Genomic DNA, 253328 nt, shown 5'->3' with positions numbered 1-253328 from the left:
TCTCACAAATTAACCCTATTTATTTATTACATACAAATCAGGACTTGTTTCAATTTTTTGACTCCTTCTTTTAAACTGACTTTTTTCTAGATTAAAAGCGTATTCATTCACTGGAGAAAAGAAAAATTAAAAAAGAAAGCTGTAAAGCATTAATTTTCTGAAGACCAAAGAAATTCACTTTAGAGCAGCAGAATCTTTAAAATGTAATTTCCAAAAAGATTAGTGTCTGCTTATCAGGACTAGAATAGTTGGATGGAAACAATTATAGTTAGCACTTGCAGGTTCTTTGCAGGCTTTTCAATGCACTGCCACAGAGGAGACAGAGTGAGCCTCTGATGGTCTCCTGTCAGGTAACTCCTGTTAGCAGTGATTCACAGTATATCTACATAAACTATCTTAATCCACAGCACTGACAGCTGGATGGCAGAAAGCCCGTGAGGAGGACGTGTGAAAGGGCAGCTCACCAAACACAGCAGGGGCTGTACACAGAACCACTGCACCAGAGGCCTCAGCAGCCTCTATTTACAGCTCACCTGGGCTGCCAGCAGCAGCTTCCCTGCTCCAGCACACCGGAGCAAATAGCCAAGGCAATCAGGGGGCTGTAACAGAGTCTAGCATATAATATTTCACATTGTAGCTGGCACAGCTTGGTTTCCTACTTTATTGGCTCACTCAGAAGGGGAACACACCATTTTAGGCATCTCTGCAGGCTTGACACCGCTTCTCTTATACTGGTGTGAATCAGTATTGTCTCCTCTGTTCCCCCTGCAAGCGCATTGCACAAACACCACATGCCAGACGTTTCTCTCTGATCATAAATGTCTTCCACTTTCTGGTAAGATGTTTCTCTCTGATCAAAAAAGTCTTTCACTTTCTGGTAAGGGACTCACAGAAACCATCACTAGCACTGAACAGCCTAGGATAAACTCACCATGCAGAGTTCAAAGCAGCTTTGGGCTGCTCTGCCTTGGTGAGCTGTCAGTGAAGACACAAAAGAGTTGAACCAGGATCTGGACACCAAGGTATGGCTGTGGCCGTAACTCACCAAAATTAATGAAACAGAGGCCTTCCTCTGACCTTACTTTTCCCTGGCCTTCTGCCTGGGGCTCACAACCCCTACTGGGATGCAAGAAAAAAACCCATTTGATTTTGCAAACCAAAGCCCAGGCACTGATCCCAGCAGACATCAGGGTGTTGCAGGGCTGCGGATGAAGCAACAGGAAACCTTTCCCTTTTGCCTGGTCCTGAGCTGCTCATTCCCCTAGCACATGCATTTTCACAGCATGTGTCTTCAGAACACTGAATGACAGGGTGGCCTTGTCACAGCCCTTCTAGTACAAGGTCACCTGCCTGGTGCATGAGGGGAGGGCTGTGGATGTGGTCTCTCCAGACTTCAGTAAAGAGTTTGAGTCTCTCACAGCATCCCCCTAGAAAAACTGGCTGCTTATGTCTTGGACAGCTGGATTTTTTGATGGGAAAATACTGGCTGGATGGCCAGGCCCAGAGATTGTAGTCAATGCAGTTTAATCCACCTGGCAGCCAATGGTGCCAGTGGTGCTCCCCCAGGTTCAGTTTTGGGGCCAGCCCCATTTAACATCTGCATTGAGGATCTGGGTGTGGGGATTGAGTGCACCTTCAGTAAATTTCCAGATGACACTAAATTGGCTGGGAATGTTGATCTCTTTGAGGGTAGGAAGGCTTTGCAGAGACCTGGACAGATTTGATCAATGGACTGAGCACAGCTGCAGGAGGTTCAATAAGGTGAAGTGCCAGGTCTGCAGTTTGGTCACAACAACCCCCTGCAGCACCACAGGCTGGGGGAAGAATGGCTTGAGGACTGTTCTGAAGAAGGGAACTTGGGAATGCTGGTTAACAGCTGGGTGAACATGAGCCAGCATGTGCCCAGGTGGCTAAGAAGGCATGTTTCAAGAATAGTTAGGCCAGCAGGAATAGGAAAGTGGCCATTGCCCTGTACTCAGCATTGGTGAGGCTGCACTGCCAGTTCTGAGCGCCTCACTTTACAAAAAATGTTGAGGTGCTGGAGCACGTCCAGCAAAGAGAAAGAAGGCTTGTGAAAGGACTAGAAAACATGTCTTATGAGGAACAGCTCGGAGAGCTGGGTTTGTTTGGTCTTGAGAAGGCTCAGGTGGGATCTCATCGCTCTCTACAACCTGGAAGGAGATTGTAGTGTGCTGGGGGTAGTTTCTTCTACTATATCTGCAGTGAGAGGACCAAAGGGAATGGCTCTAAACTGATACTATGGAGATTCAGGTTTGATATTAGAAACAAATATTTCCACTTTCAGGATGGTTGGGCACTGGAATGGGTTGCCCAGGGAAGAGGTAGAGTCATCATGCCTGGAGGTGTTTAAGAGGCCTGGGTGGCCCTGCGTGGTGGTTTAGTGGTTTAAGGATCACTGTGGTGGTGTCAGGTGGAGAGCTGGACTTGATGATCATAAAGGACTCTTTCAATATTGATTCTTCTTTGATACTATGATTCTATTAATGTCTGTGGGCATCCCTCATAGGGCTGGTAAACCCAGAACCTGTCTGCAACATGTTTTGTTTGCGGGGTTTTTTTCTGGATTAAAAATAGGCAATTATCATCAAATCATAGAATAGCTTGGGTTAGAAGGGACATTTAAGTGTCATCTACTCTAATCCCTCTACAATGAGCAGGAAAATTTTCAGGTCAATCAGGCTGCTTAGAGACCCATCCAGCCTGACCTTGAATGTTTCCAGCGATGAGACATCCACACCTCTCTGGGAAACTTGTTCTGGTGTTTTACCACCCTCATTATAAAAAACTTCCTTTTATTAAATTTCAATCAACTTTTCTTCAGTTTAAAACCACTACCCCTTGACCTAGTGCAGCAAGCCCTGCTAAAAAGTCTGTCCCTGTCTTACTCGTAGTACTGAAAGTACCAAAAATACCTTCTCAGACTTGGTTCTGTAAGCTCTGTAAAAGCTTTCTTTTCTGTAAAAGCTGCTTCCTTTTCTTTTTCTTCTGTTACTTTCTAAGAACATGCATGGGATTTAAGTTTCTCTCTCACAAAATTATTTTTCACTCTCTTTCATTGTTTGCTCTTTACTGAAAAGAGCTTTGAAAACCTAAGGTGGAAAATGTCAATTATTGAAATACTTGGAAAGCATTTACAGTATTTTTCACAGCATAAAATACTCAGTTAGCAAGCAGAAAATGTAGAGACTTTCCTCTTACAATTCTTTGGGAGATTTAATGCTGGAAATTATAAGAATGCAAATGGTCTTTCCAGCAAAACTGTGTTTGTGACTAAGCAGTTTATTAGAAGTATTTTACTTGATTTGGTGATCAAAACACAGACCTCACATTATGATATATAGTTGTGTCACTGGAGGCAAGGAATGGAGAATAGAGCTTATTCAGACAGATTTATTTTTCTAATAAGATTTGAAGAGTTTTTCCTTTCTTTTACATATAACAAAAGAGCAGCATTTCTTCTCAAGGTTTGATTTCAGAGAAGGATTTAAAATTGCATTAGAAATTTGTGTGGTCCTCAAAAGCATTGTAGAAGAAAGATCACTCTCTTTTCTACTTTATTTCTACATTACTGAGTTTATAGTTAATTGAATTGCTACTGCGTTGAGTGATGTTTATGCAGACTGCCTGTTTTCTGCTTTCTGGGTGAAAATTGATCATGAAAAATAGCTGGCTCATAAAAAGTGTAGATATAGGCTACTGCACTGCAGAACCTTGTCTACATCTTCTGTCCCTTAGGGAACACCTTATCCCTCCCTGTGAGTGGAAATGTATTGCTCTGTAGGGCTGGAAAATTGATGCCTGGGTAAAATGGTGGAAATGAGCAGCAAAAAGGGGCACAGCCTGCATTCCCCAGCCCTGGCCCCTCTGCACACCTACAGCAATAAAACCTTGGTTACAAATATCCTGAGGGGGAGGAAGGGAAGTCAGCTTCCTGCTTGCTGCCCTGGAGAGACAAAAGCCTTTCCAGTGTCAGGCTGGTTCACACACAGCAGGATAATTTTTGGAAGCGTTTTAGTGACTGACAGCAGTCTGGAGCTTCAATACCCTCACAGTACTATTCACAGCAATGAACACCTTGGAGGTGATCAGTTAAAGAAGCACCAGAAACACTCTCTCTCCCATCCTGCTGGAAGTGGAAGGAGGACAGGGACAGGACAGGGATGTCAAGAAGGAAAAGTTCTGGTGTTTCTGCCAGTCCATTGGGGTCTGTGTGCCCAAGGAGGCACACAGACCTATATCCTCCTTGTACCTAGATCATAGGTCACCAGGTGCACCCCCAGCACCTTCCTTCTGCTCCATCCCTCCAGCAGGATCCCAGCTTTCCCCTCCTATTTCCCCAACTCTGCCAGCCCCCAGCACCAATACCCTATGGTCCCAATTCAATTCAACCCTGCTGAAATATGGGATATTTTACCTCCACAATGTGTACCATCTTCCACTGATGGTGTTCTGGGACCTGGATCCACACAAAAAGAGTGCAACACTACCCAAGAGTTAAGAGAACCCATGTATTCCCACCCCATACTGAGATCCCTCATTACCACAGCAGCCCAAGGCCCCATTTCCCCTTCCACCACTTACATCCCTCTTAGAAATTTTTCTTCCCTAGAGGCAAAGGTTCTTCCCAAGAACAGTGGGAAAGGAGACCCTAGAGGAGGGCCACCACTACTCAGCTGGGAGAGAACAGTGTTAAGCCTTACATGGCAATCCTGTGCTCAGGGTCACATGCAGAAGGGCTTCTCATAAGCTCTGTCAAGTGCCAGTGAAGAAAATACATTAATCCACCCGCTAAACACCCTGGCAGTTCTGGCCCTGCTGCATGTTTGGACACTTCTGCTTGCCAGGGCAGCACTCTAATTTCTGCTTGTTGCCTCCAGAAACAACCTGCATTTTGAACAGTCTTCAGTGCTGAGAGCCAAAGCTGGAGGAGACAAGGATAAGGGCACCACAGAGGGGATGCATTCAGCTGCTGGGAGACAGCCATGAGCTCTCCACTGTGAAGTGGCTTTTACTGGCATCACCTATTTGCTCTGACACCTGATGCCCTACAGAGCATAAACATAAAAAGCATCAGAAAAATAGTCAGGAAAACAGACAGAAGACTGTTACTGGGTTTACATTTTCCAGGCCTGATTTGCAGTGAACAGCTGAATTTTACTGCCAAGGTAAGGCACATGAGATCCAGAGTGAGACCTGGTATTCTTGGCAAATGGAATTAACAGTGGCGATGATAGCATGTGGCTTGCACTGGAAGTGGGCAGACAGGGAAAGCATACTGAAAAAGTAATTTGTATTTTCTGAGGGCTCTGGTCCTCAGCTGCAAATTTCAACACTGAACCCATCACTGCTGAGACTTTTGATTAACAAAGAACACCCTCCTGAACAGATAATTTTACTCCTCATAAAAGAAGACTTATGATGACGAATCAGGTTTTATATGACGTAGTAGACAAGTGAAATATATCCCACTTAACACGGGAAGACTCAGTCCCCACCTACACTGGATTCTAGATGAACAAAACCCATATGCTGCACTTCTTATAGACCCAATTCTGTTCAGTCACAATACACTTCTATCTGCAATAACTGCAAGTTCTGCCCAAAAAGTGGTACCTAAAATTGATATCCATTGTGGCAGCATCTTGGTTTCTGAAAGCAGACTGGAGAGATACAATTATCACAGTCTACCTCCATAATGTCACAGCTTTTAGAGCTGGTTACTCCTCTTCAAATCCAAAGGTCTGCAGACACGATCAAGGCAAACTCCTCTTCCACCCTTGGCATTTCCTGATCCTAAATGTGATGGAGGCTTTTCCAACCCCTGAATTTTTACTGTTCACTTTACTTCTGTTTCAACATAGCATTTATGGCAACCTCTGTTCTAAATCAGGCATTGGGAATATGGGGCATAGGAGGTATGGGTATATTCAGCTGCAAGGCAAAAATGATGAAGATTTCTTGATGCCTGTGGTAGCTCTGTGTTGTACTTCAAGTGCAAGTGTATCCTCCACCTCTTTTCTTTTTTCTTACAGAGATATATATTGAAATAATTAAAGGAAAGGAATATCTGAGCATTGTTTCTTTCTGCTACAGACCCAGAACTATAAGCAAATGCACCAGACTTTGTTGTTAGTCTTAGCTAGTAGCTAGCTGGTAGTCTGCATGTCCATAGTTAATGCAATACATGTTAAAATGCTCTCAAAGTATGCAAACACAGTATGAACAGAGATCAATAACTTCTGAATTTGCTCAAATGCCTAATTAGATTCTCCTTCCAAGCTCAAGTTCACTCTTCCTTACATCTTTTGATAACTGTAGAGGTTGGCAAGGTCGAAAGTTTCCAAAAGTGACTGTTCAGAGCTTTAGAAAAAAACTCCAACAATTAAAATCCATGACAGTTAAAATGGTCACTGTTCAACTGGAAAGATTCAAGCTCTTCATGTATCAATCACAGAAAAAATGAATAGGAATCCCTTTTCTATTCCCCACTACAAACCTTCATCCTTGGAGCCTGTGACCCTGCCCAGCTGGGATAAGGATTGCAGGCTCCCAGGGCCCCATTCCCCTGCTATATGCTGCAGAAGACCCAGGATAAGGGATTTATCAGCTCTCTCTTGAACACGGCCCCAGCAAACCTAAAAGGGCTGATTTTGTCATCTTTTATCACTTTTTTTTCAGTCTGAGGCACACAAAGGAACAGGGGCCTGGGCACTTACTGACAGAGGGCAACTTCCCTACAGTCTCAGGAAACATGGCTTTTGCCATCTTCTCTGGGAAACACACAGTGGTTCATATTTACACACTGTAAGTTTGGTGTACATCCATTTAACCAAGCATGCCAACATTATGTATTCATTTGGCCCATGAGGTCTCCTCATTCATAAAAAAGTGAAAACAGACCCCTGGCTACCCAACTGCTCTAATTATTTAAAGACATTTCTGATGCTGGCAAGGGCTACAGCACACATAATTCAGCCTCCCTACCTTTCTCAAAAACTAGACAAACACATCAGTGTATTTTATATAAGCCTTACAGGACTCCGGTTATTTTATTTACTTCAGGCCCATTTCAATATAAGTTCTTTAAGCAGCTAAAGCCAAACAATATTAACCCCCTAGCTGCTTTGCCATCCCAATTATACTTTTAACTTCCCCACTCTGTTCTCTCTGATTTGTTTTTTTCAGGTATAAATGGTTTTTAAGACGAATTTGCCTTAAGTGTAATACTGCATAAGTTTTTATTTCACGGAGTTTGAAAAATGTGGAAAAACTGCAGAATTTGAGCTCCACTTGTTAGGAGTTAACTCTAACATGTGCAACCATGCTCTCTTTGAACAGAGCCAGCACTGCTAGGCTGTGCATGACATCTTGGGGTGCTGTAAGACTCTGCTCTCTGATTCCTGTGGTAGTATTTGGTTGAAAAGGCTCGAGGGTAAATTACTTGAGAGCAGAAAACTTTTTCCTTTCTGTTTAAGCACCTGGATGGGATTAGATGGGATATAGCTACATGTTGTCTTGCAGAAATCATTTAATTTGTCTGTTTTCTGTCCCTTGCATGCAGAGTCAGGACTGCCTTACTAAGCCCACAGTGACCAGCTGAGAAGATACATTCAGCACTTTCTGTGTAATGATCACAAGCTGGTTGGTCCGGTCTTGGGTCTTAAATATTTCCTACACACAACCTGGAGAGAAAATGATTTCATGGTTTTAGAAGAGTGGCCACGGCCTCATGCCAGACAAAGCACTGTGAGCCTTGAGTCCCACAAGTGGGAGAAAGATCTGGTATGTGAGAAACTCTTTACTTTCCAATGGGAAAAATTTCCCTAAATTCAGATTTCTCTAAAATTTGTGCAGGCATATCTTGTTTTATAACATACCTGAAGAGTCTTTTCTTTGCCTGTGCCTACAGCAGTAAAGCCAGAAATTCCTCCTGAATTTTGGGGACAAGAACAGAATGGATTTGTCTGCAGCAAACACCTGCTTTACTGGATCTATATGCCTGTCAACCCTTTTGCAGACCTCTTGGAAGCAATTTATGGTCTTTGAATTCACCATCCTCTGCTCTCACTTAGATTTTGACCTACTCTGTGAACTCAGTAAAACCTTTCTCTCTTCGTCTTTCAACAAAAGTTTGACCTGTTCATGTGAATCACTACAGAAAGGTCGGCTGTGATCAAAAGCTAATGGACCAAGTCAGTAATGAACTTGGACTGAATTTGGACATGTAAGTGCAAAAAGTGCAAAACTACAGCTTTCTCTGATGATTCCCACACAGTAGCCTCTTTTCAGATCAGGAGCCATACCAGTTGGTGATCAAACCCAAAACATGTGAGTTTATTTGCGTTTCAAAATAGAGGAGGCTTCCCCTGTTTCATTTACCTGTGAATGACTGCATGCAGAGAGAGGAAAGCATGAGGAATCCCATATTTTTGTGTTAGCTGAAATATATGTCCACTGGTTATGTGGTTAAAAATGCTTTGTTAGAAATTGTTGAGTCAGGTTTTGATGAGGATTAGATTAAGTGCAGTGAGCTTCCCTTCAGTAAAGTCAGATTTTCAGCTGCTACCACCCAGCTGTTACCCAAAGCAATGTTTTTTAAACAAACACTGTGTGTACCTTGAAAATTCTGCATGACAGATGATCTCAAAATGCAGATTTATTTAAGGGTCTGTGCCTAAGGTCCATCAGCAATTGTCTAGTCTTCCACATTGCTGCTACCACTGCTTGAAAATACTAAATTTCTTTACTGAGTCTTGTCCAGATTATCTCCTCTATCATACATATCTTACATACATCATATCTCTTTCTGCTGTTTTATCTTCCAGAGTGAAGGTAATATCTGAGTTGGTCACTAAGTTTTCTTCAAAAAGTTAAGAACCTTCTCAACTCTCTTTGGTCTTATTGACTGCTTCAGGGGACAGATAAGAGGTCTGCATTCTTTTGCTTTCAGGCTTTGTTTCAATGGATCGTGATAAATCCTGCTTTAACTAACATGCAAATAAAAATACAATACAGTAATACTTAAAAACCACTACCACAAATAGTACTCAGAGTTAGCAGAAAACTCGTGTGGAGGCCTCAGACTAGAAGCAATGGGGAGACATGTGGGAGACATGAACACACGCAGATACGGTGCACTTGTCCATCCCCTAGACAACTGTGTTCCATACCTTTTGTCTTCAAATTAGTGGCTTCCTGACTGCACAGCCATCACTTTTGCAAACAAGTCTTTCCCTGTGGCAAATCCCAGCACCAAAGTAGAGCCATTCAACATGATATACCTCTTGTTTCTGCTCTTTGTGTTGCCAGCTCTTGGGTGGCTGGAAATTGCCTCTGTCAGGAAAGAGCACAGGCGACGGCGCTCGGAAATGTTGTGATAAAAAGAGACAGTCAGTGCCCTCCTCAGTGTTTTGTTTTGATACTCTTCAGTTCTCCATTGCAAATGATAATGAGAGGCTGAATACCCCGAATAATAACAAACCAGATAGTTTTCTTTTTCTGCCCACTCAGTATTTCTGCTCCACAGTTCCTGGGATGCTCATTTCCAGGATGCCAGGTTAGCTCTCAGGCAGCAATGGAGAAATGTGCCACCCAGCTGGCAGCATTTTTGACCCTGAGCCAAGAGTGGAGCCAGCAAGGCTGGGAGGGTAAGGTGGGTGCAGAGTGAACAGGGCTGCACCATTGCAGTGTTTCTGGAAGCAACAAAGCTGTGTTCTCACACCACTGCATTTGAGCAAATTCCTGCCAGGACCACGCTGGCTCTTTGCCCGTGGTACAACTTACCCACAAATAAGACAATTCATCCATGGAAAATGAAAAGTGGATCTATCAGCTGTTTCTTTTGTAAAACTGCCACCCTGCAACAACAACAATGAAGCATGACCTTGGTGTAGGCACTGTTGCTCTTGCTTTGACGCCTTGTCGACAATGTCCCACATGCCAACAGCTACAACCCTCAGCGAGCTGACGCGGGTACCAGAAGCTGAACCTCAGGAGGGCTTTTTGCCTGTACCAGTTATCCCAATCATTTGCTGTGTCTGGTTTCTCAGCTCCATCACTCAACACCAGTCCAGCTACTTTGATGCTGTCCTGCTGCATGCTCTGCAGGTGCCTTTGCCACCCAACCATGGTTTGGTTTTCCAGAAGCTCAGCCTTCAGTCCTCTCACTTGCACTGGTTTGAGATCAAGATTCTTTGGTAACCCACCGACCTGAGACTGTAAAGCAATACAGCCAAATCAACATCTACATAGATTCCCGTGGATTTCTGAAAATAAGATGCTTGAATGGCAAGTAAGTGGCTAAAGACCAGTGAAGGTCTGTGCCCAAAGATTTTTGCGTATATCTATCAGTATCTGCAGGTAAGGAGTTGTCGTGGGGACTTCAGCCTTTCACCAGCACTGGGAAATGACACACAGCCTCTTAGCTACAGAACCCCAGTATTTAGATACTTGTCCCCTAGTACCTATAGAACTTGTAGTCTATACAAGTATATAGACTTGTATAGAATATAGAACCTCTGAACCTGTAGTCCTAAGGTCTTGGTCCTTTTGTTCCTCATTATCTGAATAATTAAACCTCACAAAACCTTATAAAAAGAGTGATGATATTCTGAAATTGTTAACTTGAATTAATAAGACTTGGAGGGGTGAGGGGTGGTGTTTCAGGTTTTTTCAGTAAATCTTCTAGGTAGGGCTATTAATAGATGTGCTGTCTGAAGAGGCTTTCTGCCAGTCCAAATGAATTATGGATCATTATATCTTAGTAACACAGTTGGAATTTGTTGATAAACTTTTGATACTGTACTGCTTATTAATATGCTGATCTGTTGCACAGTTTCTGCTGGTACTGGAGTAGATATTTAGAAGTACCGGGTAATCACTTTCCCTTTGAACTAAATGCATTTAGGGGACTGTTAAATGAGGAATTATATGTCTTTCTCAAAAATGTGTGTTTTGAAGTCAATCTCCTGTATTTAGACTAGATTTTTTTTTTTCATCCATAATGATCTTAGATGAAACGGTGTATGTTCACCCACGGATGTTATCTATACACTTCTGAACACCTAGATGGAATTGCAAATTATGGTTTACATTCTAGTATCCTGGAATATGATACCAGCCCTTTCTGTGATAATCCTGTAAATGCTGTGATCTTGATTATCTCAATACATTTTTCTTCTTAAAGGTACCCAAGAATTTTAGGAGATCTGCATACAGATACTTAAAGAAATTAGTCCTTTTATATATCTCATTTGGCCAGGTCACACTTAACAGTTTGTTAGCCTTTGAGAGCATTTTATTAAATTCTCACATCCAACTCGGTCAGAAAGAGCTCTCATGCCATACTTCTACTTTGTGCCCAGAGTTGCAGAGTTATTCTGTCACTAATCCTCTGACTTCAGGGAAATTGCTGGGGGAATACACTGCTATTCACAGAAGTAAAGGCATCACAATCTGTCTCTTCAAAAGATATTCTTTCTCTTTAAATCTGATCTGCATCTAACTAATCTGGAAGCTATAATCTTTAAGGCTGTGTGGTTTACTCTCATCTACTAGTTCTAGTCATTCCTTTACAGTGCTGAGCTGCACCAGGAGACTGGAAAAAAATAAAATGAGCCACAACATCAGTTGAGTAAATCTTCACTTCCCAAAAGAGAAAAACTTGACAAATCTGACAGGCTAGAGCAAAAGGAGCATAGAAATCCCTACCAAAAATATGTGGGAGGGAACGTATATTTAAAACAGGACCGCCTAATTCGGCTGCTAAATCAGTGTAAGGAGCTCTGTACGTCTGTGTGTTCGGGAGGGAGAGGGAAAGACAGAGAGAGAGACACAGAGAGGGAGAGAGGAGCAGAGGGAGGGAGGGGGGGAGAGAGAGCAATGTGCCTTTCACAGAGCTCTGAGCTTGATGGGAATGTTTGATTAGCTCCTCTCTGAAAGAAAAAAGGTGTCCAGGCCTCCCTCTGCTGCCCGCCTCTCCTTCTCTAGAATAATGTTGGCTGGAGTTTGGGGTACAGAAAAGCTTGGAAAAAAACCCACTTTCATACTGTGTGGAGAAAAGGAATAAAAAGTTACACACCTCAAGCAAGGTAATTCTGATGTTGTTTTTCTGCTATATTTATTTAGGGGGAGAGGGGGAAGTTGTGTTTTTTGCCTGTTGATAATAGTTAAATATTTTCACTGTTGAGAAACTGTAGGGACATAACGTTTTATTTAGCATTCCAGCTATGTGCTTAGGATCAAAGACCTAAGAAGATGAAGATGTAAATGTAGAATGAAACTGTACTTTACTCATATATACTTTATAAAATATTTATGAAAGCATTAAGCCCCTACTGTTAAAGTGGACACATATACTGCCTGAACAGCAAGGCTTTACTGTGTGATAAAGAGTGGTGTATATAAGCCACACAGCAATAGACATTTATTCAAGCCTTCTGTTCAAATAGTTTGTGATAGACAATGTAACTTGTTCCTCAGTTGAAAACTGTTTTGCTTTGAACATTTTTTCACAAAGTCTTTTTGATCAATAGGAAGGTGTGTGTTGTATCATTAATAAACACCACCTGACACTGGGAAACACTAATCTCCAAGGCACAGAATGGAAAAAGGTATTATTCCAGTGATGTGTGCTTCTGTGGTGTGAACTCTCTTGGTAATGGATAGATGCAGATGTATGAACAGTACAGTAGCCCAGACTCTATACATCCTTTTGTGCTGAGTGCTTGTTTGGGTGGTGAGGCTCCAAAAGTGAATAGCATTGTCAAGCCTGCCACAGCCACTCAGCTCTCTGCAGAGAGATTAGAGTCTTGATAAGTCTCTTCAAAATGTGAATTCTCTCCAACTAGTACAAACATGAACCAAATGCCCCAAGCTAAATATCAACTCTAGTTAATATTTTGTTCCTAGAGTTTATGGTAACTACACCACATTCAGAGCAAAAAGCAAAATTACACATTCCAGAGGCAAGTCCTCCTTAGAGCATACTTTTTTTCTCTAACCTCTCCAAAATTTAAACAAAACATCAAAACAAGAAAACACACAGAAAATTTTGTTCAGATGTCTTTTAAATTACATTTTACTGAGATGTGGCTGTATATGTTTGTAGTTTGTGTTTTTCTCTATAAATCCCAAAGTTAACACTTTGCAGTTTTCTACAGTCAAAGAAAATCTATGCTTTTCTGTTTTACCATCTTCTTCAGACTTTGCTCAGTTCATCACTTGAATGACAGTCATGACAATAAGACTGATCTCTTTCAGAGATGCAAAAATTACTCAAGCCAATATAATTGCATTACAAACATTAATTTTTAAATACTAAGTATCTTATATTAAACAGACTTATTTTGCTTGCATGTTTTATTTAATTCTTTGAGTTGCTGGGGCTATTCTCACTGGGATGACAAAAAGGACTTTGTGTCTTTTAGTTATTCAGGACATTTTTTTAAGAAGAAACTTTGAATGTACTGCCAATACTGTGTTTCCACCTGTAATAGTAGTGTTATGTTGTTAACTTGGCCTTCTACCTTTACTTAAGGCAAGACACTTCTTTGCCTAGTGGTATAATTACAGCACTTATCACTGACTGGTTGAACCAAGCAGTTTTACTAGCTACACCAAGATTCCTCACACTTGGAATGCAAGAAAGATACTCCATTCTCTTTTGTCTAATAAGGATGAGATCCTACAAAAGACTTTCCTTTAGAGGAGGTATTAACAAGTTGTTCCCTTTTCACCCAGTTACTGACTTTCACAGAAGTAGTAGGAAATTAATTTTTACACTCCTTTTTGTCAAAATTAATTAGACTATTTCTAAAAAGGGACTACCTGAGCCACAGTGTGAACACAAAAGCCAAAAAACAGGATAATTACTTCATGTGAAATGTCAGAATTATTTATTATTTCTGGCCATTGCTTCTTAGAAAACACTGCTAAGAGCAAACCTGAAGTTTATGTAACAATGACATCAAAAACATGACTGTATCCGGTCTGCTTGGAGAATTTTGAACTTTTTCCTTTTCCTCTCTCAACCACAAATAAAACTCTAGTCAGAAAATACTTCATGTGACATCTACAACTTCTTTGGACAAGCTGTGGCAGTGCCTCAGCACCCTCACAGTGAAGAATTTCTTTCTAATATCTAATTTAGAACCTACTCTCCGTTTAAGTGTTGATAGGTAAGTCACTTAGGGCACCTGGATGAGATGAGAAAGAAAAGGTGATAGCTTAGCTTACTACCTGCAGTTATGACTGAAAAACAAAGGTGCTGTGGCACTTGCAGACACGAGCTGTGTGTGTGGTGGGACTGGCATGGGCAGGGGCCAGAGCACCGAGGTGTGTGTTGGCCCACTGCAGCTGGCTGGGCTGACATTGTCTTTTCTAGATGGGTAATGAAAAACAAAAGTCTGGAATTTCCTGGCAGCCTTGGAGGGATGTTCTGGCCCCCGAAAGCTCTGGGTACACACCAGGACTCCCAGCCTGCTGTAGCATCAGCTGAGGTTTAGGTTTCTTGTTCAGGGCTCAGGGAGTGGACACTGAACATATAACATAGCCTTCCTTCTAAAAACCTCTCCATCATACAGATCCCATTAATCTGTGTTGAAAAACAAACACAGAATTGCAAAACTGATGATTTGGGGTTTGATTTTTTTTTTTTTTAATTAGAAGGAAAATAATAATCATAGGATGTATTGTACAAAAAGCCAGGGAGGATGCAGCTACAGTAGTCACGGGTCTGCCCTGCACATCTCTCTCTTGTGGAGTAGATTTTTAAGTCCAGAGTCGGAGAGAGAAATAGGTGCTTAACACCTACTTAGAGCACTTCAATTCCTCCTTTGAACTTGCCGGGGCACAAGGAGCCCCCTTGTCCCAGCACTGCCTGGGGAGCCTGTGCTAGAGCTCAGCTGGGACCTGGGACAATGCAGCCCCTGTTCTGGGCCCGGCTGTCGCACAGAGACTATAATTATCTCTCTTCTAATGACCAGCCAGGCAAGATAACAGTTTTCATGCTATGTTTAGAAAACAATGTCTTACTACAAATTGACGGTTCATTTGTCTGTAAAAGAACCTCTCCAACAGTCCTAAAGCAGCTGCCACTCTTTTGCATCCCAGTTCCTTTATTTGCTGCACGTTTCCCTCTTGGAAAACTGGGTAAATGCTGCACAGGCAGCACAGCTTCTCGCTGCAGCACGAGAGGCTCAGAAAGGCACAGAAATGCCCAGAAAATCTGTAGCTGTTTAGATTGAATCTCTGTTAGTAAATTAAACGCTGTCTTTCTTGCCAGAGCCTGAATCCCCCTTGTGAACTCTCTAAGCCCCCAGCCCAAAGGGGCTGCAGGAGTAAAACTGCTTTGTGCTGACTCGTGATAATGCCCTGTGGATAGCAAGCTGATGCAAAGAGAGGGATGTGAAGGGACTTGTTCAGATAAAACGGGAGCATGTATTACTGATGAACTTTTCTTCCAGCACTGTGGCCCACAGACAAGTCAGGATCTACTGAAATCCTGTAGGCTCCAAAGGCATCTATGGGGTAGCTGTAGTGCCCAGCTGTGATTGCAGCCTGTGTGGGTAAAGCTGCCCCTTGCAAACAAATACCGGGAGGTGCCAGGTTTGGGCAGTCCCGGCAGCATGGCATTCATGGGCTAGCTACCCAAGTATTTACTCTGGGATCTGCAAACATTTGGTAACTAACTGTGTTCTGGGGCAGCTCTACGTTTAGTGGTGTCTGAGGGCTGCCACCACATCCTCTGCAGGTGCCCTGCCAGCAGAGAACAGAGCCCATTCCCTCTTTCTGCATCCAGCTCACCCTCATCTCTCTTGCCATCTTCTCTAGTCTCCTCTGCAGCAGGACATGGCTGGGTCGCCTCCTTGGGCTCAGTTTTTAGTGACTGAGGCCCTGGAAAAAAAAAAAAAAACACAACAAAGTTTTGATCAGAAATTTCCCAGGGGCTTGGAAGCATCAATATTTCTCATTCAAATTTGCTTGAATTAAAAAATAATAATAAAAAATAACACCATCTGCAGCTTTTCCCTTCCCTTTTTAAGCAGAACACACAAATTTATATCTCATATTACAAACTGGAAACACATTTACATTTGGAAGAGTATTTTTAACCATCTCTTGTTCATTCAAATTATCTAGGTTTAAGCAGTTCTTAACATCATTGCTGTAAGTGGCTGACCTGACTTTCTAGCACCTATAAAGTCCATCCCATCTTTGCTTTATCTCCAGAACTTCAGAGTGCATTAAGAGGTCAGTGGCACATTAAGAACACAATCTGTGTCAGTTATCCTTAATGTGTCTCATTCTACAGAACATCCCATAGACATTCTAGAATGCAGAAATTACATTCAGCTTGCCTTTGCAAACTGTTACTCAGCCTATCACCTTATAAAATATCTTTGTAAATGTAACACAGCAGCCAACAGTCCTTCAGCTGGCAGCTTGTTTCATATGAAAAAAAGCACATAATTGCCCAAAACTTTTGGGAAAATTCTGAATGTTCTTATGTAGCTTCATGCAGTCCTTTAATGTCCCCACCAGGATGATCTGGGGATTTCCAACACGTTCAGGCTTCCACACAAAAAACTGTGGAAATTTTTACCTCTCAAAATTACTCATTTGCTGGGAAGTTTGGACACGGCCATGTCTGTGCCTCTCCAGCTCCCTGCCAGGTTCCTTTAGGGACTCAGAAGGCTCCATTCTTTTTTGTTCCCCCCCAAATACATCATTTACCCATCAGCCCATAGAACAGGGGTGAGACAGAGGAAAGCTGGCAGCAGGGCTGTGTATTCTGGCTGTGGACAACTTCAGTGAGTCAGAGCTACAAAAGGGCAAGGATTCCCTGACTTCAGGGGTATTTTCACAGCTGCCAGCCAGCTGAGCATGATGGCAGCCCATCCTTCTCACCTCTTTTGCAATGCATCTTCAACACTTGAAAATTTTGCTCTTCTGGGTTTGGTTGAAGAAGGTTTAGGACATGAAGCACAGGAAGAAAGAAGCTGCTTGGAAATGAGGCTACATGGGAAGGAGTGTCCTTCCCATGATGATGAGTGGGGTGAGAGGTTAGAGAAGTTTAGAATATTTCCCATGGAGCAACTTGGTACAAATGTTACAAGGGCAAATACTGGCATCACATAAGTCAGAAAAGCCTACTTTAACCCTTTTTTGGAGAAAGTCTTTCCACCAAATTGCATCTCAAAATACATGGTAATTTGGGACAGTCTTCCATGGTCTACATCTTCTTATTGGTGAAATCTGTATGTAGAAAAAAATACATAGGTTAGGCAATAATTAGATTTTAAGTAGAAGCTCTTATGGTAATCTCCTAAAGCCGAAGTTCAAAATTCCTGAGCACGAAATAGATTATGCAATGTTGAGGACTGCAGGCTTAGTTTGTTTTCAAAACAAAAGACCACAAATTACTAGTTCCTGTTCTCAGTCCATGTGGTTTCCCTTTTTGATCTCAGTCTCAGAAACAATCCTGTGATCATCTCTATTCAAAACCAGCAGGTTTTAACATATTCTAATATGCAAAATTAGTAAAACAGTGTTGGCTTGGTTCTGAGACACATTTCTCAGCAATTTCTGGCTACACCTACATTGTCACAGTATCCGGGACTAGGCTCTGAAGGCCACTTTCTCTGCCACCATGTTTTCTAGCTCTTCCCCTCCAGGGCACTCAGATACTTAGGAATGTAGTTTTGGAGGCTTAGCTATTCCTCACGCTCCTCATATGTTAGAGACCGCTCCTGCCAGTTGCCGAGGGCTGCCAATGCACGTGCCATAAGGCTGCACAGCTTGGTGCTCACTGTGTCGTGTCTCTCACCAGCACCTCCACCAACAGCATGTCTCCAGGAAACCAGCACCACCTGTAATAGCCTCATTTATAATGTTGGCACTCATTCAAATCCATAGCTCACTTTCCTCCCAAAAGCAGCATGGAGCCCCAAGATGTCTTCTTCAGTCACTAAAAAATGGAAATGCTACTCACAGGTCCACGGTTTTCAAACAGCCTTGTCAGGTGAGAAACTCCAGCCTGAGTGCACCTGTTGGGTTGCAGGTGGGCTGCAGACCAGCACCAGCTGGGGGGAATACCACTGGAAGAGTCTGTAGCAAAGCCAACAGCAATGAGCACTGGCTGGGGAAGGTCATGGGCAGGGAGGCCATGGTGGCCATGCAGAATGTGCTGGGATGTGGGGTCAGGCATCCTGGCCCCCAGCAGCTGACTCTGCAAGGAGGCAAGTGATTTGGAGTCCCACCAAAGCATGGAAGCATGGTGGAAGATGACTGAGTGGCAGAAGGTGGTTTGGGGGTGTTTTCTGATTTGCCTTTGCTAGCAACCTCCCCTGTAGCAGAGCTTAGTTTTTTTCTGAACTAAAGGTATCAGAAAGATATTTAACTAAGAAGGCTTGGGGAAAACATTTCCAAATAGAAGTAATGCAGTTAGGAAGAAATAATATCTTTTGAAAAGTACCAAATATATAAGGGAAAATGTTATGCAGTGCAAGGAGCTTGAGACTATTGTTTTTAAGAGGTTGCAAAATTGAAACTAATTTCTTAACTTCGGTTTACTGGTTTCCACGACAGAAGTGGATTTCAGCTTAGCTTTTCAAAATGCTCTCTACAGCATTCCCATGTTTCCTGATTTGCTGAAGACTTTTTGTGAAAGATGCTTCCTTGATCAAGTTGTCATCACTAGACAAATAAATTTCATTTCATTACTAGACAAATAAATTACTAGACAAATAAAATTCACCACTTCCTGCCTTACTTCAAACAAGTGCCACATGCCAGGGTAGTTCCTGATTTTTTTATATTTTTTTTTTTATTTTTTTTTTTTTATTTATTATTACAAATGTTTTCTGAATCCTTATCCAGCCAGTCCATGGCTTCGGCATGGGACATCACTAGCAATACAAACTGCAGGAGACACTGGATGGATAAAGCTTTTCTGTGAGCTGTTGTATAAATTTCCTAGCATGCCTAAGGATGAGTTTGGCTTTTGATCTAGACATGCAATTCACTTTAATAGCAAAGAGTTATGTGTAGCTTTAAGCAGAGAAAAGTTTCTCTAAATTTCTGCTTCTAAGTTTCTACCTAAAAAAAAAATGTTGTTTTGTTTGAACATGCTACAGAAATTCCAAAACCAACCCCGGGGTTATGTGCAGTTTTTCAGTGCCTTTAACAGAAATTCTTCGCTTTTAGACTAAACATGTACCTTCAGGGGAATTCTGACACATGACACTAATTCTTAGTTTGCAGGCAGCACAATAGCATGGTTACTCAGCACTCTTTATTGTGCATCCAATCTGAGAAACCATGTCCTGCAATTTAAAAAGTCACTTTGACTTGTTCAAACCATTTGTTGAAAATAGAAAATGGCACATTTTCTGGAAAAAAAAAAAAAAAAAAAGAAAGATATGTGGCCACAATCTCATGCTACAAAGTTAGCACAGCCCTCCGGCACTGCTGAATTGCAAGTGCTTTCCACTGCTATTTTTTTGGAAAATGGCAGTGCCAGAGATTGATGGCACCTGGCTGGGGTCTAAAGGATGTAAGGCAGAAGTAGTAGTAAAATTAGAAAAGTAGAAAAAGTTTGCCCGAGAGTTGGGGGGGGGAGATATATAACAAGACAAAAGCAATGGTGGGGAGGAGAACAGAGGGAGGAAGTTTTCTGGACAGGGATTCACAGGTTTAAGCTAACAGCAATTCCCAATGAGGCATGAAAGCCGTGCATCAAAATGAAAAATTATTGCATAATACATTAGCAGAAACCACGAAAGTATATTGTAATGGCCCCCAACGAAACCATCATCCAGATAGTCCACATTATATTTTCTCTGTGGGTGGGTGACACATTCTAAATGTATCTCTTCCTTTGCTGGAAGGGGCAGGTCAGACCAACATAATTGATGGTTTTCTTGCTGAGACAGATGAAAATGTATAATCATTGCAGCTTTATTTAAGTTCTGAGAAAGGTCTGGCAAGTAAAATCACACTGTAGTCTTAAATAAATTACTTTCTTCTGAAAGAGCTCTGCAGAAAGCAGAGAAGTCATCATCACTGTTACTTCAACCTTATGTTTTTATTTCAGGGCATTGCATGAACACAAAATGAGTAGTGCAGGGCTGCTTGCATGTTTCTATTTGTCTCTAAATTTCTGGGTATATCATCGCTTCATCATACCTACCTGAATGAGAGTTATTTTGGACTAAATCCCTCTTGCCAACCTGCATATAAACATTTCTTCAATCACCTCAGAAAAAAACTAGCCCTGTGCCCAAAATGCAACTTAGGTAGAATTTAGACCTCTGAATCCACCCATACCTCACTTCAATGACTTGAGAGTGACTTGACAGGTACCCTGCAAGAGGTACTGGCTACCAGCAGTCCCCACAGCCCTCTTGTGAGTCAGAAACCTCACAGAGCAGAGCAGGCACCATCTAAAATGATATGTGGCAACCACAGCAATCAAAGTACTGTAATTAGAAGCAAGTAATGAGAACCCTTAATCATGGGTAAATGTCCATGGCCTCAGAGAGTTTGCACCCATGTTTTCTTCATCACTAAAGAAGTCCCCCATCATCAGACTCAGGGGCACAAAAGGTTGGAAGGCCCCAATTTTCTGCGACAAAGAAGAACCCCTGTGCAGCCATGAATGACAAATGTGGGGTCAGAAAGAAAGAAAGCGAGGAGGGGACTGGCTTGCCACTTCTCTGGGAGCAGAGGAGAGCCAGAGTCTCTCTGCCTCCTCTTCCCCATCTGAATGTGCAAGCCATGGGGCTGCAGCAAGGAGTGGCTGCCCTGGAGGTGGGACCCACATGGCCATGGAACACATCTGGCAAAGGGGCTGTGGCTACTGAGTCTTAGGAGGTAAAGGAGTATGGTAACACAGACTCTTCAAGGGAAAAGCACGAGCTGTCCCTGGGCCCAGAGACTCCTTTAAGAGTGGTTCCCTTGTTCCTTTTACTAAAACAGGAGCGCTGAATGTGTGACACATGATACTTCTTACAACCCCTCCACCACAAGGGAAAGACTTGCAGCCACAGAAGCCTGGGTTTCCCTGTCAGCTTTCTGAGACACTGGGTAATTAAGTAGAGTGTACTACAGTGCTCTGAAGCTCAACTCTGCTTCCAGGAAGCATTTTTGGGTTCTTTCATATATGAAAGAAAACAGGTGAGCATTCACTCATATTTTTTATAGCAGCAGAAGATATGATATGAAGTCTATGATAATTTTTAATTATTGGATGAATATATTCTATTTCAGACCACACAAAGAGTAAAGTCTATCCTCCCATGCAGACAAGCTCACCTCACAAAATAGTGCCTTGGATCTTACATTTTGTGACCTGGTCTGGTATACCCACAGGTCAAGTCCAAGCCTCTGAAATGGACCATACCTATCAATTCAAACTTTCTGTCTCAGAAAAACTCAGCACCTCCAGACTTTAAAAAGACAGCCACTTAGATGCTTTTCTTATGTACAGACTTTCAGAACAACACAGTGCACTGAGGGTACATGTCTTCATCCCTCTGGCAAGGGGGTGAAACTAAATCACACATGGCAAGGGCTAGTCATATTACCTAGTGTGCTCCAAAACCAACAGTTCTTTCAACACTGCCTAGCAAGGTACAATAACATGGGCACAGAATATGAGCATTAAACAAATAAAGGGTTAAACAATTATAACAATAAAATCAATTTAGAAAAAAAAGAAACCTAAAATGTTTTCCTCTAGAAGAAGATGATCAGCTCTTGTTTATCCGGTTTACTCACACCTACACCAAGCCCACTTGATTTTCCCATAAAGGGCACATATTTAATTCAACCCACAGTGCTTAGAGATCATGCTGTTAACTTCATGCTACTTGCTCAAATAGCTTTCAAACAAAGTCCACTTCTGTTTTTTTTTATGGTGCCAGTGTTGCTGAGACATTAGAACCCCTTGAAAAGGGGAACAATGGCACACACTATTGTGGTACAAAGAGAGTATATAAATTAATTTCTGTGGCACAGGAGATTACAGGAGATAAACTGCTTACTCCTGCAGAGGCAATGCACATGGCACTAGCAAAGAATTTCAGCTTGCACGTGGAATGGACAGCACTGCCTGACACCAAAAATCAAGGACTTAAAATCTGTACTTCCTCCAGAAAATGTTACAGTTTGCCATACAGTGACAGTTTATGTGCATTTAAACCATCTGTTTGTTTGTAGTATGTAGCAGCTCTCAAATCTTTATAAAAGTCAAGTTGCTAATAAAAGGTCAGCATAAAAATCTTACTTTATACACAGAAAGAATAGTTTGCTAATTCTGTCTCTTCACTAGCATTCAAGAGTTTTCAAGTGTTTGTGGTCAGAAAAAAATAATCTTCATTCTTTCAAGTAGGACTTTGATTTTAAAAGGTAAAATATCAGCAGCACTGGGAAACACTGAAGGAGATAAGTCTTACTACATTTGTACGTAACAGGAATTGAAGCACATGCCAATGTAATGCATATACTTAGTAGCTTTTCTGGCATAAAGGTAACTTCTGTTACGACAGTCTGAAAGATTCAGATGGGAAAATGTACTCTGATAAACAGAGATCCAGCATACAGTTTAGGAGATTTAATAGTGAGTAGTCACTATTTTCCAGTTCTGACTGGGACTGTAAATACCGCCTTAATAGAAATCTGATTAGGAGAAATCTCAGCAAAACTCATGCTTCAGACTAATACCAAGTAGAAACTTTTCAGTTTGTTTTAATGGGATCTATTCATTTTGTAAAGGAACAAAGGAGGAACAGATTTGCATTTTATAACAAAGTATCATGCTTATCTACAGGTAAAACATCCCCAAACAGCTCAGTGGATCTACACAGATTAAAAAGTATGTTGTAAGCATGGATTGGAGCCCTGCTTTCCCTTCCCAGAGAAACCAAAAAAAAAACAAACCACTGCTTTTTTCCAAGCTGTTGCTCCCATTACCAGTCCGAAGGAGCAGATGCCCTGCTGGTGCACAGTATAGGAGATCTCACACAGCTTAAATCAGGTGACACCCTAGGCCCCAGACACAATGAATGCACACAGACTTCCCACAACAGAAAGCCTGGAGCTTCTATGCCTGACACTTAATAGTCAGCAATGTAAATCCTCCTGTGCATTTCCCCATGTGACAGCCCAAGGTCTGAAGGCCAGGACCACCCCTTGGAGTACTGTCACCAGAACTGTGTCACAGGATGTCTCTCCATTTCTCCTGACATGCCAGTGCCTAAAGTGGAAATTAATATAGTGCCAAACCAAGTTTATTTACTGTTATAATTTATTTCCATGAGGATACTAGTATAAACAGCGCCACTGAAGATAGAGAGTCCACAGTGAGACGCTTTTCTGTTTAGCTGTGATAACAAAGCTGTTAAGTAAATCTAACAGACTTGTCTAAATGTTTCCAGTATCTTTCTTACTGATAAACATCTGTTATTGCAGGCTAAGGGGTGTGCTGAACTCTGCTGAACCCCTGATAGGCTTTAAATCTTAAATCCTTTTAGATTTATTGGCTTCTTTCTGCATGGATTTGTGATAACTTAGGAGCAAAAGCCCACTTTCTGTTGCCTTGAAGAGCAATGCCCCCAGCCGACTAGGTAGGAAATGCAACTGCAGGCAAGCCTAGGGTACTGCCACCCAAGGGGACTGGGATGGCTCCTGGGGAAGCTGGCCATGCCCTGGGGACAGCAGGGCTGGGGGACAGCAGGGCCTTCAGGAAGCAATGGGAAGTCTTGTGATCAGCCCTGGTGATACAGGTGGTTGCACGTTCTGTAAGACAGGAAAATTTAGGCAGTATTGGACTCCACACAGCAGCCCACCCATGAAGCCAAATTTTCCATGGATGCTTTACAATCTTAGACTCTTTGAGTCTAATTAAACTGGTGATGAAAACATCTCAGCACCAAATACTGTCAGGAAATTTCACACAAATCTCTTTGACTTTAAATTAAAATGCCAATGCTGAATTTATTCACTGCAAATTTTGGGAATGCTCACATTAAGATATCTCTTGCAAAGTCTAATCCAGTACAATCTTTAATGGTGCATGGTAGTTCTGCAAATGAATCTCAGCTTTTATTCTGCCTCTTCTTTTTCTGCTATTGACCTAAAGTGAGAATTCATTGAAGGGGAGCAATTGTTTGATACCTCTGATGTGTTAATGGGTTGAAACATAAAAGGGAGGAGAAAAGCATCTGAGCTAAGTTTCTCTGAGCACTCTTCTATATCTTGGTGCTATTTCTTTTAACAGCTTCACAGTGGAAATACACTGCAGTAAATGCTTAAAGCGGATTTTTGTTCCAAAAGACGGCAACTTTTTTAATAGAAAGTAACCATGAGGGCAGAATATCACCACTTAACTGCACTTGCTGAAATGGCTTGTACAGCCTGAGGTCACCCCCACTGCACTGCCCATCATTTTTCAGAAAGACACAGTGACTGTGTTGAGCCACTTTCCATACCCCTGGATTCAATTCAGTGGCCTCTGAGGAACTTCTGCCACTTTCAGCTTTAGAAGCCTAGCAGGAAAACTTTTTCAGGAAGATCACCAAGGAAAGACATTGTGCTATTAGGAAGTGACACTGTTAGTATGTTCTGGCATTTGAAATTCTCCAACTCTAGCACAGAAGCAAAAATCAGAGGTGGATCTGCTCTATGTAAAAAGAGCTATGAATTATATAGACCCAGAACTGGCTGAACTCAGTTTAGACTAGCATACTATTTTAGTCATCCTCACTCATAGCATGTGGATTGCTTAAAAAAGAAGAGCAATAGAAGTAAAAACATGGAAACATTTATATGAAGACAGAATGTAGATTTTTTTTTTTTTTTTCCTCTCCTCTCCTGTATCTGCCTTGTTCTCTAAATTTCTTTCTGGGGTGACCAAAGCCCTGCTTCTGAGTATGTGAATTGCTATGTAAAATTGGATGAAATCTGCCATTTTTCCAGGAGGCAGATATCTTGCATTCCCTGGTCATACAAAGCTTTAACATTCTTGTTTAACATTCGTATTTTATTTCCGGATAGCAAGCTCATTTTTTGTTTATTACAAATCTTTCCACTTGTAAGCATGTAAAAAGTTTCTCTGAAGATCAAGTTTATTTCAATCCTCAAGATTCTCCCTGTACAACAGACAAATATATTCTCCCTTTCAGACTTTTTACTCTATTTGTCAAACATTATGTAGTACTTTAATTACTATGATTAACTATGAGCCCCCAACACAGGATTTCGTCAACAATTGTGAAATAATAGCAAGAGCAGCAGGTGATGCTCAGGAGGGGCTGAGAGGGGTTATCTCTGATAAGTTTGAATTCTTGTAACCTGGCCAAGAGCTTCAGGGATGGAAGAGACCATGAACAATTTATGCAGACCCAGGAAAAAATGTTTTCCAGATATTCTGACAGAGTCGTCTTAATCTCATATATGTACACACATACGTGTTTTCAGAAAAGGAAAGAAACCAGTAATTTGGCTTACAAAAGATTAATTAATTGCAAAATACTTTATGCAACATCTTTCCGGAGTAGATGGATTTGTTTATGTTCCCCATATCTGTGTGAGATTACTTGGTGTGCTTTGATGTGCAGAAAATATTATTCTATATTTCATATATATATAAATATATATTTCTTAAATATAGAAAATATGATTTCTATATTTCTTAGAAGAGCAGTGAACAGATTTGAATTTGAAAATGAATAGATGTCAGAGCATCTCCATGCCCATCATGCCCTCTCCTGACACTGGCTTCTGAAATAAGTATATGAATGAAATCTTGGTGTCCTGGAGCAAAAGGCAAATTTTGTAGAGAAGTAAAAAAATTAGTCCATGGGGGTGTGGTAGACCAAATACCACCTCCTCTGGGGATCTCAGTTGTTCTAAAAAGTGTAATAAGAGGATGCAGCATGTGAGAACTGTGAAAGGTTAAAGAAGAGGGCACAGTGCCTCTTCCCGCACCATTCCAGTGTTGTCTGCAATACCTCCAAATGCAGCCTGATGTACTCTTCTTTTCCTTTTCAGTGCTCCTTAGCAACACATCCAGATTTTGCTTTACCCACCATGAAGACCACAGTCATTGCAACCTTCTTTGGTAAGTACAGCTGATGTGCTGCAATTAGTAGTTTATGGGTTTGCACTCTCCCATCCTGGATGCCCAATGGCTACTGACTAATTCTCTTCCCTTTGGACTCCACGGCTGATGAAGCCCTCAGTAGCAGATGTAAGCCTCAGCACAGCTTTTCAGAAATGGGCTACACAGACTTCTTGACTTTGGCATAGAAAAAAATATTAATTACTTGCAGAGATCTCCAAGTACATGACCAATTATACGCAGTCCATATCTGGTGGGCCTGAAAAATGTCTGTAATGTAAAGATTCCCTCTAAAGAAAAAACAGCTGTTTCAATTCTCCTTGTTCTTGTTCTTTCCATAAACAAGATGGTACCAAAAAGTTATAAATGTGTCCTACTTTCTTTCCATTGGCAGTCAGACAGGATCTCACTTTCTGGGAACACGTAGAAACTCCAGAGCTTGCGATTCATCTTACATGAACACTCTGGTTGTAACATTCCCAGACAATATTCTCCCTAGCTGCTATTCTCAAGTCTGTCAGGACAGTTGTTCTTAGTTCAAATTCGCAGCAATCTATGTAGTTCTTCTGCATAAATTACCAGATTACTTTCCCCACATTAGATTATACTGTACCATTCCAAGTAGTTGAGATATTGCACTTATTTTCCACTCACGCATTCCTTTTTTGTTTATCTAACTACAATTTTGCCATGGTTACACAACTGCACTGGTGACAAGAGGGCCAGATACTTCATCTATGCATTGTCACTTCAGACACTGACACTGAGCAAGTATTAGGTGTGAGAGTATTGTAATTGTGATTGCAAAGAGTCTACAAACTCTTTATAATCAGTCTCGGGACAGAAAAGAATAAAAGAAAGAAATTATTTCTGTTGCATATTCTAGTAAGATAAAGTTAACAAATGATAAGAGGATCAGCTGACACATCACAAGAGAGTTTCAATTCCCTTTGGAAGCTCCGGGAAGGGGAAGTTGAAGAGGAAAGTCAAGGTATTTGTAATGAAGTTATCAATTACCCATAATACAGTGATTATAAAATAAGCACTGAGAATAAAGAGATTTTGTAGGTCATCTCTTAGCAAGTAAACACTACATGGTAAGCTACATGCATATATTGGGATGCATCTCTTAATGTAACTGCACATGTCTCTTTTACACTTTTCAAATCATAGTCCTGCTTACCAAAGAAAACAAGTGGCTTTGCTGGGACATGCCACCCCAGAACCTCATATGGTCTGTAATGCTGCCCAGTATCCCACACCTGCTGCCACCAGTGAGTGAAATGTCACAACACAAAATTACAGGATAACCTTCCCAAAGGGTTACTAAGAACAATCCTTCACACCTGAACTTCCCAGTTACTTTATGCACAGAGCACACTATTCCATTAACATCTCTATCACACCAATTACAAAGCGTTCCCACTGCCAGTGGAAATATTTTTGTGGTTTTCTGGACCACATGGACTCCCTGGCATCTTTAGATAGTGAGCTCCACAGATGACATGTGAACTGAACTGATCTTTTCAAAGAACTTCACAGTAGATGCAATCTTGACTGCAAGGTTAAACCACCAAGTAGAAACCTAGATGTGGCTGAGAATATTCCTATTTCAGGTTTCCAACCTGTTGATTCAAATTTGAGAAATGTAATGTAGAGGAGCTTGTAGTTACTGATGTTGATAGTCCACCTTTTTCCTGATACAATGTTTATTTGTTCTAGGTGTGTTTCTTACATGTACATACACAGCCAAGGAAGCCACAAAGAAGACAAAAAAGGCTAAGTTATGTAAGTGGTCTCAGCAGAATTTTTGGCTGTTTTACAGCAGACATCTCCAATTTCTAAGAAAGGTGCAAAGTGAGATTCTGGTTATTCTTCGTAATTGTCTCAAGTCAATGGCGTTATATGTTAGCTGAAAGATTCCTTTATCGAAAATAAATCACTAAGTAAAGTGTGTGTCACTTAACACTTAGAAAGGGAAAGTTTTGTCATTCACTACTAAAATGTATCTTCATAGGTCATTAGGTCAAGGATCAAAGGAAGCACTAAGGTTTTCATGGAAGGAGAGAGAGACATAGCTACGTGAAATGGACCAGCTGTAACACAAAGCATATGTAGCTGATTAGCATCAGACAATTGGTGCATCTCTGTGCACTAGGATGTTTAAGCTATTCTGCTGCAGGAGCATTTCTGTCCACAGATTATTTTGCTCATGCAGCTGACAAACAAGCCTGCTGCGAGGCTGTAAACGCACACTTAAACCCCTTGTTCAAAGTAAATCGTACCCAGCAAAAAGTTTTTAAAATTAAGGGCAAGATAATGGGCTGTGACTTCAGCCTGACGTTATAGATGGCACAGAGCTACATGAGCACAGCGGGAGGCTTGGGAAGCATCCCCACCCCCTCCTTCCCACGTGTTAACCACAGGCTGGGTGACTACACTTCTTTCTCTCTCCAGCCAAGTGTCATAACAGATATTTCCTTCAGAGAAGCAAACACTGAAGGTCAGGAATATCTGCAGGCTTCCCTATTCCATCCCCAGTGACTGCCACATCCCTTGGTATAGGGGTTATTATGTGTTATGTTGTAGATGCAGAAGACAGAGATGTCTTGTATCCCAAAACCATTGATGTGAAGGCTTAGGAGGAGGGCTTTCCTGTCACTCGGTTACTCACTGTTTCATGACAAGATCACTCAGCCATGAAGGCATTCAATCTGACTTTACCAAGATTTTGCACTCACAGATGTACCCCAGATTGATTGTGATGTCAAGGCGGGGAAGATAATTAATCCAGAATTCATTGCAAAATGCCCTCCTGGATGTCAAGATGTAAAATACCGTGTTTATGGCACAGACATTTATGCTTCTTTTTCCAGTGTCTGCAATGCTGCAATTCACAGGTGAGTGAGCTGAAATGACTCAGACAAAACTGTTATTTTAGTGCAGGGCGCTTCCAACTTTTCAATTTCTTTACAGTTCCCACTTCCTTGTAGGTTTGATTGCAGGCTGCTGTAGAAAACCTGAGAGAAAGTCCATGTGTGACGGAATGGATCCATTCTTGCAGAGTGCTGTCAATCCTGTATTCTTACAGAAATTAGTAGTGTTTGAAGAAGTTTCTCAACCTTTGGAGAAATGTCTTGAGATTTCCAGATCTCTCATTCATGCATAACAAATTACTATTGTACTATTATTATTCAAGTGGAAGATAGAGATGGAGCTGCTACTACTAATAAATCTTCAGAAAAAATAGGCATAGCACCAGTGATGAATACATACAGTTCTCATACTTCTGGGATTGGTTTGATCCTCTGGGTTTGAATTTAACTGTCCTTGACATCAAAGACTGAGTAATGTGCTTTCCTGCCACATAAAAGGACACTGCACAAGGAAATGAGCAACATAAATTTTGCAGCAAAAGTTTTTCAGAGTTTTATTAGCCATGCAAAAATGTGCATGAAATTCTAATGGAGAAAAACTGTGTGATGAAAACACACTGCAGTTGGAGGCAGGATGCACAGGCAGGATGTACCCAGCTCAAAACGCAGCAAGAAGTTACAAAGCCCGATTGACAACTTGACTTATTTTGGAGTTATTTGAGCTACTGCTGCCCTTCGGGTTCTGTGAAAGACCTGGGATCTCGGCTAAAGCGGGATAGGTGAGGCTTTGGGAGCTGAGCCCTCGTCTCTGCGCTGCTCTGCGCTCAGGCTGGGGTGGCTGTGTGCACACAGGGCTGCCACCTCCTGGCTGCAGCTCTGCCCGCTCAGCCCTCGCTGCCGAGATGGCTTTCCAGCGGCAAATTCCTCCCTCAGACACCAGTGCCCAGCGAGAAATTGTCTCGGCGTGCAGAATTAGTCCCAAAGGGAAGGGAACCAAAATACTGGTAGCATCTGCAATCTGCCCGCACAACCTGGCTGGCTGCATTGTTACAGTGAGGGTTTCAGTTTTTCTCATTTGCCAGCTGGTTTTGGCTTTCTTAGCTTACATGTTGCAGCTCCACAGACAGTGAATTTCTTCTCCATACATTTATTTTAACAGCAGCTCCCCACAATTACCAGAGCAAAACATGCCTCTAACATACTCTTCAACCCCGTTTGCTGCCCAGCACTTATTTTCCAGCCTGCCAGTGTTACTGCCAGCCCTACAGCTCCCCTACAGCTGCAGTTGCTTCCCAGTTGACCTGCCATCCTAGTGATGCCAGAGCAGGCTGCATACACTGAAGGTTTTCTGTTTGTCTTGAGGTACATGTTACAGCGCGTGTTAAACACCACTGGATGTGCACCAGACCTGGAGACTGCCAGGTTTTCTACAGCTTCCAGCAATATTGTGTCCAGTTTACTCCAGGCTGAGGTCAGAAACACGCCTGGGCTTTTGCAGAAAACACATACTGAAACTCAAAGAAAGCACATTCTGTCACATGGTTGGCCTGAAAACTCCTTTGAGAGCTTCTGCCTGTATCTTCAGTCATTCAAGTCATTGCAGGAATTTTAACGAAGGCGGTAGCTTTTTCTTGTGTGCAACTAGGTCAAGCTTAAACAGAGGACCAGTAGATCAGTGGGAAGAGCAAACAGATCCTGACAGCACTTTGCAACAAACTGCTCTTCTCTATGTGGAAGGAGCACAAATATTTCTTAGCAGCAGGCCTAGTAGTAACATCACAGCCCCACCACCACCCCCGGTTTAAAGGTAAAAGGAATCGCTTCATACCTCTCGCATTGTAGAGCAGTTTTGAAGGATTTTGTGGAATTTCTCCCCTCAGACACCGTGTTTCCTCCTTGCAGCGGTATAATTGACAACACAGGTGGGAAGATCCTTGTCCAGAAAGTCGCTGGGCACTCTGGTTACCGCGGGAGCTTCTCCAATGGTGTCCGGTCCCTGTCACTGCCACGCTGGAGGGAGTCCTTCCTCGTGTCAGGTACCGCTCTGGGGTGGGACACCCACCTGCTCCCCACCTCTGAGTGCTGAGCAGCAATGGCAGGAGGGGGAAGCAGCCTCTCACTTTACACTCCTGCTTAATCACCACAGTGCACGTGAGATGCTTCTTGTTCTGGGCTTCCCATGAAGCCTGTGAAGAGACACGCGCCCTGCCAGAGGTGTGCTCGGCTCAGCCCAGGGCAGGTCTGAGCCCACTGCAGGAGGTGATGGGGCTGCTCTGGACTGAGCCTTGGAAGGCACCTTAATTCCATAAAATCTACTGCTCTCCACCCTGGTAAGCAGTGCTGCTGAAAGGCCTTTTGGCCATTTGAAACATCCTCACCTTGCACCTGAATTTGTACCTCCTGAAGTGACTTCAGACTTGTGTCAAACCCCATACAGCCCTACCGTATGCGTCCAAACCCTTTATTAAACGATTTGACTGGTACATGCCAAGTATGTCAGGGACTCTCTCTACCTCTGTTAGCCAAAAAGTTTTGATATCTAATCATTGCAGGTAAATCCATCTTAATTTAATGCTCATTCCTTTTTTCCTCCCCATACTATATATAGGAACTCACTTGCATTTACCAACTAAATTCACAGATTTTTAAATTTTTTTGCAAACTAGATGCCCTTTACATCAGATTCAGATTATCTTAAACCTACTTGCACTCATTCTACCTGTATGAAAGAGGGTTTGCTGACCTGGCTTAAAAAACATAAAAATTCTAAATATAACTTCTTGATACATTGGGCTAGTTCTTGCTGGTCTGTACTTCTGGAGGTTTAAGATTGATGCTTTTTTTTGGAGGTTTAAGATTGATGCTAGTTAACTACATCATTCCTGGAAAAATCAACAGCTCAAGCAGCTGAACACCTACTAAAAATAATGTTCTTTCCATCTGAAAATCTGTAGACAGCAAAGGAGGTCTCAGAAACTGACCAAAACATACTGTCATCTTAATTTTGCATTCATGTATTTGGATGCACTTTTTTACAGCAGTCTGCCATGGGTGTATCATATAATGAGAAGGATTTATTTTGGATGAGTAGGAATTTCCTGGAATAGCTGAACTGCTACTCAAACTTGTTGCAGGTTTTTTTCTCCAACAAACAGCACATTGTGATTCTGGCACATAAGTGGGAATTTTTTTTTTTTATTTTTTTTTATCTCAGCAGCTGCTCAGTTATCATCCCATAAAACTGCAGAAATTCTTCCATGAAACTGTAGGAATTTTTTATTTATGATAATGTCTTTATTCTTAATTAATGAGACACTATAAAAGAAGATACAAGAGAAAGTCACAAGAGCATATCAAAGGAGATGATGAGAAACCTGGGTATGTGTAGGCACGATGAGATTTGTCCCTTGTGCACTTAAATCTATGCACACTGAGTGCTCTCACTCATGACAGTAGAAGTTTTAGTTTAAAAACTAGCTCCAATGTAAATCTAACATACCATACAACATACATATTTTATTTTATATATGAACAGGAAGGAAACTTTCACTATACCTACTGAAAATGTGAGAAATTTAGAATTTTAGAGAAATTTAGAACACAGAAAAACCCAGGAAGGCTCTGCTACTCATCTTAGCAGCCTGAGGCTCCATGCATACAGATCTCATCAGAAAGAGAGGAGTTGGGGATGGAATTTTTATGATTATGAGTCATAAAAAGCCAGAGCTGCATAAAGCATTCCCCAATAAAAATATAAAGTCACCTAAGGCATTAATTTCAGGACAGCTTTAGAGCTTTAGAACGGAGTCCCCTATTCTCCAGCTGAATTCTCTTCCATCAGACCAGACCTATGTGCAATACTGTACCCTGGAAATGTGCCAACACCTTATTCCTAATTAGGATATTATCACCAAGTTTGTGATGTTTAAATGTGAATGAACATCCACACAAAAAAGCAGAGAAGAGGAATCCTTGGGGGACCCAGGGAGCAAAGTGGCATGATTTAGGGGCAGTGGAGAAGGAGGTCTGTCCCCTGAGATTAAAGCAGCCAGCACACCAGGAGGTATGCAAACACCTTGGTACTCACTTTCAAACGCTGAAATGCCTTGGCACTCGGTTGAATGACTCCATTCAGTTTAGCGGGAGTTTTGCAGCTAGTGGGTTAAGAAAATAGTCCTGAACTCCTGGGTTTGCTAGTCACAAGTAAGTGTGAGAGGGTGAGCAGCCACTGCACTATAGCAGCCACCATGCCATAGCTTGCATTTTAATGTCCAAAGCCGATGTTTTCAGCCCACATGAATGCACATTTTTAAGTATGTTAAGTGAACTCCAACCTAGATGTAACTTTTTCCCAATAGTGAAAAAGACATATTATTATTGCCCCAGAGAGCAGGGCCACATTCAGGTCAGACCTCAGGCCTACCTCTTGGTCACATATGGGATGCAAATTGCTGTTGTTCAAAAAATCCCAGAATCCAGCCTCCCCACCCTAGCTGGTGTATTTTCACAGCAGCAGGCTTCAGGTTTGCATTAGAAATCAGTTTAGCACAGAAATATTCCAAATTAAGATCAGATTATCATGCTATTGCTGCATCTGTGTATCAACTGCTCATACTGACAACTCGCTCTCTCTGTTAGGGATAAAGGAAAGCACTTAGAAACCATCTGTGATCCTGTAATTTTTCTGTCTTTCTACCAAACTAGCAGATCTCCCTAGTCCTTCTTGGCTCCTGATCCCAGTTTTAGTTCAGGGGCACATGGATGTAAAAACCTGCTGCCCTTCACTTTAACCAGCTCCCATGAGAGAAGCCCAGAAGGCGAGAAGGAAGCTCTTTCCAGTTTGTCCACACATGCTAACTTACTAGCTCTGGTCTCTGGTGGATCTGTGTTAACTTTGGTGGAGCTGCCCGCAGTTTATCTCACTGTAAATGAGAAATGGAATAGCTTTTTACATCATCACCTTGTTAGTAACTCTAACTTCTTTATCTATGGTTTTGTAATGACATCTGAAATTTCAGAGAGGAGCAAAACAAAGGAGATAGATACATGAAAAGGGACAAAAGACAGGGATTCTCCAGCTCCACAGACATCCTTGCTCATCAGAGTTCCTCTAGCATGGACCTTTCTTTGTGTGCCATTGATACCTTGGAGTGGCTACCTAGAACAGAGGCTAGACAGAGTTAAAATAACTAATAGGTATTTATTAAAGGCCTTCAATAGATACACCTTGGGCAGTGCAAAAGCCTTGTAGAGGCTACACCCAAGATGGACAACAGCCCCCAGTTTCTCAGACAGATATAAATTTGTTCTACTTGCATATCAGAGTTTAATCACCCAATTAGACCTTCAGGTAATGAAGTCATATTCCCCCAGTTTGCTTCCCCCCAACTCACTTTTGTTTATTCTTTTCGGGGGCTGAGGCAGAAGGTGTCCTTGTGTTCTCAGGCCTGGAAGGATTGTTTTACCTGACAAAATGTGAAGGGAGCTTGCTAATACTCTGTACAGAGTTGAGTTATACACTAATTCAATACAGGATCTGAAAAATATAAAACCTAAAATCGTAAGGCATCACCATTGAACTCCATGGGAACTCCAGTTCCCAAGAGTGGCTCAGTCTGTAGGAATTAATTCTGTTCAGTGCTGTTGGTCTCTGGATTATTCACCTGGGATGACGACTGACATTCCTGCAGTGCCATATGTACCTCCCTAAAGAATTCCCCAAGGGAACAGAGGAGAGGTCATCATGACTCAGGTTTTGCAGGAGGTGGAGGTAGGTCACACCAGAGGTGGTCCAGATACACGACACAGCACAGCGTCTCGTGGAGACAGTCACCGGGGTCAGAAGACCTACGTTCACCAATCCTAGAGGCCAAAGCAGTCTTCTCTGCTGGGCTTCTCTGCAATACTTTTCATTCAGTGAGCTATGTGATTATAAAAACTGTCCCAGGAGATGGAACTGCATGGCCACACGTAGCAACAGAAATGGCGTCTGCTCTGGCACTAAAAAGATTTGTGGTTTAAAGCTTAACTGGGAAACGTACCTCATTGTTTCAAGACAGGACTCTCATTTTAGATCTAAATATAGGTACCATATGTTCCCACACACGAGCACAGCCTTCTCTCACTGTTATTACTGCAAAAGACTGTTGCCAGAAATGGCATCTAGCAGAAGCGAGGTCAGAGAAGAATGCTGTGTGCGTGATGAAATGAATCCCACATCAAACATGCTTTCCAAGCCAACTGCATAGTCAGGCATTGGAGAAGGCTGCCTAGGGAAGCTGTGGGTTTAATTAAAAGTTGTACAGATGTCCTTCAGGAATGGTCCCCTTGTGCTTAATATCATTTGAGAGCAAAAGAATGAACTAATTGACCTCTGCAAATCCTCCCCAGTTTGGGGTTTTCATGCTTTCTAACTTTTATTTATGATGCTGGATTTAGGCACCAGTATTTTTAGTGGTATGGTTTTGAGATTCTACCAAATTTCTATCAGATTAAAGAAATCTTCATGAAAATAAAGAAGAGGGATCTGATTCTGAATGCCTTTGTTCTGAATTGCCTAGATGAGAATTTTATCAAGAAAATTTAGAATATTTTGTGATGCCTTCTATTATACATTTTTTGTAGAGGGCAAGCCAAGAAAAGGTGTGACATATCCATCAACTCTTGAATATTCTTCTTCAAAAACTACAGCTGTTAAATCAGGCAAGTATTTATGACGGAGTTTCCCTTACATCCATTTACAACTATCTGTCATAGGTTCTCAGTTGTATAATACAAAGACATAACTGTTCAGAGGCAGAAGTTCATGCATCCATTAGTATGTCATCCAAATTACTCATGGTATTTTTTTATCTTAAGCATATGGAAATATTCTCAGACAGTTTCTATTTTTTGGTCATACCATGTTTCACAGACTTCCGTTTCCACACGTTCCCTTTTGCTTTAGATCTGTCACTGAATATGATGTTGTACTGGTTATATGCAAGCATTTGAGGTTATACATGTTAGCTTTCTCCTAATGTTCCTCATGTTATCTCCTGGGATAGTCAGTGCTGAGAGTATCATATTAAATAGTAACACAATACAAGTGACAGAGATGGTAATGCACAGCATCTTAACTAAGAATGATACAATAAAGAACTATTTTGTATAATCATTTTAGTCAGCATCCTACTCTGTAAGATTCAGCTCAGTTTAAATAATTTAGTTGTTTAAAGAGGTCTTTGGTCAAGTTTCACACTGGTGGGTAGCTGACATTCAAGTGCACATGGATTACCTCTGTCACTGAAATGACACTTGGTTTTGCTCCCTGTTACAGCTGTGTAAGGTTCAGACTCTTCCTTGGGGATGCAAACAAATAGAAAATTAATACTACAGTGCACTTCCCTTACACTATCCTTTTGCTGAATGCTGGGCCTGAGCCTTCCTGAGCATAGACACTTTGAGCTGTGGTATAAGGAAATGTGCTCTATCTTCTCCATGAACTCAAATGCCTGGCACTGGGTGCATTCATCCGAGACCACAGAGAGGTTACTTGGAGAACTATTCTCCTCCAGTACATTATTGTTTGTTCCTTGAAAGAAAAGTACAGAGCTCTTCTCTCACAGAATCATAGACTCATTATGGTCAGAAAAGATCATCAAGTACAACTCAGCACTGCCAAGTCCATCATAACCGTGTCCTTAAGTGCCACAGCTACGCGTCTTTCAAATATCTCCAGGGATGGTGACTCCATCACTTCCCTGGATAGCCTGCTCCAGTGCTTGACAACACTTTCTGTGAAGAAATTCTTTCTAATATCCAGTTTAATCCTCCCATGGTGACACCTGAGGCCATTTTCCCTTGACTGAACTCACTGCAACCTCCTTTCAGGTACTTTTAGAGAGCCATTAACTCCCCTCTTAGCCTTGTGAGGTTTTTTCCAGGCTAAAATAACTCAATTCCCTCAGCTGCTCCTCATAACACTTGTGCTCCAGCCCCTTCACCAGCTTCGTTGCCCTTCATTTTTATATTTTCACTTGAACAAAAGCAAATTTAAATCTCAAAGCTGTAGTTGTTCAGAACAAATATGTGTGGCTCAATTCCTTGCCTTTAATTTATAATACCATTGCATTTAAAATCAAATAGATACAAGTTTGTATATTTCTTGACCACATATGCAGAAATTACTTGACCCAAATACTATGCACTGCTAGAAGGGAGGGCAATACCTTAGGAATCTTGACTTTTTTCTGAGAAATGTTCATTAAATCACAGATCATTATTCCCAAGTGTAACCATACTTGAAATATCAGTGTGAACATTTCACACAGACCAGAGACAATCACAGCCAGGACTGAGCTCAGCAGGCTGTAAGCACAAAAGCAATGGTTTCTTCCACCAGTGCCAAAAGCCACATAATATAAGAATCAGCGTAGAAATGGGGAGCATCATCAGTCAGGGTTCTGTCATACAAACAAAATACCAGGAGCTTGCTCCTGCAGCCAACCAAAGACACAAGTCTTCACTTTGTTCTTGAATCAAATAGTGTGAATGAATATGCCAGGATCCTAACAACAAAACAGAGCATTCATACAGAGAAAGCCCAGGATTATCAGAGGAGCAAGCAGCTATTATATCAAATTACATCACTGTCTGATTTTGCCCAGCCTTGTCCCACAGGTAGCAAAGAAATCAAATGGTCACAATCTATGTTCCTCAAGCCCTACTTGGCCCTATCAGTCCTCCTTAGATCTGCCACCTCAACTCAGCCATCTCAGCTGTTCTCTGTTAAAAACAGCCTGTCTTTAAGATAAAAATCTCTGTAATACGCTGCCAGGGGCATCTTGTAAAAGATAATTTCCTACTTACTTTTTAATATTAAAAAAAGCTACTTTTTCTTCTAATTTTAATTACAGAGACCACACTGTTCACTTTGATACTTTAATCCATTTTCTGCAGGAGGTAAAAGCAGTCCTTTGAGTATTACCCTCACTGCTGTCAGATTAACAAAAAAAATCCTGCTTCACACCTGATCAGCTGTCAGAGATGCAATTTTAGTCCTCATCCCAGAGATACCAGAGATTCATAATGCCTGACATTTCTTTAAATGCTCTTGGTGGTTACAGTGCTTCTCAAATGCTGGGCACGGCAATAAAAGCCTTCCCAAAATCGTAACTCTTCACAGCTGCTCAAAACTATTAAAAGATGTTTAGAAAAAACAGTACAAAATTTTAGGAAAACATTAACACTGCAGTAAATTCTCAAACAGTTCGATGCTGCCGAAAGAGCTAAAGAATTTTAAAAAATAAAAAAAAATTAAAAAAAAAAAAAAATAGGGAAGAAGAAAATCCTCCAGTACTCAGTCAGATAAAAAAGCAGAAGCAGATTATTTTGCGAGTAGCAGTACATAAACTGTAATAAGTATTCCAAGTATGTTGATGTCTCTGAGTCTTAGAAATAAAAAAAGAACCAAAAAATCTCCCTTCTCTTTCTAAGCCGTCTAAGGCATTCAGGATTTGTCCCCATAATGATCTCAAAATGTCAGGCAAGAAATACATCTGAACGTGAACTAGTGACTGCAAGATTGCACATTATCAAGTATTTCCCAAACAACATGCACACATCATGATCCTGGTTCTCAGAACATGCTACTACTCAGAGGAAAAAAATATGATGCATTAAATTTTATGAATACTGGCTTATTGGTGGCAAATCCCCATATTTCTCACTCACTTCAGAAATTTTATTGATACTGGCAGGAGCTTTTAGGCTGTAAAAATGCCTAAGTTTGGCATGAAAGATAGGGGGTGACTACTCCCTAGTCTCTTTTTCTCAGTAGGTGATAAGGCTCTGATTGGATTGCCAGACCTACCTAATGGCATGTGACAGGATGCCTTCCTTTGGGGACTGATAATCTCTAAATGGGAGACTTGGAATTATTTTCTTACAGAGCTGCCTTTTCTAATGTGCTCAATTTTGCTTCAGAGCCTAAAAAAACAGAGCAAGACCTAAAAGGTATGAAGATTGCAGACACCTTTAACACATCAGGAAAAGCATCGGATCAAGGTAAGGGTTGGGGATTTTGGTGTTCTTTACAGCATCCAACCCACCTAATCTGCCTGCAGGTGCTTATAGGAAGCATTTTGACAGTGCTTGCAGACAGCTTTACCTCCCACATCCAACCTCCTCCCCACAGCCCCTTTCCTTGGTGCTTGAAGGACTTCTGCTAATTCAGAGAAGAGGGCACCCAAAGAATTTAATTTCTGCTTGTGCTTTGGATGAGGTCAGGTTTTGTGAACTTGAAAATCTTGCATTATGGTTCTTGGCAATCTCCTATGCAGAGCACGTGCCTTGCAAACACTTTGAAGATGGTGAAAGAGGTGGGTGCCCTGCCCGCAGGAGCACTGGGAACAGCTACCCCTTGAGAGCCCTCCTCTTGTGTTAAAGGATCCACAAGAAACCCAGCCAACATGCACCAAGGCAACAGCTTTTCTCTGCTCTTGCTATGCTGCTTCCTCAGGTTTTCTGCTAATGCTGTTAGCTTCCAGCTTCCTTGCTCCTCACAGACTGGGGTATAAAGCTGGCCAGTGTGCCTGTTCCCTACTCCAACAGCACAGGATCACAGGGGAAGACTCACTGTGCCCTCTGTTTTCTTTCTTCTAGCAGTTTCATGGAACAGTGCACTGTTCAGCCCAAAAAGAGCCATTCATGCTGAATTTTTTCAGCTGAGTTGTTTTGTTTTTCTTCTGAGCCCTCTTTCAGCATTATTCCATTAAAACTGTCTGAGATCTGAGTTTTTCACTGCCTGGCATTAGGTGATAATTAATCCACCAGACAGTTTCACAGTGATGCCTTCCAAAAGGACAACATCCAGAAATAGCAATAAAATACAAGCTTGTGTTGTGCAGCAGTGAATAGAGTGTGCACCATTCCCTTCCAGTGCAGACAGGGTGTCAGGCCATCCCCAGGGCTATCGGCAGGGAGGAAAGGAGCAAGACTGAAGTTTACAGGGAAGATATTTTAGGGCAGTTTTTTGTAGCTAGATGGAAAAGATAGTGGTGAAGAACCTTTTTTTGAGAAAATGACTTGGAAGAACCTAAGCATGTTGACAATTTTTTATAAGGATATTTAGGATGTATATTTTGCAACTAGAATTGTCTGTTCTCACAACAGATGACACATTTTAAAAGTAGTAGCAACTGTGAGATGAGTCAAACATAGAAGAGATTGGCACCTTCCAGGTGGTGCTCTCCCCCACTCCCCTCAGCCAAAGCCCTGATGCTCCCTGCTCTGGCTCTAACCCACTCCCCCTAATCATCTTTATCTGAAATTTGTCCTTCTGTCAAAAACATTTCAGTGCTGCAATTTTTTTCTGGTCTATGACTCAGATTGGCCATCTTTACTACCAGATGCCAGCTGATTTCCATATAAATTATGGACCTTCTAAGTGCTTAATTACACTGAGAAAAGATGATGCCAAAACAGAATCTGCAAGTGGCTGGTTGAACCATTTCATAGGTCTGAGACATCTGTCAGTTTGATAAGTGTTCCTGGCCAAAGCAGAAAAATGTAGGGGGAGCATTAATGCTGCAACAGGCTGTTGAGCAGAGCTTCACACAGGCACCTGCACTACACATCCACAGTGAAGACCTGATGGCTCCACAGATGACGATGATTGTAGGCATCCTGAAGAGAATGCCAGTTTCTGGGTTACCTTAAACATCGGGTGCTTCTGTTGATGTTTCCATCCATGTCACGTATCCAGCCACAGTGATATGTCAATATTCCTACAGGGGACACAGTCCACAAAGAGTACCAGACAACTCCAGTGCCGACCCCAGCCACACAAATGGCCACCACAACGCCCACACCGACGACCACGATGACAGATCCTTCCACCACAGTGCCACAGCTAACCACAACACCTGCAGCAGCCAGAACCACAGCAGCTCCAGCCAAGACTAGACCTGGACTGCACAGGGTCAGAGATATGGGTCAGTAGCATGGATGTTTGCATTGCTTTCCTCTGGACTGACAGCTTTCCTAAAATTTAAGGAACAAGACATACAGCTGGATATACCATGATTTAGAGGATCGTGAGTTCAGTAATTCAATGTAGAAATACTAGGAGTGGAAAAAAATATGTAAGTCGAGCAGACCAATTCATGTGAGAGTAAGCCCTCCATCCCCAAATGCTGTGAAGATTTTCAGGCATAGAAGCCAATAAATAATTCTTTGATTCTCATGTCTAGATTGAGAGTTCAACAGAGAAGTGAAAACTCATTTTAGAATTCATTTTGTGATAACTTTCAATAGATTAAAGTTGTAATCTATTTTTTGTAAGAACTTTTGAATTTTAAAGATTAAAGCACTGTGAAGGAATTCTCATACTTTTTTTGCACACCTGATTTTCCTTAATCTTCCCTTCTTAATTTATTATTATTCATTAGCACTGTAGGGTTTTGCTTCAATAGTTGAAAATTAAAATCTCTTATTTTTAGGTTCTAGCAGCGTCCACCCAGCGTACGCATCTGTGGTAGCTGCAGCAGCAAGTAAGTATGGTGAAGTAAGTATGCCACAAGGCATGCAGCAGTGTATTTCAGGGCAGCAATGATTCAATAACCTTTCAAGCCTCAGCAAACTCAATGACTGAATCCAAGTCTGAATTTAAACTGAAAAACAGATGCTTTGTCCTGAATGTCAAAGATGCTGATCACCCACAGCTCTGAGGAAGCCTTTCTAGTGAGTATCTGCCCATTTCAGCTGTGACAAAAGCTGGGTTTTACAAAACTTGAGACAAAGATTTTGCTGTTTGAATCATGTTTTCCCATTGCTTCCTTCTGTCATACTCTTTCAAAGGGAGACTTGATTGAGTTGCAAAATACACGATGCAGAGATCTGCATAGCCATCTAAGCTTAGGGCGGAAAGCTCTGAAATGCTGACAAACGTTAAAGCACTCTTCTCTCAAAAACCTCAGGCAGTGGTTCTGAGCCTGGCATACATGTGATGTTATTCCTGGCTTGCCACTTGTTATTGACAGCAGAATGGTGGCTGCTCAGAGCTCTGCATCTCGGCCCAGGAGCTGCTCCCAGTCCAGCCCACAGCCTGCAATGCAAGTATATAGAGGTGTTTTTCCATACACTGTGCAATTGCTCAGCTGTGCAGTCAAGAAAAGGAGAATATTTTCAACTGTTTGAAAGGTTCTGAGCATGGGGATATGATTGCTTTTGAGTGAAAAGGGAGCTGGGCTATCATTAGCTTTCATGCTCCATAGCTATTTCTGAGTGCTTTCAACTCAGCTTTCCTCTCACATACATTACTGCAGTCATCCCCACTGCCAAGTAGTTCACAGCCAAGAACATGGCAGGGCAAGGATCTTTTGGGTAATTCAGATCTTGAGGGGAAGAATAATTGAGTAAAATTCAGTTGTGAGTGGAGAATAAAGGCAGGGGCTGGAGGGGTTAATCTTACCAAGACAAATGTGCAGGTAGGTATGTCCATGGCAGTATTTACAGAGGTGACCGCACGATTCAAAGGGGTTTAAATTCTGTGGAAATATGCATCATTCAGTACCTAATGTGCCTGTTAACTTGGTTCTGCTTGTTGCTTTCTTTTCTATTTCCTATTCCCACAGGCTGAGCACAGAGGAGGCCTTCACTGTCTTTACTAGCAATTAGCCATAAACCTCAGCCTGTTCCAGGTTCTCCAGTCAGGAAGAGATGCATGTTGAGAGCAAAGTTTTGGCAATACTGAAATCAGTGGGAAGATTGTATTTGTCTTCAATAAGACAAATAATTTAGTCAAAAACCTGAGGAAAAAAACCCAAAAAAAACCAAACCAAAAACCAACCAACAACCCCAAAACAAATTTTCCAGTGTATTCAGTGGTTACTTAATTGTAATTTGGATCCATCTTTCTTCATAATTTTCTTTACTGAAGTTCTAAGCATAAACTGATTCCCAAAATATTAAAGTGATCAGAGCTAAGAACAGGTTATTGTGAGCTGCAGTGGTAGAGACCAGAGACCCACTTCTGATTTCACAGACTTAATTTCTAGGACTATGTCCAGCATCTCAGTACCTGATATCTGGCTTCCTGAATTTTCCTGAACTCTTCTTGATTCTGAAAGAGAAGAACTGTATAAATTAAAAAAAAAAAATACATAAAGCACAAATACAGTTTTGATGTCATGGCCATAAAGCAGTTTTCTCTGTCTGAGGAGTCTTTAGGATCCACTGCTATTATTCCAGACATATTATAACCAGAGTTTCTGGCTGTTATTATGATAACATTATTATAAACTTAATTAATTATCATTATAAACTTAATTAATTAAGTATTACTATAAACTTAACCAGAGTTTGGCTGACTGAACAGAATTAAATGTTCTCCTGTCTGTCCTGGCTCTCAGAGACTCACAAATCTACCTCTCACTGTGAATTGGTAGTTTGCCTGCAAAAGACACCTCAAAAGTAAATAGCTATGAAACAGAGCACAGTCAGAATGAACACAACATTTCCATTTCCAGCCACTGGTCCTGGCAAGAGCTCACAGGAGCAAAAGAAAAGCAGGACTTGCAGATTAGCAGGGGCAAAACTGCTGCCCTAGTTCTTGCTGTTCTTTCCCCTTTATCTTCTGTTTGTTAAGGACAGAATAACAGATAAAATAATGGAGACTGCTCCATTTCCAGACCCCTCCTTCAAAGACTTGATGTGCCAAAACTGCTGAATGAGAAAACACTAATGTGACTGGTGTGCCATATGGCAGCTAGTTCCTTCCTGCCCTACTAGGGCTTCTGCCTCTGTCCAACAGCATCAACCCAGCACACTCCCAAGGGCCACAAGCTCGCTTGTTCTCTCCCATCCCAGCTCTTCAAGCCTGTCTTGCACAGCTGCTTGGACCCTAGATGAGGGTTGGGACTAAATCCAGTGCTTCTGTGAACGCTGCAATCATAAGTGATTGCCTGAGTATCCTCAGGTGAGGAGGTGCTTTCCTGCCCTCTGTGTCCAGATGGGTTCAATGGTTGCACTTCTTTTCAGACCAGGACTCTAAGCTGGGCACTGCCTACCACAGTATACTACACCGACTTCATCCCCAGCTGTGCCTTAATAGAAGAGTATTGAAAAGACATGAGACCATAGTAGTGTAAGTGATAGAAAGGGCATTGAACACTCTTCCCCATCAGGAAGACAGTAGAGCTCATGTCTTCAGAAGTGCTGGACAAACATTCCACCCTGGCACCAGGGAGAACAGCTGGTGTTTATTTTTAGATGCTGCCTTTCTCCCCAAGTTTTCCCTGACTACTTAAGCCCATCAAGGGTGCTGACCAAGTTGCAGATGGCCAGGCATGTTTTGTGCACAGAGCAGCTCGTTTTTTTCTCAAATCAGTTATTGATATTTACAAGGTTCACTCTAAACTGCATATAAACTGCTGCTCCCACCATTTCCTGTCTCCATGCCTCCCTGCTCACCACAGCACTTGCTCCCAACCAAGGTTTCTCTTCCCTATTACTTTGATTTTTGAGCCAGTTCTTGGAATTTGCTCAGTGACTGCCCATCCCCAGCTTGTTACAGACTTGTCCTATGCCCAGCTTGGCCCCCAGCTTTCACAGCTCTCTGTTTTAATGAACATATATTCCCATACCACTGCCTCACTGGCAACTCAGATTTGAAGGAAGAACAAGCCTTGCAACCTGGAAGTGAAATTCTGACTCTTCCTCCTCTACCACTACCATGTTTGCCCCAGCCAACAAAAGCATGGCAGAAAGCAGCTTCCTGCAGGGATGGGGTAATGTGCCTTTGGGAGATACAGCAAGAGGGAACAGCCCCACAGCCCAGCCCAGTCAAAAGGTGCATAGACAGAAGTCCACATTGCTAACATCAAATTAAAATTTAAATGTGGCATAAAATACTTGGAGACAGAGGTAATCTCTCTTTTACCCTCTTGTACTCTGTTTCTACTGACCTTGTAAAGGGTGTTAGATACACACTGGGGCTCAGTCATGGCAAACATGAAACAAGGGCAGCTCTGAGACTCAGAGTTAATTTTCTACCACCACTTTGGCACATACTGATCTCCTGTGTGTAAAGCCTGCCCTGCACAATCCCATACAGCACTGACTTCTGCACACACAGATTTTGCCTCCGAAATCTGAACACTCAGCCTGGTATAGCTGTGGTCCATCTGGAGCCTTACAAGCTTAGAGTTTAAAAGCCTTGCCAGTTTTGGCAGATGAGCCCGTAACTTCCATAAACAGGATCTCTCTGGCATCTGGAGTTTACAAGGTCTCTCAGGACAGCTCCTAGAAATCCCATCAAAGGGCTTCTAGTGTCCCTGAAGGTTCAAGTTTGGGTCAAACACAAGCTACTTACTGTCACCTAATTTTGCAATGTCAAGTTCCCAAGGAGCAGCAATTCCTGTTTTCTGAGACAGGCATTCAAAATGGTCTCATTGATGACATCTTATTGATAAAATAGCCTCCTGGGCCCCTGTCCAGTGTTCACAGAGTCAGCTAGAACATTCCCACTGATTTCACCAGGCTTTCAAATTAATCTTTCTGGGAAAACTAATGAATAAAGGCTTGTTAAAGCATAAGTTTGTTAACAGGCTTCTTAAGAATAATTAAGGAAATGAAAGGCATGATTAAAGACACAGTTTTCATCTGCAAATGCTTTGAGCCTTTAGTATTTTTGAACAATGGGAGTTTAATAACCCAATCACCTTTAAAAGAAACCTTTTTGTGTAGAAGACATGTCAGACACATGAATTCTCCCACATTATTTTTCCTTTGTCTCATTACTTACAGTCTGCCTGCTTGCTCATATCCACTTAATCTCTGCAGAAAGGGTAGTGTCTGGTCTGGGGTGTTGTTTTGGGCTTGGGGTTAAAACCTCTCTCACACAATCAGGACAACTGGACGGTACTGAAATAGATATAAACACAGATCACCAGTGTGAGTGAGAGAAAGAAAATTATAAAGGAAAGCAAATCACAGAAGTAACTGCAGATCTTTTAAATGCAGACCAGAGACCTGTAGAAGTAATATCCATAACTGAAGGGAACATTAACAAGGCTAAGCTGTATGACAGACAAAGAAGGACAATCCCTTTTTAAGCAGGCTCAAAATATATAGTTAACATCTAAGAAAAATCTATTAATGACAAGTCTATATATGAACCATTAATTCTGCCAGCTATAAACTGAGGCTCAGTGAAAAAGCTAGGTAGCAGTAGTACTGAACCAAACATGGTGTAATAAATCACACTTTTCCACTTTGATGTCTACTTAGGACAGGTTCAGGCTGCACAAGGAAGAGGACAGAATACAGGTATGTTTTAATTTAACAACAACCAGTAGATTTGTACTGCTCAAATACTAGAAAACCTTTTGTTTAAGTTCCATGTGCTAATCCATATGATATTTTCAAAGCATTCAGGGGCACTTCCACCTTTGCAAGTGTCAGGAATATTTTACGACACAATGCAGGTAAAGGCACTACAATCCTCCTCTATTTCCTCCCCACAGATATTTTTACCACTTACATCTACCACGTCAGGCAGTAACACACTGATTTTCCCTCCTAACCATGTTCATAACAGGCCGCAGTGAGAGAAGATATCACAGTAGCCATTGCATGACAATGGTGTAACTTTTAAGGAAGAAAGTAAACAAGATTGATTAAACATGGAATTGCTCTCAAAGCAGTAGTCTAAAATAATTTATAGAAGTCTTTTATAACATTTTATGTTATTTAACCTCTTGCCTCTTTGTCTGATCATGCAGGTGCTCAGCGCCAAGAGCCTTTTGCCACCTTCCAGAGGGCTGCCAGCTCTCCAGTCCACCTGGGTGAGCAAGACTACTAGCAGCAGATTTTCCACTCTCTTTAATAGTTTTAGCAACCACGAATTAGTCCTTGTACTGCACATTGTTTTCCTGCATCCTGGAGGAGGACCAGGACAAGACTCTTGCACTGAACGCCAACTAGCAGCTCCCTGAAAGGGAAAGGCAAAGGAAAGCTCGGTCACTGGCGACCTGTTGTTTCAGGCCGTGGGAATCAACATCTACAAAATGTTTTCAATTTTTCTTATTTGTTAGTCAAAACAGGAAACAAACAACCGGCTCTGTGCAGCCTATCAGGTCTCTGGTAGAGCTAGGTTTTTGTCCCTGTGGTTCCCAGAAGCCTCTAGGCTGACAGTGAAAGCAGAGGTTGCTTTTCAAACTGAGGGTAGAAACCTCACCTGGACTGTTCTCTTCCTGGCAGTGCAATTGGCCCTTCCCTAGCAGGCATTTTGCAAGGCCTACAAGAGCTTCCCAGGGGCTCCAGAGCCCTCAGCACACATACCAAACACTAACTCTCCATTGATGGACAGCAGCATTTCCCAGAGACAGATTTTGTCTGGGAGCACCCAGGGTGGGGGGCGGGATGGGAGCCGGGTTGCAGCAAGACACGCAGGGCTGCACTGAGGCTGCCCACAAAGCCCCAACAAGAGCAGCAGAGCAGGTCCTGTTGGTGGTTCCCAGGATAACCTGAAAGCCCAGGCTGCCAGGAAAGCCCCCAGCAACGAGGCAGGTCTGACCAGCTGAGGCAGAGCACCAGACAAGTGAGGCAAGGTCTGAGGGAAGGCAGCAAGGCACAGGTGCAAGGAGCTGAGGCGAGGGTGTGCCCCTCTGTGCTGTCCCACGATGTTTCCCACAGCCCCTTCTCAGCCACAGCCCTGGCCGAGGCAAGTGCTGTGCTGTGCTAGTGCTGACCTCCGGCACAGGCAGCCAAACCCGCTGGGGAGGGAGAGACTCCAGCAGATGAAGGTGTCCCAGGGCCCTGAGGGCTTTGTGAGAACTGGGAATCACAGGAGGAGTATTGCAGCAGGGAAGAGCCAAGTGGTCATTCACGCAGAGGTTAGAGGATGTGATTATGCAGGATATGTTATTATCTTCCCAGACAATTCCTGCCAAGTAATCTCACCCAGCAATCTCCTGGTCAAAACGACAATTTGTTGTTGACCTAGTTGCAGCATATTTAAAATGCACTTGTCCTAAGATGTACTCCATTCCCTCATTTTTCTTCTACTCCTCATTTCAATCTATTTCTCTTCTTTCTGCTTTCCATCTGTGTTTGTCTTTTTTATACATTTTGGCAATTCCAAAGGATGTGCTGGCTAATTCTCAGGCTAGCCAAATCTTTGCCAGAAAAACAGGAGAATATTGCTGGGTCTTACTTAAATCAAAGTCAGTGTTTGAACCCACCTAATTGCTTAAGGCACCTTAAGGTCACCCTAAAGTGAATGAAAGGCACAACTTTCCCATCATAAATCATTCTGTTTTCTTAATCACAGAACAAGAAGGAAAATAAATACAAGTACATATTTGCTGTATTCCTAGTAAGTCTTGATCCTTTTTTCAGTCCAGAATGTGGCAGCTCAGATGTGCTGCTTTCAAGCAGCCAATTTTTCTAACAATCAAAAGAAGATTCTTGGAAAGGTAGTTTGTTCTTCTCCATCCCACCAAGTGTGTGCAAACAGCAGCGGTCAGTTCTGAGCGTTTGGCTGTGATGTTGAGGAACTTCCTCTCATCAGCTCAGTTTCCCATAAAGGTGTGCTGGGAAAGCACCTTCCCCAGCACACCAGTTACTTGTGCAATGCACAATGCACTCTCTTGAAGTCCCATACTCACTTAGTCATGAGTTTTCAAGAATGTTTTTCAAGGCAATTACACTGAAGAGTTTTGGTGGTGGTGTCTTTCTCCTTTTTAAAGAGACCAGTCTTGGAGCACTTTAAAAATCAAACCCTGTTTTTATGGGCATCTTAAAGTGAGGAAAAACAAATTGGCCTAGTTATAAAAATAGTAATTTCACTTTCCTCCTGGTTTTCCTCTTGTTTCTTTTCCCGTTACTCAGGTCTGCTCTTCCTTTACCTGATTCCTCCTCCTAAGCAAAATCACAAAAAAAAAAAAAAACTTCTGCGTGCATCATGATTGAGTTAGCCTTTTGCTTTCCTCAGTTTTTAGGACCTTTGACCCTTCATAGTGTGTTTAAGTAGCATAAGGAGGGAAATCACCCTAGCATGAAACATGACAGGGTTCCTCCTACCCAAAGGGAGACCCCACACTTTATTCAGCCATTAGTCCCATCCAACAAGTCTCCCTCCCAAAGAGAAGCTGATAGCTCCTCACGGGAAAGGCAACCTAAGGACAAGGTCAGTGCTCTCTCTAGGCTGTAGGACACTGGCAAGCCCATGCATAACTTTGTTGAAGCCTACATTGTAGTTCACCCACTGGCTCTAGTCAAGCATACACCAGCTCTGTGCAGTTTATCAGGTCTTCAGTGGACTTAAATCTTTGTTTCCTGGGATTCCTAAGAACTGTTTCTGTCCTAGTCAGCTGCAAGGGCATTCATATGGCTGCAACCCAGAGTAAAACAACACTTTTTGGAAACATCTCTCAGCAGGTTCCAAAACCAAAAACATTTTGGGGTTTATTTATAAGGGCAGCAATTTTGATGAAGCTATCCGTGCCTAACAGGTGGCAAGCAATTTTTGGACAACATCTTTGTGTTTGGGTGGACTGAGGGGATAGAGAAATCTGTAGGTCAGAGGTACTCGCAGATTTACAGTGAAAAACAACCTAAACCAAAAAAAGGGCTGTGCATCAATATCAATGCAATCTAGAGGAACAAGACCAAAGCAGATCTAGAGAGGTGTATTTAAAACCTTAAAAAAGGTTAGTGCTCTAAGGGCAGTGATACAAGGCTCCTAATTATGTCTTGAAATGTGCACATAAAAGTTTACAGGTTTACTGATTTCCTCAGCTCCTAAGTTGTTAATGTAAGTTATTGTCTAAACCGACCTTTCTAAATTGAGTCAGAACTTTCTGATCTCTACTATTTGCACTATTATCAGTAACAGTTTGTGGTGGTTTTTTTTTCTCTTTCATGTGTGAAAGCAATGGAAATAGACTCATGGAAACCTGGACTGAGCCTTTTTGACACAGGTAAGTATTTAAAGCATCTAGAAACTAGTCTGGGAATAAATGGTTTCCATCACATATGGGAAAAGCTTAATCTATTCAGCAGGCCCAAGCCACTGGTGATAACAATATCACTTTAAGAAGTAATTTCAGCATTTACAATTACAAATAAGGTATGTTGTTTACATCTTAGCACATTATTCTGAGCTTTCGTCACTCTTGAGTTCCTGCTTAAAGCAGGAGCAGAGGAGATGAGCTCTGGAAAGAGTTGGCAGCTACACTACAGAAAAGGGGTTCTAGCTACAGAAATCCATTTGTAAATGAGAAGGTATTTTAGGAATGCCACAGCTGAGATCACAGTTTAGAGCTGCAATCAGTGAAGAACATGACAGATTATCCTAATGTCAATGTACTTAGGGAAGACATTCAGATAAGAAAAGGAGATTTTATGTCACACGTAAAGAATAATGAACATCATTGAAATTTTCTGACATTTTAGCCTTAAAAACTGACAATATGGAGATAAGAATATTTTTTTATGAGCACTGGTGAAGGGAAAAAGCCCCCTACATTTGTAACAGGCTCTAGGTAGCAACAAGACCAAGACTTGTGCAACCCTTAATCAGGAGCAGTTCCCAACTGCAGATTTAACAGCTCCCTTTCCCTGGGAACGTGAAAAGCAGACTACACAAGACACAGACCAATTCATGACGTTGTACTCCCCCTCTTACAAGGGGCCTGACCATCCAATATAAGAGGTCTTTCTCACCACCGGTTTTGATGCTGGAGAGGGCTGTGCTGGTGGCCTTTATAAAGGCCATTTCCTTGAATATTCTTCTTACTTCAAAACCATTAGTGTGCTTATTCAGGAAAAGCTACAGCACGAGGGCCAGGGTGCAGAGGGATGTTTTGAGGCAAAAAATGACAGATTGCATTAAATGCAATGAAAGGTTGGGCATAGGGGAAGGGACGTTGTATTAATAGTTTCTCAGCAACTGAAGTGCCAGCATAGACTAGTGTGATAAAGTCTGATGCATTCAGATTGTCACTTCAAAGGAGTGGTTTCTGGCATGGATGTAATCACTGCTGTCTTACTTAAATGAATGGGAAGTCTAATCAGTATGGACAGCTGTGACAATCAGTGAAGGGAACTTTAATTAGCATGGCGTAGACTGCCCATGTAGCAAGTTGAAATTCCCATGGCAATACCAACATTAAATTGGACTGGCAGAATAGGGAGGCCCATAGAGACTGACCACCTCCCCAATTAGCTGGTGAAGAGTATTTGGTGGGTGACCTTATTGTTCCACTAAGCACAAATCAACCAGCTGACCCACAACCTTCAAGATCTGATAATTGTACTGACAAATAAAAATGAAAAATGCTGCACTGCCTTCACTTGAGTTTTCCATGCTGACAAAGCTCATGTCAGCTGTATGCCTGGGAAAAGAATTTGAATTTTACAGGATGTAGATAAATATGAATTTTACAGGATGTAGAGGCAAATAGCTATCTATGAATTATCCTTCATATACAATTTAGTTGCTAAAATGGATGGCACATGTTAATTTCTAACTTCACTACAGTGTTAAATCCACCTACTTTCTGTTCTGCAAATAAGGCAAGGTGTGGGGGGGAACTGCACATATGGGACACCAAGCTGGCACATGTGAGGTATGCAGTGTGCAGGCTGCAGGATGAAGTGTGGCTTTGGTCTGTTGCTGAGGAACTATTATGTGCCTGTGTAATTAAAGCCTGTACTGAAATATACACAGCCAGAAAGGCAGGCTGATTATTTCAGATTTAAAAAAACAAAAAAAACCATAAAACAAAGAACCACAACCCAATCATTGTCATCCATGTGGTTAACAAAGAGAGGCTGTGCATTGCTAAGTCGTGTTGCCTGTAAATTCCACATCAGATAAACTACCCATAAACTTGCACAAGATTTGCCTTCCTTCAAAGGCAGGTTTGGTCCCTGTCAGAAAGACCTTCAGGCCTGAGAGGGGTCAGAAATGTTTCCTGCAGCAGATATCACTGGATGGAACTGTCACCCCTGTTCCAGATAATTTTTCCTCAGTCAGGGACAAGCAGCCAGCCTCAGGCAGTGAGGCAGTGAGCCTCAGCACCACCACTCTGCCTCTCCCTGCTGGTGGTTCCCCCATCCAAATGGGCTCCCATGGGCAAACACATAACAGCAGGTGCACTCTTCCCTGTTCCTTGCCCGGGAGCTCATCCCCAGTGCACAAGACAAGAGGCACAAGCCAGCAGTGTGCTGGACAACAGCTCCAGCCATAAGGAATTACGCCAGTCGGAGCCGGGCTTGCCAGCCTGCTTTTGAATGCATCCTGCCTGCTCTGGCACAAGAGGGCCAGCTCCACTAACCGTGGGAGAGAGGCATTTCTGTCACAAGAGCCAGTGGCAGGATGGGTGGAGAGCTCCTATTCCCAGCCCAGAAAGTATCCTGTCCAAAGTTTGGGTAGGAGCACAGGGAGGCTGCATGTGGGTCTGCAAGCACTGCAGGCACCACATAGTTACAAAAAGCAACACCAGCCCTGGGGCTCTCCTAACCTGGCAGGGACGTTCTCAAACAAAACACACAAAGCAATCACCAACCCTTGCCTTAAACAAAGCAGAGGAACTCTTTGTGCCCTTTGCCTGCTTCACTCACAGGCAGCCCCATGGGCTCCCGTACAAGGCCAAGCAGAGCGCTCCAGCTAGCTCCACATCCTAACTCTAGCAACAGGCAACATGCCTGGGGACAAGCAAAGCAGAGGGAAATTATTGCTTTGGTGCTGCTCTTAGCAGCTCTGTTTAATCCCTGCAGCAGAAACCTTCTGCACTGGCAGTTGAATTTCAAACTGAGAAGCCAAAGCACCCCTGTCCGGAACGGATGCTGCTGTGTGCTGAAGCCTCCCAGCAGGGATCAGATACCAATCAGGTCAGCCTTACAGCAGGTCCTGAATACTCACACTTAATACAAACATGGCCCCTGACCCAAAACTATGTGCAGCATTCAGCATGCAGCTAGAAGGACTCAAAAATGCTGTATTTGACAATTATGAGAGGTGAATTTTTAGACTTAACTGGAATAGAAATAGGAGTGGTTACAGAGGGGGATGGAGCAGGTACCTCCCTCCATTTTCTTCACAGTACTCTGCCTTATTATGGCTTGGTCCTTAATACCTTCAGAAACCAGCTTTGGCTGTTACATCTCCCATCATATTTAGGTGGTGACCTTCCCTGATGTCCCTTTGCATACACTGATGCTCTCATGCTTGTCTTGCTCATGGCTGGCTGCTGTGGAGAGACAAATTCTGTGGTACCTAGTCATTCCTCATACTTTCCTTTATAAAGCTCACACTTTATAAAATTACCTTTTTTCACTGTTTCTATGAAGTCAGTAATCTTTCCTCAACTTACTTGGGGATGAAGATTAAAGGAAGTCTCCCTCCTACTTTTCTGTAAAAATCTAACATGCAGTTTACAAAAATCATAAGCTATTCTGCTGTTCTTTAGACCAACAGCTTTCCTGGTGAGTGTTCAGTTTGTAGCTTGTCTGATCGTTGCTGTCTCTTCTGAGGATTATCCCAGCTAAATCCCCTTAATCTTGTCATGCTGTACTGAAAAGAAACAGCTCTTTGCCCTTGCTTGGATGGAAGATACTGGCCTGTAGGAAAGTCTTGCCAGACATTCAAGTCATGAGTGAATTTCAGCATTTTTAGACCTTTTGAGCCCAGCCTGATGGTGTCCTGTGAGTTAGTGCCTTTCACAAGGACATCAACTCATATTTTCAAGGCTGCTACCACCCAAATACCTCATTAGAATCCACTAGTAACCCGTGAGACTTTCCCTTGGCTTAACCGTAGTTCTCTGTTACCCTCTTTCTTTTGTGCTTTGCAAAATAACCCAGACTTCTGGGGGCACCTGTGGAGGAGCTGTGGTTTGCATTGCTTCCCCAGCAGTGATGAGCTGGAACAAGTTGCTGCCTGTGCCTTCCTCTCCAGACAGAAAACAACATGATAAATCTGCTGCTCATCCACTTCAGACATTGTGCAGCTCACTGGAAGGCACCACAGTGCTGGTTCTCAGGGAAGGCTGCTGGGAGCCACCATCCCACACCATGGCCACCAGCCTCTGCTCCTGAGGAGCTCACTACTTGTGCATGCTGCTCCCAAGCCCTTGCAGTTAGGGGACTGACTTCCAAAGAGCAGCACCAAAAAGCTGCTGCTAGGAGAGATTTTGGTGGTGTTCCTAGAAATGTCTTTGCTCTGGTTTTACCCCAAGAGTGATGTAGATGGAAAAAGGTAAGCTCCAAGGATGTCATCCCCATCCCCGTTTCCCTCCCACATCAATCCTCAGGCCAGGGCGTCTCTGTAGTGATCCTGTTGCCCATTTCCTTAAAGAGCAAGGTCAGGCACCAAGCACACACTGATAGGTCCTTTCTTTTCTTTCTTTAGGCTTCAGTTCAAAGGAAGAATTGAATCCAAAGCCACTGGAATCCACCTCCCAGGGGAATCAGAGTATGTACTTCAGAATTAACTTCATAATGAAATGACAATATTAATTACATATTGATAGAATGCATTAAAATTAAATAGCAAAAGGTAAGTTTTTGAGAATGCCTAAAAAAATTCAGGAGCACATTTTTCCCTTGCAGAGAAAAAGCGAGCACTCTCTGCTGACCCCTTTTATACACAGAATTGGTTTTTGCTTCTACAGGGAAGGAAAATAACAGCCAAAATTTAGCTTACCTGGGCAGTGAGATAGTGGCTGCTCCCTACCACCTCTTCCCAGGCAGTATCAACTCCATGCTCCCCAGTGTGCAGAGCTTCTTCCCTCAGGTACTTTGGTGGTAGGGAACAGTGTGCTGCAGCAAGGGTCAGATGAACAAGCCCTGCTGACCAGGGCAGGCTCCCATGGCTATGCTGTGTGTAGGCACCCTTCCCACAGCAGAGGGTGGTAGGGAAGGAAACCACCTGAGAAAGGGACCCAATGCCTGCCACAGCCAGGAGAGAGAGGATGCAGAGGGAGCATCAAAGACCCCTCAAGTTCAGAGAGGAAATGCAGGTCCAAAATCTTCTACAGCCCTTTATAAAGGCAGATTTACCCATTAACCCATCTTTAGTTGAGGCCCAAAGTAGCAGAAGAAAGGGAAAGCAAGTTCTTAGTGGAGAGATGGGGTTGCCTGCCACCTCTTCATTAGAAGCCACCCCAAAGAGAGGGTTCACCGTTCCAACAGTGGCTGGGTCCTCTCTTGCCCATCCTTGGGCAGCTGAACACTGCCTGAACTCTTCACAGTCACTACTGAACCAAATGATTATGTATTCCCAGGAATTCCTCTTAATATTTGAAGAAATCTTTTCCCTATCAAATATGTCAAAAACACCTGAAACTGATACAGAAATAAGGGAAAGAAGAAGAAAAAGGGAAGGCTCTGCCCTACAGACCCCGTTGCACTGCAGGAATACAGAGCTCGGTGCAGTGGAGATGCCAGCAAGGACAGCTGTGTTTCCAGCAGTTAAACTGAAAAAAGTCACACCAGAAACAAAAAACTTCATCCTACTAATAACTCTAGGACCATAAAAGCCTTAATTCAGATCTTGCCTCCCTGCAAATCAGAAAGTGCTCACCTCCCTGTGAAGCACCTTTAGTCTGTGCTCTTGCAGCGTCCCTCTCATGTCCCAGCACTGAATCGGAATCCTCCCCAGAAACCAAGCCTGTCTATAAGTGTATGTAAATGTTTGCCTCCCCAGACCCTGCTGGCTAACAAACTGCCCACTTTCCTCATATGGATCTCATGAACTAGTTCCCTTTGAAGGACAAGAAATTCAGGAAAACTTGGCTGTTAATTGAGGTATTTGTTGTGGGTTCCCGACCTTGCCTCACGATCTGCTGTGAGCGGACACGGTTCTCAGTCACGCTCCTGTAATTCAGCATTATTAGAACTAGAAAAAAGAGACAGCTATGGGAGAAAAAAATTGAAGGTAATGAGATGGGAGGCAGTTGCATAAACCACTAAGAACAATTGGTGCTTTGTAGCCTTCGGGCTACCTAATGATTAAAACACAGTAGTTAAAACTAGTCTGATTGGTAGGAGGCATCATCAGAGGGAAATCAAGAGATGGGGATGACCCAGATGCCGGAGGGGGAAAATGTTAATTAGCGCTCTAGTTAAGCCAAATTGTGATCCCACTCCCAGTTGCAGACCAAAGATGAATGTTTCACCACTAACTTGAAGAAACGTGAGGGCAGGCTGGAAGTGATGAAGATAGCATTTGCAGCACAAAGATGAAGTTCTTGTAATGATGTAATTAAAGGGAAGAGTTTGTTTGGGTGCTGGCATACCTTTTACAGAACATTGCTTTCAGCCTGGAGAGGAAACACACAACAGCACACTGCTGCTGCTGCACACGTGGGCAGAAGGCTATAACAACATGCAAAAGAAGACCCCCCACTCAGTCTGAACATCCCAAAATCATCATCCTTGATGTTAGCTCCAGCCCAGAAGGAAACTGATGAACAATTCTCATTCAGAAGTGCAGAGCTGCCAGGATTGTTGTCAGTAATCCTGGATTGCAATCGCCTTGAAGAGACCCCGCAGTGTTTTTCCCCTGAGGCATATCCCAGGCACCACACATTTCAGGAGCTTCCTTCTGAGCAACATTAACACAGTAACTGTTCCTGTTATGTCTATTATATCAATTAAGTCCACAAAAGTATCGCCAAGGAAATCCCCTTAGTTTGTCCTCTGCAGGTGGCCAGAAATACAAAATAAAAGCACCACGGCTAGTTTTACAAACTCCCATCACCTCTGGGCTGCAAATAAAGCTTGCTGAGCCCAAGATGTGGCTCTGAGGGCACAGGATATACGTCAGCTTGCTCCTGTGGGGCTGATGTCCCCAGTCCCCAAAATGCAGTGCTCCCAGACTGATCCCTGTGAAAACATTCTTGCCCTTTAGTCACACAGCCAAGCTGAGACGTTGTATGGGATAAAGTCATGCCAAGGACTGTGTTTACCAACAAGTAGGACAGACTTGAGCTGCCAGCTGTGACTTGTCCTTGTCAAAGGCTTTTTTGTAGAGTCTACACAGCAGGACAAGGCACTGGATGCAGACTTTTTAGGCCTTCGCTGCTTGCAAGAAGCACAGCAATCAGAAAGGACTAAAAATATCTTCCATGTTTCTTTATCTCTCCTCAGATTGCAAAGTTGATTTGTCCTTCTTAATGGATGGGAGCTGGAGCATTGGCAAACGCCGCTTTCAGCTCCAGAAGCGATTCCTTGGTAACGTGGCTCAAGCCCTTGGCATTGGCAGTGCTGGTCCTCTGATGGGCATTGTTCAGTATGGGTAAGAGTTTCCCAGACATTCCCATTGCCACAGGGCATGACTGCATGCTCTGGCAGCCATAGCTCTAAGCTGATACGTGCTTAAGGTCTCACTCCAGCTTGCACTCAGGAGCCAGGTAACACAGACCAGCCCTATGACTTTCGTGTTGTATGTGAAGCAAAACACTGACATTTGCTCTAATTTCTCCTTTTAGTGATGACCCTTCCACAGAATTTAATTTAAAAACTTATGCCAACTCCAAGGATCTAAGGAATGCCATTGAGAAAATTCAACAGAAAGGGGGACTTTCCAATGTTGGTAGGTGATGGGGTTACTTGCACATCCTCAGCTCAGGGAGGGCTTCAGATCCTGGGCTATAGCAAGCCCACACCTCCTCACTGTATACAGAGGCTGTGATCAAAGAGTGCTTAGTGCTAGGGCAGGACTGGTGAGAGACCATGACCTGCGTGTGCTGATCCCAGGCACTGCAAATCCATCACAAGTGGAAGGACATACCTGTCTCCTTGCAGGCAGTTCCCATTAATGCTTTGGGGATCCTTCCTTGCTAACCCAGCTCATCACCCCCAGCCTCTCTGGGGCACAGGGAGGGGGTTCAGTGCAGGAGGGCTCAGGAAGCACTGGCACCAAGTAGAAGTGGTGTCCCCTCCTGCTTACACAGCCACAGAAACTGCTTTCCCCAGCTCTCTGCAGTCTCCAACACTGAGTCAGCTCTCTGCCTACTATTTCACTGGGATATTATCAGACAGAGTACTTCCAGATACATAACTCCTCCTCAACTCCTCTTCTATTGCAGGGAAGGCACTTTCATTTGTTAACAAAAACTTCTTTTTGGATGCTAATGGAAACCGAGGTGGAGCACCCAATGTGGTTGTAGTGATTGTGGATGGGTGGCCGACCGACCGAGTGGAAGAGGCCTCCAGGCTGGCCAGAGAATCAGGGATCAACATTTTCTTTGTCACTGTTGAAGGAGCTGCTCAAAGTGAAAAGCAGAATGTTATTGAAGCAAACTTTGTGGACAAGGTACATAGTGGGCTAAGTCTGACCAGGAGCTTGGCTCTGACTAAACTTTCCAACCTACTTCATTCAAGGCATTTCCCTTTCCTTCTTACCACTTATGGTTATTTCTTACCCTTCTTGTACATACTGTCTTGAGTTTTTCTGTACAAAAACCAGGCAGTAATGCTGAGGAGAGGAAGTCAGTAAAGTTCTGGTTTAAGGTACATCATCAAGCAAATGGCTTTTGACCAACTAAACCTTAGCACACACATGCAGTTGTACTGAGACCAGTGGTTTTCCAAATACACTGTAGCGTGACAATTGCAGTCAAAAGTACAATTGCAGCCTGAGCAATTTGGAATTGTTTCTTCCAAACAATTTTTTTCCGAACCTCCTGCTGTGCATCTCCCACTAGGGAGAGGGTGAGGAGTTCTGTCAACCTACTGTCAATGTTGCTTTTACAAACAGGTCCCACACAAGCAAAGGTTGGCACAGTCCCAACACAGGCACATCCTAGTTTTTCAGCTATACTGGTTAAGTATAGCTGAAATATAATGGTTGGGTTGGTATAACTCAAACATTCTCTTCACCATTGATGAAGGCTATTTTTCAGTTATTTGTTTCTGCTGCTATGGACTTCATGGTAGCTCTTGGAAAAAGGGTAAATCCCTGCCATGTACAGAAAAAAAAGGAGAATGCAAGCTTTGATTGATTCATATTTGGCAGTAACACTAGCTGTCTGATCAAAAGTGCTTCAGGACAAGCTGGTACCCAGTTTGGGCAGGAGATACCTACCAAGTGGCAGACCAGGCTGGGCCTAGGAAACAGGGTGGAGTCATCTGGTATTTTCAGAAAACAGATTCCCATCTGAGCTGGGTTGCTCTGCCATGAAATAATCTCCCATGAGTTTCAGAAGAGCTGCACTGTCTCTGGTCAGCGTGTAATTGGATTGTCGCCTCATTTGCATTTAATGTTTTTAAAAGAACAAAGCTACAGTGAATCTCTGCAAACCTGCCAGGGACACAGCAGAAGTGAGAGTAGAGTGGGCTCAGAACAGGAAGGTAAGGAGGGAATGGTGGCATGATCCTGCTGCATCATAACACTAAAATAGAAGCGAGACTCTAAGAGCAAATGAGAGCAGGATACCATAAGGAGTCCAGACTGGAGGGAACTGTAATTCCTTCAGAGCTGTTAGGCTTTATGCAAGTCAAGACCAGTGCCTTGGTCTCTTAAAACAGTCAGATACACACACCATCACAAAGCTGATAGATAAAGCCTGGCTTAACAAAATATTCTCACCCAGAGAGCTCAGGAATTGGCATTTAAAAGGCACTAAAGCCAAAGACAATTTGATCCAGCCTGTTTGCATCACTCCCCTCCTTGCCCCAGCCACCCTTCTCCCCTGCCATCCCTTGACTTCTCCCACATCCTCTTCTGTGCCAGCTCTTCTTCCTACCCATGCTCACCTGACTCCCACAGATATGGCCCTAATGATACAGAATACAGAATATTCTATATTCAGATATATATATATATACACAGATAATAGAAGCCTCACACAGATCTGGCCCTAATGAGTATTTACTTATAAAAGTTAATGGGGTTTTTTTGTTGTTTTTTTACTATTTGGCAGAGCCAACACAATGAGCCTGGGTTTTCTCGGCTTAGAAGGGTATGACCCAAGTTATCCCCAGCTTAAGCCTGAGCTTTCACTTCAAAGTAGAAAGTAGCAGGGTCTGTCAGCAGGCAAGACTTTCCTTCTTTTCCTGAATGATGGGAGCTGAAGTTGCTAGCAGGCAAACACACGGGCTCCTGTAATGTCCATTGGAGCCACGCTAATAGCAGCTCTGTGACGTGGATGCTTTTCCCATGAACAATGTAACTCGTGTAAAAAAGCCCGGTGGGGGGAAAACTTGCTTATTAGAGTTCTTTCGCTACTAAAATATCAGCTCCATCCCACAGTTTTAAAAAAAGGCAGGAAAAGCTGTCACATTACACAAGTATCCGTGATGTTACACTGACATCATTTCCCAGGGAAGCAGATGGTGATTGCAGGAGAGGCCATTTCAGACTCCAGCACTGCTCTTTCCAGGAGCCTATATTTACAATTTAGCTACATACCCCAGCAGAAACAGGCAAACTGAATTTCCATTGCGCTTATCCTCGTGTTGCCTCGCAGGCAGTGTGCAGGACAAGTGGTTTCTATTCCATCAACGTGCCCAGCTGGTTCAGCCTCCACAAGGTGGTGCAGCCCTTGGTGAAGCGGGTGTGCGACACCGACCGGCTGGCTTGCAGCAAGACGTGCCTCAACGCCGCCGACATCGGCTTCGTGATCGACGGCTCCAGCAGCGTCGGCACCGGCAACTTCCGCACGGTTCTCCAGTTTGTGGCCAACATCAGCAAGGAGTTTGAGATTTCGGACACCGACACGCGCATCGGAGCTGTGCAGTACACCTACGAGCAGAGGCTGGAGTTCAGCTTTGACAAGTACAGCACGAAGCAGGACGTGCTGAACGCTATCAAAAGGATCAGCTACTGGAGTGGGGGCACCAGCACGGGGGCAGCCATCAGCTACGCCTCAGAGCAGCTGTTCAGCAAGTCCAAACCCAACAAAAGGAAGATCATGATTCTCATCACAGATGGCAGGTCTTACGATGATGTCAGCTTGCCAGCCATGGCAGCTCACCAAAATGGTAAGGTCTTCTATCACTGCCTGCTCTCCTCTCCTCTCATGCCTCAGCACTTATGCAGGTCAGATAAATGCAGTTTGCTGTAATTTGAATCTTCCTACACCTTGTGAAGGAATACTAGTACTTTTCCCTGGGGTCCCACTGAGCTCCAACAAGATCAGCATCTGAATAAGGAACTTCAGGAAAAAAAAAAATTAGAAATCATCACAAATTCAACTATGTCTAGGAGATCTCAAGGGATTTTTGCTGTCTTAGTAACACAGGACTCCTTTGGCTTTCTAGTCAAGATAGTATATATCTTCCAACCCATTTGCCCTTGGACAATATCCTGTTGCTCAAGATCCTGGTTTTGGATCCGTTGTTTAGACCCAGAGCTAAGGCTTCACTATTGTTTAAACCTTTTTGCTGTTGGCAAAAGGTACTTTCAAAGCACAAGCTAGAACTTTCTTCCAATTTGAAAACACCCATTTTATACATAGAGCACAGAAACTCACTGCCCATTTTTCTGTGGCCTAGAAACTATATTTGCAGCATTAGTTGTAAAATAGATTTACTGCAAATAAAACTTTTATGCTTTTTCTAAACCTTGGGTTTCTTTCCAGGAGTCATCGCTTATTCCATTGGAGTTGCTTGGGCAGCCCCAGATGAACTGGAAGCCATTGCATCAGACCCTGCTAAGGAGCATTCCTTCTTTGTGGATGAATTTGACAACCTCTACCGCTACGTTAATCAGCTCATTCAAAATATTTGCACAGAGTTTAATTCCCAGCCACGGAACTGATGGACTCAAGCAAGGCAGGACCCTTGGATGCTGTGCTGAAGGCATGTCAAGTGCCACAGAAATAATGCCAGTCCTCAGTTCAAGAAACACTGGAGGTGTTTCCCTCTGGCACTTCCCAGTCAGCAAGGTTCATTGCAGCTCTACCCCTATGCATGATAATGCTCTGTATAGACTGTTGATTTTTTTTATTTTTTATTTTCTCCTTGTGGGCATCAGAAACTGATTTAGACAGAAAGCTGAGGAGGGAGTAAACATGGAGAAAATAACTGCAGCTGTTTGAAGAGCTGCTTCCAGCATAGAGCCCCAGCTTGCCCAAACATCACCTCTGGACACACACCACATGTCCAAACGTGCCATCTGCTCCCTGAAGTCACCAGGTCCCTTCAGGAAGTGGCCAAGCTGCTGAGCTGCTGTGGTAGAACCACCTCATGTGGCACTGCCCAAGAGATGACACACAGATCAGGGCTCAAATATCAGATGCTTCTTTTGCAGGGGAAACACAATTTAATTGGACTACCTTCCTAAAAGCAGGTACTCTCTCCATACTGCTGTAAGTTAAGCTTCAGTTATTGTCAACTCAAGCATTGGGATTTATCCAAACCCTGAGAAACTGGAAAGCAAGAGAGAGGAAAGGTTCAAGCCCCAGGACCCTACAACCCTTTGTTTCTTTTACAACCCTACATCCCCAATAAAGCCTCAAAACCACACAGCAGCCAACATGCAGGAACTGGAATCTAGTCTCCCACAACACTGCCTTAATTACTTGATTTTGAGAAGTGTCTTTCCCCCTCAGCTTCGTCCTTCACTCTTGGATGGTTCAAGGCCTGCAGGACCACAGGAGTATTGCCAGGACACAGGAGACTGAGAGAATTTGGGTTTAAGTTGCTCACAATATGAAAAGCATTTAAGACCCACCACTCTGTCATTAAACCAACACTCTGAAGTGCAGTTTCTAGTGTCAGGAGAGCATTTCAAGAGCCATTAACAGGATTTATGAGGGAATTATCTGAAGTTCTGTATTATACACTGGGAAAAGCAGAATTTCAAGCATTTACAGACACTCTCCCTCAAATTTAGGACTGAATTCTCTTCTATGGACCGACTTCAAAATGTACCTATTACAGCCCTGGATCAGTCAGAACAAACAGTGGTTCCTTAAGTGGAGAACGACCCATGTCACTAGTCAGTCTGGAGGAAGGACACACTAGGAGGACCAAACTAACTGCACTTTATTTAGGAAGCAGCAGTTTCTAGTTATGTTCCATCCAGTATCATTTAAGAAAACAGTCCTTAAAATTCATTAAGCGAAACTATCAAAGGAGCCAATAAAAACATGAATTCACACTCCTTACGGCAATCAAAGTCATGCTGTGCCATGGCTTGTAGAACTAACAGGAAATGGAAAGAAATTAAAACTCAGATTGGCCATATTTTCCTGCAAATCAGGCTCTTAACAGCATTTATAGTCTTAATAACCATGAGCCAAGATATTTATTAGCCACATAAATTCTAATTGAATTGCCATAAGGGAAATTCATTTTATCAGCAAAGTAGCACAAATTTTTAAATCGTTATGTTTTGAAATATGACTGAAGTAGCTCATAACCTGACAACTAAGTAAGCATATTACATGCACATTAATGAAAACAGCAGATTCTGCATGATCCCCCCGGTGGGGTAACATAAGCCAGGCTGGGGTCCTCTCAAGAGGTTATCAAAACCAATTTTGGACAAAACAGTGGTTTTACACAGTGAAAGTTTATCGCTTCCTCTTAGAAGAAACATTAAATTTCAGCTTTAACTGAGTACCATCAATTCAACCACTCTACCCAGACTGAAAGCACAGGACACTGTCAGCTTCCACAAATATATCTGTATGCAGAGTTTTTACCACTAATCTGTGCTGCTGCACTTCACAGCAATAACTTCTGGCTTGAAAAAATGATTAAGGATAGAGAGTTAGGCATAAGCAGAGCAACTCCTGATATCCCCCATCTCCTGACCCAGCTCCTCACTACCTTTCTGCTGAACACAGATTTCTCTGTCAACAAGGGACATTACATGGACTGGACAAAACTCAAGCTGAATATACCGGGTACTTCGTTTCAGACACCAGATTTATTGTCTGAAAACCTGTTTGTCTGGGGCTTGGTTTGGGGCTGCCCGAGAAAAAGGCATAAACTCTATTAATAATTAATAATTACAGTTATTCTTTAATACTGTGGTTTAATTTTGAATGCATCAGCTCACCACCACATATTGTTCTCCATCCTGAATGTACTCTTGCAGCACCAGACTGGTACCCTGCAGAGACTCCCCAATGCTTCACTTGTGCTCTGCCAAAAGCACAGCAGTGATGGCCAACACTTGAGGAACAGCTAGAGCACACATGTTCTTTAGGATGCGCATAAGGGATGTAAGTTTTTCCTAAAGCTTAAACTTCAAGCAATGACATTAAGCTTTCAAATGCTTTTTCACAGGAAACTTGCACAGTTATCTTTTGTCAAGTCCTTATAAAGGGCACTTCAGGGTTTGTTGTTGTTCAAATGGTTTCTCTTAAGTTTACTGAACAACTATACAAAAATACAACAATGGCTTCTCTTAAGTATACTGAACAACAACTATAGTGCTTGTTTCTCAATGTGCATTTTTATTTACTTGTTGGGATGATCCTGAAATTGTCAAAACTCAAACTGTGAAAGTGGTCTAATCCAACTATCATCTAAACTTAGATGTCCTATTAATAAACACCATAAACTTAAGCAGAAGCCTCAAAATTTTGAATACTCCCTTCCATGAAATCACAGAACACACTCCTCTCCACTCTTACCTTTCATAGCAATCAAATCACTTGCCACCTACTAAAGTCTCTAAATACTGTTTTATTAAAAAAACCCCAAGATATATATATATCTTATATATATATAAATGTTCAAAGGGGTATATTTGTTTGAAGAAAGCAGCAGAACTCCTTCTGTAGCATATACAAGCTATTTTGAACTTATCAACATAAGTTGCTATATCTTTTGCAATAAAATTGTCCTAAAGGCACATGCAGTACATGTCATCTCATATGGGGTTAAAAGATAAACAGCAAAGGCAGCCCATGGCATTTTAAGTTTCTGAAACACAGCTGAGGTTATTACTACATTATGGAAGACTCAGCAAGTCTGCCGGCCAAGCCCTGCGTGCTTCAGTGTTGTCCTTTTACATGCTCAGATGAAAAAGATTCTTAGAGTGAATTTACCACAAAATTACCTGTCAGAGGAATCAGTCAGCTGAAGCAGAGCCTAATGACTGATGGGCATCAAAATTACATGTACTTTCTAAGGTTTGCAAGATCATGTCTTATTTGGAACCAGACTTCCTTTGGAAGCTGAAAAAAAAATAACACAGGCTCCAAGCACTTTCTATATGTGGGACTGCATCAAAAGTGGATCTAGATGTCCAGTCACTTGATGCTGGGCCACTCTAGTTTCAGATGTCTGACCAGTGCAGTGGAACCTGCTGTCTGACAGAGCATCCCCAAGAGAAGAGATGGGAGCTGTCTGAACTAGTCACTGCATACACATTCTAGAGGGTGTTGTCTGTCACCCTCTCCCTAAGAGATAAGCATCTTTGCACTCAGAGTTGGGCTGGTGGCTTATCAGTGCTCAGCAATTACAATGCAGAACACCCACCTGCAAATACCTACTGATGTCCATGCTCTGGAAGCCTTGGCAGAGCTCAGTTTCAGCGTCTCTTGCCAACTCCAGCATTAGTCACTCACATTTTCGGTGAGCCACCAAATTCAATTAAGAGTTCAGCCATTGCTTCAGAGAGAAGTAACCCAAAGTCGTGTTTCCCCAGAGCAGGACACTCGGCATTTCTGCTGTCACTGTGCCACCCTGCACAGATGGCATCACCCGCAGTGTGCACCTCCTGCTCCTCTGCTGCTGCTGCTGCATTGCTGGTTCAGCGAGTTTTGCCATGGCTGCTGCTGACATGGGGGCAGACAAGCTTCCCTTTCCTCCTCACACTCCTTCCCCCATGGCTCTCCAGCACACAGGGGGAGCCATACCAGTAATCAGGAAAAGCTCTGGAGTTAAGCATCCTGCCAGGATCAACCCAATCTAAACATATTTAGTAATTTTACATCCTATCTGTAATCACACAGGAAATTATCCATGTTATCTACTTAGAAAGTCAAAGCAAGCAGTAGGTAGTATCAGAAGTATCACCTAGACACCAAATTTAAGTCACTTTTCTATGGTATACACACCTTAAATTACTTCATGGTTGAACAAAGCCACTATCATTCTGCTAGCTATTTTTCTCTGTCCATGAGCAACATTACAGAAACAACTTGATCCCTTTTCCATTACCATCTCATTTTGAGACATCTTAGACAGTATCAGGCCATTTACATTTGCTAAATCACCTACATATTGAAAACATTACAAATGTATATCTATGCAGCTGAATGCTTCAAATTCCTCAAAATAATCAATTTTCCTTATTAAACTGCGGGAGGAGGAGGATGAAGGTTTTAGCACTGCATCAGCAACACTGCTCACAATCATCTGTGTCAGTCTTACTGAATGGCAAGGAACACATTATTTTTCTTAACACCAGTTTAACCCCTCCTTTGACTTCTAATGAGAACTCTGATAGTGCAGTTCAAGAATTCCATCAGTCGTAGAAACTAACTCTTTTTAAGCACAAGAAATTGTAGAAGTTCCACTGTATCACCAAGTATACTCACTTTTCTCACATGCAAATCATCATGGGGCCATCTTGTTCATAGGCAAACCCACAAGCATGTTAAGAAGTCCTCCCTCATGTGAGGGTCACTCATATGTTATTCACTAAATCTCCTTTTTCCCCCTACCTCAGGAATCTTCTAGAAGCATTCACACAGGGGTGAATGAGATTGTACTGTCAATTCATAAAGCAATTCCTCCTTTCCTATGAGGCAGGAAGATGAGTAGGACCAATCAGGCTATTTTATACCCACCAAGAAAAGATAAGAACTTCGCTTATCCCACCTACAAGCTCAGAAAAAACAGGATGGGCTCACTGACAACAACTTGTTCTCCTCAGTTCTGTGTAGGTTCTCCTGCCACCCCCTCACAGTGCCGTTCTGAGCACCTTCCTGTAGCAACGCAGCCGCCATCTGTGATGTGTGGTTTGCTCTCCCTCATCCTCTCCCTAAGGGCAGAACCACATTTATTTTTATGTTGAATGAACGCTGTCCTCGGGAATGGCCACGTGTCTGGTTGTGAACAACGCCTGCTGACAGACCAGCTCCTGCACAACCGCACCCACTCCGCATGTCTGCTCACCCCACACTCACCCCCACACAGGCACCACGTGCCTCAGCACATGGAAGGATGTGGGGTGTCAACAGAGCCAAGCTGGAGCAGCAGTACGAAACCAAGACATAAGGAGAACGGAAAAACCAAGGTACTCCTGTGAACAGTAACACGCTGCACAGTTCAGTAGGAATTTCACATGGAGTTACCTCAAACCCCTCCAAGTCTGCTTGTCTTACTCCTAATGCACTTCCCCTCTTAGTACTCACTCCAAAACCACACATATCTTGTGATAAAATGCAGAATTATGAACACAATGCAAAATGTTGAAAAATAGTATTTATTAGCACCCAATTTACATAATTATATGGTACAAATGACACTTGCTGCTGCAACATTAAATAAAGCTGCTCTTAAAAACCATTGCTTATTTCTGGAAGTCCGTGTGATTTTGCTCAGCACAGAATGCGGGGACAGTACACAGATACCCCACTTCACTACTGTCATACCAACACAAATACCTGCATGGTTACCTCAATGGGGTCTCATTTTAAATGGCACACTAACATAAGCAGATCTATATAATTTTAAATGACAAAATATTTATTTGACTTATTCAGGCAAGTGAATGTAGCTTTAAATATAACCTATCCAAGAAGTTTCACAAAATATGAATTGCAGTGAAAAAGAGAAAATTCAGGGCTACACTTGAGAAGCTCAAAATGACACTGGCATATTTCAAAATAATCTCCCTCTGAATTTTCTATCTTTGCCATTTTAGATATTTATCCAGCGTTTTAAACTACTGAGTTTTAGTAAGAAGTTTAATACTAAATTTTTGAAGAAGCATTTCCATTTAAAGCAAAAATTTATACTTGTAATAATAAACACTTAACAAATCTTTGGAGAATGAATCACTTTCATTTTTCTCACGTCCCATGATTAATAAGCCTTTTCAAAATCATGAAATATATTACATTTATGGATGCTTACTCCAAGAAAAATATTTCCTTCATAAATTAGAAAACAGAATTTCTCACTCAAAGTAACATTCACTTTTGTACAACAGTTGCATTTAAACAAGGTAATTTTGGTGGTACTGCAATTCTGACAGCCTCGTACTGAGCCATACACAAAAAATTGACAAGCAGACTATTACTTAACAAATAGGTATTTCTCATTTGGATCCAAAATTCTGCAAAACACTTAAGCCCAACATTGTTTCAAAGTAGTCATTCAAAACTGGTGTATAAAATCATAACCTCAGGATAGTTCTGAAGGGGAATCTTAATATCCTTTAGCTGTTCACATATCAGCCACAGTAGCCTTTTCATATCAACAATCTGCCATGGAAGTGACCCAAAACAGAAGGGAAGCCACTGTAATTACTAACGTGTTAGTGGTTATCACCTGTAGTAACTTCTCCTAAAGAGAGCTGCCAGGTATCACTAAATTCTAGTAGAAAATAAGAAAGTGTATTAATATAAGCAAAAACGACAAAAAAAATCCAAGCTATAGTCCATATGGCAAAGAAATTTGTCTTTTTTTAACCTGACAGTCAACTGAAGATAATAATGCAAAATACAATGCAAAACTGACAAATGTCAACAGAGAACCTTACAGCAACAAAAGTCATCTCATCATGGGAGTTCCTTCTACAAGTTTTTTCAGATGCACTATTCAAGGAAAACAGCACAAAACTGCTTTTCAGTCTGCTTAGACTATAATGGTACCAGAAATCATTAGTTAACATGCTCAGCTTGCATTTCCAAAAGAAGTGCTAACACATATGAGACAGTTTTCAAAACTGATGCACAATTGCAAATGTCCAACTGCAAGGAAACAATTATAGGAGCCATACATCTGAAAACAAGCTACACTCGAAAGCACTGTATCTTGATGACAGGAAGCGTAAAAAAATAAATTCTTAATGGAAAAATATTAGCTTGAAGTCCGTAATTTATCCCTTATACAATGTTTTTGGCTGCTTTTCACAAGTAATCGAAAAATAATGACAATATTTGGCTTGGCAGTAAGTTATTCTTTCCCTTTCATAATAGTACAAATCCTGATATATAAATCTTTTCTCAACACCACAGTCTAATACTCTGGTGTGAGGACCAAGGGTTACTCAAAATAGCCAGAAAGTAATTTTGGGAGCCTGCAATTCAAACTTGAGAGACTCAAAGAAGACTGGCCTGGAGGACCATGGCAACACAAGGCTTTGAGCAGCTTAGAAACACATGCACGGGGCATGGTTTAAATACTGGTGTGATCTCCCAGGATCACAGCATGGCTTGGCAGTATGAGCTGGGCAAAATCAGTCTAAGACACAATACCACAATCTATACTTAAGCAGGAAGAAGTTGGGCTAAGAAGAATATAATATTATTAAATGCCTTTTTAGCTCAGCCATAGTTTGGATTTCGTAATCTAACAAGAAGTCTCTTCGGACAACAAACCAGACGAGATCCACACGTTATACTATTCAACTGGATTTATGCCTTCTATAGCGGAATTCAGATTCTCAGAAATATCTTAAATGATATAGCAATTCATAGGCTTTCACAACTGAACTATAGAGCAGCAAAACCAAGTCAGAAGGCAGGCTAAGAGATAACACACTAGAATTAAATGAACTGGGTGTAAGGTGGTACAAATCAGCCTTTTGGTGGTGAGAGGGGTGGAGCTGAAGCTGAAACTCTACCACCGTTCAAAAAAAACACTTCAAGAGGAAAATCAGGAATCCTTTATGAAATTTATCCTGCAGTAAGAGGTCATTGCAGATGAGATTTTAAGACTCTCAGAAAACATATCCTAAAGGAAAATTTAAGTGGGAAGGTAAAAAGCACATACCAAAAGAACAGATAACCTGCACAGGTATGTTCATTAGCACAGGCACAGACATTTTTTTAAAGGTCACATTGCCAATCATTCTCCCTCCTGGGAACATTCCCACCAGCTAAACAAGACCACGTGCCCAAAAAAGGACTATTTACACAAGAGTCATCCTAGTCCTTCTCCACTCCTCCCTCTCCCAGGAGTTTGTTCATTTGCTCTGCTGTAGTTAACACTATCTTTTACAATAGGGGTTGTTTTTTGTAAAACACCCCTGACACAACTGCATGGATCAACACTGCTGTCCATCAGTTTCTCTGCTGCTCAGCAGGAACACGACAGAGGCTTTCAGTGGTAGTTTACAGGCAAATAGATTCCATAACTCTGTTTGTCTCTAAGCTTAAAGACACTGATGATGAAAGAGTCAAAACTGTTCACCTATTGTAGCTCTCTTCAACTAAACACGTTATCAGATTTAGATGAAATATTCTCAACACCTTCATGCCTTTATGGAAAAAAGGGAGCTTCCTGAAACATCTGAGCATTTTTTTAGGGAAATCTTTTCATCCTCTCAGTCACTCAATACTAACAACTATGCCAAGCATCTCTATGATGCTCATGAACAGCAGCTGCCCAAGAAAACTCATATTGCCATGTCAAAGATTGCCACATTTTATACAAACCAATTAACAGCATGGAAGAGGTTATCGTATTCTGATTTCTAACAGTGTAGTCCAAACCAACTTCCACTAAACAGCCGCAAATTTTAGCATAGGACAACCACAATAGCTGCATTTTCTTCCTTAATGCAACTCAGGTTGACTAGGTATTTCCACAGGCCCCAAGTAAGCTCTTGGATACCTGGTGCAGTCTGTAAACACACTGCCAAGCCATAGCCTGCAAATGTTTCCAAATACACATCTGGAAAGGCATTAATTACTTGATTATCTGATAGCTATGCCTGCTTTTCAACTGTTTGTTTCCACACTTCTGCCCATTGAACACTGCTCAAAGAACACATGAGAAATTACATTTCAGAATTTACAGAAACTGCTGTTCCCCAAAATTACACTGTTAAAACCTAAGGAGACAGGGGAAGAGGACACATCTGTGATCCAACAAATGTACCGAAAATGTGGTGTAACTAAGTTCTTTATCTCTCACACATTTATTCAAAAGAACAATTCTCTGGTTAGTTTAAATTCACAACTGAAAAACAGTGTTCTATGACCTAATCACAAAGTTGTATGGTGAACACCACACACTTACCAAGCTTGCACCCAAATTACATGGGACTGCTTTAACATAAAATTATTTGAAAATACATGTCCTAAAAAATAAGCCTACAGTATATGGCCTATGGTTCTACACCCTTCTTTCTAAAGAACATATTTTATCAAAATAAAGATGAATGAGATGAAAGCAATGAATCTTTTATGTGGAAGTTTTCTCTCTTAGGCCCAAAAATAAATGCAGACACTAGGATTTTCTAAGACTAACACAATATATCTAGAACTTCTTCCAAGCTACTCCGAATCATTCTGTGCAAGTATTTTGGTAAGTGAATCAAATACGTGACAGCAAACAGTCCAGTGAAGTAAATTAAAAGTGGGTATTTAAACCTAGTGGACCAACTTTCAACATACAGAAGGACTGAAAATTATCCCATTAAATTAGTTAGTAAAATCAAAATCATTAGCACAGGCTAACATACACAAAAAATTATATGAGCTAACCATTAAAAAATTACCATATAAATTAGATACAGGAAAAATAGAAATGGTAAAATGCTATATACTGATATTGCAGAAAAATGGGTTTTTTCCAAGAATAAGCTTTGGGTTCAGTTTTGTTTACACTTTCAGTAAACATATGTATCACACTAATGAAAGTTACTAATTACACTGAACCAAGAAGAACTGCACATAAAAGGGGAACAAATAAAAATAATTTAGTGCCTTCAGAGGTCAGAAGTTCAAAGTAAGACCCAGGATAATCATGAAACAGGATTTAAGTCTCTAGCTGCAAAAGAATCGTAACATACTAAAAGTGTAGAAGAAATTTGAAAAGCAGCAATGCTCAAATGTTATTTAAAGGAGTTGTCATAAAGAAATACGATTTAAGTTCGTCAGACATCAAAAGCTTGGTCTTCCTACACAAAATTGCATTACAGGGGATAAACCCAACCAAATAACACTTAGGACAACCCTCAGACTAAGTCCAACAAATCATGCATGTGGAATGGTGGTATGGACACTGATATTTGAAGAATTGAGCTTAAAGAATGAAAACAAGGAAATGTGCAAAAAAAGCAGACTAAAAAAATAGCTTGAAGAAGGCAGAAAGGAATGAAAATATACATGTGGAACCAGTGTGTGCATGCAGGTTCCAAATTACAAAGACTATGAAGAATATGTAAAATGGCACAAAACATGGCTTGGAATACTGGCATGAAGTTACAGAAAAGAGCTACTAAATACCAAATAAATCCTCCTGCCAGTGAGATGCATTCCTTGAAATAATCTTTGAAAGGAAGCCTAATTGTTTTAGAACATATAAAATCTCACTGGCCAAGACAATATTAGAACACACAAGTCTACAACCCTGCTTTAGCAAGCAGATGGACTAGATAACCTAAATAATTTTTTCAACCCTATCTCCTATGATGATGTTCAGAAGATCTGACAGGCTCATGCACAATACCCTGCAGTCCTACAAGTATGTGAGCAAGTACAGTAAAAAGACATTGACATCAATTATGAAGACAAGCACAAAAATATATATATTCCACAACCTCTTTGTAAGGCTACATTTGTTTTGTTTTGTTTTTTAAAGGCACCTCATCCTCTAGCTATTGCCAGCTTTTAAAAAAATCACTTTTCGGTTTGAGCAAGAGCTCAGTAGTGAGAAGGAAACATCTTTCAATTCACATTTGAACAGCCACTTCTTACATTCCAATTGTAATCAGAATGACAGTCTTTAAAAACAAGCATGCTGGCCTATTAGTTTTTATGTACAGCAATTTAAACAACTGTGACTACATACTGTATTGTGTAAGCAAAAGCACAACATTCATTTCATACTCACAACCATCATCCTTTGTATACACAAACTCAAAAGAACTCTTAACACTAAAACATTAAAATGCACCCATGGAGTCTTCCCTTACTAGACACATTTAATACATGTTTACAATATATATACACATATAGAATATACATAACTTTTAGAATTTTTCAAATAAATCTTTGTAATTTTCTCTTCAAAAAGAAATAAAATAATGACACTGAAAGAATATGAGTCAAGTACACAGAACTCTCACAAAGTTGAATGCTCAGTTTTGCAGCCAAGTTTCCTCCTTTTCATCATAACCAAAAAAATTTATAAAAACTAAATCATCTGTATTATTATTATTGTAGTCATCTGTTTCATGGTAAACGTTCTAATATTATCTAAGGAAATATATTGCATACCAACTATCATGAAGTGACATGTGAATATTCTGAGCAATAAAAGGTATTCCAGGATATTTTAGCAGTACATATAATGTGTTGCAGGATCAAACAGCACAGGTCAACCTTTTATTCTAAATAATATACTTAGTTTAAACTCTGAGATCAACTTCAGATGTGGTCCCATCCCCAAATGGCACTCTAAAAACAACATAGTCAAACCTTATGTTGATAACTTTCAATGAGTCCTGCTTACCAAGTGTCAGTTTAAAGGTAAAGATTTATTTATCAGTTTCCAGTCTTAATCTCAGGCTGGTATATGGAGAGCTGCACTGGGTTCTTTCCTACTCATATCAGCGCCAGAAATCAACTCCAGCAGAAATTCTGCTTTCCATTCCCATCAGACAAAAACACCAACTTCGTGCCTATGAATAGTAATAATTCTGATGACGACACATAACAGAGAAGAAACAACTCACCTTCCTTTAAGAAGGGATAAAAGGAATAATAGATTGGATTAAAAGCTATTTGTCAAATCAACAGAGAAGCTCTGAATAGATAAACAAAGCACATCTGTTGAGTAATTACAAGAATCACCCATTCTTCAGGTAACCCAATCAATGGCACATACGCCTGGTGAAATGGACAAGTCCCTCAAATGGTGCAGCTGGGAAATATCTCTAACAGTAGCAGAATCTCTCAAAGTGATGGAGCTTTGTATAGTTCCCACCTATTCCACTAAAAGGACTCATACAAAGCATCAGATTTAATCTTCAAATGAAGTATTTCACTGTTATCCTTAATGCCCAGAATAGATACCCTTTTTAGCAGGAACAGAAAGAGGAGATGAATGTTTGACAGCTAAAATTGTAGGACAGCTTCTTTGGAAAGCTTTGTGATAATTTCTTGTGCCAGATCTCCAAGAATAAACAGCATTAAAATCTGAATAAGTTAAATTTGCTACTACAGTATATACAGACTGCGTCAGTCTGTTGTTAATTGGGATTTAGACTAAAGGCTCAGTTTCTAGCCACATGCTAATACAGTCTAAAAAAAAAAAATTATATAAATTTTTTTGCAAACTAAATATTTACTGAGAAACACAGAAGATGTAACAGAAATATTACTGCATTTGAATTTATGTTAGTAATTTGCCTTCCTTTAATTGCATTTATCTTAGGCTAGCAGCCAGGTGGCTGAGATTAACTATCCACTACTGCTCTCTGAACAAGATCTACTTTATTCATACCAAAGGGATGACAAAGTGCCTCTCACATGATACAGTAATGAGCATGTGAACTGACTTTGAATCACTTTTTCCAGGTGATTTGAGAATGAGAAGCATCCTAGGAAGTTTCCCTCTTTTCCTACTCCCTGATGCAATTAGACCCCTTCTTTCCAGTACTCCATTTTATTAATAGAGAATACGTAGACCTAGTTTCACCCAAGGCCTGCCTGGACGAAAATTCACACCCTCTAAATAAAAGCTTTTTTTTTTCTTTTTTTTTTTTTTTTCACCTATTTGAAACTGAGAGATTCCAAGCTCTCAGCACCAGCTGAGCTCACAGAAACCAGAACAAACGTCAATTTAGAAAACAGCACCCTGCAAAACTAAACACTTACAAACATTCTCTGAATTACAGGGCAAGATAAAACAACTCATGCCCTCCTCTTCTCTTTTGTGCAGCTGGTTAAATATATACAAAGCTAAAGTTGAATGGGAAGCACTCCGTCATACAAACACTTTAGCCAGGGCATCTGCTCCTGCACTGGCAATATAACATTTGGATGGGTGGAATGCCACATCATGAATGGACTCATCAAATTTTTTGCGATGAGCAGTAAATTCTTGGATGCAGGTCTTGCTTTCAAGATTCCACAAGCGAATCGAGCAGTCGTGGCCTAGAGAAAGGGAAAACAGTTTTCTTTATAATTTACATGCCTGCCACCATTATGAGAAAAAGAAAATGAAATCTGAATGTACTTACTGCCAGACATCAAATACAAGCCATTAGGATCAACAGCTAAACTTGTAACTGCATCTAAGTGAGCTACCATAGAGTGGATCAGTTTTCCTTTAAAAGAAAAGATTTATTTAGGTTATTTTCTGCAGTTAACTTTATTATCTGTATTCACTGCTTATGACCCTACTACAGCTGATACAAACACAAGATCTTGTCCCATGACTGAATCACTAAAACTATACAAGAAGCCAGCATTTTAATGTCAACAGTTCCCAAGGTAAGCACAGAAGCAGTATCGTCAATGTTTGAGACCTTTGCTTTAAGCCACCTTGACACTACAATCACTGTGCATTTTAAATATCCGCCCCTTAAGCGAATTAAGTAATTCTCAGGTAATTCTCGAGCTCTCAGGTAAGATCTTGAATGGGAAGGAAGGCAGGGGCTGAGCATACTAAAATGAATATAAACTACACAGGAACAGGGAATAATATTAGATGTCTCAGCGAGAATTAATGTTTTATCACAGCTTATTATAATTACAGCAAGAATTTCATGTTAAAAATAAGAAATCACGGGTCAAATGTGGCAGAGGTCTAGGTCTAAAGGAGAGCCAGAGGTTCCTGCTCTCTAGAGCAAAATAATACAGACAACTAATAGAAGAAACATAAACATAAGAACATGGAGATTTTGAAAAAAATACCTTTTATGTTAAATATTTATAAACCCCATACACAGGGCATTCTAAAAGAATGGAGAGAGAGATGCAAGCTCCTTATCACTTTGCCAACAAAGCTTTAAGTGGGCTGGCAATCTTTAGACTCTGTTGGTGATGAGAGATTTCTGCTTCAGAGGCTATCCAATTCTTGACATCCCTCAGCATTTGTGTGAATAATATTGATCATAGCAAAATTGGGAATATGATTTATATTATACAATGGCTATGACTAAGACCTGCTGGAAAGATGCATACCTGTATTGTTGTCGTAGAATTTGATGTGTCTGTCTTCATGAGCAGTGATACTAATTGGAAGAGTTGGATGGCTGATGACTCTGTTTATCTGACAGGAAGAACTGACTGCTAAGAAAAAACCAACACACATCAGTCTATGTAAATTGCTAAGTTCTTTGAAAGATTGCTACCAAGAAATAAATATGCAATCAATCTAATGTGCAAAATACTTCTTACATATATATCCTGGAAACTCTCAGTTAGTATTATGTTATGCACTTTTCTCTAAAATACTTTCCAAACTACACAGGACAGAGACATACATAAAACAAATGTATGCCAAATAAAGTCCAGCTTTTGGACATGGTTTTATATAGGCACATCACGCAAACAAGTGAAACCAAAAACTGAGTGAAAACACCTCATTCACACACATTCCTCCTCTTGCCAAGTCAAACTTTCTTCATAATATACAGGATAGGAAAATAAACACTGCAGGCAGTATGTTTGAAGCAAACAAAATCTACCTCTTATTATCTGATACATATGTATTGAAATTATTATTAAAAAAAAAGATGCTAGACTATTCATAGGAGAGCAAATTTCCTTGCCTTCAGTAATTCTGAAATAGTATGCATATATATAGATACATAGAAAAAATATATATAGATAGAGAGAAAAAAATATTGGAATTTTCTGGTTAGAAATCCAGGCATTCCTGTGATGCACACATTAATGCAAGAGAGGTCTTAAGAGGCATAGATTATGACAAAACCCACAGTCATTACACAGAACATCAAAATACAGACATTGTGTTTCATGTTGATTCTATTTAGCTAAATTGCTTCCAAAGAACATTCACATCATTTAATCAAAATTCTTACTAAAATAAGCAAAACAGAATACTACTGAAGGTTCACTTGCTATTAAAATGGTAAAGATCTCATTTTACACCTTTCTATAAAAATCTGAACCATAAAGCAGTGTCAGCATCACAGGACACTTAGAAATTATGAAAGTCTAAATTAAGGAAAAAACTCCACATTCATATTAATAAAGTCCCCTAAAATTACTAAAAGCACGTGAATCTTCATCACAGCCAGCCATCCCCACAGCTGGAAAATGCCAAGCAGAGGCTTATACGGAGCACCAGAGTCCCTAAGTAGTCTGTTAGGGCATTTCAGGTGACATTTTCCTCTTCTCTAGTTCTTGCAGAAATAATAATTTATTTCTTTAAAATACATGTAAGCTTTATAGTACTGTTACATAACTAAAGATACTAAAGAGGGACTGCTGGTTGCCATACCAGGGTCTTGTTTTCCTAAAGGAACATTACGGAATTACAGCAAGGAGGAGGTGAAAAAAATAGAAGGGAGAAGGGGAGGGAAGAAGAAAGGTGGCTTCCACTAAATTGTGTTAACTAATTTAGAACTGTTCTTTTAGAAAGGAACAAAAATGTGGGTTAAAAGAATAAATCCAGCACAGTAAGGAATAACCTAAAGAAGAGATGTGGCACTTTACATTTGTTCTTATAAAATGACAGGCATTTAAATATTTTAAAATATACAAGCAAAGCCAACACGAATGGCTTAGTCCTTTGAAAAAATATAATAAAATAGTAGAATTCAGTGACATAAAACCCTAAGGGTGGGAGAAGAAGTATCAAAATTTCAAAAGACTCAATGTATTGCCATTGTGGCCTGAATATGAAACCTTATGCTTCAATTCATTCTGGTCTCTTTTGCAAAGTCAGGGTAAAATAATTTACTGATAGTAGGCTCTTCACAGTATCCTCTAAAACTTCTAATATTGGTCACTGTCATGATCCAAGGCATTATATGGGACCTTGTGAATTAATGCTCTTTCACTGGAGCTTTGCTTCCCTCCTACAGCGAAAATTTCTACTAAAACCCAAGTCCAAATGAGCCAAGAGAGCAATAAAGCTTAGACGATGGATACCTCTGAGGAAAAATAAAAAATAATTGACACACATACCAAATTTTTAAATAAATTTAATGTTCAATTTTCCTGATATTGCCTCTATACTGCAATTTTGGACTGAAGAGAAAATGGATATACTGAATCTGCAAAGATCACAAAGCTGTATTGTGTAAAGAAACTTGTGCTTTTTCTCACTACTATCCCTTGAAGAGGAATTCAGAGTGTGAGCTTGTTTCTACTATCTTATTTCAAAAGTATGCACACTCTTCTGCTATTGCAATACCCACGAGGTCTGTTGTAGTAGTAATAATCTACTGTTATATCTCAGAACACAGCTTGTAACACAATCCATCTTGAAATTTCTCATGACACTGCCTGATTCTTTGGAAACATTGAAAAGATTATCAACAGTATGAATCTTAAAAAAGCAATTTTTTTTTCCTTTGGTTGGTTTGGGGTTTTTGATACATACTAGTATCCATACTGGACTCCAGGGTAAGAATTCGTTGCCGTGTCTCCATGTTAAAAATGCTAGTGTGTCCACTGTTAAATGATGCTACCATGAGGCTTGGGTCACTGCTCACAAGGTCTACTGATGAAGGGATTCCCATTTCTAGAAAACAATGCAGAGAAGATGTAGTTGGTGTAAAGAAAAAAAAATTAAACAAAAAACCCCTTACAAAAAAAATAAGCATTTCAACATCAAAAGGACCATGATTATGAAAGGAAATGTTCCATTCTAAAATATAAATTAGGCCAATCTAAATAGCTTTCCCTGTATGATAACTATTTTAATTCTATTTTTTGGACATGTGTATCAACAACATTCTTTACAAAGATGCTGTATCTAGAACTGCAGCTGTGCAGAAATTTACTTTGAAATTAAGAAAGCAAGAACTCCCTAGTCCCTTTTCCTTCCTTTAATTGTAACAGCAATTCTCAAAAAAACTCCACCAAAGTCTATTGCTTTAAGTAAAAGGACATAAAATTGAAGTGGTACAACTGACTGACAGATGATTAATGTTGTTGTAATTAACTTAGACAAAATCAGAGCTTAAAAAAAAACAACAAAGTTCTCTGGGTGCAGATTTTATACACTGGAACTGTCATCATTTAAAGTTATATAAATACATTAAAAACTTGCATTTCAAAGCTCCTGCCTATTGTGGTATATATTTGCTCTCCTTATACTGTGGATATCTACACACTACAGGACAGAAGGTCAAATCAGCAAAGCTTGGGCATAGGATAAATCCCTTAGGATTTTTCTTCTCAAATGTCCTGTTCACCACCTGCTATGTGAAAGAACAACACCAGTTGCAACAGATGCCAGGAGGAGGAAAAGATAGAGAGTGAGAAACTGAATTTTAAGCAAACTAATGTTGGATCATAGATTCAGATAACACAGGAATACCATCACATCCCTGTAAACTCTAAAGATTCATGGAATATCTTTCTGAGACACAGGACTTCAGGAATATTTCTCAGGAATGGCAGTAGTTACCAACAAGTATTTGAAAGAAAAGGCAAAAAGGATTGGTGAGAGAAGAGAACACAGTTTCTCAAGTGACTTTTTCTTTCACTGCCATGCATGCTTATCTGCAGCTTCCTGGTAAGCCTACAATGGTTAATCTAAAGGTCTTCAATAATGAATGACAGATATTTTAGGGGGTTTGTTCAAGGTTATCAATAAGCCATAGAAAAACTGAGTTTTCAGTCTTTGGATTTCACAACTGGGCCTCATTCCAGTTTAGAATACAAAAAAAAGCCCTAATCATAATTCTATGAGGCAAGACTACTCCTCCTTCCCCTTTAGTTTAATAATTAAAACCAAAACGACTCACAGTAACAAACCCCAAAACTCTACCAGGAAGTTCTCATTGCAAGCTGGCAATAAGAAGCCTGCCAACCTTTAGAAACATAGTTTTGCAAAAACTAAAATACGTGGAATGTTTTTATTTTGCTCAGTCTGTTTTAACTAACAAGTAATGGCATATCTGACCAGCTTTACAGTAAAATTTGACATGTTCAGCTGTGACAAGGTTTATTTTGCCTCAAAGTTTTTCTGAAGAGACAAGTAACTGTCTCAGCTCATGGGCTGTCTTTAATGACTACCAGCTCTAAGAGAGTTTGGCAATGTCAATGGGCTTGTTCTGGAGCACTCTGACTCAGACAGACAGCAACTACCTGAAATTAGATTCTAACCAGTGGGTTTTTCACTTGTGCATGACATTTCAGTAACTAACTCCAAAGAAGTACTTTTTTCCAACTAGCAGTGTTTAGGTTATTGTTGTTTAGTTAATGTGCAAACTCAGAAATTCAAGTGGAATATCTGTGTTAGAGGCACAAGGAACAAATCTGGAAGGTACAATGACACTGGCCTGAGGTGAAACACTGGTTACTCCAAACTTCCACTGGGGGAAGAAAGGGCTTTTTATTCTGGATAAACTAAAAGCAAGGGCCTAGTAGAAACTTAAATTTGACTGTGAATTATGGAGTTAATACATTATCTTCCATGGTGCTAGTAACATCAGCAGATCATCTGCAGCAGTTGGCTTTTAGATGTACCTAACTGTCCCCTTGCATGTAGACAGGTCACAAAATTTACTCTTCCCAAAAACATTCATAAAGATACAAAACTCAGAAAGAAGCGCAAGAAGTATTTCCATTCAGTTGCCAAAATTACGTCAGTCTGAGCAGTGATGAACTTCAGGGTAGGGCAATTTTCTGTACCTTGATTATCATTAAATATATTGAGAGCTGGAGCAATTTCTGTAGCTTTCCATAAACGTATAGTGCCGTCTGCTGAACAGGATAGCAGACGCTGGTGAGCTCCACTGTAAACCAGACCCCACACAGCATCAGTATGGCCTACAAAAGCACCTCTTAGAACAGAAGGATCTGTGAACGAAACACAGCAAAACACATTTCAAAACAAAATCTGAATTAATAGCTGTATCTTAGCCTGTGTTTAGGCACCAACCTTTGGAAGATAATCCCTAAAAAACCCCAAGATCAATCACATCATACCAATACAGAAGTCTTAATTATTCTGGCATTACAATGCTTGAATTTCAGCAGCACACATGACATTCAATTACCCAGTTTACAACTAAAGGAACAAAACAATGCTTCAGCAGGAGGGACAGTACTGAATTTGGCAAAACACACTTCATTGCTAAAATTCACTTTCAAATAGCCATTAATGCCACAGCAGTCCCTTTTATGCAGAAGTTAGCTTTGAGGCCAACTGCATCTGAAGCTTTCACCAGAAGTGAAAAATAAATCATAAAATTATTTAGACACAAGGCTGACATCCAGTCAAATCTGGTAAATTTTACCAAATTGGACCTTTTTAGTTGTTTCTAACCAACATTAATAGCTTTGCTCTCAAAGTATAAAACCATTTTATCTCAACTCCACAGAAATTTTCCAAAGAACAGCATTTCCCGTACTTGCCAAATCATCAGGTTTAGACCTGTACTTTTAAAAACTTACTTTAGACTAGCTGTTTCTCAAAACTATAATGAGATCAAGGCCTTTTTTAAGAAAATGACATTTTATCTTGCCACCAAGCAGCATCAGCATTAAAACAAAAGGTTACTTTAAGTAATTGAAGATGAGATTCCATTTGCTCATTTAAACTTTCACAGAAGCATTATCTATAAATTACACTGTTTTAGAGACATAACATTACTGTCACAAAACTTATCATTTCGCTGCTGTGTGTGACAGCAACGTACCGTAAGAGTCATAGGGGTCGATGTTTGGGTTGGTCGTGTTCCAGCCATGGATGAGGCCATCCGTTCCCCCACTGTAGCACTGTTCACCATTACTGCTCATCACCACACAGAGCACTGGTCCACTGGAAGAAAGCCCCAAAGAAACACCGACTATTAACATTTTCATTACGTGAAATGCAATGTCATTTTTCAGAATCCTCAAATTTCCATGTTAGATACAGTTCACTTGCTGCATGGATTGCAAAAAAAAATTCTGCATAATGAAATTATATGCTACAAGACTTACAAGACTTCCCACAAAAATACCTTCCAAAATATCTGGTAACACAACTACAATAAAAAAAATAATCATCATGCACACAAAATGTGAAAATTATCACAATTTAAACTCCAGGATTTTATATTTCACAGAAACAGACTTTTTCTCTTTTCAGAAGATTTAAGGCTCTTTCATGAAATCATCTAAGTAGATTTAAATTCACTGCCTTCATTCTTCAGTTTCATTCCACATATGCAAGTATGTGGCAAAAAGGCAAAAGCTGCAATGATGAACAGATCATCTAATCAAATTTGAATTGGATCATTTGTAGGCTTTCCATTTTAAAATTGTGGTGTATCTGACTTCAGACATAAATAACTATGAAGAAAGGAGAAGAACACATGCAGATATTCTAAACAACATAGGAACTAAAAGCATCACATGAAATCAGTAGCTGATAAGGTAGAAATTATTTTTTTAAAAATTCTGTTTAAAAATCACATCTTTTTCAAAATGTCAGTATTTCTCAGGAAATACTTACTTATGTGCTCGGAAGGTATATATTGGCTCTACATCAAGAGAAGCACTCCTAAATGAAGTATGAAAAAAATGTTAACATGTATACCATCCTATACGATGCTTTACAAAAATGTGCCAGAATCACTAAATTCTTAAAATCCCTGCTACATCTTTTGCAGTATTTCTCCTACAACTTCCTCTCCCAACACAATTTTTCATGTGTCTAGGCATATTTGCAGTCCTTCAAAACACGACAGGATTTGTTTTTTTGTTTAAAGACCTTCAAAGTAGTCCACAGACCCATCATACAAGTAGGTAGGTACATCAGTGGAGCAGAAAAAGTGGAGAAACATCAGCATCTTGTGAAATGTATCATTAATTGTTCCTATTGGAGCAAAGAAGTTTTGCACTCATAGTTTTTCTATCGACACTGAAGTGCTTCAAAATTTGCTGCTCTGGACTTTATCAGTCCAAGGGAAGACTCTGTGTTATGTGCAGTTCTCCTCAAAGTTGTGACGTACTCTCTTAATCACACCAGCCCTGCTACGAATTCCCTCTGATTTCCACAAATTCCCAGCAATTTGCAAGAGACAGTGAACACAGGAACCTGGCAACATCTCAGAGTTCCAAGTTGTATACATGTATATGCATGTATGTGTATACATACATATGCATATATATATAAATGCATCCTATACATTTATATACACATGCAAGCACACTAACAGGCCGCATCCAAATATTTTCACTAGTAAATTAATTTGTTTTGTTATATACAAGGAAAATACAAAAAAGTGAATGGTTTTCCTCTTCACAAACAAAACACATTCACAAACACACATGAATTTTTTCTGGCATTCTTTAGGCATCTCCACCCTTCTCTGAGAGCTTGTTTTCCTACTCTTAAATTCAAGGAACACTTTCCATTAACTGTGAGGGTCATTCAGTGAAGTAGTGTGTATGTTTGTTTTTCTTCATAAATTAAAATTGTTTTTGAAGAAAAGAAAGAAAAAATCTTACTTTTTTGCTGGGGCTGTTTTTTGTAAATTCCACATTTTTAATGTATGGTCCTCTGAAGCTGTTATTAAGACTGGTTCAACCGGATGAAAAGCGAGACCTCTTATTCCATCAAAGTGACTTCTTAACGTAAATTTGGGGTTCCAAGTCTTTCTCAATGCATCCTTATTGTTGGCTATCTAATAAAAAAAATGCCAAACTTGTAATTAAGCTGGAAGGCACAACAAAAGGAAGAAATCAAAAATTTAGTTTGGCACAACAAAAGGAAGAAATCAAAAATTTGGTTTGGCATTTTCAGAAGAAGTCAAATTACCTCACCCACTTTTCACAACAACCTGCTCTCAAATAACAGTCCACTCAACACTAACCAGACACTTCAAAATGAGAACCAAGGTAGATGTACTCCATACAAGTAATGTCGTATCCACAGTAATAAATTCTATGTGAATCTGAAATACTCTCATGTCTATAAAATGACACACTTTAAAAGCACTGATACTTCAGTGAACTCAGTTAAGTATTTAAAATTTGATCTATACCTACTGGCTCATTCACCTACAAAGCTGGGCTTGACTCACCAAGGTGCAGTCCCTGAATATCCAAAGCACTACTGGCATGGCACCTCTAAAGCAAAGATCTGAGAGAAACAGGGAATTCTCTAGAAGCACAGAAAGGAACACAACCTAACTTATCCAGCTAAGGCAACACAAGCTCTGTAATAACACATAACAAGTAAAGTTTGCCAGAATAGAAAAAAAAGGCAAAAAGGATTTGGCTACACACTAAGAATCTAACTGGCAGGCAATAAGGTATCGTGTATACAGACACAATAATTTGGCAATAAATGCATTTTAGAAGATCCAAAAAGGAAGCTTTTTTTATAAAAAAAGTTACTTCAATATTGCTCCTCTGAACAAATATTGACAAAAAATACTGAACAGGCGTTTTCACTGTCAGTCAAGAATGTCACAAATTAAATTTACCTTTTCATAACCATTGCTGATGATGGTTATGGAAAACCAAGAAAACAAACAATTTTACTGATGTTTATAATGTTGAAATCTACAGATAATTCTATATAATTTATATCTTTAAACTGCAAAGACGAGACATCTGTTTTGAGCCACTTCAAGAAACATTTTATTCTGGGGACTGGAGATGAAAGAGGAGGTTTAAGAACAAAAGTGCTTTTTCTTAAGCTTTGTTACATCTGGATTTAATAATAAAAATATACATAATTTAAAATATTCTATCGATTTTAAACAAGGAGAAAGGAGCCATAAGAAACAGCAGGTTTAGTCTCATCATATTTCTTAGTAATGACATATTGCCTTGCACAGGAAGACAGTCAGTTTCTTTGCCACTTCACTGAGCCAAGTTGGCTCAGTGAAGGAACAGACAAATGCTCGAGCTGGTACAAGGATGGGGCAGGACTGCACAGTTAGCAGCTCTGGCAGATTTTCTGAAGACTGGCCAAGAAAGTCTCAGCAAAAAGGGTACAAGATGTACAGATACCTGGAGAGGAATTTGGTTGCCTCAACATAGGCACCTAATGCCAATTAGGTGATGGAGGGAACCCTCCTGCCCTCCAGCTGCCACACCAGCAGCACAGGTTCTGAGCCACATCTGCAAAAGCCACAAAGACACCTCAGATGGCCCAACAGTGAATTCCAGTCCTGGAAGGATAAGATTCTCCATTTGCTTGTCTTTCATTCAAAAATGTCCTTCCAAAAGGAGTCCAAGATGGGTAGTTTATAAACTGCAAAGTAGATGGAGGGCAGTCCCAGACAGCAGACCAGTAGCAGAGGTGGAAACAGATTCTAACCCTGACACATCACCCACCTGGCTGCACCACATCACTCTACCCACCAGTCTCACAAGCTGTGAGGCTGATTACTCATGCAGCAGACAACCTCCTTCTGTCTCTTCCCACCGAAGTACAACAGGGAGGTAACCCGAGGCCTGAAAAGCAGTTTGGGGGGATGCCAACCCCAAAATCAGCAGTTGATATGGATTTGCCACTTATAATACTATTTGTGTCTACACAAAATCAAAAATTAACTGAAAACAAATTGAGAACTAAAACCAGAAATGACATGCAATTACAGGCACTTGTTCAAAGACGTAAGAAATCAAACAAGGGCCTACTGTGAAATCCAAAACCTTCAAATCAGTATTCAATATTAAATGCAATGAGTTTGTAGTTCAGCTACTCTTAACTACTATAATTTTATGAAGTTGCTTAATCTATTCAGAAAACTAGGGAAAAAACCAGAGCCAACCAAAGTAAACATTTGTCAAGAATGTGTAAAGGAAGGAAAAAGAAAAGGCAAACTGAAGTGCATTGGCAAGCAATCTGGTAAACTTAATCGTTAGATACTCTAAAACCTATCTACAAAAGAAAAAAAATGTTTTTTAAGTAATAAATTCATAATCTCCATTACCAAGTGAAAACCATTCTTCAATTTACAGTCAAAGCAATATGCATAAAACTGAAACCATTAAATGAGGTAGGCTAATGCTGCCATTTTGTAGAAGAAAAGAATGCAGCAAAAATGTCAGTGGGATGAAAGGGACAAAAAATGGAAAAAGTGTTTGCCACTCTTGAAAGCAAATATATTTAAAGACTGATTCACATGATCTTTCAACTTAATTCTCCATATGATTGAAAACTGACGCTTAAAAATAACATACTAAATTTTCACTAATCATACCTTGTTCATATTTGGCAGCCAGATGTATGAAACAGTCCAAAATAGAAACATTACATTATCTGTAAGCTACACTTACAATGAAACTTGAAATAGAAACACCAGCCTTTTATTTTGCTTCAATGAAGTGCACAGTAACCAGAACAAACAGTTTTGAAAATTTTTTTTTTTAATTGTCAGCACTAGAAAAAGGTAAGAGTCAAGGTAATCATGACTATGAATTCCTGATCACAGGATTTCATACAGGCACTGGACAAATGAACAAATAGAAATTAGTATTCTCTACCATGCAGGAAAGGACTGGAGTGGATAAGTGCTACTCCATAAATGAAAGCTGTTAGTTCAGGATACAGAGACATGAACAAACACAACAGTTTACATGGACACTTGCACAATGAAGTCAAGCAATGGAAGCATCTTGCACAGATGGGTTAGGTTTGTCATGTTCTCTGAATTTAAAATCCAGCCTTGGATTTTTAGGAGTATCTGTAACAGAAATTCATTCATATCCCTTTCTGAAGACATAATTAGGGACAATTAATAAAAACATTAAGAACTGAGACCAAATTAGGATATAATATTAAAATACTGAATTTTACCAGAAATGCTCTGCATTCATTGCAATACTGATGATTCATAACATATCACATGTTCAGAAACTTGCTATAGTGGCATCTCTACAGTGACACTCTGAAAACGTGCATAAGCTTTTATTAACTATGTATTCCATTGCTTTACAAGTGCATACAGGGGTAGAACTTCAAAGTAAGGACCTGCATCTTATTTCTAAAGCCTCAGAATTCATTTGTGATGGTAAAATCTCAGATAATGATTATTTAAGAGTCAGATTTACTGAAGGGTAGGATTCTTCCCCAGCACACTATTAAAAATTATTTCTGAAATCCCTCAGCCTTGACATGGCTGGGCAATGCAATAGCAAGATTAATCTGAAGCTGACAGACCACACAAGAGCAGATGATTAAATTAATACCTGAAGTATCTTTTCCCAAGAAATCAGAAATACAGAAAAGAATTGCATACAACTGAAAAGATGCCATTTTAAGAAAGATTTTTTTCATAAACAGTGCAAGAAAAATAAGGCTCCACACTTAGCCACAGAACCTTCCGAAGAGTTCTGGTCCAGTTTCCCATTTGAAATGAAAATATTGCCCACACCAGGTAATGTAACCACTGCTCTGCTCCAGCCAAGTCTTCAATATCTCTCAGGAGAGGGATTCCACTGTTTCTCTGAGCAAGCTTTTTCAGAGAAAAAACTTTCTTCCCCAGTGTCTTACCTGAACCTCCCAAGCTGTAACTTGCTGTTGTTTTCTCCTGCCTTAATGCCTGGCACTATGGAGAAGCTTGGCTCTGCCATCCTTACAAGCACCCTCCTAATACCTGCAATCTGCTATTCAAGCACTCCTCATCCTCCTAACAGCTGAGCAAGACTAGCTGCCTTAACATCTACTCATCAGTCAGAAGCTACTGGATGCTCTTCAAATTCTCTACAACCCCACTTTGAAGTGGAGTGGCCCAAAACTGCATACAGCCCATGTAGAAGGGACATAAACATCTCTCAATCTGCTGGTCATGATATTCTTATTTTTTTTGCTCAGTCACTGGGTTACACATGACCAGCTGTACCACCATCACTGATTTACTTTCACTTGCATAACATGGCAGGCAAATGAGAGGAGAGGGGCTTGCAGAGAGCTTGAATGCTGCTGTGTGGGAAGGACAGCTTTGTCAAGTAAAACTTTGTGACATCATCTAGCAGCATAATTTTAACTGGAGAATGTTTTCTGCCGAGTCTACATACAAGTAACTTGCATCTGCCTTCAACAAGACAGAAGGATGTTGAGTTACCATTAATAACCACTTACATCATAAGTCAGCGAATCTGCCTCATTTGCTACAGTAAGGCCTGCCAGTTCTCCAAGACCCAGTTCATTTTCAAGGGCTTCATCTGTTCCCATAATGAAAGATTTCCCTGAGGATGGAGGGAATGTTAAAGCTTCCACTGCAAGAAAACAAAACAAACAAACAAAAAAATCCTGAAACACAGGTTTATACTACACTGCACAATAAAAGCACATTTTCCACTTTCAGAATGCTACGTATCTCTCAAATAGCCAAGGGCAAAAAGATACACAGAGATGCATGGAAAACCAGCTACTCAAAAGATAATCACTGTACTTACCAATAAACAGCACCCTCTGAACACACCTACATTTGAGGTGTGTGCGACTCCAGACAGTGAATGGAGCCAGCCACGGGCAGGAAGGGTGTGCCACCATTCATCCATATATAATGCACAAGTAACACAGAAAATATCTTCCCCAACTCAGCTACAAAATATGCAAATAGGTGCTGAAGAAGCAACAAAAATGTAGATAAAAACAGCTGGTGGGAGCAGCCCACATAAAACCCCTTCAAGCACTGCTCTTTGGTTAGGTCTCTTAGTGATTACCTTTAAATCACAAACATCTTTTATCTTCTCCACCCCAAAGTCTATACTACCCTTCTCTTTTCCTGTCTTTTGAACTCACAATGCAATATTTCACTCAACACACAATACATACAGGACATCAGGTTTGAAAACTTACTAGAATAAAAAAATAAAAACATGTGTGCCCAAAATATTATGGTGTCTCAGCTTTATAAAGAAATACACAGTTAATAGTAATATTGAACTCAGACTGGTAACAATCAGCTGTCCTTTTTTCTGAGAATCCATTTGAGTCTCAGCATTAAAAAACACATTACTGAAAGGACATGAAAATAGAGCTCTGCTAATATAGTTCTCAGTACATGTGAGAAAAGTTAGAAAGGGAACATTCAACAAAAAATTCTTCCACTTCTCAAAGCGTTGCTAAGTTACACCCTTCTTTCATAAAGAAAATCACTGAGCATGAAGGAAGCAGAATCACTGAGATCTTTGGTAACTATTCCACACACCAGGGCTTTTTATGCATCTTAATTATAAGTTGGCCGACCTACTTTTTCACTCTCACTGAAAGACTGCTAAGTGGAACTCATGTTTTGCACGTTTTTCAAAACACGTATTTACCATTTTAATAGATACCACATGATACCACAGAATCATAGAATGGTTTGGTTTGGAAAGGACCTTACAGATACACCATGTTCTAGCCCCCTGCCATAGGCAGGGACACCTTCCACTTGATGGGATTGATCAAAGCACCATCCAGCTTGGTACTGAACACTTCCAGGGACAGGGCATCTACAGCTTCTTTGAACTTTCTGTTCAGTGTCTCACTACCCTCACAGTAAAGAATTCTTCCTAATTCTTCCTAAAATCTAATCTACACCTGCCTTCTTTTCAGTCTGAAACCATTCTCCCTTGTACTGTCACTACATGCCCATGTAAGAAGTCCCTCTCCAGCTCTCCTGCAAGCTCTGTTTAGGTACTAGAAGGTTGCTATATTTGGCAAATTAATACAGCCTCATATAGCATATGTTATTATGCTCTATATTATAGCAATTCAAATATTGAATCAAACAGATGACTTGGCATTTTTCAGACATAATAGTAGTGTTTCATTACAAAGACGCATGCGTAGCTCTCCATACTTGGGCTAGCCCCTATGAGCATTTTTCTTAATTACTGCAACATGTTATAGAATTTTATAAACTGCCAAGCTGAAAATTGTTCAGTATGATTCACTACACAATCATCACGTGCTTCTGAAAGCTATAGTAAGGCATCTGTGTTTACCTGCAGGGACTCTATCTTTGCACCTGGGAAAAAAGGATAAGCCTGTGTGTGTGTATGTATACATATGTACACTTAAAATTATGTCAGTGGGAAAAGAAATGATGCTCTTATGTCCTCAGAGTTTATGGTCCACGCTTGTCTGCCAGGCTTGAGTGCAAACAAAAGCAAGTGATTTAGGATGGTCATATTACAAAGCCACTAAGTGCCAAATTATTTTTTTTCCATCACGCTCATAGGTATTCAGCCAAGACTTGAACTTAGGTAGGTGTCTTGACCTTACTAATAGTGATCATAATGGAGGAATGGGAATGTCATTTATCACAGTTGGAACTTGCAATCAGAATGTGAAGTGCTTGGAAAGTCTTAGAGGATAATCCTTAAGTAACTATAAACATCCACCCTTTACAAAGGGGTATGCACTTTTTTAATATTTACCTTCATCCGTCCTGTTTATCTCATGTTCAATGAGCCTTGAGCTACTGGGCCTAGAAGAAGGTGCAACAGATGGTTGTAATGAAGGGAGATCATCAACATCTCTCAAGTTTGCAAGCATATCTTGCAGCTTTGACCTGTTGGGCCCTAACCAGAAAAAACCAAAAAATTAAAGGGTTTAGGCATAGTTCACGATGACACTCCTTATATCAGATATGCTATAGCAGCACATGCAACAATGGATCCTACCTTGCATTATGACATTACCACAGAAAAACTAATGAGCACTTATTTCAGCAGTAATTAATTATCCAGCATGAAATGAATTTCAAGAAGAAAGTGATAGAAGCAACTGAGAACTGTGAACGCACAATTTTCCCCATATGTATGAACTCATAGTGCTACTTGTACGGGATGCTGAAGAATGCCGCCAACTGAGTCACACTTTAGATTATTAGAATATTTACTTTGCTAAAACAATAGCTGACATCTGTGAATATTTTAGAATTTGTGCATCAGGTACTTTGTGCAGCATATTCTTATGACAACATTATAATTTAAATTTATTTGTGCAGTAGTGTAGTATCGTGAACTATATGATCCAAAAAGTTATATTAAAATAAAAATGCAACTGGATTCACTGGCCTACTTCCTGAAGCTACATATGGTGAAGACCCATGCCCTCCTTGACACTTACCTGTGCTTTGCTCCATCATTTTCCCACATCCCTGTTTTGACTGTTTTATATAGGATTGAGGCTGAAACATATCTTCGGTAGTTTTTCCTGTTGTAAGTTTAATTAAGAATGGGAAAATGTCTTACCCATAGTCCATTATGTTTTTTCCTAGACCAGTAAATAATACAGCTATTTTTAAGCAGCTTTAACACAGTAGTGTACTCTAATATATGTATTGTCTTATAAAACCATTCTATGATTCTATTCTCTTATTACTTCATAGGAATGTTTACTACAGCCTTGCAAAATCATGAGTTTACTAATGCAGTTGCAAATGCTACGTTGTCCACCCTAACCATAATGACTGATAATAAACTAAATTGTATTTAACTTGTCTGTCACCAAAATATTACTCAATCTAGAAACACACTAAGAAGGATTTTGCAAGATTGTTTTACTATAAAAACAGTATTTTACTTAGTAGCAGTTCAGTGGCTAAGCACCATATATGATGAAATTAAAGTAATGGAAACAAACTTTGTAAAATTTAATGTTATTTAGTCCCTTCTTTTTTCTCCAGACAGCCTCCCTCACATTCTTCTTCACTACGTGCAGTATTATGAATAACTGAAAACAGGCTCTGATTCTTCCTGATTTTTCTGCATTGATGCCCCTCCAATGATGGTTTGTCCATGGAAAGATGCTTAATTTCACTGCTACAGTAAATCACTTTGTCTCCCAAGATCAAACCAATCAAATCAATCCAAAAGGTACTGAGCAGCAGTTATCTTCATGAAGAAGCACTGGATGCCCCGGTGCTGTCTTCACATCATGAGTTTTTCTCATAATGATATAAACATATTCCAATAATGTTTACGTCTATATTAACAATTAAGTTTTATCAAAAATAAAAAGACAACAGCTGTTCAAGAGCAGAATTTCAATACTTGGATTAAATAATTTCTGCTAAACTAACCTTACAGCTATTTTACCCTGAACTACATAACATGTCTGTATATTTTAAAAATAACAGACAAGCTACAAAAATCACTTTCATCGTAATCATATACTGGCATGCCCTATCTTAACCATAAAGAAATTTAGAATCAATTTTGTTAAACATGAACACTTTAGTTAGCCAGTTCAGCTTCTTGCCAGACTTGCAATTAACTTCCAGTAAATTAAATTATTCCAAAGATGAAAAAAATATTACTTGAGAAATTTAAAGCATGGTAATTATTCACCTTTTTTTAAAAAAAAATTTGGAAAAGAAAAGAGAGGTTTAGTTTTTGTATTTCATAACATAATTTCAGCCACATAACTGACAGCTGAGCCGCAGCTCATGAGAATATCAATACAAAAAGTAATAAAACAAGTCAGCCTCAATGACGTGAGGTTCTGACATATTTGTACCATTATGCATATCTCTTTGGAAGTGAGAATTTTCTTGGTATTCATAAGCATCTTCCCACAAAGGGAGAAACATCCCTGAAATTTCTTACCAGGCTACATGCAATATTATTAACATACATCTTTCACACATGAATTCTCAATATGGCTAGGTATTTGAAACACAGCCATGGATACAGTGTTTAATTTTAAACTCTCATCTGAGTTCAAAAAGTTTACGGCTTACCTATCAAAACCCATTGATTTTACAAAACATATCTGTTTTTCAAGAAATGTAACAAAAAAGTACAGGGCTAGAAACTGCATTTCAGATACTGTTCACAGTTTGGTTTTGTTTTTTTTAATAACAATACCAACTTTTTTAAAGGCTAGTCCCAGAGATATGAAAGTCAACAAATAAATCCTAGGATTCACAAATAAACTGATGGTCATAGTTGCTTCCTATTTCGAGCCCTGCATAACAAATTATGATGACAGCATGACTTTCATGTTGTGAATGTCAAGTATAAACAGGGGTAGAAATTAACCTGTTTTCTCCCACTGTCATCTAATAGGATACTCAAGAGAGTTTCCAGTTTGGTTTCTTTCTTTGTTTATTTATATACCAGACTTTAACTCTTCCTGTGGAACTGGCATGTTTCCAGCTAAGAAAGGGTTCTGAAGTCTTCTGTATTAAAGTGTGAAGTATTAAAACAATGCCTTTTACAATTTAAGTATCTGAATAATGAATGTACAAACCATGCTCAAAGCAAGAATTTTTAACTAACCCAACACTTGGTTGGAAGAAGTTACATCTAATTCAACTATTTATTGGGTAACTTGATTGTCTGTCATTAATTTCAACCCCTGAGAACTGGTGAACAGGAAAGCAGTCAGGAGCAGCAAAGTAAAAGAGTAAGTAATTTTAGGAAAACATTGAAAGAGAGATAGAATTAAGGGTGTGAAAGATGTGAGATTTATGATTTTAAGGTGCAATGTTTTCCACTTACTCTTCACCCCCTTTTTCCCCTTGCGCTCCTTTTTGTATTGTTCCTTGAGTTTGGTTATAACTCCCTGGTCGACATTCCAGGCTTCAGGCATGAGACACTGGTCTTCCTTTTCTAAACAAAGTGAAACAAATGAAACATCCTTTTTCAATAATGTCACCAAGTGATCTCCACTGAAGGAGGCAACAGCTGCTGTCAACGGCATTTGTCTTTTATTTTAAACAGACAGAAATAGCACCAAGCTTGTGAAAGCTGTAAAACTGCTACTCACATTCCACTTCTGTTTGTTCAGAATGTTCTTAATCAAAAAATTGAGATGAAATTTCATGTGTTTAATTCCCATAACCAAGCACATAGCTGTCCATAAATGTAAGCGACATTTACTTTACAATAAATGAGGATGTATTTTTCAGCTTTTTCTTTCCTCCACAGAAAGAATTATTATATGTAGAAGAAACAGCTATGTTACTTGTCAACATAACTTTACAACTCAGATGTTGTGTCACTGCATTTCAAATTCTCATTTTATTGTCTTTGTGCTATGTTGTCATTTACAGAAAGCAGTAGCACATTGAAATCATTTTGGAACCCAGTATTCATGTCACTGTGGTTTAAATAAACCATTAGAGCACTAATGCCATGAAAATTCACAAAAAGATGAAGGCCTGCGGTAGTAATCTTTGTAAAAAAAGTCCAAAACACTTGAGCATACCTAATGAAAAAAAAATCCCCATATTTTGTTTTGGGTTTGTTTTTTTTCCTAAACATCTCCCTCAAATTGCTTCCTCTGTGACACGATACAGAATAGAATTCTATTTCAATTCTACAGTATTTAGAGATTTTGAACAAAACTTGTTATATGAGTTCAAATCCCCCGAGTAATTTTTTCCATATATGGAGGCTGTCCTGAGGCAGCTTAGAAAAATAATTTGCGAGAAGAGGGGAGGTAACACAGCTTTTCCTTATATATATTTTCATGACCATTACAGCTCCAAAATCTTTGAAACACGTTTTCTTTTTGCTTTGTTTTCTCATTAAAATCTCAACGTTATTATTTAAAGATTAATTCCTTTCAGACCACATTTGCTTTCTACATTGATAAGCTATTCTAGACCTTTCAAAACACAAACAATAATAAACTTATCCTCAGACTAAGCTGTAGAACTTAAATGTCTGTAGAGGAAGCACAACACTATCAATCACAGTCTGAAAGTGACAGTATGACTGGACAGAAGATAAAAAACCACACATGGGTTATTATTGTGACTGATTTGTCAAAAATGCATAATGCTGAAAAGACCTAGGGATCCTCTATCAACAGGATTCGGCAACATATTCTTACAGCAAAAGCAACTAACAATATTCTGGGTTGTAGTATCAAGAACGTAACCAAGAGGGTGAGGGAAGTGACTGTTCCCTTGTGTTGGGCACTTGTGAGACCACACTTTTGAGTATTCCATCCAATATAATAATTTTAATACTGAGAAACACTTATAGGTAGAGTCCTAAGTACCTATTATTGGCATAGTGTAGCAAGTCTAAGGGAGCCCCTAAGATGGTTCTGGAAGCTGAAGCAGATGAGCTACAAGGAGGGGCTTAGACTACTGTGAGAGTTCAGTGACGGCAAAAAAAGGCTTCTTAGTGTGGCCTCTAACTACCGGATGCACATGTTGAGAAAACAGAGCCTAACTCTCCTCAGACTTGAATCACAGAGGGAGAAGCTACTTTTTAAGGTGCTTTCTCACTCCTTTGAACCCTTCAGTCATGATGCTCTCCTCACTGCGTGTTAGATTAAGACAAAATTTAGCAGCTGAAGTCTTTTAAGAAAAGGTATGAAAACAAGCAGTAGTAAGCTCAAGTGAGACTCTGAAATTGATTGTGGAATAGAATATTAGCTAAGTCATGTCCTCTTAATGCATATACCTCAATTACCACTAATGAGCAAGAATTGCATAAAGAATTCAAAAAAGATATAAGATAACCATACTTCAGAGAAACAAGTAGCTAGTCATTCTGGAATTCATTTGAAAATTTTATCACGGTTTTCCTCCCTGCATAGACAAGACTTTTTTCTCTCCTACAACAACAACAACTACAACAATAACCAAAAAAAAAAAATTAAATAGATTTTTATTAGATTGTGTTTTTGCCAGGATAACACCCAATACATTAATTTTCTACAGACTGTCCCAGCATGCTTCCCACACATCCCAGAGATACTATTCAACTTCAGAAGTGGATCCTGAATTATTGGTATTCAAGTGCTTTATAGTTTAAAAATTACCAGAAAACATCTGAGGACATTTCAAGACAAATCAGTTCAACAGATGACTGTAACTGAGCAGTAATACTTGGAATCCAAAATGAAGAAAGAATTTCCTCTGTTTGCTGCTGTCCCTCACTACAACATCACTCTACTGTACTACATTTAACAGTTTCACTTAAATTGACCTAAGTGATTTATAAAGGGAGCTCCCTGAAGAAACTTCTAGTCTCATCTAGTTACCATTAAAGACACAGGTTGTGAAAGAAGTAATTGAAAAACATGAATACCTCTAACTAAAAAAAAACCCTTTTGCATTTCTGGAAATGAAACTACTATTTTTCAAAGCAATTTATTTTAAATGTTAGACTTCCGCTCACTTGTACTCAGATGTCATCAATGAATTCAAAAATAAACCAGATGTGTGAATTAGAGAATAAAAAGCTCCTGTTGGGATACTGACTTTTTGGTGACACAGGTGCAACAATAGCTGCACTGGCCAAGCATAAATGTACAAAATTTTAGTATTTAGTATTAAAGAGCAGTATCTGATTTTTCTTAAGAGAAGTATTTTTAAATTTGTTTGGTGAATAGAATACTGGCTGCTGTATATAATGATATTACAACATCCTCTTAAGCAGAGACTACACCACACTGAACAGTAACTTGGAGTCCAGCCAGGAGATGGACATGGCTTTAGTGCAATACAACATCTTGGAGCCAACAGCTCATGTGAGAGCCACAGCTACCATGGCTTATCAGCCTGTCACAGTTGCAGCTCAGTTATTTCCCATCATCATCAATAGCCCCCTCTGTGTCCACTTATCTTTAAGACTTTCCAGAGCAGCTTATGTAGGAAACAACTTCCTATCAAGGTATTTAACCAGTTCTCTTCTTTCTCCCCTTCTCTACACAAAGGATTTAGGCAGATTAATTATGTCAAGGTAAACTGGATGGTGGCAATTTGGCTTGCAGGATGTGAACCTCAAAAGACAGAGAGCAGTTTATGAAATGTCTCTCTATGGCTAGCAGACTTAAAGATACATTATCCTGCTAAATTATAAAAGAAAGTTAGAGCAACTGAACAGTTCATATTATCTAAATTACTAAACCACAATAAGAGTACAACTAATTTGGATTTTATGACTCACATTACTCTCTGCATCAAAGTGGAAGAAAGCAAAAATGACAAAATAACTTGCATATCACAATTGGAAAATACAGCTTTATCAGAGCCCTTAATGTACATGGGTCACTGGAAAAATACATTGAAATACCACTCATAAAATTTAAATTCTATCTGCCTTAGAATTAAAGGAAAGGAAAAATGACCTGAGGCAAAAACCTTGAAGAATCTTTACATTATAGGAATGAGCAGAAAAAAGAGAATATTGTATAAAGAAGACTTCAGCCTGCCAATTACTTACTGATAATAAAACAGAAATAGAAATAGTAGAAATAATCAAAAGATACTATGATCCTGACAGAGAGCTCATTCAGTGAACTGATCAGACACAATATATTGTTAGCACTTTTTTTTTTTTCCTCCAGGTATGATCCATCAAATTTCCTTACCCCAGTCTGTTCCATCTCCCGAACTTCTTGATTCCCCATCACCATCATCTGAGGTAGCCAAAAAGTCAAACTCTTTCAAAGCTTCTTCTGTATCTCTGTCTTCACTGCTATCAGATAACACTCTTTTCCTTACAATCTGAAGGGTCAGAAAGGAAAGGGAAAAAAAAAGCTGAATTAAGTTACAAACACAATTTTAATCCAAGCAGTACTGTCTTGTCCTCTATGCAAAATCCAAACAGGAAGTTGAAGAGGAAGCTGAAAAGTACACAGTAATAAGCAAATCTGGAATAATATGCAGACTTTGTTCAAACTTCTAAGTGAAAATGAAACTTGTGGGTAGCTCTTTTTTCCTATGGCCATCAATGATCAATCATGTGGAAAATGAACCTACACTAATCTAAACCACTACTTTCTTTTTTTTAATACCAGAATGTTCAAACTTTCTCTTAAAACATTTTTGAAAAACACATAAAACCCACAAAAAAAAAAACCAAACAAGAATGCCATAGAAAAGACTTCAGCAAAACCAATCTCAGTCTGCCTCTCTGAAAATAGCCTAACTTTCAATTCTGAAATCATTCTCTATGTGGACCAAGACACAACTCCAGGAAACAAATAAACCAACCCCAAACCCTGGAATTAACAAGAACTGATCTTCTTAGACTTTGTAAATCATTCCATCCTGAATGCTTTTTCAGATGTTATTACTACTTAAGCATGTTAAAAATGCAATTCCCTCTCAGATTCAAAAGCAAATTATGGTAAAAGAAAAAAAATGTTTTAATGAAGAATTTAATCTTCAGTTTCCCACAAAAAATTCACTTTTCCCTCAATAATCAAAACGAACTAGATTCTTTGCAGTTATTTGACCAACTGGTAAGCTGATACCATGATACATGAAAACTGTACCGTAATTTTTACTTCTACAGAAATAGAAAATTTACATTAATCAAAATGTTTTTACTTGGAACCTTGATAAGGGTCAGTCTGTAAAGACTTCAATACATAGTCCAACATCCCACAGCTCATGAGGATGAGTGACTGTACTTCCTCTAAATACAGTGAACCAATTTCTAAACCTGAAGCAATTCTAAACTTCAAGCTTAATTTCTTCAGCAGGCTTAGGGAACATACTGTATATTATATAGAACTTAACAGAAGAGTCTCAGACATTAGTTGAGTCCATGAATGACAGAAATTATCTGAAAAGATCCCCTTTAAAAATGCCATAAAACCAATCCATTTTTTAGTGTTAATTCTTAAAACTGACCATAGAAACAATCACATCCATCACCTTTTATCTGCTTCAATTTTTAGGAAACACAATTCACAGAATAAATTTAATTTTAAAGAGGAATACTGATTGTATGTATCTATGTGACCACATAAACAAATCATACAGTGAAGTATAGATCATTAGTGACATTAAGGCATTTGACAGAACAAACAAAAAAATTTCCTAACTACATTAGAGTTCTTCCAGTTACACTTCTTCCTTCCACAAGCTATAAATACAATTCTATTTCAGTTCTGTACTCTAAGACAACTTTCAACAAGTCATTTTAAGTATCAATATTTTTTAAATAAATATTCAAGAATAATTACTGACATGGAACATTATGAACAATACCTTCAAACTAAGCTGAGAACTGTAAAAAAAGGACATCTGATACCTTAAAAATCATGTTCCAGTTCAAAAACATTAGTCAGCATGGAATAGTAAAGAGAATTTTAGAAAAATTTAATTTAACTTAGAGCAATAAAGATGGCAAAGCATAACTTGTATGCACAAACTTAGAAATGCATATATAATTCCTCTTATGCACACATGCTTGGACAGAACATCATAAAGATGTATTCATGATTTGCATGTGTACATACACAGTCATATACTTTGCTTATAGGCACCTCATTAATCTCACTTTTTCTGTTCTTCGTAACTTTTTCAATTATTTTTTCCACTCACTGTTGCAGTATCAATGATTGTTTTCTCTCTTCCTTCAATATCTTCTTCATCTTCCTCATCACTGAAATCTGCAGCTGCATTTTCAAGAAACTTGAAGGTCTCTAGCAGAGAGGCAGAGTCAGTCAATTCAGGTTTCCTAAACAACAACAACAACCACCATCATGAGACAAAAGAAATCACAATGAAGACTCTTTTGCAATTACTAACCTGTTCTGTATTATAATGTCCAACAACATGTAAGACTGAAATAAGCCTACAATTAAAAATTAACTGTTAACAGGTAAAAAAATTCTAGTGGCTAAAGAACTAAACAATAGACATAAACTGTATCATTAGAACCAACAAAACTATTTATTAGAACCAACAATTATTCTTAGTATGGCTGCCATTCCCAGGACAGACACTTCAATTTTTTATTTGAAAAGCATTTTAAAGCAACATTCATCTCACACGTGCCCAAAGCAACATCAATACTGCTATGCAATTACTGAAAGCCTCAGCAACAAGGACATGAGCCACAGCTACCAGGCTGGGTTCCCACATGTATATCAGCGTACAGGAAAACTTTGCTCCTGCTAGCTGATGTTCCTCATCTTGCTGGGAAACACCAAACTCTAGATCTATCATTCATTAGCTTTTAAGACATGATAAATATACTACTATAAAAGAATATAATGGGAAAATATAATTGATGACTAAATAATATTTCAATTTACATTAAACAATAAGGAAATGGATGAAGATTAAGTAAAATTATGATTGTGCTGGCAGAAATTTAGGCAGTGCCTCAGAACAGGAAGCATAAGGGTTATTAAAAACAAGAGGAAGAATCCAAGAAACAGGACTGTAACAATTATTAAAACTGACAAAAGTACAGATAAAGCAGTCCTAAAATTATCAAGAGGATCTATGTTTTCTATGCAGAAGATGCACTTCTCCATCAACCCCTGAAAGATACAGTGGTAAAAATAAATTCAAAATTTATTCATTTTGAATTGTTACAATTACTTCCAGTAAAACCTGGCACACTCTTTAGATGGCTTTACAGCAGTGAAGACAAGCTTTACTGTTTTCTTACCTTTAATCAGTAGGCAGTTTTTCATAGTTCATCACTAAATTCACGTCATCTTGATTCTCACAACCACTGAAAGAGCAGAAGTCTCCCCCTCTCTCTTTTCAGAATTGCAGCTCTAAATTGTCTTGTGCAGCCACCCTGACTGCCAGCAAGTGCCTTCCTTCTGCTAACCTTTCCAAAAGGTTGAGTCAGCTAACACACCTACACAGTAAGGCCTTGTAAACTCCTGATCATCCGTCCATCACCCACTTACTCCAGTGTTTCATCTTAACACTTTCCAAAGGTCTGCTGCAGGAAGCATCCAAGGGCAAAAGTTTTGATGTGTAACAAGCCATGATAAGCAGGACACTTCCTTCTTTGCAGTCTCTGCTCAAGCAATTCTATGCTTACATGACAACAATCAGCCAAAGTGGCTTCTTCATAGCCCAAATATACCTGCATTTCATGAAGACAATTTGCTACTGTACTTATTTTTCATTTACTCACCTTTACTGCCCAAAAATACCAAGAGAGATTTCACTGGCCATTAGAAATTCTGCATTCACAGCAGCGTAATATACCATGATGTACACTATGTTTTCATGGTCACCGGTTTTTCCAAGAATATTCCTTCCACTTTTCCAGATCTTAACTTAGATAGGAACAATATTAAGCATATTTCAAATTAGCCCTGCTTCCTGCAGTATTGTGATCCTTGTTTCTATGACAAATCTGGAAACACTCTGTATTATTTTTATTTTTCCTTAAGTAATCACTACTTTGGCAGCATATAACCTCATGAATCTGTAGTAGTAATGTACATTTTCACAGAAATCGTATGGTATGGTTGCCTTGCTGTTTCCAACAGAAAAATCTTGCTAAGACAACACTTGTAATGTGCTTCATTTTACTAACTTCTTGACTTCCAGCAAATTCTGAGAGTCCATGTCTACTTTTATTTGACTAAATCATCCAATTTATATTATATTAATATTTCTGGGTTTTTTCTTCTGTATTTTGCCATGTAAAAATACTATGGCTGATGATCTGTAGCAGCAATTATCAGACATAATCCAGTAAACAGCAATGTATGAACTAACACCACACATGGAATATAAAATTTTAATTAAGAGAAGTTACTATTAAGAAATGGGTATCTTTCTATAGGTCCAAGTATTCGCAGTAACTCATACCAGACTTGGCTCTGTACTCATTTGCTCTTAAACCCAGCTCTCTCACTGAGAGAGAACTGAAGTTCAAAGTGACCCAAAAGAGATTATATATTATACATATATTTTTTTTAATAAACTGCTCTGATTTCAACTATCCTATTAGTTATTACACATTTTAGTGGGCAGGACATATATATTTACATAATAATGTATCTGCACTAACGTGGGGAACAGGGGTAAATGGACATCTCAAGCATTGGGAAACATGGTAGCTTATTTATCATGTTTTTCAAAACTCCTGCACAGTACAAAACTGTACAGTCAGCATAGTGCCACAGAAGATTATTTGTGCTAAGACACAACTTCCAAGAATTCTTAATTAGAATTGTCAAGGATCAAAAAAGAAAACAGAAGAGACAGAAGATTTAAATTATTCAAAGGTTCTACAGGAAGATAGTTTCAAGCTGACAGACAGGCTGATTTCCTATACTGTACCCCAATAAACTTTAGCAGTCAAATCAAATGCAATTTAATAATTTGAGCTATTTGTCATTCTTCAGCAGCATATGAACATAATGCATTTTGGATAATGATGTCAGCATGAATACTTAGGAAGAACATAAGATGTATTGAAGAAAAATGTCTGGCCTTAGCTAATTTATTCTTTGTACTTTGATGGCAATTTCAAGCTTGCTTGTTTCATTAATTTTCCATCTGGTTAGTTTTTTTCTCTTAGGGGGTCATTCACAAAGCAACATAAAAAAGCAGAGGGTCAAAAATATATCCAGAGATAGGGTAGTAAAATAAATAACTTTGAATTCCATTTTAGAAAAAGAAACAGAATTCAACATTTCCAGAGCTTTTGTAGCTTTGAGTACTTTTTAAAAAAATCAGTGGGTGAAAACAAGCTCCAAAAACAGGGACTGATATAAACTGTGGTATTACAAGCACAAGTGAGGCAGAACTACAGCAAGGTACAGGGCCTGTTGCAAACAAAGAGAGACCAAAAACCCTAAAAAGGTCTCAACAAGGACAATTTCACTTTCCTGGACTGTCCTGTATCACAACATATTTAAGGGAGAACATAATTTTAAATTGCAAGAATTTAGGTGCAGCTTTTTCCTTCCTTCCCAGACATACTGCCTAAAGAAAATCAGCTGGGGAAGAATAAACCAGAACTCCCCAGACAGCAGGAGAAGCTACAGAACCTTCCAAAGCAAAAAGCACAGAGTATCCAGTCTGTGGCAGGGCTTCCTCAACCCCATGCTCCTCAGCTGCTTGTTCTCAATCTCTTTCCCACTGCTCATTCCTCAATTGGACTCTGCAATAACATTCTTGCATGGTTTTCTCTCCAGCACATAACTTTGTCTTCTTTCCTTGAAAGTCTTATCCCAGTTGACTCAGCACTTCCTAACCAACCAACCCAACAAAAATCATTTAAACAGTATCATATATTCTATCACACACTGTTAACTCTGTCCACTACATCCTCCTTTCCAATAGCCTTCTCCAAGTAGACAGGAAATTCTTTGGGGCAGTGAGATTACCCTGCTACTCCTGCCTACCCACAATTCGGTACAACAGGGCTAACTGCTTCTCATGAGTGTAACAATAAAGTACTGCTAGAAGGTAACTGTAGCTAGACTAATGCTGCTGGTTTTCCATCTTACTACAACAGATGGGCAGTGCACAGATTTTGTGAATATCACTCTTGAATCAGGGAACTTCTGACTCCCAAAGATAAGAAATGCTTTCCTGTTTAAAACACAACATTCTTGTTACAAATGGGATGGTAACCAAAGTAACTTATGTCCCTTAAAGTAACATGAAACTGAAATCACAGGAGTGTTCTCCTCTGCAGGAGAAGCTGACAGAATTCTGTGCAGCTGTGATGGCTGTGAAAATCCGATCATAATTTGTATTTTACAGGATGTTCAATTATTCAGATTTGTGTTAAACCCTTGGCCCTTTTAAGACTAAAAATAATAATACCTACCCATGAAATAAAAAAAAAAAAAAAAGATTTGTGGATATTCCACATATACTATTTAAATAAAGCAAGCCTGGCTTTGCTGGGCTCTGCTGGCCATGAAACCAACTCTTCATTTTCTGCCCAACAGTGACATGCCTCGAGTCAAGTATTTTGAGTAAAAATCCAGTTGGTTCTGGCACTGAAATATTACTGGCTTTAAAAAAGGTATAGTTCAGACTGAATGTGTTTGCTCTCAACATTTAATATGCATTATCTTAACAGAAATCCTTTTTCTTAATGAGTGAAATTCCATAACCTATAGCAAGGTGAAGTTCTTTTGTGGAAACTAAAACAGCATGCTGATGATATCTTCCCTGCTCCCAGGGTGATCCAGAACATTTGAAATTGCAAAGTCAAGTTTAACTTTGACTGAAGTCACATTATAGACATGTATTTTCTTGGTAACTAACACAATCTATAACACAATCTATATTTCTATCGTTACCTTCTCCTTTGCTGATAATAACTCTGGAAAGTCTGTGGTCACGGCCTGGGAGAGTCCCAAACTTCTCCCATGAACTGTCCAACCACAAGGCCAGTAACTGTCTCAGTCCTACTCTCAGCCTCAAAGGAAAGAGTAGAGGCCTTTTTGTTTGCTTATTTTATCCAAGACATACACAAGTTATCTTAAATAAAACCAGGATTTTATTGATAAATTCAGAAGCAGGAAGAAATACCACAAAAAAGTTAAATAAATACAAGTTCATCTTAGGCTGAGAAATGTTCCTGGGAGCTTGTACAGCTGGGAAGAACCTGTTGTGACCAAGTATTCAGAGCCGTTCTACAATACTCTTTCTTGAGACATTTTCTTTGGGTCAGTTTCCTACTACTATCAAAATAGCTACTGCATCATCTTCATAAGTTTTATTAATTCCCCACAGAATTTAGTTATCACATGTTTTAAAACAGTCTTTTCAATGTGGATAGTTCAATTCTATCAAACTGTACTCATTGAATAAATGCATGCAGATTCAATGAGGAGTGTCTTTAAAAACAGTTCATTAGATGTTCAACACTGTAAAGTCTTTCATAATGCAGCACAGAAAATATCAAAATAATTTATAAAACTACGGAACACTTACAATCATCAAAATTTACACACAACGAACACAGGCCAGGCTAATTCTGTCACAACCTTTGAAATCTCCTATGAATTCACACCACACAATGCAAGAACTAGTGCAATATGTATTACAACTGGTAAGCAACACTTACAAAATGGTTTGGATACAAACTGGATTTAAAAAGGAATGACACTTAAAAATCAAGGACCACTTCTCTTGCCAAGTCTAGTCAGCTAACAATAATTTATCAAACAAACAAGCTGTATTAAGAATAAAAAATAACTTTAATATTTGAGGTATCAGAGTAACTTCTGTAAGTTATTTCTCCATTCACCTCCTCTCTCTTTGCTTCTCTCTCTCCAACTGCACAACTTCTCTCTTTCTCCCCATTCTTTCTGTACTGTGAGTCTTACGTAACATTTCCAAGAAGAATCTCTCATACTCAAGCCATAGAATGGTGCCAATTAGAAGTGTGGTCCATTTCTTTCTTCACATAAAAACCCCAATTTATCTATTTTTTTTTTTTTTTTCTGCTTTAGTATCTGTTGAAAGTGTCCAGATCTAGCCTGAATCAGGTACCTTTGAAATGCCTGTTAGGTCACTGCAAGATGGAGGCAAGGAGAAACAGAAAAAAGATGAAAAAAAAAATTCCAAAATCTATTTGTTTTATTCCTTTTACTGTTTTGGTGGTTTTTTTTTCATTTTTGTAATACAACATCTCCTTGCAGACTATTTTGGAAATCTTTTTCAAGGCAGGTATTACCTGAGGGTTATAAATTCAGAGGTATTTTCCCAAATAAACCATTTTATAAGCTAGTCAACAAACAACATTCATCAGCCAGTATGCAGCATTTTCATTACTTGGGCCAGTGTTAATAGGATTTAGAGATGCAAAGAAGTTATTAAAGTCTTCTGGCATACAAAGATGTTCATTCACTTAAGTGTCAGTTGGAATGACTTGTATATCAGAAAGATAAAGTTTTCAAAATATTTAATTTTTGAAAAGGTCTTCAGATTTGCTCTCAAATGCTGAGCCTTGATGCCTTTTTGCTCATGTAAAGCATAGGCAGTGGAAGCCCTTTGCAGTCCAATAGGAAAAGAAAAGGCAGCAAGTAAGTTTCAGAGAGAGACTGATATATCACTCAGGATCATTTTTCTTTAAGAAGTTTGTTGGCTATTTATAGTTCTAATTATATCAAACCCTTAGCAAGAGCTAGTTATACCATTTTTATATATAGACATTCATACCTATGCATATATATACACATATGTTTGGTATATACTCATCCCTTTCCAGATCTATTCCATTATTACATTTGCTTCCACTCACACTAAATAATAGTCAAATATGTACCTTCAGGAAGGTAAACTGACTTGACTGTTTAGGTTTCACTCAGTAAGATAAAGCTACTAAAAATGAGGTAATAAGTGAAGTAAAGATACTTAAGTACTTTCATGTGTTCAAGGCTACAAGCTACATTTGCAGGCAGCTTTCATTTCTGTTTCAATTTGTTTGGGGAAAGCACCCATTCCTCTCACTGCAAGTGTTAGGAATTTAAACCATTATTATGAGGTTATTATTTTAGTATCTATTTTTGAGTCCAGTCATGCCAAGTGGTACTTATCTTTTGTAATGCAAGTGCGCTGATTGAAGAAACTGAAAACTGATTCCCTTTTAAATTCCATGAAATAAGTGAAAACAGGACTATATCTAGCTCATGTTATCATATTAACATTTCATTTATGGATTCAAAATCTTGCAGGGTGCATTCAAAATCCACATGATGTCTTTCTTGAGTGCTAAAGTTTTCAAGAGGATCTGTACATCGGCAAATAAATAGGCAATGTAAGAATACAAGTCTGGCCACACATGTAGCAGCTAGTTAACACAAAGTCTGAGGCTACTGAGGCTACTTCACCTAAGGATGAAGAGAAACTGACTTGGCTTAAAACAGATTCAGACAACAGTAGCTTGTTCACTACTGTACCAAAGGAAGGGGAACTTCTCTGATGTAACTGCAATCATTTAGGATATACAAAACTAAGCTGAGGTATGAGGGACCAGACAGCAATTTTCTAAAATAACTAGAGCCTAGCAGAATTCAAGTTACATATTCTCTGCTACAAATAGATATTATTGTGTTAAGTATTTGCCCGACATCAACCATCATATGCTTCTACATACCAAAGCAAACAGCATCAGTTTCACAATATCACCCCAAATCACCTATGCTCACTAGCTTTTCCCACAAAAAGGCTCAACTCAGTGTTGGTATCCCAAACACTGAGAGTCCAAACCTCAGCTGTTGAAATCGGCATAAAGGACAGACAACAAGACATAACTCATATAAGAGGCAAGTGCTACTGTAACAAACAACTTAAAAACTTGTAAATGCTGTAATAAGCTAAGTAAAAACATCCTCCCTACCCACCATGAAGTATACACTCCACACATCCTCAAGATCAGAGGAAAAATGCCAGGAATTATCTTTAAAACAATCAAAGGCATTAAAAACACTAAAAAATAAGAAAAGTGTGGGTTTCCATTGTGCTCAGAAGTAGTCAGAGCAAGTCACAGAGGTATTTCTGAGGGAGGCTGACCAGCAGCAACAAGCACTACACACAGATGAATACACTTACACAAAAATTGTGCTGAAATCAGACTGTGTTGAGAAGTAGATCAGCTCTTCCATTCTTGCCCTGGAACTTTTTGTAATACTAATTTATTTTGTGCTCACCACTTTAATTTCACTAAGAAAGTACCAGCTGACTACCAAACAAATAATGAAAACATAAAGGAAGTTTTGTTTCCTATCGCCATTACTCCCTCTCTCCTCTCAAAGAGATAACCATATGGTAGCATAAAAGCATCAAATACCATCTCTTTCCTTTCTTTGGAATTTATCACAAGTGTTCAGTTGTACAGAAGGCAGTTGAGCCAATCTGTTCTTTCTGCAATTTACACTGCTATAATGGAGAAATCCTTATGGAAATTAAAAACTAGTGTGCTAGTGTGTATTTTGTTCTGGAAATGCATCATTAAATCATAAATCATAAAAACATTCCTTCTGTTTTCCACTGTACCATTTTCCCCTCTATTGTACATTATCTTCACCACATTCACCTACATTCTTTCCAAACTCCTATTGATTTGTCTTTATCTTTTCTCATCCCCAAGTTTTCTCTTTACTCGAGTTCTGTACTCCGCTTCTCACGTTTTTCACCCCATGTAAACAGTTTTCTAAAACACAGACTTAAAATGCACAGATTCAACTGGGCGCATATTATGCAGTTGTTCCAAGATCAAACAGATCCAACATGCTATGAGCTGTCTTTTCCCACTTCAACAGAGGTGTATTCCTTGTTAGACTACATCCATTTTTATGCGTTACTTTCTGCCCAGTGCTCTGCTCTTCAAATGTAACTAAAACATTTTCAGGCTGTCCAGTGTCCTCAGAGTTGCTAGCAGATATTTGACATCAATGTTCATTATATGTTTTGAACCAGAAAATCTGCCAAACTGCATTGGCTTGAGCAGTTCACAGGCTTCTTTAGTGATAGCAAAGCTTTCTCCTATGAAGAGTTTCACTGTACCCATACAGTCACAGAGAGTCTTCAGCCTGCATTTTAGTTTGCAACTGTCCTGATGTCTCATGGTCCTGACAAACACTCGCATATGTCCTTAAACTTCCTGGAATTGCACTAAGGTTTTGTTTGGTTTCTTGCTCTTCCAATTTCTCACTGTAACTTTCCTCTTCTACCATTACCAAACTGCAGACACATGTTTATTGCACTCCTTCCAACTGTAAAAGCCTGCTGTAGAGCCCAAATCCATTTTTCACTTAACATGCACACAAGGAATAACAAGAGGCTGCTAAAGGAACTGCCAGTCCTTTTGCCCTCACAGTAAGCAGCCTAGCACTGGTGAGGTTGCTTCAAAGGATCCACCTCCCTCAACTCTAAGCCAGAATTTAGCTGAGTCACCTAAATTTTTCCTAGTTCAGGAAAGCTTGAATTAAGTTTTCAAACACTCACTAAAAATTTCCGTTGAGTTCAGGAGTAACATCCTGAGTTCAGGAGCAACATCCATGTGCCTCAGACCTCTGTCATCTATTCAATGCTATACTTTTCAAAGAGAAGCTCTTCTATATAAGCTGAAGTAATGCTGACATCACATGAGACAGGTAACAGGTAAATATGAGCTTATTTCTGATTTGCATCTACCACAAAGCTGTACTTTGAAATCTCAGAGTCAATTAATGATGCAGCTGGAAGAAGGTGAACAGTGCCACACGTCACAGAAACAGTGAGGTAGCACAAGATGAAATAGCTCTTAAATAACAGGCAGTCTCTGCCAGGAAGCAAGCCACAGAAGGCTTCCTGGCAGAAAAATTGAAAGAGGTCTGAAGTGTGATGCACCCAGAAGAATACCAGCACTGAGAGGTAGTATTGTACTTAGATTAATCAAGGGATTCCAATAAAATCTTGACTTTCTCCTTCCAGTGAGGGTGATCTCAGTGGATATCCAGAAATTCAAAATCACCCATGAAGATGACATGACCATGCTGAACAAGAACCCTGGCAAATTTTTCCACTGTAAAGCCCTGGAGTCTCTTCTTGTTCATTATGTTATCAAAACCCTTCCCTAAGCTCTATAATGCAGTCTGCCATCTCAGGCATCACAAGCAGGAACTGTTTTTCGAAGTGTGCAGCCTGATCAGCCTTACAGCTGACAAGCTTGTACAGCCATAATGGAAGGGAATTCATTTTTCTCCACCAGTGAATATCCTTAGCCAGGGGGTAAGGATAAGATTTAACACTACAAAGTGTTAAAACTAATGTCAGCTCTATCCCAAAACCAAGCAGATGGAAAGAAATGCAAATATATCCAAAACTGCTGCATCAAAACCACTGTCCCGGTATTTCATCCATCAAGTAATTACCTTATACACTTATCCACCTTTTCCAAACTATGTAAATACACGTAAATAAATTTCGAAGTGTAAGAGGAGAAGCATTATTTACACACTTCCACTTCCTCAGAAATCAAACCAAAACTGTTATTGCAAGCCATCAAGCATTCCTTGTTCTTCGAAACAAAGCTGCTGCACATAAAGGACATGACTTGTCAACCATGTATCAACACAATATATTTTAGTAGCTTACAGGTTTTCTCACACATTCAAGTTTTTCATCTCACAGCATTACATTTAATTACAATGAACTTCTGCCCTTATGTAACTTGCTGGCCTGAAGTTGCTGCAGCTATCAGGAGGGTATAAATGAGCTCTTACAAATGCTTTGTACAAGATAGGGTGAACATATAACAGTATTAGGTCTTAGAAAATTAAGTTCTTGAATTTCAACCCACAAGTACAGAAAAGGAAAAGAGTGAGGATTTCTGAGGAAAGCGGTGCTGCTTCTAGTGAAACAGCTACCTCATCTGTTGTTCCTACATTTCTGCATAATTTTCATCATTATTCCATTTTTTCAACTACAATATCTTAAGAAATGCCTCTTAAGTTTTAACATTACTTAAGAGAAGAAATAAGAACAAGCTTTTGCTGTCTTTGACTTTCAATAGTATTAGAAATATTAAAACACAGAAATTAATACTTTACATTTCAGTCACATTTACATATGTCTATTCATCAGTAGAAAACCAAAAACTTACAGGACTCAGAATGTAATGAGTGACTTTGTTTTCCAGATTTAACCAAAAAAAAAAAAAAAAATTAAAAAAAAAAAAATCTTCCTCTTATATAGATTATCCTCTCATACTCAGCATAGACTAGAAGAGCAAAGCCTGCAACCTACACAGTAGTGTCCAGCAATACAAACAAACCATTAACTTGAAACAACACTGACTTCTAAACATTTAGCAATCATATCTCAAAAGAGGCTTGATTTGACTTAGTGCTGCCATCCAAACGGAAAAAAAAACATATGGTGCATTTAAGATGTGAATCTAAAGAATTACTTCCAAACTTATTGCTTAATATAATAAAATTAGTTAGAATTGCTCTAATCTCGAACTAGGGAAAAATCCTGAAATCTTCTCAGTAAACAAAAATTTTGGTCAACACCACTAAGTGCATTTATGCAGAATGATAACAAAGTCATCTTGATGCTTACCCGATCATTGCGTTTTCTTTAATCTGGCCCTCTGTGCCATTTACCATTGGCTCTTGATTTCTGTTTTCTTTTTCTGAAGCATCACTTGAGAGGCCCAATAAAGCTCGCACTCGTTTTGATTTCACATCCAATATCGTGTCGGTGTAGCCCACTTCTTGTAGATACCTGAAGGAAGAGAACTCATGCTAATCTTCTCTGCACATCTCACTTCTGGCAAAACATGAAGTGGAAACATCTCCCTGAACTCATCCTCAATCCCTTAGCTTAGCAAACTACGGTGCTGAGCTGGTGAAACATGCTTGTAAATCATCCTGTACCAGCTGCAGAGGGATCGCCTCTTGCAGTACCAGCCTCTACAGTCACTGAGGAAAAAAAAAATCAGAGAGCCTAGCAGTCAGAGGTTATACAATACGTTATTCATTCATTTACTAAAATGGATGGAAAAGCACTTTCAGTTAAAATGTTTACAACTGCTTTAAAAAAATCACCACAGTTGCATGCACAGTCATGGTAATTTTATTCTTTAACACATGGAAACTAGATACAAGAAGCACCAGGTATCGTCCTTATGTGAACATTATTAGAAGCCTAGAAAACAGGGAATAATAACCAAATTCTATAGCTGCAGTCATTAGTAAGAGTTGTTATTTATGGTGGACTAGGCTTGACAAAATCTTTGTCTGGCCTTTTCTTTATTCTGCAAAATTTTGACATCCATAGAAAGACTGAACAGCAAAAATCATTATATGAAAACCTCATAGCCTAAAGTTGGCTCTGTAGATTTAAAGCTGGCTCTTTCATCAATATGCCATGTTGTCCTGAGAGAAGCAGGAGGGAAATAACAATTTTAAAAAGAAAAAGTAAAAACTGGTTTGTATCCTTCCCTCTAGAACATGGAGTTAATGGCACTGAACTGATTAAATTGCCAATATTCTAGACAACTCTAGAGAAGGGAAATACTATCTTACAGTGACAGCTGTTACAAGTCAGAGACATGCACTTTTCCTGCAAGAACATTTTCCTCCAATTATTTAACAATATCATTCGCATAACCACATTAGGAGAGAAATACTGATTGTTGGCTATAGAAAAATCAAACAAGTCACCTATGCAAAACAGAGTCTGTCAGTAATATGTACTCTATATTCAACAGTGCGTCACTCTTGTATGAACTGCGCTGAGAAGGAATGGCTCGTCTTCAAAGCCACTGATCCAAGTCAAGACCACTCTATTTACATTTATTCCATATGCATGCAAAGATTTGAGCTCTTGCAAAAGAAAAGCCTGTACAAGCCATCCAACGAATTTAACTTTCGCACAACTCTTTGGAAAAATGTGTTTTAATATAAGTTCCAGACCATCCTTACTGTCTCAGTCCCCTCTTATTTAACCCTCTGTAACACACCAAATATCATGGCAATTAATTCAGTTATTATGACCACAATTCAAAAATAAATTTAGATTAACAGACATTTTTTTTATTGAGATGAATAGAGAATTAGAAAACATCTAGTCTAACCTTCTGGATGTTAGTCTTTTCTGCAACTTAAGTAAGCCAAAGTAAAACTTTTCCTTCTGCAACGCTAGCTGCTTTTATTTTACACAGCTCTTAGCAGAATTACTCGTGTCTTTTGCTTTTTAATTGCAAAGTGTCATGACCCACTGTTCTCCCAAGCAGACTGTTTGATTATACTCAGTGAAAGAAAAGTAAATGAGATTAGGTGTTTGTGGCTTGACAAGGCTTCTCATCTGAAGTTACGAAATATATTTTTCAAAACCCAAGGAAAAGTAGTGCAGAAGCTCAGTGAACTTCATCACACACACTAAATTTTCTTTCAGTAAAATATAACTGAAGAAAAATCAAATACCATCACCATCTTATTTCATTAGCAGATTCTTTCTTTGCATTCAGTATTTGAGTCCTTTTTTCAACACTTACTGTCTTAACAGCTGTCGTCCTTGTTTCCATATTAGCTGACTGTTCTGTTGTGGCTGAATCTCTGTCTCATTCCCTTCATCTGAAAAAGATTATTTTATTAATTTTTTTTCCTTTTCCTATTTCTATAAAAGATGCCCATCCACTTGAAGAGAAACTGCCTTAAAATTATTAGGAATGTTTTAATAACAAAATTCAAAGTGCAAATAATGAAGGGTGAAAAAAAAATTGCACACAGCACATAACTGTAGTACTATATATACATAAAGATTTCCAGCTACAGCCTACTCTATGAGAGCAAGTTCCACTAGTCCTAACTCCTAAACAGTCATACTCTATGAAGTACGTTCCTAACTCCTTTAGGGGCACATAATGGCATTCAGTCTACAGTCCAAGTTTTGCTTTGGGCTTCCAAGGTAATTGCTGCTCACATTAAGTCTGAATACGAATATCTTTAACTGCTAACTGCAGCACGATACCGTTTTACAATGTCCCAGTTTTCTTAATATTTGACAGTTCAACATAAATCAACAGATCAATTCAATCCTTATTTGTATTTGTTTTGTAGAAACAAGCAAACAAACAATAGGGTTATTTTTTAACCTGAAAATAGTTTAAAAATTTCCATCACATTTTCCTCAACCATAAATTTGTAACCAAATGTTACTCCTTCATCTAGTAGTAATCTACAAAAATCACATGGCTTTTCTCTTAAGAAAACTATCAGAATGCCGGCAACCAACAGCTGCAAGTTTATTTCATATATAGCTTCACAGCACATGATGGTGGGGTTTTTTTCTCTCCTTGAGGAGATGCATATGCTTCCCCAGATAAATGATCTTGGCTTATTATCTATGAAAGCCTCTACAAAACTTGAAAACCTTGTGGTCCAAACACTAAAGGATGAACAAATTTCCTGTGCAAACAAGACTTAAGAACCAGAAAAACCTGTGGTACAGTCCTATGAGTAACTTGATATGTGACTTCTCATCAGGAAGTCATTTACCTTTAAACAACTCAATTAACACTACACAAGAATCCCCTACCACCTATCCAAAGAAGTTATCAAATACTAATCAGAATTCACATGCAAGGAGAGACATATGAATTTTAGACATCTCATATTCACAAATCTATTTAATAGTAACCACAGGAAATAATCAAATGCACAAGCATTTTCCAATGACAACTGGACATTGCTGGATTCAACACACAGCTACTAAAGCTCAGTCTATAATTACTAAAACATGACTGAGGTAAATCTGCCTGAAAATTCCTTTTGAAAGCAAAACTCGTTCTTCTGAAGGCACTGTTAAGTATATCCAGAGGCAAGAATCTCTTGTGCTTAGTCTCCTCAAAAATGATGACTGCTAGCAGTAGCAGTGGTTTACAGATAAGAATGAAGAGACTTGCTTTATGAGGAAATTATAGCAGAAGATACAACATATGTGGTATAAATAGATCAACTGTATATATAACTAATTTTTTTTAAAGTATCCCTTTACCAAGAGATTGAAATCTTTCTTCCAAAACTGTTACAGATTCACCAAGAGATCATAAAGAAAACAACACAGACGCATGTGGAAGAACTATTACCAACAGTTCCACTTTTTTTCTCAACTGGGCAGGAAAACCAGGGACAGGGTGAGGGGAACATATGGACATACATCTTAAGTACCTATCAAAGACAACTTCAAAATAACATTAGAAAAAAGTTTCTATTTTAAGTCATCAGTCCAGCTTTGATATAGAACAAAAATACACATTTCTGATAGCTATATATAGAATACAATGGGATAAATGAGAATAATGGAATTTTAGCTAAAGTATTCCCACAATGTTGACTTTGCAGTCCAGACCTCTGCTGGGCAAGCCAGGCCTCACACTACATTCCTCAGCTGGAAACTGGAACAATATGCTGTAGCTTCATGAGAAATTACAAAAAAAACCCATGGTTGCCTAGGACTGTAGTATCATCAGGACAAAGTTTTCAAAAGGTCCAGACACAGACTGAGGTCTTCTACTTAGTAGGACCGAATTCAGTATTTCTTCAGTGACAGCAATAACACTGATAATCACATGAAAAAAAATTTCTAAAACATTCATTAAAAACTTGGACAAGAAAAACCTGGTGTAAAGCTTTGCTAGTTGGTGTGGGGTTGGATTTTTTGTTTGTTTGGGGGTCTTTTAATGACTTTCTAAACCCAATGAGGGAAGAAATCACCATGACAGTCAGCCAGACCATCCCCTCCACAAACCAAGTGACAGATGAGATGTGTAGACACCCTATGCTCTGCCTTTACATATAGGTGGTTCCAATTTCATTCTAGTAGAAGCATTAGGGAGACTGAGACACAAAATGCATTACCTATTTTTTCAATGGCTTGACCTATAGCCAGATCTCTGTACCTCTTTTTTGTATTCTTTTTTCCCCTGAGAAAATGATAGGGAGGCAGAAGGCTAAAAGGAAGTGATCTAAATTCTTAATTTCCCCAGTTCAGTGCCCAAATCTATTTGTGTGAAGTAGGAGATGAAAACAGATCAGCTTTCCAGAGACCAAGGCAAAAAACTGAAATTAGTTAAATGTATTTCCAACAATCATTTGAATTCTGCAGAGAAATCACTCATTCAAAAACTCTCGCTTATGTCTAATATGCACTTTAATTTTTTTTTCCTGGAATACCATTGAGGTAATTGAACAGAAATTATGAATTATGTATTTCATTCAGAAGAATTATCCAGAGGCAAAAGGATCTATTGTTATGAATCTAGTATCATCCTGTTCTAAATTATCCATACACACCAGTAAGGGACAGAAAAACTACTCTCTCCAAGAGCAGTCTGCTCATTTGGGTTCCGATTTTTAAAAAAATCTAAACTAACTTGATTTATTAATAGGTTCTTAAGGCACTAGCATATATTTTTTAATTGCACAAGAGTAAAATATAGACTTTATTAATTATCTCTATTCTCACTGCTCCATTAAAAGATTTATTTTATCAATACTTCAGCATTTGCACAGAACACAGTTAAGCTCTTATGCCAGTAATAAGTTCATTCTCAAAAAAATCTTACCAGAATCATAGTTCGGTGGCTTCATATCTCCCTGATTCAGTTCTGTGCCATATTTTAATTTATGGTATTTAGCCCTGAAAGGAAACCAAACCAAACAAACAAAAAAGAAAAGAAAAATCTATTAGTACATTTAAAGGATGTCTCTAAACACATAAATGTCACCTGTTTGCTCTTGAAAAGCCACTCCTTTCTTCTAGGCAAGGAACAAAGCAAAACATTAAATTTTACCATGACTTCAGATACATAATTTTATTTAAATATTTTTTTCTGATGCAACTGCATTGTGAATATTGAGAAAACACACAGAGCAATTGACTGAAGATTTTACAAAACACTCTTGCCACATGAAAGGTTCCTTCCCTATGGACACAAGCAACTCTTCTGCTTCTCTTCACAACTCCCCCGTCTTTCCTTTTTAGCCATCACTATGAAACATTTTTACTACCCATGTCAGTTCAGTGCCACCTACTTCATATCTCATATTGCGACTCTATTAAGCAAACTTTAGTTTTATTCTTCGAAATGCTGTGCTCTCCAACAGCAGCAGGCCCTCAGCTAGAACTATTCTAAACAAGACTTAGGAATGACAGCTCACCCACACCCAAAGCTGCTAGGTCTGTCACTTGACCAAGTGCAAAAATGGAGACTTCCAAAATTATTTAGCCTTCCGAAGGTTTAATGCAATAAGCCCCACAAAGCATGCCATACAATGACAACAAAAGTAGCTACACAGTAACGGAAATGCTTTTTAATTTGAAAAGCTTCATCCTAAAGACTGAGTATGTATAGACTTTTAAATACTAACACCATAATAATAACACCACAGTAGTACAGTATTACACATGCATGTGTAAGTTATTCAAGATTCCTTACAGTAGTCTTATAACACTTATACAGTAATCTTATAACACTACAACAGAGAAAGTGAGGCAAAGTGAGCCTTTACTAGTTTTGCAATCTGCTCTCTCCTTCTCTCACTATAACTTTATAAGTACAAAATTGCAAGTTTTATACATTCACAACTGAGTAGAAGAGAGGCACTTATACTAGTTCCTACCCTAAACAAAAGGCTGAGAACTAAGGAAATGCTGTGTGTGCAGCCTGGGAGTATTGGGATAATCAAACAGCACACATGTACACTCAAGTTCAAACGTAAATGTACAAAGCAAAGTGTAGGGTAGCAAGAAAAAGGCTGAAAAAGACCAAAAAAAAAATAAACCTCATATATGCACCAACATGAAAATGAGTTTCATTAGCTCCACTAGGTACAAGGGAGCACTTCCACTTTAATTTTTTTTAAAAAAAAATTAATTGGTTTGACACTTTGTAATTGTATGAGGCAAGTTTTCACTAAGCTCACATGACTGTATCAAGAATGGCTGTAGAAAATGTTTTTAAGTTACTTACACCTCCTGATTGCTTCTTAAGTATTTTCATTATACTACTGCTTTCTTCAGCCTTTTCCAATTTCATCAAGAAAGTTCATTACTTCTAACAAAATACTGCTGAAGAATGCTTGGTAGTTCTTATGCTTCAATATCAACAGTACTAGCTTCCTACTAATCCAGCTGCGTTTTAATTATAATAAACATTTAATTCTGACTGAGAAGGGTAAGTGAAGAGTGAAGAAGTGCCTCTTAGGCATAGCAACATTGACAGATGAAGGAACTAACTCTCAAGGGCCAGAGCACTAAGCTCTAACCTAGCTGAGCAGCAATCAACAAGAAAAGAAGAAAGGATGTGCTTGAAATGTATTAAAGCAATAGATGGAAGTTAAACATTTTGGTCAATACAGAAAAGAGTAACCAAGAGTAGAACAAAATCAAATATGAATGTTCAATCAAAATATTTATCTTTCATTTTCCAACTATCCATTTATTGTTATTAAGAATAACAATTAACAATAAACTATCCATTGTTATTAACATAATGATACATTACCATGGTAAAACAAATGCATTTCATTATTGTTAAATATCGATGCTATGTATACTTTTCTCCCACCATCACTAATGAAAAGCAATGATAGCAATGATTAATCAGGAATTTAGAAATCCTCCTGTCACCAACCTATCTCACCAACGTTAAACACTACAATTTTTTATGCAGTCATGAATTCAAGAAAGCTTAATGTGTAATCTATTTTGATCTGACTTATCAGAAATGAACAAATATTAATGCTCCTATCTGGATTACTGACACATGTTGTATTCTACTTCGTTCCTTCACACAATTTCAGGGAGAACTTAGTTTTGCAGCAGTCAACATTTGCTTTTAGTTCATGGGTTTTATACAAAGTTACACTATGCTCTATGCATTCACTAATTTTCTTACCAAGTTTTGTCAGTTATTTCCAGCCTAAGTAAAATGTTTGCTAGGTTCAATGAAACGATCGTTCTTTGTACCTTTCCTGTTCCTCAGATCTCATGTTCCCCAAAATTCATCTTTCAATGATTCATACTGCAGTTTATTAAACTTCTCAGTATATTTATTTCAATCTCCTAAATCCATGCTTGCTCACTTTTTAGTCACTTCCCTCTTAAATCAACAATTTTTCTTACTGAAGTTTCCCCCACTCATCAAAAGCATTATAAAATCATTTCAGCAAAATGAGATTATTCATTCTAAATCCATTTTAAACTGTTAGTACCAGGATTCTCTAACTGGTTAAATCTCACAATGCAACAGCTTTTAAAGCTTTTGTTGTTATTCTTTATTTCAAGAGATAATGTAGATTACATGGTCTTGTACACCACTGGCCCTTTAAATTTATTTTAGGGCCAAAGTGAACTAAGATTTTACCTTTTAGAGGACCTAACTTTGTATATTTCAGGCAGAGACCAGTAGCACTACAGAAAACGCTGAAGAACCATGTTCTAACAAAGAGGCAACTGAAGAGATGAAAATCCCAAGAAGTAATCTTTCTTTTCAATAATGCTGGCAAAGTTAAAAACAAAGTTATAGAGCTCTGACTGCACAAAATAACAAAAACCCCCTAATGTTATAATCAAACCTGAATTAAATTCAATTGGTATAAATTCAGGTCTGTGAACAGGACAAAGACTTGAAACAGAAATATGAGTATCACACCAGAGTATGTGACACACTGAACTCAGTTGTGGTCAGCTTCTAAAGTTCAGAAAAAATATTACAAAAAACTCCCATAAAATCAGTATAGACCACTAATATGCCATCTTGGAAATATTTTCTACACTTCTTCAGGCTTAGAAGATTTATTAATAGACACTGTTTTATGATACAGCTGAAAATGTCACAGGCATGAAAGATAAACTTCTTTCTGAAGTGCACCAAGGGCTGAACACCAGGACAAGAAGGGAGTCTTGACCATTCAGTTACACATACTGCAATCAAAGGCTATGAAAATTTTCACGAGATAGCCTTTAATTCTTTTCTATACAAATTCAAAATATCACTTATTACATTACAACATTTTAATTTAATCTGTTTTTACAATGACAGAGTATCTCCTGCCCATCTGTAATGCTTAATTTTTTAACTTTCTCAGAAATCACATGGTCCACTTATTAACAGCTTTAAACTGGCCTTCTGCAGCTCACACTGAACTCTAGCTCACACATTCCAATAGTGTGATACTACCATCACAAAAAAGAGATAAAGTATTTTTTGTGTAAAAAAGTATAAAGTAAAGTGCAAGTTTCTTCAACCTTCGTATCATCTGTATCATACTTGAAAATAACTACCTGAAGGATACAACTTCATAGAAGATATTTTCTATCTGAAGATTAGCCTTCGAGTTATCCTGGCAACAGTGAAACTAGGTTCCTGGGTAGATGCCCTTACTCAGATAAGTAGGAGTATTGCCACTGCTCTGGCTTCTGTCCTTCATTACACAATTCTCCCCTTTTGATTAGCAGTATTTTAACTAAACTATGTGTCTTCTATTCAGTCCTTAGAAACATTCAACATGGTTGCCACAACTTCAAGAAATTGCTTAGGAAAATGCTAAAAGCCTTCATCCAAATTTCCTGAGTGAAGTCAAACTTTTCTGAATACTTCACACAGAAACAAATTTGATTCCAGTCAAAAAAAGCCACTATTTCTTGGAAATATCTGTCTCCAGACCTGAAGCATCTGATCCAGCTGTGCTGAGGGAGCCTGCCAAAACATCCGTAAAAGATCTGGGAGCTGCCGCCAAATCAAGAGACATAAACAAGAGCGACTGCCAGGAACAGCACGGCGAGATATTCTACCCAGGGGAGAAGGCGCCAGCCTTACACTGATCAGACACATCAGTGCAGAAAACAACATAAAATTAAATCAACTGTTTCTAGAGACATGGCTCAGGAGTCCAGTTCTTTGGTTGAAATATGTTAAGACAGGAAGTGTGCTAGACTAGCTGAAATAGGACATGTACTTGAGAGAAACAGTACTATGTTTCAGCTAGCTCCTGAAAATCCAGAGGCACCAATGCAATTTACGGGTGCTGGAGCAAGTATTGATAAAGTCATAAAAAGTAACCCTCAACTCTGAACAGCCTCACACTGCAATCTACTGGATGCTGACAAAACTACATCAAAACTGCTGTTGAAAAATGCTTAACTATGCACTAACTCCTTGTAAGCTCCTTGCTATTTTACCTACTAAGACTCTTCAGCAGAAATAACCTGGCTTGCTATACACACAATAAAAAGAAAACTTCACAATTACTGACATAAAGACTAAACATTAAACTAAATTTGCCAGAAAAACATGACAGTCAGTAGTAAAACTTATTTTCTACCTTAGCCACGATAAAATGACATGACATGAAATAGAGAACAACAATGCACCAGAAGTTGGTTATTTATAGTAAATCTGAAACTATTTGGTTGATAAAAGAAGCATGTACCTGAGAAAATAAACGTTGCTCATTTCTTTTTCGTGATTTCCTGAGGGCATTGTGAACATGGAGTACTCTGGTCCACAATTTTATATTCTGTTCTGTTACTCATAACTTACTTTGTCTAGCTGGGAAAGATCTGAAATGCTGTGCAGCCAGGGCAGAAATGAAGGAATACAAGAATGTTTCTCTGCCCCCTCACAACATACCAACCTTCCCCAAACTTGACAGGAATGTCTTCCTCCTAGCCTGTAGGATCTCATTTTCCAGCTCTAAGAACCCAATGGAAAATGCCAGCATCCTGACTACAGCCTGACCTGGCTGACAGCTGATTTAGGAAAACGGTGGGAAAGAGACCAGTGCTTCCAAGCTCAGTATGTTGCTGCTCTTTGAAGTATCATGCAAGAACCCTTGCTGGGAGATAATTCCAGAAGAAATACAAGACTATTTCTTCAGGAACTGGCAAATAAAACTGCTGTTTAAAACTACAGTCTCATAAATAGCTGTCTCCAGCACACACACCAGTCACAAGCATCACATCTGCTTACAGAACCACTGCAGACCCATAGTGGAACTGTCACACTGGATCAGATCAGCCAACTCTAGCCTACTGACCTGAGTAATGGAGGCAAACGCCACACACTGCAGAAAAACATGCAACATAAAAGATACAGATGTAAAAACTGTAGTAAGAAGCCACCAAGTGTTTTTTCCTAATCCTGACAGGGACTGTTGCATTAAGTTTTAAACATCATAATTTAGGTGGATTTTACAGGATAAAACTGGGGGACATTTTCACCATCCATATGGAAGTTTGATTTTTGTTTTTTTAATGTTACAAAGTTTCTCTGATATTACACAAAAATGTATTTACATTTGATCATTTTAAATTGCTAACTTCAGAGGGTTATGAACATGAAGTGTTAGAGATACTTTTATGTAATCAGGAATAGCTCCTCCAGTTTTGAAATACAAGAAATCTTTACAGAATACATATAACTTAGAGTATATCTTTAACTGAACCAATGACACGAAGCTTAGTAATCATGCTTCAAATGTAAGCCTTCCCACAGCCAGAAACTGCAAACTCCGTTATGCATACATTTTGTATTTTTCCGGGCTCTTTGATGTAAGATCAGCAGCATAAGAAGGCCTGGGTAAAAAGAGTATCTACCTTAAGCATTCCTCCAAGAACTCCCCAAAGCAGAAGAAAATACCCTGGAGACTGGGGCTACTGCTGGCCAGAACCCTGGCTGCATCTCCATGCTAGCGGATTAACTGCTTGCTACCAGAAGGAGATGAACTGCATGCTAGAAGACATGTCTTGTGCTAAAGTAGCCCATATAAGATGAGCAAATCTAAATGCAATACAGAAATGTAACTATTGGTGTCCTTTTAAAATTATCTGCAAGTGATATTCTATTCCTCATTTGCATATGAGTATATTTTTAATCTTATTTCTATTCAACAAACTATTTCACAAGCTTATTTTATTAAAGAGAAGCAGGAATTATCTAATAGGAAAATGATAATGCAAGAAATTACTGTTTTGCAGCAGTACCATAAATATACTCTTTATTCAAGAATTTTAAAAGATATTTCATTAATTAAAAGAATTAAACTAAACTTGGCCCAAAATAAATCGGTTATACAGAGAGATTTCTGAAAACATGAGAAAAAAACAACTTGCCTGCCTCAAAGGTTAGAGTAACAGGAGAGTATATGTAAGAATAAAATGGTAAACTGGGGACTTGTACTAAAATGTCCATGGACAAAGAAATAGACATTGATTAACTGGTAAACATAAATATTTTTTCAATCACAAAATTAACTTCCAGAAGATATTCTTGTAGAATCTATCATACTGAAAAGAATAAAAACTCAGCAAGATTAAAAACTAGTAATTATTAGACTGAAGATGGTTATTCAAGATTTCAGTTGTCACATATTAATAAACAAAGCTAGTACTATGAACGAAAATGAGAATACACTGTAATTCTGGAGTATAATCTATACAGTTCAGTGTAATTTTACCAAGGGAAAGCATTAATTATTGATCATCTATGGGTTTTGTAAGCATGCTTTTGGAGCCACACTATTTTAGCTATTGCTCTTATCATAATGCAGACATTTAGACTAGTGCTTTGTTTAGTACAGTAAAATTTGTAAATCTGAGAACTGAGTAGAGACAGAAGAAATATTTCTTGGTTTTGTCAAATACGAAGGCAAAATAAAGTTTCTGTCTTCAGCATTTCTTCATCACATACTGATTGCAAAAGCAGCGTACCTTTCCTGTTTTAGCGCGTATTCCAGCATTTTGATTCTCCGCACTAGATCCTTCTTCAAATTCTCCTGTCCTTTCCTTTCACCTTGAAGAAAGGCAATCTGGGCCTGCAAAAGGAAATGTTCAATTTAGAGTCTGCTTCCTCAAAATTATTCATCACAGCTCTTAAGTGTGTGTGTCTTCCCAAGTTATTTTAATATTCATTTGTAGAGTTCAAAAGCAATTGGCTTACTATGCTTCATAAACATTAAACACTTACAAAAACCACTGCATAGATAAGCCTTCTAAGAAGCACACTCACTACAGATCTTAAAAAAAAAAAAAAAGGAAAGAAGATAGATAAGAACTAAAGCAATTTTGGTTTGTTTGACAGAGTTTGTTTTCTCTCTTGGATAAACATTCAATAAAGGATAAGGAATGGATAAAACAGGCATACAAAAAGCCTTCAGCAGATAAAAGTTTTTACTAACAATATCAAGAGAAGATGATAAAGTATTTCTGCTCACTAAGTAAAGTAGTGTATAATAGGGTATAATTCTATAGATACATGTTAGATACATAACATTAGTAAAAAAACCTGATGTAAACCATGTTCAGCTAAAATAAGTACAAAAGAAAAATAAAACCCTGTTTGTAATACAGGGTTAAGTGTTAATTATGATACTTACTAAAACAGGTTAAGGAAAGTTCTGAAGAAATACTTTAATTAAGAGAAGAAAAAAGCAAACAGGGAAAGGTATTTTGGTGAGGGAGACAAGGAGAGAAATGGTACTTAAGTAAATAAATGTCAAGTAGGAAATAAACAGCTAACCTCTATCAACTTCCAGCACAAGTATTTAGTTGCCTGTGAAAAATTTCCTTTAAACAGAAAATTATGACAAATACAAGATATTAATTCCTAATCATAAAGCAAGAACTACCTGCTTTTGTACCTAATGCTCAAATCAAGAGGCAAGTTCCTGTGCTTACTCCATTTCATAAATACACTTTGAGGCAAAAATACCTAGAGGCAGTCACCACTTCATGCCTCAGCCTCACCTGCCATTTCCAGGATCAGAAGCTTTCCACACCTCTACAGCTAAGTCTCCAGTCATCTCATCTGTCTCTTGAGAAGCACAGACAAAATAAAAGGCAATTGGTCTGCACCATCACCTGTTGAGCATGGAGACCTATAAGCCTTTCATTTAAATAAAAGACCAGGAAAGTCAGGGATTAAAAATGAGCAGGAATATCCTATCCTCACCTGTCACAACCTTGCAAGCAGACCAAATATTTCAGTTAAGGGAGATAGTTGCTTCCAAAGAATCTGACTACAGACTTTTACCCAAAGGTGAGGAAAAACAGAGTCTGTAAACATCATTTTCTCTCCAGCAGCTATAAAGGGAAGGCACAGAACTAACTCAGTTGAATTCTGGCAACTAGGCAAGACGAATCTTACTCCAAAAGCCCATTTGTTGGTGGACAGCAATAGCAGCTGCTCTAAAATATCACACCAGCTGACATAATTTCATTGCTCAAGTACAGCCAATAAATAGCTTGACAGACACCTGAAGGATCCTTAACTGCCAGTCACCAACTAGACCAGCCAGTTTATGACAAGAGAAAAACACTGGCTGCTCTCCAACTAAGTCAGTCTTCATCTTCAACAGGGGAAATACATTTTAATTTAAAAAAAAAAAAAAGTCAACTGAATCAAAAGAAAAATCTCTCTAGCATCAAGAACTCTAGCATCAAGAACTACAATTGAATTCTAATGCCAATTTTATGCTCAGGTTTAAAGAAAGGCACAGGAGAAAGAAATGCTGATGCTGGAGTCAGCATTTCCTACCCTGAGGAATATAACTATGAGAAGCATCTCAACCCTACAAGGTCAGCATCCCTCCCAAGAGGAACATCTCAGGCACATATAACTTAGTTTGCAGTAACTGTACAAACACACAGATTCTCACTCCCTACCTCCACATAGGCCCAGTGGAACTAAACACACACTCTTCTAGTCAGAAGGGAGAGAACATCAAAATGCACTTTGAAAAACAGAAATCATGATGTAAATATGTATTTGGCTGGAATGAAGAAGATAATCCAATGCCATCATGACACAAGCTGAAGTGATCTATTATGTGACCTGCTGTCTGCAAGCAATTTCTAGCCAAGAATGAACTGACTGAATACACTGGAATGAAACATTTTTACCCGGAAGGTTGGCAAACAACTCGGCTCACGCACTGCTATACTACAAAGGTCAAAGCAGCATTACTGTGATAACAGCTGAGACTAAATTCCACTGGTAGCAGCCGAAACGAAATGTAAAAATGCAACTTCTCAAGAGTTTTAACAGCTTCCTTTTGTAAGAGGGAGAGACATAAATGGATATGATTAAGAAATACCATATGACACCTGCTTCATGTGGACATCTTTTGTTGTCAATCCATGCTCTTAATGATGTCTTAGAACTTCCCTTTTTCCTGGATTTTCAAGAAATCCTTGCGCTGCTTCATTAAAATGCACGGGGCAACAACAGAGGAATCCCTAGCCCAAGAGCCATTTCTCCAGTCCTACATAAGCTTACTGCTAGGATCCTTCAAGGTTAATAAATATACTTTACAGACAGGTAGTTTTACTGGTACTTCAAGAAACTGAGAATAATTTTTGTCTTTCCTTGGAGGCTGCATGGTTTCTAGCATAGTTTGATCATGCTTTTCTTCAGTGTAGCATACTTATCCCTAATACTATTTTTGAAGAATTGTGGCTGTGTAAATGAGAATACTTATATTTAGTCATTTTCATAACATAGAGAAATATTCCCTCTCTATTCCACAAGATGTTAGCAACCCTTATCCCTCATTTATACATGTACTGAGTAATAACAATTACATCAGCCTCAGTGGACAATAAACATCAGTTATACATGCAAGCTTAATGATATTCAGGTTTACTTATACTGCACGTAAGGACAGTATTAAAAAAATAACTGAAATTTTATACTAACACTAATACTCTAACAATTCATACGTCTTAAGCAGATTTCGTTCTTTAACATTTCATTCTTTTGGTAATTAACCAGAAATATGCAAAGGAATATAAATGTTCATACCATAAAACAAACAAAAACACTTGGCAGATAAATGTAAACTGAATAAACAAGTACAGTGAGTTTAAATATCTAAAATGACAAATTATGACAGGTAGCAGTAACAATACAGTGGTAACTGTAGGATCACTATTTCCAATTAAAGTACAGAGACAACGCCTGTCTAAATGTCTGTGCAAACATTTAATGTGCAGGAGGTCTGGCTTGAAACATGATGAAAATTATAACTGAACTGAACAACTACAGTTTTCTTACGTTTCAGGCATAATGACAGAATTTTACCAATTAACTGAGACTCCAACAGGTGACTTCCCGTGGCTGCAGCTTTAGCCCGAGTCAAATCTGAAGTCTGAGCTGCACCTGAGGGAGTAGAGCAGCAAAGGAGGATTCCCTTCCACTTTGAGTAATCTGCAACACTGTTACAGTGTTATAATGCTTGGGTTTTGGCGACTCCTGGGAAAGTTTGCCAAAAAAATTTCAAGAATTCACAAATATTCCCACCAAACAAGTTCTGCGACAACTGACCTTCCAGGTAATAAGGTTAAAATGCATCAAGTTGTATGCCAGTCTTTGCAAAACTCAAAATTGCCTACAGGGATCACGCAAAACTTCATATTGTTCCTTGCTTTATGGGTGGGGCACATCATCTCCATAAAGCACCCGGCCCCGCTGGCTCCACAGCAAGAATCAAGGCAGGATCCGCCTCGAGTTTATTCCAGGCTAAGTGCTACAAGTTACTGTATTCCAACTCAACTGTAAAATTAAAATCAAAAGAGAAAACAAAATAAAACAAACAAAAAAATCAAAATCAATCCAAACAAAAATAGCCACCACAAAACCAGAGAACCCTGGAAAAATATGTGCCTGGAACAATCTATTTCAGCTGCAATTGTTGAGTCCCGTATTCTTTTTCCCCACTTTATCTCACTGAAATTTTTTGCATGACCAACTGGAACATAAAGTGTCATACTCAACCAGTCTATGTTACAGCACTGTAGCTACCTTAACTATTCCACTTCTCGACTAAGAGTTTTAAAAATAACATTCATTCTTACACTAAAAATAATTTCAGAGGCAACAACACTACTGTTTTACAAAATTCCTCAAAAGGCTCTAATGTCACATTACTGTGAAGTAGACAAAAAGCTGAAACAATGTTTTAGGTAGCACTGGGCTAGAAACAACTCCTTTTTTAAATGTTGTTGACTTCCTAATATAGGCTTAGCAGCCATAACAACAAAATTAAATAATGAAATCACATCTTAGTAAGCCCAGATTTTACCAATGTTTAAAAATTTACACTGAAATTCATAATTTCTTGACTCAGCAACCACAACAAGAAGCATGTTTAAAGTATTTATATATATAAAGTTTATATATATTCTTTGTGCGTGTATATATATATAAAACACACACATATATATAATATTTGAACATCTTTTTAGGCTTATACCTTGATGCTACCTTAAAGCAGGAGATAAAAAAATATTCCTCCAACAGGAAATTTTAAAAAATAAACATACTATGACTGCTAAACAACTGGTGCACATTTAGTATCAACTTCTATCAGTTCCTGATTTTACAGCTATTTCAAGTTAAAAGGCAATTTATTTTTTTTAATTCATAAGACTAAAAAATTATAAAAAGCCTTTCTATTCTTCTCTAAAATATTTATCATAATATTTTAAAGTAAGCCTCACTTCAAATTAATGGGCATTTAAAGGTCAACAGACATAATTTGACAAAGAGCTACTAAGACACACAATTCTCTACATAATGCTTCCGTAATTCAACAAGCAGGTCTCCAGAGGTTGAGAGAAAGAGAACAAGAGAGGGGAGGGGAAAACTGCAGGAAAAATATTGCAAAAAAATATGCAGATAGCTAAAATAACTAAATATATCATAGAGATGAATCAATCTGGAACAGTTGTGCTAACCGGTCTACTAAGATCTGCCAGAAGGATTCTGCAAGCTGCCAGGGTACTCAGTATTTTAGATTATAGCTGGATCACTGAAGCACTACATATTTAAATATATTTGTAAATAAGTGTAGGCATGCTCTGGGGGTGAGAAGAAAAGAGAGGGAGGGGGGAAGGGAAATCTCAATGGTCTAGTACAACTGGAGAGCAATTTTAAGAGGTACCATACTTCACATCACTACACGCACCTACTAGCACACTGTGCCAAGTGAGGCTAGGAAGCTTTTGTAATTCCTGTAGCCACTTAAGATAACAAAAAACTGAAGTAGGGCCACAGGCTGAAATGACTGGCAGGCACCAAGGTATATTTAACTTCACCCCACACAGAAGGTACTTCATCCCATTTATCCCTCACATGCTCATGCTGGATGATAGCACCTCATGGGACCAATGCACAGCACAAGCTGCTGCAGGCACTTTATTTTTGCTGGACTTCTCAGAGATGTTCTAAAACTAGCATCAAAGATAAACCCAGAAAAAAACATCCAAAAGAAATCAAAGACTTAATTTACAGTAAAAAACTATGGCTAAAACTGCCATTTACTTACATTCTTTGTCTCTGTTTTTCAAACAATGGTTTCAAAGAGAAATCACTGCTTGAAAAACAAATTCATTAAGACTGAAAAACTCCTAATAAATGATCCAGAACTTACTCACAATTTAGACCTGGCAATACCTTGATTACTAATTTAGGCATCTCAAGAACAGGAAGCCTTGTCTTTCTGCAGTTTGAAGCATTTCACTACAGAGACCTCTGTTCAGGTAGCCAGTCTTTCTTTTATCCTCTCTTCAGTGCTGCCTTTCACTGTTCTAGCAATTGTAAGCATCAAAACAGTTGCCAAGCAATATATAGTCACTTTATTTAATCATTCTTCATAAGCAAAAATTTCCTCTAAACCTCCAGTCATTTCTGGAGTACATGTACTTAAGTGGTAAACATCAATCTGGTTTTTTGACCCAAGAGCATGTGCCACGTAGATTGATATAATCACAAAAAGAGTGTAGCTTTTAATTCTATGATGTAATTCTATAAGCAACACTGCAATGGCATGTCACAAAATAATCACATATTATGAGCTGGAGTCTAAATTGCAAATGCTCAAATTCCTTTCCACTTGCTGTACAAGAATGGCAGAAATGCAGCGACAGCAGCCAGCAGCAGGACTGATAAACAGACACATGGCCCATGTTTAAACAGACAATGGAAGTTCACAAGCTGAATGAATCACTTGGGGTACGGCAAGACAAGGGAGAAAAAAATCTGGAGGGGATTTTTAGATTTGGCTTCAGAAACAGAAAGAGGAGTGAATCAGATTTGACCACACAAGCATTTGTAGAGGCAATTGGCACACTCCTGTCCCTCACTCCTATATCCAGGATCAGCTACTCTTTGTATTCAAGCATGACCACCCTGAACTGACAGGTGAAACAAATACAAAGATAAGTGATTTTTTTCTCACCTCCTATTTACAAGCTAGAATACAAATATCACACATGCCACTTTTGCTCTGATGCTTTTGCAATCCTGCCCTTTGTGACTGCACTAAAGGGAAACATATTCCTGGCTAAGACCAGAAAAAATGTAGTCTTTCCACACTGCAAACTTTAACTTCTTTATCACTGGGTTATGTTCCAAAATATTCAATACTAGTGAGTATATAGCAAACCTTTTTCAAATAGGAAAAGAACAACTGGATGGTGATCATCTACAGGCCCACACACAACAGGTCAGTCAGATAAAATGAACCTTTGTTTTCACATTTCAGAGAATTTTTATTTCTAGTTTATTGTCTGCAAAGCTTGGATTCTGAGCATTCTGAAATTATTCCAAAGAACTCTTTCAGGTATCCATGCATTTCTCAGCATTCAAAACTAAAACATAAGAATCCCTCATCTACTTCAAAGTCAGCTTTTGCCACTTTTTAACTAAGAAACTGTGAAGTGAGGTCTTGATAAGGCTTGCCAACCTTGTGAAGCCAAAGAGATGAGCAGGCTACTGATCAATACTTATTTTCTCAGAAAACTGCATACTGGGAACAGTTTTAGTTAAGGCTTCATATTTGTACAGTCTTACTTCTTTTAGCATCAAATTAAGATGAACCAAAATTCAGGCAATTCGCATGATCTTCCTTGGGGAATTTTACACAGACTATTCTAAAATTAGTAAATAAAGTTTCCGTGTCTACTGAAACGTCAATAAAGGCTAAGTTATATTTGCAACTTGTTATTCAAACAGTGCCAAGTTACTTATCTCTGATGCAATAAAACTGCCATGAGCCAAGACCCTCAACAGAAAAAGAAAAGCAACATTTTGAGTAGGACAGAGATACCAATTTAATTTAAAATGTGCAATAATAAAGACACTTAGGATGTTTCACCATATTCTAACCTGACACTGAATATCAATGTTTTCTACCTAGAACACAGTAATCTATTCCGTTTTTGCTCAATCACGAAAAACAGAAAAATGCCTTTTTCTTTTTGCAAGTATAACTTTCCATGAAAGGTGTTTGAAAGGTTTAAAGACCACTTGGAAACAATGTTACATTGTAAAACTCTCTGTTCATACTACATCAGTATTTACAGCAGCATTTTCCTAAAGGATTCAGGCTATTTAAGAAACATATTTTCATTATACTTAAATTAAGTTACAGGTTTGACAAATATGAGAAGAACTGAAATATCTGATGTTAGGAAATGGTCAGATCAATTATGCAAAAAAAAAGAACAAAATCAAAAAAGCAGGTACACACCTACAAAAACATTGTCTCATTAATTTGTACTTACATTCTACTTCTACAAATTTCCAAATTTCTGAAAATCACTGAGCATTTACTCTCACTGGTCCTCCAGTGAGAAATACAATAAATAAAAGAAGCTGTGACAGCATATCAACAATTATATTGGAATTAGCTGACATACATGCACATAAGTACAGAATACAGTTTGCTTCACATGAATCTTGCAAATAGAAAGTCTGAAAAAAAGTTTGTGAAAGAGAGACTATCTGGTAGTCACCAAGGCCCATTTAGTATCATTTTTCCAAATAAACACACCTCAGTATTGTGACTATGGTTTATTTTCTTTTGCCTTTCTTTTGATTTATCTGATATATATAAAACAATAAAGTTGAGATTACTGCTTTTCTGTAGTGGAGATGTATGTAACATTAACCACTGGTGGTTCTTTTGTACTATCTGCCTTATGAGAAAAAACATTTTCTAGGAGACTTTTACAGCACTTCTGACAATTCATCTTTGACCGAGAATCTCAGAAATTTGACCCACATCATCATACTTGAAAATCTTATACAAAACTGCTTCAAATTGTATTTATCTTCTATTTTATTAGTCAAACTGTATCTTTAGGATTTTTCCATTAACTTAATAACTGATTTCACCAACTCATTGCTCATTACTTTTTCTCTGAACGTTTTCAGATTATCCAGCTATCAGAACAACTTCTAACTAGAAATTTAATCCAACAAGAGGACCGTCATCTAAAAGCCAACAAACTGTAAATATCAACAATTTCTGAATCAAGTAACAAATGTCCTAAACCACACTATAAATAGCCACAGCCATCTGTCTGATTTGCCCCTTCTCCTCATTACTTTAACTTGTCTATCTCCAAGGACACAATCTTACCATGTAGCATGCCTGGTTTCATCGCCTGCCTCTTGCAGCAGAAAAGCAGCAGCAAAGGGCACGATCCCCATCCGTGACCCCCCCCAGAGAGCTAACATTACTAAATCTGACTTCCATACCCGACCTCAAGTGTTTATCTATTACTTCCATCACATTCCTTCTATTACAGCTGTTTGCTATCATTTAACCACATTTTATCTCATTTCATTATCTCTTTCCCTATCATTTGGGTGGTGTTTTCTTGTTCTTTTGGCACTGTCTTACAAGAACTATTTTTAACGAAGCTGTAGAAACACAAGCACATTGTATCCACCCATTCTCCCTAATTTCCTTGCAAAGCTTTTCAAAGGAAAGTTTACCCAGGAAAAACAATTTTTATGTAATGCTATCAGGTCCCACCACTTGTATGGAGTCTACTACTCCAAAGAAACAAGTTACTAGTTAGAGGAAATGAAAACTTCAGGAGTGATGAGGACAAAAGCTAGAAAATTCCTTAGTAGGATGGGGGGTTGTCCATAAACAGTTACATGCAGCATAGCAGTTTGTTGCAATTTAGACCATTTGTGAAATGCAGAGAAATGCCAATGTCTGCAAATCTGCACTTTTGCCAGAAAATGTTTGTCAGAAGCAGAACTTTCCACAGCAACATATGCATTGCTTGCAAAGACAACATTTCTAGTCACAACAAAAGATACACACACACCCACACACACACCCACCCACACACACCTTCCAAGCTCATCCAGCCTTGTTGCTTGCTGGGACAAGGATGTGCACTAGCAGCGCTGAGCTCTGCAGGGTCCCAGCCTCCAGGGCAGAGTTCCCTACTGCTCCCCCCAGGGGTGACAGATGGCCAATCAAAAGGGAAATAACATCCCCAAGAGACAGTCACCCCCAGCCAGTCAGAAGACTTATGGATAAGGCAAGACACCAATATGGGAGGCAGTTCATCCCTGCATGCCTCAAGCAAAGATATGGATTTCAGTGCCCTGCACATGCATTTGATCAAACCCTTTGCTATTTTCGAATGGGCTTGTCCAACGCATAATGACAACTCTGAAATATCTCTGTGTCAGTCCAGAAAAATGCAGAACAAATAAAACCTGAAGTTTAAAACTTGCAGAACAGGAAACCCTGTCTTGTCAAATCTCCCAAGCAGCTGCTAGAAGAACCTTATAAAAGGAAAATCACTAATTTCTGAAATGATATGGAAATAGATTATAATGCCATAAAGCACTGTTTGTGAATACTTAAATGAGGATTAATAACGTTAGTATTCATCCTAGTTAATTACTTCAGAGGGCATCACGAAAGTCTATTCTTAGGATAATTTTTCAATATGCAAATATCAAAGTAGTGTAAACAGAATGCAAGCATTAAAAGTTAAATATGTAATCAGCAGATAAGCATCTAGGGGAACCCCATATTAATCTGTTTTCGTTCTTATTTGATATAAACAGCTTACTAATGATGCTTGCATAGATATAAATACTGAAGTCCTCTTTTGCCTTGAATGAGAAAGATTATATAACAGAGGCAACAATAATTTCAAAAGGTTCAAGAAAAATAATTAGAAAATCAAAATAAACATGAATACTTGCCAGAGAAAGCAAAATATAGGCACTGATAGGGAGAAAAAACTTGGAAAGACACTTCTAGACCAGTAACTAAGAACAGATTAAGCTGCCCAGCCTGCTAACTCACATATGTTATGAGCTTGGGTGTGTGTCACCTGAACAAGCACCACAGAACACAACAGAAGGGTATTCTACCTGACCATCACATTTACTTCCACACAGTTAATTAGAAGGATAAGAAAAAGAGAAAATGAAAAGAAGCCCAAAGAGGAAGAAAAGAAAGCCAGGAAATCACAATGGGACTGACTTAAAAGGTGTTTTTTCAAGAAAGGGTAGAGTGTAACTAAACAACAGCTACAGAGCAAGAGCCAAACACAATAATGCTGTGGCATAAGGTATCCCAAGTATTTTAATATCATGGCAGGTAAGGAACCAGAGATAATAGAAGTCTACCTCTTAGAAACTAGATGAATTGCAGGAAAAAATTATGGGATACTAAGACCACCATACTAAATGGGTCCTTTGCCCCACAGCCTCCCAAGAGTGGATGGATAATCCAGCACTGGAATTTGCATTGGATAAAAGTACAATGAGGAGCACTGCATCTTTATCTCGAGAGAGAGAAACTGTCTGACCTCAGATTTCCATTATTCTGTTAAACATTTCCAAATATACAGGTGAACAAAAGGCTTCAGAAGGAGCACAGACCAGGTCTTTAATTAACACTGCTCATGCTTCAGGTGTACAATTTCTAAAAGCCACCCTGTAGCTGCTGAACCCCTACCACAAACCTCTCACATGGATCCAAGAACATTCATCTGCAAATGGTCACAGCAGACGTTAACGCCTGATGTCTGTAGAGATAGCCAAGAATTTTGCACCTTCCTGAACATGACTCTGCAGCAGATAAATGCTGTTACAGCTCATGGCAATGCCAGCCACAGCTAATTATAACTTTATTGAGATGTTTTGGCAAGAGTCAAAGGCATTCAAGCAAACAACTTGTGATGGGGTTATCTGCCACTGATAATGCATGACTTCTGCAAATAGTCTAAATACTCAATTTCTCTCTTCCTGTCTCATCCAAAACACCAAGCTTTTGAGGGATACCTGGGGGAGAAGGAGGGATGCCATGCTGCTGAAAGACATAATAAATATGCAAAGTGTTAGTACTTTTAATGCAGTGGCAAAATTTCCTAGGTCCTGTAAAATAGGGGTTTTTTTCTCCAAAGCAATATTTGATATCTGTATCAGCTATGAATATATGGCAAGATATTTATGGGCCTCCACTGGATATATGACATGTGAGGTTATTCCTATACATAGCTAAGCGAGTAGCTTTCTACACAGTATTTACTGGATGTAGTGAATAGAAATATGATTCAGTTGCTAGCCAATTTCTCATTGAATCATGGAAGTTAAAATAAAAATTACTCTCTTGTTCTCACGACCACTTCCTTTAAATTCCTATAAGGGAACTCTCATAAAAGAACGTCACATCTATCACTCTTCTCAGAGCAGTTGGTTCAATGTTACTGTAGAAAGTAAAATTAAAAAGATGGGGAAAAACCAACCCAATAACCAAAAAAACAGGGAAGTGGTTTGCATTGCTAAACAGACTCCAGACTCTCTTGACAAAGACCGTACTTTCAAGGAAAGCCATAGAAAGAAGAGATGGACAGGAAGAAAGAGACAAAGAAAGGAGACCTAAAAAGGAAACGCGTAGGCACTTTTCAGTCTCGAGCATGGCCAAATGAAAACCAAACAGTGGGCTGCTAGCAACATGGCCAGCGTTAAGGTTTAACACAGGGATTTTCCTGTAAACAACACCAAAGAGGAACGAAGGTTGCATTATCGACTGTAACTGGAGCTAATGCAACGTGCCATCACTGAAGTATCTGACAGTAATGGCTCTAGGCCAGCAGCTCACAAGTTCTTTAACCACAAGATCACTATCAGTCCTTTCATGCATTAATGAGCGTATCAACACCATCGCTTTTCAAAGGAAAACACTACATAACGTGCCCCATGGTAGCGAAGGGGATCCAGCCGGTCCCGCGGGCCTGGCCCCTGTGCGGGCGGGGCGGCACCGAGGGCCGGGGGCAACCGCGGCACAAGCGGCGGAGCAGCGGCACAACGGGGGCGCGCAGCTCGCCGGGGGTGGATTCTAACAGGGGTTATGAAACTGATGACAAGTTGGGGCGGCCGACCCCGAGGGGCATCCGGAAAACTCCGGGGAGGCGGCGAGAGCGGCGCAGGGCGCAGGGGCCGCTCCCCTCCGGGCAGGGCCCGCTCCCCGCCGGGCCGGCCGCCACGTCCTACCCCGTGCCCGGCCGCGGCGGGGGGCGGCCGCCCTCGGGGGCAGCCAAACAGGCCGGCCGGCCGCTCCCTCTCGGGGAAGCCGACAAGCCGTGGCAGCGCCCAGGGCGGCCGCTCCCCTCCATCTGCGTAGGCACGGGAGACACGGAGGGGGAGCGGCCGCCGGAGCCGGGGGTGTGTGGGGGGGTAGAAGGTCGCGGGTGTGTTACCTGCAGCTCCGCCCGCTCCGCCTCCCACTCGGCGCGCTCCGCCTCGAAGCGGCCCCACTCGTGCTGCAGGAAATGCAGGATGCCCGGCACGCTGTATTGAGCCCGGGACGCCGAGAGCGGCGCGGCGGCTCCGGAGGCTGAGACTCCCCCTCCTCCGCCGCCGCCTCCTGCTGCCGCCGCCGCGGCCGCCGCTGCTGCCGCCTCGCCCGGCTCCAGCCCCGGCCCGCCCGCCGGCGGCGGCAGAAGGAGGGCGTTATTGTTGTTGTTGTTGCTGAAGAAGACGCCGGGCCCCGCTTGCTCGTCCATGGCCGGGCCGGGTCCTGGCTCGCCGCCGCCGCTCCCGCCGCGTCCCGGCAGCAGCAGCAGCAGCAACAACCTGGGCGCGTCCCGCCCGCCGTCGCCGCCTGACAGCCACCCCCGCCCGCTGCTACGGTGGCCCGGCGGGGACAGCGCCGGGGAGCGATTCGCCCCGCCACCTCGCGCGGCGTCCTGGGAAATGTAGTTCCGCTGGATGGCGGGGAGGATTCCCCGGTCGCCGCCTTCTCCCCGAGCCGCCTGTAATTCCAGGGATGGCGTTCGGACGGCTGAGCCTCAGCGGCGGGGCGTGCGGTCCGCTCGGCTGGGCGGGGGAGCCGGCGGGAGGGCAGGGCAGGGGCAGTGCCGTGCCTGCAGCAGGAGCACAGGTCAATGGTCACCTCCACCTCCGAGCGGGATTTAAATGGTTTGGGCTCTCCCGCAGCCCGCCCCAGGGACACGGGAAGGGCAGGTATCTCGCAGCAGTTCCACATGCTCCGGCCGAGTCCCGCCAGGGCAGCCCCGGCTTCTGCTTCGTTCTGAGCAGCGCTCGGCCTCGCACTACCAAAAGCTGGAAACCCTGCCCAAGGCTACAGGGGTTTCTTGAGCATCCTTTGCAATGTTGGGGAGAAGAGCGACACATTTTTCAGGAACTGCCACGCTGCCTGTTCCGCGAGGAAAGGGCAAACAGGAGCCCGTGGGATTGAGGGCGGAACATGTCGGCAGCGCTGCCGTGTCCCCACGGCGCCAAGGGACGAAGCCGGGCCCCCTTCCCGCGCGCGCCACGCGCGCCCCAGCGGCAGAGCCTTGCTGAGGGCAGAGGAACGCGCCGCTCCATCGGGCTGTGCCGCCGAGGGCCAGGTGCCAGCACCGTGTAAAAGATGCTGCGTGTGCCAGCGAGGCGGTGCCACGGGGCTCCTGAGGGCGCTGGGGACCCCGCTTGTGCCACTTGCACCCTTCGCCGTGCCCTGGGCACAGCGGGAGTGCCCTGCTGCCTTCTCCAGCAGCTGTTCCCCACTCCCTGTGGCTGCTCCGCAACCACGGCAGCCTGCCTCGTCACCCTGCCCGCGGAGTTTCAGCTGTGGCTGGTGGGTGATCTCTAGGAAAGACCAGAAGGAAGCTTACACAGAGCATCAGGGGAGCAGCGGGGAACGGGAGCGAAAACACGGGACAGGGAGCGCGATCTGGGCTCACCCCGAGGGGAAGGAAACAGCAGACAGAGGGAGACGAAAGACGTGAAGGCGAAGCGGAGCAAACAGTTTCATTAAAAAGCACATTTAAAAGGCCGTTGACAAAGAAAAAGGTGAAAAGGACAGTGACAAACAACAACAAGCACTACGGCCATTTTAAGTTACTTTAAGTTTTTTTAATCAAATGGAATTCGATGCCAAAATATTGTGTAAAACCACATGATTATAACTTTAGTATCAGGAGCAAGCAGAGAAGCAAACGAGGACTGAACTGGGGAAAGATGTATACAAACGAGAGTTGTGCATGTTGTAGGACAGCCACACAAAATACAAAGAAAAACCTCTCCCTTCTCTATCCCTCTACATCTATCTAGTGCCATTTTCTCTTCTGCTAACTTCTTTCTGTTGTTCTACTGACTTCTTAGTTATGCTTGATTGCTACACTTCCCTCCTCCCTTCTGAATTTTCAGACATCTTGTCAACTAGAGTCTAACTAAAACTTTAAGGTGCTGAGATAAAACTTAAGGTAAACAAAGCATTATTACAGACAAAATCTTTCCAAGAAGTCATTAATTCCTAGACTACTTAGTGGAGGGGAGGGAATCTAAAACAGGTTATAAACTTGTTTTCTGTTTTACTTGCAAAATGTTTGTGTTGAATTTTGAACTGAACATGTTTCCTTAACACTTTCAAATGTTAAACTGGTTCAGAACTCCGTCTAAGCAAAATAGATCTGTAATACTGGAAAGACTTATTAGAAAGGGATATATTTAAATCAATTTAATTCCCACTACCCATAGTAAGATTAAAAAAAATAGTGAAGTTACTTTTCTTCTCATGTACAGCACATTGCTTTTACTTCTGCATACATCTTTACTCCTGTAGAGTAATGGAACAAGACTTGATTAACATCTTTATGAAAAAAGATATTAGAATACGCACTACTTGCTGTGCTCTCACTTTAGTAATAAAACATTCATTGTGAAATAAAAGCATTTCTGATTTTATATTAAATATTTTGCACACAGCCAACTTACCATAGGGAAAAAAGCATTTTCTTGACCATTTTGCATAGGTACTCAGAGGGATATTAGATAAGGTCTTAGAGGAAAATAGAAAGCCTAGAGGCAAGTATCTATGCAAAAATAGTGATCTACAAATATTTTAAGCAGATATTAGTCATATTCAATTCTGTTTACTGTCCCTTTGTTATATTTGAAGTTTGCATCTGAAATTCGCAGTTTTTACAGAGCATACAGAGGAACATCAGAGATGAAACTCAGCAGGCCTAGTGGAGACCTCTGGTTATGCTACTTCTCTCTATAAAGCAAAATGTATAGAAAGATCCCTATAAAAGCCCAGAAATTCAACAGCTGTGTCAAAAACTTCATGCAAGTCAGTCTTGTATACACAAGAAAATACATGGTTCCACACTTCTGCCAATAGGAAGGGTGAGGCCTGGCAGCAGACAGACACTGGGAGTCCCTGGCTGTGCGCTCCAAGGTTAGCACAGCACTTGAGCCCTAAGCCCCAAAATCTACACATCAGACTCACTCAGATGTGAGGGGAGCCACGTGCTTTTGAAAAAAGCCTGGTAGGGAAAGGAAAAACTGGAGGAGCCTGGCTGTCACTTGTGTTCTGCCCCGAGTCAGAACACTGCAAGGTGCTCCAGTACCTCTGCTTGCAAACTTGATCAAAGACTACAGGTATGATGTATCCAGAAACTAAAATCTAGCAGGAAAGTTAAATACCTATGAGTCTGGACAAAGGGCAGAGCACTGACTCATCACATATTCAACCAGTTCCTGGCAGAACAGGAAGACTGCAAACACAGGGGACCTTAAAAGGGCCAAGATCTACACTTACAAAAATGCAGATAGAAGGCAGTTCTCTTTATAAACTCAGTTTCCAGTGCATTCCTTAAAATTTATATTCAAAGAGATAGGGGATTAGATTCTTTGCATCCTTTATTCATTTTCAAGCATGGAAACGGATTTGAAAGAGATACACACCACATAAATTAAGACAACTCATTAAGACAGCATGCTTGATCATCCACCTTAAGAAAGGCTGAAAATTTTCAATTCTTTTGTTGTGGGGTTTTGGGGTTTTTTTTCATGCAAGCTGAAACGATCTACAAAGTCCCTTTTCCTACTATTCTTTTAAAAGGAAAAAAATTCATATTTCTACACTAGAAATTCCCTGTAGTACAGGGTAACTACTTCATAACAGTCTTTCCTCTTCTCTCCCATCCCCACTGTGTTACTGTGTTGGCACAATGGCAGGATAACAATCACCAGATTTCAAAAACCACTGGAGGGTTTGAGATAGCTTTTAAAAATAAATAAAACTATTTAGATACAGAATAATTTTTGGTGGATAATTTATAACAGAAATTCATAAATATGATCACAATTTCCTAAAAATCTATACAAATACAAGTAACACCACTTCCCTTGTAATGCATGGATTTCAAGTAATTACACAAAGCTCCATTAGACAGCCTTTCACATACAAATTACACAAAATTAGACATGTATGCAGGGATAATGTAATGCTTCTGACTACTTAATGGTCCAAAAATAATAAAAGTAATTCAAAAAAAGCTAGTTTTCAGTTTAATTGTTGGGGTGGAATGTACTGTGGGTGGTGGTTGCCTAGCAGCTGCTTTTGCTTTGCTGGCCTGACTTGCTCGGACTGCAGTTTCTAGACGTGTTTTCAATTCAGGAGCAGCTCCCATTACTGTCTTGAAAGCATGTGGGTAAAGTGGACCAATGTGCATTAGATTCTGAAGTGCAAACTCGTGAAGATCCTTGGATGCAGCAGATGCAGAAGCAAAGGCATTTTCATTCAGTAAATAGGAGATCAGAGTGGGAACGAGAAGGGCAAGCAACTGCACTCCTGAAAATGAAAGAAAAAAAATGTAATTACCGTATCAGAGAACGAAACAAAAAATAAAAAAATTGTCAGTTACTAGACAAATAAGGGCGATATTGTTTTCAGAACTGACATTAGAAACTAATCAAAAAATTATCAAATTGAAACAACTGAAATGAAGATGGCTTCCTGTGCTTTGATCACTCCAACCTGTCTTACCAGGTCTGTATTTAAGATTTCTGTTATTGTTCATTACAGTTACGTTGATCCTGATGCTTACATTGAGATGCTTTTGCACCATCTGGTTGCAGATCATTGATGAAAGATTGTAAGATATAGAGTGCCTATCATATTAAAGGATTTCATAACACTTTTCAGGCAGACAGGAATGCTATCCAATTAAATCTGAGTATCTGCCTCCCCAGCAAGCATAACTGAACTGGCATCAGTCTGCAAGCGTTGACAAAGAAGTCAGGGGACAGTTACCTGCTGTTATTTATGTTGTTTATTTATGTTGGTCTGGGAGATCATAATCCAAAAACTAGCAGGGCAGCTATACTTCAGCCAGCATGACCTAGTAAGGCCACAGCCCAAAATGGCAAAGGGATCCAGAGGGTTGACCTCAAGAACAAAAAAAGGCAGCTAAACTTAAGCAACAAGGCAAATTTTTGTACCTATAAAGTATGTAAGTATACCTTTGAAATGTGTAACTCAGTAATTGTACATTTTAAGCTCAAAGAACTTAAAAACTAATGGCAACTCGTTTATCTAAATTGTTTTAGATTGCCAGAGTATTAACTATTTTCCCTTAAAAGTTTTGACTGTTTCAAACTCATGAGGTGATTTTCTCCAGACAGCAAAAAATCAGACGTTCTCTTTCCTCATTTGTTTCAATTATCTCTCATTTTCCTTTCACATGTGTTTCAAGCAACTGTTCTAGAAACAGAATGAGGCTCAAGAAATTTTGTATTTTATCAAAAAAGACAAACTCCAAAAAAGAGTGTGTTCGGGGGAAAAAAAACCAACCAAAAAATCTCAAAAAAAATCCTACACAAAACCAACAGTAATATTTTTACAAGGAACTTTTTCAGCATTTGAAGTCAACTGTCAAAGACTGTAAGTCTTCAGAATGCACGTTGTTTCACTTGTAGAATAACTAACTAAAACTCTAAGTAATGTATTCTATCTAGTGAATCTTGCTTCATCTACAATCAAGATACTCTGACCCATATAGTTCAATTTCTTGGGCTCTTTAGATAAAACCTGTTGAGCTGGTAGAAGCAACCTGATAGAAGTCTACTAGAATAATTAAAGTTAACAAAGAGAAAAAGTAAATTTAAACAGTGGGAAATACAAATTTCCAAACAGAATAAAATATCACTTGTTACTGCAGTTCATGTTTAGATTTTTTCCTGCAATCGCCAGAAATGCAAAGGCTACAGCATATCATGCTCTATATGCTATGCAAGTTCATACATACAAAAGTTCCAGTACTGGAATTACAAAATGATTTCATTACTATGGACTATGGCCATCAAGTTCCTAGCTGCAACATTTCTAATGTTCTATATTCTAACATACCTCATTTCTCTAGAAACTCTAAATACTTACTATTCTGCTCTTCACCAAGTGCAACCAATGTTTCAAGGACTTTAATTCCTTCCTGGACTGCCAAAAGCTCCAGATTGTTGTTCGGGCGGCTCCTTTCCACAGCTTTCAACTTCTCAACCATGATAGGGGCCAATGAATGAATATATGGAGTTGACAGGGCACGATTGGTGTGTTGGAACACAGAAAGCAGAAGCTGGTAACACTTGGCTTGAACCTAATCAAATCAAGATAAATACATTGTCCTCAAAGTTATTTGTTAACTAGGGAAGCTAATAAACTCTGTTCTCTCTGATTAAAAAAAAACAAACAAAAAAAAAAGGAAAACGAACAAAAATACAACAAAACAAAAAAAAAAACCACAAAAACCCCCAAAAAACCCCTACTAAATGGGAAGGAAATATACTAAGTAAGAGGAAAGCAGCAACACAGTCCATCTAATAAAGCAGTATTAGCCCAGTGTTCAATAAAAGGAAGACCAATTAGAAAGAACCTGCAGGTACTAAATAGCAGTAACAATATAAAATTTGAGAAAACAAAGGCACAGTTAATGTCATACAAGTCAGTTACACCAGTTCACAGTAAACCACATCTTTAAGTCTCAGAACTACCAGCTCTAATAGTAGCTTAATCTTCAAAATCGTGATATGCTATTCCAATTCCAGAAGGGCAACACAGCCCATAAAAATGACTCGGAACAAAGTGATCTTATTGTTCTAACACAAGCCAAGGCTGTAGCCAAAAGTGTCAGCCCTGTTCATCCTTGCTTCTCATTCTCCATTTTGTGCTGGTAGTAGCCCAGGACTATATATGTAGCCATACTATGAGCTGATAACAGAATGCTCTCCTTGTCCTCCTTCTCTGTGGAAAGCAGAGATTATTAAAGCCCTGGTTTGGGAAAATGACTCACTGATGATCTTGTTCAGATGAATTTACTAATGCATTTTTTGGGGCATACAAAGATCTTCCTCCAAAATCCCACACAAATAACCCAGAATTTTTGAAAAGGTGAAGCCTCACAACAAATATGAGGATAAAACATTGCACATGTTTTCTAACTGCACTCAAGTCCAAACAGCATGATTTATCAAGCACATGCTGAACAGAAATGTTCTAGAGGAAGTACTACTGAACAAAACGATCTGTGAGAGATCCAGAGATTACTGGAAACATATATATATAAATAAAAATATTGAATAAAAAATCATAGCTCATAAAAACTACTGATAAGAAAATGTGAGTTATGCAGCTCATATTACTGCTAGTTCAATAGCATACAACTGCAGGTTTTCTACACAATTCAATATTTAATGTCTGAAATAATAACACTTCTCATATCATTTTTATGCTTTATAACAGAGCTCCACAGAAGAATGCTTTTCCTTAATGCCTTACTATCATCTTTGACCTTTTCAACAAATTTTACCTCTGTCTCTCCATACTGTTACAAATAATTCTCTTCCCTTTCTGTCTTTTTTTAAACTTCATTGCTTATTAGATGTTAAAGATAATTAGATTAGCCTCTGAAATAAGGAGTAAAAGTATTTTCTTAAATGCAGCCATATTTCAAGAGTTTTATGACTGCATCTGACAGCAAAATTTCATCCCTTTGATGTGTGTAATATAAAACTTTGGACTATGGTGCATTCATGGAAGTCTACAAAAACTTCTGAAAGGTAAAAGGTAAAATCAGAGCTTCTTCAAAGCGTCAGAGTCACACTCTCATGTAAAACTTGCCCAATAGCATTGAAAGACTTGGGTCTCTCAACTGAGTTATCTTGTTTGAACAAAAGGGAATTGAGCTCACCAGACTTCTGGTTATTACTATACATGGTATTTGACCTTTTCATGTGGTAATAGTTTCAAAAATACTCCTGTATTTCTTTTAAGGCATCAGTAGTTTCTTTGGAAGAGTCTTCTCCTTAATCAGTTCAATGCACATAGTACAATGACAAGCATGCCTTTATTACAAACAGGTGTCTTGTTACTGACTGCAACAAGGAGTATTTTACATTTAAAAAGCCAGAATGAACACACAAGTATTACAGAGTATATGCTCTGCACAACGGTGAGAAGAGAGTGGACACCATTTGGCTCCTGCCCAAACTTGCTCTGTGTTACAAAAATAGTGCTAAGTTCCAGCTGACGGGCAGCTTTCCAGCAGGGTAGTGGGCGACGCTGTACTTCTCTCTCCCTATTCGTGTGTTTATACAGAGCTGAGAGAGAGTACGACATAAAAGTTTTGCTTAATACAACTGACATTTCCATTCACACAATAAAATTCTAAGTACCTTTCCATCCAGAGTCAGGCTTCAGAATCAACTGAATTTTATGTTCATGCTGGAAAACACCTGCCCTGCTATGGAGAATTATCAGTCTAAACAGGATTCTAAATGCCTCACTGTGACCCTAAACACATCCACATTTTTTGCATGTTTTTCTTCTCAGGAATTTCTGCAGTGTTTGCTTGTAGAAACATCATTGATTTTTCTCCTTAGCTCACACCTGCAGATTTGAAAACCCATTCAAACTGATACATATAAAGCTTAACTATCCTACAGTGCATTAGCCTGCTTGAACCAAGTCAATCTACAACTTTTTAACTTTCCTGTTCAATTATAAAATAATTCAGAAGGCGTTTCACAAAGGCAAGCCAAAGGGCAGAAGTGAAATAATGAGACAAATGAATCATGATCTGTAGATGTTCTAATGGAGCCCACAAATTTATATTTTTGCTCACAAACTGAGCTTTGTATGAACACGCAAAATAAGCGCAGGTTTTGCACAGACAAATATAAAATTGATTAGAAATGTGGGATGTAATTTTATCTATAGAAAAAATGGTTGAGTTTGTATTATAAAAGATCAACACTAATGTAGAAACGTCACCCCTCCATGTTAACCAACCTTTTCATCTGATAAAACTTCATATACCGAAGACTGGTTTTGCCTTCTAAAAAGTTGAAGTCAAGAACCTGGCACAAGGCCATGAACACTTTATCTAGGAAGCACTAAGTTTGTGTTATTTTGCCCATGAGTTTCAATAATGCATTGTTGAAAATTCTAGTTATCTTGACAGCAGCATCAATCCCTGAAGTAAAGGCATCACAAAACATTCAGGAAATGTGTTAAATATATCACAGTAAGTTTTTACTGGCTGGATATCATTCACATTTCTATAACATGATCTTACCCAAGGATCAGAAGAATTCAATGCACTTCTAAATCTGTTCATACATCCGTTTTGTAAAGACTGCACTCCAATTATTTCAGTGCTTGCTGACCAGAGAAAGAGAGCAATAGCTGTAAGTATGCTTACTTCATCAAGAATAGGTTTAGAGGACTCTGAAAAACAAAACGAAACACACTGTTAGCTTATTCCAAAAAGGCTTCAGCATTTATTTAGTAAAAGTCAGTGAACATAGATGAACTCACAAAGAGGAAACATATGTACTTGAAATTATTAGCAACTGGACATGCATTTACTTATTACAGTATCATTATTGACTGTGACTGACAAAAATCTGAGCAATTCTATTCTAACAGTTGTTTTAATAAAGTAAGTCAATCTTTCTGAAACTTCAGTATCAAGGAAAACATCATCACCCACACTTTTTCAGACCAAGTTCATGAAACAAGAGGAATTATGGTATTTTTAGATACTTTCCCTGTTAAAGATCTACTTAACTTTTTTAAATCATTATCTGCAGCTGATACAGCAGAGTAAGAAATAGATATCCAGCATGGCAACAACTTTTACTTAACATGATGTTTCACAGAACAGACTAGTTGATCTGACAGCCAACTGCCACGAACAGGAACAGTCCTACTTTAACCTTTCCTGCTTTTCAAATAGCCTGTATTTGCCATTGCCATTTTTTTTTTTCCTTGCATAAGCTCTGTCTTCACAGATCTCATTCATGAATTCACAGTAGGAACAAAAGTATGTATATTTATATATAAACTATTATAATATATATAAAAAGCACTGTTCTGCTGGTCTGGTTGGCCACATTGGTTCTGCCCTCCCCTGAAAGGCATAAAAACAGCATAAGAGAGCACTTAGGAAAGTGTACTGAAAGGCACAAAGCAGCAAAAGAGAAAAACAGAAAGACTGCCCTTTACAGATGTGAACTAGTCACTCAACTGGCTTAGCCACAATGTGAAACCTCGTTTCAAAAAACTACTCTAAGCATTTTAAGTGACAATTTTTCTCAGATAATTTAAATAATTTTAAATTGACATAATTTAAAATTTATTGAATGATGAGGTTTGAAATTGAATGCAGTGGACCTTGCTTAGATTTTTGTGTGTGTGATCTATCACACTTCACAGAAGATTGTAAATGAAAACATACATTCTTGCAAGGAACCAAGAAAAGTTTCTGAAGCCTGAAAAAAGGCCTACAGCCAGTGATGTTTCTGGAAAGAGGGCCTGTGAAATCTCTACAGTAACTAAAGGCTGGAACACAAGAGCTGATGTGACAAATCAAATTAGAAGTTTGGCTTGGTTAACACAAACCTAGTGATCCTCCCCCTTTGGACATTTCAGAATCATTTGCAATTACCTCCTCATTCCCAGTCTCTCACATGAGTAACTCCATTCAAGCCTCTCTTCACTCTCTACAAATGGCTCCTTGGCAATGCAATGGGATGTTTTCTCACTGACTACCACTATGCAAATGACCAATCTTTGTGTCTCTCTTTTGCTAACTAGCAGCTAAGACTGTACATCTTTCTCACTTTTTGAAGGGCAAGGCAAAGCACCTATGTGAACTGGAAGAGGTGGTCTGCAGTTCTCTGAAGAGACAGTAACCACTGTGCTAGTGACTAACAGGGATTTTTTTGGCCAGGATTTCTTTCTCACCAAAGAAAGCTTTTAACAGTGTTGTGAGTATCCTACTCCAGTATGAACCTTGCCACAATTATCTGTGGCTGTCTTCCCACTCATTCACTTTAACACTGACTGTCATTAAGACTAAATGACCTGTGCCAGCATAAACCCTGAGAGCAGGGGCTGCCAGATGCATTGCAAAAGGGAAAACGTCTAGCTGGAGTTTATGGTCAACACTGACAAAGAAAACAGTCCAAACAAGGTCAAATCTGAGGTGGGAACTTCTGAGATGTAACTACTTTGTTAAAGACAAAAAAAAGTGCTTTTCTTCAACACTGTCTATTAATGAACTGAGGAGTTTTGCTCATTCAGGTCTTACATTAAGTTATAGTTGCTGTTTCACTACAGAGAAAATATTTTTCTTTAATTTTAACTCTTGCACTGCACTTACCAGGCTGAGAGTCTTCCAAGATGGATGCAAGAGTGCTGCGAATAAGACCTGTCCATTGTTTCTGCGTTTCATCAGTCTTGACTGTTGGCAGAGTAACTATAGTTTTTATCCCTTGAAGAGCTGCAGTGACTGGAGGTGGGACCTGATTATCTGCTGACTTTACTGCTGTTTCTTTCAATACCCTTGTTATCAGAAATAGGATAGTGGGTAAGATTGTCATACACCCTAAAAAAAAGAAAAAATAAGATAAAATAGAATTTCTAAAGTGTGGTAGATAACCTCTTTGTTTTTCCCAACATGGATGCATATGGTTGGAGACAAAGGAGATGAGATAAACTGCAACTGAGGTAACAAGTAATATGTGTCCTTCAACATTTAACCACCAAATTCATTCATCAGTACTACTGAAGCTCATCATAACACAAGCCAACAATTGAAATGCTGTTGTCAGTTCAGGAATGATGATTTAGCTACTAAACCTTTGTCCTACATGGCATGTGATACATGGTACATCATCCAGACTGCTAACTACCTTAAAAACAGATCTACATATCACTAGGGTCCTATAAACAGCAAAAATAAGAGGTCTGGAAACAGGTATCCAAACTAAGTTACTGCACTTTCCAAGCAAGGTGGTGTGGGGTACAAACCCCAGAAGCAAAGGAAAGTCTTTAGCACAAAGGCTGTAGGAGTTTCAATAACACGTGTACACTTTAAGCCCCTACAGGGCTAAAATAAGAATGCTGATGGGTTTAGGCATGCAAAATCAATCTGCAGATCAGATCAGATTTTCAGACAGTCAAGCTTCTTTCCATATCTCTTCTATGCTTCATTTTCCACATCTGTGGAAAGACAAATCCTGCCATTTTCCTACATCTGGGAATGCTGTGAGGATAAATACATGAAGTAGAACGATTATGACAGGAAGGAGCTGCTCTTTAAACTAATAGGAGTTTCTGAGCTACTTGCGGTGGCCACTTGCCAAATACTGGGAGTAACATCCTCACACCAGACAACACAAAAGAAATAGTGTTACTCTTTTTGCCCAACCTCTTTCTCATCACCCTCACAGAAAAAAAAAAAAAAAAAAAACAACCAAAAAAACCCCTAAAAAAACAGGAATCAAATAAAAACAGGTCATTACTCCAACTCAAAATCTATTGTTCCTTAAAGAAGTGCAAGACACAAATTCACAAATTTCTGTTTCAAGACAGGCCATATTGCCATTTGTGCATAACTTTGTCCAAGTATGTAATTTGCAGTGCACCTCATTAGGAGACCAACTTTAAAATGTCTTATCTATATGACTGGGTGAAACTTCCTAAAGATTCTTGAGACAACAGTTAAGCAATTTGCTCTCCAAAAAGCAAAAGTCAAAGAGCACAGCTTCCCATGTAATTGTGTCCTTTACCCATGAACTTCACTCAGTGCAATTATCCCAGCTCACACACATCCTTTGTGACAGTCTTCCTGGGCAGAAGAAAGCTCCATTTAGTTTATAATCACATTGGGAATGACTGACAGCCAACGGCTGCAAGCCCAAGTGTACCACAGATGAATTGTGCTGTTTTTCCCTCAGTAGGATTGTCTTTTCATAGAGTTGCTGCTTTTCATGAACTTTTCAGGAATTTAATTATCTCCAAAATGTCTGTATGCTTTAACAATATGATTAAAATTGCCCAGAAGGTTTCAAAAGCATTAAAAAAAAGGAAAAAAAAAACAACAATAAAATCAGATTGGTACAAAGCTAATTTCCTCAGTAAATCTGCAGCACACATGCAAACTTAAAATCAAATTTCCTTTATGTTGCTCACTAGAAAAGCCTGCACTTTTATGCAGTCAATCACCTAAATACACTTATTAGTAGATGGCCCTTAGAGCATTCATACCAAATATTTCCAGTTTGTTTTCAGCACCATATCCTCTCTGTGCTACCACACACACATATTCTGTTACAATGCCTTACCTGCAGGAGAACACAGGGAAGGCAGGTCAGACAAAATATTAACGGTGGCAGCCACAAGACGAGCACTTTCCTCAGAGAGGTGGGATTTGGCAGCAACGTGACTTGGAGAATCCGACACTTTTGAACTCAGATGGGGCATGTGTCGTACTAGGATAAACATGAGCAATTCCATGGCTGAAAAGACTAGAGATTTTCCAGGCACAAGGCCACCGCTCTCACCTCCCTCTCCTAAAGCAAGAGGATTTTCTTTTTCCTCATTATCATCTTCATCTGAAAAAGGAAAGAAATGTCTGAGGAGACAGTTAGGATCCCATACCAAAGATTACATGACACACTGTTCACAAGGAAGTTAAAAATCAAGAAGATAAAGTTGCTTTGCAGTAAGATAGGACAAACATGGCTCATGTCAGAATAAATGTTTTAGTTAGAATGACTTAAAGGGGTTTAAAATGCCTTAGAAGTACTGTGATTGCAACAATACTTACTAAAAATCATTCTGGAACTAGAAAACAAATGCACAAAATAAAACTACGGTTAATTATTTTGCTTCTCTTAAAACTGATTATAAAATTAACAGCAATCAATGCCAAATAAACAGGAAGGACAATTTATTTTTTTTTTAAATTTAATAGCTATTAATTAAATGTTCCACCCTGACAAAATCTTATTCTAGCTTAAATTGATTATGAAATAAGAGAACAGAAAAACACTGCAGGATTCTATGTCTAAGTTCACGATTTGAGTGTATTCAGTTCAAAAAGTCTCTCTTTTGATGGCAGCTTGGCCAGCTGCAGTCTTTCCTTCTCCCATTAAACAGCAACAGAGATTCAGTAAGTCAAAGCTGGCCTGAACTACCCCTATAGAGCTCCTATGAATTTAAATGATTTCTACTGTTATCACATTCATCAATCTGAAAAAAGCAGCTTACTGGGCTGACAGTAAACAATTCCATTAATTCATATGAAGGAACAGAGCCTGCATTTTCAGTTCTGCTGGTTCCTCAAGTTCCAGCAAAATCTTCTCCCTGTTTTTACGTGGAAAATGGGCAAAAGCTATCAGTTGGTTTGTTTTTTTATCAACAGTACATTGTGCCAGATTAAAATTTTCCTTTATAAGAGACAATTCTCTGGGGTTTACTTTCCTTCTTTCAGGTAACAGAAAGCCTACCCAACTTAACCAGGTACCAATGAACTATTTGCCAACTTTCCCCTTGGAAACTAATTTACCTAGCAAAGATGGAAACAGTACATCTGAGATTTTTTAAGAAATGGTAAAGGGATGATTAAACAGGGAGACTCTCTCACTAAAAGTACCTCAGAAAGTAGCTTTCAGACTGCTGGTCAAGTTTTGGGTATCTCCAAGCATAGAGATACCACATCCCTGGGCACCTGCTCTACTGCTTCACCGGTCCAACAGTGATTAATTTTTTCCTTGTATCCCATCTGGATTTCCACTGCTGCAATTTCTGTCCATTGCTTCTTGTCTTTCCACCACATGCCCTTCAGAAGACTCTGGATTGGCCTTGTCTTTAAATCCTCTCTAAGACTGGGGATTGCTATTCAATCCCATATTAACCCTCTCTTCTGCAGACTAAATAAGTCCAGCTCTCTCAGCCTCTCCTCATGGGTCAAACACTTCACCTCCCTAAGCAGCTTAGTGGACTTCCACTGAACTTCCTTCATGTTTGTCATTATCTATCTTACTCAGAATGGGGAGGAAAGACGAAGTAAACTAGACACTGTTCCAGATGCATCTTCATAACTGTATCCTTAATGCACTGGTCATGCTTTTCTAACACAGCCCAGTAACAGAGTCATCAGCATTGCATAGGTTTCACACCAGAGATTCACACACACAGCTCCTCGTCTGGCCAATCTGCTATCCAATCTGTCAGCCCACAAGCCTATACCAATGCACATTCCATCCCAAATGCAGGATTTTGCATTTGTCTTTGCTGAACTTCAACAGGTTCTCAGACCTGCAGTTCAAAATTCCCCTAAAAGGCAGCACCACCCTCCAGCACACCCACCACTTGGCCAGTTTGGTATCATCCACAAATTTGCTGAGGGTACATTCTCTTCTATCTGTCCTGTATGCTGAACAGTATTAGGCCCAACACTGATCTCTAGAGAGCACCAGTTGCAGCCAGCTGCCAGTCAGACTTGAATCACTAAACTCCATTCAAGCAGAGCAGTCCAACAAATTATTCTCCAACTTTTCAGTTCACATCACTCCAACCTGACAATGATATTATAGAGTATTGGGTCAAAAGCCTTGCAGAAGTCTAAGTAAACAGTATCCATCACTCCACCTCCAAAGCCAGTTATTTCAACACAGAGGTGATGAGGTATTAATTGCCCTCAGTAAGTCTGTGCTATTTCAAATCACATTCTTCTACTTCATCTACTAAGAAGAGGTTTCAAAAGAAATTTACTAAAAACCTTTCAACAAGCACAGCAGGTTTACTGGCAAGTTCACTCAAACCCCACCTTGCGTCTTACTCAAAGTTAGTCACAGCATCTCATTTTTGCCATTCACTGGAAAGCTTTCTTGAGCACCACAGCTTTTCAAAGATGACTACAACAAACTCAGCATGTCATCAGCCAGCTCCCTCAGACGCATCCCATCTGGTTTCAGGGTAAGGCTGGCTTTCTTGTGAGCAGTCCCTAACTGGATGGTCACCTGCATTTTTATTTTTTTTCTTCACTGCTCTAGCCTAGGCTTGTTCATTAGACACAGGAGGAATAAGCAAAGAAGGTAATAGTGCCTTAGTTTTTCCTCTAGTGTGTTTTGTCGTTAGATCACTCAATCCATTCAGCAGCAGGTCCAAATTTCCTCTGCTGACAACAGATCTATAAAGTTGCTCTTGTCACGCTGGATGTTCTCATCATCAGTCTCAGCTCCACCTGAACTGTGCTTTCCCAGTTCCACTCCTCCATACCCATGAAGTCTTCAGTAGTCTTCCTTGGCAGCTTGCTTCCATTTCCAACATCCATACACTTACATGTCACATTTGAGCTCAGTCAGAAGTTCCTGCTCAGCCAAATCAGCCTCCTGCCATGATCACTGTGAATGAGCTTTATTTTGTCATCAAATATGAATGAACCCTCTTTCCTTTGCCCTTCAGGAAAGCTTACCACAAGATTTCATCTACAAGCTCCCCCCGCATAAGCCAAGTAAGGCCAAAGCTTTTGCTCTGCTACTCATTTTCTTTCTTTCCCTTGAAATTATGACCTCTACTATCATATAGCTGGTACAGCCAGAACTACCATTACCCTCTGTAACCATTTCTTCTGTAAAAGTGCGGAGCAAAACAACTGAGCCACACCCTTATTTGGACTGTCCAGCATCTGGACTGAGAAAGTCTATGCTTCGTACACTTCTGAGTGTTAGCCTCCAGCAGTGTCACCCTTCCAGCACATGACTGGATGGTAAAAGCCTCTCATGAGGCTCCCACAGCCTGACTGAAATTCTTCTTTGGGTTTGTTTAACATGGCTTCATTCACCGCCCCTTCTTGATCAGACAGCCTGTGGCTCCTGGCTGGTATTACCCTTCACTTTCTTTCAGCGTTACCAGTTCTGATCTGCCAAAATAGGACAGCTGGCTCCTCCTCTCTTGCCAGATCTCTGCCATGTTCTCCAACTGGATATATGGAGATAGTGGCTTTTGTTGCTGGAAGTCACAGTATTGCAGGCACCACCTTCATGCAAGCATCATCCTCCAGGGCCATATTCCAACATAGTCTATGGCTGTCTCTCCTTCTGAGAAACATGGGACTTCAGCTCCTGCACGTGCAGGACCACTGTGAAGAAGATTTAATTCCTCCATTTACCTTTACTGACACCACAGGGTATGCTCACCTTCACAAGCACTTCCTTCAGATCTCACTGGTGAGACCAATGTCAGTTCCAGCCCTGGCTGCACATACAAGGCTCTGGAGCACAGGCACATCAGCATTTCCATCTGAATTTCAAACCTGGTCATTAGACCGCTGATGCAGCAGAGGCGATTGTCCCTCAGTCAGCAGACTGTGTTGTTGTATGTCACTGCCATCATTATGCTGACTCCAGCAGTCCTGTACAGTCTTGAGCAGCACTTCTGGGCAGCATGAGCATGCCTTTCCATGCCAACTGCCTTGCTCCTGTTGCACACCCTGTTCCCAGAGCTCCTGGCAGCTGACACGCCCTGAGTGCCCTGAATGTCAGTGAAGTAAGAACCCAGGTGCAAGTCTGCTCCACTTCCTGGCAAGATCTCCTGGGCAGGCAACTTTTCATACTGGTTTCAGGAGTAGCTCACTCATCTCATGAATGTCAGTTGTGCCAGGGACACATCACAATACCCTATACTGATGCCTAAACCATTAAACTTCAGAAAAAAGGTAAATGAAGTGCTAAGGAGGGAATCAGAAGAGAAACATTAAGGAAACTGAGCAAGGTTTTAATAAGGGGGGTGTGCTGGGTATGACTTGCACCACTCTTACTCCAGAAAAATTAATGAAAATCGTGACATGAAATGAGAATGATCAGAGGAAGAAAAAATACACCTTACAAGAGTTAAGAAATCAGCAGGTAATTATGAACACAATCAAAATTATCTGTGGAATACACAGCATTTTCCTCCTCAGTGTAACCATACTCTAATGCAACTTTCTTCATATTGGGAAAGGAGTTCCTTTCCCAATATGAAAATCTGTTGCTTATTTACTCTGCAAAGCAAGCCGTGTTTTCAGAATCTTACTTAGCGTGTTCCTTTTTTCCTGCAAATAATCTTGAGCTGCTCTTACTATCTGCTGGACAACTCCTGTAACCAGTAGCTGGACTGAAGGAGGGTCCCAGGTCAGGAGGAGTCGGTGAAGCACACTCAGGAGTTCAACACCAAGGAGCTGCAGCAAAACAAAATACAGAGAAAAACATTAATTAGGACTAAACAATTCCCAAATGTTATGTCACTTGCTTATGACGAACAAATGCTTTTCTCACACAAGAAAATAATTACAGCTCTTGTAATCATCATAGATGAAAGACCAAGACACAGAAAAAGCTGATTATTACAACATGCTCATACACTACCTGATCCTCTGCAATATGGATCCTGGCACAAGGGGAATCCAATAAAGTATGAAGTGCTTGTAAGCAAGATGTAACATGCTCTACAGGCTCTTCAGGTCTCGGGGAACACAGAAACTGTATACTAACACCTGAAAAGAGCAATAATTAAAAAGATTGTTCATATCATCATAAAAACAAGGCTTTTTAAAAATTTTTTTTCTAAGTATGGCAAGTTCTTAACAACTTTAGAAAAATAACTGTTTTTCTCAATTCTTTTTCCTTTCAATTAACAGAGGGTCTATGAAGAAAAAATGTATTTGCTTCCTCTTCTGCATCACATCTTGCCCAAAATTTGTCAGGATAAATAATACACAGAGACAACAAGCAATTTAAGATTACGGAACAGAAATCCATACTTTGTTCTAAGATCTGTAACTCAGTCATGTGAAACCTTCAGTTGTCAAATGAGTTTCATTTTTTTGAACTCCTTTATATGTAAAGACAAATTAAATTAACTTAAGCTCCAAAAATCACACAATATTCATCTTATACACATAGCACTTAATTCTGGATTTAAACGTCTACATCTCAGCAAACTGCTGGCACTCCTCAGAATAAGAGATTACATCCACCTCTTAAAACTGTTAGGTAACAACAAAGGGATGAATGTGAATGCTACTCCCAGATGAAAAACTGATGCAAAAGCTACTCCATGTGACTAGCCAAATATCAGTCTCTATTAAGCAGCGTTTTTATAAGGGTGTGTATTTTAATTAACCTCATAGCTTTTGCATCTTTGAAGCGTAATATTTTGTATTACCTGCATTATATACTACAGTGTAGATCAGTTCCTATTCATTTTATTCAATTACATAAATCACAGTAATCACACTGACAAATATTCTGTCAAAGCTACAAAGAACACAGAAGGCAGAGAGATAAAAGGGAGGATGAGACAAAGATTTTCAAAACTTTACTGTCCAGACATGTAATGAATTTTAAACTTCACCGATTTCAAGAAAAGTATCTTTTGTCATTTTCATAGCATTTCATACCATAACATGCTGCTACTGAATTCTAAACTTGTAACTCTTACCCAAAATTAAATGCATTCGATCTTTGTTTATCTCTGGCAAAGATTTAGTGGTAGGTGGAGTTCCAGGTGTCTGGTTTAACATAATGGATGTAGCACGTTTCTGAGAATTGGGCATTGCTGCAGCAGTGTCTTCTGTTGATTCTGACACATTAAATCCTGTACTGTTTAGCCAAAGTGCCACTGCATGCAGTATGGGAGCCCAGGAGTTTCGGTAATGCAGTCTAGCTGTGTCAATTGTTTCTGGAGTGTAAAATGCTCCTCCTGTTAAATTAACAAAGCAAAGGTAAATTCTGAAATTCTCTTCAAGTAACAGATAAAAAATTTAAATTTATTAGTATATTTACTCTGGGTGTGCTTGATCCTAAACATAATCAGGTGTAATACTTGTAAGTGGCAGTACATGCCAATTCTCATTCTGTAGCAGTGCACTGGCCTCAATAAAGCAGTAAGCAGAGAGCAAGAAAGGCAGGCACAGTCATCAGGTCAGGCAGCATTTTTAATCTAGAGCATTCACTCTTAACTCAGTAAAATACAGTGTCTGCTCTAATTTCAGGGGCTATGTTTCTCATACAGCCAAAATCTTTTTGCATTTGATAACAAAGTATTAGAGGTAAAGAAGTACTCTTAATTCTACAAAGACATGATTTTAATGATTTCAGTGATTTAAATAAAGATGATATTCATCACAAATTGAAGGAAAAAAGATTCAAAGTTAGGAAATATTGCTATTACATGCTCAGGCAAAAATTTATCACTTGCATAAAAAACACGCATGCCAAATAATTTATAGAATAATTCTGAATGTCCAGCTACAGTCTTCTTTCTGTTTTGCAAAGCACAAAAAGAAATTTCAGTGCATACCATCTGGTGGAAGCTGGGTAGCAAATTCAGCTGGTAAAGTTAAAAGAGCGTAATCTTTCAGTGCAGCCAACCAGAGACGGCTCAGTGCAGGCAGTTCAGGTTGTACAAGTGTTATCAAACTGTCTGGTGGCAACTCATCCACAGTACCAAAATCATCCTCATCCTCCTCTGTGCTCTTTAAAACACGCTTTGGTTTGGTTTCTGCTTCTTTCTTAATTTTCATGGCAACGACATATACCTAGAAGTAAAACATGTCAAAGTATGTACTGTGAGACTCTAAAAGGAAAGGAAAGCAGCAGCCTTTACCACACAAATGGAACAGATTCCATACAGATAAAATTCACCAGAAAGTTACTGGAAAAAAGAGATCTTCAATACAACTCCATTTTATTGAAATCCTTTCTTTTACTTCTACAAGTATATATATAATGTTTAGGTTCATAAACAGGTCTTTCCTAAAACAATCTGGCCATACACTTTCTTCCTAAAAATGTGTCAATTCTAAACTCTTGACAGTGTTAACTAACTGCAATGTTTTCCAAGAATATAGTTTATGGCTGTTTGATTTTTAGGGTTTTTTGTTTTCTTGTTTGTTTTTCTTGGGGTTTTTTTCCAAATTTAAGAGCAGTAAGATGGGAAGAAATTAAAAATCTGATAGGGTATGAGTGTGTATTTGTATACAGAAGAGTGCAGCAAAACAAAGGACAATCAAGCCTCAGTGTAAATATGGCTCAACAGAATGGCAGAGAAAGATAGTGAGTTTAAAACATCCCAGGAGCAGAACTGCACAAGAGGTTAGGAGGAAGGCATGTACAGCCAGTGTGAGGTGTGAGGCTGCTATTACACTGTAAAATGTTTCCAAAACTTTTACAGATTTAATGGTCATTGTTTACCTCAGCCCATGCTTTCAGAACTGCGAGCTTTTCCATAGTGGTCGCGCTCTCCCGGTAAAGCTGGCTAGAAGATCCCTTTCCTGCTTGCACTTTATCCAGGGAAGAGACAAGAAGGTTGTGAACTCGGCGAAGATCATTCAGGTCACTTACAACCCCACTTCCTATCCAAGCGCTACATACCTAGACAAGAAAGTTTAGAATCATTCTAAACTAGCAACAACCTTATAAATGAAAAAAAAAAAAATAAAATTAGTAAGAAAACCAAACCCAAAATAACCACCAGGAAAGCTTAGCCTCTGTCTTCCTGCCTAAGACAAATAAATTAGGTTTTCTTCTTTTTTTCCCCACCCATGACAACAGAATTACTCAAGACAGTGGTTATAAAGGCTATATTTGCAATGCATATTTACAAGGGAACTTAAGAGACATGGAAAATATTTTTATAATTTTTCGATCTTCCATAAATAGGATATAACAAATTTTTTATTCTGTTCCCAAGTATCTGGTCAAATCATTCAGGTAATGAGTCACTGCATTCTCTGTCAGGAATATACTGGACAGCAATCAACAAAAGTATATCTTTAAAACCCCTCACATCTCAAATCAATATATAAGGCTCCATACTAGTGGGAAGCTTTCAAATAATTAATGTCAAGAAAACACCTAGAAATTATTTGAAAGCTTGAGCTATGATTTGGAGCCCACAGTTCTACACCTAGAACAATCTGTCCACAATGGTGGACAGACAGTTAGGCGTCTCTCAACTTTTCATTTGAATTAAATGGATCTAAACAGGTACTTAAAATAACAAACATCACAGATTGCCTGCTCCTGACTAATGCTATACATTGGCACTCATCCTCTGAAACACATTCATGCCAGACATAATGCAGGCAATAGAAGAACTCTAGTGCAGTTGCTTTTTTACAAAGAGAAAAAGGGACAAATTCTTTCAGAAGAGCTGCTCTTATTCTGGAGGTTATTCTACAAGGATATGGATCAGAAGCAAAAAAACTCACAAAACTCAAGCAGTTCAGGTTTTACTTCTTTTTTAAAGGCATTTTTGACCTATCTCAAATTATTTATTTTTCTTTTAGAGAAACAGTTCCATGAAATCCTTTGGAGAAGGAACTCTCCCATGATCTGGAATGATGGACATACTTATGATAACTTCAACACAAACACTAAAAGTGTCCCAAACAGATACAGGACAAAGCTGTTGAAAACTTCTCACAAAACTGTTATTCATTCACAGTAGGAATAAGACCAGCTTCAATCCTGCTGTTGAGCAAGTCAACATCTGTTTCACTAATGACATAAAACTATAACAACATCCACTCCTTCAGGGAAGCCCAACACTGTCCATGTAACTTCTAGAGACTTAAATATCCAAACCTAATCTCCAACCATTTGATCGTGTAAGCGCACACATCTGCTTTGAAATTGCTTGAATAGAAAAGATTTTGACAAGTTATAAACAATGTTAAATGTTTTCACACAAACTGCTTCTTCATGTAAACATGCAGAAACATTCTGTAAATCAGGATGAACATATTTTGTCCTACAGGTACGTACCAAGATATGCCGTAATTCATCTATCCTTGCAAGTTTTGCTGAAATTTAAGTGTGTAAAAGAACAACACAAAATCACACTCCTGATGACCCAAATTTACTAAACAAAACTCAGAAACACAGAGTTATCATTTTAAAACTTATGTCTGCATAGATAACAAAACTGCTGCTTTAAACCACAGTAGTTTCTTTAGCTCTAAAAACCACTTACTACTACAGCTATGTTCCTGCTGGTTGATTCAAACTGCAGTACACAAGATCACACACAAGAAAACAATGCCACACACATCCAAAGAAAAAAAAAATCTTTCAGCAAACTTTCACTGACACATGGTTACTATGACTGTAATGAGAATGCTCAGATCTTCTAAATTCTGAACTAGAGTATTAAATTAAACTGAAGTTTAGGGTTTAAAGGTAAATTATCAGTAATCCAAATATTAGATCAGACTGAAAGACAAGAAATAAACTTCCACTGGTCTCATTAAGCAAAGGGGTTTTTTTTGGTTTTTTTTATTCTTTTTTCATGCAGGATTGACATGAATACATAGCTTGTCCCAGATACATTTTTTGATGCAGCTCCCTAAAAGAACTTCTGCACATCTGAGGAACAAAACATATTACTGTGAAACTCAAAAGATGTTGCAAAAACATCACAGCTTAAACTTACAGCATCTCCCAGCCATTTGATACTATTCCTCTTTTGCATCCTTCTTCCAAAGAGAAAGAAAATTAATTTTGCTTATAGTATGGGAATGTTTTCCACTGTACCTGACAGGCCTTTGCAGTTATATCAGATGGTGTGTCTTGGGAAAAAGCTGGCCTCAGAGCAGCTCCAACCTGTTAATAAGAAGGGTAGTTAAAAATCCAGCTACAATAAGGACACAGTGTTGTTTATCTCACCTTGTTTAAGGCTCAAGGACAAGTGAACAAGCAAGACAAGATTGCCAAATTTCGCATTGTAATTACATCCCAAAATCATCCTTGCTGTCTAGCAAACACGTGCAATAGCATTAAACAACAACAACGAAGTCTTAAACTACTTTTTTTTTCTGCTTAGCCATTGCCTTTTTAAGTCTCAACTACCTCTGTGAAATACACGGTATTATCTTCCCTCTGTTAATTAATGAATATCCTTTTAATCATTACTGTATTACAGGTGCAACTTCTGCTGAGGATCAATAAGCCAACGACAATCTGACATCCAAAGGAACAGCAATGTGAAAATAAATGTTTATGGCTGGATTTGCATCAAGTGTGCAAAGTGACAAACACTGACTGAAAAATGCTTTTTAAGCCGTTGCTATAAGGTAGTATTTTCCTGAAACAAAAGGAACCAAGTCCAAAAGAAAGAAACAATGGTTACAGCACTACAGAAGGAAGAAAAAGGCAAGAAAAAAAAGGATGAAAGTCTGCCTTTAAAAAGTATTTGGAAAGCTCTTGAAGGCAGAGTGAAAACAAAAGGGGTGAAAGAGTTAAGCTATGCAACAAAAAAAGCACAGTAATATCCCCTAATAAATCTTTAATTGCCCACTTCCCAGTGATATACTTTTGTAGTTTTCATTTAAACAGATGTATATTCACTAATTCCCAAGAAAACAGATTTATTACATTAAATCTAGAACCGAGTGAACAATATTTTTCAATACTTAGTTCTACCAACTCTTAGCTGCTTTTACCGAAAATTAAATGTAACTTACAATATTTGGCTTTCAAGCTACCGAATTTCAATTTTATCAGCTACTAAATTACAATAAATAGAATGAGATACAGAAATAAAATTTGAAGGAGTATCGCACCATATTAGGAACAGCGATAAGTACAACACTGACTCCCTTGGCTGCATTGTCCAAGAGAGAAAAGTTTATTAATCTTCTTTTATACACATGTTCGAGAAGGTCCGAGAGGTAAAATTCTCATTGGTCATTAAAGCAACACATCACCATCATTGTTTAAGTGGCACACCACCCCTTGACTAAACAACACCTGCAGGTTGTTGTCCTTTACCAAGGACTGTTTGGATTCTTTCTCATGCTTTCCCAGGCCAGAGTGAGAAGCCTGTGTGACTTAGTTTCACCCAGCCTCCGTTCCCTCCTTGCTTTTTGCATTTAGTATCCACAAGTGAGTCTCTGTGCCACATTTTCACACACAGAAAAAATCTCCTCACAGCTTTTTTTTTTGAAAATACAAAATGTTCTCAAAGCTAATACTGGCATATTGGCATAAATAGACAATTTCCTGAACTTATGAAGGAGGTCTCACATTTGCCTGATACTGCTCCAGTATCACATGGCCTGGAAACTCTGGCTCAGGGACAGATGCAAATTTCTTGATAATGTCCTCAAGAGCTTGAAGCCCCGCCATCCGTAGCTGGTTGCTGTGGTCAGTGGCAGCCATGAATGCCATTCGGATAAGGTCAGAGAGATGCAGTACTAGGAAGTCATCTTAGAGCAAAACAGAAAGAACTATTTAGTAACTTAAAAGACAGCTAACATGATGAATACTTGCAACATTTTCCTCGTTGACATGCATGAATTTTGTCTATTTGTTTTGAAAGGTCCAAATTCAATGCTTAGAAGAAGCAGGAAAAAATGTAACCTAGCTTTCTTTCTCTCTTGTTTTCCACTTCCCCATCCTGGCAACGTGATTCTATGACTGTTCTTCCTAAGACAGCTTTAAAAACTGAGCAGAAATTGTGTAGAATGAAGTACGTAAATGTGGCTAAGTAGCTTAGAATATATTAAAACATTTAGTAAAGCTAATCTGAATGATCCCCCAAACATACAGAAAACCTTCAAGGTAATTCCTGCTCGAGTCCTTTGCTTACAGTGACCCCTGCTGATGTTAAGCTTAAACACATAAAACCTCTATGCCTCTAGTTCTCCTCCCAAAAACCACATCTAAGACTGTAAACATGCAGATGAGAAAAACACATAGCTTGGTAACATTTCCAAAAGGATTATTCTTCTCTATGCATTCATTTTTTTCTTTTCTTACTCTCAATTTGAAATTACCATGTGTTGTAAAACTAACATGAAAATAAATTATTTAACAACATCCTCTGTGACTAATGAAGCCCACAAATTGCCTAAGATATTTTCAAGTCTCAAGGTAAAAAAGGAAAATTATTTTGTGGCTGAAGCTTTTCAGAGGCATATCAGTAAAGAAAGAGTAAAAAATGCTTACAAACTCCAGTGATAAAATCTGCACTTACTTTTTCAGACCATGAGGGTCAATAGTAAAATTTGGATGTTTTAGAAGCTGCGTTTGGGGGGGCAGAAGATTGCTGAGTTTTCCTTTTTTACCATGATACCACACACCTCAAAGTTCACTTTATTTAAATACAGATAAAATTCTCCAGATTATGATACGCAATTTTCTGCAGGACCCTATAAGCAGCAGTTATTTCATTACTTTCTTTGTAATACAATGCCATGACAAAAACTTCCCTGAAATTGTTCCTTCCTAGTTTTCAGTGGCCTTGGCCTCAAATCAAGTCAAAAACCAGATTCTCACAAAAGCAATGCACAGTGCCGGAACCAGGCTGTACTAAGGCAACAAAGGCAAAGACCTGATAACTCTCCATATCATAACAGACATCCTCAGTAACACAGACATCAAAATCCATTAATGTCACACATTCTAGGATGCTCACGATATTAATCCAACATACACAAAATCCTCATGACCACTACACAGGTAGACTCAAAAAACCACAGACATGGACAACTCAAGGACAAACACCTCGTGCCATCTGAAAAACATTTATTCACAAAACAACTATGCCATCTACGACCTCTCGATTTTGATCCTCTAACACACAAAACTATCTCTGGAGCATGAGCTTGAACACTAAGACTGTCGTGGATCCCAAAAGAACGAACTTTATAAAGTAGTCTTTTTATAACCACCCCCTCCACACACATCCCCCTCCCTCTACAACCAATGCCATAGCAATAATTACCTAGCTTGATCCCTTCTTTTTTCTTTTCCAGCATCTCTTCAGATTGGAGATGCTAAAATAATCTCAAGTTGAATTCATTGCTGTCATTACATTAAACTCTGAAAACACTCCCAGCTTGCCCTTATCTAGAAGCTATTGCTTCTGTTTCAGAACTGAGAAAATCTTTGCATCTCTAAGGTTTTTTTTCCCCTAAGCAGACCAGTCTTTCAGAACTGCTATGTTCCAGAAAACCTCATTCTGTGTGTTCATGGTACTGTAACTACTGTGGTTATAAAGACACAGTTTCATCGACGTTTGCTGGGCATTTCCTTTGGTTTTAGCCAATTGAATGAAAGAATAAGTGCTTATTTTTTTTCTTGGTTGTGTAATCTTAAGCTGTAACAAGGTGTCAAAATTAAAATAAAAAATTAAGAATAAAACCAAAGCATGCAATTACTTTTTGGGTTTTTAAGTCTGGCTGAACGAGCCAGTGCTAGGTCGAAGTGTGCCTTGTTGGCATTCTCACACAGCATGATAACTCGGCACAGACAGTCTGCTGCGAACACTCTAGTGGCCCAGCGAGGCGCTACAGAAGGCTTGGATTTGTCCTCTTCACCCAAGGTGGTAAACATTGTGTCATCATCCATCTCATCCTTCTTCTCCAACTCCTCATCCTTCCCTCCTCCCAAGGGAGCAGCAGTGCTCATGTCTATGACATGGAACAATTACAAGGAAGAAAAACATGTCACTGTTAAAATCCACAGAAGGCAGTTAAGGACATGAGTTCAAGTCTTTCCTTATACTGAGATTCAGAACAGACTAATTCTTCTGCAGAAACATTTGACAAATGTCCAAAAGCAAGAGCGTATCATTAAAATAAATGGTTTTCACTTCTCTTCTGGGTTAAATTACTCTTTATTTATCTTACATGATACAAGATAAATTCCTATAACATTAATTCTCCACGGTTACCAATTATAGCTGAATCCCGTATCTAAATTGCTTAGCTTTGTAAATTAACCCATTAAATTGCCAATACACAGGATAAGGTTCAGAATTAAAAGAATTATCAGGCTCAGAATAAAAGAATCAGCTTAGCTTTGAATTATTCAGCTCCCATTTCAAGTGGAAGACAAAAACAAGTTAAACTGAAACAAAATTACGAAGCTCCATGCCATGGGACAGCTATGCAGCCAAGTAGGCCACTGACAGAACCCAAAAATGTGATTAACATTCAAAAAATTCTTTTCTCTAGATGTAGGTTTGAGACTTCATTTCAGAAAATAAAAATAATTTCAGCCATCACATAGAAAACTAAAAGCTGAACATGGACCTGAAACTCCCTTATCAAACATGCATTTATACTTCTGCTATTCAGAAATAAGAGTGTAAGTCCTTAATGACAAGGTCTAAATTAGCAAAATGCCAAAATACTGACAAAAATTACTCCAGCAACAATTAGAGGACAATTAAAGGAAATTATTACAATGCATACTCCTTAGGAACTAAGGCATGCTTCTTAGAAAGTCTAAATTTAAGCAACTGAAGAGCCAAGATATTCAATAAAGAAAAAGGCTGTGGCAAATCAAACATGGATGATGCCAATTCATAACAACAGTGTTTTGAGAAGGCATCCAGGACCTGGCTGCGGCTGATCTGTAAATCTCTACTTAAAAGCCAACCATTTTGGTCATATGCCAATTACTTGGATCAAAGGAGCTCAAAGTGAAGTTGCTGGCTTACAATAAACATGAGAGTAATTCATTTAAATATGGTTTTCTCCGAGACATGTCTCCCACTAATAACTAAATAAGAAATTGGGCAACCATGTTAAAAACTTTCAGATCCATCCCACATTAAATAACAAAAGGACATGCCAATTTAAAACTCAGGAAATTAGGTCTTTCTCACTGGGCAGGTTTGTGGTAACTACATTGCATTAAGAAGTTATTGGTAGCATTACTCATCAGTAAATGTAAATCTGGCAGCATTTAGAAACAGCTTCAGGATGAACTCACACATGCCAATAAACAAGTATAAATGTAAGGGAAATGAGCAGATTCTGCGTCATAGCCATCCTACAGGCTGAAAAACAGGAATAAGGTCTCAGAGGACAAAATCTGTGCAAACGAATCTGCAAAGCTGAATAACAAACAAAATTTCTATCACCATGGTAACCTATCATCACATCAGTAATTCACACAACCTCATAAAAGAAAGCTCAGAATGTGTACAGGAGTCTTCCCTCTGTACAATGCTGATGTATACAGGCTAAAAAGAATGTCTGCTTTCACTAAGACACTGAAATGTCAGACTTCCAAACACCATTCTTCTCCACAGGAAATCCTACTTCAAGCAGCTAACTTTTTTCTTTTACGAGCAGTATACTGACAACATTGATAATTCCTTCTTTCTGTGGCAATTTAATTGCATGATGATCAAAGTTCTGTATAAAATATAACCTACATCTTAGCTAGGATAAAAGACAAGCTCCAAACCAGCACTGCCAGAACAGGCTAACACTAAGGACATATTGTCATTTATGTGAGCACGACAGAACACTTACCACTGGAAGCTGCAAGGACATCCTTACAAAGCATGAGCCAGTGAGAAAGGTTTTCCACTGCCAGAGATGAAAGCATGTGTCCCAGAGTATCGTGGATATCTGAGCACAATTTCCGATCAGTCTCTCGATCCAACATGCCAAACAGGACGCCCTCCAGGCCTGTCTCTGTTATATTAACCCCCTGATGCCGGGAATGAGCGTCTCGCCGAGAGCCAGCTCCAGGTGTAAAAGGATTCATGTCTGCAAAATGAGAATAAGAAAGCTTTTCTAAAATCAGGAACTCAGTCTTAGAATTTGGAGCAACAGATTTAGATTGGACACTGTGTACCTGTGTGTGTATAGTTCAATCAAAGATCACCAAGATGTTACTGATATTTTTCTGAATCAATGCTAGAAAGATTCTAATACAGCAATTAATTTCATCTGCAAGGCAAATAACACCTCCAAGTATTAGTTAAAAAACTAAACAAAATCCCCTCTCTTCAAGGCACATAGCCCATGAATTAGTAAAAAACCTAATAGCATTGGTCTCTAAAGATTCTTCCCAGAGACAGACTTAACTGGTATCATTTGAGTAAGCTCACAGTTCTACATTTGTAGGAAAACTGATCAACAAACTGTGCTGATCAACACTGTTGAGACCCCTATTTTCAAAATAAAATCATATATGTAAGAATTAGACCTGTCAGTAAAGTCCATAGGCATTGAAGATGTGATGCTAACAGAATGTAACACAACCAGGCAGCTCAATAAAGCAGCACACCATTAAGACAATTTTCCAAATAACAAGAGCTATAATATCAGAAACACTGTGAAATGCTTTCACTGTATATATACTGTGGTCCCTATTGAATTGCCAGCCTTAATGACAGAGAGAGGGTTAAGTCTGAATTTCACAAATAGTTAAATTATAAAAAAAATCCCAGAGGTAAGCAGGGGTGGGGCCAGAAATTATTGAAGTCAGAAGAGACAATTAAGGGGTCTTTTCACTAAGGGTACAAGGGGGGTTTTGGGCTTTTTCCCTTCTTTCTGAAGGCAAAGCACACATACGCTCATGTGTGCATTCAACTGTCACAAAAAGGCCACATGAAAGAAATACATACTGATGCCACTGCTTTCTTTGTCTCCAGTGTTTTTTGCTAAGCTCATGGCATATTCACACACTTCTGATGCTTCCCTCTGAGCAAGCTGTCGTAAACACGCAACTGCAGCCCGGCGCAGCAGCAAGTGAGAGCTGCACAAATGAACCTGAAAGTCAAAACCATTACAGATGAGTGAATTGCTGCACCCCAGTATCAATAAATCAGTGCTGCTAAGGACTAAAAGCATTCTATTTTTCAGTTATAAGCCCATGTGTGAGGTGCTAGGAATCAAGTTCTGGAAGTTCAGAAGCACTTTTCATAATATACAAATATGAAAATAAAGCTGACATACACAGAGCTGACAGCTGTCACCTGGTTAAAGAGATAAAAGCTTAAATATTTGAACTACTGTGCCAGTGTGATGTAGATTAATTACAGTTCCCAATTTTTTACACTCCAGTACTATTCTGCCTCATATTCTGCTACAGCTGTAAATCACATTCTTTTAAACAAAAAGCCATTATCAGGTGCACTGCACATGACAGCTATCATAAAACTTGCATTTCACATTAGTAACAGAATCTATAACATTAAGTTCTTTAAAGTGCCTCTCAATAAGACAGCATCAGATTTTTTGCTAACCAATGCTGGCTTCTAATTCCTTTGAATCATCTAAAGCACAAGCAAATATTTTCCTTAGAGAAGAATTATGTATGGTCTCTATTTTCCTGAGAGGAAGTAGCTGCACAGAGAAGAAATGTTTTTCCACGATGGAAGAGGTAGAGAGTGCCCTTTAAGAAACTCCAATTCTTTACTTACTCCAGGGTAATTTGGTTTTAATAAACCAAATATCCATTTGCTTTCTTGGTATTAGGTTATTATGGGAATGGAAAATGCTTCCCTAAATGAAAGAGTTCTACAGTTTATAAAGCATTTTAACAGTACCTCTTTATTCCATATATGAGTATACAAGAATTTAGTCCTAAGAAAACAGTCAGTCTTTAAAGAACTTCTAAATATCACACCAAAGTTGTTTTAATGACCTAAAACACAGAACATCTGGGAGATTTATTAATGTAAAGGGTATTTCCTGTTTCAAGTTACAAAACAAATAACTACAGGTTATGAAGCCAATGGAGGAAGAAGAAATTAAAACAAGAGCGTGGAACTGTGTGGTTCAGTTTTGATAGCTGCATTAATTCCATTCTGAAAAACTGGCTAATGGTGCAGATAAAGGCAGGCCTTGCCTACATGACTGTGCATTTGCAATATGAAGAAATGCCCAAGAAAACTCAGAGGAGAGAAACAGTAGAAAACCATGGGAAAAGGTTTCAAAACAGCACCAGTTATTCATGTATGAACTTCATTGTCTCTAACACCACCCACTGGTATTTACGAGGTAAATGGCTGTAGGGACTCTCTGTCATGTTGTACATGGTACTCATACCAAAAAGCTTACCTACTTCTGGGTGTACTGCACCCCTGTCATGCAAAATTTTGTGCAGAGACAAGTGACAGAGTCTATAAACACACTACTCTCACAGGAGTGCTTGGGGCAGGGTGGGGCTTGGGTGTGTACAGGGCTGGGGAGAAGCACCTAATCATGAGTGCCCTAGGGATGCCCCAGGGAAAACCTGGATGGCAGACAGGGAAAAAGCTCTAATGTTGACATAAGGAATATTGCATTCCTTCAGGTAACACTGAGTCATCAGCACCAAAAATAATGGCATAAACAACTTTGCAAAACATCTAACAGACATTAGGGAGAAGCTTTTCAAATTTCTCAGTATTGGACTACTAAACCTTCTAAAAATAACTTTTACAATAGTAATTATTTTTAAAAAACCCACCAACCTACATCAAAACCACACCCACACCACCTTTCCTCTTATATTAGGTATGTTTTGGGTTCAAGCCTTTGCCTTACTTTGAGTTTTAAGCCAGGACTTGCTGATAGAACACTAATGAAAGAAGAGGGCAACATTAACAGCAGCAGCATAATAATTTGTATGTCAGCTCCTAATATGCTGACAGTGGTAATATAAATCCAAAATCTGCTACCTTTCCCTCTTTGCATGCAAGTAATTGGAGCAAACAGGGCATTTCAGCATCTTTTTTACTCAGACATATTACTCATAAATGTTTGCTCTCTTACACTGCTGAGGATGAGAGAATCAGCCCCTATGACTTCAGTTTGGGCAGCATTCCAAAAATAAATAAAATGGCTTGGGTACTCCAGTGTTTCTGCAAATATAACTTGCTTATTACATATGGCTATCCTTGATATCTTGCTAAATACTTCCTCGGTCCTCTGCTAAGCACACACATAACTTTGAGGACCAAAAGGGATGCATTTGATACTCACACAAAGACTGGGAACCAGACTGGACAGGTTGACATGCCGTGGTGCAAACATATGAAGCTGCTGAAGGCAGGATATAGCAGCTGCCTGAACAAGCGAGTCTGAATGGTCTTGTGTGATTGCACATCCCACCAAACAGGAAGAACGGATTGTTGAAATCGTAGCTCCGTTACCTAATGGTGTAAGAGGATATCCTTAACACAGCAAAACTTTTCTATCACAACTACAGACTTTAAACCTCTGAGAAGCAAAAATTATTAAAGCTTCAATATCACAAAAACGTTCTCAGATCAACATGCAACCTTTCTGATTTGCCATGCAAATTAGAAACACTACAGAGTGTTTCAGTACCTCTTTTTTAGCTCAGTTAAACAATGTGCTGCCCAAATGAAATTCTGGATCGATGATCTCCATTCAGAAATATTGTGAGACCATCTGCCCAGGTTATGGAACCAGTTAATTATCTGAAGTTAGATTTTCAAAGTCTCTTTCATTCTAGAAATGTATAAGCAACATTTCACACACTGAGCCATTTCCTAAAATATCAGGTAACTCTTAAGCTCATATCCATGTATGCAGGCAATTTGAATTAGCTCCAATAGATGAGTAGCACTGCTCTACTAGAACAAGCATTTTAAAAGAACAGTATTTAATTTGAAGAACAAATCCATTCTGTATTTTAAGAACTCACCCATATCAGGTTTATAAAAATATTTAGAATTACAGAAATAAAACCTGCAGAAGGCATTCTACTTAAGTTGTTATTTTAAAAGCTAATCATATTCCAGGTCAGAAGGTTAACACACAGATACACAAGTTCAATTAAACCATCTAGAACTATTTCATAACTATTTAGAGTTAAAATTCCACTAGTGGCTCTCTGGCAATCAATCAAACACCATCCTATAAACATTCCTAAAAATTCCAGTTAGACAAAGTTACAAATCCATGGTTTTAACACCTGAGGCACAGAATTTCAGACACGGTGTTTGCCATGACAAGATTTTAAGTCTCTACAATAAGGTACAGAGATCTAAGGATATTAAGAATGAATGGAAATGGGTTTAGTTCATAGTATCATCAATTGCATCAAGCTTAAGCTGTCACCATCAGTTAAAAATAAAACAAACACATGTTGAAAAACATTGTCTCACACCCCACAAAATTACACACAGCAAAACATGCAGCAAGGGTTTCATGGCTTACCTACCATGCAAATTTACCATTAGACAAAACACCATCCGTCACTTAAACTTCTTTACACCAATCTCAAGCCACAGTTAAAACCCCCAAGCAGTCGTAAGGAGGATCAAAGTGAGGCTGTTTGCAGGACTAAAACTGAAGCAGTCAACATCGCCTTCCCCACCGGCAACTAACAAAAAACTTTATTCTTCCATTTAAGGATACAATATCATCACTGTATGAAGCAGGTTATTTTTTTTTTTTTAATTCTCTTCAAATTCCCACTAACCTTGAAGCTCAGGCCCAACAGTAGTTATTATAGCCCCAAGGCACCTGCCCAAGCACTGATGTACTTCTGTATGCGACGGCGGCACGGTTAAGAGCAGGGTGAGAACGAGAGACAGCGTTGGCTCCACATACCCACGGTACATTGGTCCACTAGAATCCACTATCAAGGCAAGTGAATGGAGAGACCAAGTCTACCAAAAACACAAGAGTATTTTTCAGTAATGCATTTAGAAAATTAAACAGTTTTTTATGCAGTTGGAGCCTAGCTCAGTACTTCCATTCTTAAGCATGTCTTATTCACTACTCTGACTTCAAAAGTGTTTCCAAATTTTCAGGACCTCAAGCAATCACCTGAGAGTTTAAATATATATAACGTATTCTTTGGTTCCCAGCAGTTTTGGGGATAATGGAAATAACGTGACAAAGAATTTGAGAAAAATATATGCTTAAGCACTTCAAAGAAGAAAAATACAAGCACAAACAACACATCTATTTAAAACGAAAAGGGAAAACAAAAACTGACTGGAGACAGGAGAAAGAGAGAATCATTCCACTATACAACTGGAGGCAGAGTCCAAAATGGGCAGCTAACAAAGCCCTTGGTGGAGATGGTCTTTTATAGTCCAGTAGGAACTGATTTTCATGACAAACTGAAAGGTTCACATGCATTTTTCTAACTTTCTTATTAGTGGATACAACATAAAAAGCAGTGCTCTTCAGTCAGTGTACTACAGCATGAGGGGGAAAATGGTGAAAGACAGACCTATTTCAGTTAAAGGTGAGTAAACAACAAAATAGCAAAGTAATTTATTGTAATTGTCAAAGCAAGAAGCAGGCAAAAGGACAGTCTTTCGGATACTGACATTTCATTGGAAATAAATTCCACTGAAAGACCTGAAAGCATTGGCTATCTCTCCATACCAGCCTTCTAAATGATCTTATTTCAGAATTTTCTCACATTAAATATATCATTGAGATAAAAAGAGTATTACTATTGCAAAGCTAGACTCCTAGAAATAAGCTGAAAAACCTGCCTTTAAAAGTGCTACTCTTTAATCCTCTCTGATGCAACGCAAAAACCATTAGCAATCATCTAACTACCTCTACAGTCCTAATCCTGTAGTAGCACATTACAGCTTATCCTTTCATTCCTGTAAATTTCCATTGTTCATACTTCCATACAGTATCTGTGTAACCACACTGATCCAGTGAGGGATGAGGTTTAAAAGTGTAGCTTTTCACAGTGGTTGGGTGCTGTATTCTCAATGAAAAGTAAGGTAGATATGCAGGTTCCACCTGGACTTCCCCTTTACACTTCTTTTTTTCTTTTTTCTTTTTAATGAAACATTAACCTTTCAAATTTGTTTTTGAAAACACTGGTGCACAATTATATGCCTCAAGTTACCCACCCATACATGAAGTTGGTTACATATGCAAATTGCACTTTGTCTTTCCTTAAAAAAAACTAAGGAAATTCAAAAGAAACTGAAAATTGTGTTTATAGATTTTTTTTTAACATTATCTCCAAGTCAACTTAGGCTTGTTTTCCTAAATGATAAACTTTGTTACTTTGATTTTTTTTTATTACTCTGAGGAAAAGAAATAAGAAGGTACTCAAGTACATGTTCTATCAAGTTAACAGTAAACCAAGATGTAAGTATGATTTTTTATAGTTACTGGGGACTACAGCTTCTCAGGCTGTAGTGCCCCTACTCATGGGTGGCACAGAATTTCCTGCTGCTAAAGCACAACAGTCACCATTCCAGATACTCATTTCCTTCCAGTAATTTATGAAAATGATGACAAGAAGTTACCTATTATATTATGCAAGTATAGCACAATCTTTGAAGAATAGTTATAGACAGAGGATACTTGCTTTTACTCAAAAATTTTTTTTTTTTTTCCTTTCTCAGTGATTTATTTTAGTGCTTTATTTCATTGCTGAAGGAAAAAAAAAAATCAGCACTTTTTCCCATAACATTCAACTTCTTACTGTAAAGACACATGTACAAGCCCATCTAGCCCTCTCTTCATTTTACAACAGCCACAAACAGGCTAAAGTAAAGGAAAAGTAAAGGAAAGTAAAGATAGACCAGGACACTGACCCCTCATATTTCACTTGAGAGAGTAAAGACATTTTCTTCCAATTTTCCACTATTTTCAACTTTCAATTTTTAAAAAGCATTCTGAACTGCTGTGTCTACCTACATTCAGCACCTCCAAAAGCATTACTCTTCCAACAGCACATTTATTCCACCTTCTACTATACCAGCAACTTTCAGCAGTCCAGTCATCCTCTTGTGAGACTTCACGTACCTACAGTCCACAGAAGATAGAAACCCCTCCCTAACTTAGACTTGGCTCCTACTGATTCCCTTTCTGTTCCCTAACTGAAATTTAGCTTGCAACAGATTCCTGTGTTCGTAATATAACTCTGCAAAGATGATGTCCTGCATACGTATCAGATACACAGGAATTACTTGACAAAGGAAACTACTGCTCATCACTTGAGACATCACTAAGTGACTACATGTCAGTCATCTGCTAGCTATTAAAAGCTTCTTTTAGGCAGCTAAGGATACATACTAACATATGCTGCTTTATAGGCAGTTTTGAATATGTCCACAGCGCATTACTCTGGCACAGCTGACAAGCAGACACTTGTCCTTCTGCCACTGACCACTTCCAACTGCCTCTTGAAATAGTCATGAAGTTACATTTTAATTACACTACATGTTTGGCACTCTGTATTCTGGGAGTTCCTAAGGAAAGATTCACTTTCTTCATGTTCCCTGGTACCTGCTACACATCTTACATGTGATGTCTACTAAAGAATATCTGAACAGGCAGTTTAATTTTTAATCTTCATCTTGAACATTTTAAGTAATTTGGTGGTGATTGCTTTTATTTTTTACCTGGACTTCAGGAGAGGTTCCATCTTGTGCCAAAGCCAAGAGAATACTGACACTAGTTTTCAAATGCTGTCCAGAACCTATTCCACCAACATACCGATGGAGACAACCCAAGGCCAAGGAGTGGCCTGTTCTTGATACAACGTCTCGAGCAGATTTTAACCTATCAATGTTTAAATATAAAGAAATCAGGTCATTCAGTAAGTTTGTTACACAGAATCTTTGAAGTGCCACAACAGGACAAAAGACTAATAAAATTTTGTAGGCCATCTTACAAAATCTTGAGAAGTCGAAACAACAGCAAAACCAATGTACTTATTCTATATTGCTATTAAATCAGGTTACATATAAAACAAGAGGAAAGAAAGGTATTTTAATAATTATTTTCTTTTTTTCTGGTCAGAACTTGACCTTTTAGAAGAGTTTTCAGGATACATAAAAAGAATCCAGATTTTATAAGTGTTTCACAGCAGAATAACTTAATAATCATTCCAAAACCATTGCAGTGAAAAGGAATCAAGAATAAAAAAATGATAACTCACACTGAGAAATCCACAGCTACATTTTCCACTGCAAATCCAGTTTTTTAATATAGCTGTTTTCTTTTACAGCCAATTTTTATGACTTTTCCAATAGAGCCTTTTATAATAGAACTAAAACAGTAGCATTTTGGATGATCTAGTTGTATGAAGTTGTATGCATTGACTTACTGAGTATTTTCCACAATACTGTTTCTGAATGTATGCCACATACATGACTTGGTAATTAGAAGCCCTTTTGGCGGGTGAGAAAGAGAGATAAAAGAAGGGATTTCCTAATAATGACAAAGATTTTTTTTTCCCCTAGCTGACTGTATATGAGAGACATGCATGCTCTTGGCCATCAGTGAACAACAAAGTAAATGCACATCTCAAATATAAAAAAATTACTTGACTGTCAACAGAATGACAACCATTAACAACTTACAAGCTCATCTAGATAAGAAACCAAAGAAAGTCCCAGTAATAGAAATCCAAGGAAAGACAGCAAGGATGATGTACTTTATTACAAGATGACAGGGTGAGTAAAATTTAATTACTCAGGGGTAAGAGAGCTGGACTAAGCTGCCCATGCACCTGGCCCATCCAGAAACACTGGCTGCAGCCCTGAGGCAGTTGCATTCTGATTCACAAATATGCTGATGTCTTAAATTTAAGCAAGAAATTGGGAAATATATTGTCTTGTTGCTGAAGACCCAAGATAAACAACAGAACACAAAAAAAAAATCAGGGCAGTAAATCAGTTAAATCAATGTTTAAAGAGGATGTTTTAGCGAAACAGAATCACTATTACATAATTCATATTACAGACATACTTAATGTAAACTGTGCTTATCTATCTGAAATGGTTTAGTCATCTTCAAGTAACTCATCAAAAGCTGTTTACCAGTATCATTTCACATCCCAAGTGTTTCAAAACTCAGCTTTTATTCCTCACATGAAATAAATCCAAAAGAGAAGAATCTGTTTGAAGGTTTCTTAGATCTAAATAACCATAGGGATCAAGCATGAGAGGAAAGAATAACGAATATGGTATTTAGAAGAGAAATCTTACAAACTACATTAAATTACAAACAACATTAAATTGTAAAACTTACTTATCAAAACTGTACTGAGCCATTCTAGCAATGAAAGAGGCTTCTCCAACCACTTGAGCCATTCTGCCAAGAGCTTCACCTGCTGCACATCTCAAAATAGGATTAGGATTATCAAGGGCACCCATTACAAGTGTCAAAGCAGATTTGCGGACCTCTTCTGGTCCTAATGTGCTTTTATTCTCAGCTAAACCCTACATTATTTTAAAAAAAAAAAAAAAAAAAAAAAGTAAGGGAGAAAAAGAAAATATTTGAGATTATCAAGTGAAAACTATGTGCTTTTGCTTAAGTTTGTGACAGTTTATCCTAAAACACATTGGTTGAAAACATTTAAAACTCAAAATCAACAGCATCCTGGGACTCACGATATTTGCCAATACTCTACCTATTTCACATACAGGAAAACCTGTTGCACCAGCCTTTTTTATCAAATGCATTACCTACATGCACCCTAGTCCTACCAAATCTAATCTCCCTTTACACAAGACACCTCAGAAAAAAAAAAAAAAGAAGCTTTAAAAATCTAACAGCAAAAATCTAACAGGAAAACCACAGACCAGTGATTGTACATTTCTACAAGCATCACTTCAATTGAAGACATTATAGATACATGGAAGTATTTTTTTCTTTGTAATCACATCCTTCCAAACATTTATATAGCCTCTCATTTGAACACTCTACAGAACAGTAGCACTAAACAGCACTTCTGCAGTTTCTTTTGCTCTGGGACAAATAATCAAACACATATACAGTAAAAACACCGCATGTACTACAGAGCAAGAAGGCTCTACCTCAGATTGTAATTTTCTGAAGTCCTCATTTCAGCTCAATTTTGACAATTTTTTGACCACTTGGCACAGCACGGGAGCTTCCAGAAATCTGCCTCAGAATCTACATTTCAACTTGTAGCAATGTAGATCACGTTTTTACAAACAATGCAAAGAACTGAGGTGCTGTTTTGCCAATGTATTTAGCCAATCAACCAAAGACATGGAGCTCCAGTAACAGCTTAAACTGGACAGCCATTGTGACTTGCTGTCTTACTTTTTGACTTGATGGCATCAGGGTGCATTTCCAAGTCTAGACAGAGAGCACACAGCAGTAGCTACAGTCAGTGGGACTGGGCATAAGCACCTAGAATTCTGTGCAATAAGGCAACCAAAATGCAAACCCAAAGATATTTGTGTATTCAATTACACAAGCCACAGCTGCACGATACTCTGTGACTTCAGGGGTTTTCTAAGTATATATGACAAATCAGTGACTTATACATATGTATATATAGTATATATGTATCTATATACTATATGACTTAAATCCATGAGTCCAGTGCAAATAAAACCATAGGACTGAAGATGAAAAGACAGTCTGAGTATACTATAGAATGTTGACAACCGTAGAATGCTGACTACATGAGCCTCATCTGTTCTCTGGACTGATACATGAAGACAAGAGCTCAAGCTAGTATCTAAAAAAATTCAGTTCTGGAATTTTCAAATTTTTGAATTCTTAAGTAACTTTAGTAACATTCTTCTAACAGCCCTTTGTACTGAATGCAAACTGATGAACTTGGGCCTTCATTGCAAATTTACAAATCCTACCTTCAAGGCACTAAGAACAGCTGTAAAGATATTAAGCTGCACAGCTTGCTGGCGAACACCTTTAGCCTGCTTGACACATTCAGCAAAGTGATCCAACATCTGTAATCTAAAGCAAAGGAAAGAACATACTTGAAGTGATGGTCTTGCAAAATACAAACCAAAGCACAGCTGGTTTAAAGGGCCTTTTAAGTTCACTAGCAGAACTTACACTTCAGGGGCTGCAGAAGGTATTCACTATAGGTCTTAACAGCAGAGTTACTCTGAACATTCCTCTGCTGGTTCTACAAGTATTTATTATTCCTTTGAAGAAAACACCATCAAGAGGAAGTGAATCTTCAGGTGCATTTGGCTGTATAACTAGAAAGCTATGACAACCAGAGTGGAAAAATGCTGTCTTTCCACTACCATTTAAAATAGTGTTACCCTTCATATTTGTTTTTCTGTTTCTATTGTTTTTCCCATTTAACCTCCATTCCTGCACCCACTCCTCCCCAGAAAACATTACTGGGAGGAGGAATATTCCAAAAACAGGAGTGTAATTCTTAGTTACTCAGCAGTTCCTAATCTTCTTCACAGTTAACAACAGGTATAGACCAAGGGGAATTACTGCAAGCTGGTCTCAAGTCTATCCTGCACATACTACAAAATGAGGTTGACTGCTAGGAAAAAACTGCTCCCAGAAGTTTTGTAGTCAAAGATGATTTTACTTTGAAATGTTTCTTAGAACAGCTTTCACTCTGTGCTCAGGGACAAATTGCCTAAACTGACTAACAAAATTAGTCCTGACAACTCCTAGCTCCGTAGAGGTAATGCAAACCACAAAGGAAAATACGTTGAATTCCATTTCCTCTTTTTCATTGTGCATACAACTCCTTGCTGACTATAAATCAAATGGTCTTACTTGTAAAAGCCAAATGGAATTCAGTGGAGGGCTCTGCTGTTTTCAAGGCTGATTTGCAGTTAATTGCAATGGGTACTTTTGCAGGAAATTTTGGTTGCAGAGATATTACTGCTGTTAATGCAGTATGAAAAGAGAAGAATATAGTCTCCAGCTCTGAACACTAATCTTCAAGAGATAAAACTGAGGAATTCACTTCATTTCTAAAGTGACTATACATATTCTGGAATCCTGAGACACAATGGAGATCAAATACTAACCACTGAATTTAAAGACAGTTGATAACTTAGTAAATTCTTATTTCAGGAAAAAAATGAACCAAACAAGCAAGCAAACAAAAAACCCCCAACATAACAGTATCCAGAGAAACAAGACACCAGGTTCTGAAATTGAACACTGATGTAAACTGACCTATGTTTGTAAGAGACATGAGGAAAAACCACACCAAAGAGAGCAACAGATGCATCAATGACAGATACTCCTAGAGGAAGGGGACCAGGTACAGCTTCACCAGCAGGGATGCGCAAATAAATAGAAGAGGGATCGTGTTCCAGAGCACCACTTCCAGATGCGCTGTTTGGCTGAAGCTGCAAAATGCCACACAACATGAATATCTCTGAATACACCTTTGCACATAAAATTTCCAACTAGAGATAAGCAAAACACATATGCAGTACTTAAAACAACAGAATAGCTTAAAAACACCTGAATACAAGTGCAGTATCCCCATGCATATACATTAGCAGGCTCAGCTGAATTCTGAAGGGTCAAAACCATTAACAGCTAGATAAATACACAAATTATCACTTCTGGTATTAAGAGATGAAAATTAAGAGAAAAGCAGATTAATTCTGGTACTAATAGTAGCTTCTAAATCATTGAAGTGCCATTTCAGAAAGGTTATTCATTCACTCTCTGAGCACAGAGTTACAATACAGTGTATTAAATTATCAGTTTTGGCTATAATAATGCCCTACACATAAAGAATTAGAAACAGTACTAAAATTATTAACTCTCCTGTCATCAAGAAAATATTTCCTAACCATCACTGTTTCATGAAACAATATTAAATCATCATCTATTTTCTCTGAAGAAAATTCTATATTCCTATCATTTAATTGTGAAACAAAATTAGAGTTTAGTAGGTCTGTATTCCTCTTAGAAGGCCAGAAAACACAGCAAAATTTTTTGACACTTGTGTATCATTAAAAATAAAACATGACTAAGCACAAGAGAATCATAGAATGATAGAAAGCTAGGGTTTGGAATGGATCCTGAAGATCATCTAGTCCCAGCACACCCCTGCCATGGGCAGGGAAATCCTCCACTAGAACAGGCTGCTGACGGCCTTGGCCAACCTGGTTTTGAACACTGTCAGGCTTTCAGCATCCAAAACCTCCCACAGCAATCATTCCAGTGTCTCACCACTCTCACAGTGTAAGATTTCTTCCAAATATCTAACCTAAAGTCCCCATTTCAGTTTGTGCCTGTTCCTCCTTGTCCTATCACCACAATTTGGGATGAAGAGTTCCCCTCCAGCTTCCCTGTAGGCCCCCTTCAGATACTGGAAGGTTGCTGTGAGGTTTCCATGAAACCTTCTTTTCTCCAGGACGAACAGCCCAAACTTTCTCAGCCCATCTTCAAAGGGGAGGTGCTCCAGTCCTCTCATCAACTTTGTGGCCCTCATCTGGACTTGCTCCTAACAGTTCCATGTCCTTCTTATGTTGGGGACACAAGAGCAGAGGGGTAGAACCACCTCCTTTATAAAAAACTTTTGATACAGCCCAGGATTCCATTGGCTTTCTAGGCTGTGAGCACACACTGCCAGAGTCCTGTGACAGACTACACATCACTTACCAAGAGCACCACTGTTTTACAGGCAGGAAGTGAAAAACAAAAAGGGGGCAGAAGGTAGTGAAAAAGCTCTGTGGATTGAAGACTGCAGTGGAAGTCTACCATGTCCTCCACAATAAACAAAGGAAATTTGTAAAACTCTTTTTTGCCTTGACATGCTGATCTTGGCTCAGGAACCGCTTCCCACACTCTTGGTGGTATCAGTCTTGGCTTTTGGATCTGATCCATCAAACCTTCTGAGAAATCCTCCCATTATTAGATGGCTATTGCAGAAGAGGCATTTTCAGCCAACAACATTGTGTCAACACTTTGAAATGAACTGTAAGATATCTTACTACACCTATCAAACCAGTTAAATCTTGTTTTGCTGTAGCACCGTTCGCAATATTAATATTTTGACAGCAGCTTCATTATAAAACATATTAAGCGGAACCTACATTTCTCCTAGCTCAAAATATATGAGAGCAACTTCTAAGCTAGGAAGAGTGGCAGGTGGAAAGAGATATTGAGTTAGGATTTTTTTAAAAGAGAAATGAGGCTGGTTCACTAAGCACAACCCTATGAGCAGCATTAAGCCATTTGTATCTCAGCTGCAGGTGGTTTTTAATCAAAACACTACCCTGTAGATGGAAGCACTTACATCTAACAAAGCTCTGAAATAAGACTAAAATCATGGTATGAAGCTTCAGTTTCAGAAGGCTTCCTCACACACACATCACACAGACAGGGCAGGTAATTCATTCTTCTAGCTTTTTTGTTACCTGATCTTCAATTGACTTATGATCTGTTTCCTGCAGCCAAGAGCCGAGCAGAACACTATCATCGTAATGACAAAGAGACCTTAAGAGTGATGTGGTTGTATTAGCAGAGTTGTCTGTCAAAGTAAACTCTGCTACCAGCTCTCGAAGAAGTGCATTAAATGATCCTAAAAAGACAGACATTAAAAAGAATCATTGCTGCTTCTTAGCCAAAACATTTCAGCTAGTGATCAGAAGTTATAAATGTGCTACTACTTTTACATTTTAGAGGTCACTAACAGAAAGTAAACTTGACAATACTAGAGTTGAGAGCAAGGCTTCAAATACAACTGTAGCCTCTCTTTTCCCAAATCATGTATAATCAAATACCTAAATAATAGGCAAGGTTGGAAACTACTGGAGGTCATCTAGTCCCACCTTCTGTTCAAGCAGGGTTCACTAGAGCACATTACTCAGAATTGTTTCCTGTTCTAAACAACAGATTGGGCCATCCTTGCAGGATGACAATCCAGATGTAGATAAAAACCTGCTCATCCACATGATCATGTAAACGTAATGAATTAACAAAAAAAACCAAAGAAACCCAAAAAGTTAATCTGTCAGACTGTGTGATGGTGCTTGGCAATTTAGTAATAGCAGATCCATGTAATAGGATTAAAATTCAGTAAATATCAGGTTTAGAAAAGAAAATGACCAAACCAACCAAAGAAAAACCCCCGAATGTAACCAAAACTAAACCTTCATTGTCACATGTTTTGCAGTACACTATGAAACAAAGCTCTCTATCTTTTAAGTAACAACGACTTGTTAAAAAAACGTTTGATCTCAGACCATGAACTCTGTACCTCTCAATCCTATAAAGGGGATCATAACTGCAATACTCCAAGTGTTACTCTATGAATGCTTTTCAATACTCATACTCTGTAGTTATACGGTCAAGATGACAGACAGAAGATGAGGAATACAGTACAAAATTACTGGAGATTCCTAGAACTGTATTTTGACTCTTACAGCTGCTTCAAGGATAAGCATCACAAATACTAAGCAGAATTTTTACTTCAACAAAAAGTGTTAAAAATTTATGTACCTTCATATGTCTTCGGAGGCAATAAAGCCAATATATCATAAAGTCTTAAACGAACCATAGCTGCACTGGCTTTGAGATGAGCTCCATGAGCTTTAATTACTGATGGAATGCTATAGAATTAAAAATGAAAAAGAGAAACCAGAAATGTTTCAGTTACAGAAAGGAGTATTTTCAGATTTCTTTCCACAGGCTATAACTCCAGGCAAAGCAATAAAAACAGTGTTCTCTGAACTACTCTGAACAACATCACTCAATTAACAATACATTTTCAGACATAATTGTACAGAGAAAACTTTTATTAAAAACCCAACAAGCCCACAACATACACTGCCATAAATAAATCAATGACATGCACCTCGTCAGAAGTCCTGTTTTAATTACAGGTGGGGCAGGGGGAAGGGACAGACACCAAACCACAAAACCCAACTCCAAATTAGTTCTAGTATTTCAAGACCAGGAAAAGACAGAAGTGGATAAAGAGCAAAAACCGCCTACTTACTGCGACATCATTGTCATGGCACATTCTATGGGTGTCATCAGTTTTCTGATCACATCCTCAGTAAGGAGCTCAGGGCAGTGAGCAACAAAGCTTCTCATAGCTAACAACAAAATAGTTTAAATTAAACTTTCACTGAAACAAACAAATATAAGACATAAACAAGATACAAATTCTGAGAATGTCAAAAGAGAAGCAATTAAAAATGTTTACTCAAAGACTGTGTGAGCTGTTCATAGAATTGTATGTCAAAACCAGGACGTACTGATGAAAATCTGACACATTTTACTCATTTTCAAAGAAAGAGGGGAAGCTACAGGGGTTCTCTCTACAATACTTGGGATCACGTTTTGGTTTACTGTGCAGGTACAATCTCAAAGTTTGCATGTCTTACCACACAGAGCTCCAGCACGACCTTCCAGTGTTACTTGCCAGGTGAAAGAATCTCCTCTTGCCTTCTCTGCTTCCAGCTCCTTCAAAGAGCGTGGAAACACATTTCGCCATAGCAACAACATCTTGGGCAGATGATACCGGACAACGGAAGGACCTATGTAAAAAATAAAGCGACAGTAAAATGAAAATGTGTACTTAAGTGTGAAAAATCTTCTGTGAAGGCTTTTGCTCTTCAAACTATTTTTGGCTTATTTCACATCTCTTCCTTTTTGCCCTACTTGGAACAATGAAAACCTAATTAAATTCTTTCTCATTCCTCGGTTGAAAGTGGAGCAAAGAAATACTATATATCACATATGCTTGTGGATATCAGTCCTAAAATAGGAAATAGACTACCCTACCTACTGTCACATCATACAAAACCATGGTCAACTGTCATTTTACTATCTTTTTATTCTGATTTCTAGCTTTTTTGTATTAATTTTGAAGGCAGGTTCTTTAGCCTACTCTAGCCTGTCCATAAAATAAATAGAAAAATAACTGGTAGCTATTGATTATGTAAACTAGTTTAACAGTCAAGTTTTTTTTGAAACTTCTGAAAAAGATCCAGTGCAAAAATATATTGGAGGACAACCACAATAGGAATACACTTTTAGAAAAACATGTCAATAAACTGGTAAAAGAGACAATTTAGAGAAACAAGATGAAACACAGATGGTATTTGGTGAGAGGTCAAAACACTGCAAAATGCATCAGAACTTTGTCACATTTTCCAGTATAAAAGAAACTCAAAACGAAACAGAAAAGAACACTACTGCTGCAAAATTCAAGAGTATCCTTAAAACCTCCCAAAATGCAGCCTGTGATACTTCTGTAATGGCAGATATGAACACGAGGCCGGCTTTTTTAAAAGAAAACTGAAGAGCTTTTAAACTAACACCACTTCTACTCAGTGCTGCTGCCTATCTAGAGGCAACTTGTTGGAATGCTCACTGGGTTTCATGTACTGTCCATTTCTTCTGCACCACGGTATTAAGGAAGGAAGAGTATGGACAATTTTGCCCTTTCAGAGAATGACTAAAGGCTAGGTTTCTAAAAACAGAACAGAAATTTTTCATCAGATATAATACTTCCTACCATACTTCAGTTTAGATAAGCACTAATATTCCACTTCTCCCCAGCACAACATTGCTGAAGTAAGTGCACTAACACTCTGCTTCCCCTGTATAAATATCCTTGTGCTGGATAATGAGCTCATTATGTGTAAAGACCATTTGCCAGAGTGGATAATCAGAAACGCTGGACAAGCTTGAGAATAAAAAGAAAAATCAAACCATTTTTACAAACCTAAAGTCATAAGTGCTCCAAGTAAAAGCCATCCAGCTTGAGTCCGCTGCAAGGAGAGCCTGCTGTTCTGTGCAGCAGTTCGTAACAGATCCTCAGCAATACTGACCACCATCTGCACCCACAGCAAAAAACATAAAACATTAATGTTTAAAAACATGAATGAAGCCACTGCAAGCTACTTCTTCACTCTTAGATACTAAAGATGCTCTCAAATAATTTGAATTGACCTTCCATAAAGAATGAATGCAGATTACACTTCATGCTGATGATTAGTGTTTCTCATATAACCAGCCAGTAATATTCTCATCAGCAATTATTTCAGCAGTTTTTCAATATTTCAATTTCTCTTCAGTAAATTTGAAAGAGAAAGAGAGGAAAAAAGCTGTTAAATATTGCAACTGAGATTATAAAAGCACGTTCTCTGGCCACTACTCTCGCACAAGGCACAAACTCAATTTCAATAATGCTTTAACTCATTAGCATGCCATCCATTTTGCAAAGCTATTACTTGTAGATAAAAGGGTACCTCTTAGTACACTCCAGATGAAACACTATCTCACCTTTCCTTTGGCATGAGGAATGCCTAGAGGACACTGATGCACACCACCTAACAAAGCAGCCATTGCAAAACTGTAGCCACTAACAGCTTCAGGGGAGGTCTTCAGATTGTTGAGTCTTTCTGCACATCTGTCTAAAAACGGAGTCAACTGAAAGGGCAATGCCACGGCTACACACCGCAAGCACCAGGCAGCAGCCAGTCGGGCAGCCATGCTGGGATGAAGAAGAACTGAAGTTACTGTCTCCAACAGACCTACAGAAAGGAGAGTTTGCAGTCTTTCACTTATGATGCACTTTTTAATATACATATGCTTTTTAATACACATAGACAAATAAAATGAATCAATACTAGACAGCCAATGTGAAAGTTAAGAAGGTCAGAATTAAAGTACTTGAGTTTGTTGACTGTGCCTTTTCAGGAGAGGTGATAGATGTTACTAACATTATGCTGCTCCCCATCAGGTTTTGTCAGCAAAGGTGGAGCTGTCGGAGCCACAGCACTGACCCCTGCTACTCAAACACTGAAAAGAGACAGCTGTATAAGAGAACAGGTGCTAGATGAGACATTTCTGGTACCATTTTACAGATTGCTAGTAGCAGAGCAACAGTAACACTGATCTTTTGGTTTGCATCACACTGTAGCCAAGCACATGCTGCAGAGGTCACTGACTGCTGTATTCTGCTTTTGACATGGTGCTGTCCCCCCTGCAGCAACGTTACATCCTTCTACACTCTCCAAACTTCTATGCCTACCCAATCCCACTTTCTAACTGTGCCCTTCAATCCAATCTGTATCCACACCACTTTCTTTAGTCCGAATCTTGGCAAACCTCTACTTCAAAGGTCCCACTGCTGATTGCTTTCTCTGGAGCTAGTGAACACCTTCTACCTGCTGAGTTCATGACAGCTACCAGAAATAATACTGAGATACAGACCCCTCTGCTCTTATGGGACACAGCTTCCAGAAGGAATAAATATGAGCAGTCTTCCCTACTCCAGAGCTGTCATCAAATCAGTATGGGAAGAATGTCATATGCAAAAAGACAACAATCTATATGATGAAACATCTAAAGACACCTGTACTTCCAGTGGAAAAAACACAGGCATCCAGAAACTCAGAAACTGTAAAGCTGTAACACTACAGAATAAATGTGGATTCAGATATTGAAACATCAAGAAGAAAATCTCACACAAACCCCAGTCAATTTCAGCCAAAGAACTACCTCATTTAAAGGGACCTACCAACAGCTTCATCTCAACAAAATACTTTTGCCTCCCCACAGAAATTTGGTATTTAAAGGCAATAGTTTTACAGGAGCAAATATTTCATTCACCTTGCATAGCAAAACAATGTATTTCCTATAAAACCATTATTGTAAACAAGCCTATATCAAAAATTACCACTTCACTCACCCTAAGAAAAAGCTTCAGAGAGATTCCAATCAAAATAGCTGTTTAATACTTGGTCAAACTTGAACTAAAGTTAGGGTACTACACAGAATGAGCTGGACAAACTTAGCTATCTGGAGTACAGAAGGAAGTACCAATTTACTGGACTTATTTCTTTCATATTCATTTATTATTTAACTAGATTTAATGATATTTCATATTCATTACTCAAATGCCTCACTTAATCTGTTTCCTTTTATTTTCATACCAATAGAAGGTTCTTGAATAAGAGGAGATGCAGTGGCATTCAGACTCTGAACCAGACTACCCAGTTCCTGGAGGGCACACACCATTACGTGCTGGCTTGCGGCTACATCAGCAGCTCCTGATTTATTTTCACTGTTAGCATCATTCACTACTGCTTCTGCAGAAAAGAAAACAAGAGTGTCTTGCTTAACTACCATTTGAACCCACTCGAGCATTCAGAGGACAGAAAGTGACAGTTTCATTTTGACATCAATCCTACATTAAAACAAAACTACAAGTCTGGTCATAGTGAGTACTAACAAAAGGAAGATATTCTGTAGGGAAAGAGTTTTACAGCGATCAGCCAAACACAGTTGTCCAGAGACCATAAAAAACAGATGCCCAGCTGCTACTACAGATAGCAGAGCACTAAGAGGAAGGATAAACAGTGTAACACAGTAAAAGTACTTATTCAAAACACACATGCTGTATGTTTGTATCTGTACACAGTAACAAAATATACCATTTTGACATCTCTAGGTTCTGCAAGCAAATTTGCATGCATATATGTTCAGTGAAAGTAAAAAGGAGACCTTTCTTAAATAATCATAATTTCTAATCATCTCAGTGTTATCCAATTGAGTTCCTTAATCCCACAGCATGTTCTACAAAATATCACAGAAACAGCAACTATCTCTTCAAAAGGGAATTCAGTAGCAGCCTAATGTTTGTATCTACTACAAAAGAAATTGAGAGACTGGTTCTGCTGTATATGAAGGGAAGCAATTATTACCAAGTATAAACCCTTCCCATTTTCATCACATTCATGAGAAATCCTCAAAAAAAAGGAAGTTCTTCAAACTATCCAAATACACAACTGAATTTCCTCCAGCTTTGACAAGGTGGCAGGAGGAGTATTTACTGTAACTGTTTCCTCTCAGAAAAATGCATTTTCAAGAGACTTGTTTTCTTGGAAGTAGTACTTAGTCATGAGAAACCTTTTAATGTTCCATGCCTACTCCAAAAAATAATTACAAGAAGAACCTGCAAAAGTTTCTAAATCAATTTCATTTCCATATGCTAAACATTTTTTTAAACTCAAATTACATGGCATCAGAAAAGAAAGATATGTTTGGTAAATAAAGTGATGTGTATTTCCAATTTACTCTTTTAAATCTCCAGCTTGAGCTAATTCCTTTCATGAGAAACGGATGCCAAGAGAGTTTGTGTGAGACTTTGCAGCACATGGAATCTTGGTGATTCCATATGCTGCAAAGTTTTGCTAAGGAGTCATATTCCTCAGATTACATCATTTCTGTCACAAAACGCAATTGGATATTAGTATGGATATTAGCAGGGGAGACACAAGGACCTACAAGATCTTGACCTTACACACTTCCAACACTGTTAGTAAAGAACTCTGCATGACTTCCAATACAACCTATCCCAAGACAAATGGCAAACGCATAGTTTTCTTCTCCACTTCCATTCTAGGCTTTTAACGATGTGTTTGCTATCTGGGATAAAAAGGCAGTGTCATGCAATCACTATTGAAGCAGAACTCAACCTCTGAACATTTGAAACAGAAAGCAGATGAACTACCATCTCCCATAAGAACAAAATTACTCCTCACAGTAGAAGAAAGCTGAAAAATGGCTGCCTCAGTAAAATGACAGTGACTTCCAACTGGTCTTGAACGAAGAAAAATGGTTCTCACCCACTGCCTTCATTTGTTTACCAATGGCTTGACATATTTCTTTGGCAGCTGCAATCTGTGCTTTCTCCCCAAGCAAGCTGCCCACAGTTGCTCTCAGGATAAAGGACACACATCTTCGAGAATAAACAGCCTCCACGTGGGTCTGAGTTGCACGAGGATGTGAGACCAGATCAAGCACATGGGACAGAAAGGTAGCAAAGTTGCGCTCCAGCCACTGCCCTCCCAATGTTGTAACAAAGACAACGTAGGCCTGCAAATCCAGAAGTCACACAGCAACCCAATTAAAACAGAAACAAAAGATTATGTGAAACTACAGCCAGACTCAAGCATAATGCACAACAGCAGCAACACCAGCTAGCAATAAGCAACTCTAACCTAATGAGGCTGCTCAGCAAGAACTAATTCAGTATCCACATCTTTGCTGCTGAAACTCAACTTTCTCCAGGACCAAGAGTAGCCCCTATACTGTGATGCATAAAAACACCCTTTGGATGACAGCAAAAAAGCCCAGTTCATTGCTTTTAATGTGCCTCTTTCTAAAAAAGTTAAGAACAACACATAAATAAAAGCAGCAACATCAAGGTGTTCCAGTTCACAATAAAAACCTGGCATATTCACCAAGTTCACCTGAAAAAGGCTGAGAAAAAATAAAGGGTTTCACGAAATAACCTATGATCAAAGCATCTGGATTCTGGGAAGTTACTGCAGCATATTGAAATACATGTCAGAGTGAGAACAGCTGAATTTGAAGAGATGCTGCCACCACCTTTCTCTCAGACAAGAGGAGTTTCCACATGCATCAGATTTCACCTACTCATGAGAAATATATGGAAAGAAGAAATGTAGTTTAACCAATCTGAGCTGCAGCTGAGAAGGGAGCCACAAAAGGGTAACAGGGCATCCTCTCTAAAAAGAAACTAAATTTTAAAAAGGAACTAAAGTCTTTAACATACTAAGTTTTCAAATATTTTTGCAAGTTAATCTCATCTAATATACACTGATCAAATAAGTTTTCCTTAGCTCATATTTTAATCTATTGTTACTGCATATCAACAATAAAAGAAAGTAGGTAGGTGTATGATACTTCATGTACATCTCACAAAGAGTCAAATTAGACCTGTAAATTAACTTATACATAAATACAGAACAGAAACGTGTATTTTTCCTACTAAAAGGGTTACAATTATGTATAAATTTTAATTCATTAAAAAAATTACAAACCTGGGTAACACCAACTCGCACTTCCCTATTGACAGATCCTCCTACTTTTAACATCTCTCCACCACTCTTCAAGAAACCAGATCCCCCTCGCAGAAATCCTGTGGCCATGAGCTCCAAGACCTCCTCAAGCGTGGCTCTCTTCACATTTTGCCGCATCACTTTTTAAAAAGAAAAGTAATAATTTGTTCCCAAAGTTCCAACCAACACAAGCAATGATCTTGAAACCAGACTTACTAACTCAAAACTGTCTTGCAAAAACAAATCTACCCAGTGTTTCAGATAAAAATTTGGTTGCATTCTTAAAAAATACGCCACTTTTCCCAAGTGATTTTTGATAGTTTGCTCTGTCTTTTCTTTGTATGACTAAAACAGAGATTTGCACTCTTTTTAGCTTATTATTTGTGAAGACAAACAATCCATCTACAAGCTTTCATCCACTGGAACAACAATGTGCACCACTGCCATGTAACAAGGTACTGAAGGTGCAACTAAGTCTGCCAATGTAGACAAGGAATCCAGAAGGGCTCGTACCTGTCGCTTGTTTTGGTATCAGTGCCGTAGCCATGACTGTCCCCAAAAGCTTTGACACTGCAACTCGCACACCATAGTTTGAGTTTTCCAGAGCTTTAAAGCACAGCGTTGCCACATTCTCTAGTTCAGCTGTCCACATAAACACTGCTTCGTTCTGTAATTCCAGCAGACACTGTAGGAAAAATTGACTTGCTAAGCACCAGGAGACCATTCTCACATTTTATCTAAGTATCAGACTGCAATCGGCAGCATTATTCAGAAAATATTTTAATATGAAAATTTCCATAATTAATTCACAGACACTCTCCTATATGCCAGCTATCTTAGCTGAGTAAACAATCAAAAGAGTCATGGAAGAGACTACTACATGAATTAAAAAAATTTTAAAAAGCTCAACCCAAGAACCATGTTAACAAAAACCTCTCTCACTGAGGCTCACAGATCACATTCTATCTCATATTTTTTTGTCAAGTGGGGAACACAGTACTACAGTACTTGTGAAATAAGTCGAATGTCTGAGCCTGCAGTGTAAACAAGTAAGGACTTACCTTGTCCAACTAATTATCAAATTTCCCTTCCTAAACAACATGTCCCAGTTCAACTGCAGGCATTCCCCAGCCACAGCACAAGAATTTCTGTGAGAAGACACCCACCTTAGCCACTGCACACCGCACAGCCATCGATCTGTCCGTCAGCAGAGACCGGGCATTCTTATAAATATCACGGTGACAAGAAGCTGCTGCTCCTCCAAGTCCATTGAGAACTTTCTGCAAACTCATCAGAATTTCACTGCGGCCCTGAGACTGCACACACGCAAAAACATTTACGTAAAAATGTGGACACAGCAGTTACATTAAGAACCAGGTGTATAGGTTTGCATTTTCCTGCTTCTATGCTAGAATGTTTTTGCAAACATTGAAAGTGCAGGCATATATAGCTGCTATGTAACTTTTAAATAGATTTTGTTTTAAAACATAGCTTTAAAATGTAGATTTTAAAAAGAAGTAAACACCATATGCAACTTCTAGTAAAGTCCCTCAGCTGTCACATAAACCAAGCCCAGGCAACCCAATAAACTGGCTCCAAGTAAAATGCTTCTGCACTGCCCCACTATCTATCAACTGTAGACTTGGGAGAAACAAGAAAAAGCAGCTGATAAGAGAGAATGGGAAACCCAAGCTAGCAGCTTCATGTTATACCTGCACACAGGCAGGTACTTACAATCTGAGGGCACACACACACGCTAAAAAAAACCAAACAAATAATCACCCAGGCACTACAACACAGCTGAAGAAAACAGCTGCCACCAAAAGATCCACGCAGTCAATATTCCAACTTGTCCCAACAGAGCTATTTGCATAAAATCAGACCCACTGACTGCCCAGGATACATTCTCTCAATATTATGACACTCTCTCTTTTCAGGGCACAATGTATTCTGCTCACATGCAAAGTAACAACTTTCCTGCAAAATTTAAGTATTCATTATTAATTTTTAACAACTGAATGTTTATGCAGAGTACATGGGCAAAAACCCTAACACAGTAGTTAGAAATGACAGATACAGTAATTACTGAATTTTAATTACTGATGCCACCATGAAGTAACTATTACAATATTCATATGATAAAGTCTAAACTCTCTGCAGTAGACTTGAAACTAGCTAGGCAAGTGATTTGCATCCTTTAATGCAGAAAATCAATCTAGGCAATTTGCCAAACACTCTGGAGGAAACAGGTTTCAGTCTAAAACACAATTAAGACCACACAAATAAACTGAAACTTACCTCTGCACTTTTCAGAGATTTTAACAGATTATTAACAGTTTCTGGAAAAGAACTACCAAGCATTCTGCCCATTTTTTCATAAAATGCTCCAACACATGCCACAGCAGCCCTATGAGAAAACACAGAAAAAGAGAACACATATTAATGTATCATCCAAATGAAAACAAATAGTTAAATAGAAATGTTTGTTCTAATCAACATTGATGAATAAAAATCTATTTGCTATCCACTACTTATACTGGCTGTTTAACAGGGCCCATTTAAATATTTTTTTTGTTTACAAAGAAAAAAGCAACAGAAAATTTACCAGCTTTTAAGAATAAAAATGCATTTGAAAGGGTATTACTATAGGATTTACACGAAGATTGAAAAATTCTGGAGAAAACAAGATAGGCTGAAATCTCATCAAGATTAGGGTTTTGTGCTTCAATAAACTGTCTCTTCCAAGCACTTGCAAGAAAGCCCCTAGCCTCTAATATATCCTGACACATTTTTGTAGATACTGAATTATGGGGTTTTTCAAGACTAAGAACGTAAAATGCAGAAACTATTGCATAACACAAGAAAATTTACAGGCACTGTAAAATCTCTCTGGACCCATAAACAGTTATTTACATGTTTTTCTTCCTCTGCCATTTGAGATTAGGAATAGTTAGTTATCACCACATTGCAGTTATATACACAAACTGTTCCAGAACAGTCACAGAAGCCAGCTCCTGAAAACATGCACTTTTTCATCACAAAGGAATGAGGTTTTTTTTTAAATCTGTAGCTGCTGGCTAAATGTTTTTTTAGTGAAGTTACATCACAAACTCATTACAGCCTCCCCTTTAATGGGCATGCGTCCATTAAAAAACCTTCTGGACTATGACTTGGTAGCATAAATTTCAGAGCATATTATAGTAGAAAACACTTCCCACTTATACAAGTTCCTCACACAGCTGCAAGAGCTAGAAATAAGAGGACAGTATCTGCCCAAGCAGTGACTATTTCAGATTTTATTGCCAAATCCTATTGTCAAATATCTGAAGGCCAGAGCAAATTTGGATTCACCACACACCATGAACTTATGAAGCAGTACATGGGAAAGTACCAAAAACAGTTTCAGTGAAAGTTGTCTGTGGCATTAACCAAATTCCTACCAATGGGACAGCTCCCATGACTAAAGACAATGGATCACACACCCATGCACACATACCCACATGCAGAGACTCTGCTTGAGAGACCTGTGCAGCTTAACGTGCTAGGGGAATAGAAAAGGCAACATTTGATGGGAATAAAACTTGAATATTTGGTTACAATTCACTAGGCACAGATAGGACTCTGGTTTGACAATCTGCAGGTGCCACCTTTACTGGGGTGCCTGAGCACAGTCAGCAGTAATTCCACTGGTGGAATGCCTTCATTAACTGTTATCCTCTCCATGCCATAAAGAGTCATAACATAGTACCTTGCCTAGAGAAAATGATTTCACTTTCACATAGATCAATCTGTGTCACCTTTGAGTCCTGCCCTGCCCAATTTCAATCCAGTGTTTTTCTCTGCTGTCTGTATTGAGCATACGTAACTCCAAACAGGCACGCGGAATGTAAGTAAACATAGTGTGCACATATACAGGCAGATTCTTCAGTAATATCCAGGACCACTTGGCCTAAAAATCATTCCCCTTTTCCCAAAACATACAGTTTTGTGGGCAGGTAGGCTGCAGTATCATCTTTGCTCTTGATGATGTCGTTGCACTTGTCAAGCGTCTGAAAAACCGTAAATGTGTCTCCAATGCTGTAGAGAGCAGCGAGATTTTTTGCAAGCAGCTTCCGTGTGGGTGGCCCAGGGGAACTGCTGATGAGTCCTGTTAGCTGTTCTACAAGTTTCTTCTGTTTTTCCTTGACATCTGTCTGTTAACAGACCAAAAATAAATAAGAAAAGTAGTTTGATCCTCTATGTTGCTCCTAATACCCAGAAAAATCTACAAGAAATGGAAGTAAACCTTATACCACTGCCAACTGTACATAATTCAGCAAATTGCTTGTCTCAGAGAGATATAAGCTACATTAACAACAGCAGAGGCAGATGCTAAATGCTCAGAATTAGCTGCTGACCTATTTAATTTTTACTTTTGAAAAATACTTACTAACTGCCTACAATTAAACACTTAAAATTTACAAATTAGCACAGAGACCCTTCAGGCTGGATCTGAAACCACATAGGTACCATCTGGCCATTACCTGACAACTTTCTCTGGCATGAAATTAATATAAATGCTTTTTAAAAGAAAGTTTCTTTAGAAAGAAGGGTGGGAAAAATCTCATTAAATTACCTTGTTGGCAGCTACCAGCACTTTATCCAAGAATCTCAGCCATTCAAAAATAAAAACTGGTCTCTTCGCTTCTGTGATTTGAGCTAATGCTTCCTCGTTCAGTAACAAACTATGAGCCAGCTCCATATTGGATTAAATTCCAATTTTATTGCAAATCTGCGTAGAAACTCTAAAATAAAAATGCAAATATTAGTATAAAGTACAGTACATCAGTACAAAGCTTTGAAAATCAAATTAAAATATTCAGTTTGCTTAGACTTGTCTTAGCTAAATAGTCCCACATAAAAGCTGCTCACATATTTACAAACCAAGTCCATTCATTTGTATTTCAGGGAACAGAGCTGTTAATTGTAAGAAGAGCACCTACAGGGAATTTCAGGGTACAAACTCTCAGACAAGAAAAATATGCCAAAGTTTGTGTTTAAAGAAGGTAAAGGAATCGTCTCACTGTCTCCACTTACAGGGCAGAAAAAGGATTGTTGCAAGTCAAGACCCTTGAGCACACTCCCAAAGCTGGGGCATGAACTTGGCCCTCTTCTCAACACCCTTCAACAGATGAGCTGAGAAGATGAGCCTACCCCAAGTAGGAATTTCCAGCCAACGCAAGTTTGGGAGAAACAGGAACAGTGATAGGATTTGGCATAACTGACCTTAGATTTGCCTGATCCCACTAGCCTTGCCTTAAGTGCTGGACAAGTAAGCTCCCTGAAATCCAGCAAGCCTTAGAGGTGACAGCCTAGAACACAAGCAGCAGCCAAACTACTGCAGGTCTCCCCAGCAGGCAAAATCCTGCAGATGGAACACTGGTGATCCTGCTCGATCAATGGGGGCTGGCATCAAAGGACTAACAAAAACGTACATTATCAGGGTAAGCAAACACTCTGCCAACTTTCTGCCAATTTTAGCAAACCACCTGAAAAAAAGTGTAGCTACTATTCAATGCAGAGCTGACAGAAGAAAAAAAAATCCATAAATTTTACCTAAAATCAACCACCTTCAGCAAGAAGACACCCTAAAAGCAGAAAAGCAACCCAAACCCAAAACCTGAATTCAGTGATGCTGAAACTAGGATCTCAGGCAAAACAGAGAAAGCAAAACAACTAGAGTATTATGTAAGACGTCAGCTTTCAACAGACATCATCTTTTGATAGCTGCACTGTTCCACTTGTGCTCTCAAGAGCTCACAGCTGCTTCCTCATTCATGCCCAAACTCAACAAATTCTTGAAGTCAAATGAAGTGACTTAAAGCGACTTTTTTTAAACAGTCCCCAAATGAGACATTAGTAAGGTGACATATTAATGCTGTACTGGAGTTCTAAATCCACCTTAATGATTTGGTCCTGATGAAACTAAAGCATCACAATGTCTTTAATTGGTTGTTCCCTGCACTTCAGCACTTTGTGTAATTTTCACTGCGTACAGTTCCAGCAAAGGTGGAAAAGCCACGTATGGAAGCACATACAGACCTCTTTAACTCCTCCAAAGACATTTTCTGTCATTTTTTGGTTTATTTGTTTTTTCTTTACATTTATAAAGAACTGAGAAGGCATTGCCTGTCAATAAGTCAGACATATCACCTCAAAACACCTTTACACGGAGCAGAGAGAGACGCAACGAATGATGGCACTATGGTGACTCTTTGGATATCATCCCAGAGATCCTCACTGCTTGTCACACCCACACAACACATAAATACCGTAAGTACTGCTGGACAGCACAGCTCGTTATTCCTTTTCCTCCCCACATAAAAGGTTTTATTTGCTCCTAGCCATAAGAGCCATGGACACCTAATGCACCTTCCTCACATTCCCATACCTCTTCATCTAAAATGTAGGAAATACAGCCTCTAAGCAACAAAACCTGCACGTACATTCAGCTGTGCTGGTGAAGCACAAGGCATCAGACACAAGAACAGTTACACAAATATTCAGCTAACTCAAGAGTCAGCCTGACACAGAGCTACTTAAGTAGACAACCCAAAGCACAATGACACTAGCAAAAGCTTTGCTCCAAAAAGGAGTGCAAAGCCTACCGAGTTCTACCGATGCTGGTAAGGATCTTGCTGTGAATGCTACAAGAAATAAATACACTGATGCAGAGCCGAAGCCGATCAAAGTCAACCAGCAGCCAGTGAGGCATGGTGGAGCATTACACAGGTAAGAAAACGCTCCGATGTACTAAAGCTCCTTTCTACTCCGCAGCTGCTTTCCTATGCCTAAATCAACTATTTGTATCTTCATCACGCGTGCACTTCAGTAGAGTGAGAAAGCCGAGAAACAGGCAAGTTTAGGCGAAGTCACACACTCCTGAATGACTCCATCAGGTGAAAAGGTTTTCACGCCTGGGTCCCCCTACCTGTATCGGCTACTTTAATAAGCTGCAGCAGCTCTCAGGGCATCGTGCCTGCTTCTGAAAACCCCTCAGCGGGCACTGCCGAGGTGCAGCGCCGGGGAACGATGCTCGGGCGACGCCGCTGAGGTTTCGATGCCGAGGGAGCGGTGCCCGCTGCCTCCCGAGCGCGCAGCCCCGCGCGCACACGCACGCGCGCGCGCGCACCGCCCCGCACACGCGCGCGCAGCCCCGCACACGCGCGCGCAGCCCCGCACACGCCGCCAGCGCCGCGGGGAACGCGGACCCTGCCCCCGCTCCGCCGCAGCCCCGGGCCGGGCCGGGCCGCTCACCGTCACTTACGCTCCTCCCGTACGGCGGCCGCGTCCCGCCAGCTCCGGGCTGCACCAGGCGCGACACCGCGGCCCCGGGGACCGCTCACAGTCACGGACAGGCGTGGGCGCGCTGCGCCGCGCTCGCCGCCGGCCGCGGCACCATCACTGGCGGGCTCGGCCGCTTCAGCCCCCGCCGTGCCCAGGTCCGGCGGGCGTGGAGGGGCGTTGAAAGGGGAGACGAGCGACTTTGCCCCCAGCCCGGCCCCGGCGCAGCCCGGTAGCGCGGATGCACCGCGGCCGCGCAGCAGGAAGCGGGAGAGGCGCAGGCGCCGGCGAGCGGGGGCGGCCCCGCGCAGGCGCCGCGGAGCGGCCGGGCCGGGCCCGGGGCGTGCGCCGTGCCCGGGCTGCTCCCGCCGCTCTCCCGGCTCCTGGCGCTTGCCTGCAGCTCGGCCGTGCCCGGGCTGCTCCCGCCGCTCTCCCGGCGCCTGGCGCTTGCCTGCAGCTCGGCCGTGCCCGGGCTGCTCCCGCCGCTCTCCCGGCTCCTGGCGCTTGCCTGCAGCTCGGCGGGGCTCCCGGGCGTGGAGCGGCGTCGTGGCCGCCGGTGGTAGCGGGGCCCGGGAGGACGCGCTGCGGGCTTGGAGGCGGGCGCGGGTGGCCCGGGGCTCGCACGGGCAGCCCGGCCCGGCGGGTTCAGTGTTCTCGTCCCTCGGCCCCTCCGTCCCCAGCCTGGCAGGGGACGCGCAGAGAAACAAAATGCTCGGTAACGCGCACTGACGCTGTCCATAGGCGAGGCGTCGGCATAGAGACTTGCTAAGCATGGAGGGAGATGAAGAGGAAGACTATATGTCTGATTTATTTATTAAGTAAGTAGGTAGTTCTTTTTTTTTTCCACTCCTCTTAAATGATCGTAAACCTGTTAAAACAAACAAACATAACGCTAATGTTTGCTGGTTTACTAACTCGCAGACAGGATGTCAGGCCAGGCTTGCCCATGGTGAGGCGGGTGAAGGAAGCTATTCAGAAAGAAGAAAAGCAAAAAGAAGCCAATGAGAAGAACAGACAAAAAAGCATAAAAGAAGAAGAAAAAGAGAGACGTGACTTGGTACTGAAAAGTGCATTGGGCAATGAGAACAAAGGCTTTGCTTTGCTCCAGAAGATGGGCTACAAGAGTGGCCAGGCCCTTGGCAAAAGTGGTAAGTTTGTCACTCTGGAAGTGTGTGTTTGTATTCAGCTATACCTTAATATTTTATAGACTGCAGCTCTCACTGCATTTGTTGACAGGTCACTAAGTGCCTCTTGGAGAGACATAGCATTACAGAACTGTGAAGGTGCTGTGACAGAAGAAAATATGAGAGCAAATCCCTAAAGCTGAAGTGAAAATAGCAAAGACTATTGACAGATGCAAGGGAAGAGCAGCACTTGCAGCTCAGTAAACGTACTTGCATACATGTATACTTACAGGAGTTGCATTAAGGATGTTTCGATGGTTTTGCAAAGCTCATAGTGTTAAAAAAAAAAAAATCAGACCCTCTTGAAATTTATGGCTGGATTTTGAAAAAGAGACAGTGCACACTGGCCTACCCTTATGAAGTAAAATCAGTAAAATAAGGAATCAGTAACTGCTGTGCCAGTTCAGCATCTGTGGAAGACAATTACAATGAACTGGCCCAGATAAATTCTTTTTATTCTTCATCATTGTTGTGAGATTGCAGAGTGAAAATGCTCCAGAAGGCGGTAACAAAGCTGTCTTCATCATAGGCATGTTACACCTGTCACGTCACCACATTTCATTCAGTTTGGTCCTGTCATGAAAAAAGTACATAGGATTTCAGCAGACAAGCCAAAAAAGAGAGTGAGTTTCCAGTACAGCTGTGCCATTTTTAGTGTACTAAATGTATATTGATTGGGAACCTTTCAACTTCCAAGCAAGAAATCACAATAATGGCAAAAGCAGCTTGTCTGCTTTTGTACAAATCATTGTTTGAGACAAACTTGGTTTTTAAAAATTGACTTATTTTTTCTCTCACAGGAGAAGGCATTGTTGAACCTATTCCTCTGAACATAAAAACAGGTTTGTGGCACTTTCTGATATATTTAGTTGGATATCAGAGCTTCTCAGGTGCTTACATTCATCATTTGAACTTATATAGGCAGAAGTGGGCTTGGTCATGAGGAACTAAAAAAGCGAAAAGCTGAAGAAAGACTGGAAAACTATAGACAAAAGCTCCATATGAAAAAACAAGCAAATGAACAAGCTGCAGATCAGTTCAGGTAAAATGATATAGCTGATATTCCCAAGCAATGTCTAAATAGCAATTCTTTTTATACTTGAAGTTTGGTTATTCTTTTAATGTGCTACTATTTTTGAATGTTTTGAATGAAAGGTGAGAGTTACAATACAGAGTAATTGTTTGTCAGTTCTAAAGCAAAAGTAGATAAACACTGTAATGATAAAAGCATGTGCTGCACCATTTAGTTTTGTAATTGTTCATAATGTAAACAATATACATACTAATTTTTCTCAAGTCATATGCAGCTTTTTAAATTGGAGAAATATATATTTTGAAATATAAAATCCACAGATATTCCTGAGCAATGTTGGTACAATGGTTTTAAAAGTCAGGGTACATTTTTAAATGTAAAAAAATTTAAAATTACTTTTAAATTTTTAAAAGATTGTATTGGTTTGGTTTTCTTCCAATTTGCTTTTAATATATGGAGAAGAGAAGCTTAGGAAAGGCTGTATCTTTTGCAGATGAGTTAGTGAACCACTTCTTTATGTCTTAGGAAAACCTCATGAAGAAACAGGGTAGTGTGGTCAAAAAAGGTATCCTGAAGGTACAATTCCCAAGAAATACAAGTGTGCTCCTACAGAAACAATGTCAGAATGACTTCTTAACCTCAGTGTAGGAATAAAATCTTAGATTTTCGTGTTTCGTAAAGCTGTGGACTGTAATGCATCTGTTACTGTGTGTTTGCCTGCTTATCTACCTCTGCTTGTTCTTAACAGAGTAAGATTCAAAACCAAACAAGAAGAACGCAAGATGGAAGGAGACCTGCGAAAAAGCCAGAGGGCCTGCCAGCAATTAGATATGCAAAAAGTGAGACCTGGGGGGGTTGGAAAGAAGACCTAGAGTTTAGAGATACAGGCTACAATACAGTGGTTAGTTCTTGGAAGTTCTCTAAAATTGTGGGGTAACTAGCTTAAGTCTTGATGTTTGGCAACACTTCAGTCCTCTTAAAATATTTCAAAGTCTATGTTGGTACCATATAGAAGGTGCACGCCAACCTCATGGAAACTTATATGAGGACCTGTGTTTTTCCTTCTGCAGTCTTGTGGTAACTTCTGAGCTGTCTGCATATCTTCCAGTAGCTAGTATCAGGCCATCCTAAATAATGGTGCTAATTGCTTCAAGTGAGGGAGCAGCATCATCACACAGTGACTGACATTGGGAGTGACTCTGGAAATCATCTTGTTCAGCCTTCCTTCTCAAGCAGAGTCACTTAAAGCAGGTTGTCCAGGCGGATCTTCAGTATCTCCAAGAACGGGGATCATCATTGAGGGAATCAGCAGATTCACCAAAGTAGCATTAAAAAAACAAACAAAAACCCCCACACAAATAAGTACCTTCCACTTGCAAGGAATAACATGGGTAATAGCAGTGAACCACTATGAATTTTTGCCATGGGAAAACTTCAAGGTTGTTTCTTTCCTCTATTAACCAGGTAGACGTTAATACCACCTCACAATTTCTGCTGAGACTGTTCAAAACTCCTTAGTTTGCTTCAAATGAAGTTACCCGAATTAAGCTTAGATCATCCTTGTTTACTTTTCTTCCTTTAACTTTACCTGAGGTGAATTAGGAAGCACTGTGTGAGCTCTTGATGAAATAACTTGGGGCAGCATGTCTTAAACTGACAAACAAGGCTATCTGCTCTAAGACTCGATGTGAGATTGTGTTGCTGTGTAGCCTTGCCACATTATCTATCTATCTATCTATCTATCTATCTATCTATCTATCTATCTATCTTTATGCACATATATATATATACCAAAAATAGATTAAATAGAACTAGGTGTTAGCATTGGCATGCATTCCATTGTTAAAAAAAAAAGTGAATAATCTTTCTGGTGGACCACTGTACTTACCAACAGCTTTAGTAATTCTTGGTTATACTATACATGCAAGTTTTAAAGGCTAACAGCTCACTTCCTAAAAATTAGTTTTATCCAGCGTCTTACAAGAAAACCTACAAAGACAGATAACTTCCATTGTAATTCCATTGTAATAACTTCCCTTGTTATTTAAGGACATTGATGTTCCCAAGGAGACTTGGTTTTGGATAGAACCTGAAGAGGAAGACAAAAAGGATGAGGAAGACAAGGAAGATGAATGCACAAGCTCAGACTTAAGTGTAAGCTCTTAAACTTAATTAATTTCTCAATTCAGAATTAAATTAATATTCCTTGAAACATATGTATGTATACATGTTTCCCACACTGTAGTAAAAGACCTCTTTGCAATCACAGAGCAGTGACTTTTATAGCAGTTACATGATAAAATATGAAACATTACAGCACTGATTCATTGCTCATCTGTTTTGAGCCTGATCTTTGAAAAAAGTAGCCTAGAAATTAAATTCTAAACATTTTTAGCCAAGATAGGTAAGATCACAGTCATATGTTTTTGAGTTTTAATTTTTGATGCCTCATCTCATGTCTGAGGTTGAAGTTTAGAGTTGCTAATTAATTTCTAAAAATACTTCACAGATTATCTTAAGAGGGACATTGAAAATACATATTTTTAAGAACTAGATTACACAGCTGTTGTTAGTCTTAAGTGTTTAATTGCCAGAGATTAGATGTGAAAAATTCCACAAAAGATGCCATATAGGAGTTAAGTAGTATTTTTAGCTCTCTCCTTTCAGTGCAGGTTACTTAGCTGTTAAAAAGGATGAGCAAACAACAGCTATTAACTTTCCAGAGATCATGCACTCCCGTGCACTGTTCTACAAATGTGGGAAACTTCATGTCTTACTGAGTTATGGTATTGTGTAGTTTTTCCATAGCATTGGGTTAAATGCTTATTTTAGCAAACCAGAGGCTCAGAGTGGTTTATGTCACGTGAGCCCCCGGTAATCACATACCTGTACATATTTCTAGGTATCAGAAAAGCTACACATCCTGACAGCCTATTTGAGAGAGAAGCACTTCTATTGCATTTGGTGTGGAACAACCTATGAAGGTGAGAGTGAACCAAGCTTTTGTAGGTGCTTTACTTTGCTTATGCAGCTAGACTCCAGCTGTAGCATATTTCCTTTGTGTTTCCCTTACTGCAGCTTCCAAATCTACATAGCAGATTTACCTTCCAGGCTGCTGGTTTTTGCACAAAGCTTCATACATATTGTTGTTGTGATTGTTAGACAATTTTTGGGTTTATATGCAGAAACAAACCAAACAAAACCCACACACAACAAAACACAGCGAACCATACTGACATTTATTTGAACTTATATAATTTAATTAGTTTTGAGAAAAGATAATTCAGATACTAAAACCAGTACCATAAAAGCTGTGAAAGCTAGCAGGTGTTTTTGAAACAATTAGAACACCATCCAGTTTCACAGCACCAAAGAGAGTAGAATTTGTATTCACTGTTTCAAAACAAATTTGGGAGTTACTAACTTGTAAACCTTGAATGCCATTTAATCTGTTCTACATTGATTCTAGAAGTATTTCTAGAAACCATTTTTTCCTTCCCTGAGCTGCAATTACTCACTCTTCTCCTGCTTGTCCTGTAGACTCTGAAGATTTATCTTCAAACTGTCCTGGGGACAGTGCTGCAGATCATGACTAAAGCCAGTCTAAAGGAAGGAGCCCTAGACAAGTATGTATAATTCATAGTATCTTTTAAAAGGCTCAGAGCTGTGCCATTCTCAAGAATTCATACCAAAGTATGCAGAAAAAGAGTTTAAGTTGACAAGTTAAATTCATATTTTCTGTTTGATACACAATTTAATAGAAATTAAAACTTGGTGTTTGTAACTGAACTAACATAATTGAGAGGTAGGTTACGTCTTTCACATCTTTGTTTTTTACTGCCCAACTGGTAATAAAATTCAAGTATGAGTGAAGGCATAAATATTGGCTGATCACTTTATTGCACAATGTATTAAACAGGGGTTTTTTTCATCTTTACAGTGATGCCTAAATACCAGCCTGGTTTTGCTTACTATCTTAAACTTGGGGGAAAAAAAGCTTGTGAAACATGACAGTGACATATATATACTATTACATATATATTATATTCTATTGTATATAAAGGTGCATATTTTCCGTAATTAGGTCATGATGGTGGATTTTCATTTTCATTTTTTTACATAAAAATACATTTTAATTGACCTATTACCATTTATAAAAAGTTAATGCTGACACATACCAATACTATGCAGGAAAGATATATCAAAAACTACTGGGACAAACTCAGTATTACTTAACAGCAAGAAAGTAATGATACTACTTTGGTCTGTCCAAAAACTGTAAAGGAAATGCAGCCAAGAGATTGTCACATATCAATTTTCCTATTATTAATAGTTTCATAGAATTGTTTAGGTTAGAACAGACCTTAAAGATCATCAAGTCCAACTGTATGTCAATTTTATCCCAGCAGACTAAAGAGAAGAAAAAGAAGAAATAGTAGTATTTTGTCTGTAAGGATATGTAGTTTCTCACAGATCTTGACCACTGCAAAGAAATACTAATTAGTCTAGAGTAGTGAAATATTTTATGAATTCCAGTCAAGGATAAGGTTAGGAAAGCCCTGATGGAATTCAATCTGGCCAGGGATGTCAAGAAGATCAGATTCAAAAAAATCTAAAGAACCTAGAGGTGCACTAGTCCATAGGACCTGCTGCCATGCATCCACTGGTCCTGAGGGAACTGGCAAATGAAGTTGCCTGAGTTGGCCTTGTTCAGCCTGGAGAAGAGGAGGCTCCAGGGAGACCTTGGAGCAGCCTTTCCGTAGCTAAAGGGCGCTGCAAAGAGAGCTGGAGGGAGACTTTTTCCCAAGAGCATGTAGTGACAGGACAAGGGGAAATGGCTTTGAAGTGAAAGGTTGAGATTAGATATTAGGAAGAAATTCTTTATGGTGAAGGTGGTGAAGCACTGGAAGAGTTTTCCCAGAGAAGCTATGGATACCCCATCCCTGGCAGTGTTCAAAGCCAGGCTGAACAAGGCCTTGAGTAATGTCATCTACTGGGAAGTGTCCCTGCCGAGGGCAGGTGGGTTGAAACTGGGTGATCTTTAAGGTCCCTTCCAACCCAAACCATTCTATGATACAATAAATGTGACTCATGATAAAGAGAAAAAAAAAGCAGTAAGGCCTTAAAAAAGTACGTACAATCATATTCTTATTTAGCAATAAATACTTGCACCAGAACATCAGTAATTTCCTTAAGAATACAAATACACTCATTTGTATTATCTCTTTCAGGGAAGTCACCCACTTTTAATCCATTTAACATTTCAGAAGAAGCATACAGTACTTCACATATTACTTATTTTTTGCTTTGAAGTCTCTCGTTTGCCATTACGCAAATGAGCAGAGATTTCAAAGCAAAAAAATAGATAATATGTGATGGCCCCATGTCAATGAACAGTTTGACAAGACAGAGCTCAAAGACAAGCACCTGAAGGCCCAATGTGCCTGTCTTTTCACCCTGTTCCCCGCACCACACACAGTACTTGAAGTTCAGGCGAGGCTGAACTCTGAAGGATATAAAAGAAGAGTAGCAGAGAACCTGCTGTTCGTTTTTGTGGTACACACCAGAGGTACTCAGTACAGTTATTAAGGGTCAGGCATGCCTCAGTATTACAGTAAGGGACTAAAACCTAGAAGCATGGGAATGTTTAAAGTACTCTCTCAGCCTAGGATTTCCAGTGGTTACTACTGAGGCAATTGAAGAATTTTCCTGTATTAATAGCACTGTGAATGTTCCTTTCCAAAAAAGATAACCATCAAAACCTACAGTTTTCAAAAATTGAGGTTTGTTCTAAATTAGATGTCCTAGAAGCTGAGTACTTAACATTTAAATTCTTAAGAAATCCTCATTTTACAAATTTAAAATCTAGAGCACTGAAGGTGCTAGGTCATCAGCAGCTGTGAAGAGATAAGAAAGCTCACCTCAAAGTACTGAAATTCAGTGAAGAATAACATGCACCTATTCCTAGTATCTTTTCTGCCAAAACTAGTCTTGTTATTAATGGGAGCATTCCAGTAATTATTAACAATATCACTGAACAAAGCAGAAAGGTTTGAGTCACATAGCACCTGACAGCACTTCTTCCATGGAAAGCAATAGATAACCTTAAGGGATAATGGATGCAGCACATGCAGGGATTTGCCACAACCCAGTTAGCGCTTTACCACATCAACATAATCTTTGAGGGGAAAAGGACTAGGTTCTATTACTTATTGTACAAAATAGTCCAGCTCATCCGAAACCTATGTTTCCAGGTAAAAATTGAGTGTGATTTCTTGCAGAAGTGTCCTGTCCTGGTTGCAGCTGGCAGACATGAATGGTGATGTAGCCATGGAAAAGACACACCCCAAGTCTCGCTGTTGCTTCTGACATCTGTTGTCATTTCATCAACTGTAATAAATTCATCAAACTCTGGATTTAAGCACAGTATGAAAGGACATTTAATAAGAATAATTTCTAACTTCCTTCTCTTCATCAACAGACTTAACAAGGTCGAGTAAATGAGATATAGTGATTCTTCCCGAAGGGTCTGTTGAAAGCATCTTTTTGATTATGGATGCCTGCAAAAAAAATTAAATGTCAATAGAATTTTTTTTTTCAGTTAGCACAGTAACCAAAAAATATATTAAAACCCCATACCTCTGGTGGAAATTTGTTCATGAAGCACTCTGGAAGCTCACCTTTTCTAGCAGAAGGCCATACCTGAAATTAATAAAAGAGAATAGTTTTGGTATGCTTTAATTTGTTATGTTTTGTATCTCTACCTTATGACCCATAAAGTTTACTGAAGTAATCAGGAAAACACAAATCTACAGGAAATGTAAGGCTTCAAAAAGAACTGTAAAGAGTTTGAAAGCTGGGGCTTTTTTTCATTTAGTTGTGCTTTGGTTTGGTTTTGATGACATCCTTTTCATCAATTATTATCCATTTCTAAGCTTAAAAGCTTCACACACTGTAATGACATGTTTGTTTCAATAGTCCTCTCTATTCCAGAACCATTATCTTTCTTTCCTTAATTTAAAAGCAAAGGATTTATTTTGTCTAATGGCATTAAAAGAAAAGAAAAAAGCAAGACAGCTGGATTTCTGTTTGCAAGCCAAGCAGAATGCAGTTCTGTGTCATTGCATAAAATACCACATGGACTTCAAAGCAACTAGATTCGTCATTACATGCTTTAAAAATAGCTTTTGGTTAACAATTTTTTTTTCCATATGACACTGTCTCTCACAACATCCTGATAGTCAAGCTCAGGAGGAGCAGGCTGGACGAATGGATGGTGAAGTGGACTGAGCACTGGCTGAACAGCAGGTCCCAGAGGGTCACACTCAGCAGCACAGGATCTAGTTTGAGGCCTGTCACCAGTGGTGTCCTCCAAGCTTCAGTACTGAGCTTGAATTGAGCTGTTGTTTAACTTGTTCATCAATGACCTGGATGAAGGGGCAGATGTGTCCTCAGCAAGTTCACTGATGACACAAAGCTGGGAGGAGAGGCCAATACCCCAGAGTGCTGTGCAGCCCTTTGGAAGGGCCTCAACAAGCTGGGCAGATGGGCAGGGAGGAACCTTCTGGAATTCTACAAAAGGAAATGCAGGGTTCTGCACCACTACAAGCTGGGGGCTGACCTCCTGTGGAGAAGGACCTGGGGGTCCTGGTGGACAACGAGCCATCCATGAGCCAGCAGCCTGTCCTTGTGGCCATGAAGGCCATGGAATCCTGGGGTGCATGAGGAAGGGCATTGCCAGCAGGCCAGGGGAGGTGATCCTGCCCCTCTGCCCAGCCCTGGTGAGGCACATCTGGACTGCTGTGTCCAGTCCTGGGCCCCTCAGGACAAGAGAGACATGGAGCTCCTGGAGTGGCTCCAGTGGAGGGTAACAAAGGGGATTGAGGCACTGGAGCATCTCTTAGGAGGAAAGGCAGAGGCAGCTGGGCCTGTTCAGCCCCGAGAAGAGGCACTGAGAGGGGAGCTCATCCATGGCTGTGAGTGTCTGAAGGGAGGTGCCAGGAGGATGCAGCCAGGCTCTGCTCACTGGTGCTGAGCAGTAGGACAGGAGGCAATGGGCAGAAAGTGATGCACAGGAACCTCCACCTGAACATGAGGAAAATCTTCTTTACTGTGTGGGTGACTGGAACAGATTGCCCAGAGAGGCTGTGGAGTCTCCCTGACTGGAGATACACTAGACACAAGCCCAAGTAATGTGCTCTAGGGAACCTTGCTTGAGCAGTTGGGTTGGACTAGATGACCTCCAGTGGTCCCTTCCAACTTCAGTCATTCTGTGATTCTGCAAGTGGCTTTCTGGTTAAACAGTCTGCCTGAAGATGACAGTCATGTTCTTGGACTTAGCTGTGTATCCCATATCATCAGCTAGTCTTATGGATCCCTATAAGCCTGGCTTAGCAAGCCCTTTACAACCACTATCCAGTAAAACAACAGCTCCTCTGAACTTTGAGTTTTTTCCCCTACTCTTTAGCAGTAGCTTTAAGCCTGTGACCCTACGTGCTGGGGATCATGAACTGAACCAGTTACTCAGCACAGAATAATCAGCTTTGCTTTTACATGATGTTCTCACAGCAGGGCTTGCCAGCACTAGAGTTTATCATATTCCATTAAGTGAAATTCTTCCTAATCTAATGGAGCAGCTGAACACCATCCTAGGACTTTCCATCCACATAACTTCTCCACCTGCCTGCAGAGCACAAGATTTTTATAGTTTAAGGAAATGATACTTTTCCAACTGTAAACACTGTGGGACTGTGCATGCATTTGCAGTCAGCTGTGGGCAGGAACAGAAGATCTGAGGAAGTACTGCAAGGTGGCTGGACAAGTTGAACAGACACACTGGTATGATTTTCTAGCACTGGCAAAAGGATCTGACTAACTGTTCAAAGTCTTAGTCCAACCACAGTTACTTTAGACAAGATACCCGGCAGCTACATCAATATCTCCCACCAATATGAAGGTTTGCACATAAAAAGCTCAAAACACATACAAGATACCTTTTAAAAGAAAGCTTAAGTAACATGGGATTTTCTTTTTGAAATAATATCTGTTTCACTTCAAGCAACATTTTTCAAATACTTTTGTTTTCATCTTGGAAAACTGCAAGGGTTTTGATTTGGTGGAAACTCTTCTTGCTCCACTGTGCAGTGAAGACAAGAGCATGGCAGAGACAAAAGTCACCCATCCATAATTTTTATTTTCTAAAATTAGAAAAATACTCCCTTTAAGTTTCTCATCAAAGAAAAATATTTATAAGAAACTTGACATCCTTTTTTGCTTGACTTTATCCTTTAGCATGCTCAGGCTTTAGTGTGTATATAGTAGGACAGAAGTGTAATAAACTGTAGTATTTTTTTCCTTCAGTTACGACATTTCAGCTAAGGTGTGAGGTCTTACAGGCTTCACAGAAATGAATTAAGGAAAAAAATGTAAATAGAGGTAGTACTCTAGATAAAGAGATTCCTTCTAGAATGTTATCAATTATGTGATACCAGCAGCAAGGCAAAACAACAACAACAACAAAGTGGGAGTTTTTAAATTTAAAGATTACATACCTTAGCTTTTTCATGGTAAGTGAATGCAGAAAGAATTTCAAACCAAATTAATCCCAGTGCATAAATATCTACTTCCTTTCCATATCTGGCCCCAGACTAGAAAGATTAGAACAGAACAATGCAGGCATCAAATCCAACTGGAGAACAGCACTTCTTAAAGCAAAATTTAAAGTCAGCAAAAATTTCCACCCCAAGGCTACAGGACTGGCCCTACTCAATATCCTTCTTAATTGTTAACCCTTTCTGCCTCAGACCTTTTAAATAGTGACTACTATGTCACACTGAACACCCTGAAATTAAATTACAAGTTCTACAGGCCTGTACAGATAAAGCATGCCAATATTGTCCTGTGACAAATAATGAAACAAACAGAGAAACTCAAATTACGCAATTAACAGGGGCCCAAAATTCAAATTTAAATATATGTCTGGCAGCCTGGTTTTACAAGAGCATTCCTTACAGCACGCAATGTCAAACTGTATGTTCACACAAAGCAAAAAAACATGAACACACTTGTGTTCTCCAGAATACAGTTATCCAGTTACAGAATACACTTTCTCCAGGATACAGTCATCCTTGCATACAGTCATACCAAGGAATTTAAGACAACTTGCTTTAATACTGAGATTAAGATTGAAAACATCCAATGCTGAGTTTATAGGGCACATCTACTTACAGAGATACTCATACAGCAGGATAATTACCTGTTCTGGTGCCATATATGATTTTGTTCCTCTGTCCTCAGTCAGAGTCTCAAATGCCACAGAAGTCACAAGACCAAAGTCACCTATTTTTATTTTATCATTGTGTGATATGAATATATTCTGAGGCTATTTTCATATATATAAATAAAAAGAAGAAAAAAAAAATCACCAAATGACCAAGGTTTATCATCAAGCATAATCAGCCACAGAAGTGTTCCCCATAAAATTTGGTAATTGTTCAGAAAGTAACATTAAGAAACCAATGGTGTGGAAAGAGAAATAAGTTAAATCAATTTTTAAAAACACAAACTAAACTTCAAATAGTACACTCTGCAGTAACTGCACCTTTTTCCCACTAGCTCAGTCATAACTGTATCATGCTTTAATTGCTCTTCAAATACATTGTGCATATAACATTCTAATATTCCAAAGTGCTTTTTCACTCTTCAATCCTAGCCAGGACATCATACGCTTGGTCAAAGCATTTAGTCTCACATGGAATTCCACTCAAGTCAGAGTTTCTCCTAGGCACAAAGGGATCACATGTAGTAAATTAAATGCAGTGTTAAGGCTTACTACAGGTATCTCAGAGTATCACTTTTACATTTCCATTAAACTTCCCCTTTTAAAATTTGACCGTGTCCTGGCTTAAGGCCAGTTGGCAACTAAGCACCACACAGTGGAATGGGAGGGACAATCAAAAGTAAAAATGTAAGCTGTGTTACAAATAGTTTAATAACTGAAACAAAAGTAAAATTTAATAACAATGGTAAATAATAATGATAAAAGGATTAAAAAAAAAACAAAACAAAACAAGGAGAAACAAGTGATGCACAATACAATTGCTCACCACCCACTGACTGATGCCAGATTCCCTCCCTGAGCCCAGATCAGCCCCCCTTCCATGTAAAAACAGTCTTTGACTTAAAAGAAACACTACCTAGTAGCAACCAAAACATCAGTGTTATCAGCATTATTATAATAGTGAACCCAAAACACAGCACTGTACCACCTCTTGAAAAGAAATTAACTGTATCCTAGCCAAAACCAGAACACAAAGAACTAAAACCAGAATGATATATTCTTCAATGAAGTTTCCCAAAGATGGTGAAGGAACTTCATCTTCTGAATGTTTTTAAAACATTCAGAAACAAAACCAAACCAAATAGCCTCACACTATCTTTTACTCAAAGAAGCTCTAGAGGACCATAAGGCCAGGACATACTTAATAGTCAGCAGGAAGAGATCTTCATGTAAAGAATGCTCAGTGTAGTTGTTCTGTTCAAGTCTGACCATGTCCACACATAATTAATATAGTACCTGCAACTGGCTACACTATTTAATGACTCTGTTCCTATCAGGCACAAATTACTTTAATCTCAGCTTGAACCTACCTGCAACTTTGACTCTGGGCTATGGATACCTCAGGTGGCCAAACACCTAAGCTGACAGCAGATCAAAGAGGAGAGGAAGGTTCTCAATTCAAATACAGGTAGAAGAGTTAGCAGCATAACTTGGTTTTAGTCAGGAGAGGGTTAGTTTGTACAGTAATCAGCTCTTCTATACCACCTCATGTCATTTTCTGGGAATGGGGGAAGGATTCACTTCTGAGTAATAGGAGCATGGCCATGAACAGGTAGTGCTCCAAGGTGAATTTTTTGCATGTGAATCACTCTCTGTTTTTAGACTTCTGGTTTTAATAATATTACTGGTTTTGTTTGTTCTTCTTTTCTTATCTCATTGCTGTTTCCAGTAAATTTTTCTTATATAAACCTGTGCTCTCTTCCTTTTGTGCCTCCAGTTCTTCTCTCCAGCCTGCCACAGGGGAGGGGAAAGTCACTGAGGAGTGTGTGGATTCAGTAGGAACATTAAACTGGAGAATACCACTCCTGATCGACCACAGCCTTATTCCTACCTCAGCTAGTAGAGCATGAGACTCCTAATCTCAGGGTCAAGGGTTTGAACCCCGTCTTGAGCATCAAATACAGCCGGGGTGTGGAAGGGGTCAAGTGAGGCATTTGTGGGTTCACTGGAGCAGCCTGCTATGAAGGGACTTCAGTCCCAGCTGTCAAGGTCTCTGGTGGTGGGAATTTGACTTCCACAGTGACTCCTGAGTGATCAGGCAGGGAAGTTAGCTTAACTCTAGGAATGCTACCACACTAATGATTTTTTTTCATAAAGTGAGTGATTTAAAACTCTCTAAGCAACATTATAGCTTCCATCTGAAGCCATGAAGGCTTTGTCCCTTATAATCTTTATATTGAAATAAAATCTTCTTATGACTGTGCACATCTAGAGACTGAAATTCTATCCAAAATTGTAGCATTCAAACAATTTGTATGCATACACAGGACAAAAGTAACTAGAGCATGTTATCAAACACAGCATGTATTAGGATAGATAAACTATCCCTTTACAATATGGCAAGAGCAAACTCTCTAGACTCAACTTTTATTTTTCCAACAGACAACAGTAACACACTGAAAATGCCTGTTAGCTGATGACTACTGATTCTTTGAATTCAGAATTGCATTCTGAGATCCTCCAAGTTTACCTTTTGATTTTAAGATGAGGTTCAGCCAGCTGCTGAAAGAAAATCACTAGCAATATCCAAAGAAGCACATTGCTAGGGTACATAACAGAGTAAGCAAGCACTATAACAATTTAACATTCTCTGAAATTCTAGTAAGTATACTATCTTTAAATTCATTTTTTTTCTTTATTTCTTTACCTATCCTACATACCTTGAGGTCTCGATGAATTAACTCTTTAGAATGAATATATTCCACCCCTTTCGCTATTTGTAAAAATTTGGTTTGTGCCATTGCATGATACTTTCGGTCTTCTCTATTTTTTGCAATCCAGTTTTCCAATGTTCCTTGTTCACAGAATTCCATTTGGATGAAAAGACAGCAAATTTTTTGGTCTGAATTTTGGCTTCAAAAGAAAATTAAAATTAAAATTGGCAAGATACAATTCCTCCCAAATCATCTTCAAAGGCCTTTTTTGCTAATAATTATTTTTGGAGTTACCCAAAACAAAGTCTGCAAGTCCCTTAATTTTAACAAAGATCCTAGAGGAATTTGTTTTAAATAAATAGGACTGCAACCCAAAGAATCCCTGCTCAGTTGCTACATACTCCTGGAATATTTCTGAAGTTTTGCTTGCTTTCTAGTTTCACACTGGAAGTTTTCTGAGAGCCCAAGTTCAATTTCCCTCTTATCTAGAGGCATGTCCTATTCAGTAAGAAATACCACTGTCCTTGGTTCCCATATGACCTTGTAGGAACTGCTCCGAGTCCCTGACATATGTTCTCTATTCTGCTCCAGAAACACAGCACCTGCCTTCCTATCCTGCCCAGAATGGTCACGTACTTTCCAACTCTGTCGTGTCATGAAGGTAGTGACCATTTTTGACATTGGTCTGCTAGTCACAGAAACCCTTCTGAGAGCTACAAATCTAGATTAAATACATTCATCCATCTGGCAGCCTCACATATTCCAGAGAAGCCCATAGGATAGGCTGAGGCTGGAGATGGTGAGGGGAAGGAAAATACAAAGAGAAGCATGCACTGTTTTTAACTATGTACATTGTGTGATGAGTGCCCTTGAATAAAGCTGCTCGAGGCACTGAAAGAACAAGCATTAAATGGCTCAGGACTCTCTGTAGCCTTGAGGTCAGGGCACAACTTCCAGTCTGGGTGCTCAGCTTTGAGGACTTTTTTTCTGTCTTTTACCCAATAACTGTTTAATGTAAAATACATACATGATATTGAGGCTCCAACATATTAATGGTTCCGTTTTGACAGACTTTTTCCCCCCCATTTTACTCTCATTTAATGAGCACAGTTATGGAGAGGTGTCATGCCAACCATAATTTTGAATCCATTAATATTTTATGGCTCTAAGTAAGTATGAGAGCCTGTCTGAAGAGTATGAATTCACAACTAGTGAAAAAAGCTTACCAAAGGAGCTTGGAAAAGTTTTTAGTCTAACTTAACAAGTAAAACTCTCAGCACTGTTTTACCAGAAGTCTCAGTGTCAAAAGACTACCTCTAAATTAAAGAACATTTCATTTTGTATTCCTTTTCTAAACAATCAAAACTGTTTCAGGCATCACGGTTAAAAAATTAACTTAGGGAAATAATTAAATCTATGATAGTTACTGACCAGTACTTACTATGAAAAGTAAACTTCTGATCAGGAATTTGGTAGTCAAATGTCAGAAAATTTTTTAGTTTCTATTGTTAGTTTTTGCCCCAAATTTTGAGTTCTGCAGTCTTACTCTCCTCTACACATTCATTAAGTTTCATATATTGAGAGAGGAGAGAAATATAAAATCATGTTATCTTATTAATCAAGAAAAAGAAGATAGAAATATACTTAATAACATACAACCTGTTACTGGAAAGTATTGTGCATTTTCTCCTAGCAGTATGGTTTCACATGTGTGCATTTATATTCGTATAATAATTTATAACCAATTATCAACAGCATAAAGTTCACTACAGCAAAAAAGTTTGTGAATATAAACTATTATTCTGTAGTTACCTTGAGTCCGGGTACTTTATATGGTCATACCCTTTCCAGCTGAAATGATACCGCACTATGTTCTCATGTGTAAGTTTTGCAAGTCCTTGTGCTTCCCGTTCTACTTTCCTGTCAGGAGCAGGGGAAAGAATTTTAAAAAATAAGGCATTTCCCTATTACAATGTAATACAAAGTTAAATAAAAGTATGCTGTCAAGTGGCAGGATACAGATAGTTTTACATTAATTTAAAAACAAAGCATAATATTGTCCTTCATATAAGTTCAAAGTTCAAAACTGAAGTTACAAATTTGGTGGGGTTATTTTCATCTCCTCAGTTATTCAACATGCAAAAAGTGTTTAAATCCCCACTCAAAAAAATCTGAAAGAGCAAATAGCTGCAAACCTGTCAGCAGAGCAGCAGTCATTGCTTGAAGAACCAGTAGGTTTTCAGTATAGCTCTTAGAATACCAGTATCAATGAAAATAACCCATACTTTTAAAGAACACAAGAATCCAAAGGAATATGTACACATTACACAATTTAAGGAACAAGTATCTCCAACAATTAAAAACATTTTCAATAAATAACCTAAAAGAAATAAATTTTTTCAACTGCTGATAAAATACTCCACTAGGTAACGGTTACAGAAAATTACTTGCAAAAAAATTAAGATCATAATTCTCTCTTGAGATTTATAAAAGCCAAGTAACACAACTTGAGAGTAATGACTACATGGGTCACATATAAAGCATTTTCCAATTACAAACCACAAAATTTATTACTTGTATTTTTTTCTATTTTCTGTAATTATAGTTATTTTGCATTACTGATATGGAAATTTTCCATGTAGCCTGTCAAAAGTAACAGGACTGCTTTCAGTGTTTTAGTAATCATCCGGTTTTCCTCATACACATTTTGCTATATTAGCAACCAGAGCACTGCTTCTGTGTTCAGGGAAAAGAGAACTTAACACACCTACATTTTTACAGCTCCATCAGAAATTAACCCATTACGTGCAAAATTTAACAAAGGTTCAGCACCACTTTCAGCTTACTTGGAAATAAAGAAAACAGTTTACTAGAAAGGACAGACAATTACTAATGAAAATCACCTAAATGCTCCTATTATTGTTGAACAGAGAAAACAAAGTATTAAAATCTTTATTAAGTTTGTCCTAAAAGGCAGAAGTAAATACACAGTACGTACTCTGTGAATTCAACTCGCTTGATTGCATAGGCTGTCTTATCACACTTGGATACTGCCTTGAAAACATTCCCAAAACCACCTGCACCAATAAGCTCTATTTTTTCAAAATGAGAGAGAAGTCTTTAAAAAAAAAAGAAAAACCACACTTAATTATACTTAATTTTCAATTAAGAGTATCAAATAATCTTGACAGATATAATACATCTACTACAATATACTAGTGATCATTTGACAAATCTACAGATCTAAACCACAGCCTTGGAGATTAAAACAAGGGAAACTGACCCTTTCAGGCATGTCAGGTAATTACCCTCACATCTTTACGTGAATGATGTTTGGTTGTGAGCTTTAAATACCATTGCTTGTCAATTTCTATGCTAGATTTGAAATTTCCATGAAAAAGAAATTTAATTTCAATTTTCTTTGAAAGTTCTTTTTACAGCAGTATTTTCCCTCCTTCTACCATAAATAAAAAAAAAAAGTCTTGATTCATATATACTGTTATTGCCTTAAAAATATTAATTTAAAAAAAACCTTCTTACGTTTCATTGACAGTGTGTGGACTCCCATTCTCTTCTCCAGCATTTGTGTCCACATCTGGTGAACTTTCATTTGAATCTGACTTTTTTTTTTCCTCTTCCTTGTTTCTTACATTAGCAAAATTAGCTGCCAATTTTCTTTAACAAGGATAAAAGCAAAATTTATAATGAGCCATTCTTCTAACACATGATGAGAAAAGAAATGTACCTCCCAATAGCAGCATTTCTTTAGTAGAGATAAAAAAAAAATAAAGATATTTGCAACATAGTTTACAGGAGATAGCAATCTCAAAATAAACACATACCTTTTGTTCAGGACAGGATTTTGGGAGTGTCTCTACATGGAAAACAGAAAAATAAAGCCTATCTGAGGTATCCTGAATATTTTCGCTGTAGTTGTTTTCAAACATGTCTGATAATGTATCTAGGAATTGCCTATAAATATGATCATACCGTATGTAAACAATGTCATAAGAATGAATCTTAGCTGTGCATAGCATTACCATTGCAAAAACATACATACCATTATCATTGCAAAAAATTAGCTTAGTTTGACCCTTTTCTTGGTTATAGTACCATTTCTTAAACACTACATAAATTTGATCCACAATACAGAAGGAAATGAGTAATGATTAACAATACTGAATTTTCTTAGGAAAAATGCATGTATTTTCCAATGATTAGTGGATAAAAGAACAAACTGATGTTACACTCTTACAAGAAGCATGCCCCATTCAGGGTCTAAAACATCATTATGAGGAAGACAATTTTCATACTATACCTGAAAATGTGAAGGCTTTTCAGACATTGTCATGTCTTTCATGTTTTCTACCAACTGTGCAGACGGGTCATCAAAGCAAATGCTGTTTCTGTTGAAAAATAATAGACTATTTTTAGGTGAAAATAACACAATAATTAATAAAATTACTGTCATAAGAAAAGAAGTACCAAAAACCCCACACTTTTTAAAGCAAAACCTGAAAAGGCATTAACAATCATGACTGATTTAAACTACAAAACGTCCTGCTTGAAAGCTACTAAAATAACACCACTTCGTAATATTCTCCATTATTTCTATTATGAAATGAGTCTATGATATCTAGAAGATAGAAGAGTGTAAAAGTAGTAGTGGCACTACAGTCAAACTGCTGGTTCTCAAATCACATATCAAACAATGTATGTTCAGCTTCTTTTGCTAAGCAAATTTTTCCCTTTGGTGGAAATGAAGATTCATGTAGGATGAAAAAAGGGGGAGAAAAAAGGAAAAAGGGAGAGAAGAAAGCAGAATATGGAGCACAGGAAAGTACTGAAATTGAATTATACTGAGTTCACAAGAGTGTCACAACAGCAAAATTAGTGTTAAAATGGGATGAAATAAAGCTATTGAGTGAGGTAGGCTAATCCATTTATATCACAGTAAAAATGCTTCTGAAAGAACTACCTATGGCAAAACAGGAATAAATCAGAAAGCTCTAAGCTTTACCATACAGACTCACATAAAATTGCACAAGTAGAACAAACTTTGCTCCAAAGAATAAGGAACAGAAGTTAAAATTAGATGGCTCTATACTGCAATAAAACAATAAAATTATATACTTTATTTAGACTTAGAGAACACTGCCCTCCAAGATTAGTAAATATATTGTTATCACATTAGTAACCCAACTTACTCTGAGTCAGACCCAGTTGACGCTTGAGAGAAATCGCTACATTTGCTAAGGGTACAACTACCATTAGATCTTTCAGTTTCCATCTGGGAAAAAAAGAAAAGCCAAGAATGTTTAACAAAATCACATGAACAAATCCCTAGTGCAAAAAATGCCATCCAAAGTGGGCAGAGGGAAGATTAAAGGGTCCAAAGAGGAAGCTGTTAACTGCACTAAACATTCAAAGCCCTGCAGAGGAAAGGCAACTGCCCAATTTTCTCCTAGAGAAAGGAAAATCACAAGGCCCTGTCACAGTGAGGGTACTATACAGACATATTTACAAAAGTAGAGTCTGGATTCTATTCAAAACTAGGATGGGAGTAAGAGTTATGGAAAGCAAATATCTTTGTTGTTTGCTGCATGTGCAACTGCTGTGTGGAGAATGTTAGGCTTTGATATATGTAATCAGCAGAACTGAAAATCTGAGTCAGTACAAATTGACATTCAATGTCTTCAGCATAAAAACACTGCAAAACTCGTAACTAAATTGGGGTTGAATAAAAAAAACTTACCCCAAATACTTAGCAGTGGTTCTTCCCCTTCCTCCCCCTACCCATGTCATAAGAGCATAAAAGTAACATTAAAAGCAACACCAACACCTACAATGGACATACACTATCACATCACAAAAAGTAAACAAACTTGTTTTCTTCTTATATTTCCTGGTTTTCCATCATGTTACCATGGAAACCAAAACATAGGATTTATGTTTCAATGACAGCCAACAAATAAACCCCTTTTTATGAATACAGGAGTACTGGACCTTTACTACTTTTTGCCAGTTATATTTTGCTTGTTACACAGACATCACTGAGAATAAGGAAAAATTAAAAACAAACAAAACCAATCTACCCCAAATTTAGACTAACTGGTATACAAATTCTGTTTGAGGTAGTAAATTTCAGACATTAGTGAAAATAAAAAGATCACTGGGTTTGCAATATAGGAAAATATTAAGAAAGGCTCCTAGACCTGTAATAGTCAATTAATTAATTACATGGTTGACCTTAAAAAAACATTGAATATTCTCAGTAACAGCCAAATAATTTTAAAAGTACTTAAAAGTAAAAAAGAATTCTTCCCTCCCCCATGCTGCCATAGTTTATTTTAAACTACACTCCATTTAAGTTAGTTTGTATGTTCTGTACAGTTCAAAAGTGGGTTTGGATCACTATTGGAATTCTGATAATTTTTTGCACACATGGAAATAACAGTTTCCAACATGAAGACAACAGCTCTGTTCTCCAGAGAATGGTGTCAGCAATTGTTTCACTAAACTCTGCCTTTGAACACTACTGAAGGCAAGTTCTGTTGATTCTGAGTCTTGCCTTTGCCTCTCACATTCCACAACAGATTTTTGATTCAGCAGAAGACGGTAAAAAAAGTATGTTCATAGCCTGCCAGTTCAATAACACTTCACTCAAGAGACAGCTGGTATACAAGTAAGAATTTAGAAATTTTTAATGTGTGTGCATCCTTGAATGACAACATATCAGAGCTATTCTGCAACAGAGAGATATCAACTGTTAAGATTTTTTTTTTAATCCAGAATTGAATATAGAAACATAACATAAATTCTACTAACAGTAGCCCAACCAACATATTAAGATATGGATTGTTTCCCTTTTTAATGGAATCCATGGAATATGCTTTTAAATACAATGAGGAAATTGGTTCAAAGATTTAAACTGCTGTGATAAGGCTAAATATAGCACATAGTGTCAGAGAGCTTGCTTTATTTACCTTCTCATATGCTTCTTTTGCAGCAGCTTGTTTTGCAGCAATTAGGGAAGGTCCAGTGCCCCTTCCATACAAAACACCACTAATTGTACAGCTAATAGAATACCTGTAAAATACAACAGGGAATCAAGTCTTATATGCCATATGACAAGTCTTAATTTGATGATTTTTAGATACTACAATCAACTGACATTATGGAATGGAAATCTGAAATACACACTTCAGGGCAGTGTTTTCAATATATATTTAATCTAATTAATAATGCTAGGTAACTAATTTGTTGCACTTTCAAGGTAACCCACTTTCAGAGCCTGGCACAATCATGGAAAAGATTATTCTGGGAGGTATTGATATGTTTATCAATAACAATACAGTCATTGGTCACAGCCAGCGTGGCTTCATGAAGGGAAAGCCCTGATTTCCTTCTATGGCAGGGTACTCCACCCAGCTGATCTAGGAAAGCAAGATGACGCAATCTTTTTGGATTTTGGCAAAGTTTTTCATACCATCTCCCACAGCATCCTTCTGGACAAAATATCTGGCACACAGCTGGATAACCATGCTTACATGATGGGTGAGCAGCTGGCTCATGGATCAGACACAAAGGGTTACAGGGAATGGGGTGACATCAGGCTGGGGACCTGTCACTAGTGGTGCTCTGCTCCATTCTCAGCCCTGTGCTCTTCAGCATCTTCATTAACAACTTGTACACAGGACTCAAAGGATACCAAGTAATTTTGCTGACAAGACTAAACTGGGAGGAGGTGTTGACTCCTTCAAGGGCAGGGAAGCCCTGCAGAGATACCAACACACTAAAATTAAGAGATGAGCAATCACCAATCATGTGAAATTTAACAAGGGCAAGTGCCGAATTCTGCAGTTGGGATGGGACAACCCAGGTTGCGCATACAGACTTGGGAACAGGAGGCTGGAGAGCAGCACTGTGGAAAGGCACCAATGTATCCTGGTCACTGGCAAGTTGAACCTGAGCCAGCAGTGCCCTGGCAGCCAGGAGGGCCAACTCTGTCCTGGGGGGCATCAGGCACAGCATGGCCAGCTGGGCAAGGGAGGGGATTGTCCTGCTCTGCTCTGAGCTGGGGCGGCCTCAGCTCCAGTGCTGGGGGCAGTTTTGGGTGCCATAATAAAAAATGACATTAAGCTATTGGGGAAAGTCTGAAGGATGGCAACAAAGATGGTGAAGGGCCTTGAGGAACAGCCATATGAGGAGCAGCTGAGGTCACTTGGGCTGTTCAGACTGGAGGAGACTGAGGGGCAACCTCACTGCAGTTATAACTTCCTCACTGCAGTTATAACTTCCTTGTAAGGGGAAGAGGAGGGGCAGGCACAAATTTCTTCTCTCTGGTGACCAGTGACAGGACTCAAAGAGAGAGCATGAAGTTGAGTCAGAGTAAGTTTAGGTCAGACATCAGGAAAAGATTCTTCACCCAGAGGGTCATTGGGCACTGGAACAGGCCCCCCAAGGAAGTGGTCACAGCACCAAGCCTGACAGCTCAAGAAGCTTTTGGATAATGCTCTCAGGCAGATGGTGTGACTCCTTCTAAAGATTCAGCTAACATGACCAAGGATAACTAATGGTAGTATTAGTAAACACAGGAAAGTATCAGAAGGAAGCAGGAAGATTAAATTGTATCTTACATGGGAGCGTGGGCATCTCCAGTACGAGTTCTGTCCGGATAGTCAACTATTTGATGCGTCTTTAGTGAAAAAATATTTAATAGGCTGACATAATCTTTGTCTAGTGCAGGTGATGAGGTTGTTTGAGTTGTTGTTAACTCTGCAGCTGCCATATTTGAGGGACTCTTAAACTATAAAGCAAACAAAACAGGTAACTTAAAAACCTAAGCTTAACATTAACAGTGCACAAGAACTAATATATCTGCAAGGTTTGTCCACATTCCAAGACTCTTAAGAAATCCCATTTTCTGTCCTTTGTGGCAAAGCACAGTCATCCCAAGCAAAATTATTACATTTTGAATAAATGTAAAGCCAGCTTTCCAAGTACTACACTTCAGCCTTTAACAACTTCTCACCATGCCTCATTCCACCCCTTTTAGAAAAATATAGGGAATGAGCTGTGAAGAAGGGATGGCAGCAAGATTCTGCTGCTGCTCCCATTTAGCAAGGGCTGCAAATGCTCCTGTGCATGTACAAAAGGGAAAAGCAGGACTTTTCAGCTGTCTCATGATCAGTCAACATCACTAACATATCAGCAAACATGCAGCAATTCTGTTAAAGTAATCGCAGTGACAGTAAAAGCCATATAGAAAAACGTAAGGAAAGATTTCACACAAAAGATGCTAAGAAGCAGAGTCAAAAAGAAAAATAAAGAATGGCAAATAAAGAAGGGCAAAACACTTGGCAGAAAAGGAGCAAAATTCAAACCTAGACTTAATCAAGTACAGATAGAGTATATAACCAGCTATACTGTAAAGAATACAATGAAAAGGAAAAAGAAAGATGAATAAGAACAAGTGAAAGTAAGCAATTTCATTAGCAGAGTGGCAACAGACACACTGAGTTATGCCCTGCAAATGTTTTGAAGACATTGAATCATTGAACAAGTGTCAAGATATAAAAGTACCACTGTCCACTCTGCATACACCAAGGCAGGTTAACAAAGACAAATACATTTCCTTATCCTCCTATAACTGCAGAGGAGGAAACAGTCACAATATTTCAACCCTACAGGAAAACAGTAAGAAAAACAATTCAGTGATAAAAAGTAGAGAAGTGCCAAGTAACACAGAACAAAGACAACTTCAACTTAACTAATTAGAAACTTAAACAACAAATTAAACAACATTTTATTGGTCTACTTTTAGATATTTATCCTCAATATTTACTACATTACATATGATGTACATGGCATAGTAAACCCCAAAACTTAATCCCACTATTTACTCACCTGTTTCTCAATAATTTTCCATGTTTCTTTTGCTGCTACTGCTTTTGCTTCTTTTTTCCTTTTACCTGTGCCTGTATTATATTCCTTACCGTCTATTTTGACCACAACTGTGAACCTGCAATAAAGGAAACTTGTCTAAAACATTGCTACGTTTTTCCCACATACATACTTTAACAACCTTATCAGATTAAACTTTGTGTTTATTATCTACAAAGCACTATAAGGTAACTGGAAAGTATTGAAGCATTAATGTGTTTTTATTATATCAAGCCTATGATTATCATAATACTTTAGTATATTTTTTTTTAATTTTCCTCTCCAGTCACAAATGCATAGGCTTTATTAGTTCAAACAGTATTTTTTACTGCTTAACTACTTTTTAAAATTTTATTTATTTTTTTTAGAAAGCATTAGAATGAATGAGATCTTCATCATTACAAGAAAGTTTGTAACATCAGGACAACATCTCAGCAGTGCAACACAACGCACAGGAAAAATTAGCTAATCTTGATTTCAGGAAACCAGACGCGATAGTGCACTCACCTTTAATACCCTGTGATGTGCACTGCTTAGTAAGAGCAAAAACCACATCTGGTGCTTGTGAGACAGGAATTTAAAGGCAGTCACAAAAAAAGCCCCACCAAAACAAACAAACAAACACACAAACACAAACCCCAGTCCTGCCTTTCTGTGCTCAACTGCTGATCTCTCTCTGTCCCTCATTCCATGACTGTGCATGTCCTGCTTCCCATGTGGCAGCTCCATGATTCAGGATGGGAATCTGATGCAGTACTGACCGGGATGGGATGGGATGGGATGGGATGGGATGGGATGGGATGGGATGGGATGGGATGGGATGGGATGGGATGGGATGGAAGGGGATGGAAGGGGATGGAAGGGGATGGAAGGGGATGGAAGGGGATGGAAGGGGATGGAAGGGGATGGAAGGGGATGGGATGGGATGGGATGGAAAGGGATGGAAGGGGATGGAAGGGGATGGAAGGGGATGGAAGGGGATGGAAGGGGATGGAAGGGGATGGAAGGGGATGGAAGGGGATGGAAGGGGATGGAAGGGGATGGAAGGGGATGACACTAACATCTAGCTCACTAACTTAGAGCATATAACTAACATGTAACTAACTAACATGTAACAAATAAAATATAACTAACTAACTCAGAGCAGCCAGAATGGTGCTGTTGTGGCTTTGGGACTAAAACAGGGTCAATGTTTTGCCTACTACTGAGTAGTGTTTTCACAGCACCAAAGGATTTTTTCCTTTTTCCCACTCTGGCCTTCTAGCAAGCAGAAGGGAGCTATGTGAGAAGCTGGGAAGAAAGACAACCAAGGCAGGTGGCCAGAGAGATATTCCATGACATATGGCATCATACTCAGCAATAAAAGCTGGGAGATGAAGAAGGAAGCAGGGGATACCCAGGACTATAATGTTTGCCTCTCCAAGTAAACATTGGGCACAATGAAGCTCCACTTTCTTGGAAACATCTGCCTGCTGATGGGAAGGAGAAAGCAACTTCCTTATTTTGCTTTGGTCACATATCCAGCTATGCTTTGTCTATTAAACTGTCTTTATCGCGATCCACAAGTTTTTCTCCCTTTCACCTTTCTGATTCTCTCCCTGTCCCTCTGGGGGAAAGTGAGTTGGCTGGGGGTTTCAGTGCCTCCTGGGGTCAACCCACCGCTGTGCCCTCGCAACAAATGGTTGGATTTCAGATAAATCAGTCCTTACAGATCCGACTTGTCCTGCAGCTGCAAAACTCCTAATGTTTCTGATACTGCCTTTGTATGAAAGGCAACAGAGGAGAAAATAATTGGATTTCCGCCTTTGGCAGCAGCACACACTTGCACCAAGTTAAAGTGACTGTTGGAGCCTCGGGGCACCTCTGTGCCTCAGGTTGCAGCAGAGCACGTAAATGCTCACAGCCAACAAGATGGATTCACAGAGTCAAGGTACAGCACCGTGAGTTCCTCTGCAGGCAAATTGTTCTCAAATAGCTTAGTTACCTTAGGAACTCACTTTTTTCATTATTCCAACCTCATTCTCCACCTCCCTTTAATGAAATGTTTGGGTGGGAAACAATGAAGATGCAGAAGAGTGCTTGCTCTCATTGTGTAAGCAAGGCTTAACAAGAAATCTTAAGGGGGAAAACAGCAGGAAAAGGCACACCCATAGTGTGCCATACACTCTACACATAGGAAACAACAAAGAAAAAACAAAACGTGTAAGAAAGGTTGTTCTTTGGGAAGGAGTTTGTCAGTCAACCCATACCTAGGCACTGAATACTACACACATTCAGCTATGACACTGCATCCAAAATACCCCATTTTATCTAAGCATCCTGAGGAAATCTGCAGTGAGTCTCCATGACCAAGTTGAGGATTGCCTGCAGGAATGTTACATGAGTTGCTCATAAAGGCAGAGTCACACTCATCCACCATGAACCCCAAGTTCATAAGCAATTCCCAGACTTAACAGTTCAGGCAGGACTGGCCTAACTGTCCATTCTCGGTGGTCCCAGACCAAGAAAGCTCAGGACTGAGCCACCCTGGGCTCCTTTAACCTTCTTACATTGTGTTCAGCACTGACCCTGTCAGATACAGTAACGGAAGCAGCCACAGAATCATGACACCATGGGAGGTATCTCTGCATCAGGCCCCAGATTTATGAAATGGGACACAGCACAGAAGAGTTAGGGAGCCAGCTCACAACCTGCAGTGCTCAATGCTTCCAGTTAGCAGGCAGCACACCGGGAAAGAGCAGCACAAGGGGACTGAAGGAGTTTTACAGCACACATCACTACAGCCAGACACTTTACACTATATCCTTGGAATAACCCAAGTTACCCAGGATTTTCCTAGATACCACTAGGATTCAACAATGGGTTGAATTTCATTTGTGAATGTAACAGAAGACACAGAAAAACAATGAAAAATCACAATAAATGGGATAAGTTATTTGGAATGTATGTAAATTCTGTCAGTCCCATGTCATCACTTTTGAAGAATGAAGATGTTGCTGCATGATCACAGCTGTGGTCTTTACTGCAATAAGGGTTACTTTGTTAAATTACATGAGCCACATGGGGAAAAAATTAAGACAACTGATTAATGTTATAATAATAATTATAATTATAAGGTCCAGATAGTATTTATTCATTTATTCTGGGATGGTAGTTGGACTCAAGAATATATCTGCAGGCCGTACTGACAACATGCAACAACACATCAAAAGAAACATAATTATTAGCATGAGGCTCGTCTTCATGCAAACTAGCAAAAAAAATTTAAAAATTCACACAAGGAAATATTACAGATTTTGAGTACATACAGCCTTTGGAAAGGGAAAAAACTACACTGTATCAATGCTAAAAAATAAAATATTCTCCCTCACCTACAATTGTCTTTAAAAGGGAAAGCAAAACTTCTTAAGCAGAAAGACTCTTTTCTTGTAAGAGATGTTAAAAAATATACTACACATTAAAAATTAGTATGCAATCAGTTAATACACCCAACCTTTCTGGTTAGAAATCAACAATGCTTTGCAAACACTGCTTTGTAGCATTTAAATCACAAACTGAAATTCTTGCTGTAACCCAATCCACCTTCTGAGAGGAGATGCATAACATACAGTAGAGTTACTAGTAAGTAGCAGGTTCATTGCTGACACTTTCTGAAAAAGAGCCATCACCCTTGAAATAAGTCTTTCTCTCTAAACTGTATCACATGACATTTTCCCCATGCATCTACCAGTCAACTCACCGTTTCAACTAGCTTTCCCACTACATATGTACTTTCAGCAAGCTAACAGTTGTGACTGCAAGCTTTACAAGGTTTGTTCATTGCAGGAAGAGCCCTGCTAGTTATTGACATGCAAAGCAAACTTACTCGCGATCATGAGGTGGGCCACTCTCATCGACGGTGACGTACTGCACTGGAAGTTTATGTGTTTGACCGTACCGGTTGATCATCGCCACATACTCATGATCCATTTTGACACAATCTTCAATAGATGCTGCAAAGTAACATTCAAAGATGTGTCTGTCGCTCTAGACACAGAATAAAAGCAGCCCCTAATCCTGGTAGATAGGTCACTGCTACGACATAAAATAGAAAATTGGTGCCAGTAACAAAGTTAGGAAACTAATTCGAATTTCCAATTCCAATGATAGGTCTGCAAAAATTTTGGAAATCATTGGAACAACAGTTTTAGAAGTTTAGTTTCTTCACATTGTGAAGAATTTAGGGATTAGAGAAGATTTCTTAGCAGATTTCTTAACAGAAAAAGATTGAATCATTCACTGAATTCTGTTGGAGGAAAAGAATCAGTAACGTTCCTCCATTATTCGAATCAGTTCCTTCAGAAGAGAGCCCGACGGCACTTCATATATCCCTTGGAGCAGCGATGACGCCAGGCGTAGCCACACGAACCGAAGATGACCGCAGGCTGCCGTCACCGGGAGCCAGGCCGCTGCAGCCGAGCTGCGGGCACCCATCTGGCACGGACCCCTGCCCTTCCTCCCGCGCCCCCGCCCCGCCGGTACCTCCGAGCGGCTGCCGATGCTGCGGGACCCGCGCACGCTCCAGCCGCCTGCGCTGCCCGGCCCGGAGCGCAGATCCCGCCCAGTTTCGTTTCCCGCAGCACGGCCCGGCCCGCCTGAGAGCAAAAACGAAACCGAAAGGGAGGCGATGCCGGGAGATCCCCGCAGCAGCGAGGCCGGGGGGAGCCGCGCTCTGCCCGGCACAGGGAGCGGCGCCTCCCGCGCTCCTGAGCTTACGGGGAACCGAGGGTTCCGAGGCAAGCGAGGGGCTTCGCAAAGACCTGACCCCCCAGCCTTGCCCCTGACTCGCTGGCGCCTTTTTCTGTTCTAGTAACCACACGCTATAGCTCAGCAACGTGGCCAACGGAGAGCAGGGCACACCCAAGTACATCCAAACCCCGGAGTTTTACACTGTCATAGTCTCCCCCGGGGCGTCAGTCCCGCTCTTCCTTCTCGTCTTCTCCTGCCTCCCCGCTCCGTGTTCATCCACCGCACTGGCGTTACCTCATCCAAAAGTTTGGCAGGCACCGGCTCCTGCTGTTACTCTCAAGTAGTCTATTCACCTGGCTGTGTCACCTGTCTTCATGTCCTTTGTTATCATAAAGGCTGGAATTCATGGCCTCTTGTCTCGAGCTCCAACCTGGAGCCCAATCTGAATCTGTATTTTAATCTGTGGATTGCAGGCCAAGACACCAGGGTGAGAATTATTCCTCAACACACTGAGCTTAAAATATATTATGGGTATCACTGAACATGAATGCACTTCATAATAAATCTCTTACTGGGATAAAGGGAAAAAAAATCAGCCACCAAATTAATAATGTATTCTGTGAAAGTGGGAAATAAAAATCCCCAAGATTAGTTTTCAGGGGCTAGATGTAAAGGATGCAGCAGATGACTTCCACTGTGCACACAGGTCACCTACTCCTGATCACCCAGATTTGACTCCCACTCCTTGCAAGGTCTCACTCCAGCAGAAACCAGACAGCTGGTTTGAAAGGACCAGTGTGAAAGGGACACAGCAGTAAGCCTTAGGTCTTCCTCAGTATAAGGAAACAGCTTGGGCACCCAGGAAGCTCACCTGCTCTCTCACAGTGCTAACACAACCAAAAAGGATCCCATTGAGACACCAGTGGGGATGCAGATAAAAAACATCAGAGAGTGCCAGATGCTGAACTCCTAAACATAATCATCTTGTAGCCAAAAAAAAGGGAAAACTATGACATGAGTTGAATAATTCACAAATTTATTATTATTATTATTATTATTATTATTATTATTATTATTATTACTATTATTAGATAACAAGTGTTCCTTGGAAGTGTTTATTTGATGATGTTCCTTTTTAAAACATATGCAGAGCAATTTCTCATTTAAAGACACCAAACTGGCATTCTTACATTATCACTTCTAGGATGTGCAGTGTATCTTATGTTTCAGCTACTCAGGTTTCCCGTGACTGCTCTTTTCCTGGTTCTCAGCTCTGCAAGGGATTTCCAGCCTCGAGTGAGCCTGTGAAAGAACAAGGAGAAAGTAACACACTTGCTGATAGATAAATCTGTCATGAGTGAGCTTATTTGCTGACCCTGGGGTCCAGATAAATAATAGCACATCAAACAGGCTGGCTGAAGTTCAACAACCTGGCAGAGAATTTTCCAAGTGTACATAAGAGCACATTTTGCAATTACACTCTAAAGTGAACAAACACTTTCCATGAAGAGTCAGTTAGTGAGAAGACAGAAAATAAAAAAAATTAAAATAAGTTTAAAATGTAATTATCATTTATTATTTAACTGCTTCAATTCCGTAACAGAAAGCTTCTAGTAAAAATATTTACCTTATAAAATCTTGTAAGATAAGATGTTCTTTTCCAACAATGACCTCTCTGATGGTTAAAGAGAGCACAAACATTAATTTTATGTAAATGTACCTTTTTCCAAAAGCACACACAGGACCCACTGCTCACTCAATGCAGGGCTCCCTAAAACAAATGCCATCTTCCTAAGCAGAGTGAATCCTAGAAATTCAGCTATTTTTAACCACCCTTCTGAGTAAATTCTGAAAAACAGTAATTCAGTAGAGGCATGTGAAATCCACATGCCTAACACCTTTTCTGACATATCAAGCAAAACAAGCACATTTTATTAGAGCCAACTAGAGTAATTTTATTAAAACACCTGTTATTGCCTTAACTATGAAGGATCCTTAGGCATCTCTGTTTCTTCTCAGAATCCTCCTCTCTCCTTAAAGGCTTGTCTTCTGTAGTTTTACTTATCATATGCCAGGCTCTTGGGCACAATTATTTTGGCCTTGCATGTGACTCAATGTCTTGTATCAGATAAGGAGATTGCTATCAAAGGTTCAGTTTTTAGAACCAAAAGTGACCTGGAGTGAACTTCCAACTTTTTGGTAGGAGACAATGTTTTCTCCAGTTTTGTGAATTGCAGTTAATGAATAATGTCTAATCCACATTAGTAGTATTAAACACTAATCAAATTAAGAAAATTTGCTTGCTGGCTGTTAAAAAATACCTTGTGTATCTCAAAACATTATCAATGAACAAGAGCCTATTAACCTTCATCTTGGGGAAAATCATCAATTCTGGAACAGACTGATGCGCTGGTACGCACACCTAAAAATCTTGTTCTGCGAAGCTGTTCAGGCCTTCATTCAAATACCTTTGTGATTCATTCGCTCTATAAAATATTGAGCTTTGGAGTTTCAAGTAATCCTTTATTGTATGGGTTCTCCAAATAGCGGAGTTACAGTGGAATTGCTGACTTTGGCTTTATTAGGAACACTTGCTTTTGGATTATTCAATCCCCGTGCTGTGGCTGCTGTGCCCGCAGGTAACTGCAGAAGGACACGCTCCAGAAGGTAACCGGGAAAGCCGGGAAAACCGAACCGAACCGAATCTTTTGCGTGCGTGTCCTCCTCCTGCAGCTCCTTGTTCAGGGAACGCTTCGGAGTGCAAACCTACAGGCTTCGGCATCTTTGGGCGCCACGCTGCGACCCCGTGCAGGGACCTGTTCGGTGCCGCTCCCAGAGGCTGGCACAGCCCGCCAAGCTGCCACCAACAGCCGGGGGCGGGCAGGCCTGCCCGGGTGGATGCGATGCGAGGGGAATTCTTTCACGGCAAAGCTGTTCCCCTGGCAGCATCTCAACAGGTTATTTTCCAGCCGCCTGCCAGCTGTCCCGTTGCCTCACCCAGAAAGCATTCCTACACAGAGGGAAAAAAAACAAAGGAAAAGACCGAACATCGAAAGACCCCACGCCACGCCCGGGGCCCCGTAGAGCCGCTGCTCCTCCCGGGCCCAGCCGCAGCCCCGGCACGGCTCCCCTTCCCCGCGCGTTCCGCGGCCTTTCTTCCCGGCCTTTCTTCCCGGCCTTTCTTCCCGGCCTTTCTTCCCGGCCCCAACCCCCACGAGCTGCGGGATTCGGGCAGGGTCTCCTCAGAGCCCATTCCAGAGCCCTGCGCGCTAACAATCCTCCTTTTCTGGGGGGGCGCCTGGGAGCGCCGAGCTCCGCCCGCCGCCCAGCGCGCCCCGGGCCCCGCCCCGCGGGCCTGACGTGAGGGGCGGGCGGCCCCGCCGCGCTGTGCCCGGCACGGGCGGCTCTGCTGGCGGTCAGGGGCGCTCCCCTCCGCCGTCCGAGCGGGGCGGCTCTGGCGGGAGGCGGCGCCATGGGGCTGCACGGCGTCAAGGCGGTGTTCTTCGACCTGGACAACACGCTGATCGACACGGCGGCGGCGGGGCGGCGCGCCATCGAGGAGGTACTGCCCTTCTCCCCCTTTCCGACGCGGGGCCCGCGGCCACCGCGGCTCCCGGCCCGGCGGCGGCGGCGGCGCCGCGCGTGTCCCGCTCCCTCCCCTGCTGACGCGCGGCCGGGGGTCGCTCCCGGGAGCGCGCCGCGCGGCCCTGACGCGCGCCCCCGCGTCCCTTGCAGGTGATAAGCGCCCTGCAGTCCAAGCACCACTACGGGGAGGGGGAGGCCCGCGCCATCTGCGATAAGGTCCAGGCCAAGCTCCTCAAGGAGTGCCACGATCCCGCCAAGATGTGCATCACAGACCTGCGGATTTCGCACTGGGAGGAGGCGATCCAGGAGACCATCGGCGGGGAGGCGAACCGCGACCTGGCGGCCGAGTGCTATTACCTGTGGAAGACGACGCGGCTGCAGCACCTGGCGCTGGCCGAGGACACGCGGGCCATGCTCACCGAGCTGCGGAAAGGCCTCCGCCTGCTGCTCCTCACCAACGGCGACCGGCAGACGCAGAGGGAGAAGATCGAGGCGTGCGCCTGCCAGCCCTACTTCGATGCCATCGTTGTGGGGGGAGAGCAGAAAGAGGAGAAACCGGCGCCATCCATATTTCATTACTGTTGCGATCTGCTGGGGGTGCAGCCCGCAGAGTGTGTGATGGTCGGTGACTCGCTAGATACAGATATCCAAGGAGGCCTGAATGCTGGCTTGAAAGCAACGGTCTGGTTAAACAAAGCAATGACCGCCCCAGTAGATACCTCCCCCGTACCTCATTATATTATTTCTTCTGTACTGGATCTTCCAGCAGTTTTACAGAAGATGGAGCACAACATTAATGCTAAGTTAGAAACTGACCATATGGCTAGTAGCAACGAAGCACACTGATGATGGTTCCAGCATACAGAGACCTGCTGAGCTGTTAGGTGACACACGCTCTTTTTAAAAATCTGACCCTAGGAGTTTGAACTCATCTATGGTCTCTTTTAAACGGCAGAGGAATGAATAAGAGCACAGTTGTCAGTGAAAACAGGACAGAAATACAGAATTATATTCATTTAAATGATGCAAGTGCAGTTCATTTGAAGCAACTGCCTCTGACTGGAAATTATTTTGGCAGACTCTGGCAGAAGTCTGTCTGTCTCTGACCTAAGTTGCCAGTCTCTAGTTTTTATAGAGGAAAAGAAAATTTTAATGTTCTGAACTTTATTATGCTTTCTTGATTTGTAAGCTTAGCAGAAGCTTCAGTTCCAACCTTGCGTGCAGTGTGTAAGAGAAGGTTGAGAAGGTGAGAGAGTGTGGTGAGGTCTGGTAAATCTTCACAATTGATCTGCAGTTAATCTCAGGAACTGGGGTGAATCTCTGTTTCTCAGATGATTAGAAATGCTCTGCCTTTGATCTTTTTTACAAGTTTTAGAATTTTTTTCAGACTTTGCAGTGACTTTTCTTTTATGGAACCCGTATCTTTTGCCAGAAGTACTTAAACGTTCATCAAAAATTTGCTTTTTTATCGGGGACCATTTATCAGAGGGACTTGATGAATAAGCTTTTACTTTATATTATCTTGGTGCTTATGCAGATATGCAGTATACTTGTAATTCAGATTATTATTTTTGTTGAAACGGATAAAACAGGGATATATTCAATGGTGTTACTGTCCTGTCAGACTCTTCAGAAGCTAATATCATTGTTCTGTCTGATTTTATCAGTGAATTTTGATCAGACTTTTTGGAGAAACTGTTCTTGGTCTTGCTCAGGTGTATGACTACTCAGATTCAACTGTAGGATCAGTGGCTTATTTTGACTGTTTTAATGGCACTGCTATATAATCCCTCCTTACTCTAGTTTGCATGTGTAATTCATGTGATTTATTCTGGAGAAAATACAAGCTTGTTGTTTGTAAATTAGCTCTCATGACTCTCTTCCAGGAAACTGGAAAATTATGTCGTATGTCTTACAGTACTGTATACAACTTTATAGGGTATATGTGATATTTCCACTCCATGTGGGAGATGACGCTCTAAAACAGTAAGGTTTCTCTTTCCTACATCATTACATTAATTTATTTTTTTCTGTGCCTCATATTCTTATTACATAACAGGCAGGCATTCTCATATTAAATGGAAATGTAAACACTTGTTGGTGAGTCTGTGGTTTTCAGCCCTATTTGCTATATATTCACCGGGATGAGTATCAGACCATATATGAAATATCAAATTTTATATTTTTGAGTAGTTCTATGACAGATCTTTTGAGAATGGGGTTATTAGGCTACTGGCAAAAGAATGTCTGGCACGTGGGCAGCGATAAGAAGTACAGAAACCTACCCTGAAATGGGTGTGGGGAAGAAATTCTATATACAAGAAACATTCATGTCAAATTAAAGGAACCTAAGTTAATGCAGTTAAGTCTTGCATAGGATGACAGAGTCAGTTTAGAGGAGGCTTTTACTGGTCTGGGTTAAATTATTTGACAGAAGTTTAGGTTGGATCAAAATATATTGTTCCTACATTGAGGAGGGGAAAAAAAAAGAAATACTTATTAAATTTGGAGCCTCTTTCCCAATTGTTTGTTAGAAAAGGTAAAGCAGTCCACATTCCTTGTCTTACCCGGCCAAGACTGTTGAGATATCAGGTCAAGGAAGAGTACAGAGACAGGCCCCACCTATTCCTTGGAGGAAATGGGCATATACTTAAAACAATCCTTTTACAGTAGTATAGTAACAGGAACCAGTGACACTGACTTGTCACACCTGCTGAAGGAAGAGGCTGAAGTTAAGATTTTGGTTTGCATTTGAAGAGCATGGAAACAGTCACTGGTTTAGCTGATGAGCAAAGCATTGCTAGTAACATTTCTTATAAGGGATGATTGAGACAAGAATAATAAAGATCATTGAGCCTGTCAGGGATACTGTGTAAAAATAGAAATGTATCCAAAAGATTAGCAGAATCCCTGAAGTAATCTAACCATACTATCTGATACAAAAGTCAACAGCTTTGCTTTTGTACTCAAAAGAGCTACAGGGTTACTGACTCTGGTTTACACAACAGCAGGGTAGTAGAACTTTGGTCAGAATGAGATTTCTGATACAGCTGATATTTAAAATAACAAATAATAATAATTCACAAGTCTGTCTGTGGACTTGGAGGAGATAGATACATAGTACACCAAGTTACCATGTTTTAATCTAAATTGAGGCTCATTCTCTTGTCACCTGCATCATTCTGAAGTGGCATGCTGAGCCTGCTTATTGTGGAAAGGGTCTCTTGTTTTGAAAGAGGCTGCTCTTTGTTCTCCCATTTCTTTTTGTCTCTGACTCTGAAAAACCACAGTAACTGCACCCTCAGGTGACAGCATGGTCTGTAGAGGCTACACCTGAGTATATTTTTCCATTTCTGAGTACTGTACCAGACTGGATGTGGCTACTGGTGTCCAGAGAGGAAGCACTGTTATTATGATGCTTCTATAAAACAAGAAGAAACAGTAGAAGACTTCTCTGTCTAGGGCCATTCTTAGAAGCAGTTACCCAATAAGCTGGATTAGGTATCTGGAGTATCTCTAAATATTCAAGATATTTTTCTTGGATGGAGCTCTTGCAGAAAGGATAATGAAAAATAATTACATCTAGTAAATCGGAAACATAAATATAATGATAGGATAATTTTCACATCAGAAGCAGGAACAAATAAATTAAACAGTCTATTAACAGTTCCCATTAAATTCTGGTTTTGCTTAGTGTTATATTTTATTAAATTATCTAGTTTAAACTATTTTGCCAAAACATGTGAAATAAAAAGAGGAAAAAGAAATTATATCTATATTTTTTAAAACCTTCTTTTTCCAGATAAATATTACCTCTGAGGTTAGTCTATGGTAACTTTGACTTCGGTGAAATGAACTGTTTAATAGTTTAATACCAACTGTATTCTAATTCTTGATTTAAAATAACCCATGTACTAGTCTAATAAAAGTATTTTGTTTATAAAATGTGTGTCTGAACACTCTATATTGCTGTGGATAAATACATTTGAGACCTGATTTACAACAAAGGGCAAGAGTTCTGTTTGTTTTTTAAAACAGCAGAGAATAAGGATTTGAAATCCATGACCTCATGTTTAGGTGTGGTGACTGGGCGTAGTTTCTGTAATTTCAAACAGGCTGGAACATAATTATGTATTTATAAAGGTTCATGACCGGACTCTGTATGTTGAATTGCCAGCTGCAGTTCCGTGGCAGTTGAACGTGACTTGCCAAGCTGAATGCCAGCTCACATAAGCCTACATGTCCTGACGCCATGGCTCTGGCTGCAACAGCATGAGAACAGACTGCAAGCAAAGATCAATAAATACAGAAATCCAGGGGACCCATTCTGGCAGGTTATGGGTGCACAAAGCCTGACTATATCTGACTGTTGCTATCTATCTGTTGCTACACTGACCTCTGTGACTTAGGAGAGAGAGGGTGGGAGGTTGCTCACCTTGTGGCTTTTTTGGCTGCAGAAAAGCAAGCTGCTCCCTGACCATTTTCTCTTGGGTAAGGGAACAAATAGTCCATCTTCTGGACCTGTGGAGATAGATGTAAAGGTAGAAAGGTACTTTAAGTCACTGCAGATGACAGTAGGACATTAAATGGAGTAAAGGAGGGCCCAGCTTCTATCACGGGCACTTGGCCATGGCAGCAAGCTGTCTGCAGCATCACACACCTGCGCAGCACAGCCCTTCTGTCCTTGTGGAGAAAGTTTTGTGTATGTAAGGCATTACACTGGACAGTGATGGCCTCAGAAATGAGGGTGTTTTCTTACACAGAGATCTTAGAAAGTGACCTGAATGTTTTATACATGAAATAAGTACCTTTCATTAGAGTAGTAAATTAATGCAAAGAGGTAAAATGTTTGGATTAAGGTTAAGGTTTTCCTACTCCCTGCAGCTTAAGATTTTCATATTTCCTGGAAAAGACAACAGACAATTTTCTGTGCCCCAGTTAACTGCAACTAATTCAGTTTGTCTTTTCCTCCGAAGTTTCTCTTACATGACAACACCAGTGTTAAGGCTTTGAACTAAATTGAAGTAGTCTGGCCCATCACAGCAATTTCTCCTCTTCACATATGTAGTGATCTGTTTTTCAGCTTCAGCTCTAAAATGTGCCATTTTATTGCAATTATGGTTATTGTGAGGCCTTTAAAAAACAATTTAAAATCCTACCTTAATTCTATACTAACAAAACTCGTCATCTGGAAATCGTTTGAACATGTTGAGAAGTACGACAAAGAGAAAGGCAACATACCTCTGCTGTACATAGCATATACTGTTCTTTTGTGCACAGCTTTTGCCATCAGCCTTGCAGTGGGATTGTCTCCATTATACCCCTCTTTCTAGATCATGCTGTGCACATACAAGAGACACAACAATGCAGAGATGTCAGCTGTGCCTAAAGCTAAAATGGCAACTTTTGCCTATGTTGCTAGGAACCTAGAAAAGAGAATCACGTTGCCTGCTCCATATAGCATATTTTGACCTTTTATTTCATCTATGAGAAACAAGGCTGCATGAGAACCTTCTGCTGAACAGACCTCAAATGCCAGGAAAATAATGTACTTAAAAAAATATGAAATAAAACCATGGTGCTAATACATGAAACTGCAGTTCTTCAAAAGTGCACACCATGTTTCTCAAGTCGACTCTTCAGCAAAGACCAAAAGATAATATCCCATAGGGTCTGATTTAACATGGGAAAAACATTGCTATTTACATCATGGACCTTCACAAGTTTAAGTAAGATTTGCATGCTCATTTCCATAAAATAATCTGCAAGTGACATCTGCTTTCCACTTCTCCTCCCTCAGCTAATTGATCTTCCTCATCTGTTCTGTCAGCTGCATTTCCATATCTTTCTGAATCACAACAATATCTAGCATTTGGAATGAAGTTGGCAGAGGACTGCAATAAAAAGCACTGGAACACAGCCATCTTTTGTTGCAAGGTTATTTTAAGTACCAGCTTCACAGCAACTGTGTGCTACAAGAATGTACATATTTTAAATGGTCTTTCCTCCAAACAAACTTCCATTCATATCACACAGACTATTCAAAATTTTCATTAAAAAAAGGAAAAAAACCCTAAAAATGTGGAGGTGAGATAACAAAATAGAAAAAAAGTGCCTCCAAACAAAATCTCTTAGACTTGGTATTTGAAACTTGTCTTATAAAACTTGTTATCTGTAGATGACTAAGATACTTTTCTTCAAGTTTTAAAATTAGTGTTATTACTTAACAGAAGAAGCGTATGTTGGGGGGAACAAAAAACACTGCACATCTTTTCAGCAGTTTCCCAGTGTCTGTTTAGTCTGTCACTGGCCATCATAATTTTTCTGAAGAATATATTCACAAACAACTTTGCCACACAGAAAATCCAACTTATTTATATTTTGGGAATAAGATTACTCAGCAACATGGAAGTAACCAGAAATGATGACTTCTACTTCATTTAAACTCACATTTTATTCAAAGTATTTAATTTATGAATGCGCATTTTGCTAAGTGTTATTTTGTATTTTGCCCTGGACATGTTTCAGTTGCTACACCATTTTTGCAAAAAATCACAGAACCACAGACTCAGGTTGAAAAAGATTTCTGAGATCATCAAGTCCAGCCTGTGAGTGAACATTACCATCATGTCAACCAGACCAGAGTGCCACATCCAGTCTTTCCTTTATACAACTCCCGGGAGAGCGACTCCAGTTCATGCAATACAGGGTCAGTGAGGTACAGAGTTGTATCTGAGTTTACATGATGGGTAATCTAATTAGATTAGATCTATGTTTTAGATAAAGGAGTTAAGAATTTTTTTCTACTTTTCAGTGATTTTAGGGAGTCAGAATAGTTACGGCCTTCTCTCTCTCCTCCCCACCCCCCCTTCCCCCAAAATGAAGATGGAAGGCATGAAGTGGAAAGCATTTCAGTTTATTATGTTTCCAGTCAAAATCCATCCTGGTGAGCATCAGATGAGCAAATTTTTACTTGCTTGTGTTGTTGCTGAGCCTACTCAATGGTACTGCATTCAGGCAGATGTGGAAAGACCCATTTCCTGAAGCAGTGGCCTTTCAGTATAATAGAAAGCTCCAACTGGAGGTGAAACCATTGCATGTCAAAACACTTCAACTACAAATATCTGTTTTGCTAGTTCTTCTGCTACATGAGTATTAAGAGTCTCAGTAAATTCTTCTCTTTTGTTCTCATGAATTAGGCCAATGAGCATCCTCAAAGTTACTGTGCTGTTTTCATCTGCTCATTAATGTGTTGTAGGTCTGTATCTATTTGATAAAATCAGGCTTAACACTTTTCATTTCTGCTGCTGGTGGAGTGGTCTTTGCTATTAATGATGTGGACTGTTAAATTGCACTGGGGTTAGGATTTATCCGGAAGTCTGCAGTGGATGGACTGACAGCCTTTGTTTTCCAAACTGTTGATGCCTTCCATTGTGTTTTGTTTCAGACATTTAAATGAGAAGGGTCCTGAATGTTCTAAGTCCTTTTTTCCTTTCAGGAAGAAAATGCATGAACGACACAAACAGCTTGTTTATTTTCCTTTCAGTAGATGTAACTGGGTAAAAATACTTTCCTGCTTCCAGCCCTCTCATCTGAAAGTACTTTAAAAAAGTGCCTAACAACTTGATGTCTCAGCTACTTAGATATATTTGTTATCTTTATCCTGATACTTTGTGACCCACTATAGTCTGTTTAAAAAACTGCTACTGCCACAGCCAAGAGGTTCATCTTATTACTGTATAATTATAATTTTACACAGTATTTCTATGCTGTATCTCAAAATAAAAACAAACCCTTACTTTAGAGACACTTTACTCTGAGATAAATCTATCTAGTTCACAGTTTCTGTTTGTTTTATTTTGAAAACTGTACCTCTGTTTCATGGTGCTCTGCCCATACAAACGACTTTCCATTTGTTTTTTTTTTCTGTAGAGCAGCGGTGCTTGTACAGATTTGCAGGTTGATTAGCATGCAAGAGATGTAGGCAAAACACAGAAAAAAAACCCCTTTGGCTTTAGGATTTGAATTTCCCACATTTTACAAGCCTTGACAGTTTTTAGGTTGATTTAACATTATTCTCTGCAGCTCAAGGTCTGTTGCCAGTGAATGATGAGGAAACAAGATACTTTTGAATACTGTGTAATGATTTTCAGACTCTACCAAGAAGAATTGCAATGCTGGCCTGGATTCTGTGTTTGGCATGGTCTCTCACAATATGCTTGTAGGCAAGCTGAGGAAGTGTGGACTGGATGAGTACACAATGAGATAGATTGAGAAGTGGCTCAGTGGCAGATCCCAAACCGTTGTGATTGGTGGAAGAGGGTCTTGTTGGAGGCCTGTCACCACTGGTGTCTTCCAGAGGTTTAACTTGTTCATCAATGAGTTGGAGGAAGGGGCAGAGCAAGTTCAGCAAGTTCACTGATGACAGAAAGTTGGGAGGAGTGGCCAATGCCCCAGAAGGCTCTGACGCCCTTCAGAAGGACCTTGACAGAAGGGAGAGACGGGCAGAGAGGAAGAGAGGAACTTTCTGGAATTCTTCAAAGGGAGATGCAGGGTCCTGCACCTGAGTAGGACTAACCCCAGGCACCAGTACAGACTAGGGAACAATCTGCTGGAAAGCAGATCTGCAGACAGGGAGCTGGGGGTCCTGGTGGCCATCAAGCCATCCATGAGCCAGCAGCCTGTCCTTGTGGCCAAGAAGGCCGTGGAATCCCGGGGTGCATGAGGAAGGGCATTGCCAGCAGGCCAGGGGAGGTGATCCTGCCCCTCTGCCCAGCCCTGGTGAGGCACATCTGGACTGCTGTGTCCAGTCCTGGGCCCCTCAGGACAAGAGAGACATGGAGCTCCTGGAGTGGCTCCAGTGGAGGGTAACAAAGGGGACTGAGGCACTGGAGCATCTCTTAGGAGGAAAGGCAGAGGGAGCTGGGCCTGTTCAGCCCCGAGAAGAGGCACTGAGAGGGGAGCTCATCCATGGCTGTGAGTGTCTGAAGGGAGGTGCCAGGAGGATGCAGCCAGGCTCTGCTCACTGGTGCTGAGCAGTAGGACAGGAGGCAATGGGCAGAAAGTGATGCACAGGAACCTCCACCCGAACATGAAGAGCAGCTTGTCACGTATCAGCAGGTTCATGCTAGCATACAACATTTTAAGGATATTCAAAAATAGGTCTCACTGTTTCCTATTTCTTTTTTCTCTTAAGAAGGACCAGTGCTGCATTTGAGGTTGTATGTACTCACTCTATAACGGGGCTTGCTTAAAAAAATGGCTTTTTTTTTCTGTATTGCTGAGTATTAAGTGATGTCCTCAAGGAGTCAGTGATACTCCTAATAAGCTATTCTTTGCATATTAAAAATTTCAAATGTATTTCAGGATAATTTTTTTTGATTGATAATTTAGGAGTGAAGAAAGAGAAAATAATAGGACCATTTCTTGATTACAAGCAGCCAGCGTTTGGAATACAGTTGTAAAGAAACTCCTATCATCTGGATACTTAAAAGTACACTCTCCTGATTATACTCAGAGTTATTAATCTAACTTTCTTAAAATATATTCAACTTTTTTAATATAATAGAATTTTTAAAAGAAATCAGTAACAAAGATAATGCAATTAGTATTCTGCTAAAGACTTCAGTCTCACTTTCAGTGCTTCCCCTGCAGATGGCACTAGAGGTTTGTTAGATGTAGATACAACCATAGTTTTTTGCTATTGTTTTGGTGGTGGTGGTGTTTGTTTGTTTATTTGTTCCCATGTTCCTTGTGTTTTTCTTCAGGCACTGTTTTAAAAATAAAACATACCTGGCACACATAAATTAGGTCAGAGCAGTCTTCTTTTCAATTCACACTACTCTCTGGACATCTCATTATGGTGAGATCTCATTTTGCTGGGCACTGTAAACATGCATGGCAAAATAGCCTTGCTTAGAAGAGGGTTTGATATAGGTGGGTATTATTTTTATTTTAAGTATGAGGATCTGTGGATTTTGCAATCTACACTACAAACAGTTGAAAATTAAAAACACGGTCAGGACCAGCAACAAGTTTATTATAACATCACAGTGCCAAACAAAATCCTGCTTTCTGAAGTACTGATGCACTTGTGCTTGAGCTGGATTTGCTTTAAATCATGAAGGTATTGTATTTATTTAAGGGAAAAGGAAGTTTTTCTCCTGCAGCTAATGCTGCAGTAGCATCTTTATGATTTCAAAAGTCTCCTGATGACCTCCTCTTCCTATAAATATAAACACAGTAGCACTTATTTCTATGACTTCATGTAAAGATTACATAAGCTGTTATCTTCTACTGCATTGTATTTTTCTCATTCTGTGGACCTCTTTTCTGCTCCCCCAGACCAGCACCTCAGGCTGGTTCTACAGCCAGCCCCCCTGTTCCTGTTTGGACACCTGAAGAAATGGGGTGATTTTCCTTCACATACCCAGTGGCACAGTGTTTAGCATCTGCTCCTGGCTGCTGTCTTGGATTTCGGCACACAGTAATGGCTTTTGGTCCCCGCCTGAGGAAGCCTGGCACCGGGGCAGGGATTTCTGCTGTTTCCTCAAGGCTCAGCAGGTGGCAGCTGGGGACCAGTTTCTCAGCAGATCCAGCTCACGGTCTGCAGCAGCCCAGCACAAGTGCCCCATCACAGGCTGCCTCCTTCCCAGCCATCACACCGGTCCTGAGAGCACAGAAAAACTGACCGACACCTGCAGTGGGCTTCTGCATTTCAGAAATTTGTGCCACATGGCGTAGTGGATTTTACACAGCACAGACTTGGCTCCCAATAGATGCATGGTGTGCAGACATGTGCCCAACATGCTGCCCTTCTGCAGCTCCGGGGCTGCCAGACTTCCAGCAGCACGGCTGGACCTGCTGCTACTGCTCCAGTCAGCCAGAGCAGGGAAATGTATAAGAATCCCTAGGTTTTGTCCTGACAGAATTTATAAGCTGACAAAGAGAACTTGATGAGAGAATAAAAGGTGTTCCCACTGTGAGGAAGAGAAATACTGCTGTCTCCATCTTAGCAGAGATGGAAACAAGACTCAGCAGAACAGTGACTGTCAGTGACAGTCACACAGCAAGCTTGGGGCTGGGGCATGGCTCACAACCTGATATGTCCAGCCCTGGTTAATGGCCTTGGCCATTGAACATGAGACAAAGCCTTCCCTGAACCTCCCCAAGGCTGAGGACAGCAGCATGGTGGCAGGGCCTACCCATATAATGAGAATAAACAGTGCTTTGGAGTGGCTCAAAATGTTCACTTGCACTCAGCAACACTTTTTGCACCTGACAGCAGGGCTGTACAGAAGTATTCCCACAGGAAAGCACCTCTGACAAGTACCTGTGAACTAGAGCGCACACTCAAAAGCCCATATTTCTGTACTGGCTGTGCCTTCTAAAAGTTCTTGGAACACTTTGGGGCTTTCTCAATAGATCTAGCATTAGAGGAGGTCTTTTTCAATGTTAAATAATATTATCAGATGTTTGCACAGAGAAAGTGCTCTTACACAATCCCCAGGATCTCTCCCTGATGCTCAGAAGGAGAGATGCTACCTTGTCTAAGTGACTGCCTGTTTGACACACACACCAGCTGTAGGGAATACAGTGATTTTAAAAGATCTTTGTGCCTTAATCAGATAAGAATGACATGAAATATCAAAACTTTGATGCTTAAAGTCTGGAATAGTGAGTGTAAATGGTCAGTGCAGTTGTGTCATATGACTAACTAGGAATTTGGTGCCTTGTGCTGTATTTGTTATCTTCCTTTTGTTTTCCTGCCCATCCAGCTCCTCTCTCGTCTCACCCATTATTCAGGATATGTTTGTTAAGCTCCCTTGGGTGACCAGTCTTACTACATATTTCTCCAGTACCTAGCATAAAATAAGCACAGAAGGTTGGCCAGTGTATCATGCCTAAAGTAAGCACAGCTAATAATTTTCTTTGTTTAAACAAATAATATTTCTGTATCATGCAATGAAAAGCAGACTTCATAAAACTTCGGTGTTTTTCCTTGCACTGAAGACAGCAATTTTAGAAGGTGGAAAGGCCAAAATCCGACAAGCTTGCAGATTTTCACAGGTCATACCAGAGAAATAGCTGGTATGTGTCATATCTTAACTTGTATTTTGGCTCAGACTCCAGCTGTGCTTTCACTGGAGTGCATAGAGAAGACCTTTGTTCAGAATAAAGTGTGTATAACTAAGGAAAGCAGTGGAAAGGTCTGACCTGCTGCTTATGAGGTTACTGCTATCACATGGCCTTGACAAACATTTTAGCTACTGTCTTACCTCACTGTGGTGAAACAAAGCAGGGTTGATGCTCATACAGATCAAAGTCAGTGGGAATTCCCTTTGAGCAAAAGTAGCAGCTGTTACTTGCATGAGGCTGAGGGATCATGTTTACCTGGAATTTCCCAGGACAAAACCCATAGCTGCTGTTAGGTGTTTGTCAGCATGTGGCAGTCTGGCATGCAGAGGAACACAGTGCATAGTGAGTGCTTTAGCCTGAACACTGCTTGGAAGAAAGTGGAGAAATCCTGAGCACTGACGCCCAGGATGTCTGCAGGTGAGCACAAGGCAAGTGGGAGTTATATCAATTCAGGAAGAGGGACATCCTACCTCTTAAATGGAGAATTAATTCCCACAGCATGTTGTGATTTCCAAAATATAAATTCTGAAAGGATAAACCAGTTTGTGGAGGGCACATCCAAAAGGAAATGCTGAACAGAATGGTCTTGATACAGCTTATGCCACTTTTCAAGCCTCTCCATATTCCTCTGTATGGCATCCTATCCTTCAGGGTGTCATATGCAAACTTGCACTCAGTCCCTTCATCTATGTCATTGATGAAGATATTAAACAATAATAGGTCCCAGGACAGACCCCTGAGGAACACTACTTGTCACTGATCCCCATCAGGACACTGAGCCATTGACCATTGCCCTGGAATGCAACAATCCAATAAATTCCTCATGCACTGAACCAGTCCACCCACCAAACTCATCTCTCTCCAATTTAGAGAAAAGGATGTCATGGATGACCATATCAAAAGCATCACGGAAGTTCAGACGACCTATGTAGTAAACAAGGCACTGCTGATGATTGGAGCCAGAAATAAGACATTTTTTAAATATTGCTTAAAAAAAATATATATATATATTTCTATAAGTACGCATTAACAATTCACCTCTGCAAATGTGACATTACAGGACTTAACAACCTTTGATGTGAACTTTTCACTGGGAAGAATTTCTCAGTAAAGCTATGCACTGCACAAGTGTCAGTCAAAAGGCAGCTCTCACAAAGCAAGGGAAACCCCTGTGAGTCTACCAAGATTTCAACAGGCACAAGCATTATCCATCTGCTCTCAGATTTAAACTTGGATTTTTACTTGCTTTAAGCAGAGCCTCAGTAACTCACCTAGGTGGTAAATACAAGCACACACAGCTTTCAGAATAGGTCAGTTTGGAAGGGACCACAGTAGTTCATGTGGTCCAGCCTCCCTGCTCAAATAGGGCCACCCCTGAACACATGGCACAGGATGTCATCCAGACAATTCTGGGGTATTTCCAGTCAGGGAGACTCCACAGCCTCTCTGGGCAATCTGTTCCAGTGCTCAGTCACCCACACAGTAAAGAAGATTTTCCTCATGTTCAGGTGGAGCTTCCTGTGCATCACTTTCTGCCCGTTGCCTCCTGTCCTACTGCTCAGCACCAGTGAGCAGAGCCTGGCTGCATCCTCCTGGCACCTCCCTTCAGACACTCACAGCCATGGATGAGCTCCCCTCTCAGTGCCTCTTCTCGGGGCTGAACAGGCCCAGCTCCCTCTGCCTTTCCTCCTAAGAGATGCTCCAGTGCCTCAATCCCCTTTGTTACCCTCCACTGGAGCCACTCCAGGAGCTCCATGTCTCTCTTGTCCTGAGGGGCCCAGGACTGGACACAGCAGTCCAGATGTGCCTCACCAGGGCTGGGCAGAGGGGCAGGATCACCTCCCCTGGCCTGCTGGCAATGCCCTTCCTAATGCACCCCAGGATTCCATGGCCTTCTTGGCCACCAAATGCAGATGACCCCCTGACTCTGTTCCTTGTTACAGCCCTGGTCATTTCAATTTATTTTTTAAACATTCACATGGACTTTTCAACCCTCCCATTTTCCTCCAGTGTCTGCAAACACTTTTCCACTGAAGTTTTTCCAACAACTCCTTCCTAGATTGTCTAGCCAGTTTTCCTAGGTTGTATATCTTTAAGGGCTAAATTGTATCAGAAATTTTCTGATCTTTTCTTTAGTAAAAAATGCAGACTAACAAAAAATGGCTTGTGAATTAGATCTGTCATTGTAATATCAGCTGATCAGCTGATATAGCAAGCCATCCTTTATCTTAATAAGTGTTACTACATATATTGCTACATAATATATTGAGCATAAACAACAAAATTGTAACATGATTTTGATGAATAAACAGCTTAAATATTATTTCTAGCATCAAACATTGGCAGGTGTGTTTATCAGCCTCTGTTTGGTGTGAGACAACATGCCAGAAGTTCTCTTGAAATATTTACACTTTCACTTACATTTTATTTTTCATTACTTGTTTGCTGTAACCTAAAACTATACTAAACTAAAACTAAAAATTAGTTTCTGCAGACCCTTGTAAAAGCATACTAGTCCAATTTCGTGCTACTTGAGAGACAATAATTCAGCAGTAATGGCTTTTTTGCATACATGAAAATCAGTTTGTTGCTGCTGCCAAGCTAAACAAACTGTGGCCTCTCTCCAGAAAAAAAAAGAAAGGAACTCCTTATTTGAACCCAAGATGTTGTTGTAAGTTTATCTTAATGAGGTGATTATAGTCTTCAGCACTCATTTTTTAATTATTTGGAGGAATCCTCTTGGACCCAGTGAAATGGCGTAGTAGGATATTTATCTGGGCTAGAAAAATCCAATTATCAGAAACAAGTAGGCAGCTTTTCCAAACAACATCCATTACATTCTGCAGGATCCCAGTTTTAATTAAAAGAAACAAAGCCCTGGTGTTCTGGGTACAAAGAAGAACTCCAAACTTTCCGGTCTGGTTCAAGTTCAGCTGCCAGTTCTGTCTTCCCCTGGCTTTATCTATATTCAAAGTCACACCAATTTAACTCCCAAGCAGTTTTTAATCACAGTTAATGAAATAGATGCTAACTGCTGCAGAAATGCACTTAATTTGATTTAAATAAGGTTTATAGCAGCCTAGTTAATTGAGTTTATCACCACCTTCAACTGGTGTATATAACTTTTAAAACTGAATAAAAAGTGTCTTCAGATTATATGTCTAAATTTAAATTATACAGCACAATTTTGAAAGTAAATGTTTCCTATGCCAGGGGCCCCCAGTTTTGGGAGGGGATTTAGACAGCCAGAATAGCCATGGAAAGACCAAAAGAACTCCACAAATCACCAGCTTGGGGCTGGGGATCATCAAGGCCTAGGTTTGCACTCAGAGCTGCCCCTTGCACTGTGAAACCATAGCTGGACATGAATTTAATGTGCTGTTGATATAATCAGGATGAGCTTCAGTGACTAACAAATAAAAGAGCTGCAATGTGCATGAAAAGGACTGGATAAAATATTAAATTAAACCAGTGTGCCATGACAGCATAGCAGCAGAAAATTGTTTTGAAAGGCTGGCAGGCATTTCTCTTTTATACACCAGGAAAAAACTGAAGATATGTGCACATTGAATAATACCTGGTGCTAAGGAGATACAGCTCCTACCCAAAGGAGCAAGAATTCTAAATAAACTTTCTAAATTACAAAAGGAGAGATTCACTGATTTATAAAAGAATAGTTCAAAGTCATAAACTACCCTAATGATGATAGGATAACTTAGTCTGATGGGTACATTCTTCTGCTAAAACAGAAAAATAATTTCCTTATCCCAGATGCAAGCAAATCTCGTATTTTGAGGTTTTTAACTAAATTACTTACTCTCACATTATGTTGATAATGTATCCTCAAATTCAGCTAAACACATCTACCCACAAACAAAAAGAGATCTTTTTAATAAGGATATCTATTTGAAATTAATGTTATGGGTCATGAAAAGCTAATCTGATTTTAATGAAAATTATAATCTGATATGATTAGCAATATTTTTGCCCTTGCCTGTTCAACCACACATGAATCTCAAATTATTTTGCCTGTATTTGGGATTTCCCCTTTATCAGCAACTCTGAGCACTTCTTTATATGACCAATAGGCATTGAAGCCAAGACACTATTCATTATTTTAAGAATCTAGCAGATAGGACAAAAGTCCTACAGCAATATTGAATACAAGTGATTGCAGTGAAAGAAGTTGCACAAATGAATAACTGAGGAGTTTCATTCAACTTAACTTAGTTAAAATTAATGTGTCCAGAGACCACCAGCACCACTGCCAGGGGCTAGCAGTATCACCCATCCATAGCCCAGGTCACAAGTGAAGCAGCTCCTATCATATTTTGGGGCTCAGATCACCTAAATTACCATACTGCATGTTTTCATTTGCTGCTGGGCTTCATTCTAGGAAAAACCAACTCGTTCCATTGGCAACAAAGCCCAAAACGTTTTCTCTGAAAACCAGCAAGAGTGCACATTAGTTAGCTCACTATATTAATTAGTAGCTCCTTAAAGACACCCTTCAGTCTCAGCTCTCACCAGGCAGAAAAGAGCTCACCTCTTCCTATGTCACACACCATGAGGAGGGTGGCCAGAGTGTTATGACCCAAGATGACATGTAGTTTTACAGGACTCCCAGTTCTTCCAGAGTAACTGAAAGCTGCATTTACCTTTCCTTCTTCCCTGTAGTATTAACCTTTGATTTGATTAGGAAGTGTAAATGTCACAGGTGAGATCCCAGTTGGTGTCAGCTGGAGTAGGCCCATGTAAGACAGGGAAGAAGCTCTGCTGGTGTACATCAGCTAAGCATCTGACCAAACTTCCATGGCAGGGATATCTCTTCTGGTTCTTTTTCTTTTTCTCCTTTTCTCTCTCCTTCATTCCTTATTTCTCTTTCTTCCTTCCTTCCTTCCTTCCTTCCTTGCTTTCCTTCTTTCTTTCTTTCTTGCTCTCTTTTTGTCTCTCTCCCCCTTTCTCAATTTCTCTCTCCTTCTCTCTATTTTAATCTCTTTCTGTCTTCCACGTTTCCTCTCTTTCCTCTTTTCTCTCTTTCTTTCTCTCTACACATCCAATATTTGGGTGTTTTCTGACTTCTGCAATGGCACTGCAGGAATTACCACTGCAAATCAGAGGGACAGTGTACCAAGTCCACTCCCCTTTCCCGACAGCTGTCAACACCAGGTGTTGTAGAGGACAAGGAAGGAGGCACGCTCAGCAGTTCCCACCGCGCTGTGGAGCGCTCAGTTGTGAACACAGCGAAGAGAGAGGACACAGACCCCTTGCACACAGATAGATTACTTCAGCTCTCTGGAATATGTACTTTTCTTAGGTAAGTACCTGATTTGATTTTGGATTTTACTAATTTTGTCTGTCAATTATATTCTTAGAGTTCTCCACCAAACTGACATTCATTTTAGTGTTTCCTGTACATATGCTCAGTGAAAGTAATCAAATTCATTTAAAAATACCTTTGTGTCATTATCTTTTTAGGAAAAGATGCTGAACTGATGTCTAAACTGTATTTGACTGCATGTATCTGTAGTATTTCACCTTGCATACACCTTCTCTTCAAACCTTAAGCAATATAGTAATCTCCACTTTTCTTTCATATGAAAGGCTCTTAATTCCCTTACTACTATTCTTATATTTTATTTGTCTTTTATTCTAATTGAGATTCTCATTATTGAACTACCTATTCCCAGTTCTTTCTCTTGATTTTTTTAGTTCTATTTTTTAAAAACCCACCAAAAATTTCTAAGAAAACTAATTACATGAAAGTGAGGGTATTGCAGAGGCTATTACACTCTGGAGCAATTTTCGTAGCTTGAACAAGTTAGCATTTTCTGAGAATACACTTTGAAGCAGCTAAGTTTCATGGGAAAATGGAAAGAACTTAATTACACTGGAGTACAATGCTATGTTGTCACCCTTACCATCATATTTAATAGCAGAAAACTGTTTGATAGTTTTCATCTCAGAAATAATTGAAGTGTTACATCACTTTCAGATACAAGCAATTTTTTTAACTCTTTGTTTATAAAAAAATGTAATCTCAAGTCAAAAAGTTTGGAAAATATTTGAAAATACTGATTACGTCTGGGAAACAGTTTGGAAAATTTGTTTTCCAAAGAAAACTCAGCTTCAGAGTTTGACTGAATTATTTTTAAAAAGTAAGAGATGCCAAACCAACACTTTATATTCATTCTGAAAGCAACTGTGCTTTCATTTTTCCTGTCCACTGAAGGAATTTAGAAACCATTAAGCCACACATTTCAAGTCTTTTTTTCTCCAATCTAATAAGCATGTAATTTAAGAAGAACAACATTAAGACAGCAAAAAGCAAGTGAGTAATTCTTACAGTGTGGATTGCAGATGATTTAGAAGTACATGGAAAGTGGTGTCCACCTAATGCTTTTCGATAAAAGCATGCTGAAAAAACAGTTCCTCTTTTTCACTCCCACAACATTTTTCTAGGGTAACAGGAGCCTTTAATAAGAAAAAAAAAATCCCTGAGAAGCACTGAGTTCCCCCAAAACATCTATTTTCACAGAGAGAAGTTGTCATGACAGCATTATCACCAGAATGCTTTTTGCTTTCCTCAGGCTCTCATGACTTTCCCAATAATAGGAAACCTCACCATTACCTCAATAGGTAATGAAAGACCACCATGGCCACTTGAAGAGTTAGGCTGAGTAATTTCCTGAGAAAAGGACAACTTGTGTTTGAACTTTTTCATCCTAGAAAGGCAGGATGACTTTTCAGTGTTTTGTTGTTGATGATGATAATGATAACGATGATTACTATTATTACTATTGTTTCATTCACATTATACCCATGCTTAAGAAGTGCTGCAGGGGAAAGAGCCCACAGCAGGGGGACCAGTGAAGAGCCAAGGTGTCTCCTCCATCTCCTTGCCTGTTGTGGTCACCTGCACCCCAGGGTGCGCATGTCAGAGTGACCCAGGTGGTGTCTGCACTTGAAATACACCCAAATTCCAGAGAAGTGCAAAACCTTCCCTCCCTTTCTTTAGGAGACAGCAGTGGGGATTTCTTAGCTGCAGGAACACCCAAACAATAAGGCTGGCAAATGCACAGACAGTATATTTAATTTCCCGTGGGAGTGCTGCTGCTGAGGGAGTGTTGTACAGGCAGATATGGCAGAGGTATTGCCAAGGCTTATTTAATCTGATTACAGTGCCTCATTACTGACAAACATCCATTCCAGTCCATGAAAGGTGTAGGCTATTTTATAGTGGGCCTTGTGGCTCTCATTTATTTTCTCCTGAGTTTGATCTTGCTAGGTATTTGAACTAGATGCCGTCAGGCAGCAACAATTGCTTATTATAATACAATAAAGGAGGAAGGTTAAGCAGGAAGTGGAAAATTTCTGTACAGAGCCTTAGCTGAACAGGAAAACTGAAAGAGTAAAGTATGCAAGGTGTAGATGTAGATGTGTCCATCTCTCATATATATGTGTGTATAGACAGACATAATCTATATATATGGACAGAGTCCATAATTAAACATAATTTATTTTTATTTCTTCCTACATCAGAGCTGGGTTTTCTTAAAGCATTTTGCCTTTGTAAGACCATTGGGTGCTCACAATGGTCTTTTTCTTCAAGACCTTCTTTTCACAAACAGATTATGCCACTCTGTGAAACTTAAAATTAGGGGTAGGAGAACTCTTCCAAGGAGTCACAAGCCTACAGTCACTGCCCTACAGTCCCTGGTAGGGAACAGTAGTAATGGACTATTTACTGCCATGCTTGTTTCTGATCACTGATGAATGATCATGCAGTTCACAGTGTCATTGTTCAATACAACAAATATGGGGATAAAATGTCTACCTGTAATTTTACTCACTTTATCCTTCCCTATGGGTCTTGTGGGGCAATGAAAATTCCAGGATTGTGAGTACCAGCTTGGCCCCAGCCATGCTCAAACACTGTGCTCATGCTTCCAAGACCCCAACAGAGGTCCAGCTGAACTGCCCAAAGCTCTTGAGGATGACAAACACTGGTCTGCCACATGTTAAGATTTCCTGCCTCTTCTGGTTAACATGATGGAAGTAAAAAAAGGAAGCACTGCAAGACAAAGGAAAAATAAAACCACAAGAATGGCCAGCCTGCAGCCCACAGGTGATATGAGAAGGCCTTCTCTCAGACGTACTATTAGTAGCGAGAAGAATAAATATCGGCAGGACAGTTTTGGATTTAGCAATTGTAATTAAAAGCAGGAGGCTGCAGTAGCAGCAGCAATGCTGTGAGTCTCCCTAGCACATTGTCTGTGTGCACACAGTGAGCTAATGAAGCAGTCCATATGTTTTATCACTGTCAGCAGAGGCGGGCTATGGAGGAGTAATCTCGGGAACAGGATTATGCTGAGTGGGATGAAGAGGTTTTGTACAACAAGTAGGGATTTCAGGAGAATATTTGGTATGTCACATGAGTCTTACCAGAAGCTGTAGGTGAGCAGGTTTGAGTGGCAAGGTAGGCTAAAACTAGCTGAAAGTGATTGAACAGGTTCTTTTACAGAACTAGCAGGACAGGCCCAGAGAGGCTGGAAGAGAGAGGAGGAAGCAGCCAGGAGCAGGCACTGCCCAGAGTGGCACGCATGAGTGCCACTGAGCTGTGCCCTGTTTGGGTGCACACAGCCACAGACACTGGGCAGGGAATCACAGTGTCTGAGGAATGCCCAGGAAAACAAGTGTCTGATCCAGATCAGCTGAATAAGTAGGTCTCACTGGTGTCAGTGAACACAGAGGAGACCAGAGAGAGGAGGAAACAAGGAAGCCTCCTGAAGTACAAAATCCCCTGCAGCCTTCCCATTACAGCTGATTCTCATTTGGCTGTGTGGGAAATCCCTGTGTCCTGTGTTGAGAGAATGAGAAAGCAATTTTCCACATGACCAGTGCCCTGGTCTCTGTATCACTAGCATGGAGATGTGAGAAAAATCTGTGCTTCCAACAGGTTTTGCCCAACACACAGAGGAGTTCTTCGATCCCTGGCACTGTGTTTTTGCAAGGTGTTTCATGGCATGCACCTCACACCATGGCATCTCAGGGATTATCTCACAGTGGGTGTAAAACACTTGCTTATCTGATGGCAGCTGGTGCCTTTCTTCTTACACACCTTTTATGTCCTGACAGGCCACCTCCTGCCACATCTTCTCTCTCTCTCCAGTTACAAGGTGGGCATCCAGCTGACAGAGCAGACACCTTTTGTGTGTCATTGTGTGAGGCAGCAAAAAAGGGGAAGTTTCTCATGTGGGACCAGAGTAATGCAGGGATTAAGCAAAGTGTTGGGGTTAAAACCACGTCAGGACTCAGAACAGGACTCCAGATTTGGCTAGAACTCAGGGAAATAAAGAGAATTTATGCCCTGTGGAAGAAGGGGCAGGCAACTCAGGAGGACTACAAGGATGCTGGAAGAACATAAGAAGGACCAAAGATTAACTCACCAAGCCACTTTCCATCATCCACCAGCAGTCTTGTTTTACCAGGGAGATCCCAGTTGACTGGAATTTAACAAATGTGATGCCCATCAACAAGAAGGATCATACGAAGGATCTGGGGAGCTACAAGTCTGTCTGTGAGTCTGACCTCAGTGCCTGGGAGGGTTATGGAGCAGAACAACTTGAGTGCATGTACAGGACAGCCAGGGCATCAGGCCCAACCAGAATAGATTTACGAAAGGCAAGTCCTTCCTGACCAACTTGATCTGCTTTAACCTCAGGGTCACCCACCTAGTGGGTGAGGGAAAGGCCATGGATGTATTTACACAGACTTTAGTGAAGTGTTTGACACTGTGTCCTACAACATCTTCCTGGATCAACTGGTTGCTCATGGCTTGGATGGGTGCACCCTTCGCTGAGTGAGAAACTGTCTGGATGGCTGGGCCCAGAGAGTGATGTGGAATGTAGTTACATCCAGCTGGTGGCCAGTCCAGTGGTGCTCCCCAGGACTCAGTGTTGGCCCAGTCCGGTTTAATACCTTTATCAACAACCTGGACAAGGGAATCTAGAGCAGCCGTAGTCACTTTGCAGAGAACAAGTTTTTTGGCAGTAGAGGATGTGTTGTATGTCCACCACCCCAGGGTACAGGGTGAAACTGAAGATGGGAGCCTTCCCTTTTATCCCAGGGAAGCAGAGGTACAAAGGGCACTGGGAGGAGTTGGGGCTCCTCTCAAACAGCATTGGGAAGCAAACCTACAGCCAGCAGACACCCTCATCAGTGTTTCACCCTGGCAGCTTGTGCACCCCTTTCCTGAAAGTCAGAAGCAGATGTACTTGGCCTCACCCCTTTCCTGGCTTGCTGGCAAGCTTTGGATGGGCTCTGCCCTGGCAAACCCATTGCTGACAGTCAGCAGAAAGCTTTCAGCTACATAGACAAGATACCCTGCTCTCTGAATCATTAGCACCACCAACTTTAGGAGTTGAGTAAGTCATTAGTTCCTCCCAGAAATATCATTTTCCCTTGGTAGCCTTCCAGGCTAATGTTGCCAAAGCCTTCCTGGATGGTACAGGTAATACCATTTCTCTTTTATGTTAATTTTAAGTTCCCAGGACGAGCTGTTATCCAGGTCTGTCTCCTTGGGCATGACATCAGTCAGCAGGACCACAACTTGCTCAGATTCTATTTCCTCCCTCAAAGCCTAGCTCTAATCCTAAGGGGAAAAAAAAAAAAAAAAAGAAAAAAGCTGTTGTCCAATTTACAGAATCTTTTCTCATCCCTGAACAGCTGGAACATCAAGACATTCTGCAAAACTCACACCACTACAAACCAGTGACACAAAACTAAATAATCGTTCCAGCTTACAGCAAACAGGCACCTAGAGCACAGAACCATTTTCCCCTCTAGAGTGTTTGTCCTCTTCACTGATTGGGCAGGTTTTAGGAATTCCATTCCTTTTTAAAAAGTGACACACAGAAATACGTGGAAGGATCTGCAAAACACATAGTGCTTTGTTAAGATAGCACATTCTTAGTGGTCTTTAAATACTGACACTATATTTTTAATGACTGTCCCCAAACAATCCTTCAGCTTGTCTTGGCCCTAGATAAGACAGACACAATGGGAGAACTTGATTCACTTTCTTGTTACATTTTTAAGCAGTATTTGAAATTTTGACTTCATAAATCCTTTTCTTTCACTTACCACAAATCTCCCCTTCATTACTTCTTCTTATTAACACTATCTCATTAGAGCTGGGGGCTGACCTCAGCTCTTGAAACCAAAGGCAGGACGCTTGTGATCAGGCATTCACCAATAGATAAAGAAAAAGTACTGAATGTCAGTGTTCAAATACTCCTCATAAGGAAATATAGATGTTTCCCACTTAAAAGAGACCATGGCCACATGTGGGTCATACCTGGCTTCCACTACAGCTTGTGGGAATTAATTTTCTCAAATATCTTCCTGGTTCTGTGATAACTGGATTTCATTTTATTTCCATGGATATGAGGATTTACCCCAAGTAACTTGCAAGGGATTGGAAAATAAGCTCATGTAACATAAAAAGCTGGAAATGCATGCATTCTGAGTACTGTTCTTCTCATGAAATTTCATCCCAAATGCCAGTCCAAACCTGCCATTACAGTTTCTTACATAAATGACATTTAAGAGTGTGAGCATTAATGGGAAAGTTACGGTCACATTAAAGCACAGTACTTACAGTCACATTCACTTTCTCACCAAAAGAACCTAATGCATGTTTTAAACAGACATATCACTGTTTCCTCACATCAAATATTTAATTAGAACAGATAAATCAAATTACTTCCTTTGCCTGTACACATAAAATCCCTGTGTAATTACAGACGAGAAGGCCATCCTGCAGGCCATTCTGTGGCATTATAAATGTGCTGATTCACCTGATCCTGAGCCAAGCTCCACTTTAATCTTCTGAGTCTTGTTTTAGTTTGAGAAACAGCTAAACACACCCAGTTGGGCAGTAGAGATTAGGCTTCCCACTATTCAGTAAAACAGACAAAGATAGTTTTCTGAGATAGGTTTGGGGTTTTGTTCTGTTTTGTTCTGTTTTGTTTTTATAGTAAACTATTGTAATCTCTAAGATCTATAATGATTTAATGAAAAAAGAGAAGAGGGGAGGGGGCAGGGAAAATTGATAGGCATTTCTATTATGCATTTGTTAATTAAAAGGCACAGAACTTTCCTTTGGGTCAAGAAACACTTTAGTTTAGTGGCTACACAGTGTCTCTGCT

At 39.7% G+C, this 253328-nt stretch overlaps 6 protein-coding genes and 2 long non-coding RNA genes across 25 annotated transcripts; 3 read left to right on the top strand and 5 right to left on the bottom strand.

Moving 5' to 3' along the window:
- Positions 1-11967: 11967 nt before the first annotated feature.
- On the top strand, positions 11968-64539 carry VIT (vitrin). Of its 3 annotated transcripts, XM_086878106.1 has the most exons (19): positions 11968-12110; positions 26074-26143; positions 27866-27931; positions 28887-29043; positions 30922-31055; positions 35644-35721; positions 38986-39066; positions 40794-40994; positions 41502-41552; positions 46291-46329; positions 46431-46487; positions 46785-46847; positions 49938-49985; positions 54422-54484; positions 57163-57310; positions 57504-57607; positions 58104-58330; positions 60486-60999; positions 61599-62484. In XM_086878106.1, exons 2-19 carry the CDS (start codon positions 26113-26115, stop codon positions 61775-61777), a joined length of 2241 nt encoding a protein of 746 aa, XP_086734232.1. In that variant the 5' UTR covers positions 11968-12110; positions 26074-26112; the 3' UTR covers positions 61778-62484. The 3 variants fall into 3 exon arrangements, with proteins under 3 accessions (XP_086734232.1, XP_023779555.1, XP_023779556.1); XM_023923787.2 differs by lacking the exon at positions 46431-46487 and having other exon boundaries at positions 61599-64539; XM_023923788.2 differs by lacking the exons at positions 46291-46329; positions 46431-46487 and having other exon boundaries at positions 61599-64539.
- Positions 13894-18011, bottom strand: LOC147654948 (uncharacterized). 2 transcript variants are annotated; one of them, XR_015283529.1, is made up of 3 exons: positions 17622-18011; positions 16930-17277; positions 13894-15915 (listed from the first exon to the last, which is right to left on the bottom strand). It is a non-coding gene; the product is annotated as an uncharacterized LOC147654948 (long non-coding RNA). The 2 variants fall into 2 exon arrangements; XR_015283530.1 differs by having other exon boundaries at positions 17892-17997.
- On the bottom strand, positions 42915-45924 carry LOC147654947 (uncharacterized). The gene is made up of 2 exons (XR_015283531.1): positions 45806-45924; positions 42915-43123 (listed from the first exon to the last, which is right to left on the bottom strand). It is a non-coding gene; the product is annotated as an uncharacterized LOC147654947 (long non-coding RNA).
- A 2856-nt stretch (positions 64540-67395) lies between the features above and the next one.
- STRN (striatin) lies at positions 67396-136371 on the bottom strand. 10 transcript variants are annotated; one of them, XM_086878105.1, is made up of 20 exons: positions 136285-136333; positions 135947-136110; positions 123128-123231; positions 115980-116053; positions 112908-112986; positions 110969-111133; positions 99512-99647; positions 97546-97681; positions 93711-93821; positions 91333-91419; positions 90639-90782; positions 88348-88484; positions 83757-83932; positions 82759-82806; positions 81959-82080; positions 80949-81116; positions 78688-78828; positions 76296-76400; positions 75350-75436; positions 67396-75263 (listed from the first exon to the last, which is right to left on the bottom strand). In XM_086878105.1, exons 3-20 carry the CDS (start codon positions 123154-123156, stop codon positions 75094-75096), a joined length of 2115 nt encoding a protein of 704 aa, XP_086734231.1. In that variant the 5' UTR covers positions 123157-123231; positions 135947-136110; positions 136285-136333; the 3' UTR covers positions 67396-75093. The 10 variants fall into 10 exon arrangements, with proteins under 10 accessions (XP_086734231.1, XP_086734225.1, XP_086734229.1 ...); XM_086878099.1 differs by lacking the exon at positions 91333-91419 and having other exon boundaries at positions 76296-76403; positions 135947-136116; positions 136219-136371; XM_086878103.1 differs by having other exon boundaries at positions 76296-76403; positions 135947-136360.
- Positions 136372-139379: 3008 nt separating this feature from the next.
- On the bottom strand, positions 139380-195799 carry HEATR5B (HEAT repeat containing 5B). 3 transcript variants are annotated; one of them, XM_086878092.1, is made up of 36 exons: positions 195484-195799; positions 192803-192971; positions 192169-192380; positions 190486-190594; positions 189354-189503; positions 188701-188872; positions 188170-188327; positions 186949-187198; positions 185254-185409; positions 183599-183849; positions 183039-183150; positions 181693-181845; positions 181302-181401; positions 180803-180912; positions 179719-179882; positions 177515-177690; positions 176206-176311; positions 174608-174798; positions 172975-173134; positions 170061-170250; positions 168593-168762; positions 166249-166393; positions 165146-165385; positions 163037-163288; positions 160899-161080; positions 159408-159476; positions 157065-157244; positions 156172-156409; positions 155311-155571; positions 154236-154363; positions 153904-154048; positions 149166-149435; positions 147200-147424; positions 145109-145260; positions 141919-142132; positions 139380-140331 (listed from the first exon to the last, which is right to left on the bottom strand). In XM_086878092.1, exons 2-36 carry the CDS (start codon positions 192926-192928, stop codon positions 140027-140029), a joined length of 6222 nt encoding a protein of 2073 aa, XP_086734218.1. In that variant the 5' UTR covers positions 192929-192971; positions 195484-195799; the 3' UTR covers positions 139380-140026. The 3 variants fall into 3 exon arrangements, with proteins under 3 accessions (XP_086734218.1, XP_086734219.1, XP_023779554.2); XM_086878093.1 differs by having other exon boundaries at positions 195494-195796; XM_023923786.2 differs by lacking the exon at positions 195484-195799 and adding an exon at positions 195158-195424.
- Positions 195800-195857: 58 nt separating this feature from the next.
- GPATCH11 (G-patch domain containing 11) lies at positions 195858-222038 on the top strand. 3 transcript variants are annotated; one of them, XM_023923783.2, is made up of 9 exons: positions 195858-196328; positions 196432-196658; positions 197495-197536; positions 197616-197736; positions 198476-198566; positions 199777-199881; positions 200630-200711; positions 201268-201353; positions 203982-204468. In XM_023923783.2, the coding sequence occupies exons 1-8, from the start codon at positions 196282-196284 to the stop codon at positions 201321-201323; spliced, it is 771 nt and encodes a 256-aa protein (XP_023779551.1). In that variant the 5' UTR covers positions 195858-196281; the 3' UTR covers positions 201324-201353; positions 203982-204468. The 3 variants fall into 3 exon arrangements, with proteins under 3 accessions (XP_023779551.1, XP_023779549.1, XP_023779553.1); XM_023923781.2 differs by having other exon boundaries at positions 196066-196328; positions 204009-204468; XM_023923785.2 differs by lacking the exon at positions 203982-204468 and adding an exon at positions 221930-222038 and having other exon boundaries at positions 196109-196328.
- Positions 201609-228681, bottom strand: EIF2AK2 (eukaryotic translation initiation factor 2 alpha kinase 2). 2 transcript variants are annotated; one of them, XM_086878107.1, is made up of 17 exons: positions 226584-228681; positions 225187-225853; positions 224531-224657; positions 220630-220744; positions 219360-219529; positions 217707-217809; positions 215928-216010; positions 215039-215126; positions 214563-214594; positions 214261-214395; positions 213719-213838; positions 212533-212640; positions 210727-210919; positions 207983-208108; positions 207279-207374; positions 204367-204429; positions 201609-204287 (listed from the first exon to the last, which is right to left on the bottom strand). In XM_086878107.1, exons 2-17 carry the CDS (start codon positions 225572-225574, stop codon positions 204168-204170), a joined length of 2067 nt encoding a protein of 688 aa, XP_086734233.1. In that variant the 5' UTR covers positions 225575-225853; positions 226584-228681; the 3' UTR covers positions 201609-204167. The 2 variants fall into 2 exon arrangements, with proteins under 2 accessions (XP_086734233.1, XP_086734235.1); XM_086878109.1 differs by lacking the exons at positions 201609-204287; positions 204367-204429; positions 207279-207374; positions 207983-208108 and adding an exon at positions 209898-210092.
- Positions 228682-228780: 99 nt separating this feature from the next.
- Positions 228781-232923, top strand: NANP (N-acetylneuraminic acid phosphatase). Its single transcript, XM_086878110.1, has 2 exons — positions 228781-228955; positions 229129-232923. Exons 1-2 carry the CDS (start codon positions 228866-228868, stop codon positions 229822-229824), a joined length of 786 nt encoding a protein of 261 aa, XP_086734236.1. The 5' UTR covers positions 228781-228865; the 3' UTR covers positions 229825-232923.
- Positions 232924-253328: the final 20405 nt, after the last annotated feature.

This window comes from Cyanistes caeruleus, chromosome 2 (genome assembly GCF_971803275.1).
Source record: "Cyanistes caeruleus chromosome 2, bCyaCae1.hap1.1, whole genome shotgun sequence".
NCBI classification, from domain to species: Eukaryota; Metazoa; Chordata; class Aves; order Passeriformes; family Paridae; genus Cyanistes; species Cyanistes caeruleus.
This window is presented reverse-complemented; position numbering and strand designations above follow the sequence as displayed.

Coding starts and splice junctions, on each gene's coding strand:
- VIT (XM_086878106.1), top strand. CDS start 26,113: ATGAAGACCACAGTCATTGCAACCTTCTTTG. Junction 46,330..46,430: donor AGGAAGAGGACAGAATACAG/GTATGTTTTAAT, acceptor ATATTTTCAAAG/CATTCAGGGGCACTTCCACC. Junction 57,311..57,503: donor ATGGGCATTGTTCAGTATGG/GTAAGAGTTTCC, acceptor TTCTCCTTTTAG/TGATGACCCTTCCACAGAAT.
- NANP (XM_086878110.1), top strand. CDS start 228,866: ATGGGGCTGCACGGCGTCAAGGCGGTGTTCTTCGACCTGGACAACACG. Junction 228,956..229,128: donor GGCGGCGCGCCATCGAGGAG/GTACTGCCCTTC, acceptor CGTCCCTTGCAG/GTGATAAGCGCCCTGCAGTC.
- EIF2AK2 (XM_086878107.1), bottom strand. CDS start 225,574: ATGTACTTGGGTGTGCCCTGCTCTCCGTTGGCCACGTTGCTGAGCTAT. Junction 220,745..224,530: donor GGCCCACCTCATGATCGCGA/GTAAGTTTGCTT, acceptor CCTTTATTGCAG/GTTCACAGTTGTGGTCAAAA. Junction 214,595..215,038: donor AAAAGCCTTCACATTTTCAG/GTATAGTATGAA, acceptor TTTTCCATGTAG/AGACACTCCCAAAATCCTGT.
- GPATCH11 (XM_023923785.2), top strand. CDS start 196,282: ATGGAGGGAGATGAAGAGGAAGACTATATGTCTGATTTATTTATTAA. Junction 196,659..197,494: donor CCAGGCCCTTGGCAAAAGTG/GTAAGTTTGTCA, acceptor TTTCTCTCACAG/GAGAAGGCATTGTTGAACCT. Junction 198,567..199,776: donor AGCAATTAGATATGCAAAAA/GTGAGACCTGGG, acceptor TTGTTATTTAAG/GACATTGATGTTCCCAAGGA.
- HEATR5B (XM_086878092.1), bottom strand. CDS start 192,928: ATGGAGCTGGCTCATAGTTTGTTACTGAACGAGGAAGCATTAGCTCAA. Junction 179,883..180,802: donor GCCTCCGAAGACATATGAAG/GTACATAAATTT, acceptor CTGTCTTTTTAG/GATCATTTAATGCACTTCTT. Junction 149,436..153,903: donor GGAAAAAAGGAACACGCTAA/GTAAGATTCTGA, acceptor TTCCTTTTTCAG/ATGAAGATGATAATGAGGAA.
- STRN (XM_086878103.1), bottom strand. CDS start 136,252: ATGGACGAGCAAGCGGGGCCCGGCGTCTTCTTCAGCAACAACAACAAC. Junction 99,648..110,968: donor AAAGAAAACGCAATGATCGG/GTAAGCATCAAG, acceptor GTTGTTGTTTAG/GAAACCTGAATTGACTGACT. Junction 93,822..97,545: donor GGGAGATGGAACAGACTGGG/GTAAGGAAATTT, acceptor CACTTTGTTTAG/AAAAGGAAGACCAGTGTCTC.